Source organism: Nyctibius grandis, chromosome 2 (genome assembly GCF_013368605.1).
Source record: "Nyctibius grandis isolate bNycGra1 chromosome 2, bNycGra1.pri, whole genome shotgun sequence".
In the NCBI taxonomy this organism is placed as follows: domain Eukaryota; kingdom Metazoa; phylum Chordata; class Aves; order Nyctibiiformes; family Nyctibiidae; genus Nyctibius; species Nyctibius grandis.
This window is the reverse complement of record NC_090659.1, coordinates 39,422,928-39,711,285: the sequence shown is the minus strand read 5'-3', so window position 1 is coordinate 39,711,285 and position 288,358 is coordinate 39,422,928. Positions and strand designations below refer to the sequence as shown.

The following is a 288,358-nucleotide window of genomic DNA, read 5'->3' as shown; positions in this document are numbered from 1 at the left end:
AGTCCTGAGCAGATTTTGCCGGTTCAGTGGAAGCAGTGTAAGAACTCTTAGATCCTGCTGAAAAGGGAGATCTGTGGAAATGCTTTGAAGGCAGCTAATGGATACAGTCAGGAAGAAGCAACTGGGAGATGCTAGGAAAACCCTAGCGAGTACTAAGAATCACGCTGGATATCCATTATCACAGGCTCCGTCCTTGACATGTGTTTTGGACAAAGCTTTGGGAGAGAAGAAAATACAACTAAAGAAGAGAACTCAAAAAAACAAGAAAGTTTTTTCTTATGCTATATGATGAAAAAGATTGTTTCAGTTTAAGATAGCCGCTACAAAGTTTATCACTTCTGTCTTCAGCTGATGTAAGTTAAGCAACTCCTGTGCCAATAGATGTCCCTAAAGGTGTAGTGTTGTTATGAACAATGTCTTCTTTGAGTTTGATTGTGGTGTACCTTCAAGCCCAGTATTTTGAGGGAATTTTAACTGGAGAAAAAACCAAAATATTGTTTTAATATTTTTTTAAAAAGTTGTTTTTAATTTTTTTTTAATTTTAATCTCTAAGGCACATAAGGAAGGACATTATATGTCAGACACCATTGTCAGATTCTCAGTTGAGAAAACGGTGATGGTGGAAAAACGAATGAGTGAACTTCTGACAAGTTATATTTCCCATTTTTGAAAAGCTACGAGCACATGCTATAGTTCTTAGGAGTCTTACAGCATGGTCCACAAAGGGACACATCTAACCTTTCAATGTCTGTCTGTAGCTTTTTAATGTTTGTTTACCAGCAAACAGCTTTGTCATTTCTTACACTTTGAAATACCTAACCTTTGTGCTGGACAAGCTGCGCCGGTAAGGTTTATTCCATGTTGGTGCTTTGAGCGTTGTCTTTCTGCTTGCACGTCCACAGATCGCAGTGAAGCTCTCTCCTCTTCTGCTAGCAGGCAGCCTTTCAAGCCCTGAGCCACCTGAGTGATAACCCTCCAGGAGCTGGTGCAAGAGGTTTTTTGTGTGAGGGTGCAGAGGAGATTTTTGTGTGCTGGTGTTTGTGTGCCATCTTGTCCAAGAGAAGAGCAGCCTGGCTTCAGTCGCCTGCTGGGAGGTCACAGGAGAAAACCTCCTGTTTCTCGTCTGTGTTGAATGGACTGTAAAAATGTCTGCAGGCCTGTGGAGCAAGAGGGAGGATTTATTTCTCTTTACACATGGTATACACAGGAAAGAAGTTGTATCAGGAGCAAGCAACAGGAATCAATCTGGAGGAGAGAGCATAGGCCAGTTTTGTTTCTTCTCTGGAAATTGCGATGAGGAAAATCTTTTGAAAATTTTCCTGGTATTCTTGTATTACCTGTAGTGAATCTTTCAATCTCATTTTCCATGTTGTACTTGTCATTGTTCTCTCTTGCTCTTTGTTTGCTATTGTGAATATTGCACTTGCATTTAAAAATACAGAAAGAGAGTAACAGCTTGATTTCTTCTGTGTTACAGTGACTGAATGGTCTGTGTAGGTGTATGTAAACTCCTTTATTTGTCCTATTTGCCTACTGTGTGCCCTCAAGTAGGTCTTGGGCAACTAATGAAGAAAATAAACTTATAGCAGTATTTACTGAGAGAGATTTTGGTGCTTAACTTGTAATTTCAGATAGAACTTCTCAATCTTTTTTGTTTTCCCTTTCTGTAGATATATGTAATTATTTTTTTCTGTCATAAGCATTTATGGAAAATGAAGTTGAAACTTACTTGCTCAAACATTCACTTAAAGCAAATTTAAATTCTTTCTCCATAAGTAATTTTCTCATCAGATAACCATCGGACTTGGCACCTCTGTTCCCTGAGACCTTACAATCTGTTGACCTATAAACCTGTCCCTGTGGCTCAGCCATGCTCTGAGCTCTGGGTTTATTTACGAAACAGACCTAACACAGATTTCCTTCCCTCTGCTGAAAAGTTCATATCAGATACTGTACAGTAGGCTAAAAGATTTTGTGTGTGAGAAAAAGGAGAGAGGAGTTTTTTTGTATTTTACTTTTCTATGTTGAGGGCATACAACTGCTGCCATCTTCAAAGGATCAAGACAATTTGTGAGTTAATAGACCAGACATGATTGCACTAAAACAATTTCAATCTGAGTTTATGGAAGTAAACCATAGTGGCAGGTTTATGAACCAAGAGATCAGAAGGTTGCAGTGAACTGAGGTTTCAAGTTTGATGTTTCTGTGCTGAGAAAATTGCCCAGCTTCCAAAGGAACAAATATTATAGCTGACACCCTCATTACTTTTATTATGTATGTTCTTTCCATTGATGTAGGTCCCAAGTCTTCAGGGCTTATAAACAGGGATGGCTTTACAACTCTGCTGTGTCAATTTGGGACTGGACCAAGACTGAGAGGGGAAAAACCTTATACCACTCCCTCTCCTCAAGTTTGTATGTAATGCATGGGAATGAAAGAGCCTTCCTTTAGACAGTTCAGTATCTCTGTTGGCTTTTGCTTTGCTTTGTGTTTAAGAAGCCCTCAGAAGCTTGCCAGAGCAGCCAGGTGCATCTCATGGGTTTTGCATAATAACTATGTGGTGCTTCTGGGCCCCCCGCTGGGCCTGTGCATTTTCTTCATGATGCTTTTCAACAAAGGGTAAGAAATGTGACCTCTTGTAAGCAAATGCAAATAAAGTGTTTATATGCTTTGCTACAGTGTGAGAAATGTAACTTGCTGGGGCTGATTCCCTTGTTCATTCTGTGTCTTCACGTCATTCTGGTGACGCCAAAGAACTGCAAGCCTGTCTAGTTAAGCATGGCTGACGGCTGCTTCTGGAGAAGTGTAAACCCACCAGAGCTTGCTAGTGACTGTAGCACATTGTAGCTGTGAAAGAAGTGTGAGCTCACAGCCCAGTTCCACCCCTGGCTGCGTAATGCCTGTCTGCTGGTTGTGAGGATGGTCTCTTCAGCCCTTTGACTAAATCTGTCTAGATCCCTGGATGTGCATGTGCTTGTGGTGACTGAGTGTGAATGCCAGAAAAGTTTGTTTCTTCTTGGTTGATTTGATGATACTTAGAGGCAGGACTACTAGAGCTATGTGTTATTACAACACATAGCTGCAATGTAGCATATAGCTGCAATATCTATAGCTCTGTTCTTTGGATGACTGTTCATTAATTACTGTTTATAGTTACTTAGAGCCACACTTTGTTCCATTGCTTATGTAGAAAAAGCGCACTTAGAAAGCTGAGTGACTACCGCACTTGTCTAGTGTTGGGCTACACATAATCCTTTTGTTAGTGTTGATACACATTTCAAGCTGTTGCCAAAATACAATAGATTTTAAAGTGCTGGTGTTTTTTCAAGCAAAATTTAAATATTTTGGCAAAAAAACCCCTCATACTAAGAGCTTCTAGTTCCTCAAATAGAAAGTAACTCAATGATATCTCATGGAGGCTATAGTTTGGTTACCTTAAATTTCCATTCCTCTGTAGAGGACTCTTCTGGTTATACTACATATAACCAGAAGCAAGAGTGTCCTTTCTGGGGAGAGAAGGGCCTTTTACATCATTGATGTCAATAACACGAAGATGACTTGAGCCAGTGAAGGCAGTCAGTAGGGGAGAACTAGGACAGGACATGGCTGAAGTACAAGTCTGAACTAGAACAACAGTATTTCCAAATCAATTCAGTATTGCTATTATTTCTTTATTAATAGTAGATTCATCAGAAATTTTCAACCCCACACACCTTTGCAGATTGATACATTCATCACCTTCTTCAACTCCAGACCCACAACACAGCTTGTTACTCCCTTCTCACCAGTCCCTCCAGTTACTCCATCTGCTCACCTTTTAAAACCTCTCTCATTGTTATAACATACTATTTGAGAGATCCCCTTCTCAGGAAAATTATGGGGTTGTACAGGGCACACATACACACTATGGAAGATATGAATTTACACTCAGAGATTTACACAGAATCACAGAATCACAGAACGGTTAGGGCTGGAAGGGACCTCTGGAGATCATCTAGTCCAACCCCCTGCCAAAGCAGGTTCCCCTAGAGCACGTTGCACAGAGTCGCATCCAGGAAGGTTTTGAATATCTCCAGAGAAGGAGACTCCACAACCTCCCTGGACAGCCTGTTCCAGTGCTCTGACACCCTCAAGTAAAGATGTTTTTCCTCATATTTAGTTATAGATTATAGCTTCTTCGCTAAACTTTCTTTTTTTATTGATTTATCACTTTCAGACTGCTCAGTGCAAAGATTTCTAAAATTAACCGAGTGTAATCAAATGAGTTCTCTGAGTGTTTATTAGAGTCTCTAACAGTTGTGTTTGAATAAATAAAAAAACTTAAAAATACGCATTTCAGGCACCAGTAATCATTATTTTCATAAGTGAGTCTTATAAATCAATAAAAGTTCAGTGAATACAGTTTTCAGTCTTAAAACTATCAAGCTTTTAAATATAAAATAACCCACATCAAGCACATGCATTAGAAATTAGCTATCATTTCCTAATTTTGAACTTCTAAGTGTTTCCAATAAGCAGAGCTTGTCCTAGAAGCTGAATATCTCTTCTTTGGCCATCTGAGTTGCTAACAGAAATGTTGCTGAATTTTACATGAGGGGCAGCCACTCAGTAAGGAACGACCCAGAGCTTAAACATCATCTAGGTCCTCTGAGTGCTGAGATCAGGCACACCAACAGCATCTTTGTATCTGTAGGTAATTAATGGAAAATGTTGTGGCATATAAATCAATACCAATTCCAAAATGCCAGTTTGAGAAAAGCACACTGAGAGGTGGTTGAGGCAACTGGTTAGTGTGTGGTAGATTGATCCTTGCTGGATGTCAGGTGCCCACTAAAGCTGCTCTATCACTCCCACTCCTCAGGTGGACACAGGAGAGAAAACATAGTGAAAGGCTCATGGGTCGAGATAAGGACAGTGAGAGATCACTCACCAGTTACCATCACAGGCAAAACAGACTCAATTTGGGGAAACTAATTTATTGCCAGTCAAATCAGAGTAGGGTAATGAGAAATAAAACCAAATCTCAAAACACCTGCCCCCCACCCCTCCTTTCTTCCCAGGCTCAATGTCACTCCCAATTTTCTCTACCTCCTCCCCGCCAGTGGCGCAGGGGGACAGGGAATGGGGGTTGCCATCAGTTCATCATGTGTTGTCTCTGATACTCCTTCCTCCTCACGCTCTTCCCCAGCTCCAGCGTGTTGTTCCTTCCACAGCACAGAGTCCTCCACAAACTTCTCTAATGTGAGTCCTTCCCAAGGAGTACAGTTCTTCACGAACTGCTCCAGCATGGGGTCCTCCATGGGCTGCAGGGAGACAGCCTGCCTCACCATGGTCTTCACTACAGACTGCAGGGAAATCTCTGCTCCATTGCCTGGAGCACCTCCCCCCCTCTCCTTCTTCACTGACCTTGGTGTACGTGGAATTGTTGCTCTCTCACATATTCTCACTCCTCTCTCTGGCTGCTGTTCAGCAGGTTTTTTCTTCTTTAATTTGATATCATGGAGGCACTACTACCATTGTTGATGGGCTCGGCCTTGGCCAGCGGCTGGTCCATCTTGGATCCATCTGCCATTGGCTCTATCAGACATGGGGGAAGCTTCTAGCAGCTTCTCACAGAAGCCACCCCTATAGCCTCCCTGCTATCAAAACCTTGCCATGCAAAACCAATACATAGCATTTGAGAAAAATAAGTAGTAGACCGGTTGCAGTGGCTTTATGAGTTACCCGCTCCCAACTCAACTGAGGTATCCTTGTTGTCTGGGTGGATTTGGCCTTCCTCAGTTCTGAAGACAAATGTCTTGGCTTAGACTAGGTTAAAAATGGATCCTTGAAATACAGCTTCTGTTCTTCCCATTACTTTATATTGTATTTTGTTCATATTTAAATTCACTGTTGCGTCAGTAGGAGCTCAGCCCCCAAATTTGAGGTATCTACAGCATCTGCATTTGGTCATATAAGCTTAGGTGTCTGCACTTGAGCTGAACTCCACTTCTGCTGCTTTGAAAGGCTGTAAAATTAAAGCCTGCCAACAAATACAAGATATTAGCCTATGCTGCATTTTGTCATAGAACATTAGTGATGTGAGGAATTTAAGGCTGAAAAAAAGATGTGTAGATGTATCATAGTTACATTGGAGACAGATCCACTTAGAGTAATGACATAAACTTTCACACTTCAGGGCTTAACCAATTCTTTTTGATAAGTTCCTGAAGGGCATTACAAGATGTGGTTGCTTAAAATAGCAGGGGCCTGGATTCGCTGATCAATGCTCAGTTCTGTTGATTAAGATCCAGGGCCTGAATGATTATTCCCTCCATGAAGAAGTAATATTCTTAATTGTCCACGACAGACTGTTTTTGTAGCGTTCTCTGAAACATGTGGCACTCACTGCTCTTGGAAATAGGGTATTAAAGTTGATGAATCACAGCTCTGGCAAGCTTGACCATCCCTGCACACTGTATTCAACCAGCCACTTCTGCTACACAGTCTTGATTATCCTCTAACCTTTAGGTACCATAAGCAAACTAAAGCAAACATCTTATTTCCGAAATGCTGGTGCATAAGCCTGAGTTTGGTGCTGGGGCCGAGGGACCTTGTTCTCACTCATGACCTTTTTCTCTGTGATGCTTTAACACAAGCAGCTGTCTGCATCACTGGTGCACCGTTCTGCCTGTTGCTTAGTTTTGCTCATCTGCTTTTCCTGCAGATGCTTTTTTTCCTTTCTTTTTGTGGGGTGGTAAAGCATGAATATTTAGTACCCATGCCCAAGAGACATATTAACGAAGTCCTAGTTTACAGGTGAGTTCTCTTGAAGTTTACATAGCCTTCAGCTCTAATGGCTATGTGCCACAAACTTCATGATATTTGCAAGGACACTCTCAGAGGATCTTCCTGTTTCAATTTAAGATCCTCCTTGGAGCTGGTAAGTTGCCAACTGAACTTTTGGTTATTGAAGGTGTGGACAGATACTGAGTACATTTTAAAATCATTTGAAGAAATGTAGATGTCTTGAAAAATAATAGTTTTACTTCTGCACTGTAGACCTTAGTATTTCATGAGACAATTATGGCATCAAAATAAAGCATAATTGAAGGAAATGCCTGGCAGTCAGCAGACTCCTCTGATGAGCACAGCAGCTACGGGAAGACTGACATTTTAGCTTGGGACAAAGAACTCAATTCGCACTTGTACAAAAGCATATCAGAAAGAAAACCAAGTCATTAAATTGTGGTTGGGGATAAATCCTAAATCAGGGTTGGGGGTGAGGGCAGGAAAGACAATACAAAAAAAGTCATCTCAACATCCTTACATCTCCTCCATGTTCTGAGACAAGCGCTGTCAGAGCACTTTCCAGATGGGTGGGTGGATGGAGAGATGGATTTTTTTCTGTGTGCCTCATTTACTCTTCTTAATACACCTGATAATACTGCTGAGGAATACATGAATAATACTGCTAAAGAAGAAACAAGATTTGATTTTTACCTTGTATTTCAGCAGAGGAGAGTTTAAGGGTTTTGTGGGGGTTCTTTTGGTTTTGTTTTTTTTTTGTTTTGTTTTGTTTTTTTTAATATTGTTGTTCCTAGTTGTAGAACTCCCAGAATCGGAGAGTCACGGGATGGCTGAGGTTGAAAGGCACCTCTGGAGGTCATCTGGTCCAACTCCGCTGCTCAAGCAGAGCCACCTGTAGCCCAGGACCATGTCCAGATGGCTTTTGAATATCTCCAAGGAAGGAGACTCTCACTTGCTCTCGCTCTCACTCACAGTCCCCTCTCTCTTAATTCAGTTCTCACATTCAGAAGAAAATATGCATGCAGTTGTATATGGATGTGCATGCGTGTGTCCACACCTGTGTGCTTCCCCATCCTTTTAATACTGTGAGGGGGTCCATACAAGAGAGAAAACTCTGTATCTCCTTCAACACCCTAGAACCTTTTATCTCAGAGCAGGACTTTTAGTTCTATTTGATCTACATTTAAAATCAACAATATTTAATGGCCTGATACAAATCTGTTTGGTGTCCCTTGAGTACAGTGGCATATGAATGAAGCTTCAAACTCTTTAAGACATTAAAAACAGTAGACTTGTCAGTGTGTCATTAATTGTATTAATTGTCAATATGACTTGAAAAGTTTATGAAGTATTTTATACATAAGTAAGAAGGCAGCTTTTTTCCCATAGCACAACACACTTAGAGCAAGAGCCTGACTTTGGAGTTGATTAATAACCCCCCACCCTTTGTTTTTTTTTTCTCTTTATGAAGATGTTTTCTTTAGATGTCCCACCTTTTCATAGAAATAAAATGAAACAAAAAAGTTGACATTTCAGTGAAGGAACAGTTGCAATTCTGACTATAGATTTTTGATCTGTTGGCAGGTGAAATACTGCAGGCTGAATAGCATAGGCAGTGTTTCCAGATCTGCAGCAAGTTCCTCCACCTTGTTGATAAACAGGAACAAGGTAGGAAAGTCTGAACCTGTTGAGTATTACAAGGTAGTTACTTGGTACAGGGGAAATAGAGACTACAGGGACAATATGGAGATATCCTGCTTAGGTTCTTGATTTCTTTTTCTGTTGCCTTGTGCAGAACTGCTCATATTCAAATAATACAAAGCAGATGAGATGAGTGTCGTGGAAGAATAACATACACTGTGCTAACCAGGGCAGTAAACTCAGCAGTGCATTTCCCATTCCTGCAGCTTCACTTCTGGCAGTATTCAGCACTGAGTTATCTCCATCTGAATCAGGAAAAATCATGCCAACCTCTCCTCAACTTGGTGACAGAGTTTCTAAAAGGAATCAAAGACCTTAAGAGTCCCTCCAGGCACATCACTACAATTTATTTATCTTGACAATATTTAAACTTTTGATTTGTATGGATTTATGATTTCGAAAGATGCCAAAGGGAGTTAATGTCACACTGAAGGGAAATATTAAAATGTACAGCTTCAAGTTTGAGACATAATGCCTTGACTTAAATACAGGTTGCGCTTACAGAACTTCTGAAGACTCTTTAAATGTCATTGTGTTATATGTGATATCCTTTACAGACTGTGACTGCCTGCCTTAAATGATTTCATTTTATTATACTGTGAAACATTTACTGACAAAAGAGCCTTCAGGATTACCTTTGGCAGTAGCCTGAATGAGAAATTCTTGATGCTGCAATTCATTGGAAACTTTTATTCTTAATTTGTGTTTGCATTGCTCTTTGGTGAGTTATAAAAGTAGTTATAGTCATAGTAACTGTAGTATAGTTACAAAAGAAATGGACAGGGCGCCAAAGGAGCCAAAAAGAGTAATTTATGAGGGGCTGTGAAAATTGTAGAGGTATAAAGAAAGAAAATAGCAAGGAAAATATTCAATTTTTTCTTTTTTTCCAGCTACTGCTTAGGTTCAGACTTCAGCACTTAAGGTTGTAGAACTGACAATACCATAAGCACCTGCAGACCTGTAAGGACTCCTTAATTCCTTTGAGGGGTATATCTTCAGCACAAGACTCAGAAGAAATACAGATTTCCTGAACATTGAATGTGAAGAGATGTCTGGAATGTTTGCAATTAATTCTCTGGGTTTGGGATATTAAAGAATATTTGAAGTAGCTATTAGAAGTACCTGGTGAGGATTGTCTGAGTAAAATTTGGATAAGCAATACTTTTCCTTAAAGTATGAGAAGAATGTACAGAAAAAACTATAATTTGGCCAAATGCTTTCAGACAATTTAAATTTGTTTTGAAATTTTTTAGTCATTCAAACTCAGTGAAATACAGGAGTGGACACAAAGCTATACCTTCCCATATACCCAAGAAAAATTACACTACACTTAGAAAGAACATATTTGGTTTTTGTGTGATACCAATTCTTCCAAAATAAGGGGAAGGAATTTAAAAGGAGGCACACGTTAAAACATTTTGAGCAGGAAGCTTGGGATCAGTTGCCTATTCAGCAAGCTTGTCCTTTCAACTGTTACTCAGCAGACCCCATTTGATGGTAACATAAAAGAAATATTTTTGCTGCATGCAATTTGCAGGTTCATTTTTGACTTTTGCACCACAGTCTTCTGGGTGAGCAGCCTGCATGCGTCCGGCATGCTGCAGGTGCGTGTATGGCTGCAGAAGTGTACGGTGGGCTGATGATAAGGAGGAGGAGCAGTGGACCTGCCCTTGCACGCTGTGCCAGGAGGCTGGCAGGCCGCTGCGTAGCTTTCAGGCACAGGAACTCTGTGTTCATGTGTTTATCTTACACAATCTAAAATGTCTCTTGGCAAAATATCTCTGTCTTCCTTATGGCCCTCTTCTTCTCAGCTGCTGGTGGTAGTAAGTGCAGTTCATTGATCCTATGTGTTGTTTCATGTGTAGCCAGTAAATCTGGATAGAAATGTGACCACCCTGCCTAGGACCAGACAGGAGATATGGTTCTCCAGTCAGACCTACCGGTTCCAGAAAATACACACGTGCCTTTTGGTGCTGTCAGCCCCAGAAACTAACAGAAGGGTGAAAGACCAGTTCTCAGGGGCCAGGTTTCTTCCTGCAGTGGATATCTATCTAAAATTATTCATACTTCAGTTTCCACATCCTAGAACATTCCCTCTTTAGTTTGGCCTTTCATTCTCTGTTCTCTAAATAATTCCAACAACTGTGGGATGGCATCATACATATTTTACTTATATGTGTTTTAGGATACACACCTGCCTGAACATGTTACAGAAGTGCACAGAAATGACAGGGAAAGGGAGTTTGGGTCAAATAAAGTATGTTTGGCTTTAGAAACTATTCTGGGTTTCTGAGTTTACTTCTAGTCTAATAGGTCTTTCTGTAACACTGATGTTTGAGTGCTAGGCTTTGTTTTCATCATTTGTTTTCCATTTTGAAAAATGGCTGATAAAATGGTCTCCTTGAAAAAAACTTGCTTGTGCCTTGGCACTGTTCATTGGGATGGAAGTGGGCACTTTTACTTGAGAGATAAAAGCATACATTACTATCGATTGCACTATGGTAAGAAGGATGGGATCAAGTCTGGGTTCAAGAACACAGGCACTACCCAGCAACATCTGCCTTTTTTGTTCAATGATGCTTGGGGAGCCGAGGGAGAGGTAATGATTTGAAAAGTACGAGATCTAATTAGAGACATGTTTCCAGTACAAATGCTTCTGGATAATTCAGTGTGTGAGAAAATGCTGCTCTTGGAGAACATTAGTTTTTCAATTCTTTTAAAAAAAACAACAAGCCCCCAAACTGGTGCAATTTTTCTTCCTATAGTACACAAGAGTATGGGAACTAAAGAGACACTAGAAAGGCATAAGTAATCCATCTAAAGCTTCCTAGCATGGGATTTCACAATAACAGTGGCCTGTTATAGAAGGAAGAAGAGCTCTTTGAAGGCTGAAATATCAACATACACCAGCTGGTTTATATCTATGGTATCTTCATGTTCCTACAAACTCTGTGTCATGGACTTGGCAGCGTTGGGTTAACGGTTGGACTTGATGATCTTAAAGGTCTTTTCCAACCTAAACAATTCTGTGATTCTATGATTCTATGTAAAATTGCAGTTTGGTTTTGTTTTTTTTTTTTTAAGTGAGCCTGGATGTCTTCACAGAATCACAGAATGGTTGGGGTTGGAAAGGACCTCTGGAGATCATCCAGTCCAACCCCTTGCTAAAGCAGGTTCACCTAGAGCATGTTGCACAGGGTCACATCCAGGCAGGTTTTGAATATGTCCAGAGGAGGAGACTCTACGTCCCTGGGAAACCTGTTCCAATGCTTTTTACTCAAAGTAAATAAGTTTTTCCTCATATTCAGATAGAACTTCCCGTGTTTCAGTTTGTGCCTATTGCCTGGCCCCATCATCACAGTACTCCAGACGTGGCCTCATTAGGGCAGTGTAGAGGGGGAGGATAACCTCCCTTGACCTGCTGGCCACACTCTTCCTAATGCACCCCAGGATACCATTGGTCTTCCTGGCCACAAGGGTACATTGCTGACTCATGGTAGTACTAGGAGTCATGTCCACCAGGACTCTTAGGTCTTTCTCTGCAGAGCTGCTTTCCAGCAGGTCAACCCCCAGCCTGTACTGGTGCATGGGGTTATTCATCCGTAGGTGCAGGACCCTACACTTGCCTTTGTTGAACCTCATCAGGTTCCTCTCTGCCCAACTCTTTAGCCTGTCCGGGTCATGCTGAATGGCAGCACAGCCTTCAGGTGTATTGTCTACTTCCCCCCAGTTTTGTATCATCAGCAAACTTGCTGAGGGTACACTCTGTCCCTTCATCCAGGTCACCAATGAGTAAGTTGAACAAGACTGAACTCAGTACTGACCCCCGGGGAACACCACTAGCTGCAGACCTCCAACTAGACTCTGCATCACAACCCTCTGAGCTCTGTCTTTCAGCCAGTTCTCAATCCACCTCACTGTCCACTCATCTAAGCCACACTTCCTAAGCTTACCTATGAGGATGCTACGGGAGACAGTGTCAAAAGCCTTGCTGAAGTCAAGGTAGACAATATCCACTGCTCTCCCCTCATCTACTCACCCAGTCATGCCATCATAAAAGGCTATTAGATTGGTCAAGCATGATTTCCCCTTGGTGAATCCATGTTGACTACTCCTGATAGCCTTCTTTTCCTCTACATGCTTAGAGATGACACCAGAATGAGCTGTTCCATCATCTTTCCAGGATGGAGGTGAGGCTGACTGTCCTGTAGTTTCCTGGGTCCTTCTTCTTGCCCTTTTTGATATTGAAGTGACATTGGCCTTCCTCCAGTCGTCAGGCACCTTTCCTTTTCTCCATGACCTTTCAAAGATGATGGAGAGTGGCTTAACAATAACATCTGCCAGCTCCCTCAGCACTCGTGGGTGCATCCCATCAGGTCCCATGGATTTGTGGGTCATAGAATCGTTTTGGTTGGAAAAGACCTTTGAGATCATCAAGTCCAGTTTGCCTAAATGATCTCTAACCTGATCCTCCTCGACCAAGGGAAAGTCTTCCTTTCTCCAGACTTTCTCTCTTACGTCCAGGGTCAGAGATTCCTGAGGGGCAGCCTTAGCAGTAAAAACTGAAGCAAAGGAGGCATTCAGTAACTCCGCCTTCTCCGTATCCTCTGTCACCAAGGCACCCACTTCATTCAGCAGCGGGCCCACATTTTCCCTAGTCTTCCTTTTGTTGCTGATGTACTTGAAGAAGCCCCTCTTGTTCTCCTTGGTGTCCCTTGCCAGATTTAGTTCCAAGTAGGCCTTGGCCTTCCTCGTTACATCCCTGCATACTCTGACAATCTTCCTATATTCCTCCCAAGTGGCCTGTCCCTTTTTCCACATTCCATAGACTTCTTTCTTCCATTTGAGTTTTGTCAGAGGCTCCTTGCACATCCATGCAGGTCTCCTGCCCGCTTTGCTTGATTTCTTACTCATAGGGATGCACTGATCTTGAGCTTGAAGGAAGCGATGCATGAATATTGACCAGCTCTCTTGGACACCCCTACCTTCTAGAGCCCTAACCCATGGGCTACCCCCGAGTAGGTCCTTGAAGAGGCCAAAGTCAGCTCTCCTGAAGTCCAGGGTTGTGATCCTACTTATTGCCCTGCTTCCTCCATGCAGGATCCTGAACTCCACCATCTTGTGGTCACAGCAGCCAAGGCTACCCCCAACCGTCACATCCCCAACGAGACCTTCTTTGTTTGTTAGTACAAGGTCCAGCAGCACACCTCTCCGTGTTCGCCTCTCCACCACCTGAGTCAAAAAGTTATAGTCAACTCTGCAGAAACCTCCTGGACTCTGTGTGCCCAGCTGTGTTGTCTTTCCAGCAGATATCAGGGTGATTGAAGTCCCCCATGAGAACCAGGGCCTGCCATCGTGAGGCTACTTCCAGCTGTCTGTAGAAGGCCTCATCTACTTCCTCTTCCTGATCAGGTGGCCTGTAGTAAACACCCACAACAGTGTCACCCATATTAGCCCACCCATTAATTCTTACCCATAAGCTCTCGACTTTTTCTTCATCCACCCCTAGGCAGAGCTCGATACATTCTTGTCGCTCTCTCACATAAAGGGAACTCCACCTCCTTGCCTTACTGGCCTGTCCTTTCTAAAAAGTATGTACCCATCCATGACAGCATTCCAGTCATGCGAGCTATCCCACCATGTCTCTGTAGTTGCAATGAGATCATGGCCCTATGACTGCACATAGATCTCTAATTGTTCCTGTTTATTGCCCATGCTGTGTGCGTTGGTGTACAGGCATTTCAGAGAGGTAACAGCATGCAGGTTTCCCAGGAGGGGTGCAAGAGGATCCACCATAGCCGTACACACCCTTAAGGTGGTTGGCCTTCTGGTTCTCATCTTGGGAGGCAGTTGAGGAATGTTTAGCTGCCTCCCAAGATGAGAGGAGGCAGCTACACTGCCTCCTCTACACTGCACTGCATCTGTGTAGTGACAGAAGGCTGTCTGTCTCTGTGCACAAGCAGTACTTTGTATCAGAGGGAAATAAAAGTACAGACATTTGTTCTACCACCCTGACACAGACTGAGGGCCAGGTTGCTACACGAGTAACTCTGAGAAGCAGCAAGTTTACTGTAGCTTTGAGCCACCTGTCTTCAGGGAATTAGCCTGACAGGTAAGCAGTAAACAGTGTGTGGACACTACCCTTTCTTTCTGCTACATATAGCAGAGGAAGGGTATGGGAGATCTTTGAGTTCCATTGATCTTCAGCTGCACAGATAATTAGGCACCCTGGAGGGAGACCAAGTACTCTTCCCCATAGGTTAGGAGATGAGTTATCACTGACAGAAGCATCATACTTTAAAACCTCCTTGGCAAATGCTATGGAGAAAAAAGGAAAGCAGTTGTCTGAAAGCAATGCCCAGCAAACAAGCAGCTTCTGCTCTTTCATTTTAAAAGGTATCTCTCCAACCACTTTTCATAGTGAATGGGTCTTAAAATTCCTCTTTCCTCTGTTTCACCAGCCATACATCTTCAATTTGCTGCAGTAATTAGCAAAATGCAATTAGAAATGTAAACCACATTCCACTTGTGGTTTTCTATCAGCAAGTTGTGGACTTTTTCTTCAGGACAATAGAAGGATAAATAATCTGTTCTAATGGCTTTGAATGCTCAGCCCTTGCATGGTCAGCTTGGGTACTGGCAAAGGTAAAAAATCTAGGACAAAAATCTACCGAGTAAAAACAATTTGAAGAGGAAAATGCTGCCATGGAGACAAGCTTCTGCAGTAGACGTTCTTCTGGGGCAACCGACATGGCAGAAGCACTCTGACACTACCTGACCTCTACGTGTGGTCTTCTCTGAAGTGACTATTTTTTTTCCATAAAACGCCATTCTTCATTCCATCTGTAGCTTGGGAATTTGTTGCCAAATCCTATAAAGAGCACTAAATGTTGAGCATTAGGAATTTCCCTTGAAACACTCTTCACCTTGTTCTACCATATCCCAAGGCAGCTAGAAGTACTTGGTAAGCCTTAACAGTTCAGTAAGGTTGGACAATGTCAGGGCAATGTGAAATTGCTTTGGCTCTGAAGGTCCATGCCTTGGATTGCAGTAAAGGCAACATGGGCATTGAAGTAAAGGCATAAATACCTGTGACCTAAAGGGGACTCCAGCATTACCCCTAACAGAAACACATGCTGTAGGACAGTGAGCAGATCTGTGGCCTCTGAGCAATGACTGAGCTCTAAAGTGTATAACAAGTTAAAATCCCTTTCTGAGAGCTGCATGCTGTAGCTAAGCTGGCACATGATAAAACAAAGCATTCTGTTTCCAGCAGCCACTTGGGAAAAACATTCACAATTGGACTTCCACAAAAAGCTTGAGATAACAGAAGGCAACTTTTTGAAGTATGACGCAAACGGTGTTCCAACAGCATGAGAGGCTGAAAGCTCATCCCGAGGCTGGGAGCTGATAACGCAGAACAAGGGGGTTAGTTAACGTCACAGCAAATCGCGGGGAAGGCAGAACAAGTGAGAGTGCTGTGGGTCAGGTAGAGGCATGACTGCCTACTATCAGAGTTAATTTTTCATAGCAGCTTGCTGTTTAAGTCTTTATCTTAGATAAAGGCTAACACTGTCCTTAAATTACCTTTGCTTGAGCAAAAGGATTGAGTCTTTTGCATGCAGAAAGGTTAGGGCTTTTTGGGGTTGGTTTTTGTTTTTTTTTTCCCCTACAGCTAATAGTGTTCTTTTATCTATATCACAATTAATGACATCTCCTAGAATATGCAAAATCAGGGAGCCATGAGGCTATATGAAGCTCTGGTCAGCCTGCAAAACTTGTATAATATATTTACCACACTGCAGGTTGAGGATTCTCTGAGTTAGGTTGATTAAAGTGAAACTTTTCTATCTGAAACAGTGTCTTTATATGGCAGTGTATAACATAAACATTAAGTGTGTTATAGTATAACATTAGCATGCTCCAAAACATCCTGGTGCCTGCACTCTGTAGTCTAACACAGTGAAATCTGGTAGAGAATCCTGCATAAAAGCCTGTTTCTAGTGTAATGAAAATTGGGCTGAGCTGTGTTATTGATTGCACCTTGTTAAAATTTTTGTGTGGTACTGTAAATGTGTGTAGAATATACTTATTTGTAAATTCATAGTGGGAAAAATCTTAACAGTTATGGGAGTAGCACTGAAATGAATCAATAAATTTCAAAACAATTTCAATTCAAAATCCTTCCCTCATTCAAAATGACAGCCCATTTCTTTTTAGTACGTACAGAAGCAGGTATGGGCTCTTATGTACTTGCAGGTGTGGGGTATGTCTGCTCTGGCTTCTGAATAAGGCAGAAAGAAGACAGATGCACTTTCTGTTAGTGAGACACCAATTTAAGAGAGGAAAGTAAAAGCTGTTAAGAGTCAGGCTGTTATTTAGAGGAGGATCATTGCTATGCTCAGCTGACTGCAGTGGGGAAGTTGGAGGTCTGTTCGGGAGCATGGAACTTGTGAGAAACATACGCTGATTATGAAAACCTCTCATTTCTTATTGCTCATCTTTGTTCTACATAGGAGCGCAAGGATTTGCATAATGTGTAGTTGTCAGCTAGAAGTGAATGATAGGTGCAGGCAGATAACTTACTAACTCATCCAGATGGAAGCGAGTGTGCCTTTTGTAAGACAGATGGCAATGGTACATTGTAAGACTATTTCAGGAAAGGCGGTAAACTCCCACTCAAAATATTCACTTCCCCTGGCACAAGCTAAAACCCGTTATGGAAATGCATTCCTCCAAATGTCCTGCTGGCCGAGAAGCTAATCAGCTCATGGCTGGCCACATCTGGGAGACGATCTGAGCAATATCTGAGACTGTCACTGAGGAAATTCACTCCAAGTACTTTATTGTCCTGGTTTGGCCTAAACCAGGCCGATTTTCCTTTCAGTGATTTTTACTTTCAGCTAAGTCTCCTCTAAGTAACTGCACTTTCTAAAACTAACTGCATGTTTTTGCGGACAGTGTCTGCTTCCAGGACTGATAACGCTCGAAGTTTGTAGTTATCACTGAGGCACCGGTAGGGATGTTGTGCAGAAAGGCTCTTGCTGTACTTGTTCTTGAGAGAAACCAAGGTCACTGCTGAATTCCTCACTGCTTATGAGTGAAGAGCCGAAGGGGGGTCGCAGCTGCAGGGGGGAGCAGACAGGGCAGGTGACCCAAAATTGACCAACGAGGGTATTCCATCCCATACATGTCATTCTCAGTATAAAGTGGGGGGATCACGAGGGTCTCGCTCTCTTTCTGCTATGGCCGGTGTCCGGGGAGGACTCCGTCTGTTTTCCTGCTGCCCCCGATCCCGATCCGTGCATTCCTGAATCCAGCTCTCGACCATTGCTAGGCCCAGGCTGGGCCTTCCCGGAGCCTGCCCTGCAGTGCCGGTGGTGACGTGGCTGACTTCAGGGGAGCTCAATCTTGGTTTTGTATATATATTTGTATATATTTGATTATTTCTATTATTATTATTATACTTTTTTTTCATTATTATAGTTTATTAAAACTGTTTTAATTTTCCAACCCAGAAGTCTCTCTCCCTTTTCCCTTTCCCTTTCCCTCTGGGGGGAGGGGGAGGGGGATAACAGAGGGCATCTGCCGCAGGTTTAATAACCAGCCCAGCTTTAAACCGTGACATTTATGATGGTGCAGAAGGCTAAAGCTAGAGTGTGATTAACAGGGAATAAAGGGGAAACTGCTTCTTGAAATTGTATATTTTAATAAGGCCAGCATGAATGCATGGTTCTAGGGGTGCAGTATTTCTCAAAACAATCTGGGTCCCAGGTTTGAGGAATCCATCAATCTTATGAAATAAAGTGGTTGCTGGATTATTGTCTCAATCCCCAGTTATAATAGGAAGGGGGAGCTTTAAACAGCAGTGTGGCATTTAATGAAAAGTGGTACCAAGTGCTTCCCTCTTTAGGAGTATGGGATGGCTACACGTTTTTTTAATTCTTCCTCTACACAAATATATGAGAGACTGTCCTCAGAAATAACCACAAGGGAAACAAACAAGGAATATGCCCCTTGAGTATAATTCTCAGTATATGAAGGTGGAATGTGAGTGGAATGAGGCTTGGGCAGGTAAGTGGATCTGCTGTCTGTAAGATCTGAATAACTAACAACATGGGTAATCCGACTGGCATAAACCAGGCTGAATAAACCACGGGAAAATGAACCACAATGGTGTAGGAAGAATGCATTTTGAAGAATAAGTAAGCAAATAGCTTTGAATTTTGTTAGGTCAAAGTTCTACATAGGGGAACTAAAACTTGCTTTATTCATGGAGACATTACTAATATCTTCAGTGTTCAACATAGCAAATTCCAGATATGGTATGAGTATACTCAGTGACTGGTAATGAAGATGACATACCAGGCCTTACATTGTTTCAAAAAAGCAGATGTTAATATATAGAACATACCTGTATAGTAATTCAAGTCTAGGAACTCATTTCTTATTTGCCAACATTTAATGTACCAGTGTTGGAAAAAAACTTAGTATGCTTGTCTTTAACACTGTCATATCTAGTTTGATCACAAATGGGAAAGCCAAGGATTAGCACTACTAACAGTTCAGATAATTTGACATAAAGTGTAACCCATAGCATCTCAAGTATTCATTACCACATTTTTATTCCAAGAAACCTGCTTTTAATAATTGATGCAAAGTATATATTGCTGTCACAGTTCATTGTTTAATTAGTTTTCTGATCAAACACATTAATGAAGGAAGATCTAATAAATCATGCAAGAGCAGAATGAAGAACTTAGTTAATACATGTTGCATTGATTAATGGTAATATGAAACCACAGCAATCTTGAAACAGTGGTTATATGTGACCATGCACAATTACAAGGGCACCTTCAAAGACTTTTCTTAAAAAAAAGAAAAAAAAACATAAAGGAGCACCATGAAATTTTCTTAAAAATGAGAGTGTCTGGGGCATTTCCTGACTTGCTCTGAGTTCCAGGCTGCATCTGTGGTGGATTAAAGGTATTCTGAAATCCAAATGAAAACTGTATCTGTGTGGTTTGGCAGCAGTGCTGCAGGATGCTCCATTGCAGTTGGTGCAGGGTTGTGGGAAGGGGACTCCACAGGGCATAGTGTGGTGGCACCCTTCTCAGCAGTCAGGAGTTTTGAGGTGAGAGTAGTTGTTGATTATGATAATGGCAGACAATGCACCTCTTCTTGCTGCCAGAGAACACATTTTGAAACATCATTTTACTAACCCCTAACATAAATACTATTCACTTCATTATTCTAAGCTTAGGGTCTTCTGGTTGTTTTATGGCACTGGAAAAAAATATGGTTGGAAGCCAAACGGTAAACCAAAGGTGAGCAAGAGTAATATAATAGAAATATGGAAAACTGAATGGAAAAATTATGTGCAGGTAATAAAAAATGAGGCTGTCACCACTTAGGTATACTCTGTTTGATGTTGGAAAGTATGAGACTACGTTTGTGTGTGACTTGTGAAAGAGTAGGATACCCAGACCTCTTGCGCCTAGAGAGGCATATTGAGATTTCCATTTTCATTTTGCTTCGATTTTTAACTTATAAGCTGCTGATACCTACTCAAGACCTACATTTCTTCTGGTACTGTGCCCTCCCCTACTCAAGACCTACATTTCTTCTGATACTGTGCCCTCTCCTCACTCCCTGTAGGGACTGATAGTACTTCTCCAAATTCTGTCAACCTCTCCCCTCACCTGCCACAACACGCAAAGCTTGTCACAATGGGCTCAGAAGAGGCACCTGGCTGAGAGAACTGCCTTGCTGCTGCTGCAATTTGACCTGTTAACTTGGCTTTGCATCTAAGGAAGTTTTCTAGGACCATCTCTTCCCCACTTAGCTCTGGGCATTTGTGGGTACGTAATGCTCGGATGACCAGCCAGATTTGCAAGCACTGAAGCACCAGAAGAACCAGACAGTGATTTCCAATAAGCAGGTGTAAAGCACCTGAATTGCTCCAATGCTTTGGAAAATCCCCAGTGGTCCCTGATTGCATCTTTATGTGCTGAAATATTCTAAAAAGTCTTGCAGTACATAGCTTCCTCTGGGTCCCACTGCTGGTGTGCGTTACAGCAAGGTCTTCCTCAGCCTACCCTCATCAGCAAGGCAACTGTTTGCCTTGACTCATCTGTGCAGCATCTCCCCAAGGGCTTGCATCCTGAATCAGATGCTTGCTTTTCCTTTCCTTGTATGGCCTCAGAGGAGATTCCCCCACAAACGGCTATGATTAATGCATACATGACCAACTTCCTCCCCCAAAATAATTCCTTTTGATTTCCAAACAAACAACAGAAAAAGGAGGGAACAAGTTGTTCACCTACCAGAGGAACTGAGGGAGCTGACCTGGTTTCCCTCAGACACAGCCATAACTGTGAAGGAGAGAATACGAGTTCATTTGGCTGAGCTTTCACAAGCACTTTATTCATGTGTTGCGAACTCCACTACCTTCCAGCTAAGGGAAAATTGAGGTTACTGTTTTCTTTCTGCAAAACACCTTCCTACACGTCCGAAATGAACTTCTCTGCAGTTGCTCCTGTTAAGCTGAATTCCCATGAGAAGAGACATTGTTTACAATGTTCTTGGATGAGGCGAGAAACCCAGATTATATTTAGGATCCTGTTGTTGGAGTATCTCCAAAAAGGGAAGCTCGTAGTCATTACTAAGTATAAGATAATTTGAGATGTTTAAAAATGTTCGTGGGTGGTAGAGGAAGTTCAGGAAAATGATAAGAAAACATGGTGCTGGATGGTGTATATTTGATTGGATATATTTTAAAGAGGCAGGACACAATAGCTCAAATTTCCTTTTGATTGACACTGATGACACACTTTCTCCTTTGGAGAGTGAAAACGAAAACATGCAGCCTGACAAGATTATGAAACCAAGGGCCAAAACACCAGGGCATGGTGGAAAGGAAATGGAAGAAATCATAAGCAAATCATTTTTAGCTTTGTGTTAAAACTTATATTCTTTAATTTTGTAGAATTTCTTTTTTAGAAAGCATTTTGTAGTTAAATAGGAATCAGCTTGGAAACAGTGGCAGCCCAGTCCTCTGACTGCCAGGTGAATCAACTTCTCTGTGCTCTTGTCTTCTTACAGCTGCTAGAGACCTCTCCATTGCATATGTTATTGAGGATGGGATTCAGAAATAATTTTCTAGTTTTGTGTCATCATTGCAGGTTGAGTCATTGTTTGGATTTAATGGAGATAAAATGCATCGCCTTCCTCAGAAGGGAACAGAGAGATAAACAAGAGCAATAATGAGACTCAGAAACAGGATGAAGGAATTTTTATGGTAGGTTATTTTGGCAGCAACTTTTAAGTAATAAAAATTGAACCAAGTAAGACTAAAATGTGCAACCTGCAATCCCAGACTACCTAGAATGGGAATAACAAATATCTGCATATGTTCAGACACAGAATTTGGAAGGTAATTTCTCTTCCCATCATGTTCACTTAAAGAAACTTGAGATAATCTGTGTCTAAACGTGTCAGCCTCTGTTTCTGAAATTGAAGGTTGAAAAGCAGGCCTGGAAGAGGATTCCCCTGGATCTGTTTGAGGGATGAGTTTCAAACTAACCTTTTCCATTTTTCTGTTTATGGTAACTTTTGTACCTCAGTAGAATTCCCACCGACTTACATAGAGGCAGGATTTCACTTCAGGTGTTTGATCTCCAAAACCTTAGATTTTTCTTTTCTGAAATAGTGAAGTAATTTTAAATACGTCTCCTTTAAATAAGGAGAACAGTAATTGCAACTCAAGAGGAAAAAAAGGTTCAGATTGATTAAGAACTTCAGGGAGACTTTAACCAGAAAGACAAGAATAGGCTTTTCAAAACAGTTGACTTGAACTAAGCAAGAGAGAGGTGAGAGATTTTTTTCATTCCTACAACAAAACCTCTAATATGAGAGGAAAGCTCTGTATCTCCACCTTTTCCTTCATGGCCACAAAGATAAGTGTATGTTTCATGAGAAGTTGCATGAAGAGACAGCTGTCCATGGAAATAATTTCCATTGCTTTAATCAATTCTATTAATCTTTTCCCCAGCTTCTTTAACCAAAAGGTTGTTTCCTGCTTTTATTTTTTTCTAGTGAAAAGGTGAGTCTTTCAAGGGCCTTTTTGTGTCCCCAGTCAGAAAAATCAGGTTCCACTTTGATCCTTGATCAGTCTACTAGTTCATACATCCTGCGGGGAAAAAACTGAAGATAAAAGTGTGTGCACAAAGAGTTGGTTCAATCTGAAGTTCAGTGGAACCCCCCAAAAAATCACTGGGCTGTGTTAAAAACAAATGAACAACAGCACTTGTCAGAGGTACAAAGTCTGAACAAAACAAAAATATGGCCAGTGAGAATGGGATCCCGGCCACTTGTCTTCCAGTCCATTTGGGCCTCATCTAAAGAGGTGAAAAGACTTACCTGCTCACCTACATGCGGTGAGGGGAACAGCCTCGAGTGCATTCAGCTCCCACAGATCTCAAGGTGAGCTCTGTGAGAGATGAATGGAAAGGATGCTACCCACTGAACAGGAAACACCTACTCTCTTTGCATAATGGAAGACGACTGTCCAAACACCCTTCTTTGCTTACCACACCATGCAAATGAAAGTCCAAAGGATTGCTTGAACAGCCTTCCCAAAAACCGGGGAATCACAGAACAGGCATGTTTCATGTGTGCAGGGGTCTCAGATCACTTAGGAAAATGATATATCATGAGATATGAGATCTGTCATGGTGGCCAGATATCTGAGTTATGATTTGGCTAATTGTTTTTTATTTTTCACCTATTTTAATAAACTTGGGAGTTACAGGCATCAAAGGCATTTGTGCCCTGTGACAGTCTGTATATCAGTGACATCTGATATACATTGCTTGGGTAAAAGACAACAAAGAACTCCTGCAAGCTTCAGCTCTCTGTTCCTAACTGTCTAACTGGAAAAATAGAGAGCCAATACACTGCAGGCTCTTGAAACTGCCTTTAAAAGCACAGATTATGCTAGAACACATGTGTTGCTTTAGGGCATCTCAAGAATAATGTACATAAAGAATCACGCGATCATTATGAGCCACAACTGGACAAATTAATTCAATATATTGTAAGGCTAATGCATGTTCTGGCTTGATGCCCACAGGGTGAGAGGGACTGAAGGAGGTCACACTGCTTTCTTTTCACTGACACTCCCTCCAATCCCTACATGAGGCTTCAAAGGCTACTATATCTAAAGCCTGTTCAAACCTTTGCTCAGTGGTCTGAAAGCCGAGTGATGTGCAGTTGTTCGCAGACGGGATCAGGCAGGGCTGCACTGTCACACCGATAGCTAGGGGTGGGCCTGGGTGCACGGGGGGCCCCAAGGGCAGAGCAAATGGAGCTGCCTACTAAGACGAGAAAAAAGGGGCATGCAGTGGTGTTGTCACTAAATTGTGAGAATGGAAAACTCTGAGAAATTAATAGCACAAACTCCCAGAGTTAGTGTGTGTTTCAAGGCACGGCAATCTTGTGTGTTGCATAAAGTGATATAGGAAAGGGGTAAGCCAAAGACCAGCCATGCTTTATTAAGTAATTCCTACTGATTTTACCCCAGCACCTGCATGGATGAGGTACAGATTTTATGTATAGCTCTCATGGGAAGATTGCACATTTGACTACATCTCTAACGAGTACTACCAGCTTCTTTCTTCAGGATCTACAGCCTCTAGGATTTGATGCTTTTTTAGAGCCATCCTTTGAACTTGAATTTTTGCTTTGCTGTATTATAGGACCAAGTATGGTGATTATACCACTACCTACCAACTTTCTCATCTCATTCCTCAGTTTAAATCTCTTCTATTCATGCCAGCCTCAACACCCAGAGGCTATCTACCTCCTCTCTCTCAGACAGAGTGCTCCTGCTGAAAAGAGGTGATATTTTGTGATGCTTTTCAGTGGCTGAATGTCCCAAAACCTTTCCTTGTAATATCAGTCCTTAAGTCATATGGTAATCTTAATTTCATCACTTTTTTTTCTCCAAGGACTGGAAGATATTTCAACTTGCGATGACCTAAGAGTTATTTTTTGAGACTTTCCCCAGCCTGACAGAGTTGTCCTGGGCTCATTGTCAGTGGGAAGACAGCAGTGTTGGTTGCCTGTGCAACTTCCCAGGTTCTCCTTCTACCGAGCATTGGAATCAGGGTTTGAACCTCCTTGCTGTTCTCACATCTACTCCTCCACAGTGTTTAGATCTGCCCTCTCCCTCTGGGCAACAAAAAAGCAAAGTTAAGATTATTTGGTGGTAACTTTTAGAATCTCAAATTCAGCAAGCTATGAGGATCTCTCTTGCATGAGATGATTACTTAATCAGTAAATGCAGGTCATCTTGTGTCCAGCTCTGCTGACCTGGTTGATACAAATGGGTTCATCAGCCATAGACTTAAAAATCGAGGATTGTATGTTAGGATGTTGTGCTTTGACCTGGAATGATCATACTGTACACTGATTCACTATATTTTTCCTAAAACAAAAACCATATTAGTGAAACTATTATAGTGAAAAACCTTAAAATGTAATTAGAGTTCCACCATAGTACAAACAAACACCACCTGAACTATAAAAACTTTCCAGATTTTAAAGACTAATTTGTAATGCCACAACATTGATGAATAAAAAAACACATAAGCATAGTCACTTAGGAATAAACATTATACAGACACCTGTAATGAATATTTACGGGACTAAACAACAAAACAACATTAGAAGAATCTGACCAAAGAGAGATAATTATGTCCTCTTATTGCTAATTGAAAGACCTTGGATGAAAGAGTTTCCTGGCCAAACACACACACTTATGCATGAGCTCATAGGACACATACACACATATATAGTGCTGACACTATATACAGTTATAGTGTCATCAAAAGTCATTGGGAAAAATGTTAACATTTACCTTCTATCTTGACAAGACTGAAATCTTTTGTTTTGGTGACATCAGAAGGTAGGTATCTGACTGGTGCAGTGTATTACAACAGTTACAGTCAGCAGAATACATATTAGGGGTGTGGTGACACCCTCACTGCCAGAGGAGAGACAGGGCTGAGCATTTTGAGGACCTCTCCATTGCTGCTTGACATGAAAAGAGGGCTACAACTGCTGAATCATCCTCCCCCACCATTTCCCCAGGAACCTGCCTTATTAGTTTAGCATTCAGTATATTGAACACTGTAGGCCTTGATTTATATTGTTATTTGAGGTTATCAGAATGAATTGCTTCAGTCTTATTAGAAAGTGTTTAAGAGTGTATATTCCTTTGGCTATATTAACATATCAGATCTTTCTTCTATTTCAAGACCTATTTTGCAAGTTGTAACGAGTTTTCTCCTGGAATGGACTTTTCATCGGAAGTCAGATATCTTACAGCAGTGTGTTGGTTTAGGTGATCATTTCCTGGGCAAAAAGTCCTTTTAACATGAAGTGGTTACATGGATTGTGGCTAAATTGCCTCTAGGTCTCCTCTTGGTGCACACTGCCACCACTATCTCTGCTTTTCCTCCCTACTTATATACACAGGTATGTATCATTAATTCAACACTCCCCTCAAAAAAATTCTAAATCAATAAACAGATTCACTTCCACTGAGAGAGCTGTGGTCTGTATGAACAGAGATACTGGCTACCAGAGTTACTTTTAGAGCTAACTTTTCTCAATTTTGGTGTAAAATTCTGAAATTAAATGTGAAATTAAGGTTTCTGGTCTTAAACTATTGCAGTTGATGTAGTCCATCTTGTTCACAGTATAAAGTATATGAGTCTATATCAATGAAGGTAGATTTTGTCAAGATTAGAAGGTGTATGCTGGTGCAGTAGCAATAAGTAAAAAAGTTTAAGCATATCCCAGTCAAAGCTATTTCTAAAAAGCCCGCAGATTTATGTCTTTTCATATACATGCAAATACTTCACTGCAGACTGGCATTTTTAATAAGGGTCATGGCTGGAAGTTTCCTGAATAATGCTTCTAATTATGCTGCCAACAGCAAATTTAAATGTTGTTTGCATATGGCACATTAACATTTGTTTGCACTTTGTTCCTTTCTTGAATCACACTGCAGACACTATGGCAAGCTGTCATGTTGTAGGAACTAAAATAAATGTCATGAGCAACAAACTTATGCCTTGTCATACTAAGGCATCTTTAGGGCAATTTGCAATAAAGCTTAAAATCATTTAAAAGCTGACTCTGAATGTCATTCATTGTGCATTGGTTTATGAGAGTACACAGAGACATGAGGAAGGGTTTCAATGCCATTTCTTCTTCCAGCAGGTCATTATAGATGGATCTTTTTCTATTTCACACTGAAATTCTTAAATTCATCCTTCCCAGCATTCATCACCTTTGCTAAATACCATAAACACTTACTGTGTTAGCTGGTGAACAGTCAGTTATCTACTTAATCTGAAGAGATGAAAGGATGAATCATTTGGCCTGGTTGCCTGTTCTTGCTTGGTCTTGGAGAAGAGACAAGGTGATCCTTGCTGCTTCTTGCAGCCATCTAGGGCATAGCAGAGTCAGTGGGCAGAGCAGTGTGGAAACAGCTCAGCCCTGGAAGCAGCGGGCATGTTCAAACACCACTTCTTCCCAGTCTCATAGCCCAGGGAATGTTGCAATAACTGGGCATTGAATTATGCAAAAGCAAGTGTATTATTTCCAGGTCCAAGCTGGTAAGTCTGTGTGGATCCACACTGTGGACTTCCCAGACCAGGTTATTGGCCTTTCCTCTGCAGGTGCCTGTCTGCAGTGGACTTTGCCATAGTTTGCGTGCTGTTGCTTAGCAGCTGGTTGCTGCTTGTGGGCCCAGAAATTGTTCTGCCAATGACAGATTTGGAGGTCCTCACCAAAAAAAATTAGCTCCATTTCAGTTCAGAGAAATTGGTTGGAAGATGTCCAGGAAACATTGCAACTGTTCCTCCGTATCCAGAGATTTTCATGGCAATGTGAGACTCCAGGAAATGAGTTTTGTCCAGTGTCTGGCCCTTCTGCACCACCTGTTATATAATATTGGCACAAAAACAAGTGGATGTGAATGGACCAAGAATTAACCTTAGACTGACCAGTAGAAGAACTCCATTAGTTAGGAAAGCAGTGAGTTCTGGAGCAGCCTTGCAGATGAGACATGGGAGATGCAACAGAGGCTATGGAGGTTTACTCTGTTAGTATTTATGTATTTTCTTAAAGAGCACATGGCTGGCCAGCAGAGTGGAAGACTGCTTGGTTGTCCCATGCTGACTGGCAAAGTTTTTTGCAGAGAAGAGGATGCTCCCTCTACCCTGAGCGCTGCTGGGCTGACTCAGTTAGGAGAAGCTTTCAGATCCAAGATGTGGCAGGTGGGGCTGGAGGAGGAGGCAGAGCAGTCAGGGAGCTTGTGGCACAGGGACTGACTACAAGACAGAAGCAAGTGTCTGCTTTCTGTAAGGAACAGACTCACAGACAGGCCTCAGAGATGGTGGAAGAAAGATATTTGGTTTCCAGAGTTTTGTTGGAGCCCAGAAGCTGGCTGGACAAAATATTGCTGGCTGGGAAAACAGGACTGGAAGGAAGGACATGCCTTCCCCCCATGGGCTGGCTGTAGGCTTGTTCTCAAACTCATGTGGTTTGAAATTTACACCCTAAAGAACTATCTGGTCATAAGTTGTACAGCTTGGAAGCTTTGTGGTATGCTAACTTTGAGAAGGCGGCAGTTTTTCTACTCCAGGTCTCTGGCCATTTCAGCATCAGAGGGAGAAAAGCCCACACTAGTTTTAAAATGGAGACCAATGAATTTAATAAGAGCCCTGTAAGATGCAATTGCTGTATTCTGGCAGCAGCTGGACTTCATGATCTTGAGGTCCATTTGGCTATGTCCATGGTAGGGTGTTGTGTCCATTAAGTAAGGGCACGGTGCAGGTAAGTAGACCCCAATCCTGTCAAATCATTAGCACATTCTCTGGTACAGTTTCAGTGTTCAACAAGCACTCTTCATAAAAGGCCAAAGGTAGCTTAGCAAACAGCATGGGCCATGGACCATTCTTAATAGATGATATGCATAAGGCTGTTCTGTTTTTGCAGACTGGAAAGCTTAGGTGTAGGGGTGCAAGCTGTTCTGTCACTCAGCCTAGGAGAGGTCTTGGTCCATTTTGTTTGCTGGGGTAGACGTGCACTGCTAGTGCTGCTTAATAGACACGTATCTGCTTCAGAGAAGAGTAAGACAGAGCACTTATCTATATGGCATGGAGACAGTGTTGTTTTATAGGAATTTCCTGATAGCAAGTGAAATCACAGAATCACAGAATCAACCAGGTTGGAAGAGACCTCAGGGATCATCGAGTCCAACTGTTGCCCTGACACCACCCTGTCAACTAGACCATGGCACTAAGTGCCATGTCCAGTCTTTTCTTAAACACATCCAGAGATGGTGACTCCACCACCTCCCTGGGCAGCCCATTCCAATGTCTAATAACCCTTTCTGAAAAGAAATTCTTCCTAATGTCCAACCTGAACCTCCCCTGGCGAAGCTATCCAAATGTATGGATAGCTATTTTCTCCTGTATATAGTAGAAGTGAAATTCCAGACCACTGAAGAGAAAGGGGTAAAACTGATTTCTGTGACCAGTGGTTTATCCTAAACTTGTGTAATGTTAAAGGCTTTTCCCTGCACAAATAGTTTCAGTAGTTTCCTATCTCCAATCTCCTGCTCAAACCTGCTGACCTGTATTTCAGGCTTGATTGTTTCAAACATCTGCTTTCTTCCTGTGTACAATTTTTCTTGTCCTGAGAACAGGAAAGGAAGTTTACTGTTAAATTGTGTAGAGAACGGGATAACTTTCCAACAAAACAATAAGAAAGAGGAAAGACATTTCTAGAAGTAACTGGGAATGAGTCTTGTTTCTCTGTAGCAGGATTTATAAAATTTCAGTGTGCTTTATATTTTAACCTACTGCACAGTGCATTGGGCCCTCAATGATGACCTGTTGGTTTGGAGTGTGATTATGCATGATCTTCTATTGTTCTTTGGAGTCATTGTGTAAAACTATATGTTTTATACTGTGACCGAAGAGTAGCATGCCTCTTCTTCAAGGTGCAGCTGGAAGGAGCCCATCTTCCCCCTTCCAATCTCCTCCATGAGCTATCATCTCTGTGCGAGGATGTTGCCACAGGAAAAAAGAGTCAGATCATCTCACAAAGACCCTACTGAGTTCACTGACAAGATAAGGGGAGGTAGCACTGCATGGGGTTTGGGGGAGTCCATATAGATGCCTTGAGGGCTGAACTAGCTGATGGTGAACAGGAAGCTCCTGAGGCCGCCGTTGAGAACTATGGTGGTACGATAGAGACATCTGAAGTCAGATGCTGCTGCAGGACAAATTTCACCACTGTTCAGATTTAGAAGATCAGGAAAAATAGTGAAATTCCCCATAAAGATGAATTTTTGCAGAGTTAAGTTAATAGCTGAAAAGAGAACAACATGAAGAGAGAGTATCAGAGAGAGTCAGGATAGAGAGTAGTTTGTGTTAAAGGATCCTTCTTTCTTCTCACCTAAAAATTCCTAAAAGTTGCACTTCCCTGTTGCACTTTGCTTCTGACTGCTGCTACTTGCATCTGTGGCCATCAAATAAATGCAGTATTAGTCATTGAGTGTGCTGAAAGTGAGTTGTTAAAAGACTTTCACAAATGTTTTTTCTGAGTTACTTCTCCTAATTTTGAATTACTTTTAATTATTTTGTATTAAGTAAGGAATGCTTGTTCTAGTATTTGTGTGCTTGTATACTTTGCTGTAAACAACCGCCTGGATTGTCTATGCCTTCTCCTTACTTGAGACACACACAAGTTGGAGATCTACCTGCGTAGGGTTGGATTCTTTTCTGTTTTTTAAGATAATTGTAACTAAATGTCACCTCTGCAGGGTGGGATCAGCTAACTTGAAAATAAAATACCTGGACATGGTGAGACACTCTGAAAGTTTGCTGCTTTTATTTCAACCCTAGAGATGTTTTTTATTAATAGACATCATGAGATGTCTAGGTATGGGAGAGCAAACAACTCTTTACTCACTGTTGTATACAAAAGGAATAGCACAATTGGTTATGACCATGAAAAACATTAGAACTGTGGTATGAAAATACGAATATCATTAAACATGTGCCATTTAATCAGTTTCTCAGTTAGCCAGAGCAAAGACATAACTGCCAAAGATTTTGCCACACCTTCTGTTTTTTTTTAGTTTAAGAAAATATCAGCACTTTTGATACTCAATTCTTTGATGAGACTGCTGCTTTTCAGTTCTCTAAAGAAGTGTTTTATCCATGCTCTTTATTTCAAAAATTGGTCATCCTAGTTCAGTTAGTAGCAGTACAGTAGGACAGAAAATGCAGGTATTGGATAAAAATATGCACCTTCAGCGTGCTTTGGCAGATCAGTGCTACCACTGCAGTCAGTACAACCCCACGTGGTTCAGCAGAGCCATAGACCTGGCTGAAGCTGGGTGCGCATACATGGTTGTGTTAGACTGGAGCCTTCAGATACCCTCCTGTACCAGTCTGCCATTGGACTGACAGCAGATATGGGGGGATTAGGCAATAGCAGTAGGTGAGGGTTTTATGGGAGTCTGCTACACAAACTGGACTGAGAAGCTGAGAGAGGTCGGGCGTCGGGCAGTGTGCTCAGTCAGTAGGGAACTGCTCATTGAGCAAACGTCTATGCTCACCTTAGGAGCAGGTTCTGTTAATAATGCTGAGTCCAAAAGCCAAGTCTAAAAGTCAAGTCTTAAAGCAGAGCAGTTCACAATCTGCACAAAAGCCCCCAAAAGCTTCCAGAAGAATCTCTGTGAAACAGCAGTGCAGGGAGATAGAAAATGAAAGGATAATCTTCCCAGCTGTATGTGTACTGTAATGAAAACAGATGGCGGTGTACCAGTTTATGAGGATTATAAAGTAGCAATTAATCTTTCCTCAGACATGGATCAATGCCTCCTTCACTCAGCGCATCATGGGAGGACAGGGGCTCACCGAGCTCGGTCCCTGCTTACCAGGAGGTGATGCTGGCTGGTCACCCTTCCTTGCCATCTGTTATTAAAAGGATTATTCCAGTGTAACTTGTTGCTGTGGGATGCAGGAGTGCAGCACTGTATTTTTTCAAATCACTGTAGAGCATCTGCTACACAGTATTATTTGGATGCCATCCAAGTGACTGGAGAAACCGAGCAGTACTTGCAACTTGGTAATTATATTAAGCAGAATGTCCACCTTTGTGTTAAGAGTGAGAGAAAACCTCAAGTGTTTGCAGGCAATTGTAAAAAATTTCTGGGGAAGAGTTGATGGTGTTGGAATTCAGTTGCTTGAATTAGAAATACAAATGATGATAGATCTAGCACAAGCTGGGAACTCTCCTGACATTGCTATGATGCTAGGGACAAGTCATTTCATGCTTCCTTGCTCTTGCAAAATGCATGAGCAAATTGTTTCTGAAAGGTAAGGTATTGGGGTGGTCATACAAATGCCGGAAGGCATTTATTTGCCATTAATATATGGCAAAGAATTTCTCTTCATACCTCTATTATGAACCCGGAGATAGGGCCTTGATAATGAAAAGCAGAGTTTGTTTTTGGCAGTAGTCAAACAGTACAAACGGTGTTGGATCTTTTTTCTTCATAGAAATCTTAAATTCAGTGCACAGATGTTATGCAGACTGTATTTACACTGAACATCCTTCCCACAGGAATGAAATATATTACTTAAAGAGCAGCAGAAGGTGGAAGAACTTGATTCTGACAGTAAGTGGAGAAAACCCTTGAGACAACAGACCACATCATTGGTCAGTAAATGGGAATGTGTTTAATTTCTTGGAATAGCATGTCTGTATAGAACTGAAACTAATAGTTTTCAGCTTCAGAACTGAAATTCTTCCCATTACTGGCACAAAGAAACATTTTTATTATTAATTAACAAAATCATGAGATCATTTGGACAACAAGCAGTAGATTCCTTAAGCAAGAAGACCTCAGTATAATAAAGAAGAAAATACCACAGGAAAAAAATCCATTGAAATTCATGATGATATTTTTATTTAAATCATGGAGAAGTATGACATCCATAATTGTACCTTTTTGTGCATGTGTTTTTTAATACTTTTGTTTGTGTATGTGAAACTTCCATTATTAGAAAACTAAGGAGGCCTGTGGTGTTTATAATCTCTTATAGCTTGCTGTTAAATTTTAATTATTGTGTATTTAATTTGATAAATGAACAAACTTATAATTAAATGCTTATTTACTCCAGACAAATGAACAAAAAACCCTCACATGCCCCAGTCATTCTTGACTCCACATATTTGAAAATATCATTGGAATTTTGAAATCATATTTCTAGAAATGTAATTTTTCCATTTTCTGATTGGTATGAACTTGGTAAGAGCAGGTGACAAACAAGCAAACATCGACTGCTTATGAAAAACACATAGAAATCTAATGAGATATGAAAAAATCCTTAAAAACTATAAGGGGATCAAGAAAAATCTGTTTTCCTAAAAAAAAAGTCAAAATACAAACCATTTCTACTGAGTAAACAACAGGTAAGAAACATGTTGCAAATTAAGTTTAGCTGACAATTCTTTCAGCTGTACTCTTTTGTCTGAATAGTTTTGCTTAACTCAAGTAGCTAAGGCTGATGAAGCCTTAGGCTGCAGGCTGCGAACTTTCACCTAGAAAACTTGAACTTATCTTGAACTGTTGCTTTGTTACATGAAGGAAGACCCTGAAACCAGTGCAAATTGGAAGATAAGGGGGCTATGGCTGTCAGCAGAAGCTGCAACCCGTCCAGATAAGAACACCTAGGGCAGCCTGCCTGGAGACAGAGAAGGAACCCAATAAGGAACAAGGAGATCCCAGACCAGAAAACTGCCATTGGACCAAAAGGTGCATGTAGGGCACAAGAACAGCACAGGAAGAACAGGTGCATAGATTGTAAGGGTATAAATGCCCAGGGTTTTCTTTGTCCTGGGTCCCTCTCCAGAGGCACCCAGCTCGAGTAGCTTCTATGGATGTACTGTTCCATTAAATTATTTAATTTTCTGAGACCTGGCATCTGAGACTCTGCTTCAGGAAACCTAGGGTGAAGAAATTTATTTAACAAACACGCAGTTCTTTGTCAGTTTTCATCCACTTTATCAAAAATTTTTCACTGGAATTGAAATTTCCCTGTCACGGAAACCCAGCGCTTCTTACGCATGATGCCTCCTTTCCTAGAAATTGAGTAACTGTTCAAGTGCATAAGAATGGTTATGATTACAAAAATTAAAAAAAAAGCAATTATACAGAAGTGTCTTCAATTAAGTTGTTCTTATTTGGCCAGCTCATGCACAGAATTGCTGTTGTTATGCAAGCCTATTATAATAGTCTGAAATTCTGGCCTGTTTCAGAAGTTCGTTGTGCTTATTTCCAGACAACGTACAGAACATCATTGTTCTGTGCATTTCTTTCTGAAACACACCTACAATTTTGCAGTGAAACATCTCTCCTTGATTCATCTCTTTCAAAAGGCTGAACAAACACTGTTTCATCTCTCTCTACTCTTTGCAAGTACTGCATAGGCAAAGTGTGCAGATATTATCACAGCCCCATTAAAAGTAATTGCAGGCAGTAATGCAGACAATTATTTCTGACTGACTGAGTTGTTGATCATTTTAGTTCAGAAAACAATATGAAGATCTTCTGCCCTCTTTCCCTATCTTGTCCTGTTTAATTGACAGGCCAGCATTACTTACAATTTACTGCAGATTGCAGTCTCCTGTCAGAAGACATTCTGAATTCAGAGCGTGGCCTTACATTGCTTTGCTGCTAAGGTTAATTAACACTTCTCACTGATACTAGGAACAGAAATGTGAAGGAAACAAGCAACTGGAATAAATGGAAATCTGCCAATTATACTCTGCAAACTTGAGTTTAGATATTGTTTAGTGACAGTAATAAGAAAATCAAGTTTATCATCTCCATTTTGTGGAAAATATTTTTCCACATTTCAAGTCAGTATGCATTTGTAAAAAATAAATTCTACCATTTTGTCTTATAACTCTCTTTTTCAGTAGGACAGCTTAATTTGTCTACTTTTGAGGCACCCTTAATTCTTAAATATTTCCCCTTTTATTTCTGTCTCACCTGTTAATTTTTTCCCCTAATACTTCCAGGGTATGTCAGTTTAATTTTTCATTATTCTGCCTCTGTAGAAAGCCTCATCTTCCCCTAATGATTTCTCACTCTTTTTATGGCAATTATTTCTAAGTTTCAATTCCTACAGTTACAGTAAGTTTTGGGACAGAAGAAAAAAAGAAAATCACCCTCAAATAAGTCCAGAATATACACATTTATACCAAGAACCATTTAAACAGCTGGTTTCAGTGAAAGTCATTGTCACGGTTTAAAGCTGGGCTGGCGATTAAACCTGCGGCAGATGCCCTCTGTTATCCCCCTCCCCCTCCCCCCAGAGGGAAAGGGAAAGGGAAAAGGGAGAGAGACTTCTGGGTTGGAAAATTAAAACAGTTTTAATAAACTATAATAATGAAAAAAAAGTATAATAATAATAATAGAAATAATCAAATATATACAAATATATATACAAAACCAAGATTGAGCTCCCCTGAAGTCAGCCACGTCACCACCGGCACTGCAGGGCAGGCTCCGGGAAGGCCCAGCCTGGGCCTAGCGATGGTCGAGAGCTGGATTCAGGAATGCACGGATCGGGATCGGGGGCAGCAGGAAAACAGACGGAGTCCTCCCCGGACACCGGCCATAGCAGAAAGAGAGCGAGACCCTCGTGATCCCCCCACTTGATACTGAGAATGACATGTATGGGATGAATACCCTCGTGGTCAATTTTGGGTCACCTGCCCTGTCTGCTCCCCCCTGCAGCTGCGACCCCCCTTCGGCTCTTCACTCATAAGCAGTGAGGAATTCAGCAGTGACCTTGGTTTCTCTCAAGAATAAGTACAGCAAGAGCCTTTCTGCACAACACCCCTACCGGTGCCTCAGTGATAACTACAAACTTCGAGCGTTATCAGTCCTGGAAGCAGACACTGTCTGCAAAAGCATGCAGTTAGTTTCAGAAAGTGCAGTTACTTAGAGGAGACTTAGCTGAAAGTAAAAATCACTGAAAGGAAAATCGGCCTGGTTTAGGCCAAACCAGGACAGTCATCAACAGCCTCCCACCAGTAGAAGGATGAATTCCTTCTTGCAGCTCCCTTTTGGAAAAAGAGTCAGTGCTTTCAAAGCCTTTCCTTGAACCCATCCCACTCATGGAGACAGGGGTGGGTTATAATATAACAGTTATAATAGTTGTAATAGCCCAAGTCAAGCAGGAGAACTTTAAGTTTAACCTTGAATTGAACCAAGGAGGGGAAATCACAGACAGGACACTGAGGTCACCACTCCTCCCCACTACGCTTGTGCCACACTGTATGGGTGTTTGTTGTGACTTCCTCAGTGTGAAATGGCTTTATATAAATTAAAATCCATTGTTCCTTATAAACTGAATTGTTCTCATTCTCTCATTCTATGTTTGTCTACTGGAAAAGAGGTTCCAAAGTCCTTCTTCTTCTCTTTACCTACAGGAGCTCTAACATGGGTGTAGGACCAGGTTCCTGAGTGAAAAGTCAAGATAATTTTAGGTAAGGGACATGCTCAACAATCACTGATTTAGGTGTAGCCATACATGAATGTAGGAGCACTGATGAAAGGGTGCCCTTATGGTAGCTACGTTACACATGATTCACTGTGAGGTTCTGGCAAATTGCAGAAATTTCATGTTAGTGTAAGTTCATTTGAAATGTAAGTAAGTGCACTTCAGAAATCCCAAAAGGAAAATATATTGCTAGAAAATTGGAAAATGCTAAGGAATGGGTCTATGGAAATCAGGTTTCGGTGGGAGCAACTGGGACCCAAACTCAAGATGTTTGTGGCAGCTGTAGAAAACCAACATGTTTTCTTCAGTATGAACCTTAGACTAATACAGGAAGGCTGCCGGAAAGACTTTTCAGTTTAATTACTTCATCCTCATTGAAGATAGACCTTTGCTGGTGATATTCCAGAATACCCCAGGGTACCCTTCCTTGGACAACCTAGATTGTAGGAGAAAAATACTCATTTCATTTAGGACTTAATGCTGTCTCTGGCATAGGAAGTGGGGAATTATCTACTACTTTGATCCTTAGAGTGAACCTAATCTTTTTTTTTTTTAGCTAGACAAAGCTACTGCATCAAAATGGGATCTACTAGAGAAAAGTATGATAGGTTAATTGGACCGTTATTGTAGGATGATACAATGCAATTATCACTTCTGATTTTGATAGAATGTGGAAGTGTAGGTTCACAGTATATTACAACCTATTGTAAAATCTCATGACTGGTATGAAATTAACCATGTTCAACATTATAATTAGGAAAAAAAATCTTAGTAGCAGTAGTGTTGGCATACCTCCAGTTCCTTAAAAATACCAAAACTGTTCTTCACAAATTCAGTATTCTGCAAATTAAAAATAAGTACATTCAAATTGATTCTGTCTCTTTGGGATTAGACTATAATTCTGCAAAAGTTACAATATTAATGGTAGACTACTTTGAAGAGCTACTCCAAGAATACACATCAAATTAGGAAGCTGAAAATTCCAGAATAACCTAGTATTTCAATTTTTTGTTGATTTCTATGAGGCAAAGGAAGCCTCATTAAACAAACCTGTATGCATTGAGAATATCATCAAAGACTTGAGGGGCAGGAAGTTGAATTCCTCTCCCAAAGAACAGGGAGAAAGTTTTCACCTTTCATCATTCTTAACTGACATTTATCTTGCCTACACCCAAATCTAATGATGAAGACTTCAAGGCAATCTGTAGCAGTGTTTACCTCCAGATCTCCTTTAAGAATGGAGACTATTGCCTGGGCTCCGTCTAGGACAAATGTGTTGCTGAACTGACTTGGTTTAAATTGAGTCCAAAAAGTGCTAAGTGTGTAGAAATTAGATAAATTAGAAAGGTGGGCGATCACCAACCACATGAAGTTTAACAAGGGAAAGTGCCAGATTTTGCACCTGGGACATGGCATCCCTAGATGTACATACAGACTGGGGAACAAGAGTTAGAGAGCAGCCCCACGGAAAGGGATCTGGAGGTTCTGGTCAACAGCAAGTTGAACATGAGCCAACAGTGTGCCCTGGCAGCCAAGAGGGCCAACCATGTCATGGGGTGCATCAAGCATAGTATTGCTAGCCGGTCGAGGGAGGTGATTGTCACGTCCTACTCTGCACTGATGTGGCCTCACCTTGAGTACTGTGTGCAGTTTTGGGCACCACAGTATAAAAAGGATATGAAGATACTAGAGAGTGTCCAGAAGAGAGCCACAATGATGGTGAAGGGTTTAGAGGGGAAGACGTACAAGGAGTGGCTGAAGTCACTGGGTCTGTTCAGCCTGGAGAAGACTGAGGGGAGACCTCATTGCAGTCTACAACTTCCTCACATGGGGAAACGGAGGAGTAGGCATTGACCTCTTCACCCTGGTGACCAGTGATAGAACTCGAGGGACTGGCAGGAAGATACGCCAGGGGAGATTTAGGTTGGATATTAGGAAGAGGTTCTTCACCCAGAGGGTGGTGGAGCACTGGAACAGGCTCCCCGGGGAAGCAGTCATGGCGCCAAGCCTGACAGCATTCAAGAAGCATTTGGACAATGCCCTCAGATACATGGTGTGAATTCTGGGGTTGTCCTATGCTGGGACAGGAGTTGGACTTGATGATCATTTAGGACATTCTATGATTCTATGATTCTAAATTTCAATGAAGGCAATGGTGACTTTTGCTTTTACACTGAAAATCAGGACATTATGCTTCTCAAGGTGAGAGGTAAGATGACAAGTTTCAATTTCTAACCCAACTAATCTATAACACACAAAGATGTTATCCAACTAAAAATAATTCTCATACACTTCATGCTCTCATTGCAAATTTGAAAATCCCCGTGGTTGAACATTTACTTTCAGTGATGTTCTTAATATTTACATTACAGAGATTATTGAAAAGGAACAGGAAGGCTCTAAGGAAATCTTTTTGGTTGCTGAATGGCAGCTGTGCATATTATTGTGCTCCTAAATTCCAGGCTCCAATCTAGTTGACCATTTAGGTTGGTGAATTTATTAGTTACAGTTTTTGCATTTGTGGAGGAAAGTTATGCAGCTAAAACGAAACCTGTATTATCACTATTGGTTGTAATGACTTTTAACATTTTGAATAGGGGAAACTAGGAGAGGTGTTCCTGGAGTGCTTTCTGTCTGGTGTTTGTAGAGCTGAGCAGTGTTTGAAACTCATCAGGATGGGTCTCTCCTCAGACATTCCTGTTAATCATCAAGCAATTGATGCTTCTGGGAAAAGCAGGTCACTGGTCACTGGAGCTGCTCCTTGGAGTTCTGGTCTTTAAACCTTTTGGTTTCTGAATACATGTCACAATGTTCGTAAATGAAGAGGTTTAAAGATATGAACATTGTAGGATGTACTCAGAAAAATAATTATCCAGAAGTGCTTGATTCCAAACACTGCTTCCACAGATCTTTTGATTCATACTACCCTCTTGAAAGAGCTTTGATAAATTTTCTACCTCCGTGTGCCATAGTGTCCATTGCTGTTTCTCCAGACACAAGAATCTGAAGATGCAGTTACATTAGTATCCCTGTGATGGATTGTAAAAGATGCCTATCCTTTTGATGGGAAGGCCAGTACACAAGGGTACACAAAATTCTAAGCTATTAAGAATTCAGGATGAAAGCAGGAGGAGATAGAATATTTATTATAGAAAAGGCCAAACAAACCATGATGGATAATTTCCTCTTCAAACAATAGCAAAAAAAAAATAGGGACCTGAGCAACCTGACCAAACAGGGCAATTACAACATAAATTGGCATTGTTTGAGCAGGTGAATAGGACCAGGTGACTTCCAGAGATCTCTTACAAAGTAAATTACTCTTCGACTTCATGGAAGTATTTTTATAACATAAAAAGCATAGAAAATTGCACTGCACAAGGCTTCAGGAGGCCATTTAGTCCTTCCTCTCACAGTGCAATGTCACCTGTTCCTGTTTCTCAGGACTGAAGTACTGGGAATATTATCTGTGCCCGGACATTTTTACAGTCTCCCAGAAATCTGTTCCAGCGTCCAGATATTCTTACTATTAGGAATTTTTTCTTCATGTCAAATCTAAATCTTCCTTGATGTAATATAAGCCCATTATATTTTGCCCTAGATCCAGTGCTGACAAAGACTGGTTAATTAATCTTTCATTTTGCAGCTACCTTTTCTATAGCTGAAGATAGCTGTACATTACCTTGGGCTCCTTTTCCCTAAACTAAGCAACTCAGGTTTCTTCCGTCTACAGGACACCTAGACCTCTGATCATTCTTGTTGTTTCCTTTGGACTTTATCTAATTAGCCAATGGTTTCCAGGAAAACAAAGCCCTAGCCTGGACCCAGTCCTACAGGTGAGCCCTTCCCAGGGCTCAGCAGAACAGAGATCATTTGAACTGTTTTAGCAATGATATTCCTCTTTGTAGATCACAATACAATTTTACCATTTTAAAAACAGCATAGTATCACTGACTCAGCTTCAGCTGTAAGCATTTTAAAGCATTATCTTCACTTGGAAAGTTCACAAACATTTTTCAATTATCACATTGCTATTATTGTGTCTTTCAGTGAGATGCAGTTCTTTGAAGCAGCAAACAGAAATTGTAGGAGACCATTGGCTGCAATGCTGTGGTATGAGTACCAGGGCTGTATTTCAAAGGAAAATGTGAACAAGGACTTTCCTATATGCCTGCCTGTCCTAGAGAAATATATGACCTTTTCTGAAAGGAGAGTAATGGATACTTATAGCCAAGAAATAATATCTTATAATGCATTTTCAGTTAATTATTGCAAATGCTGGATGTTGTTTTCTCATCTGTTATCAGAAAGAACAGCAGGCTACATCAAATTTCCTACTCATTCCAAAGGATTAAAAAAAATGCACAGTTCCTGCACCTGGTTGGATTTCCTTATTAGTTACAGTATCACAGAATCACAGAATCACAGAATGTTAGGGATTGGAAGGGACCTCGAAAGATCATCTAGTCCAATCCCCCTGCTGGAGCAGGATTACCTAGATCATATCACACAGGAATGCGTCCAGGCGGGTTTTGAATGTCTCCAGAGAAGGAGACTCCACAACCTCTCTGGGCAGCCTGTTCCAGTGTTCGGTCACCCTCACCGTAAAGAAGTTTTTCCTCATATTTATGCGGAACCTCCTGTGTTCCAGCTTGCACCCATTGCCCCTTGTCCTGTCAATGGATGTCACTGAGAAGAGCCTGGCTCTATCCTCATGACACTTGTCCTTTACATATTTATAAACATTAATGAGGTCACCCCTCAGTCTCCTCTTCTCTAAGCTAAAGAGACCCAGCTCCCTCAGCCTCTCCTCATAAGGGAGATGTTCCATCCCCTTAATCATCTTCGTGGCTCTGCGCTGTACTTTTATATGTTTATATGTTTATATGTTGTAGTTTTTATTCTGTGTTCGGTGCAACCAAATGCAAATGTTAACAGTCATATTCTGAGGGACATCTAGAAATAATGAGGAGGCCTTGAAATGCTGCCTTCCCTACCAACAAAGCACTATCACTTAAATGAATGCTTCCAGGTATGCCTCAGGAGTACTATGCACAGGATGGATCACTTCAGATTAGTTAAAATAATGATGCCTCATAGAAACCTTTTTTAGCTCTTTCTGCCTCAAACTGTGGTAAAAAACAGTGAAATATCAGCCTTCAAATCCATTAGTAGTCATTGAATGCTTTTCTCCATGAGGAAAACTGAGACCAGGGGGAGTTGCGAGGCCGGTCTGCAAGAAATCTATAGCAGAACGGAGCATGTCTAATGAATCCTGGTCTGAAAGATGCAGAACTATCGTTCAGTTAAAGAACTGAAGGACAAAAGGTGGCTATAAAACTAAATGAGACTTGCTACACAATATTACATTTAGATGCATGCTGTTACTAAGGTATACAGATGAAGGAAGCTGTTGTAAGGAGAGTAGGAAAGCCATCAAACGACGGGAGTGCTGATACTGTGCACATCCTACTGAACTGTGAGGCAAAAGCAAAGCCTCCCATTCATCTTCAACTTGTCTGTAACAGGGATCCTCAGAGTTCTTGACTATATTACTACCAACTTTCACAACTTTTCATGGACCACTGGGCATTCTTTGTCTCAAACTTTTAACTGAAAACACTTTTTTTTTGACCGTGTCACAGACACCAGTGGGCTGTCATTCATACGACAATAGTTATGGAGTCATTCATGCAGAGACGTACCACACAAAGCTCTTGCTTTCTTCTGTGGGTATAAAAGGCAAAATAAAATTTTAGTCTGAACAAATGTGTCTCAGTGTTGGCATTTTTGAATACCTATACCAATAATGTGAATAAGATAACTTCCAGGACTTAGCATCAAATAAGAAAATTCTTAACGTTTACAGCTATAGTTCAGTTTAAGTTATGGATATTTATTTTCTTTGGACACAGGAATAAATTTGCTAACCATTTCAAGCTGTTTAGTCCAAAATCTGGTGCAGACTTTTTTGTTCTCTCCTTTTTTGCCTGTTGATTGTTGGCTGTTTCAATCCTTTCATATGATCAGCTGTAATAACTAATTCATTCTTCCTGCAATATTAAGCATCCAGTCACTAGAGCCCTTAAGAGTCCAGGTAGAAGGAAGATCAGAAGATACCTGACTCTCAGATATATGCATGGGCAGAGTGAGTCAGAGGTTGCTACTGGGGAGAGTACAGTGAGCTGCAACCGGGGAGGCAGGAGAGAAAAGACAGGGCAGCAGAGACCCCAGGAGCCAGAAGGTGAAGCTGCTCACCCAACACAAGGAAGACCTTAGACGGGACATCACAGGAGACTGGTCTGCAAGCAGGGAATGGTCTGAAATGTCATAGAATCATAGAATCATAGAATGTTAGGGGTTGGAAGGGACCTCTGGAGATCATTGAGTCCAACCCCCCTGCCAGAGCAGGACCAATCTAGGGCAGGTTACACAGGAACGCATCCAGACAGGTCTTGAAAGTCTCCAGAGAAGGAGACTCCACAACCGCTCTGGGGAGCTTGTTCCAGTAGTCTGTAACCCTTATGGTAAAGAAGTTCTTCCTCATGTTGAGGTTGAACTTCCTGTGCTCTAGCTTGCATCCATTGCCCTTTGTCCTATCGCAGGGCACAAGTGAAAAGAGGTTGCACCTTTCCTCTTGACACCCAGCCCTCATATATTTATACACATTAATCAGATCCCCTCTCAGTCTTGTCTTCTCCAGACTAAAAAGCCCCAGGTCTCTCAACCTTTCCTCATAAGGCAGGTGTTCCAGTCCCTTAATCATCCTCGGAGCCCTCTGTTGGACTCTCTCCAGTAGATCTCTGTCCCTCTTGAACTGGGGAACCCAGAACTGAACTCAATACTCCAGGTGAGGTCTCAGCAGGGTAGAGTAGGGGGAGAGAAGGACCTCCCTCGATCTGCTGGACACACTCTTCTTAATGCACCCCAGGATACCATTGGCTTTCTTGGCCACAAGGGCACATTGCTGTCCCATGGATAACTTGCTGTCCCTCAGGACTCCAAGGTCCTTCTCCATGGAGCTGCTCTCTAGCAGATTGCCTCCTAACCTGTACTGGTGCATTTTATTACTCCTACCCAGGTGCAGGACTCTGCACTTATTCTTGTTGAACCTCATTAGGTTCCTCTTTGCCCAGCTCTCCAGTCTGTCCAAATCACGCTGAACGGCCACACAGCCTTCAGGTGTATCAGCCAAACCTCCCAGCTTCGTATCATCAGCAAACTTGCTGAGAAGACACTCTGTCCCTTCATCAAGGTCGTTGATGAAGATGTTGAACAGGACTGGACCCAGTACTGATCCTTGGGGGACTCCACTAGTTACGGGTCTCCAGCTGGACTTGGCACCATTGATATTACCACTCTTTGGGCTCCATTGAGTAGCTAGTTCTTAATCCATCTCACTGTCTGTTCTTCTACCTCATATTTCCTGAGTTTGCTCACGAGGATGTCATGGGAAACTGTGTCAAACGCCTTGCTAAGGTCAAGGTAGACTACATCCACTGGTCTCCCTGCATCTACCCATTCAGTCACGACATCATAGAATGCTATCAGGTTAGTCAAGCATGATTTCCCTTGGTAAATCCATGCTGACTACTCATGTCCCAGCAAGCCAGTCATTTTCTCCCTCGTGATTTCATTGTTTGATTCCACTTATTGACAGAGAACAGCATTTTGTCTCAAACTTAGTGTTTTGAAAATGAAAGTCTGACAAAGTTATCAGCTGAGCAAATATGTGGATTTATCTAGTAGTGCTCATGTCATAGCAGAAAATAAAAACAAAAAAGCGATATAGCTAGCCTTCTAATTTTGAAAAATATTCAACATTCTTTGAGAAAAAAATATTAATGCATAAGCTCTATCATACTACTTTTAAACATATATGTGTGTGTATCTTTTTAAACATTGGATTAAAAACTTCCTTTCCTCTCAATATGGAAATTCCATGAACATCTTCCATGAAACACAATATGTGGCTACTAATTTATCTATCTTATATAAAATCAGATGTTTACGGTTCATTTTTTCCTGCTGCATCTGCATTTCCTACTACATTTTAATGAAAAAGAGATGTAAAGGACCTGAGGTTCACTTCATTGTTCTAGAGAAATGATGAGGAGCCAAAAAAAAAGTGGTTTGATGGATGGAACAGTTCTTGACAAGCTGTACTATTAGTGATTATACAGCCCTCCCCTTTTTAAAAGTACTGCAAGTGTCACTGAGATGTCTAGCTGGAAATAGACTATACATGAAATTTTACAAGTTTCCTTGCTGTTTTGCTTTAGATTAATGAGGGCTAATCTTTAAAAATGAAAATGAGTTTTTATCAGTTAGGAAAAATACTGTTGCCCATAATAACCAGCCATTTGAAGCTTCTTTAATTAGCTCCAATGGTTCATGAGGGATCTCACCACCTCCTGCTCTGAAGGTGGCATTAACCCCCCCACCTTCAATTCTCAGAGGCATTTTATTAGATGATGTGTAAATGAACAAAGAACTGGCAAATACCTCCAAAATATTTGCAGTAAATGTCAGCTTGTGTAAAAAAAGTATGAATAAAAATTTGACTAAGCTCATTTTATTTTTATAACTCTACAGAAGATTCAACAAATCTGGCATTCACTTTCCAGTATATATAATTTTTCACCTCATTTGTATCATTTCCATGGAAACTAAGACCTGCATTTCATTGTTCGTCTGAGTCACTGAGTCAGGTAATCAACTCAGGTGACCATTGTCCTTCAGATGTCCCCAGTCACTCAGGTGTCTTCCTCACACAGGTGAGAGAGGAAGTCAACCAGAAATTTCTGTAGCTGAACTGTCAGCCAGTCAAGACTATATGTAACCTTTTGACATGGAGATAAAGGGGAGGTATTTCATCACTTCCACCAAGTGAAGAAAACAGGATATTACTGCTGTGGCTAAGTTTAAAATTACAAGTGGGATCATGACAATCCAGAAGGTGTCTGCAAAGTGAAATAAAACGATTCACCTCTAAATAGGAAAAGTTTCATTTACTTTAGCCATAGAGGCTAAAGTTTTAAGATGAATTCCCATGGAATCAAATGAGGCTGAAGGCTTGGGGACTCTTGGGGGTCCTGAAAACTCTGCATAGGTGACAGCCCTCTGGCGCCAGATTTCTCAGTGTTCCCAGGCAGCTGTTCTGAAACAAGATTTCTGTTGGAAAAGCATTGCACTGATGATCTGGAAGCACTGCTCTTCAGTCAGATTGTGTTCATCGGACTTATTGATGACATAACCTGAATAATGCTTACAGATCTTTACCCATATCCACACAGCATCCCTCATATAAATGATACTACATTGTTACTACATTGTTTATCCAAATAGGATTGCTGCCTTCCAGCTTGAACACCGTCTTCATTTTAAGCTATTTTTCTTGTAGAGTAAGTCTAGGTTTGTCTTCATGGGGAGTCATCCTAAATAGTGTCTTGTAGCTCTGTGTTGGGAAAGGGGGCATTTCTTATTACAGATATTTGCCACTTGTTGATATCATGTAGTGACTCAGACAGGGATTCAGTAATGTCCTGAATTTTGTAAAGTGGCAGGAAGCCCTAGATGAAGTTCACAGCCACGCAGGAATTGGGTGATCTTTCCTGTGAAGGACATTTTAGAGAGCAGTGCTTTTTGTGGGATTGAACCAGTGTTTAGCACATGACTAAGTGGGAAGTTACTTTGAGGACATATGTTAAAAAATGAAAGCAAATAAATAATGTGGAAGAGACTAGACTGCTCTGTGAATTTGTTGTGAAGTATCAGAGACATCACGAATAATGTTCCCTCACAAGAAAGGGAATTAAATGAAGGAAGACTATGCTGTAAAGAAAATACAGGAGAAAAAGATAGATGTTTGCTAAATGGAAAAGACTAGCATTTTCATTGAGAGAGACATCATTTTCACATTTCTAAAAAGTTGCTTCGAAAGCAATTGTAATAAAAAAGGAGGCAAAGGTCTGAACTCTCCCTTTCCTTCTCTGCATATTTATTCAGCTTTTCCCAATGAACATGAGTTCTAATTGTCAGAACACAGACTAGTTTTGATTGCATTTGGAGGCAGATCAAGTCTTAAATAGTCACAATTCCTCTTGATATGAATATGAGTTCTATATGAAGACATGTAGAAATCAGTGATGCAGCTGGGGAGAGAATTTAGATTTAAAAACCAAAAATAAGTAAATAGAACATTTAAAATATATTCCTTGCAGTGTTTCTGTAAAAAAGAAAAAAAAAGCAACATTGATATAGGCCAACATTCATGACCTGAGTATGGAATACGTAAGTGAATTTAACTGTGTAAACCTTCCCTTGTGAACTGAGGGTAGTTTCCATTTCCAGCATTGAAATTAGGTAGCAGTGTAACAGAAGGATGTGGTCAGAGTACACATAAAATAAATCTTTTAAATTCTCTGCACTGCTTATTTACAAAAAGCACCATCAATAGCCTTCAAATACTAAAACCAGATTGTATGAATAATTCATAGAAGCATCTTCAGTAATACTCCAAAGGGAGCAGTTAGGTTCACTAGATAAATAAATCTAAGTTTTTAAAAGTCTGCAAGCAACTTACCTACCTGCCAGCAGGATTTGGTACAGCATATCACACTAGTTTGGCCTGAAGCACATTGAATTATCCTCCTGGGTTAAACACGATAGGGAAGATGATCCGTTAATTATGCACTGATTACCATTTATCTTAACTTGGTGATATTTTTTAACATGTTCCAGTTACTTTGTGTTATCCCCACAACTAATATCGGAGGATATCCCCACATTAAAAGATTCCAAATAATCATACTGTCACAAGGAAGACCTCAGCATCCTGGTAAAATTTTCTTGAAAGAGAAAGAAGGCACAGACAGTTAACTGAAACGTGAGCTTTTGGTTGAATTCAAAAAGACATCAATTAGTTTCTCAATAAATATTGTGGATTTCCAGTCCCATAGCTCTGAGACAGCAGTTGTGCGTAGAACACGTACACCTTCGACTGAGCCTTCTGCATCTTGGATGCATGAGGATTTATGTGACACAGCTGGAATTCACTGTTTGTAATGGCTTAGGAGGGGGAGGCTAGGGCGGGCTGATGCTAACTTGAGTTACCTGGAAGTTTTCTAGAAGGCTGTCTTCAGGTGCCCAAAGGGTTCACATGCAAGTGAATTCCAATTTTGAGCTTAAATACTGGTAAAAATGACACATCCATCATCATCTCCTTCAAGATCTGTTTCTTGAAGGAGATGCTAGGTAAGGACTACATGTTTGCTGTGGTGGTGGTATTTCCTCTGTATTTATAGTAAAAATATTATTTTTCTTGACCCTGCTCCTAACTAATTTTTTGTTGGCATCCAAGACAGCAGAGCTAGAAGTGCCAACGAACTGTTGAAATATCAGATCTGGCAGCCAGATGCAAGAGCTGCCTCGGCTTGCACCAATAGAAAGAGGTTAGTGGACATAAGAGTTCCTGCCTTTTCCTGGGTGATAACTTGCTGCTTTCCGAGTCGCAGTGAAAGCTTCACAGGCTTCAAAATTTTTCTGCATCTTGTTTTGCCAGATCAAATTTGAAGGGCATCCTGCACGGTACTGGAACTTTTATTTATGCTATAGGGAGAAATTTCGTTTAAAAAAAAAAAAAAAGAATCCTTTTTTAATAATTAATGGCACCTTCTTTTCAGTGTCATTAACAAAACTGTAGTTTATAGGGTTTGTTTTGGTTTATTCTAAAAATATTTCCCCCTGATTTCAAAGCCATCTATAATTCATATGACTGAGGCACTCAACATTAGACAGAAAATGGCACGTTTTAGCTTGGAAGACCTCAAGTTTAAGAGAAAAGGGCAAAATCTGAGGCTGCTGGCAGTCCAGGGTCCCTGTGTCTGTAACTGGACCATGGAAATAGCCTAAGTGTATCACTAAGGGTCCGTAGTTATGCTTTGGGTGCTGATTACTCCTGGGTCTATATTTGCTTAAATAAACTTGAAGGCTGTCTTTCTGTATCGGCATCAGTCTTTAGCTTGCGATCAGGATTAATTCCACAACACCACAACTTTAACTAGTGGGTGGTTAATATCTTTCTTTCAAAAAATCAGTACTGATCTTGTCTTTTTTAATACAGATATCAACAGCTGCAAGACAATCTTAGTATTTTAAGATTATGTTGTTAGGAAGGCTTTGGGTTTGCTGATTTTTTTTTCTTTTTGTCTCCTGTTGTATATTAATGATTACTGAAGCAGCAAAAGCTGAACACTCTAATTTTGCCAAAATATATTCCTTTATGAATAGCAGATTCTGGGATGTTGTTGTTAGGATACACCACCACCCAGATGATTTTAGAAGAGGCAGTAACTACCTAACCATAAAATATAACTGTGGAGATGACTGACACCTTGGCATAAGCAGCCTTTACTGAATTTACTTGAAAACAAAGCAGGCTTTTTTTGTTTTGTTTAGAAGAGCTTTGAAGCAAACCTGTTTAACAAGCTGAATACTTATAATGTCTGAAAGCTCCAGTGAAACTCCAATTGACTTTAATTTGGCTCATACTTTGACAGGAAAGGAGAAAAGCCTGGGAGAATGACCTTTGCTTATTCCCTAGAGTGTAAACAATTGAGAGAAAGATATGAACAGATCCACATGCTCCATAGGAGCCTTTTTCTCCTCTCAGTGCACACTGTGTAATGAATGTGTAACTCACATTGGTGTCAATAGTAATTACGCACATGCACTGGGAGGGAACAGCAATTTTAAATTGGTAACTCTTCATAAAATCTTATTACAACTGTTTTATAGGCCACTGTTCAATGCAGTGAGTTAATGAGCATTAGTCAAATTCCTGTCAGGGCAGTAGCAATAATATAGGTTAACTGTTTAATAGAAACTTGTTGCTTAATTACTTTCCAAAGAGAAGAGTTCAGCTAAAAGATATGTTTTTTAATAAATTTTTTCTTTATATTCTCTCTCTATCACTCAGTACTGGTTTTGTCAGTGAATACCACCAGATGTGAGAAGATCATTTAAACATTAGATTAATAAAATTTTCATACAAAAAGCAAGGTGAGAGAATATAAACCCGCACGATTAAGCATTCCAGTCAGGAAATGTATAGGCAATCTTCATTTTACCCCACAATGAATAATGCATTATGTTATAGCCTTTAATTATATGATCATATACCACTTCTTTAATAATACAATTTTCTTCAGCAAGTTTTAAATACTGGTTTATGCAATTTTTCTAGTGCTATCTATTATTCAGTGTATGCTAGGAAGACTCCAAGAAAGCCTTTTATATAAAAACACATAGCGTAAAAATGTTACTCAATAAATTTACAAATAAATCACCCTTTCTGGAACACCATTCATCTTTGTATCTCAGCCTTACAGGCGACTGAGATGTAACTCAGCAGCATTTTAACTCCACTAGGTCCCAAGCACCTGACCTCTCCATAGAATGTATTACTGTCATAGGCAAACAGATGCTCTAAAGTTAAGAAGCAATCATAGCTCTAATATTGTTAATGACTTAGAGGATACCTTGTAGATACCTCTACTCATTGAGAAAACTGAGTATGAATGTGCATACCAACAGCATGTAGCCTGTGAGTCTGGAGTCAACATATCTTCGGGTCTTTCCTCTGATTTTGAAGTTTAATAGACTCCTTATCACAGGAATACCCAAGTTCTGCCTGCTACCAGGTGGCTGCAGAGCTAGCAGTGAGTCGTTGGAATGAAGAAACTGAGACCCCTCCCTCTTACGCTGCACCACAGAAAACAAAGAGGTTGTCAGATGAGGTAGCAAAAGCACTTTCCCTCCCAGTATCTAGAACCATGGAAAAGATAGGGAGAAAGCGTTTACGCACCCACATATCCACACGTTTGCTCTTGATACTCCTCTCTAATAAACGCTAGAGAGAAAAATAGAAGTGAGAGACACTTTTGTGGTGTGGAAAACCACAAAACAAACTTTTCAGAGCACATATTCTGTGATGTTGCTACCTTACTGCATACTCCATGCTATAGTGACAACGTTGTTCTGTGACTAAAGAACTTTGTAGTGCAAATGTCACTGGTAAGTGTTCAGATATCACCTAGGACAAAGTATTTTCCCCTTTCTAGTCTGGTTTTTTTTTTTTATTTGTTAATAATACTGAAAATTATTATATGTCTGCATTTTGGATTTGCTAGGGGATGGCTAATCCTGGTAAGATAGAACCAGCACAAGCAGGACACACATAATTGTCTAAATCATCCATATTTTTTACTATGATTGTTATTATCATGTTCTTCACCAAGCATATAAAATTAAAAGATCAGTTTAAAGAAACTCTTGTAATCCATTTATAAATAAATTAAGCTTTACAGCTTTTCTGCAGTCTGCGTACATGATTATACCTCTTCAGGCCTCAGCATCCTTATGACTGGATCAGATGCCATATTACAAAGTCCATTGAAAAATGTTATTTTGAATAAGCTCGATAAGGATTAAATGGGGTAAAAAACTGTTTTGTTGCAAGCCAGGAAGAATGCATACTTGATTAAATATCGAAGACCAAAATTTACAAAATGATACCATCAGAACAGAAACAAGTTCAGCTTACAAGCATTAAGGGAAGACATGATTAAACTGATTACGATGCGCATTAGTCATTGTTACTATACAATTCTGCTGTCTGTCGAAGTCTCTAATCTACAGTAGAAGTAAGATATTTTATTCATTGGGTTAATATATAACATCTGGAACAAAATAATTACTGCAAATGAAATTGAGAAGTGTGACAGAATTTTCATGTATAAATATATATATGACGGAAGCAAGTGTTCACTAGGTAAATCACCTTAACATAACAGAACTCTTTGTTAGCCATCCTATCAGACATACATTAGATAAATTTTTGGTATAGTTCTTTATTGCTGCTGTTTCTGTCAGACTTTAAATGAACTGAAATACTAAAGCTGAATGAATGTTGGTCGGACATTGAATTCGGCTGCCAAATCCTAAGAAATGAATGGCCTGTTGATTTCCTGCAAAAACCTTGTTTCCCATAGCTCAGACAAAGTAAACAAAGGAGGTGGGCAGAAGCATATATTTACAGTAAGTTTGTTGAGTACAGGTTCATATACAGCAAACACAAACACATCATTGATTTTTCTTCTGTTGCCCCACTTAGTAATCTCAACTTGCATGTGATGTCTTTTGTAGAAATTTTTAGTGATGATGTTTCCATTCAAGTTAGATTGAAACAAGAGTTTTAAACTGTTTTCCTGTAGCAATGATGACCTGCAGGTGGTGATTCAAAGCCCAGAAACATACAAAGGAACAAGAACTTACCTTGCAACTCACTCAACTATAGTTTGGGTGTAAGTGTGCAGAAGTAAATAAGGTTATTTGCTGTTTGCCCTCTTCCTGGACTCTACACGAAGGTGGGCAATGGACAGCACCCTGTCAATTCATACCTTGTTCTCTGCCTCCTGGCTGCATAAAGTAAAGCAGTGCAGTGCAGAGAGGGAGAAATGCTGGAACGGGTCTGGAACCAGTTCTAGCTACTGGGGTCCCTCCGCCAAGCCAGCCAGTGTTTCTAAGTAAGGAGGTTCTGATTTCACAAGAGAAGACTTAAAGAGCAAGGCACCAGTTTAAAGTTTAAGACTGATTTTTTCATCACTAGTAGAGGTTGCCTTTGGTGGGAGGGTTTGCTTTGGACACTTTCTTGAAATACATGTTGTCATAAGGAATTTAAGTGATAAATGACACCTAAGAGCTAGGAATGATTCAGATTCACATCTAAATTGCCAGAAGACAATATGAAAGGAGGGGTAAGAACAATTTTGTGATGTTTCTGAGTATTATTTTTTCTCTGTTTGGGTATCTGTCAGCCCCTCCCAGTACGAGCCATGTCCTGGGACCTAAGGTCGAGGACTGAATGAGTAGCTCATTTTAACCTTTCTTCCTCCTTTGATTCCCCAAGGAGATCTGGACAGGTTGAAGTATATACAACTGTATATTCATATTTTCCCTTATTTCCAACATTATCCTATTCCAAATGACAGATACTGTCATTTTATTTGTACGACATGCTCCCCTATTCCGTAATGGCTTCACTGGTACCACACAAGGAGTAAAGTGTTATCAATCACCCAAACAGGCCTCATGGCACAGGAAGTTCTTGGGAAAACCAGTGATCTGAGGGTAATGCCGGAAACCAATAGCCAAACCCACTTGAGCCAACTGGTAAAACTGAAGTAACTCCCTATGTAATGACACTGTGAAGCTGTCAGACCTTTAATACACGAGAGAACAAGTTTTCAAATGAGGTTTAGTGTATTATTTATTTTCTGTCTTTGCAGTGTAAAAAAATCACACTGGGAAATGATATTATAGGCACTTTATAATATAAGGATAAATATATGCATACATTATATATGTAATAGATATATATTTAAACTTTCAAAAAACAAAATTCAGAAACAGGAAGTAAACTCAATACAAAAATATATTTACAATAATTAATTCCATTCAAGATAAATTAACTATGCTCTCTTTCCAGCTATGTATTTTATTATTTACAAGAAAAAAAACATAATAGAGAAAAATAACGACTCTATTTTTTTAAAAAGTTTAGAGAGACTCAGGCAACTAATAAGAAAAAAGAAGGGAGGATGTGAAAATATCTTGAATACATGAAAAATGGAGCTGTATTGACAAATGCTTTGTTGTGTCTGTTAATTTCAGGTATAAAAAAGGTTTGAAACATGTAATTTGATTTCATATTGGACAGCTGAAGAACTAGGTATTGCATTGTCCTAACATAACTAAGAGTATCACTGTCATCCAGTAAAAGAGATTTCTTATTAATGCAGGTCTCATAATTACAGACAAATTTGTTTACATTTTTTGATCCTCCACACAATTTGTTATGGTACAGTTCAAAAAACAGGCCAGTTGGTTTCTTATCCTGAGGTCATCATGCAGTCATGTTAGATTACCTTCAGGTTTTTGTTTTGGCTTTTTTACCTTCACTATAATCGAACCTTTTACTTAGACTGTACTCCTTATTCATTTATATTTAGCAGTATATTGAAATACACTTGACATTGTTAACAAATCCAACAATTATGATAATCTGACATACCATTTTGAAAGTTATATTGAATTTTCTCTTCTTATAGACACTAATTGCATATTTGAAGTGATGGATTTTGTTTCCTCAGAAGCGTGCTTCTGGATTGCTTATTTATCATAGTTTGAGAAAGTGGTATGACCTTATTTCTTCCATTCTTAGGTTTCAAAAAATACGTACACAGTGCAAACAAACATAAATCATTTGCCATCAACTAACTGTTATAAAACCATTTACATGGAAACAAGGTGATTCTGTCCTATTTTCTGCCCAGCAGTCAGTGCTTAAGAAACTCAGGTGGAATAGAGAAATGACTGAATTAGTTCATATTTGACATAATATATCATATTTAGTAGGATTATTAAGCTTTGGTATATGCCTGGGGAACCACAGGGATGTGTTATTTAGACTCTTCACCAGAAGAGCAGCATTTCCCTCTCTCCTTCCTTCACCTCCCCACGCCATTTTACTATAAGCCTCTCCGTCCCATCCCACATGGGAGTTCTTGACTCCCATTCATTTGCCAGACTTCTGCTGTCAGAAATGTGTTGTGAGAGATAACAAATGAGTGACACTGGAAAGAATCACATCAGTGGAACTCCATGTACGCAGCTCACCCAGAAGTTGCTGCACATCACTGGTTGCACTCCTTGCAACTCTGGCTCCTGCACAGGATGGGGACATTGGGAAGCGCTGTGTACATCCAGGCACAATGCTTCCACTTGGCTCTCCCTGGTCTGCAGAGCTGTGAATCTCCCCTCACCATCGGGTGTGCATTTTATAGGCACTATTTAATTGGGTATGAATGACAACTTAGAGACTTGCAGCACTCAGAACAACTATAAACAACTCTTTTTTAATGGGAGGAGAAGGAGGAGAGACTGTGTTGCACAAACGACTGAAAGCAAGAACTTTTTCATGCATGTGCGAATTCATGGAAAAGTGGTGAAGGACGCACTGAAATCTACCTCCTCTTCCCCCCACCCCACACATCCAGCATGACCTGGAACCCTCTGATTAGAGAAAACGGTTGCTCTGAGCCCTCAGAATTTTGAGAAGAAAGCTATTTGAGTGAATGTATCTGTTACTTAAGTTAGCATCCCTAGAGCACCATTTTCATCCCTTAATAATTTAGTTTTGGTTGGCACTTCCACGTAACCACAATGCTGAGTAATGTGTCACTGAAGCCTCCAGACATCTGGAGATGTAAGGAATGATGAAGTAGATACTAAAATTTTTCATTATTACATCTCTCACCATGTTTTTACAACCCCCACCCCAATTAAAGGCAGGTTATTTTGAAGAACTTCCTGTAACTTTTATTTCACTCAGGGATATAGTTATTTAGCATTTCAAATAGCTGTGAAGTGCAGAAAATGGCCACTAGCAGCTAAATCTTGGAAGGCAGACTTTCAAGTAAGTTTTCTCTAGTTAAAAAACTTACAGAAATGTTCAGTTACTTTCTTCCACTAAAAAAGGCAATGAACATTTATAGGTCTTTAAAAGCATGTCATGTCACAAAATCCATGTGAACAGCCTCATCGGAAAGATACCTGCCGTATTCAGTGACTTCTGCATTAGGAACTCTGAAAGCAGTCCTGAGATTCCCCACACTTTTAAGCAGGTGGCAGTGTAGGTTAGAGAGACATAGATATTTTCCTGCAGCTGATAGAAATTGTCGCTTTCCAATTTCTTCATTTCTCTTAACCCAAGGTAGCAATGTATAGCAGTATTACTGGGTTCCTATCTAGATGGGGACGGCGCAAATTTTGAAAAGTATGTCTTCGTTGACTCAAAACTATTCCGTTATTGCCAGATGCAGCTTTGTGAGCATTTTTTCTCAGAATGAGACACTGCAGTAAGAGACATAAAAAGACCTCTCTTCCTTAATATGATAGTAGGAGGACCTATCTTCTGAAGAGGTTAGAGGATGTTACAGTGCAGTGATTCAGCATCAGCCCTCGATGTTTACTGTTAAACATTGATAGTTTTAATAGAAACAAACTCTGTGGCCTTTCTTCTTCTGGACCTTCATTTATGCTACTGACATAGACTCAGCAGGCAAGGCAATAAGGGATTTAACTGACGTTTGCATATTTGGACTGCTTTTTTCAGTTATTTCAACCTTTTGTGCATGAGATGTTGTATTATCTAGCATTGGCACCTATGAAAAGCTGGTAAGGTAGATTTCTTTGAGATATGTCCTACAGTATTAAACTAAAACAATAAAAATGCAACAACTGAGTTTCATTCAATGAACTGTAAGTGGCTTTGATCTCTTGCTAATGCAGGAACAGAACAACTACTTTCCAGGACGAATTTTTGAAGATTACTGCAAACATGGTCAGAGGAGTTTGCAGTAACTTTATGACCACCTGTCATAAAGCAGTAGGTTCTTACTTGGAAACATGAGAAATGCGTGTGTGTGCAAATACTTTTGTGGAAGTGAAAGAGTGTTCAAGTGGACTGATTCTGTGGTGGGAGAATACAGCTGGACCTAAAACTGAACAAAGAACAGTAATTTGTTTATTTTAGAAGTGCAGGATGGGTAAAAAAGACAACTTCTTTGCAGGAATTGGTTTTCAGATTGTTGAAACAGATTTGGTTCTGATTTACACAAAATTTAGGATTTTCCAGTGGGAATCAACTGAACTGGTAGGGAAGCACCCAGCTTCTTCGCAGGGTGTTGCAGAGTACACAGAACTGGAGAGGAACTGGTGCTGGAGGAAGGGAAAACCATGGTGGTAGCAGAGAAAAAAGCATTTTATATTCCCTGAACAGCGCTAGATGAGATTCCCCAGCTACCCATTTAAAATCATGTTACCAAAATGCTTTAAGGGTTGTAGTGTGTTGAGCAAAGTTTCCATCAGTCACCGTATGTTCTTCAGAGGGGTAAGTTATTCTCTTATTCCTCTTGAACGACTGACTCCTCAGTGACAGCTTGGGTTTAACACGAGGACCTGTAACTGAGCAATTAAAGTTGTGGGAAGCGTTGTGGGAAGGACACGGAACTGTGGAGAAGGGAAAAGCTGGGCCTCACCCCTGCTCCATCACTGACCATCTGCGGGGTCTCGAGTAACTGCATCCCCTGTTTCAACTCCCCATGTATAAAAAGAGAAGTATCTCCTTCCATCATGCTGGGGTCTGGAGATGGGAAACATCCCCTAGTAAGCTGCCTGTCATTATCTTCCCTACACCATGAAGAAGAGAAAGAAACCCAACTGGAGATGGAAACTTACACAGTCTTCCCCCTTTGGTTTCTCCACAAACTCCCCACAGACGGCTCTTTACTCCTCCTCCTCCCGCTCACACGCACTCAGGTCTTTATGGAGTATCTCCCAAGAGAGGGGCCAGCTCCTGTCGCGGGGGCCACCTTCCCCGAACTCCTTCCTCACCCGCGGGGTGCAGGGGCTCCTTTCTCCTCTCCCCACCACGGAAAGGGAGGGCTTGCCCCCCTGTCTTGCCACAGACACCTGGGGGAAGGCAGCACCTCCCTGAGGGGCGCGACATGTGCCCTCCTGCCCGCCGCCGGGAAGGGCCGCCAGCCAGGCGAGGGGCCCGCGGGCGGCGGCAGCGCCCGTCCCCAGCGGCGGGCTCCGGCCCCGGGCGGGGGCAGCGCCGGCGGCGGCCTGTGGGCGCACACACCCCCGCGCACCCACCTCCCACAGCCAGCGCGCGATCCCACTGACACGGGACATCGCACAGACACCCCCTCACACCACCCCCGCCACCGACCCCCCCACTCGCAAACACGCCACGCAGGCACGCCCCCCGCCCCGCACACGTCCCAACACACACAGAGACACCCCCTCACGCACAGCCCCCCGCAACACGCCGCCCCCCGCTCAGAAACACGCCGCACCGCACACCGACATACGCCCCCACGCCACGCAGAAACACCCCCCGAAGACCCCCCCCAGCACACACACTCACACATCCCCTCTCGCAGAAACACACTGCACGCTTTCCACGCACAAACACGCCCCCGCCCCGCAAACACGCCCCACAGTGACACCCCCCCACGCACACCCCCCACACACAACCCCCCCACACGGCGCAGACACCCCCCGGGCGCGCACACGCTGGCACAAACGCGCGCTCTCGCCCCCCGCGCCCTCTCCGCTCAGCCACCGCCAGGCGCATGCGCAGCGGTCGGCGCGGAGCTGTCCGAGTGCTGAATGTACCGCGCGGTGCGCTCCCGCCCGCCTCATTCCAGCACAGGCGCTGGGGTTCCCCGCGGTCCCCGCCCGCTCCAGCCCCCCCGCCGTCCTTCCGTCCCTCCGTCCCTCCCTTCCTCCCCCCTCCCTCCCTCCTCGGCAGCGCCGACGCCTCCCTGCCCAAAGAGGGGAAAAGAAGACCGACCCAGTAGCCCCACCACCCATCATAAATACTAATTTTCAAAGCAAAAGGGGAATAAAACATATCGGCAACAGACTGCTCTCAGCGCTATTCCCTTTTGCGTGATGCTCCTTGTGTAGTTGAGTTCCCTCTTCTTTTCCTTTCCTTTTTTTTCTTTCTTTTTCTTTTCTTTTCCTTCCCCCCTCGCCTCCATCACCAAAAGCGAGGTGAGGGAACGACCAGGTCTGATGCTTTGTCTCTTTTGTGCTGGCTGCTGGAGATGAGCCTAGGCTTGACCTGACCATGATTCCAAGGACTGGCACTTCTTTTTTACCCCCAGTTTGTAGAGATCCAGACCTTCTCTTCCTGATTGCCAAGAAAATTAAATTATTGCTGAATTTGGGGATCTAGGCAGCACCAGCTTACTTTTTCCCTGCATCTCTCTGGAATCGTTTCTGGGATATTTTCCAAATCATCACAGAAAGCAGGAGGAATGAACCGGCAGCTAGTGAAAATTTTGACAACCTTGTTTGCATTTTTCTTAGAGACAAACCACTTCAGGTAGGTGATACGACTCTATGTGATGATATTTGTCAAAAGGTTGTGGAAATTGTAACTATAAAGATACTACGTCACATTAACCTAGTTTGTTTGCTATATTTGACAGTATTTCGTGTTCATTCTATAGAGGCTAGACCTTCTACACTCGGAGACTCGTTGCTTGGTAACAAACACAAAAAAATAATAATCTCAAGTTTGGGTGATCTATTTTCCATTTCTCTGATTCCAAGACATGTTTTTTCACTGAGTATCAATACAGCTAAAAAGATTGTCTTCAGTTTTTCTTCCGAAATGGAAATTCTCTACTCCCACTGGAGGCTGTTTAGGAAGTTGCTTTGGTTCCCTCCTCTTCAAGCTTTGGAAACGATTGAACCAGTTTTGTCAGGGAGGTAGATATTTGCAATTAGAGAACCAGTCCACCGATTCTGGGAAAACCCCGGATCAGAACAGTGTTGTGCTCACTTAAAGTACCAGTACATATGATTGTTGTTTCTATTTTTTTTTAACGTTTCATGAGCTTTTTCTTCAGCTATTGACTTTTTGCAGTATGAAGCAAACAGGTCAGTCTCATTAATCAAAACACCATTTTAACTGAGATTCATTATTATACTGTATGCTGCTGTGTATCTACACGTGCACATATAAAGTGTTTTTATATGAGTAATGAGGTATATATACAGTGACAGAGTGAAATAGTGTTTATATTCGTGAGTCTAGGGTTACAACGCAAGTGATAACTAGTGGGCTCTGAATGAAAACAGAAGTAATTTGTACAGGAACATCCCAAATAAGTGCACTGGATTAATTTTCCAGTTTTTGTTATCTTAACTGAATTTTTGTAGTATTTAAGTGGGGAATATCATCTATTGTGTGCTAAAAATTAAAGATATTTTGTAAAGGTACCATGTCATTGACAAAAGCAAAAAGAAGCAACCGCCTCCTGTAAATGGAACCTGAAGAAATGCGGGGAATCACATCATGAGAATTTACTATCGCCTTGCCTTTTAACAATGCTTTTGTAAAGGGATAAAGGATTTGATATTTGCTTCTCATTTCAGATGCTCACATGTATATCTAATTTGTTTGTACTTGTGTATAGACACGCAAAATAACCCCATGAAACAATCCTGAAACTGAGTAGCTGCCTTTGAGTAAATACTTAAACAGAGAGTGGTTAAGAAGACACAGTCATAGAATCACTTTTAATATAGCTCAAAGATTATGTTGAAACACAGATACAATGAAATCGGTTGTTTAAGAATCAAGATAGTGCTTTGTGATGAAATCTGTGCCTCTACACACCAAAGATGACAATTTGATGCTGGTTTATTTTTCCCTAGGGAACAACCATGGGGAACTCCTAAATTCTCTTTCTCTGCAATCTTTAATGTTCTTGAAATATGTAATAAAATATGTACACAGTGTTTCGCATGCATGATATGGTACCAGAAGTTTGCTTTTAAATCCTGAAAACAGAGATGTGTTCCAAGAGCTTGCATATAAATACCAGCTGGTGATAATATTGATAAATTTCATTACTCTCTGTTCATTGGTAAAAAAACCCTAAGATCAGATGTGACTGACTCTGGAACCCTTTTTGCTGTGTTGGGGAAGAATCCAGACATTCACTAGCATGATATAAAACTTTGTTGGGTAGCATCTGTAAAGAACATTTTTTAGCTTCTATAACCTTCCCAACATTGACAAAACCAATATTTTTCATTGTTGTTTGGTGAGTGTTGTCAGCTATTTTTTGGAAGTTTAAGACCACCTTAAACCAATGTTAACATATAGTTTTAACAGCATGTAATTAAAGCAATGATATGAAATAGGATATCAAAGTACCTGTAAGATTGCTCTACGCATTAAGATGAAAAGTAAGTTGAATCTTCTAAAGCTGGAGTTTCTTTTCTGAATAGCAAACTGTGTCCATGCATGCTACCTTAAGCTCATTTTTATTTCTAGAATAAAGATTTCAGGTGAAAAATAGACTATATTTTTCTATAATAATATTGTTACATTCACTGAATTGAGCCAATTTTATTTAGTGCTATAAAGTCTCCATGACTTGAACACAATACAAGCTAAATATTAGCTAATGGTGGCTAATAATTTATTTAGGACGACTTTCTGTAAAGAACATGATTCAAGATCTGGAAAATCCCCCTCACAGACCCTGTCTCCTTCAGATTTTTTGGACAAATTGATGGGAAGGACATCGGGGTATGATGCTAGAATCAGACCAAATTTTAAAGGTAAGTTTTTTAAATACTTCTGCTTAATTAATCGATTATGTTTTGGACAAATTATAGGTTTGAGGGTTTTATCTCTGGGTTCAGATTCTCTTTTCAATAACTTCAGTTTTCCAGTGTGATGTCATGGACATCAGTTGATCCATGGAGAGGACTAGGAGAGCAGTGTAGGTAATAAGGGTCCAGAGCTTGAAAACCCTCTTTTCACATGACAATAATCTGTAGCTGTCAGAGGCTGCTTCTGAAGACCTTACTAATTCCACATAGTAAATAGGATTCCAGTTCCACACTAAAAGCAATTGAGATGACTTGTTCCTGAAATTTTTAAGCCATGAAGACAATATCTTTGACAATTCTGTGATGAGCCGTTGTCTTCTTTATAGCAGTGTCTGAAGAAAAGCTTTATGCTTTTGTTCAACTTGAAGAAAGTAAAACCGTCTTCCCCAAAGTAGGGAGATAGGACTCAAGGTATGCACACAGTAGATTTTATCCTGTGAATGCTGACTGAATTATAAGAACCAATTTCTCAGGATCCCTACAAAATATAAAAACCATATTCTGTTTGTCACTTCCATGACTTCCCCCTTTTCTTCCAAAATTTGGACTGAGATGTAGAGAGTCACCACTACCATTCCAGCACAAAGAAGGCTGTTTACTGGAGGCTTCTTTTGCAACCATTACTATTCACAGCAAGTTTTCCTTGCTGTAGTCCTGTAAATCCCTATGGAAATGAGCACAGAATGTCTTGTGGTTTAGAATGAAAGGAGTTGGGAGAGAAGTTTTCATTGCAAATATTTAGCATTTCTGGAGAGCCCTACAATTCCACCAAAACCAGCTCTTCTATGCCAATTTAAAGCCCAGAATGTGGTTTTACTTTGAAAACTGATAAAATGCTTCCATCTTTAACAAATCTGATGCCAATGTACATTTACACTCGTATCTATTGGCTCCGGTCACTGAAATGCATGTTTTCCTGTATTGACCCTTGTTAGCAGTGCTTTGAAAGTTGATAACGACTGGAAAAAACAAACACTTCTTAGCCACTGAATGAACTGTTAGGGAAAAAAAAGCTCACGTGTCAATGAGAAAAGTGTTTAATTTAATTTAGTTCGAAGATCAGTTTCTTCTCTCTGTTCCACGTGTGCAAATGACAAGATTTGGAACAAAGTGCCTTTTTTGTCTGCTTTCTATGCCTGAGTGAGGAGGAACCTAGTATGGCTTTCAGACTCAAAGGTTTGAAAGCTGACAAGTTAAAAAAACTCTGGTCAGGGAAGTATTAAGTTTTAATTTCAGAATAGTTTTCAAAGTGCTTATTGAGTCCCTGAACTGGAGTCTACATTAGCTTGTAGTGAGTAATATTGCATTAGGCTCTCACTTTCATTTTGTGTGTTTGCATGAGTATCAGTGAAGTTTTAGAGAATGCAAATGAAGGCAGGAATTGCCTGAACTAAGCAAGGTAGCAATCATTAAGAACTTTACCCTTTATATGAGAGGGACACATTTAGAAAACTTCTGCTTCAACTCTTGTAGCTCAGATAAAACCAGGGAGAGTAGCAGTCCCTGTATATTGGACAACTTAAAGATAGCCCTTTATTGCTCCCCAGTAAGTGTCTAAAACCATTTAGTGAAAAACACAGGAAGAGTCAGATTCACAGCTTTGCTCCCCTGATGTTCAAGTGGGTAGAGCAGGTATGCTGTGCACGATGTTGTATGGTGCATGTTGCGCCATCTGACAGCCACTGCTCCCCTCCAAGTCCCATGGTTTGTTTGCATTCCCAAAGTGAAGCTGCTGCCCGATGATGCCTATGAACCATTAATGGCAAAGAATCTGACATTTCTTATTTTTGATTTTTTTATTAAGTCACTTTGCAGGGCAGGATGGTACTTTGCAGCAGTTTGAACTGATAAACAGATCTTCAGCGTTTTTTCATAACTTCACATCTCTGAGCTCTCCTGGAGCTCTCAGTCTTCTGGTGAGGGGTCTGAAAAGTTTTCTTGTTCTTTGCTATGTTCCTTTGAAGGGTATTTTGTATCTCAGAGTTCAGAACTAGTGAGTTGTCATGCAGTTTTGAACTTCACATCACCACTCAAAGCCTTGTCAGCTGATAACCATTTTTCTTAGTCAATATGATGCACACCCATGTTCTAGTTGCCCAAGTCTTGTTAACTTTTAAAAAAAATTGAAAATACTTATTGTTCTATATTGCATATTTTTTCCTTTTAAAGAATTAGAAGTACAGCTACAAAGAGGTCAAAATAAATTTATCTTGCATGAAGTAAGTATTATAAAGATATTTTTTGTACTGAGTCTTTATTGTGACCGTAATACACATTGTTTCAGTTTCTAACATTCATTAATCTGTTTGAGATCTTTTGGGGGATATGGGCTATTGTACAATACTGATATTCTAAATCATATAAATGGATGGATGTATGAAATGTTGAATTATTACCTAATTTATAACACTTTTTGTATTTTAAGGCAAGAAATTTTAAGCATAAAAGAGGTCTGCAGGAACAATGGTTTAAACTAGGGATCTGCTGTCTGGCTTTGCATGTAGTCTAGGGTTAATATGCTTCTTGTGTTTCACAAAATACATTGTGGATCAAGGTAGTTGTGCCACTACTCATGCATTTGTCTAGTGTTTTCTGCTTTAGACCAGTTACATAGCTTTCTCTGAGTCCACCGCAGGCATTTTAAAGTGTCAGAAAAGTCTGATTTCATGGAAAGGCAACTGAGTAGAATCCATTTATCTTATACCACTGATTATATAATAATTAAATATACTTTTATGATTAGTCTGAATTACTGAAAAACAGCAGCTATTTGATTAATTTGTGGAACAAAGACTATGCATTCTAAAGAGAGAGGAAAATGCTACTTACTGGAACAAGGTGTTTTATCCAGATAGAGTATTTCATCATTAGTTACTGCTTTTCCCTAACTTGCTCTTGTGAATTAGAAAATTCAGGAATATAGTGGGAGAGAAACAGGTAATTATATACGTACATCAACAACAGATTTTTTTTTTTAACAGAAATACTGTATACTGAAAGATCCTTTCTTTTTTTTGTGTGTGTCTTTCTGTCTTACACAATCATTTGAAAGCAGAGGAGCAGATTTCGTGTTTTTCTTGACACACCAAGTGATTGGATGCAAAATGACCAGGTACTGAGAGGGACTGCCCCCCTGAGGAACCACCAGAGAGAAGTGCCAGAGTGACAGATCTCAAAATCACCTTTCTTTAGTCACTGTCTGTCAGATACTTAATGCATACTTTTTCATCTTACACTTAGCTTTTATTGAATTTGAACAGGCTAATAATTTGCAGAAGGACACAGAGGGGAATACTTTTAAATGTAAATATGAAGACTGCAAGCTAATACTAATTGAAGTCCCTGAAAGTCTTTCTGTTGACAGCAAACATATGCTTGTGGTCCTATGAGTTGATTTGCTGTTTCTTCTTCAATTATAACATCAGTTGAGCATGGCTTCTGTAAAACAATAAACAGTGAAACCTGCATGATATACTTTTTACCTGATTAATATTAATGTTATGTTTTTTAATGGTAAAAACCAACAACAAATCAGAGTGATGCGTTGTACTTTCTCCACTGCTCACTTTGCTTTCCTCAACAAAACCAGAAAGAGCAGCATAGGGCACCTGTGTTATAAAACTAGTCGAGAATGTGTTTTCTCGCTGGTAGAAACCAGGGATGGTGAAGTGGTATCTTAGTGTATATTCAGTTCAGACTCCCTCAAGAGCACTGTGTGCAATGCCATGATACAAGGGATTAATCTACAACTTAATCACGACATGGGACGTGGGGCTAATGGAAAGTCGGCTTGAATTTAAAATTTCCGAGCAGGTGTTGACCTTCAGAGGTTACTAAATTATTTCCACCTTTTAACAACTTCATCTTCTAAAACCACTTAAAATCTAAACACAAGCTAGAAATGATCAGGTAGAGAAAACTATTTGTCTATAGGCACTACTATGTCCTTTACACCAATACATTAAGTAATAGACTGCCTGTGATGCGCTGAGTGGAGAGAAGGGGAGTTTGTCACCAAGAGCTCCAGGAGTGTGTTATCTTTCGGTATGGAAAACGTTTGCAATGAAGATGATAGTGATTTTCTTTTGTATTGAGTTTCATTCTATGGTTTAAGTGCATTCTTTCCCATTAAGTCATTATTTGCTAAAGAATATTCTGATTTTTATGGAGTTACATGGAGGTGTGGGGCAACAGTGCCCATTAATGTTACCCTCATTACTGGATGGTGCAATGCAGTGTGAATTAACTTGCCCAAAAGCTGCTGTTTCTGATCTCAGAAAAGTCTTGTTAGAGGGATGCAGTCTGGGCATGTAGTCACTGTAGTTGTAAAAGATTAGTCTGTGATTACAGTGGTGTAATGTCATTTTCATGCTGAGTCAGTGGGTTTATATCTGAATAATAAACACAGGGACTAAGTAATTTACTGAAAATTAGCTTGACAACTGTTACAGGAAGTGGCTTATGCACTTTAATACTTTAACTCCTTGGCAGCAAGGGTCAGTTTTTCCCATATGTTCAAGCACATCGCTTACTTATTTGTCCTTTGAGTTGACCAGTAACGAAATACTTAAAAATGCATGAATGGAAACCACTGAACGACATTTAAGGGTGAAAATAGCATCAGGCTTAATAAATAAAAACAGCTTCTATGCATGTGCTAAGAAGAATCACTATCTGCAGAAGTTGACCTTAATCTAGACGTGACACTTCACAATAAATACCTGTTGGAAAAACAACCTGTAAATACATATAAACGTTGAAAAGCATACCTAAGATAGACTGTGGGGCTGCAGAGGTTTGTTCTCCAGTAGTTTACAACCTTCCCAAAGCCAGACTTCAGCTGCTAACAACTACTGGCCGTGAAGTCAGATACAGTGAGTATCCTGCACTGGGCTATTTTCCACACAGTTTGCGGCTCAAAGGGCCGTGTCCCATAGAGACTCAAATTCCATCCAGGCACGACAGCATGTAGTAAGGAAGTGTATCCTATCAGTGCATTCCCATTGTAGGGCATGGGCTGAAGGTTCATTGTAGGAGGAGGGAGGCTACTTGGCCAGTTTTTGGATGTGGCCAGACCATTGCACTCACTAAATATAGGTTGCTTGAGATGCGCAAGCATCTGTTATTAGGGAGGTATGCTTCTGGCTTATTTTCTGCCTTGAAACACATCTAGAACTTAAATCTGTTTTCAGATGAAGCTGTGTGCACACATCTCACTGCACAGTTAAATGTGGCACGATAAGCCTTACCCACGGGATATTGGGTTTGTTTGTTTGGTTTTTTTTTACTTTTCCTCAACTACAAAAAAATAGCTCAGGAAATGATGTTTAGCCCCTGCCCTAGGTATGCATATTTTCATGCAGAAACATTTTTACCGCAATTACTCAAGGATCCTTTTAATTGTGTTTCTTTTAAAATTGCTGGTAAAGAGAGCTATAGAACTTGTCCTTCTTCCCCTCTTTCTTTAATTTCAAATTCTTTCACAGAACATGAGCAAGCTGAGGGAGCTGCGTGGCTGGTCAGGTTCTGTCGAGGCTTCCAGACAAATGGGGCCAGATAGCAAGCTCAAGCAGACCCACCTGATTATCTACACTGCTTAGCTCTTTGCTCTTTCCCTGGATCTCTTTTTGAGCTTCCTGCAGCCAGCTCCCTCCAAAGCAAGTCAGAAAGGATGCAAATGTGCAGCAGTGTAAGTGCAAGCCAACCAGTGCCACCTGGCATCCAAGCTGAGGATCTGTCCCTGCTCTTTTATATTTGAAAGTTTAGCCACAGTGACCCATATCATATTGGTGTGTTGCCTATATTCAGAACCAGTGATTTAATTAAGAGATATCAATGGATTTGCCTGTTGTCATGGAATATTGGTCTGCTGCTGTATAAACTGCCAAGGGAATTTATGAAAAACAAATGTCAAAAGAGAGACGAAGACCTTCAGTATCAAAGCAGGAGACACTATTGCTCTGATTGTGTTCTAATTTATTTGCATATTTTCATCACATCCAGTGTCACATTTAGATTTAAATTTTCTATACAGTTGAAGGCATGCCTTAGGGTCACTCAGTTAAGCACCTTGTGTTTCAACTGTCTTAGAGAATGTGAAATTTATATATAGAATATATAAAACGTACACTTAATTTGTTAATTATAAATGTATACATTTATAAACTGCAAATCTATTACACATGGTGATATAGTAACCAGAAATATGCATGCATAAAGCAGAAAAGTGCAATTTTATTAGACAGACTCATTATCTTTTTTTTTCCCCCTCTGGAAATATGAATATAAATCTCTGATTAATTCATCAGGAAATGTATGTTTGATGGTTCAGCTTCCAAATAGGCATTTCATAATCTTTCACAGAAATGGGTGATTTTAACTGTCTGCAGAGAAGAGCCCCCCCAAAATGATGCAGACAAGGTTGTACAGGGTATGAGAGAGCTCTAAGACGAAGGGTACACAATGTCTGGCATAAACACTGACCTGCCAATGTTGTAAACACCAAGTCCATTGTTAAAATTAAAAATGCACAGAAATATAAAGGCTCTGATTCTGGAAAGAGTGCAAGATCTGAGCAGTGCAGTTCATGAGAGAAAAGTGCCATTCACCACGCATTCAGTTACTTATAAGGGATAAACGGGAGTAGCCTAGTGGCTTATCTGAACTGTGCCAGCTACCAGCAATCCTCAAGCATTGCAAGGGCATGAAGACACACTGATTACCCCTTATGCCTCAGCTACATGTCAGCAGCTGGGAAGAATGGAAGCATAAAGACTTCATGAGACAATAAAAGAAAGAAACTTTTAAAACAGGACTTAGATGGAATATAAGTCCACAAAAAAACAAACAAAAACCCCTGGAAATCCCTCATCCACCTGTGTAAAGCTGGCTGTGCATTACTGTTTTATTTTAAATTTCCTCAGCTTCTCTCAGTTCTGCTCCTGAGTGTGACCAGAACTGCCCCAGGCTGGCTCACTTAGCACCCACCTTACTCCTAAGCCAAATCCAGGCTCTCTGATGAGGCACTACTCCACCTCCATCTCCCTGTAGGGACCAGGTATCTCGCAGCCTGCCTTATATTCCACAGGAAAGCGATTCCTCTCAGGGTGGACCTGTGATCACTTCAAAAAAGACCCACAAACACAAAACAGTGTCTATGGGTGGCCTGCTTTCCTCTACAATATACAGAAGTTTTTTGGTCCAGTTTCCCCTCAGCTTAAAAGGTTCAGTATCTGATCCAAAGGACTACAAATGATTCTGAGAGGTTCATTTTGCAGCAAAGAATTCAAATTTCACTAAGCCAGGGAGAAAATACAAGGGGAACATGGCTTTTCAAACTTGCAATGTAGCTGCTTGTCTGAGAGGGGAGAGCCTTTACTCTAGACCATTTTGATGTGATGCACAGAAGTGACTGTTGTAGCCATTACACCTTAGGGGCAGCTGATGTAACTGTTACAGAAAACATTGTAAGAACAAGAATTGAGAGCCAGAACTTCTCTCACTCTTCCTGATAATTACCCCGACCACTAAGATACAAATGTGTGTGAGTGCACTTTCTCTCTTTTTCTACAAATGTTGTATCCTAAGTGCATTGCTGCACAACTTGCTGGGATCAGTAGGCTATCAGCACTTATCAAATGTTTTTAAGAGTGACCGTAGCTGACTTTAGGATGAATCCCATCCCTGAACAGGAGACAGTGAGAGATATCCCACCCCTTTTTCCAAGAAGCCCAGGGCTTTGTAGCTTAGGAGGTACTAGTTTGCAGTCCTTCAATCTAAGATAGGCATAGAAGATCCTAGAAAGGACTTTTTCTGCCTGAAATCTCTAAACATTTTGTTATTGGCTGCAAAAACTGGCTGTGTTTTGGAAGGAAAGACTAAAATTCTTGACTGATTTAAAGGTTGTATGGGCTGACTGGGGGAAGAATGCTCTGAACAGTGGATCCTGGAGGAGGTACCTCAACCTTGCTGAGAAGCAGGGTTTCAGGAAGACCCCAAAGAGCCCATTGTGAATTGTTTGCTCTCTGCAGATGACACCCCACTGTGCTGAAGCATTTTGTGCTCTGCCAATCGAATGTATAAGGCCCTTAAAGTTCCTTCTCAAGGGCCTGGGTGTTACGCACCAAAGCATCAGACACTGCAACTCCTACCCGTCATGGGGCTGAGATTTTTTGGCTATAGCAAACAGTGGGTTCTCCAGGGAAGAACAGTAGCAGTATGATGCTCTTCTCCAAAAGCTAATAACCCCTACCTGTGTTTTTCTGTGTCTCCAAAGCTGAGGTCTGCATGGAAGCAACAGGGCACATCTGCAACTAGTTGAATTGTGGGCACTTTCCCTTAAAAAATAGTAACTGATACTTGATACACACCACAAGAACAAACTCATTCTTCCTCCATCCCAGGAATATGACTGTGGGTTATCTCCCTTGCTTTTGTACTCGGGGAAATATAACTGAGAAGAGGCTAAACGCTTTCCTTAAATGAGCACAGTTAGTCAGGGAAAACCTAGGATTAAAATCTACCAGATAGATACTCATTATGTGAGACTGCCTCTAATGACTACATTCCCAATGTGTGCTGTCTTTATGTCTTCGTCTTAGGCTATAAAACTGTCTCATCAGGATTGCTCTTTCTTCTTGTGCTGTTTACTATGTCTGATAAAGAATTAGTCCTAAATAATAAGTAACATAACAGTAACACTTTGGCCTGAATGCTGCTATAAACTCTCACAATGCAATTTAAAGCAGTTGTTGAAGAGATGCATGCAAATTACATGCATGGGGCCAAAACAGGAGCATATGTAAAAACTCCTTTTTTGCCAGATATGAATGTAGCTTGTTGCCTGTGCATAAACACATGCATGTACTCTCCTTCATGCCAAACTAAAAAGAAGATGTGGCCACTTCACATAAGAGTTTCAGACTGCAGCAATTTTCCTTTCCAGAGAATGATATCCCGTCAAATGGAGCAGTCTGAGGTGTTAAAAGCATTTGGTCAGTCTGGTTGTAGGAGCCATCCTAAAAAAAAAAAGAGCATCTGGGAGGATTTTGCAGCTCTTTGGCTCTACACCCCTGAGAATTTTGGTTTTGTCACACTTCTGAGGTGTGTTTTGTGTGAGGTAAAGCACACACAATCTATTAGAAACAGATTTAACTCATTTTTAAAATAAAACACATAAAGTTCAACTTCTCAATGTTATAAATAAATAACTAGTGAGAGATTCAATTCAGACCAATAAGCTCCTCAGTATGGATATAGTCTCATTTGGATGACTTTGTAGAAGACTCCTACTCATCATGACTATTGGTGGTAGAAACCAGAAAAAGACCAGATGCCCTGACTCTGCAGCACACTTTATAACAGCAGAGCTCTGAGCCTATGTGAAAGCCATGTGATACTCCTCACAGCAATGCAGTGAGCATCCTGCATCAAAGAGCTGGTTTGGTGTCAAGAAAAAAGTAAGCCAGTCAGTTTATAAGATGTTTATTTTCTAGGCTGGTGAAGTTTTCATTCCGTCTTCCATTCTTCCAGATATTTTATATGTAGGAAGAACAGATGACTGAAAAAATTGGTGGTGAAAGACAACCAAGAAGTGCCTTAAGGATGTCTTGCAGTTAAAAGACAGATCATTTGTGGTATTCAGGATGTGGGAGACCACATAGGAGGTTCCCAAAGGGAGACGGGATGTGTGAAGGAGAGGGATAGGAGGCTGAGCTAAACATGCAACAAGTCAGCTGATGGGAGCATTGAAGCTGAGAGTAAGAAGGAAGGAATTAATTCCAAAGTAATATTCTGAGCAGATTGTGTGGAAATGAGTTGAACTATAAGGAGGTAAAAAATGGGAAAGGTCTGAAAATAAAAGCAAAATTTTATTCTATTAGTGCTAGATGTGGTGAGTATATGGGTCTGTGTGTCTCTGACCAGCTGCAGATTGCCATCTATACCAGCTCCTAACCATTTCTGTTGTCATTTGTCCCTATGCCTGAGCCATCCCATTTGTCTAAATACAATTTTTCATCTGTGTCCCATGTATCATTTGGTGTATAAATCCCTAGCAGCCATAAATCAATGTCTGCTCAGTGATGTTAGTCACCCAAACTTCTCTTTTTCTTCAAGTCCTGCATATGCCTTCTGACAGTAAAGCAAGGAACATTATGGAGACATTAAAGGAAAAGCTGGCAGAATTGTGAAATAAAGTGAATGTCTGAGCTCAGAGGAACAAAAAAAAAAGGAATTAAAATTGATTCTGAGACCTCTTTCTGGCCACAGAGAGAGGTATTGACCAAGCCCTGTATTTGAGTCTGTACATATTGATGCTTACAACTGAGCTTCCATTAATTTCTCTAGCACAAGATCAGAATCACAGAGAAGGAAGAAAATAAGAAATTTTTAGAGAGAAAGGAGCAAAGTGTGAACTTTTTTTTTAAAATGTTTTGAGGTGAGTATGCCAAGCAGAATGAAACAGTTCATTCTGACTGAAAATAGAGGCCTAGACTGGTTGAGAATATTTCAATATTATTATGAATATTTTTTTTTTCATTAAATAGTTCTTCCCTCTTGACTTCTCTTCTCAGTGAACATTTTTTATCTTGTGGTTCCATGCAGTCTCTTAGGTGAGTTGGCTACACTGACTTCATAAAACATTATTAAAAATAAGATTACCCAGGAGGAGTTTGACTGGCCCTATGCTGGAGTGTAGATTTCACGACTAGAGATGTAATACCATCTTTTATTTAACCACATTCAGGAGTGTCCCAGGCCTCTGCACACATTATGCAGTTCACATGCCGATCAGCAGCGAAGAGCTCTGTCTTCATTAATGCAAAGTAACCGAGCAGTTTCTCAGAATCAGGTGCAAGGACCATCTCTGCTACCTGCTCCCAGTGAGGCCGAGAGCCTCTCGCTTTCCATTTGCTCACTTCAGTGATCACTGTTTTGTGATAAGAAAACAAGTAGGTGCCTGGATCTTTTCATGTCATAAGAAAAGCAAACAATTCAATTTCCCCAAATACTACCTGTTGTTCTATTGCATTGGAGGAAGGAAGACTTCAGAAAGACATGCCTTGCAGGGAGGTGATTGTCATGACTTGGAAAGGAAACATATGAAAGAAGAGTGGAGAGCTCAGAGGAAAAAATAATTTGATGGACATATGAAGAATTAAAGCATTTATTTTAGTATTTTCAAAGTTGACATAAGTACTAAGCAACTTTGCACTGTAGGCTTGTAGTTCCAATGGGAGGTTTCTGGATGTAAGCTTTCTGATTCACTGTTTTTTAGATTTGTTTCCACAGACTCATTTGCACATGGAAGGCGTTAGCTCTGGGACTGGCTGCACTCAGTCACAAGTGTGACTGAGCTTGTGTAGAAATACCTAAGTTAGCTTTAAAGTAATTTGCTCAGAGGTGCTCTGCTCCACACTGAGATGATACAGAGATCAGCACAAACTATAATGCCTGAGGTTAATGGCCTTCAATGAATTCCAGCCTGCCACAACTGCATCTGTAGCAGCCCTCAAACTACCTACGTGAAAGCCAGCTCCAGTGCCTTTATACAATCCTTTGTGACTGCTATGGCTATATGTTCTTTGTAGACTAGCTCAAGTTAGCTGGGTAAATCAGGAGCATGTCAACTGTTTTAAAGGGTTTTTCATTTCTGAGCTCCTGGTTTGTGGAGTGAAATAAAATAGTGCCTGAAAATTGTTCTTGTGCAGTGTCTATTAGATAACCTATGTGGAAGTATCCCACTGTACCCCAGAGCCAACAGTAAGATATGTTTCTGTTGTCAGCCTCAGCAGAAAGAGGCAGGGAAGAATGAAGACATCATATGGACTATCCTGTAATGTCAAATGCAGAACTGAAGAGGTTTTGTAGTGTGAGACTTACCTTCCTCTTACAGAGCTGGGTCTGTGGACAAAGGCATTCACTGAATGTGAAGCATGCCAATCCAAAAATTTTCACAAGCACTTTAAGGCACAAAAAAGTGCATCTTAAAAAGGATTCTGCTTCCGTGAAACATTGATAGGATTTTACCAGCATGACTCCCATTACATTCAGCAATGGTCCCACAGTTGAAAACTCACATACCACTTCAGAAATTGATTACTCACTGTTTGACCTCAGACTATGTCAAAGTATATATATAGATGGCTTTAGCTGTACTTACTCCAGAGATGTTTTCTTTCTGTGACTCATTCTATAATCACCTGGATCTGACAATCACTGGAGTATTTGTCTTGTGACTCCTCAGTGGTATTTTGCTGAAGAAGAGCTTTCAATTTTGGAATGTGACATGCCCTTTTTATATCCAGGTCATGTCATAAGGCTGGATTTTTGCTCAGATGTTTTCTCAAGTTAACCAAGTGAAGAGAAGCAGGTTAAATCTTGATGTAAGAGAAGAGTTCTTTTGATGCCATTTTGTTTATTTATATTTGTGTGTGTGCCTGCATGTGCACTTCTGGAAACAAGCAGCTGGAACTAGGGAAAAATTGTACTTTCCTTTATCTGTAATGCTTTCCTGCAGATTCCATTCAATGTTGCCCCTGTCTCTTGCCTGCTTTGGGTAGGGCATGTTGTGTCTCCTCCAGTCTGTAAATACCATTGCCATAAGTGGTGTTGCTCACATCTATTCCTCAATACTTGTTAGTATTTGGGCTCAGTGATATCAGTGTGAATGAGAGTCCTAAAAAGGATTTAGACTCCTAAATATCTCTGCAGGTCTTGGTCTGGCTCTGTAAGTGCCTTTGTGGCTCTTAGCCTTATTCTCTTGATCAAAAATGTATATTGATAGTACAGAATATGATTCTGAGTCTCAGATGCAACAGTAAGCACCCAAAACCGCTGCCACATTCCCACCAGCAGATATGGCATTCTCAGCAAACTAAGTTATTATATACGACAGATGAACTTTCAGAGGATGTTTGTTTTAGCTTGATGAAGCAGAATAATTTTGTCTTTATGTGATTTTTCCAACAAATTGCATCAGTGCAAAGTACCATACAATTACTGTATTTCAGAGGTTCCTGACATTTCTGTCCTTGTGGGTTTTTTCAGTGTTTGGAGATTTTTTTGTTTGTACAATAGGCAGAATTGTCATCAATGAATAATAAAAGTGACAGAAGCATAATAATTTCTGTAGTACATTATATTGTGGTGAATACTTCTAAAGAAGAAGTAATTCTCTGTTTACTGGGCATGATTATACTTAGGGAGTCAGGGTGATGCATTCCACGGAAATCCCACAGAAAGACAACCTCATAAATGAAAGGCATCACTCCCCAACAAGAAATATCACCTTGATTTGTAAGCCTTAGGGTAACTGTGTTGTCCTGGTGTCATAAATTTTGCCTCCTGTGACTGATACATTTCCTTGCTGTTAATGCTCTAATGAGATGATGATGTTTAAATGGAGGAAAACACTGGTTTTACCCAAAGGCAGAATGACAGGGAAAGAGAGAAGGCTTACTTAGATGTTGCAATAAACACTGCCTCTGGTCTACCTCCTGCTTTCTTACCAGAACCTTAAGCAAACTTTTTAAATCATGTGAATTTTCTTATCAAGGGTTGCACTATGCATTATACAGATCCTTGAGAAGAAATGTACAAGCTGCACAGCTTCTGGAGTAGCTGCAGGATCCCTGTGGCTCAGAGGAACTCTTCTAGTGCATTAAAGCTGCCTTTCTCTCCCTGGCCCAATACCCATGGTTCCTGGCCGCAGGACTGGCTGAGCTGCCTTTGATAGTGCTTCTCCAGTCTTTACCTTGCCTGCCTCACTCTGAGTAGGGAGGAAGCTAGGATGATAAACAGCTTGCTCCTGCCTAATGACCATGGCCAGCTGAGGTGTACCAGCAGTAGTTCAGCCTTGCTGTCTGACTTACAGGGATATGCCTGCAGGGCCACGAAGGGATGCATTGGCAAGCTCTTGAAGTGGTAATTCAGGTACCTGTTTTGCAACAGGCAGTTGTAAAAGCAGAACCCTCCATAGGGTTTAGGTCTGTTTCAGGGCTCATAAGGACTGTGCTGGACATTGGAGGCTGGCTGGTCTGTTTAGTTGAGGAGAAATGGTTGCTAAAACTGCAGCTGCCTCCAGAATTGGCAGTTAATAAACCATCTCCAACAAGCTCTGCTACCCTCCCCTGCTGTCCTGGGATCTGTGTTACCTGTACTCAGGTCAGCATGTGGGTCTTTGTCCTGCCCTCACTCATATTTTGATCCTCTCCCTCATTTGTGCGCAGACATGAAATCCCTGCTCCACAGACAAAGGGATGCTCAGTCCCCGGTGGGATCACTGCCTCCTCACTTTGCCCCTTGGTCCTGTTCCTGGATCCCCGCTCTATCCCCACACTCAGGCAGGATTGATTTTAGTCTTTTCAAACAGTCCTGATGCTTATACTGTGCTCTGTGGTAAGGGAAGAAGGGCACCTTTCTCCCCTGTAGACTGAACAAAATAAACTGTCCAAGACGGTGGGAAAAAACTCTTTCCATTGGCACACGGGCCGAAGTCAGAAGGTAGACCAAAAAATACTAAGTATAGAGAAAGACACAAGATTCTTCACAGATTTGTAAATATCTTGCCAACATTTTCACTGTCATTCCATGAGGTGGTTCTGCCTCATTAGCTCTCATTTTTGCTTCCACATTTCTCTGCTTTGCCCACAACTCTCTGTGTGTGTGTACACTGTATTTTAGTTTGCCTTACAAAATCCCTTAATAAATACACATATCAAAGAAAATTGGTGAGTGCACAGGTATCATTTTAAATCTCTTGTATGATTATAATATTCCCGGTAAGGACATTTTAGCTATATGTCTGAAATTAATGTGAAGAGAAAAAGTCTGCCAGGCGCAGCCTGGAAACTGTACACCAAAAAGGCAGAGTTAGGATGGATGTGAGAATACAGATATGATTAGTTGCAGTTAGGATGATCTTCAGGGCAAGAGTACAAGTAAATTTTCTCAAGAACCTGCCAAATTAAGGAAGCTTTGGGGTCCTGTATTATCAGTACTGGAGAATATTCAGGAAAAGCTGCAGTTAGCAGCTGGACAGGGCTCAGTGCATCTTTCAGCACTCATCCCTCAACATGGGAACTCCACCATGCTTTGGAATGGATTCACCCCATCTGGCAGCTGACAAGGAAACGATTCACTCTTGTACTGAGTTTGCATGGCAAGGTTTTGGTAGCGGAAGGGGGCCACAGAACTGACTTCTGTGAGAAGCTTCCCCTGTGTCCGACAGAGCCAATGCCAGCTGGCTCCAAGATGGACCTGTCGCTGGCCAAGGCCAAGCCCATCAGTGACGGTGGTAGCGCCTCTGGGATAACATATTCAAGAAGGGGAAAAGCTGTTGTGCAACAGCAATTGCAGCCAGAGAGAGGAGTGAGAATACATGAGAGAAACAATTCTGCAGACACCAAGGTCTGTGAAGAAGGAAGGGGAAGAGATGCTCCATGTGCCAGAGCAAAGATACCCCTGCAGCCCATGGTGAAGACCATGGTGAGGCAGGTTGTCCCCCTGCAGACCATGGAGGTCCATGGTGGAGCAGATATCCACCTGCAGCCCATGGAGGACTCCATGCCAGAGAAAGTGGGTGTGCCCGAAGGAGGCTGTGGCCCCATGGGAAGCCCATGCTGGAGCATGTTCCTGTCAGGACCAGAGACTGTCTCCCATGGGAGAGACCCCACGCTGGAGCAGGGGAAGAGCGTGAGGAGTCCTCCCCGCAAGGAGGAAGGAGTGGCAGAGACAACCTGTGATGAACTGACCACAATCCTCATTCCCCATCCCCCTGCACCACTGAGAGGGAGGAGAAAATCGGGAGTGAAGTTGAGCCTGGGAAGAAGGGAGGGGTGGGGGGATGATGTTTTAAGATTTGGTTTCTATTTCTCGTTATTCTACTCTGATTTGATTGGTAATAAATTAAATTAATTTTCCCCAAGCTGAGTCTGTTTTGCCCATAACAGTAACTGCTGAGTGATCTCTCTGTCCTTATCTTGACCCATGAGCCTTCCATTATATTTTCTCTCCCTTGTCCGGCTAAGGAGGTGGAGTGATCGAGCATCTTTGGTCAACACTTACCATCTAGCGAGGGTCAACCCACCACAACTCTCTAGCCAGAGAGTGGCAAGGTCACAGCTACCTTTGGTACAGGAGCTATGAGGCAATATGCCACAGCAAATTCAGGGGAATACTCGGTATATTCAGATTTTTTGTGGGTAAGGAGAGCAGATGAGTGCTGAGGACTTTCTGGAAGAGCTAAGTGTCCCAAAGTCAAGGGAGGTGTGTGACACATTATAATGTCAGGGCTTTTCAAGAAGGCAGTGTACTGGAGAGTCCTGTCAACTGGCAGCAGCAGCAGACCCTCTGGGGAAGGAGGGGGATGGGAGCTGCGGGGAACAGAAGCGATATCTTAGCTGTTTGTCAGAATATCAGACATCTACTTTCTGGTGGATCTGAGCATTAGTTACCTGGTTTGGGTTTGGGTTTTTTTGCCTGAGTCTTTTCAAGAAACAGAAGTTTTGCTTATGACTCAAAAATTACTTTGATTATCTTGAATGTGCCTGAAAGGCACCTGGACTGTTACCTTGTTGCATTGGAGGTGACAAAAAAAAAACTAGGGCGAAAAAAAGGATTTCATTATAAAGTATACTTTGCTTAACTTTTTAGAGGTAATGTAAACTCTTTTCAGATCTTAGGCAGCAAAGTAAAATTAAATGTTTCCATTGCCTTTGAAGAGTTTTAGATTATGTTCTCAAACCTTAGCTATACTTCATAGAAGTTTACTCTTTTCATTTTAAAACTGGACACAGACAAATCCATGGGACCACACAGGAAACACCCACAAGTGCCGAGGGAGCTGGCTGATGGCATTGTGAGGCCATTCTTAATTATCTTTGAAAGGTCATGGTGACTAGAGGAGGTTCCTCATCATAGGAAAAAAAAATGTCACTCCTATCTTCAAGAAGGACAAGGAGAAGGATCCAGGAACTACAGGCTGGCCAATCTTACCTTGAAGCCTGGAGCAAATCCTCCCTGAAGCCATTTCCATATATGAAGGACAGGAAGATGACTGGCGCTAGTCAGCATGTATTTATGAAGGGGAAATCATTCCTGACCACACTAATAGCCTTCTACAATGACTTGACTGGTTTCATACATGGGGAGAGAGCAGTGGATGTTGTTCATCTCAACTTTAGTAAGGCTTTTGGCACTGTCTCTCACAAAATCCTCATAGACAAACTATTGGAACAGACTAACTAAATGGACAGTGAGGTACATGGAAAACTGTCTGAATTGCCATGCTCAGAGGGTTGTGATCAGCAGCACAAAGTCCAGCTGGAGGCTGGTCACTACTGGTGTACTGCAGGGGTTGATACTGGGCCAATATTTTTTAACATCTTCATAAATTACCTGGATGATGGGACAGAGTGCACTCTCAACAAGTTTGCAGGAGATACAAGACTGGGAGGGATGATTGATGCCCCAGAGGGTTGTGCTGCCATTCAGAGGGACCTGGATATGCTGCAGAAATGGGACAACAGGAGCCTTGCGATGCTCAGCAAGGGGAAATGCAGTCCTGCACCTGGAGAGGAACAATCTGAGAGATGACTAGCTGGAATGCAGCTTTGCAGAAAAGGCCATGGGGGTCCTGGTGGACACCAAGTTGAAAGTGAGCCAACAATGTGCCCTTGTAGCAAAGAAGGCAAATAGCCTCCTGGGCTGAATTAGGCAGAGCATTGCCAGCAGGTTGGAGGAAGGGGATCCTTCACTCTGCTCAACACTGGTGCAGCACGTCTGGAGTTCTGGGTCCATCTGTGGGCTCTCCAGTACAATAGTGACACAGACTTACTGATATGGGCCCAGCAAAGGGTCACAAATGTGATTAAAGAACTGGAGGATCTGTTGTACAAGAAGAAGCTGAGATTGCTGAGGCTGCTCAGCCTGGAGAAGAGAAGGTTCAGGGGCAACTTAGCCATGTGCATAAATAACTGATGGAAGGGTAAATAAAGAAGATGGACCCAGATTCTTCTCAGTGGTGCCCAGTTACAGGACAAGAGGCAGTGGGCACAAACTGAAACACAGAATGTTCCACTTAAACATAAGAAAAACATTTTACTGTGAGGGTGACTGAGCACTGGCACAGGTTGACGGAGAAGATGTGGAGTCTCCATCCCTGGAGATATTCAAAACCTGATGAAGTATGGTCATGAGCAACCTGCTTTGGCTGACTCTGCTCTGGGACTAGATGGACTAAGGGGATTGAGACATCTCCAGAGGTTCCTTCCTACTTCAATGATTCAGTGTTTCTGTTTATTTAGATGTAGAGAAATATGTTGGTGAAGCTGCCCAGCTAGTAGAAATATCATCAAGTGAAAAGGAAAAAAATGATACAATGTGGGGAGAACAGCAGACTATTATTTGGCTTGTTTTAGCTTGGTGTTGAAAGTGAAAACACAACATAAAAAGGAAGTTTTTTAAAAAAACAATTGTTGCAAAAACTGAGTTGAACAACACACTTCACTGGAATTTAACACCCTCAAAACAGATTACCATTGTGTTTTTTCTTGCCAAAACCACCTTGTTTGTTTCCTCTAAGGTGGGTGGTCTAGCAGTCAGGAAGCTGATAGTGTACTGGGTTTCACTGCCCACATTAATTTACCTTTCCATTTTTCAAAAAAGAAAGCAATAATGTTTCCCTCCTTTGTAAAACAATTTCAGATCTAAATATGAAACCAAATGTAGATATTTATATTCTGTGCAATATCATTTTTTAAATAAGAAAAATTATGTGATTAAAAATAATAATGAGAAAAGAGAGGAGAAAGTACTTGATACTCAATGCTTGTATCAATCTTTGAGTCACTGAAATTCAGGCATTTAACATTAATCCTTTTTGATTCAGCTGAGGATGCCTGTTTATTTCATCATGCTTAAAAAAATTAGGAGGCTAATAGACAACTAAATAAATATTAAGTCCCCATTCGTTCTGCTACACATCAGTTACTGCTGAATAGCAGGAAAGGAGGTGGGAGGAAAGAGATTACAAACAGCTGTTTAACGAAAGCTGTGTCAAGCCAGAACAGATATTGCTAGAATATGTGTTTATGGCAAGGCAGACATCTCCAGATCAGGTGCACGAAGATCTGCTTGTTTAAGTCCACTTTCAGTGGGCTGGAGTCAATGTGAAAAGCGGCCTTTGCTGGGAATTTCGGTGGCAAGCCTTTACATACAGAGTGGAATAGGTGTGGAGAGGTAGTCTTTTAATTTTAAGTCTGAGAAGGAAGGGAGAGGAGTCGTTGCAATGCTAAAGCATATTCTGCGCTGGTACTGTGGATAAAGAAAAAGCTGTCATACTCATGCTCTCACTCAACTCTTCTCATAAATCCTTAAATGGAAGGAAGTAGCTCTGTGTATTTATATAACAACTTCCACTGAAACTAGGTTAATTAAATTAGTGTTGGTAATGTTTTTCTTTTGATCAATATTTACATGATCTGTTTGGGAAAACTCACTTTCTACTTGTTTTCAGCCACGTCTGTACCAGATTGTACGGAGGCTGAGGGATCTGTACTTTTGTTTCAATGTATATTGCAACATTTTTATTGCATTCCACAGGTCCTCCAGTAAACGTTACTTGCAATATTTTTATCAACAGTTTTGGATCAGTCACAGAAACCACAATGGTAAGTGCTATGATGCCATTGGCAAGAGAACAACAATACTTAATATATGTCATGAACACAACCTGTCAATTTTTCTATTTATTGTTCAACTTGCAGGTCCTCCTGTAAATGTTACCTGCAACATATTTATCAACAGCTTTGGTTCAATAGCAGAAACTACAATGGTGAGTGGGACTGGTCATTGAAGCCATCTTGTGAAGGAGTGGGATGTGACGTGGAATGAAGCTGCTCAGGTTGTGGGGACGTTTACTAAGCTATTAAGCTACTAAAAACCTACCAGCTGAATTAAAATAAAATAAATATAAAATAACTATATAAAGAGGTAGATAAATCATTAAACTCAACTACCAAATCTGAGCATACATATGTAGTGACTGCACCATAGTCTGTAGTGACTGTGATGGCAGCAAATACAGGTGTGTGCAAACCAGCTTTCTCAGATTTTATCATCACTGAAGAGGCAGAGGAATGGCTGGAGCTCAGTTGTGGGGCTCCCTGCCAAGTACTCCATATTTTGAGTGGGTCTTACACCACATGTTGAATTGTCTGCTGCTGCAGGCTGTGCTGACAGAGATACCAGAATGGTCTTGTTTAACTTTTAGCTAAATCTCTGTGAATTGCAGACACATCAGTAACTGAAGTGAATGCATAACTTCAGTCAAATGACTAAAATATAGGGCTGTAAGGAGACTTGGGTATTTTGAGGGTTAAACTGGTACTAGGAAATTATGGGATCCTAGCTGACTGAAATGCGTATTTTGACTGAATTCAAAGAATGCTATCTGTCAAAAAAACATGGCCAAAATGAAAATGTCAGAGTTTTAATTTTGATATATATAAAAAAATAGTTCAATTTGTCATTTAAAGATGAGATTTTTCTTTTAAAAATTGTGAAAATTTAGGATTAAAGTAGTCAAGCTAAGAAAAATGGAAATGAAAACTTTAGTCCAACATTTTTCTTTTTTAGTCTAGAAGTGAATTTTCTTTTTTTTCAATATTTGTTAAGAAAAATATTTTTTTCTGAGTCTGTTTAAAAAGATGCTGAGTTTTTTAATCTTCTTTGTCAAACAATGAACAAAAAAGATCAGTTATTTATTTAAGCATACATATACATGATTGCTGAGGTTAGTTCAGAGAGAGATTTTTGATGGCTTTCTTATAATAATGCGATAAACCCATAATAATTGCCACGTGCTCATATACGAGAAGTGGGTTAAACACATTCTAGAAAGGGTCTAGTGACAAATCCCAGCTTGACTTTGAACACTTCAAGTCACCACTGACACAAAATAAACTAAAAATGGGTGCTCTTACCTTCACTGAAATTTTGCAAGAGTTATTCTCATTGCCTTGGGACCCTATGCACAGCTATGGACACTTCTGAAGCAATTGCAATGCAGTTTCATAACCCTTGTTTTCCAGGGGTTCCTACACAGCGTCCAGGTCTTTCTGTATTTGCTAAAGCCAGAGGCAATAAAGTTGCTTAGCATCCTGTAGGACTGAGTTCTTGGTGACTAAAAATGAACTTGCTACCCACAAAAGGACTTAAGGTGTACCAAAGAACTATTTTTAATAAAATGGGATAGATATCTCTTGCAATCCTTGCATTATGAAGGAAGAGCAGATATTTAGCCCAACTTGATTATTTTTTTAATATTCAAATACTTTATTTAATATTAAAATACTTCATTTAAATTCAACTGTAATTCATGCCATTATTTTAGACAGTGGTGTCTAAAGAATGTAGGAACACGAATCTTCTGCTCCTAAATATTTTTATTTAAAAAAACACCTTGTTATTTAATGTTTTCCAGCGATAAAGGGCAAGTTATCGTCAGGGCAGGCTGCTTTCTCAAATAGTGTGGGAAAGACTTCTATAAATGACAAGCTATAACATACAGAAATATAAAATAAACAGATATGTTAATGCTGTAGAGCATGTACCTGTAATATTTCAAAAACACCTTAAAAGAAAACTAAAATCAAGTTAAAAATGACAGGAAAAAACATATCTTGATGTAACACAATTATCAACAGACTTAATCTTCATTTTTTTGGGGAAACTTCATTTGTTTTCCTATGTTTAAAGGATTCTGAGAAGACAGCTGTGAATGTAGCCTTTTTTACCCAGCCATGTGTGTTGATCCTAGTGTGTAGAAGCATCAGCATAGTGTTAAGTAGCAGAAATCCTGCATGTCACTGGCTTTACAAGATGGCATTCAATGAAAATATTTGCACGACCTAATGCTGATTGCATTAATTAGAATCCTTCATTGCTTTGATTAAATCCCCTCATTGCATTTTACCTTCTATCAAATACGTTAATGCGCATCTTTCTAATGTTCATTAACACATTCTGCTGAAAACAGCCAAACATTCAAGTAGATGAAAACGAAGACTATTGGCTTTCTTATTTTGCTTTGTTCATAATATCTGCCAAAAATGTGGAAAGATTTCTCTTAGATGTTGTTCAAGGGTTTGATATTGATTTTCTTAATGCTGTCACTTCTTTAATGACTAGTGTGACTAATTTTAGGATGTTTTAAAACTGCTCTGAGAGGCAGACACCAATTACTCTTCTATCTACTTTGCCTTTCTGGAATAGATGTAATCATGTGGTAAAAATGTTGGCATCCCTTGTGATAAATAACGAATTTTGTTTGACTCCTTGGATTAATTTTTCCCTATAAAATGCTGTTGATGGTTTTGATATAAAACTAAAAAATTCATTTAAAACCCTGGATTGTAAATTCAATAGAGACATTCCTGGCTCAGAGGAAAGGAATGCTTAGTGAAGCCATGTATATGTACTGAAGGGACATTATCAGAATATAACTTGGACGATCTAAAGCAGCTCATTGGAAACTCGGGAGAAGAAAACCTGTTTAGAGAAACTTTCAGTAGGAGAAATGAACATGGAAAGCAGGATTACAGTCCCAGATCTACTAAATTCAGGAAGCCAGGGTCTCAATAACATTGGCAGGAGTAGCTTCTGTTTTCTGATTAGGACAGACACTAGGATGGAATTGAAAGGCCAGCACAACTCTTATGTCCAGTATATTCTTTTAAAAGCCAAAACTTTTTATTCAGAAATAAAACAGGATTTTGTGCTAGTTTTATCCAAATGGAATTCCACAGAGTCTTCATGAGGTTTTTTTCCCAAAGATCTAGGGAAAAAAAAGCATATATATTAGTCTTTTTGCACTACAATGCATGTATGGGACAGTATCACAATTTCTTTTTCTCCCAAAGAAATTGTTTTCTTCCATATTAGGATGATATATATTATACCAAAATAAAAATAGTATAAAAAAAGCCAGAGTCAAGATGGAATTGTTGGAAATTTTCTTCATTGATTCACTTGTCTTTCATTTAAACTCTAACTTTCAAAGAAAGAGAAAAAGACGATCCTGAGTAACTTCACTGAATAAAGAAGTTATGCCAGTAAGCTCTGTATCTATTTTTGGAAGCATTCACACATTCAGTATTCAGCAGAAAATTCACTGTACAGTATGACTGCAGTTGAGTATCACAGATGAGTAATCTACATCAGGCTGGGCAAAGTCCCAAAGAATTCAGATGTTCAGTGTTGCTAATGACCAGGATTTTTTAGCTATCAGCTGTAGGAGAAGCTAAGAGCAGTTTGTACATTGATGAGCTAATTGTTAATTACAGAAATGACTAACTGTGAGGACATTGTTATTGTTGTTATGCCCTGTAATCAATGACTGACACCATGCAGCAGGTTGGGGTAAATGCATCAAACTCCAGTTTTGTTTTGAGTACTTATGTTAGCATAAAAATTTGCCATTCTTTTTAAAATTTTAGGAGCCATAAATCTTGGCTATGGCTCGGTGTATGATGTTATCTTCCCACTAGAAAAAAGCGTAATTATAAATCAGCTTGTTAGATCCTGATTACTTCACATGTATAGTATTAACTGCATAAGAGACTCCCACTGAAGGTGTTGGGGACACCTTACATGCTTAGGTACATAGGTAACCAAGTGCTTTTCTGTTGCGTGACCTCGAAACAGGTCACTAAACCACTACTTTTTAGTTAGCAATCATATTTAGGATTTGGAGAGAGAGAGTAGGCTCTTTGGCAAGCCCCTTCTACAGATGGAAGGCCAGCTAAGTCTTCTGTTTGCCTCAGACATCTGACTCAAAACCTGGGCAATCAACGCTATCAGAGGGGAATATGGGAGGAAGGCTAAGATCTAAGATGAGCATCAGTCCAGGGACAGAAAATAGCACTGAAGATGGAGCAGGGCTCCCCAGCACTCCCCTGTCACATCAGTGCCTGAGGCCAAAGGGCTCAGAGCTTTGCTGAAACTCTGGGAAGTGAACCTGGTGACCATGGATTTGCTGAAAGACCATTTCTCTCTAGATTTCAATAGCAAAACCCAAGCATATCTGAATGGAGTCCCTGAATCTTCAGATAAATCTACTAAAACTAATCAGGTGAATATTCCTTATGTTAGTATTAGCCTGATCTTATGGCTTGAGAACAGAGGAAAACTCTATCTGAGTTGCCTTGAGCTATTGCTGGCATTGGTGTTGCAATTGAGGTTGAATCTTCAGGTCCACAGTCCTCGTTCAGAGCAGTGGTGCTGTCAGAAAGAATTTGTGGAGCAGCTGTACTCGTGGTTGTGTAGGCGTGATTTACTACAGTCCACTCACTTCTACCCTCAGGAACTTGCAAGATACACACTGTAGTCTGCCTGAGCTCCATGTTGTGATACCGTTCTCAGGAGGATTTTTCTTCAGAAGATAGTTACAGTGTTAGCACAGGAAAAGTAAACTCAAAATTCTGCACATGATTAGGTCTGACTGTGTAAACACTCATCCCTCTCAGCTGCTTACACTGCAAACATAAGAGAAAAAAAAGTAATGATGCTTTTTTTGTGGTGTGCGTGTTATATTATATTTCCATTTTTATTTCTTATTAAAATATCTATACATATACATATATATACAAAGCCTATCAGACATAAACAAAGGTTTAAGTACTGTTTTGCTTCTAACACCAAAGCTTGCAGAGAGAAAGCATTTCTAAGTGTATCAGTGTGATGGCTCTGATATATTTATGAAGGTACATGCTGAAAAAGATGGAATAATCCTATTGGTATTATTTATGGTTTTGGTATAATATATATCATCATATGCAAGCTCTTCTATGAATAAGGATTTTTCAGACTGTTTTTTGTTATCTAAATCATCAACTATTGAAGTATATGAAAGCACATTTATTTTTAGATATTTCAAAACAACTTACCGATTTGACTGATTTATGATTTCTGTGTCATGGGGCAAAAAATCCCTCTGCTTTCCATAGACTTCATTGTATATCTGATTCCAAAGAAAAATTAAAGGCAGTTGCACAACTAGTTGTAGCAATTTTATTCTATCAGCAGTTGCTGATGACAGCTTCTGTCTTCTTTTCTGCAAAATGAAAATCAAATGTTTTCTTGACTTTATAACTAAAACTGTCCCATATAAACTTACAAGACACTCAGTTTCTAAGACCAAGAAACAAGGGAAAGTATGCTTAGTGTGTCCTCACAAGATGTGATGACATTTGGTAAGCTCAAAACTGCAAGTAGCTATTTGATCTTTAACTGTGTGAAACACCACCTTCATAAAAAGTACACTGGCTTGTGAAAAAAAAGATACAGGCTTTAGTAAGTATCTTTAATAAATTTGCTATTCTTGAGACCTCTTTCAGGTCTATCTTGCTCTGATTAGTAGACATTCCTGTTTTGACTCTCATCTACCCAACAGCAAAATGAAAATTATAAAGGAAGCAAGAAAAATCACAGTCCTAGTGAGACTGTAAAGCATCATCCCATAGGGATCAAAAACTGCATCAGTTTGGATGTCAGAAAGATTCTGTCAGGGCAGCAGCACACCTCGTCACCAACCTACTGAATGAAGAGTGGGAAACACTGAAGCTTGGAGGGGCTTGTTCACAGAGCCTGCACATTGGGCAAGCTGCTTTCTGCAGCTCTAATCAGAGTGAGAATATCTATTTATATTTCAAGGATGTTGACTTATGTTCTTTAGATGATGCAGTTCAGTGGCCTAACTAAACCCAGGTCAACTCATACATTTTCCAAGTCAAAAGCACAGTGCTGCCATTTTAAAGTACTGCTCCTACCATGAAGAAAATCCTAAGTGTGATGGGTTTGTACAGTTGGAAGAATTATTTGCTAACATATTCCTTCAGAGATTATAATCGATACAAATATTACTAAATATTTTCCTTTTAGAGGAAAGGTAGATGTATTTCTAAAAGAGTGTTCACAAGCAAGTTAAATGTAGTAATTTCAGGTAAATATGCTCTAATAGCAGGGAAAACTGGGGGAGATGAAGCTCTTATTTGCTGACTTTGGAAATTCAGGATAAGGAGAATAAGCATTAACATCTTTGCATCCCCTCCAGGGAGGTTAGACCCTAAAAGCTCTCTTCACACTCACCTTTAATAGCCAGTTCTTGACACAGCGTTAATGTTGATTCTAAATGAATCTCTAAGTAATTGCTGTCTTTCCCAGTTGTGACTAGCAGACCACTGAGAAGAAGAATGCAATTAGAACAATTTTAATGGGATGCAGAGAGGGAGGAGTGAATAAAGCAACATACAGATAAAAGCATATGGTAGACAGAAAAAGGACACAAACAGTAAATAAGAAGTGCTGATTTAATTTCTTCAATACAAATGTGGCTTCATTGGAATTAGCAACTATTCATGAGTACATTAGAAATAATTGATTTACTCATGGGAAGCAATTTATTTAAATTAGTAGTTTTATAGAATCTTTGTTGAAATTGTGTATATCTAGCTGCAATGCTTTTTGACTTTCAAAGTACCTTTGAGTTAATCCACAGCATTTGAAAGAGGGTTATATTTAATATTAGAGGTTGCAGTTAATATTTTTTTTAATCACTGAAGTAATTTTGATTTGGAAAACATACCAGTTGTGCTGGTTTGGTTCAATACAGCATTTAGACTTATTTTCAAATGAGAACTCTTATGTTCAAAGGATAACATAAATGTTTACTGTAACACTGGTACTGCAGTAAGTCTAAGAGCATAAAGTAAGCTAAAGTGAACTTCCAGTTTTGGTAAGTGGCTTAGTAACCTTTTTGCATGGCATTTCTGTAGGACTACAGAGTGAACATTTTTTTGAGACAGCAGTGGAATGATTCACGTCTGGCTTACAGCGAATACCCCGATGATTCTCTGGATTTGGATCCCTCTATGTTGGACTCTATTTGGAAGCCGGATTTATTCTTTGCCAATGAGAAGGGAGCAAACTTCCATGATGTCACGACAGACAACAAGTTGCTGAGGATTTCTAAAACTGGAAAAGTGTTGTACAGTATCAGGTAAACCAGTTTATTTTTTTTTCTCTTCATCCCCTTCTTTCTCCTCACTCCTTGTTTTTCTGGATATAATTGCTTACAGAACATAATGTACATATTTAATTTTTTGTTGTCCCATGTGTACAACTGAAATGAGACTTAATAGTAGCAAGGTAGAAGGCAAATTTGCCTATGTTCCTTTGCTAAGCTTTTACTTTTCACAAAATAGTTTGTAAGTGGCACAGCAGTACTTCTTAGTCTCGTTGGAAATTCAAGGCTGTCTAAAACTCTAATAGTACACCTCAATAATTCCCATTAGCCTTAGTTCAAACCACTCCTCTTACAAAGAAAGGAAATCAACTCCTCTGTAGATGGGGTGTTGCAATTTAAAAGTAAAGGGGAATAGTATTTTAAATGACTGCTCAATACCTTAAGTAAAAACATGGTTGAAATGCAATAATCTCGACATGCAAGTCACTGACTACTTGGATGTATCTATTCACATTTAAAAATAACTGGAATTATGGAAAGTATTTTTTAATACTAAGTGCATTGATGTGTGTGTCACGTGACTGGATTTAGGCTGAATTAACAAACACTGACAAAACATGATTTGATATGACCTGATGAAATGGGACATATGCAGAGAATCAGAATGTCATTGCACAGGCAGAAAGAGCAGCAAATAATTTGCAGTATTTATTTGACATTCAGCTTACTGTGCACCGTTAATTGCTCAATATAAGTAGTCAAAGATGCATAACGCTGTATTATTGCTCTTACAATTGTTTAAAAAATGTAATTACTGCGTTCTATTTGTTTCTGGGAATGCTTCTCAGCTTTTGCCTTTCTTGCATTGTGAAAAGTAAACATGATAGTATTTGTTTAGCAGGTGGTTCAGTGAATTTGCCCATCTGTAAGGCAGATTAGTTTAGAAGGCAGTTGTTTCTGACCAGGCATTCTGTTTGTGACCTGCATTTTCATTAAGGAATTATTATTGATCCAGGTTCAGAACAGCTGTCTTCTTTAGGATGCTAAATAAATAAATAATAACATGGCACTTCCTCCGTTTACTTATTTCTTGTGGAAACTCCTTGATAAGACCCCAGTAATATTTGGATGGATTAAGCAGGGTTTAAAGTAAATGTTTATTGAGAAAGGTTTCAAAGTGGTACCTGAACAGTTTGAGAAAAATAAGAAGATATAAGGATGGAACTAGCACCAGAAGAGTGATAAATATGCTGTCACTTACAAATATTTCTTCTTTCACCCTGGGAAAGAAATGAATGCATCTGTTTGTTTGAATGACATCAGACACCATCTTATTGGAGGCAACAGTGCAGTTGAGTGCTGTTCTGAATGCAGATGGATAATTTTCCTGGCACTTGTCCATGTGGGAAAAGTAATATTTTGAGCTGTCATATCACATTTGTAAAATTCCCACACCTGAATGCAAATTAATCCAAAGCAGAGTAAGCAGTATTCCAGTGGAGTACTAAGCAAAACTCATTGTTTCTCAGTTGTATCATATAGCAGTAATAGAGGCTTACCTGGTGCCTCTGACGTGGCATATAATTTTTTAGTACTTTACAGTGAAGAAAACATTCCAGAGTATGGAAACTTGAAGTCAAAAGTAATTAGAAAAACTCCTCTTTATTCTCTAGATACTGGGCTAGATGAATCTGTGTGTTGCCAGTCGCTTTTAGTTGTGCTATGCAGAAACAAACAAGAATATTTTAGTGATTGGTTTCAGTACATTAAGAATGTTATAATGCTGCCATCTTCACTGCTGCACCAATAGCACTTAGTTTGACACCATGTTATTTAACATTTAGCATTTAATGTGCTGTAAATGTTTAAAGAACTTCACAAACATGTCTGAGAAGTAATGGTGTAGATTGTTTTGTCATATTTCCAAATTTAATAAAATCAAGGTCAATCTCACATAAATATAAATCGCACTCTGCATAAAATTAGTTTAGAACTGCTCCCGGTAATTAATGGGTAAGAAGCAAGGTGTGTGTGTTATGTGACAGTGGTATTCCTCTTCCCTATATACTGCACTGAAAACATGGAAATATGCTACACAGGAGTCACATTTTTCTTAACATTGTTAAATGTTCTCAGAGGCTAATGCTGCCCTTTCTGAAAAGAATTTGGAAGGTTACCCGGAACTAGCTCCCATGGTCCATATTTTACTAAAACAAGATACTTGATATAGGATATGGGTGCTCAGATATGTCATGGAAGGGTCAGTGAGGATCTGGCCCGTGTGTTACCTCCGCTGCAGTGCTTGACTCTGGGAATTATCTCACCCCATGGTAAGCATGAGGCTCTTCGTTCTTCTCTCAGTGAGGGATAAGCCATCTTGCATTTACTGGTGATGGTAGGCATGACGTAGATTTCCATCATAGTTTACCTTACAATAATTAATTACAATGCTCAGGCTTGCAGACTGCTACATCTATATTTAATTGTCTTGGAGTTGTTATAGAAAATAAAGCCAGAGTTGTTGGTTGATGTACCTTCCTATGAATCATACAAGTTTAGGAGTCTAAACTTATTTTTAGATATTTGCTGCATGCTCAAATAACTACCTTGGTATTTGTTTTATCTCAGATAGTATGCTATATTTGCTATATAGAGCCTGAGGCTCTGTATCTGCATAATTGGTCTAAACCTTTGGGTACTGCAGAGAGAGCTAGAACCTTGTGGAAGGAACCCAGCACTACTCAATACCTCAAATATATGCTATTGCCACTAGAGATGTAACAACAGCTCTTACAGGTGCATGTATTTTGAGAAGTCAGCCGTTACAGCCAGGTTATATTCAGCAAACAACTATGCTTCAGTCAAGATCTTCTTTGCCTCTGTCTATACTGCTGGAGGCTGTCCTGAGGAGCCCCGGACCCCTGAGGCCCCAGAAGAAGTCAGGATAGAGGAGGAGTCTGTCTTGGTTGATGAGGGCTGGGTCAGGGACCAGTTAAGCAATCTGGACATCCATAAATCCATGGGCCCTGGTGGGATGCACAAGTGGGTGCTGAGGGAGCTGGTGGAAGTCATTGCTAGGCCACTCTCCATCATCTTTGCTAAGTTGTGGGCAACGGGAGAGGTGCCTGAGGACTGGAGGAAAGCGAATGTCACTCCAGTCTTCAAAAAGGGCAAGAAGGAGGACCTGGGAAATTATAGACTGATCAGCCTCACCTCCATCCCCGGAAAGGTAATGGAACAACTTGTCCTTGGTGCTGTCTCTAGGCACATCAAGGATAGGAGGATCATTAGGGGCACTCAACATGGCTTCACCAAGGGGAAGTCATGCTTAACCAACTTGATAGCCTTTTATGAGGATGTAACCCGGTGGATAGATGATGGTAAAGCTGTGGATGTGGTCTATCTCGATTTCAGTAAAGCGTTTGACACGGTCTCCCACAGCATCCTCGCAGCTAAACTGAGGAAGTGTGGTCTGGATGATCGGGTAGTGAGGTGGATTGTGAAGTGGCTGAAGGAAAGAAGTCAGAGAGTGGCGGTCAATGGGACAGAGTCCAGTTGGAGCCCTGTGTCTAGCGGAGTCCCTCAAGGGTCGGTACTGGGACCAGTTCTATTCAATATATTCATTAAAGACTTGGATGAGGGAATAGAGTGCACTGTCAGCAAGTTCACTGATGACAACAAACTGGGAGGAGTGGCTGACACACCGGAAGGCTGCGCAGCCATTCAGAGAGACCTAGACAGGCTGGAGAGTTGGGTGGGGAGAAACTTAATGAAATATAACAAGGGCAAGTGTAGAGTCCTGCATCTGGGCAAGAACAACCCCATGTATGAGTACAAGTGGGGACAGACCTGTTGGAGAGCAGCACAGGGGAAAGGGACCTGGGGGTCCTAGTGGACAACAGGTTGACCATGAGCCAGCAATGTGCCCTTGTGGCCAAGAAGGCCAATGGCATCCTGGGGTGTATTAGAAGGGGTGTGGTTAGCAGGTCAAGAGAGGTTCTCCTCCCCCTCTACTCTGCCCTGGTGAGGCCGCATCTGGAATATTGTGTCCAGTTCTGGGCCCCTCAGTTCAAGAAGGACAGGGAACTGCTAGAGAGAGTCCAGCGCAGAGCCACGAAGATGATTAAGGGAGTGGAACATCTCCCTTATGAGGAGAGGCTGAGGGAGCTGGGTCTCTTTAGCTTAGAGAAGAGGAGACTGAGGGGTGACCTCATCAATGTTTATAAATATGTAAAGGGCAAGTGTCATGAGGATGGAGCCAGGCTCTTCTCAGTGACATCCCTTGACAGGACAAGGGGCAATGGGTGCAAGCTGGAACACAGGAGGTTCCACATAAATATGAGGAAAAACTTCTTTACGGTGAGGGTGACCGAACACTGGAACAGGCTGCCCAGAGAGGTTGTGGAGTCTCCTTCTCTGGAGACATTCAAAACCCGCCTGGACGCGTTCCTGTGTGATATGGTCTAGGCAATCCTGCTCCGGCAGGGGGATTGGACTAGATGATCTTTCGAGGTCCCTTCCAATCCCTAACATTCTGTGATTCTGTGATTCTGTGATCAGTCTCAGTTGCACTCTTTGAGCTGCAAAACAGTTAAATAGCTACAACTTTTATTTTAAAGCCCTCTGCAGAGAGCAGTCAACAAGCGTGGTTTGTTATAGCAGTGTTCAATAAAATTAGCTTAAGTTGTGTATAGTTTGTATGCTGAAAAAACAATATGAGAGTTAAAATCAGAACTCACATAATGTCACACCCTGAATGCCTGTGACTCATCCACTCCCAACCCTTGAATGATCTCTGTATGGATTGGATTTTATAAGGGGCTATGCACTTCGAAGAAGTGGCAGCGCTGTGTGATAATACCAAGAACCCTATTCCTGGCAGTCACATTCTGTATGACACCTGGATTTTGCATTGTGTACACTGCTGCACAGATTTTATTTTCCAGGGGCAAGGATCCATTGTGGACACCTGGTACATCAGGAAAATGTTAAATAACCTCACAGGAGGCTTTGCATTCTCTCCGAGCCACCCATTTGTACTACCTGATTCCCACAAACTCATTTCAGGCTGCCAGCCAGCTCATAATATTAGCATCTGCCAAAAAGTTTATTTTAGTAAAGTGATAGAAAGTGGAATGGCTTTATTTAAGTTTGGGGTTTTCTTCTGCATTAATTGCTTCCCTCTCCTTTTAATATTTTCAGTACATCTCAGCCATATGAGCTTGATGCAGGAGGTGATATAACTCAGTTGTAATATTGACCCATGGCATTGAACCTTGAATATATTGATCAGGAAGGTAAAGGAGCTGTAACTTCTTTTTTTTACCTGCTTCTCCAGAAAACACTTGCAACCTCCTGACAAGGTTGTAGGGCTGTGCTCAGAAACGTAGTGCCAGTGCTTTTAGCCAGAAAGAGTTACAAAGCAGATTACTTCATATTTTTAAAATATGCAAAGATTTTAGAAGGTGTTGCATAATTTGACAAGGGAGCCACTTGGAATTGTAGGGAGGAGATTTGTGTAAAATCACAAATTATATTTCTCCCCCCATTTTTGTTATTCCTGTTCAAAGTGCAATGAAACACCTAGGAAGAATTTCCTCAAGTCTTTCAAAATATCTGTTTTTCTGTCTTTGCTTATCTTCACAGTGCAAGAAATGTTAGTCATGTAGACAATTAGTTCCTCGTGGTTTCAACTGTTGACGTAGATTTAATTACTAAATGTGATTATGGACAAAGGCAGAGTGTCTGCTAGAGAGCAGTACTGTGCTGTTAGGGCACCGTGGAACAGAGACAATTCAAGTTATTCAATTACTCTCTCTTCATGCAGCTGTTCTGGGGGTGATTACTAGCCCCTCCATTTGGCAACAAGTAGCTGACGGGATGAGCTGGCACATCCAAAAGCTCTCGCCTGCTTATTCAACCAAAGAGAAATATCTGTGAAAACAGCACATTTATCTGCAGTGCCATCTCCTGTGCCAGCTGCGCTTCTCAGGAATTTCCAAAATCAACTATTTCTAGTGTGGCCATAGTGCCGAGTGACAGAGCACTGAGTTGACTCCACCTTTCACCCCCACCACTCCACACACCATTTTGTGTTATATTATGAGTTACGATTACTATCTCCCTCATGTAAATCATCAGAAGTAATCTATAGCACTTTTATAATTCGGCTTTTCTGAGCAAAACTTTTTCAGTCTCCTCTGTGACTGTGTTCTTTGCTCTATGGGAAGGAAATAGAAAGCAGATTAAGGAAATACCTAGGTAACACTGGTAGTCCCTTTGCAGTAGACTATTCATGGGGAAAAAAGTCCACTAGGCTTTAGATGTTAGATCTTTAGCGTGGTTACTACAGAATGTGTCGCTATGTTACAGTAAAGTCAGGTGTAGGTTTTCTAAAACAATTTTTGGGTACAAACCTTATCAGCTATACGATAATGAAGCTCTATTTACACCTGATGACATCATTGTGTGTGATTTCATCCATGATTTCATCCATGGCACGGCACAGTGTAGCCTAACAGAGTGGTAGGAAATGTTATGTTCTACAGCTCTGTGTGCATCCTGCGTTTTAATTTAATGACTTCAATTTTATTTTACAATCTAATGTTGGGATTTAAGAGGATTTGGACTTTACTAACAGCATTGTCTTTCCATGTGACAGATTAGCAGAGGAGGGAGAAGAGAGACTGTTGCCATTATTGGCATGGCTGGTTACTATGCAGGAACCCCTCTGTCCAACCTCACACAATCATGTTTATTACCTCAGCTCCTACCAGAAGAACACCGATATTGGCAAGTTGGGGATTTTCCCTTGGAAATTAATCTCAACCAGCACAGTACCTTTTTCACAGAAAATTATTTAGTTCTCCCATCAGCAAAACTGCACACAGTCCCATGCACACTGCCCTGACTTTCCAAAAGCATACAACTTCATATACCTTAAAGTAACTTTTCCACATTAAAAAAAAACCCAAAACAAACCATTGAAGAATAATGAATGCAGAAATGCTAACTGAAATAGAGCACATATCTAAAAAAGTTTTGGGTTTGACAGCAATTATATATTATAGGCAGAAGCGTTATAGACATTATATAAATAGTGCTAGAATCACTAGATTTTATTAAACTGCACAATGTCACTGGGATGTGGTGACTTCCCAAATTGTGGCTGCATGCTATGTGAATCCAGCAAATTTGACAAATTAATCTCCCCATGGGCATGATTACAATAATAACAATGGTTTCGGAGGCTAAAAATTGCAGCCTTTTGTGGGACAAGCAGCCGTTCTCATTGTGGCTGAACCCAGTGTTCTTTGGTCCCACTTTTCACCCATCCTTTTTCCTTCATCCCTTACTCCTGCCTCTCCTTTCACCCCCAGCCCCCTTCCTTTTGGGGTCTTTTAATTAAATGGCCTGAGATTCTTTTCATCCTTTGGGATGGTTTCCTAACACTAACTGCATCCTCCTATCACCCACTCTCATCTTTCTCATTCCTTCTCATCTACAAGTTCAGATTGAGGATCTAGCTCTGGGTTTCCAATACCCTTATTTTTCTGTTGTATCTAAAGTACTTGTTTTGCATAACAAATAATAAAAGCTACTCAATAAATAATAAAGCTTAATGCGCGTACTTTGTTATACAACTAGCACAGCTGTTGTCAAAACCCTATTGATCTTCCTGCTGAAGGAAAGAATAATTTACATTTTAATGACACAATATTACTTGCTTTTTCACTTCATAAGGCATTTAAAGTAAAGTAGGGATATGGACATTATGCCTGAACATGTACTGCCTCACTTCTTCCTCTAGTGCCATGCATGTCTCCAGCTGACACACAAGAGCACTGGAGATGAGGTAAATGCAAACACAACGGAAGAGCTACTTAGACTGAAGGACAATGCTGCCAGGAGAACAAATGTCTCTGAACTGGCCATATGTAAGCTTAAAGCGGAAGTTATAAAGTTTACAGCCATCTACACATTTAATTCCTAGAACTATATTCCAACAGAAAGGGGGGTGGGAATGAAATCTGGCACCAGATATCATTAAATGAACCTTGATCATTTTTGAAAGGGGTTAGATGATGTGCCTATGTGTGATAGCACATGACCAGATTTGATGGTCCAAGATGTTACTTCTATAGCCCTATATTCCTGTATCTCAAATAAAAAGGAAGACTTGTTCTAAGTAAAAAAGTGGGAAATGCTGCTGGAGACCAATTTGTACACATAAAGTCGTTCTTGGCTGACAGGATCAAAAAATATTGGCAGGTGGTCACTTCTATGCCAATGGGATAGTTGCATAGCCAAGACACATGCCTGTGTACCTGCTTTCCTTATGGGTAACGGCAATGTCCGTCATTGATTGCTAGTGACCAATCACTCCATTTACCCATTGAACTTGCACTGGAGCAGTTAAAGGTGAAGTGTAAAATGATGTAGATGTGGGAGCCCTTTCTAAATGGTACAAAAAAGCATGTTTTCCTGGAATGTGCTCCCAGGGAAGAAGGTTTTTTGCCAATTGCATTGCAATATATGGCTTAGAACAGAGATGTCATCATGCCAGGAGGAAAGCAACACTATACTAAACAGACAGTGCAGGAAAATTAAGATAGAAAATGACAGGAGAAAGGAGAGATGAAATACTGTTCTTCATGGAAAGGAAACAGGTGGTTACAGAATTTAACTGTTACATGAAATCATACTTGAATTTAATTTCATAGATTTGCTTGAGCAATAATTGGAAAATCATTTGCTGGCAGCTCGTGTGCTGGCATTGTGTATCTACAGACAATGATTGCATTACAATGAGAAGTGGGATGTCTGTAATGAGAAATCAACAACCCCGCTCCGTGCCAGCTCCTATGTTGTTAAGCAGTACATGAAGCAAAGCAAAGCACTGGAGGGAGCAAGAACACGCTCATAAACAGCAGTACGTGAAACTCCAGCCTACATCTCACATTTTGCTACAGCTGAGAAGGCTTCATGTCTCCTCTAAGCTTGACTTCAGCGTATTCTCTTCTGACAGAAATGAAGCTGCAGAACATGACAAATATTAGAGAGGAATTCCAGGACTCCTCAAAAGTAAGGGAAAAAGCAGACAGTTTGACTGTTCCATTTAACAGGACAAAACCTGTAGACTGTGAAAATTACCAGAATTGACATTCAAAATGATGAGTCAGGTCCCTGAAAAAATAATGAGATGGACTACAAAATGAAAAGCCCTTTAAAAGAAGGGCCTTCTGATATGTGAATAGTGTGTGTACCCTTCTTTCAGGCACAGATCATCCAAGAGAGGGGGCTGGGAGGAATATTAGGAAATTTTAGATTCTCCTCCCTGTTTCAGTGCCACTAGCCTGAATGACATTTGCTCCTGTGTCACGCGATGCTGTCATGGTTGCTGTGCAACTCCATCTCCCCTGCCAGTTTAATGAGGAACTTTGTCTGCTTGTGCTTAGGTAATATTTTAATGTTATTTCAGCAGCTATAAGGATCAGGAATTTAATGTTCCAAAGAAAAATGTACTGCTAAAAATATTTTTGCCTTTATTGTCAGCTTGGAGCTTCAAGTAAAATACCAGAAATCTTGCAATTTATGACAGCATCTTTAGAATTGGCAATACTGAAAAAAAAAATCCCACTTGTCTCACTAAATCCAACACTGTGGGCTTTGCACAGGTATAAGACTTTTCATAAAAATGACACACAGCCAATGTTAACAGTGACCGTGAATGTACTACTTGTGTTCGGTATTTGCAGTGTAAAATCCTAGACTGTGAATTCTCCTGTCCCAACAGCTGAGCTGCAGATGGGTGTAGCTTGAAAGAATGAAGGGATAAGAATAGAAACCAAATGTTATTTTTGATACCATGCCCACTCATGGTGAGGCATTTGTTGCTGTTCATGCTTATGAGGAGATGATAATGCTTTTTTTGGAGACAGAAGGGACTCATACCCTTATCTCCAGGGCTATTTAAATTTCCAACAGTACTTCTATACTTAATAAGACTGACAATGACATTTCACATTAGAAAAAAACCGTTTGAGGAGGCTGTTCCGTAGCCCACCCACAAACAGCCCCACTTGCAGGATAATTAATGAAAATGGTATTCCCCTTGTCATCAAACACCTTGTACTGTGATCCACAGGGCCCTTCTCTTGTGGGATCCGTGTCCTCCTCTGGAGTGAGAGTTATCACTGAGATCAAGGGAAGTTTTGGCTGAGTCGCTAAGACATGATAGCTGCTTGTAAAGGAGTGGGTTATAGTACAGTTTAATGATTGCTGCAGATTAGGCAATACGTCAAATCCCAGTTAAAATAAGATATTTATTTTAAATTATAAAAAAAGTTCTTGGATTATGTAATATATAAACCTAATTCCCTAAGGGTTTAATACAATTCTAGCAGTTCTTTACTTCAGTTTTGTGTTGCAGGCCATTCACAAGCAGTCTGTATGTGTAGTATGCTGAAGCGTTTTTGTAGCATTGTAAGATTATCAGAGAAGTGGCATGATGGTGATGAGCATCAGCATTCAAAACCCCTAAGAGAAAGAATGAGATTGGAGGTCATCTTGAGAATAATCTGTTTACAAACATTTTACTCCTGTTGTATTAAAGGACCTTACCCTTCACTGATGGTGCTACTTTGGGGATTAGGTATCAAAGAGGGGCCTGGCCTCAAGGCTTAATACCCGCAAGAGAGGTGAGGGTGGGATTTGGCAGGAACTGGGCAACAGGAAAGGGAGGAGGAAAGAGTACTAGGACAGACTAGGATGCAGAAGAAAGGGGCTGGGCTTTGGATCCAGAAAGATGTAGTGTAGGTGGGCAGACATAGGAGGAGGTGAGGAAAATATGACCAGAGCCAGAGAAAGGAGAGGACACAGGTAGGAATTGGAGAAGGATGAATAAGAAGCATGGTGTCTCAGCCACACTGCTGAGCTCAGGACTTGATTGCACTGCACGTAAATACTTCTGAGCTCGCTTGGCGGCACATGTGTGTCACCCCCACCCCCTCCTATGGCTTTTCCTCAGAGTATGATGGCTGGCTACACCAGCTGCATTTAGGGCAGTGGTAGTGCCTGTGCTGAGCTCTGCTGCTGGCCCGTCTGAGGGCACATCTGCTTCCACCTGGAGAAAACACTGACATTGCAGAACAACGTGTTCAGGTGTTAAGATCACCAGAAAGAGGGTGTCTGATTAATAACGTGTTGTCAGGCTATTTTTTTTTTTCCCACAGAATGCCTTATTCTGGCTTCTATGACAAAGGAGGCCAAAGCATGCAGGACTTTCACCTTCCTGCCTGGAGAAGTGGGAAACACAGACCTCTGAATGATGCTGTAAGGGAGTTTCTGGGGTAGCCAGAAATGAAAGATGTTGAGCTGGGATGGGAAAAGAGAGAGACTGACAGCCCAAGTCTGAGTGATTTCTCAGGACATTCTGGTGAAACCAGGGGATGAAAAAGAGGGGTCTGAATGAAATGCTGGTTGAAGAAATCCCAGCAGTGGTCACCACACTTTGAAGGCATTTGGAGTATCAGCAGATGCTGCTCGGAGGGACTAACCTAGTATATGAGAGAAACCTCAGGAAGAGGGTCCAAAGGTTCAGACAGGCAATGCGGCCCTGGAGTACTTGGATTATAGCCCTGCCTCTGCCAGAGCATTGCTCAGTAATATTATTGATTCATATTTTTTTTGATTTTTGTCACAATGCTGGCTAATTGTTCATTCTTTGTTTCCTGGCTATGATTATGCACTTTTTTCTGTTCATACTCTATTTGCATTTTTCCAGGGCTCAATTATTCCTCGACTGCACGATGGGTGAGGGAGCGGGGAGGGAAAGAAGAGAGCAACTTTGTCTCCCCTCCGGGGCACCTTGCTGGCCTTGGCGTTGTGCCTGAAGTGCTGGGGTGCTGGAGATGTGACTCTCTCCTGCTCCCTCATGACCCATGTCTGCTCAGCTGGAAAATGTAACGTGCCCAACCCCAGAGATCTCCCTGAGCGCAATGTGCAACCTGAGCCTGGCTAGCAGGGGATAAAGGGTGCTCAGGTAATTGAAAACAAAATCAGTCCTTGGTCAGCTACTTCTCCTTTCAGCTTTACAGGTTGTTCATAAAACTGTTCCCATCACTGTTTTATGGTGCTATGTCACCGAATCTGTTGTTTACGCATCTCAAATGCCTTGGTGGCAGGGTGCCTGAAAAATAAAATAATTGTTCTGTAGCAGTTTCTTCTGTTTTATTAACGATTAAAGTATCCATCAATGTAATTGCCAGTTAAACTCGCACTTTGCGCCAAATCTCCAGGGGCCCTTCTTGAATTTGCCAAGTGCGAAACATTCATTTTTCCAAAACTTTTTCTGTCAATGATACTGTTGTTATAGGCAATGTGGGTAGCTATATCTGCCTAACACTTTCCATTTCCGATCCTATCTCCTTATTATTGTAAATACACAAGTAGTAGCATGGCACTTGGGTTTGGAAACACTTGCAGGATCATATTTTTACTGAAAAAGTGTCAACTGCTATAAATTAACCCACCACCATGGACCTCACTGGAGCTGCTTCAGACTCCAGCAGCTGAACATTTAGCATGTAGTAATCTTGTTGAAAATCAATGTATCTGTGGTCAATACCAGGCAATAAGCATCGGGTTCAACACTTGCATTACTCATAGTAAAAGGGATTACAGTGGTAAAGATGTTAACTATGAATGGGTACTCTGCTGAGATGAACAAGTAGAGGTAAAGCTATAAGGGCATGATCTCTTGAGCTAGCCTTATCAATACAGTGAATAGAAATTATTTTCCGTTTGTCAGGGTAAGCTGAGAATAATTTAGTCTTCTTGAAAGACACCATTGGTTAGGAAGAGAAAGAAGAGTTGTCAACCTTTGTGTGAACCAACATAATGAGCATTTTCTCAGCTCACCTCCAGAGAAAAAAATAATTATATATCTACCTGGCATCAGTGGAGATAGATCAATTTATCCCTGTGAGGCTAGAAAGCTGCAACTGGATGTATTCGCTTTCTCATGGGTTTGATATTAGACTAACAGAAGAGACCCTCCTGCCCATGTATGTAGTCAAACCCCCAGATCATTTGAGAGTTTTGGGAAGTAGAAAGGGATGAAGGGGGAAGGAAGCATAGTCAGCGTGCAATCCACACAGTAAAATCTGAGGGGTGGATAGGCCATGCTTACTTCAATGCATACAAACAAATGACATATTTAGAAAGGCTGAATTTGCTTAAAGGCATGTTTGAAACGAACTTGAAACATCTAAGCCGTATTTTGAAGATGACTGAAAAGAAGGAAGAGAGTTTGATACATCAACATTTCAGAAAAAAAGGCAGCATCAGTCTTTTGTTGATACTGGAGATTAGCAATTTAAACAGCTCAATCTTTAATCCAGCAAATTAGCTAGTAAAAATGAAACTAGTTAACATTTGCAGGGCACTTAAAATATTTAAATGAGTAAAGGGCAGACTTTCAATGGCATTTGTATGTCTACTAGATATACTTTTTTCTCTAGATGACTAATTTTTTTTAATGCTTATGCTATTTGCTCCCAAAGGTTAAACGGGAGTTTATTTACAGTGGCGGTGTTGAGAGGACTACTGGAGGCTTTTCTTCATCTCAGTGCATTTCACTGCCACAGGCAACCAATCTCTAATTTCCTGATATGATCATCTCATACACTAAAGCCTGTGTCAAGAGGGAAATAATATGACTTTTTCTATGTAGCCCATGAGTAGGCAAAGCAGAGATGTTGAATGTGATTTTTGATAAGGCTGAGACCTTTTTGATCTTAGTTACCTAAATATCATCTTCTTGTCATAGTGATTTGATGGCAAGACAGTAGGACTAGAAGGCCCAGTCAGGCCATCTCCAAAACTTCACATGATTAAGACATAGACTGAAAGACCTGGAATCAGCTGTATGTGGTGAGAAGCACAAAATCACCACAGGAGACAGAGCGAAGTGAAGTATTTCTCCATACAGATCGCATTTGTCTGTGGGACAACATACTTTCTAGATTAGGAACTGGCCTGTGCATTCACCGGCATAATTAAAAATATTATTTTCATTGTACTGTGTTAATGTTTCAGTGTACCTTCAAATCAGACAAACTAGTTCTCATCCTTGATGGTAAATGGGCACAGTTTTTTGTTTATTTTCTTCCTTTGTGTCACAGTGTTTTTTGTGCTGAAGGTAATCTGAAATAAAAATGTACTCTTTTTATATGAGTTGACTTAACTGAAAATCTTAACAATTCTGTTTTTCAAAGCAGCTTGTTGTTTGTAATTATGTCATCCTGATATCTTGGTTTGTTAAAAATGGTTTCTTCTCCCCACACAAACAAGAAAAGAAGTAAAGCTGAGAAGTCTTGAAACTGATTTCAATCAAATGTGAAAAAGTAAGATGAACTAAAAAGAAAAAAAGACGAAACATTAAGAATATTCCCATCCAAGTAAAACTATGCTTTCTCTGGGACAATAACAACTGAAACATTAAAAGAGAAATTTAGTTTGTATGATAATGTTCCTCTAGGCTTTCTTTCTTCTGTCTGCACTCTTTGTCTTTTAATGCTATGTGATTCTAGCTTTTACTGTATGGTGGCTTTTTTCTTTCTTTTAATGGCTAAGCAGTAAGAATGAAGGTTTAGAAATGGGCCTTATACACTGCAAAAGCACTCTCTGTTGAAAAAACCCCTGTGATTGTTGTTTTCTTCTTTTGCTTTTCCAAAACAAAGCCTAAAAATGTATGTCCCATGATCAGTCATTTCAGCTTTTGCATTATTTGGGTTCAGTAGTATACATAAAAAATTCACTGGTACATTAGTGGAGAGCATTTCTTGCTATCTTGATGTTGTCTTCTCTGCCTCTGTTCTTCTCAGCCAATGCAACCAGCGAGCACCTGCTTTGCTTACGTTCTCTGTCTTCACAGCTCTTATGTCCTTAAAAGCTCAGAGGGGAGAAAGAGTGCAGCCTCTGAGATGTTAAGATTTGGTCTTGATCCTTTAAACTCTAAATATGGGGCTTTGAATAAAACCTGTAGATTTCTAACACTAGCTTCTTTTTTCTTTTCCCCTCCAATTTTAGGCTTACTTTAACCTTATCCTGTCCCATGGACTTGAAGAATTTTCCTATGGATGTACAGACATGTACAATGCAGCTAGAGAGCTGTGAGTGTTCAATTGCTTTATCTAGTGAAGAACAAGATTTTATCATAACATTCAGTGGTTAGTTAGTATCTACATTGTCATATTTGTGCGGTGAGACTCAGTATTTCTATTTTCTCAGGAAAAATCACAGAGGAACAGTGCTTTAACTGTCCATCACCACACCATGTGGGTCCTCTGCCTCTGTGCTGTTCCTGCTCCCTTCCCTTTCCCCCTCCCGGGGTACACCACCTCACCCATCAGGGCTGAGTCACTTCCAGGGATAACCACAGCGATTCTGCGCAGGAGAAATTAAATCTTGGGAAAGTAAGAGCAATTAGTAGACAGCCAGGGATTAGCTGTGTCTGATCAAGACATGCTATGGTCTTTTGAAAAACAGAAGCAATGTACTCAATGAAGCAGAGGTCCTATAGGTACACGTATGCTGTTAAGATAAACACAGCCAAGGCATGGACTTGGGTATCGACACTGACCCATCCATACCGTGTAGCTGTCAGCACACAGCGTGGCACAGTATTGACCTGTACCAGGTAACAACCAGACAAAACCAGGAGTGGCTCCGATAATGGCATGTGCCAGCGACCATTCCCAATAGTCAGTAGGTACCAGGCACCTTGTTTTTTTTGCAGGGAGGGGAGAATAGGTTTAGCTGTGTTGGTATGAGCTGCTGGCTACATGAGGAGGTGCCTTTGTGGCCAGAGGGTGGCAACAGCTTGTTAAATTTGCCCATAAAGATGTAGCCATTACAGAAAAAAAGAAACTTCGGTGAGTTCAAGCTTCTCTCTTTCCCCTCTGCACCTCTCAGCGGTAGGTTCACAGGCTTACGAAAGCTGCCGTTTTCTTTTCGGTAAGGCCCCAGCATTCTGCAGTTTAGAAATCCTTGTTTTGTTGGTGCCCGCCAATCCCATCATCAAAGAATGATGAAAATAAAGCAAAATGCAGGCTGATACATAGGCACAGAGAAATGTCATTTCAGTTGTAAACAGTATCTTTGATGATGGGCCAGCAAAATTATTTTTAGTGGCAAAACAATGCAGTATTTCAGAACATAATGGTGTTACTTGTTGCTCTTAATGGAGTAATAGTTCAGTAATAGCAACCAGTAACTAACAGCAATAATGCTGTTTTTAATCAGACAGTTTAAAAATATAACTGAGATAACATTTATTGAGATAAAAGACATGCTTCTCAGATATAATAAAATTTGCCTTTGTATTTTTCCTGTCAGTTACCATCTAATGAAGTCTGATTTCTTTATTGTAGTTGGCTACACTATGAATGATCTGATATTTGAGTGGCTAAGTGATGGACCTGTGCAAGTTGCAGAGGGTTTAACCTTGCCACAGTTTATTTTGAAAGAAGATAAAGAACTTGGTTATTGCACAAAACATTACAACACTGGTGAGCATTATCCTATTTTTTTCTATTAATTGCTCTAAGGGTATCTGTTGTAATTTGTAAAGGGAAAAGACGGGTAAAAAGAAAAAATATTTTGAAATTAAATTTTGATTCAGCCACAATTATTTTGAAATCTGAAAAAATGACATTTTCTCCCTTCTATTTTTGTTTCTTTGAAAGATTTTGTTTCCAAATTTCCTTTAATTTCATTAAAGATATTCTAATATATATATTCTAACATCCTTAAAATCATTAAGGAATTTAAAATCTTAGAAAAAAGATTAAAAAAATCTAGTTGTTTGGTTTTCCATAAAATGAAACCTTTTTAGCAAACTGAATCTTTTCTTAAATATTGATTCAGCATTTTTAAAATGCTGATTTTTCTGAACTTGATTTATTTCTTAAACATATCAAAGTGCCAATGAGGAAAAATATCAAATTTTCACCAGCTTTTATGTGTGGTCTAATTTATGAAATGCAGTTTTTGAAAAGACAATGCTTTCATTGCTGATCTGAATAGTGTACAGACATGAAATGTTGGGAAATTAAATGTTTGCTTAATACTGTAATCTTTTTCCTATATTTGCTATTTTGAAGTCTCGAATGCTGTGTTTTCTATCTTTAGCTTCGCAGAGCAGAGAGAACTCGGTTAAAATTTGGATTTAGCTGCTTGGAGTTTATTTAATAGGGACAGTATTTAGAGAACAGTTTGCTGGGTGCTTGCTGGGATTAGATATAATCCTTCTCATCTCAAATAGCTTTTTCATCATTTCAGCGTAAGAGCCAATCTGGTTGCATCAAATACATTTGTTTCACTCTGTGAAATAACATGATGTGAGAGGTTCTGCCTCTGCCAAAAATAAGTCACATTCATTTCTTACGAAAAGAAAATTATTGCTTTTAATTTTTACAGTTACAACTTCTCATTTTGGGGCCCAAAGGGCCCCTTTAGGGCCAAGGAAGGAAAACTTTTTGATTTCACAGTCCAACACCTGTGGAAAGGGGGACTGCTGTGACTTCTCATCTTTTCTCACACTTAGAGGGGATAATCGAGAGTAAATTCCAATTGACAGAGCTTACCCATTTGTAATTTGGCTGATACAAAGTTTAGCCATTTCCCAGCACATAACTCAAACTCTGAATAAGTGAGTTCATCTACTTTAGTAGCTCCCATTGCACATAGTGAGACAAAATGAATGTCTAATTAGCAAAAGTTAAAAGTGTGTCACCTGGCCATGGGAACTGAAAAGCAGTATTCAAGCAAAAGAAAACTTTGCCTACAGGCACCCACACTGCTGTCTCCTTTGTAGTACGCTCCCTCAGGTTTGCTGTGAAATTACAATGTGGATAAAAGCTGTATCATTCAGCCTTCTCCTCCTACCCACACTGCAAGGCATTCTGTCCAGGTTGTACTTCAGGAATCTGGAGTGCGTGTGACAGATTGGGTTACTGTAAAGCCATTGCTGCCACGCATGGCCACCCCATGCTTTTCAAGTCCCCTTCTGTACGGGCAGACTGGTCAGGTTCAGTGGCAATCCAGGTCTCAGGTCTGTCTTCAGGGTCACAGGTCAGGCCATTTGACAGGTCAGACCACTCATATATGAGCTTCTGTCCTGCCAAAAGGTATTATTCAGTTCTTCTCCTCCCCTCTCTTTGCCAAACAGCCTCTGCATTGTCCTTTGTGCCAACTCTCGCACCTTGCCATTCAGCTTTCTAGATTAGCAAAAAAAAATACGCATGCATCACAAAAAGGAGCAAAAAATCTAGTTTCACCTGAAAGGATGAACAAGGAACAATGCATCTTCATGCAGTCGACCAAAAACCACAAAAGGGGTCCTTTGAAACCATTAGCGTGACATCTTCGGAAGGACAGGCATTTTGGTACTTGGATTAGTCTGTCTCAGGTGAGAGCCTTCACAGGACCTAAACCACAGTCAGGATACACAGTAATTTGGAGAGCAGCACAGAGTGATTGGATTAGCAGTGACAAACTGTTGCAACTCAGGACTGCATTCCCTGCTGCATGACTAGCTCCACTGTCAAGCAGTCCTAAACTTCTGTTCTACACTAACCCTGTGGAGCAGCTATTTGCCGTTTGAAGCATCACTCACCTCCCACAAGAGGTGGTTGTGGGTTTCCTGGAGTTAGACTTTTGGCAAAATTCAAAGTAGGCTTTGAGCTGATTCTGATGTGAGAAAAAATCCACTGACACAGGCAAATTACATGACCAGAATGAGAAGGGGTGTGATCTACCATAGGACTGTAAGACTAATTGTTTACAATTTGTCTAAGTACGTTTGCTTGATCTCACGTAATTAAAAGAGCAAAATGCTGTCCCCTTTTAATATTAAACATTATATTTTACTGCAGTAAAATCTTATCAAAATTTGAGAAAAGAAACATTACATTATGGGTTTTTTTGAGGTGAAACCACCGTGTTAATATTCATCTTCTCAGTTAACATGAAGAACAAGGCACAGTCTGCTTCAGGGGTTCCATGCATCTCCCAAGATAGCATACAACAAATGTCCAACTTGCATTTGTGTATCAGGAACTGCTTATAGTGTTAGGCTAGAAAACAGGCCACCCATCTAACTTATGTTTAGAAAACAAGATAAAAATGTGCAAAAAGCATTTATGAAAGTAATTTCATGTTCTAGGAAAGTTTACATGCATTGAAGTCAAGTTTCATTTGGAGCGTCAGATGGGATACTATTTAATCCAGATGTACATTCCTAGCCTGCTGATTGTCATTTTGTCCTGGGTTTCTTTCTGGATCAACATGGATGCTGCTCCAGCTAGAGTTGCACTGGGTATCACTACAGTTTTGACAATGACCACGCAAAGTTCAGGATCAAGAGCTTCCCTCCCAAAAGTAAGGAAATAATTTTGTACCACCTATTTGTTATTAAAAAGAAATATTTGTACTAATTTTGAAGTTTCTAAAAGATCTGTGTAAATATGCATCTGATAAGAATACAGGAGAAAGTGATAGCAGTGCGGTGTTAAATTGTTGCAATACTCTTGCATTTGGATTAAGGCAGGTTTCTGCTGGTTTGTGGGATGGCTGGAGTGTTCAAAGGTATGGATTTTTAATGATTTTTTACTAGTTTTGAGTCTTAGTTTTCAGCATTTAGAAGCCATTTTTTTTTCTCAAGTATTTAGGTATCTGACTAGATTTCTGAAAACACTTTCATGAAAATTAGACTTTCTATCTGACTGGGGACTTTATAAACTCTGTCTCATCTTTTCTGGACTGTTAGACCCTCAAATATCTTGATGCTTCTAGATATGGCACTTAGTCCAATGGATATCTAAATATACATAAATATATATATGTGTATATATAAAATGCATATATATAACATGTACACACCTAGAAGGTTTCCCTGACGAATCTTTTCAGTGAGGAACTGCTGATGTCTTTACTTCATGGCAGAATTTGTCCATGTTCTCATTCAAGTGTTGTCTGCAGTCCTCCATCCTGTCTACGCACAAAAATATCCTCTCACTCGAATTCTGTGGTCTTTTTAATCCAGGCCAGATGCTGTAGATGGGTTTACAGATTACAGGCTGGATTCTTTGTTTAGTCAGGCTGTCAGCTTTTCTCAGCATGGGCACAGCCTGAATGCTTCTGCTGATAGCATTCCCAGCAGAATTTCATGTGCATGCTCAGGCTTTGTACAATTTTCTGGAAGAGAGCTCAGACGTAAATCATTTTACAATAGTCTAAGGAGACACGAGATATACTCCATGAAGAGTCCTCTTTACAGAAGTCCAGCATCACAGGGATGGAGATCATAAAAACACTCTAGCAGCAATGAAACCACAAATTTTCACTGTTTGTACAGATCATGATCCATTCCAAAAAGCATGTTGTATATTATTCTTTATCCTCAGTATCATATTTAGTCTCATTCCAAATACTGTAATTTGTTCAAATGAAGCATATATAGGTTAACTTCAAAAACTGCACAGATTGTGTTACTCTTCTGTTGGTAATGAGAAAGTATAACTCAAAAATGTGGTGACTATGACAGTTGGTTCAGCTTCACTTTTTCACTTTGAGATACATATAATTTTCCATGCAAATTGAAAGCCTTTCATATATTAACTCAGAATTTCAAATGGATAATTTCTTAAACATTTGTTCAGACAATTCAGTCAATATTACCAAGTGAACACTCTGAAAAGAAAGTCAACAAAGAGATAATCTTGGCAAGGAGCGTACAGGCTTTGTAGATAGCAAGTTTGGAGTCACCGAAGACAGGTTTCCATACTGATGTATTCCAAGTTTCTTTCAAATTAAGTGGCTTGAGAATTAGAAGTGGTACAATCACTGTAGTGGAGATTTTCACCCACATTTCCAACTGGGCAAACATACCCTGCCAAGAAGGTCTGCAGTGTTAGCATGCCCAAAATGCTAACGCTTTAGAAAGGCTTTTCGTCATATGCCTTCCATCCAGCTGTAATGTTTCTCCCTTTTGCATTCTGCCTTGTTTGAGTAGAACAGTATTTGCTGGATAATTTTCTGGGCTTCTGCTGAGTGGAGGAAATGGGAAGATCCAGAATATATTGACTGTGGCTATTTGAGTATCAGAGAGGTTCTTCTCCAGCTTCAGAATTAAATAGATTTATCTCAGCAACTTGCAGAGAATGGTGCTGCTTTGGCTCTACTCTATCCTTTACTAGAGTTTTCTGCTGTGTTCCTTTGCCAGAAGATAAGCACTAAGGAAAAGTAGCTCGAGAGTCCAGCACACTTATTTCAGTCAGGCTACACCCTGTTGCAATTCCACTGCGTGATTCAGCTGAGCTATACTTTACAGCTTTGGTCTCTATATCAGTGAGTTAATCCTCATGGGGGCTTTTGAAGGTGTACCAGTTGACTTAAAAATGTGATTCTAAGTAAATACTTGCATACCTGTCAGCTGACTCCCACCTTGAATGTACCAGGTGCCTGGCCAAAACCAAAGTGCTTCAAAACAGGCTTTGTGTGTGCATGTAGCTGTATAGCCATGTATAGCCATATAGGTCTCATATCACCAGTATCTGATTCCTTACACAAAGAAGAAGTAAGCTTTTCTTGCTGTTGCTGTTGCAGGCATCTAGCTATTTTAAAACCTCATCTGTAACTTCATACCAAAATTGTATTTCTTAATAAAATCTGTCCAGCTGAAATGCATATAGAAACAAAAATATGAAAAGAATTGAATCAAATCAGTGTTAAATCTGAAGTCCCAAAATGGCTCTTTAAAAGTGATGTTTTTCTAAGTCCTGTCAACATATTGCCAAGACACAGGAAGTTAGGCTGTCAATAAAACATCCATTTAAAGATTGTTCCAAGCATGAATACCTAACAGAATAAGACATGACAGGAGGGTTATTTTCACAAGACTACTGAAAAAACAGATGCAACTTTGCTTTGTGAAAGCAGCCTAGATTTGAATACAAGGTTTATGTTTTTTGCCCCATTCTTCTTTGTGTCCTATTCTTATTAACATACATTTATACAACTTCTCTTTACCTTTAATTTACCCACTGTCTCATGACAAGGGTTTCTTCTTATTGTTCTCTGTTTTAGTAGAGCTTTACCACAAAAAAACAACGATGTATCAAAACTCACCAACTTTAAAAGAAATAATTCCTTTACCTAAAAAAGGCAAAGAAGAACTGTGATGAGAAAATTCCTGGTTAGGTATTTTTTGTCAGTTTCCAAGTAACTTTCTAAATGATGTAAGTGGTACTGTTTAGAAGCAATTACCTATGTATTTTTCTCAGCCCTGGTGTAAGGAAAAGAAAAGGAAAAAGGAAAGAAAAGAAAAGGAAAGAAAAGGAAAGAAAAGGAAAGAAAAGGAAAGAAAAGGAAAGAAAAGGAAAGAAAAGGAAAGAAAAGGAAAGAAAAGGAAAGAAAAGGAAAGAAAAGGAAAGAAAAGGAAAGAAAAGGAAAGAAAAGGAAAGAAAAGGAAAGAAAAGGAAAGAAAAGGAAAGAAAAGAAAAGGAAAGAAAAGAAAAGAAAAGAAAAGAAAAGAAAAGAAAAGAAAAGAAAAGAAAAGAAAAGAAAAGAAAAGAAAAGAAAAGAAAAGAAAAAAGAGAAAAAAGAGAAAAAAGAATGACATTAATTCAGGCTGAGGTTTATGTTTGCTACACATAAGAGAAACATCTAGAAAGCCTCTTCCAAATCAAATATAACTATATTTGGTAAATATCATGGTATTTCTGTGGATATTATAATCTTTGTAGTATTTTGAAATTCTAGCTAAGAATACAGGGCCAAATTCCAGTATCTGCAACACAGTAATAAATCAATATGCATTTTTTTCCTTATTCTTCTACAAAGTTGATTTCTTTGTTAAAAAAGGTAAGATTAAACCATGAGAGAGTTTACATCCCAACAAAACTACTGTTCTAGGAAGAGAGACCTGCAGTGCCTGTTTCAGAAAGCAGAAACGTGCTCTTCCTCTACAGTTTTAACATAAGCTGAGCAATACCACATCCTTCTTCCTTCATGGACATGAAATAATGATTTTCTGTATCAGGAGTATCATCTGCAGTGAAATATTCACCATGGTGTCAACCTCTTCTATAGTGATGAAATCATTTTGTGTTTGTTACAGAAGGCTAGTGAGGGGTCCTATGACCAGAGTTACTCTTACTGGCTGTGTTAGGGAGTGGTAAGGAAATCATCCAGAAAGCTGGGGTTGAATACCCTCCCTCCAGTTTGGCTAATCTGTTGCTGGGATGCCTAGGAATGGTGATCCAAAATAACAGGGTTCCTGTGATCAGTTCGCCTTCCCACACGTTCATGTGTATAAGTCTTACCCACTTTTGATACTCTATGTCCAGGTTCCACTGGTTGTGTCACCATTTTCCACTTAGAAACTTTGGCTAGACAAATGTTTGTGCACCCAGCTACACCAGTAGCTCTTGCTGATCGGCCTGCTGCTAAGAAATCCTGGTTGTCATCTGGGTGATCAACGTGACCACACACCCACAATGAAACCCTCAGGAAACCCTGAGCTTTCTATGCGAGTCCTGTGCACAAGCCCGAGAGCTCCCTTGCTCCTAGGGTTTGCTGGACTTCATCTATGCAGAGAAACTCTATGGCACACAAAATAGGAATCTGATGTAACCTACCATACATCCATGCAATACTCAGCACATGCTTAGATTCAACACCTTCTAGAAGTATCAGCCTAAGGGCACAAAAATGGCAGTATCTATTAATCAAAATATGAACTAAGGAACATCTGGGCATCATAAGCAACACAGAGACATAGAATATGTCTCTACTTACCGAATGGTCCCAGCTGTGTATAAGCTGAGGGGGTTAAATGGGAGGATATCAAGGTACAATAGCGCAGAATTGTAGAGAAGTATTAAAAAAGAGTTATTTTCTTCAGAGCATTGAATGACTATTCTCTTGCTATTCTATTTATCTTTAAACAGCTTCCCTTTTGTTGAATCAAAAGAATCAAAAGTTTTAAAGCATTTTCAAAAGAGTCATTTGAAAGAGTGAGTTCTCTGCTGTGCTAGTAATTGAGTATTTTTCAAATTGTTTTCTTCTTAGAACACTTACACAAACCAAACCTTAGCAGCAACAGTCCAAGAAAATTATTTACTTTTAATGTCATAAAGCAAAACATTTGAAGATACTTTAAGTCAAGTAAGTGATAGCAACTGTATTTTACACAGTTGCATAGCATTCATATTGTGTTACTTTAATGCTCAGTACTTAATGAATGCATGTTCATTCCCCAGGGAGCAATCTGTGCAGAAAAAAATTCTCATTCAAAGCTCACTGAAACCTCTGGGAGTCCTTCCATTCACTTTATTTTGCTTTGGATCACTAAATGCATTACCAAATGCAATAAAAGCATTACATTCTAATAGGTGCAGAGACTTGCAAAACCAAAGTCAATGAAGTCTATCCCCTTTGGCAGTAAATGACTGCTTTTATGTGTCGTCCACTATCCCAAGCATTTTTGGAGACTTTTCAAGATTCTTGGGCTTATGGCAGACCAGTCTGAGAAAGTAATTTCTCCTTTTTTGAATGCAAAAAGTTATCAAGCAGAGAAGCTCCAAGAATACAGAACATTTTTTATTTTGAATTACGGTTAAAATAATGCCATAATAATTTTTTTTTTTAATGGAAGAAAAAAAAAGTTCCAAAATAAAACAAGGGTCATAAATAAGTCAGCATGTGTTTGCTTGGTGTGACTTATTGAAGCAATTATTTCAGTACAAAGTGATTGTGACTAAATAAAGAGTTCTGTGTGCAAAATAAGCAGTCCTACAAAATACTATAAAATAAATCCCTGTAAAATCATTTATAAACACCTGCTCATAATTTATAGCTCCATATTCCATTTCTTTGTTCTTACTTCTTCCCCCTTTACTTATGCTTTCTCATGAATTGTTTCAAGGCAAGATATTAATGTACTTGTGCTTGAGGGCAAGACACTGTTTGAACTGCAGTGGAAGATGTGGTACACGTACCAGATGATACATGATGTACCAGAGAGAACTTTCTGGCTACTTCAAGTATCAATAGAACTGTGGCCATGTTAATACCAGCTTGATAATACATGCTCAGCCCTAATAAAAAGACTGTGTGGTACCCAGAAACTTCTCTGCTGCTTCCACCAACATCAGCTAGTCTTGCAAAAGACACTTTTGCTTCTTGCAAATCTTGCTGCTTTGAGATCTAAGTAGATACTTACACAGCTAGCCCATGCAGTTACAACTTCACTGGGAGCAGTATCTCCATTAAAGCTATGTTGGACAATCTTTGGCATAGTTATATATGCTGTGATCATGCATCCATTATAGAGAGAAATTTTTTTCTTTCATTCCACAACCACTTCTAGTTCTGTAAAACTGAAGATTTGGGTCTGCCGCACAGGTAAGAAGATAAAAAACAGCAGGATCCATGCTTCTTGTGAGAAGAGCAGGAGGGAGAAGGATGCAGATATTAAACAGAGCACCTAAATCTGTTGCTAGAAATCACCACATTATTCTGTTCAGCTTGACTACAGAGATGAGATGCCCTGGTCAATCTTTGGGTCTTAAAGTGGTTATGTAGTGAAATTCTTGCTGCCCTTCATTCTGTGCAAAGCTGACTGACGAGATACTGACTGGATAAAGACTAATACATTTGGTTCTATAGCAGTTTCTACTCTACGAAAGTCAAAAAAAATCCAAAACCACTGAGTAAATGAAGTCACTTTTTCCACTGTACTATTCTAAACTTTAAAGTTTACTTTTCTGTATAGTGAAGACAGTGACATTTACTGTATTACAAAAACAGTTGTTGCTGCCATGTGACAGCTAAAAATATGTGATAAGATGTGTCTGAATACCTCTGGGATGTAGTTTGAGTACTCCTGGCACTTCCTCAGCAGGTTTTATAATGCAGTCATCTGTGAGGGCTGGCATTCAGCGGAGCCCATTTCAAGCATCAGAGAAGAGTTGAAGTTATTGTGCACACAGGAAACAATCCTGCCAGTTGTTTCATAACCCTGGCATGGTACTGGCGCTCTCCGGCTTTGATGTTGCACCCTCCAGGACCTTCTAGTAGCTTTTAGTAGCTCTCCAAGGAATGCTCCGTGCTGCTCTTTCACACACATAAGCACTACAAACCTGCTCTGAAGCAATGACGCAGGCTGTTGTGGCTCATTCATTTCAAATAATTGCAAGCCTTAACTCTATTGGATCATCTAAGAGTATTACATATGAATATCTTCTGTTAATATTTAATTTGAAATAATGTTGATGGAACCCCCTGGAGTCTGTGAAAAACACTTTCATTTGCAGTGTACCTTAAGGCTACTGCCTTCCAGTCTGAACATCAGTGTACACTGCACGTGGCTTCTAAGGCCGCTGGGCCACTGACATCTTACTCCCCCAAAGCTGTCTTTGAGTTACAGTGCAATCATATGAACTCCATTGCTTGAATGACAGGTCTTTTTTTCCTTTGGAAAATGTTTCTCTGGAAAAAAAAATTGTTGATACTGATTCCTAGATGTACTAACTCCTTCTTCTCGTCTTCCTTTCCCCTCACGAGAAAACAGAGAGGCAATTTACTTTTCTTCACGGATGGGTCAAAAAAAACTTCTGCAAGAGGAGGAACTAAACAACTTAGTGTCTTGTTTTTAAATATAATATCTATAATATGACATGTCTATGTCTTTAATTTGACAGTAGTGGGACACACTATTCTTTGTTGTAGTAACATCAGCTTTGGAAATTAATCAATTCTAAACTAGGCATTGGCAAGCAAAAAATAGGATTTGTTTTTAAGAGTCATGAACTCTAGAATACATCATTATTCACACATCCTTGGTAGTAAAGATTAAAACCCTGATGAAGTAGTCTCTTTTCCTCCTTATTTCTTCTTCCTAGTAGCTTGGAGTTAATTGAAATATCTTGCCTCAAAGAGAAGGGAGCATGAGAGCAAAGAGCTTTGATCCTCAGTAGCTTGTAACTGGTGTTAGGCCTCCCTGCCTGTGAGAAATAGACATAGCGTGTTGTCTTTCCTAATTCTACCAAAGGTTAAAGCTCTGGAGAATAGAGCCTGAACTCTCAGTATGTCTAGAAGGAAACTTAAGTGACTAAATCACAGTAGAAAATATGTTACAAAAAAGGGAGAAGACATAACAAATGCTCCTCAGTACATGTATTCATAGAAAAGACAGAACAGGTTATGTTAGAAATAATTATCACTAATGACACTATTATAATGAGAACATATCAATTTCTGTCACATACAGGAGAAACCACTTCTATTAGAAGATGGTTTACTGAGAAACTAAAAATCAGTTTAAAGTATTTAATTGATATAAATGATTGCAATTTTTTGTCCCTTTTCTGCAGAAAGGCATTTTTCTGTGTGTGCATAATGGCAATCAAAACAATTCATTGATAGATTTATACTAAAATGTCATGAACAGCGCTACTTTATAGAGCATGATCAACTTAAAAAAACCTCTTAATTTTTCAAGGAACCATGTAGATGGTCACAGACAGCAATGAGAGTACCACTTTCCTGGACTGCACCACTCTATGCTTGAGTGTGCTTTGCTCGTCAAAAACTGACTTTAAAACAGCTTAAATTTGTATGGAACTGACAAAGAAAAAATGAAAAGTTAAGGAACCACAGCAGCCCCAATGTCAGGATTATAATAAAAACTCTAAGAGTTAGACAGTGTGTTCTGTTGCTTTTTCTTATTCAAACAAACTACTCGCTTGCCTTTTTAAGGAAGCTGTAGTTGTCTGACAGGATCTATTTTATGAGTTTGTTGGCTGCATTTTGCTGTCTCTTGAAACTTCTATCAGAAACAGAATCTGCTCAGAATGAAAACAAAATTCTGTCATTGGGAATTACTTAAATTAAAGCATTCAGATGCTAAGCCTTTACCGCTGCTGTTACTTCTTACCAGGGCTCCCCAAAGTCAAGGACGACAGGGGCATGCCATGAAGAAAACAGTACAGAACAACTTAGTTATGCATATACCTATCCCCAGATATGCAAACAAAAATAACCTTGTTTTTATGTATCTCAAAATGGCTAAAATACTACTCTAGGAAGCAATGTGGTCTTTTTTTTTGGTCTTGTTTTCTCTATCTGTTCCATCTAGTGAGTAGGAAAAAAATACATAATTATTCTCTTAATTGGTTAATTATTCTCTCTGAAGTTGGTTCATTTGTCATTCTTTAGTAATGGTGTAACATTGATTTTAGCTGGTTAGCATTGTCTTTTTGATAAATAAGAAATGAGAATACTTTTTCAAAATAATTTTTCAACACTCTGTTAGAATGGGGATAAACACTGTATTGTTCATACAAGAAGTGCTATGTGCCAACCACACCACTGCGTATAGAGGTGACTTCTTACCTTTTCCTACATTAACTGGAACAGGAAACATGTTTTGCAACAAGTCAAAAAAGTGTGTACTGCACACGTTTCCAGGCAAGACTTGCAGCTTGGCAAATGATTTCATGGTGAATTTTTTAAAGATAAAATTCTCTTGGTGAATGCAGCTGTAAGAGTTGATTAGCTTCTTACATTAATGAGGTTTCAGTAAAAGCTTTTCCCAAATTGAAAGGCATATCTAATTAAAAGACTGTGGATTGCCTGAATATAGGAATTGCACTTCATGGCAAGTTCATCTGGCCAGTTTCATTCATAATTTCTGCGATTAGGCTGACTTCCTCCAGATGTACTTCCCTCTTAGTTAAGTAAAGGCAGCCTAAATAGCAGCTGTTGACCGCAGCAGAGTTCAAAAGCATCTTACCCAGCTCCTCTGTCTGCCATCTGTGAAACAGACTTTTAAAATAAATCCTTGCCAGTGCTAGGCATTGTCCACATTACGTTTTTCTTTTTGTAATTCTTACTCTTTTGAGATGCTCGTCTGAAAGACAACTGAAAATCACCTTGAAGAGAGAATGAAAATGAATTTTCAGCTATAATATTTTCAGCTAAAAACAAATTCTGCTATTTTCAGCTAAAATCAAATAAACTGTTCTTTCTAACTTCTTTTTGTCTGTGCAGTACACGTTGTATTAGATCTTTGCCACAGCAGTTATATACATGTCAGATGGGGTCAGGCATTTTCTCTGAGGAAATACTTTTTCTAAAAAAATGTTCCTTTGTTGAAGCTATGCAAAGGGTACTTTAGAATGATGTTCTCATTTATTTGAAAAATTTCTCAAACCATTGCTGTTGACTTCCAACCACCACTGTCTGATTTCTCCAAGAGATATTTTTTTTATTTTTGAAACTGCCTTGTACTTGGAAATCTAAAGTTAATCAATCTAAAAATATCTGAAAAGTTTGACATGAAAATGGAAATGATGGAAAAGGTTCAGTTGACATGATTTAGAAAAATCAAATTTGTGATTTGTGACTTTTTTTACATTTTCTTTTTAATTCTAATTTAGAAGATATTTCTGAAATGCCAGCAGTACCCAGGGAAGGGAAAAACCACATCCCACTCAGATCTAACACTTACTGTTATACTGGTAGGCACTTTTCAACTTTAAAAAGAAAAATTGGTCTAATTAAAACCTTACTTTGGTCACATGATCAATCTCAGGCACTGAAACACTCTGAGAAGAAGAGGATAAGATCAAACTGCCTCATAGTGAGCTCCAGTCATGCTTGTTGTAGCCAGCATATGAAGCTACAAGTCATTGGAGCATAGTTTAATCAGTTTTCTTCTGTTCTTATGTGGCTTAGTGACTTCTAGAAATCACAGGCCTTAGTCCAGAAGGGACGATGTGACCTTCCAGGATAGCACGGGTTTTTGCATCCAGTTGCTGTTACAGTTGTGTTCTATAAATACTCTATACTTGGCTTAAGCATGTCTTAAAAGTATGCAATCTTGTTTTGAAAATGAAGTTGGGAAGTTTACTCCAGTAACTACCCACGTAGTTTCCAAAAGAAAATGTTTTCAGAGACTGGAGAATCTCTGACTTTACTCTCCAGCCAGTGTTCCTTGCTATGCATTTCTCTTCTGAACTACAAATGGGTTCCAGACCCAGTGTCTTTTCTCATTCAAGAAATCCTGTGATGAAATGCAGCAACCTTTTGATCTGTTTGTTGGCAAAGTAAACAGATTGAGCTTCTTTTGTCTCTCACTTGTATGATGTTTTCTTCAATCTTGTATTTTCTTCATTGTGCCTATATAATTTTTTTAAATATAGCAACCACAACTACGCTACCGTGGGAACTCTTAATATAGCTTTCTTTCTCCTTCTCCTCCTTCTCCTCTGTTCTGTTTATAGACTCGGTAGTCATATTCACCTTTTCCGCACAGCTTTGCACAGCCCATGTTTCATCGTCAATCCCTTCCACCACCACTCACAGTGTGAGGTACAGTCACCCTGCCTACAGGGGTGACCCCCTCCTTGACTCCAGCTATGTGGCCTGGTACTGGGCTCTTTTTACAAGCATTTGGTTTGGAAGTGCCCAGTAACCCTAATTAAACTGTTCCAGTCATTGTTTATAATTCTACCACTCTTTGTTTCTTCTGATATTTTCCTACATTTTTCCAGGACTTTTTTTTCTATTGATTGGTGCTTACTTTCCTCTGATTTTACCTGTTTTTTTGGCTTTTTTTAAATAGTAAAGCTTGTTTCTACTTCATCTGTAATGGCATAAATGGTATTTGAAAACCACATTTAGCTAGTTTGATGGTTGTGGAATTGCAGTTATTAAAATCATTAACTCCTGCATCGTTGTAACATAGTGCTTACAAATAAGAGAACATTTGCAACAGTCTGTGCTTACGCCACATAAGCTAGGAAGAGTTATTGCTTTCTGAAAACCCAGCTGATTGTAAAAGGTTAATTCTCAATGGGAGGAAATTTACAGAAAAAGCTATAGACAAAGAAGTATCAGAGTGTAAATAAGGACAAAAAGGAGGACTCTGAAAGTTTCCTTGACTTTTCTTGCCATTTGTGGAATAACAAATTATGCTGAGAACTAAATTTAAATCAAAATGGAAAAGTTAGATTAAATTGAGTAGCAACTTTCAAGGAGTATCAGCCAGTGCTGTGAAAAATGGCAGTTTATGTTCATTTAGCCAGTTAAATAGCGATAGAGTCTAGGGCAGCTGGGAGAGGCGTGATTGCGTGAGAGTCTTCCAGGTCCCCAGCCAGACAAGCAGTGGACAGTTTGAGTGTATGGGTGAGGTGAAGTAAGAATTTGTAAGAAGTCAAGTCTTTGTAGCATCAAATAGGAACAATGTGGATTAAGATGGAACGCATAAAAGAGAAGTTTATGAGTTTCATTAATTATCAGACAACAGAGTTCCAGTGGCAACATTAGCCTGAGAGGAGAAAAAGCTCTTCATAAGCAAAGCTGGGTAAGCAATCATTTCTAGTCCCAATTAAAGTGAATAAAGACAATGTTAAAAATAGTAAAAACTGCTTTTGGATTTGAGGAACTGTAATAATGTAAAGAGTTACTTTTCCGTCCATGCAAGATATAAAACATGCACAGGAAAAAGAAAAAAACTGCATAACATTTGGGGGCAGGGGGAAGAGAGAGGAGGAAATAAATAACAAGACCCTTAATAGTTATTGCTTAAAATCAACGAGTGATGTACATGCACTGAAAATATTCATATGTAGCTGTATGTGACGAATATGAATAGAGGATTATTCTTCAGCTGTGGTTTATAATAACAGATTGAGGAAAGAGTAAAATAACCCATAATGGAAAGAAATTGTGTCCCAGTTGCATTTGCATTTCTAAAGTTTTCCGGAGAAAGCCAGAGCAATTCTTTCCACTCAGACTAATGATGGTTACTTTATTATATGCACCTGTATTTCACAATCAATTTTAAATCAGAAAGTAGATATTGGACTTGTAAATCTGCAGTGAGGTCCAACTGTCAAAACTGAGGTGGCCAAAAGTTTTTTTAGGCTGCCTTTCTAGTCAACAGAGAGAAGGAGATGATACCTCCACTGCCAAATTCTTCTGACACTCATACAGGTATGCAAGGTAGGTCAGATGAACTGCTTGTGTCAAGTGCCAACAGGGGAAGCCAGAGTGACCAGTCTGAAAGTCAGATGTCTGAAGTGGTGTGAGATAAATCCAATCCCAAACACACAGTGTGAAAAATAGTAAAATGTGCATCATAACACAGAAATATTCAAAACATTAAGCTCTAATTTTTTTTCTAGACAAGTGGCTATATAAGAATCTTCTTACATACATCTACTATTTGCGTGTGATTAAGGCCAAATCTGTTGTATTTAGGAAAAGAAATGAATTTTTTCCTCCTCATTCTTTTTCGCATGCAGTGCCGACACGGATTAGAGTGAATGAATTGTGGATGAGGTGATATCCAAACCCTTGTTTCATTGCAGTCTGTTACACATCTGTTGATCTTTAAGACAAGTAGGTTACAGGAGATGACCCTAAGGCCCCATATAGACGCAGTGGGGCTGCCCACAAGGCATAGTTCAGTCTCCAGTACCAGTTTTACAGGCAAAGAACTGCACGATTACAAGGACTCAGTTTGACTCTTGGAGCTGTAAATTAGAAAAGAAAATGGAATACATACAAAGTAGAAATAATTGAAACAGTAGATATGTAACTTCACAGTGGATTAAAACGATCAATTCTAAGCATAAACTGACACACGGTTTTGTGCATTCTATAAGGAAATCAGAGAAAAGGGCTTATTATATTAGTAATTTCTTCAATGCAAGCATTTCTAGTTAAAAATTATTTAAGCATTTCAAGAATGGATTGTCATTAACTAATCTTATTGAATCCTCCTGAATATAAAATGGTCACATTGCATACTGACTGGAGCCTATATTGTTTTTTCTTACATCATTTTGAGTAATATACCAGTGGCATTTTTCCATTGATGCATAGATCTGCCATGCATAGAGCATTTATGTAATACTTCTTACCCTATGAGAACTCTGGATTGCATTTATTCACATAGTGGATTTTCAGGCCTTTGTGGATGTTGTTGTGATTCTGCATGTTTGAAGGAAGGAGAAGCAAATGCAAGGCACATAACAGACGCAGGAGGTATCTCTCCCTCTGTGCAGAAGACCAATGCTCGAGTCTAGTCAGAGCTTCTTACTCACTGAGGTCAGATTTTATTTGCTATTTTTTTGTGTAAATGCATTTAGAGTTCAGTGTGTGAACAAGGTTTTAAGTGTGTCTCAGAATCTAATATAAAGTATTTAATGGAGTCCTTTGCTTTAGCGTGTCCAACAGGCTACGTGAGGAGATTCTAAAACCTTACAGAAAATAAAAAGCTGAACTTTCCTGGGTGAATTCTCCAGTATTGTCAGATTTGTGGATCTCTCACATGTGTGGAGCAAGCACACACCACACAACCGAGATCTGCTTTTCAGAGAGGAGGCTAAATCCTCAGTTCCTTTAAACTGACACAAATCCTCTGGCTAATTTACCTACTGGACACCTTGTTTGAGTACATATATTTTTTGATGGAAGTTTTTTTTTTAAATTACATTAACATTTTTTTAGATAAGTATCTTTTTTAATGGAAAATGTAGGGTTTTTTTCTTCAGATGATTCGAAATCAGAACATCCAAGAAAAGCTTGAAGTATTTCCATCTGGGTACACTATTGCAATTGCTTCAGGAAAGCTGGGAATCACTTGTGTCATACTCCCCTTTCTTCTGTGTCCTTCCCTGACATTTTAGATGCTTTACTGCCTCCTGTAATGCACAACTGGCTCCTTCTAGGAGAATGTATCACAGGCCATGTAGTCTGAGCTGAAAGAAAAACCCATAGATATCCCAGGAGAACAAAGAGCTAAACCATACCCCAGCAAATATGTCGTAGCCCTTCCTTATTGAATGACTTTTGTTTTGTTCCGAATTGGAAAGCTGACATGTATGCTGTTGTGTGTGCTCTTGCTTGTTCCAGTGCTCCATTAGAGGGAAGCTGCTATTAACATTTCAACACTGTTCACATAATCACATAGAATCACAGAATCATTTAGGTTGGAAAGGACCTTTAAGATCATCATGTCCAACTGTTAACCTAACACTGACAAGCCCACCACTAAACCATGTCGCTAAGTACCACACCCACATGTCTTTTAAATACCTCCAGGGATGGTGACTCCACCACTTTCCCGCGCAGCCTGTTCCAATGTTTGACAACCCTTTTGGTGAAGAAATTTTTCCTAATATTCAAGCTAAACCTCCCCTGGTGCAACTTGAGGCCATTTCCCCTTGTCCTATCACTTGTTGCTTGGGAGAAGAGACTGACACCCGCCTCACTACAATCTCATTTCAGGTACTTGTATACAGCAATAAGGTCTCCCCTCAGCCTCCTTTTCTCCAGACTAAACAACCCCAGTTTCCTCAGCTGCTCCTCATAAGACTTGTGCTCTTGACCCTTCACCAGCTTTGTTGTCTTCTTTGGACTCTCTCCAGAACCTCAATATCTTTCTTGTAGTGAGGGGCCCAAAACTGAACACAGTATTTGAGGTGCAGCCTTACCAATGCTGAGTACATTATGTGATTTATCATATACCTATGTTGTTGTCTTTTGGTCATTTCTACAGTCCAGGATCTAGGAGGTTTTGCTGGTTAAGGAAAATACTTCTGTGAAACCAAAACAAGTTCCCAATATGCCCATCTTGTAGAAATGTTTGCTCTTTTATTCTACTAGATAACCTTCAGTACAACAGTTTAGGTCTAAAAGTAGCAGTGCTTTGTACACCGCACCTTACTTTTCATATGCAATTATTTAAATTTTCAAATGTCATTGTTTATACATTAATTTGGTGACAAAAGCAGAATACTTTGTAATTTACACTCTCAAAAATGGATTAAAGTGAAAGAATTCTGTGACAAGATTAAACCATTTTACCTAACAAATAAGCACATGCTTTGCCAACTGCAGAGAACAGTCCCTTCTCTGAGAATTTTACCAAGGATATTGTACATGTTCAACACTTTTGCTTACCACTACATCACAAAAAGCCTTTAACTATTTTGCCATTGCTACTAATGCCCAGTAATAACAGGCAGGTATAACAGTAGATAAGAGCAATGCAACTGCAATTTGAGTGTTAGAATGGAATTGGAGGAAAGTAGTTACCTTGCATCCTTTTTGCCTTTAAGTGCAATTTCTGACACTATGAACTTGGCTGAAAGTCTGCAAACTGGAGGTTTCATACAAAACCAAAGCTGCACTGGAAAAAATGTACAAAGCAATCTGTCCTTGTACCGTTCACATCACTTGTGGAAAAGAACTTGAAGTGAACGTATTTATACAAATATTTTCAAACAGTCACACATCCTCCCCCTCCTACCTCTCTCCCCTCCCACATAAGCACTCCCTGTCTGGAGTTGACAAGAAGCTTCTTACTGTGAGAAAGGTTGTTTTTACATGGCTCTAATCTCTGACCAGGTACAGAAGTGTGATTGCTTTGGAGAGGGCCTCTCTTCACAGGGTTTTTAAGCCATGTTGGCAGGCTTGGGAGATATGCATCAGAGATGAGGTATGGGAGGCACCTCCATTAATGCCTTCTGGGTGAGGCACATGAGTACGTGAGAATGCATTGGAGTATGTACTTCTTGAGATCTTCTCCTTCTAGTGTGTCGTTCCCATTTGTCTCAGTTAAGCATCACTGAGCTTACCTGGCATTTCTGTCTCTTGGAGAAGCAACAAGGAAGGTGCTGATATCAGCTACTCCACCTTCCAGCAGTGCACAGAGGTCCAAGTGATGCTCTGGACTCATATCTGTGTAGCCAAGCGTCCAAGTTGTCTGTTGAAGAATAGGAATTTTGACCATATTGGGGGATTTTTTTTAGCACCATCTTATTTGTTTATTTGAAAATAGTGATTTTTCAAATTCTGGAAATTTTGGGGGGATCAGGGTAGCTAGCAGACTGAAGCACAAAACTAGAAGATTGAGATCTCTGAGTCTGATTAAAACCAGATCTGATTTTAACTCTAGGGTAAACTAAACCTTACCTCCACTGCATAGAATTGTAGAATCATAGTATGGTTTGGGTTGGATGAGACCTTAAAGATCATCTAGTTCCAACACCCCTGCCACAGGCAGGGATACCTTTCCACTAGACCAGGTTGCTCAAAGCCCCATCCAACCTGGCCTTAAACACTGCCAGGGAGGGGGCACCCACAGCTTCTCTGGGCAACCTGTTCCAGTGTCTCACTACCCTCACAGGAAAGAATTTCTTCCTAATACCTAATCTAAATCTACCCTCTTGCAGTTTAAAACCATTACCCCTCATCCTATCACTACATGCCCTTGTAAAAAGTCCCTCTCCCACTTTCCTGTAGGCCCCTTTCAGGTACTGGAAGGCTGCTAGAAGGTCTCCCCAGAGCCTTCTCTTCTCTAGGCTGAACAGCCCCAGCTCTCTCAGCCTCTTTTCATAAGAGAGGTGCTCCAGCCCTCTGATCATCTTCATGGCCCTCCTCCGGCCTTGTTCCAACAGCTCCATGTCCTTCTTCTGTTGGGGCTCCCAGAGCTGGACGCAGTACTCCAGGTGGTGTCTCATGAGAGTAGAGTAGAGGGGGAGAATCACCTTCCTCGACCTGTTGGCCACGTTGCTTTTGATGCAGCCCAGGATACAGCTGGCCTTCTGGGCTGCGAGCGCACATTGTCGGCTCATGTTGAGCTTCTCATCAACCATCATCCCCAAGTCCTTCTCCTCAGGGCTGCTCTCAATCCATTCTCTGCCCAGCCTGTATTTGTGCTTGGGATTGCCTCAAATAGATGAGCTCAATTACACTGCAGAGATGTCCGTTCCTCTCGCCTTATTGTAGAAACAAGACAGATGTAGACCTATAAAGATGCTGCAGTTAGATGAAATGACCCCCCCTGCCATCACACGTATCTGCCACTAGCGCGCTAACTACTGGTTTACCAGCTATTTTAGTTTATGAACTTCTCCCTCACAGTGTCTTATGAAAGAAATAGACAGATCAGCATTTTGTTTTAAAGTAGTAGAACAAACCCCCAAAAAACAAAACTCCATGTATTTCTAAGACAGAATTTGCATTTTCGGACTGTTCCACATGCATGGCTCAGGAAATACATTCTGGAAAGCAGTGAATCCCAGTTTTAGAAACAGTAATGGACAAGCAGTTACACAAGGACTACCAACAGATGCCGTGCAAAAGGGGCTAACTTGGTCTATGGTTGTGTCAGCTGTGATTGGGAGTGGAAGGATGATTTTACCTCTTTATATAGCATTTTTATGACTAACACTTGGGTATTGCTTTTTTTTTATGTGAATAGGCAAGATAGAACTCATACCTACTTTATAAAACTAGAAATTGTATTCTTTATGTAATGGTCCTGGATAAGGTTTTACTCTTACCTGTTTTTTGCTGAGACTGCCGGCCTCTCTTTGCATTATTTTTTTTCACATTCCGTGCTGAAATGCTTTGACATTGTCCTGCCATCTTATACGATAAAGCTCTGAGTGGTCTGATAGATTCATGCAGGTAGCTGCAATCTATAAACATGCACACCACTTATACAGAGAATGACAGCATAGACACCGACAAAAATGATAAGGACATGCTTCAGAGTTTTCTTCCCTTTTTATTTGTCATAAGATGTGATCCAGGGCTGAAATCCAGGAGGCTAAATTGCTTTACAAAAATTTCACTTCTCTTTTCTCTAGTTTGTCTTTGATGAACTGAAAATAAATTCCCAATCTAAACTAACTAACAGAAAATCCGTTTGCTTAGCTGTCTCCAGTGTGCCAACAATGTTGCTGAGGGTAAGCTCAGCTGCACTAGCTTGACACTGTCTGTCTTGGACACTGTCAAGGGTGTCACAGTAAGAGTCAGTGGCAAACTGCATTAAACTCCCAAGTGCTGAGCTTAAGCCGGACTTGCTTTATAGCCCTCTGAGTTATACATGAAAACTGTGGGCTATGGCAGGGCAAGATATGTGAGTGAATCAGGTAGATTATGCCCAGCCAGTGTCCCCTACTTATTCCATCAGTTCTTGTGATATCATGTGGTCGACATCAAGCAGACAATTTGCTTCTAGGTCCCAAAAAATGCTCAGTGTCCCATGAGACAAGGACTGATGCATTATTATTGCTGAGTGCCTCAACTTGCCACCCTTTGCATACAAAGGGGATGTGCTATACAGATACCGGGATAGTACAGCCAGTGCTGTAGACACACACACCTTGCAATATAGACATAGCAGCCTCTAAATTGTAGGAGAAAACTTTCACTACCAACTTCCTATGAAAACTGCTTGAGGTACAGTGTTTTGTGGTGACAGTTAGCAAACAGACATGGGAAAGGTATATAGGTAAATCAGCTAAGTGTTAATTTACTCTTCTGAAAAGACATCCTCATACCACACAGACATATTCTAAACTTCACAGTGATACCTGAGAATCAAATATGAATGGTTCATGCTGTTTAGAGGTCCCCCCACATCATTACTGGCAACTTAATCCTTTAAATGTCTAAGCTCTCTATGCTATTTCATCACCAGTCTCATCCCTGACCTAATGAGAACTGAGGAACCCCTCCTCATGCTGAAGCTTTGGAAGGCAGCTCTCAGAGAGAGCTGTCTTGCCAGCCCAGTACGTGCTGTAGGCATTTTCCAAGAGGGGCAAGACATGGTCATGTCCTAGTGCCAGTAACGCTTCAGGGACATGAAAGATTAAGAATTAGCTTCTTGCTCTGCCTAGAGCTAAAGACAGGAAAATTCTTCTTGAAATGTGTTTAACTAAAAGTTTATTGTTATTTGCATAGTGGAGATAAACCTCTCTCCCTCTCCTCCCTTTCTCCTTCCTCTGGTCTCTTGGTACTGTTCCTATCTCCTAGAGTAGGCAGTAGCTGGGAGGTAAAACACTCATCTGGTACCTATTTTTCTCTGAATCATGTTGAACATGACTTCATACCTGCTGAATGCCTGCTGTGCACCCACAGTGCTCAACCTTTGCCTACCCTCAGTCAATAATATAAAAAAGTACAGTATCCTTCTTGGCTGCCAGTCTGGACAACAGCAGAATCCACCAGTAGCAGTGGCAATACCACTGTGGACTGTGGGCGAGCTTAGAGAGTAGACAACCACTGGCAGTTGGCAGATTCTCTTTGTGGCGATGTGCTGACAGAAGAAGTAGGTTTCAGTCCCTAAATCCAAGGCAGGGTAATTGTATCCATTGCAAGTGCAGACAGTGAGGTGTCGTCTTGCTTTTCTCTGCACCTCATTCCTGAATAGCTTAAACATACTTCAACTTGGTTTCTGAAGATCTCCTTGCATGGCTGGTTTTGCCCAGGAAATGGAAGGACATAGGAAGACAGGACAGGACCTCAGCCTCAGGGCGTCTTAATGTTTTCTCCTACAATCTATTTGTGACCCACTTTTTTTGTTGTCACTTCATCCTTTTAAGGGAAGAGAATCTCAAATTACTGAGACAGTTATCACTGATACCATTAGGATCTGATGGTCTTGGCTTGCCCTGGTGTGAGAAGCCTTGAACTTCACTAGGGAAATGGCTGATCAGCTCTGGACATACCTTAGACCCCTATTAGGCTCTGCATCACAGAAGGTTATTTGTGAACTCCAAACTCATTCAAGAGAAATAACATGGTCACAAATTGACATATAGTATGCGAGCCAGCTCTGCTCTCTGCTCTGCTCTGGCCAGCCTGCTATTGCATGATCATGTTAAAATAGTGGTATTGTTCCCATTATTACGTTGTGACCTCATAAGGTTACAAAGACACCCTGTCCACCAGGGAACACCTGGTGGCATCCTCAGTTCTGCAACAACTGGTTTGCAAAGTGAACTGCAATACTCCTTGGTGAAGCGTGGGTTAATCCTGCCCAGTGAGATTCAGCCTCCTGTAGCCTATGTTTGAGAGTCTCTGACAGACATCTCTTGGCATCCTCTGGGTCTGTGTAGAGGCAGCAGAAGAGGTCTGGAGCATTCCCTGCTGTCTCCTGGGTGCTAGGACTCTATCCTGCCTGAAAGGACCCAAAACTGGGACGAGGTCCCTTGCACACACTTCAGAGCCAGCGAAACAGGTCCTGGATGGAGAAGTTCACTGGTAGATCAAGCAACACAGTTCTCTGGAGGCATTAATTCATCTCACTGTGCTGATTGTGTGTGTGTGTGTCTGTGCTCTGCGGTTGGTGACCATGATATCTGTATATTCGCAGCCATGGTTTAATTAATCCTCTTATGGATAGAACCTACCATGGCATTAAGAGAGCAAATATTTTTAGCCTGTATAAGGAGTCAGTCCTGCCCATTCACATGAAATACTTTAGAAGGCAATTTATCTACTGCAGGTAGCTAGGATGAAAAAAAAGAAAATGAGGTTTAGATTATAGTAATTAAAACTTCCTGAGCAAATGAGGCACTGTGTGAAGGGACGAGAATAATTGGCAACTTTACCTTTTAGATGAAAAGAACAACTATTTTGCTACATGCCATTCCTCCTCCCTGCCCCCAGGGCAGAGGCCCTATTGCTTTTGATTGTGACTTTTATAAAGGTGTGAAAATAAGCCACCTTAACTGCTGAGTTCCCACAGCTGAGACTGATGGAAGCAAATCACAAGGACTGAGGAAGAAAACACCCTGAGAGAAACAGGATTTTACATAAGCATTATGAGCAGCATCACTCACCTCTTTCTGTTTGTCAGACAGATTTGTGCCTCCTTAGAACCATTAGGACAATAGCACGCATGATTTTTTTATAAGTGCGCAAGCCCTAATAAAAACTGAAAAGTAAAAGCGAGTTGCTCTTCACCCCCTCTCAAAGAAATGACAAACTCAGACTGAATGTCTGCTGCTGATTTGCCTCCATGTTCATGACTTAAGTACAGAAAAGACCTATAAGGACACCAGAGTATTCCTTCCTGACTACAAATAATGTTTTTAGCAATACTTCATGCCTTTTCTTATACACCTAGACTGAAAATAAATCCTTACCCTGAAGCTCATATTTTGCTTCCTACAATTCAGCCAACTTCCACTTTGTGGAAGAAAGAGCTCAAAGGTTGTGTGTGTGTGTGAGTCCAGGGGAAGCTCCTTGTGTGGTGGGCAGTGGGAGTGACAGCCTTTCAAATGGCTAGGAGAGCACTGAGCCCTGGTAGCTACAGTGCTGAAACTCTGTTGGAGGAAGAGTATTCAGAAAGTCATATAATTGAGATTTTTTAACCCTTTCCATTGCAATGGACTTTTTCTGAAGGCTTTTATGACCATTTCCTTATTCAGGGCAAATACACAGCACTTGGTGAGAAAATTATTGTCTGAACATATATTATCTCTTTGGGATAAAAATTCAAGTAAATATTGGGGGGGAGCGAACTGGTGATTTTGTAATAAAAGGATATCATTAATGAAATTTAACCCACTTCAGTGTATCAAGAAAGTAGCTGTTAAAGTTTTGGGATATATTGAATATGTACTTATTATTATTATTATTAAATGGAGGAAAATTAATTTTATGCATGCCTGATCAGGATAAAGTCAATTTTGCCTAAAATCCATGTGCTGCAGACTATCAAGCTAAGCAATTTGAAGGAGGACAAAATACAGTTTCCAGAATGAGGGCAGACAAGAAGAGGCAGAGAGAATCATTTTCCTTTGGAACTGATTATACATTTCCAGTTGAAAGTAAAAGGCAGCTTATCCTGACTCACATGCGTAGACATATATACAGAGCACATACACAGCAGCCAGTCTTAAAGAGCCTTTCTTGTATGTCCTTGGGACTTACTCCCTGCCTTCGCCTTCATGAACACAGATCAGCTGAGAGTTGAGCTGGTAAGACAGTGTCTGAGACAGGAACCAGAGCCCTTCTAGGTCAGACTTACAGGATGATGGGCGTAAGAGCGAAGAGTCACCTCAGGGAAAGGGAGAAGGGCTCAACAGGCTCCTTTATTGTCCTTCTGCTGGTTTGTTGGGTTGTGATGCTTCCTGTCAGATTATGCTCATACAGGGTCTCTCATCCCCAAACCAATCTGCTTTTCTCAGGAGCATCATTTGTGCTAATAAGAGAGAACGCATCTCCTCAAACCTGATTTCTTTTGAGTCTGTATCACAGAATCACAGAATCACAGAATGTTAGGGATTGGAAGGGACCTCGAAAGATCATCTAGTCCAATCCCCCTGCCGGAGCAGGATTGCCTAGACCATATCACACAGGAACGCGTCCAGGCGGGTTTTGAATGTCTCCAGAGAAGGAGACTCCACAACCTCTCTGGGCAGCCTGTTCCAGTGTTCGGTCACCCTCACCGTAAAGAAGTTTTTCCTCATATTTATGTGGAACCTCCTGTGTTCCAACTTGCACCCATTGCCCCTTGTCCTGTCAATGGATGTCACTGAGAAGAGCCTGGCTCCATCCTCATGACACTTGCCCTTTACATATTTATAAACATTAATGAGGTCACCCCTCAGTCTCCTCTTCTCTAAGCTAAAGAGACCCAGCTCCCTCAGCCTCTCCTCATAAGGGAGATGTTCCACTCCCTTAATCATCTTCGTGGCTCTGCGCTGGACTCTCTCTAGCAGTTCCCTGTCCTTCTTGAACTGAGGGGCCCAGAACTGGACACAATACTCCAGATGCGGCCTCACCAGGGCAGAGTAGAGGGGGAGGAGAACCTCTCTTGACCTGCTGACCACACCCCTTCTAATACACCCCAGGATGCCATTGGCCTTCTTGGCCACAAGGGCACACTGCTGGCTCATGGTCATCCTGTTGTCCACTACGACCCCCAGGTCCTCTTCCCCTACGCTGGACTCCAACAGGTCTGCCCCCAACTTGTACTGGTACATGGGGTTGTTCTTGCCCAAATGCAGGACTCTACACTTGCCCTTGTTATATTTCATTAAGTTTCTCCCCGCCCAACTCTCCAGCCTGTCCAGGTCTCTCTGAATGGCTGCGCAGCCTTCCGGTGTGTCAGCCACTCCTCCCAGTTTTGTGTCATCAGCGAACTTGCTGACAGTGCACTCTATTCCCTCATCCAAGTCATTAATGAATATATTGAATAATACTGGTCCCAGTAGCGACCCTTGAGGGACTCCGCTAGACACAGGGCTCCAACTGGACTCTGTCCCATTGACCGCCACTCTCTGGCTTCTTTCCTTCAGCCAGTTCACAATCCACCTCACTACCCGATCATCCAGACCACACTTCCTCAGTTTAGCTGCGAGGATGCTGTGGGAGACCGTGTCAAACGCTTTACTGAAATCGAGATAGACCACATCCACAGCTTTACCATCATCTATCCACCGGGTTACATCCTCATAAAAGGCTATCAAGTTGGTTAAGCATGACTTTCCCTTGGTGAAGCCATGCTGAGTGCCCCTAATGATCCCCTTATCCTTGATGTGCCTAGAGACAGCACCAAGGACAAGTTGTTCCATCACCTTTCCGGGGATGGAGGTGAGGCTGACCGGTCTATAGTTACCCGGGTCCTCCTTCTTGCCCTTTTTGAAGACCGGAGTGACATTCGCTTTCCTCCAGTCCTCAGGCACCTCTCCCGTTGCCCACGACTTAGCAAAGATGATGGAGAGTGGCCTAGCAATGACTTCCGCCAGCTCCCTCAGCACCCGCGGGTGCATCCTATCAGGGCCCATGGATTTATGGACGTCCAGGTTGCTTAATTGGTCCCTGACCCAGCCCTCATCTACCAAGACAGATTCCTTCTCTATCCTGACTTCTTCTGGGGCCTCAGGGGTCCGGGGCTCCTCAGGACAGCCTCCAGCAGTATAGACAGAGGCAAAGAAGGCATTCAGTAACTCCGCCTTCTTTTTATCCTCTGTCTCCAGGACCCCCACCTCATTCATCAGTGGGCCTACATTGCCTCTAGTGTTGGCTTTACCTGCAATGTATTTGAAGAAGCCCTTTCTGTTGTCCTTGACCTCTCTTGCAAGGTTTAATTCCAAGGAGGCCTTAGCTTTCCTAGCTGCCTCCCTACATCCTCTGACAACAGACTTATATTCCTCCCAAGTGGCCAGCCACTCCTTCCATGATCTGTACACCCTTTTCTTCCACTTGAGTTTGCCCAGCAGTTCCCTGTTTAACCATGCAGGTCTCCTGGTACCCTTCCTTGACTTCCTACCTGCTGGGATGCTCTGATCTTGAGCTCGGAAGAAGCAGTCCTTGAATGCTAACCAACTATCTTGGGCCCCCTTACCTTCTAGTACCCTGTCCCATGGGATTTCCCCTAGCAACTGCTTGAAAAGGCCAAAGTTGGCCCTCCTGAAGTTCAGGGTTGTGATTCTGCTAGCTATTCTGTTCCTGCCACCTGAGATCCTGAACTCTACCATCTCATGGTCACTACAACCAAGGCTGCCCTCAACCTTCACCTCTTCAACCAGACCCTCCTTGTTAGTGAGGATAAGATCCAGCAACGCTCCTCTCCTAGTTGGCTCATCCACCATTTGCATCAGAAAGTTATCATCAACGCACTGGAGGAACCTCCTGGACTGAGGATGGCTGGCTGAGTAGGCCTCCCAGCAAATATCAGGGTAGTTGAAATCCCCCACAACAACCAGGCCCTGTAATTGCGAGACTGCTCTCAGCTGCCTGTAGAAGGCCTCATCACCCTCCTCATCCTGATCCGGTGGCCTGTAATAGACACCCACAACAGTATCACCCCTGCCAGCCTGCCCCTTAATTCGCACCCACAAACTCTCAACTCGCTCCTGATCCGCCCCTGTACAGAACTCAATACATTCTAGCTGCTCACTCACATAAAGAGCAACTCCACCACCTCTCCTTAGTGGCCTGTCTTTCCTGAACAAGACATAGCCATCCATGACCACATTCCAGTCATGCGAGGCTTCCCACTAAGTCTCTGTAATTGCCACTAAATCATAGTCCCCCGACCGAACACGGATTTCTAACTCCTCCTGTTTATTCCCCATGCTGCGTGCATTGGTGTACAGGCATTTCAGGGAGCGAGCTGAGTACACCGATTTCACCCCAGGGGGATGGGAGGCCTCCTGGTCTGCCTCAACACTAGAGCGTTGCCCCAGTGGTGCAAGCCCAGCTACTACCCCATCCCCCTTCGAATCTAGTTTAAAGATCTCTGAATGAGCCCTGCTAATTCCTGTCCCAGAACCCTTTTGCCCCTGCGACATAAACCTTTCCCATGTATTACGGTCACACCTGGTGTCTTATAAAACCAGCCATTATCAAAGAACCCAAAGCCCTGCCTGTAGCACCAGTCTCGTAGCCAGGCATTAATAGAGAGAATCCTACTACTGTAGCCCATCGTGGCTGCAGCAACTCCCCTGCTGTTATTTATTTGCATTCTGCTGAATTGCAGTAGATTTCAAGTCTCAGCTGCTAAGAACAGTGCTAGGAAACTCAGATGGCTATGATGTCCTTCCTCAGCATGGACTGGATTCTTGCTGGATGGTCCGAAAATAATATCCTGGAGTGCCTTTGGCCAAAGCTCTGCCATCATTATCTTCTGCAGGTTTTGTATTAAAAAACAGTGCAGCCAAGGCAGCCCTTCAGTAGGCTGCATGGTCAGTCTAATCACTTTTTCTCAGAAAGAGAAAATCCATGTTTCAGTACACATTTTGAACAGCCTTTGTGAGATGAAGATATTAATTGTGTTGAATATCAGCTGAGTATTAAAATACATGAAAAAAGACTTTGAAAGTGTCAGGGATTCATTAATGGAAATTAAAACAATATACATCTCTAGTTAGTACTGAGTGAAATATCAAACATATGCTGCAGGTTATTACAGAAAGAGAAGCTGAATGAGAACAGCAAATGCGTACTTCCAGCTGCAGGGGCTGGAAGGAGACAGCATATATATACCATTTGGAGAAATACCTGCTCACTCTGCATTGCTCCTTGGAAAGCCAGGAGTGCTGGACTCTTCAACTGCTGAACAGAGCTTGTGCGGAGCAGAGAATCAGCAAATGGGCTGGAGAGACTGGGGAAAGGGCCTGGTTGTGGGGAGCAAAGAAAAAGGCAGCAGAGGTAGTTAGTTACATGTGCAGGGATCAGACAGGAGAGGCAAGATGGATCCCAGATTTGTTCAATTTACTCCCAATTGTGGAAATTAATTAACTGATTGGGAGAGAGGAAAGGGTCAGTAGAGGTGCTTCGGTACAGGGCAGGCAGTGAAGAACAGATGCTTCCTAAGGAATGGCTCTGAACCTAGCAGTCTGTAAGCGGGGCACTGAGGAGTACTTACAGTGTATGCCTATCATAATTAATTTCTTTTTCTACTGGTGGTTGTTCAGAGCCCAGGGTAATATGTTGTTCAGATTCTGCTACTAATTAAGGGCATCTCGTCACCATGAGGTACCCTGGAAACAGAGCAGGTAGATACTTCCAGGGGTGATGAATACCAGGATTCCTTGGACCAAGTGTTTTCCGATTCAGGGTCTACTCCCAACTTCTCTGAGTTTATAGGGCATGGCTCAGGTCCAAAAGCAAACAGATTATGAGGGCATCCATAGTCAGTAGAGCCAATGTCAGACCTCATACATATGCGGCACGCAGCTGAGTGAGGGCACCTCATGACAATGGGCTCACTGCACCTGCCATATAAAATCTTCCGTGGCTGCTCTACCAAAAAGTCATCGTTCTGGTTGAGACAATCCTACCCAGCTCTGCATGTTGCAAGCCATGTAGTTCTGTTCAAGTCACCAAACTCTGTACTCTTCAATTTTCCAGGCTTCAAATTAGGAATGAGGAGGTTTCCCCAGGACATTCACAACACACACTTCAAACATGGGGCCTCCTTATTTGCTCTTGCTGTGTTTTCACACTGCAGCCTCTAATATATTCAGTCCCATAGTGAGAAAGTAACTACAGAGATAGAAGGGATGGGAGATACCGTCAACCCCTGGAGGTGCAGCAGGCAAAGGCAGTGTGTTAAACTGCCTGTAAAATCCCTTCTAGACCAGGTCTGCACAGCGTAGCGAGCGCAAGCGCTTACAAAATGTCACAATTTCACACTAGCAAGTTTCAGGAACCTGCATTTTCCCTTGGGGCCTGCGATTTTAAAATACTTGAAATATATTTGTATTGTGTTTATCTTCTCCATTTTCATGTCAGGGAAATCTGGCAGCAATTTGCTACGGGGATAGGTAGAAGGCATGGGGGGAGTGCGCTGGAAATTCTACAAAATCACCTGCTATCTTCATCAGCTTGATACACAATAATGCGGCAAGCCAAGCGCAGCTCGGTGGTGCTTGCTCTCATGACCAGACAGAGCTTTAGTGTAAGCACCTGAAGATGCATGTATATAGAGATAGCGGTGGCTGCACCACCTCAGCTTTCAGCTTTTCCCTTTCAGGAAATGTCAAACTAGTCAGGCAAACCATAGGGCAGTTTTGTCACTTGGGAATGGAAAAAACGGCTTCTTTGTGCCGCAGATCTGACCCAGAGGTTTTTGAAGGGACCGTTCATTGCAGCTGGCAATGCTTTAGAAATAAAGCCACAATTTTTAGTGGGATAGTGATGGAAGACAAGAAAATCCATTCCCTCTCTCTTCACAAGAAGCCACATGGAGAAGACAAGGGATAAAGTGTAAAGGTTGCATTGAGAGAGGCTTCATCTCAATATAAGAAAGATTTTTTTTACAGTGAAAGCAGTCATTGACTGGAACAACCTCCCCAGGGACGTGGTAGAGTCTCCATCACTGGAGGTTTTCCAGATGCGATTCCAGAGGGTGCTAGATAATCTTGTCTAGGCTTCCTTTCACTTGAAGTATTGGACCAGATGATATTTGGAGGTCCCATCCAACCTGACCTATTCTATGATTCTAGCATTTTATTCCTAGAATAGGTATCTTTGCTGATTCAATAGCTTTCAGGATTTGATATCTGAATTTTTGCCCTGACATCAAATTTTATTGAAACTGCTTGGTTTCTTAAAGTTTCTTTATTGCGAAGTGACAGAGAGAGATATGCACGGACCAGCAGGAGGGACATGGACAGCAATACAGGTTCTTTTCCTTAGAAATCAGGGTAAAAATTGAAAAATCAGAATATGGAAAAACTTGTTACAGGTGTTTTTGTTCCAGAAACTGTGACTTTAAAATTGCAGTATATACAGTGAACTTCTTTGCCTTCATTCACATATAGATATGTTGCACATTTTCATAGTCAATAGTGTGCTGATTAGGCTGGCCTCAAATCAATGTGTCAGTCTGAAACCTTATAGCATGCACAAGAGAAATGAAAGAAAGACTTTGTACATGTTTTCTTGATTAGACATCAGTTTTCCTTTGAATGTGGAAGCCAAATATCAAATCAGCTAACGATGCTCTGCATGACTGACTCTTCTGAGGAACTTAACATTCAGTATCATGTCAGCTAATAATGATTAAATACCTGACAAAGAGATAGCTCTTGTCAGTTAATGTTGAATGCTGCTGGCTAGTCAGTTCTGTCAGGTTAGTCACGTCATTAAATTGTGATAAACCAGGTCCTGTTTTCAGGAAGTACGCACAACAAACATGGGTGCCACCAAATGATGGAGCTGGCAGTCTATGTTCTCCCAGGGCAGTGTTAATGAGAGAGAACTGGAAACTTGGTTGTTATTGGACTGTTTATTCGAAGTGGGTAAAAGTTGTCATATATAACTTTGTGACCAGTTTTGGTCTTCTGGAATTTGACTAATGTTTTGTGATCCTTGCACATACACCCTTCCAGGGTCTGACTATCTGTAAGGTACATAAAAGTCATGGTAGATTGTCATGGTTTAATCCCAGCTGGCAACTAAGCACCACCTAGCCGCTCACTCATTCCCAGTGGGATGGGGGAGAGAATTGGAAGAGTAAAAGTGAGAAAACTCGTGGGTTGAGATAAAGACAGTTTAATAGGTAAAGCAAAAGCCATGCACACAAGCAAAGCAAAACAAGGAATTCATTCCCTACTTCCCATGGGCAGGCAGGTGTTCAGCCATCTCCAGGAAAGCAGGGCTCCATCACGTGTAATGGTGACTTGGGAAGACAAACACCATCACTCCAAACATCCACCCCTTCCTTCTTCTTCCCCCAGCTTTACATGCTTAGCATGACGTCATATGGCTTGGGATACCCCTTTGGTCAGTTGGGGTCAGCTGTCCCAGCTGTGTCCCCTCCCAACTTCTTGTGCAACCCCAGCCTCCTTGCTGGTGGGGTGGTAGGAGAAGCAGAAAAGTCCTTGACTCCGTGTAAGCTCTGCTCAGCAATAACAAAAACATCTCTGTATTACCAACACTGTTTTCACCACAAATCCAAAACAGAGCCCCATACTAGCTACTATGAAGAAAATTAACTCTGTCCCATCCAAACCCAGCACACAGAGAAAGGCAGTGAGTAAACATGATATTCAGATAATTACATCACGTTATCATATGCAGGTTTTTACGTTGTTTTATTTTAAAGTCAGGACCAGAGCAGGGTAAAAATGTCATGATCTAAGCAAGGATTTCAGCTAGACATTTTTCAGAGAACAAAAAGCAATGAATCAGACACGCAAAGAGTAAATAAGCTGTTCTTCCTGCCCTTCTCAAGGTATGAGTAACTAGTATTGGCCTGTTACTCTTATTTTTGTATGGAAATTATGGAGTTGTCATGCTCATTCTCTTCCCACAACTCACCCACACTGAATACATCGGTCATGCAAAAATACTTACACAAAATGCAATAAACACCTCACAAAGCCATCTGCAAATTATGTGCCAATGACACCATCATTGATCTTTTATTTCAGCATGCGTTCATGTAAAAAACCTAAAGGAATAGAAGTCCTGCTGTGAATCTTAGTGTGATTACCCTTTTGTTAAAGAAACTGAATGAATGCTTTTATTTTGCCCGTGAACCTTGGTATTTCAAAGGTACTTTAACATGAGTGCTATAAATTCATAAAACTCTTTTTGAACACAACTGCACAGGTACTTTTTTTTTTTAATTGTCCCCATAATAACATGAAGCTTGCTTCTTGGGAAAAATCCTTCCAAAATCTGAGTGATGTAAAAATAGGAACAGGATAAATTTAAACCAGGAGCTGTCTGCTACAGTTCACTCAAGAAAACAATTTGGCTGATATCACTGAGGTTTGAGTTTGTCCTGCTCCACAGAGCAAAAAAGGGGAGGAGTTTTCTCATCTTCCGTCACTATCCCACTAAAAATTGTGGCTTTATTTCTAAAGCATTGCCAGCTGCAATGAACGGTCCCTTCAAAAACCTCTGGGTCAGATCTGCGGCACAAAGAAGCCATTTTTTCCATTCCCAAGTGACAAAACTGCCCTATGGTTTGCCTGACTAGTTTGACATTTCCTGAAAGGGAAAAGCTGAAAGCTGAGGTGGTGCAGCCACCGCTATCTCTATATACATGCATCTTCAGGTGCTTACACTAAAGCTCTGTCTGGTCATGAGAGCAAGCACCACCGAGCTGCGCTTGGCTTGCCGCATTATTGTGTATCAAGCTGATGAAGATAGCAGGTGATTTTGTAGAATTTCCAGCGCACTCCCCCCATGCCTTCTACCTATCCCCGTAGCAAATTGCTGCCAGATTTCCCTGACATGAAAATGGAGAGGATAAACACAATACAAATATATTTCAAGTATTTTAAAATCGCAGGCCCCAAGGGAAAATGCAGGTTCCTGAAACTTGCTAGTGTGAAATTGTGACATTTTGTAAGCGCTTGCGCTCGCTACGCTGTGCAGACCTGGTCTAGAAGGGATTTTACAGGCAGTTTAACACACTGCCTTTGCCTGCTGCACCTCCAGGGGTTGAAGAGTTTAGAGGATCACAGCTTGTAAGCATCTGGTCCTTGGCTCTGAGTGACAGAAAAAAGGGTGAACAGTGTGTTCACTGTCAGTAGCTCCTTGTGAGAAGTGAATCCTCGTTGCCCTCCTGATTTTGATGTAAGAGGGGGAGACAGAGTGTGCTCCTGCTCAGACCATGCTCCTTGACTGCTCTTTATACCCTGACAGCACAATCTGGGTGCCAGTACCCCAGTCTGCAGTGCTGACCTGTGCTTCCAGTACATCAAAGCTAAGCATTGGACTTCATTTTGGAAGAGAGCAGAAGACTTTTGAGGATGGGCACAGGAATTTTACTGTGCTCACACAAGCTTGGGAATGGCCAAACTGTCCAGACACACACGAACAGTTCCTGTGTCCCTGACATCGGGTGGCTTCTGAGTCCCCATCCCTCTGCATCTCAGTGCAAGGAATATATTGTGTACCAAAGCTTTCTTGTAGCTCTGGAGGTCATTATCCATAAATGCAGCATTTGAATACAAAGGAACCAGCTCAGTGCTGGGAAATGTTAAACAGCATCTCTTCACCCATGGTCGTGGTAAAACACAAGATATGATTAGGGGTTTTGGCATGTACTGCTGCTGGCCAAATGTAGATTAAAAGGGATTCAAGCTCTTTATATCTCCTTTTGACAGAGAAATTACATGTTTTACAGGCAAAATATAATGTTTTGAAGTTTCATACACATATGCAACTGTGAATTAAAATTTACAGAATGGCATTACTTATTGAAAGCAGGTAAAATAATAATGTAGGGAAAACAGCAGTTACTTCCACTTGTCAGAATTCACCTTGCTGGCTCTGTTAGAGTCTGTCCTGTCAGGTGCTGAGTATTCCTCCTTTGTCCAAATTTAGCTACATGTTTCCTTTTGGAGCATGTGAACTGTGGAGCTGAAGTCCTGCAGTGCAGCTGGGCTCTTACTCAAGGTTTCAATGAACGTTTATGTGGAGACTGTGTGTTGCTGGAGACTTTAGTTGATTCCCATCTTCTGCAGATAAGGAGGCTTCCTAGGGGTGCTTCATGTGGCACGTTACCATAGCATCAGGCTTCCTCAGATGCCAGTGTATCACTATATTTTTTCACTTGTCTTAGCAGGACCAAAGAAGTGATGTGCATATTATGTTGCATTTCTCAATGTAGTCAACTGTAGTCTTGTATGAAATAGTCAGTAGCCACAAATCATGGATATCGTGCCATTACCTAAGGGTAGAAATGGAGAAAGGAGATTCTGCCATTACTCGTGAATGAAGAGGAGCCTAGAAATGACAGTGACATTGATCAAAAGTGAACTTCAGTGAGCTGTTTGCCAGAAAATGTAAGGTCAGGTAAAGAAGCTACATTAGATTCTTAAAAGTTGCAGTTAGGGCATTTTTTCACACATGTATTTTGTGTCAGGCTTAGAGGAGCTAAGGGAAAAATCTCTGCTGTGCAGCAGCTCAGTAAAAAAGTAAAAAAGAGAGTTCCTACCCAGCAGTAGAAGTTTCTGTGACCAGAAGGTCACTGGAAAACAGAAATAAGGATTGAAAATAGCCCTATTTTGGGACTTTTTATATTGTACCCTAGATTCATGACCAACAAATGCTTTTAGAAGGATGGTGTTCATATTCTTGACAAATTGCTGACATTCCCCTTTTGTGATACAGTTGAACTGCCCAATAAAAGCAAAGATTTCACACGATATAAATGTTTGTCACTACTCCTTGTATGTTTCATATTAGGGGAAAAAAAACATATCCTTACTACCATTTGTTTCCTTCTCTTGAATTTAATTCTGATTTCAATACAGTCTGTCTCAAAACCCACCAAAACCAATTAATTATAACATATGACAGATTAGATGTCCTTGTTTTGAGCACCCTAATGCATGAATCTGTGTAGCCAATGGGTCATAATTTGAAGACACGATTCATTGAAGTGGCACAGAAGACTAGGATAAAACTCCCAAAACTGCAAAACTACTTTCAAGTTTTACTTTCTAAGAGTTTGTTCTGGATTAATAAAAAAAAAAAAGTCTTCCATAACAAAAAAAAAAAGGAAAGATTAAAAGTGGAGAAGACTAGGCTTCCTGTAAGCAGGGAACCTTTTACTCATTGTTTGCAGACAGAGAAATTGAGAGTACACGTGGAGAGAAAGCCAGAAATTTCCCCAAAGAAGCTTTTTGTCCTCTCTCGTTCCTACCTGTGAAGAAGGGCCAAAGACAATTCAAGAAAAGCAGATGCATTACCAGAAGCCTCAGCAGCACAAAAGTTTGGGGAGACTGCCCGAGCTGTTTCAATTGTAGAGCATTTGCTGTCCTGTAGATTCTGTGAAGTCTGATATTTCTGACTAGACCTAAAGTGGGAAGGATGTCTTGAAGCTTTATAATTTTGCATCAGCAGCTTTTAGCCATCCTATCATGAATGAGTATGTATTTATTACCTTTGGGTCTTTCCTCACCAAGTTTGATAAGTTAAAACAAGATCATGTGAATATTAAAGTCCCAAATGAATTTTTTGGTGGACTTAGGATTCCTCAGGATCGCTATGATCACTATTTGAAAGATCTGTAGCTTTCATACTTCTGCTAAAAAACTACTCTTGCGCACTAAATGTTGATTTTTCACACACTTTTCTACAGAAAAAAAATATTCTCAATAATAACATTTGTTCTTAATTTTGCATAATAATTTGCATGATCATAGAATATCTCAAGTTGGAAGGGACCCATAAGGATCATCAAGTCCAACTCCCTGCTCCTCACAGGACTACCTAAAACTAAACCATATGACTAAGAGTGTCGTCCAGATGTTCCTTGAACTCTGACAGGCTTGGTGCTGTGACCACTTCCCTGGGGAGCCTGTTCCAATGACCGACCACCCTCTCAGTGAAGAACTTTTTCCTAATGTCTAATCTGAACTTCCCCTGATGCAGCTTCATTCCTTTTCCCCGTGTCTGTCACTGGTCACTGGAGAGAGGAGACCAGCACCTCCCCCTCCGCTGACCCCCTTGAGGAAGTTGTAGGCTGCGATAAGGTCACCCCTCAGCCTTGTCTTCTCCAAGTTGAACAAGCCGAGTGACCTCAGCCGCTCCTGGCAAGTCTTGCCCTCGAGGACTTTCACAATCTTGGTCGCCCTCCTCCGGACACACTCTAACAGTTTGATGTCCTTCTTACATTGAGGTTCACAAAACTGCACAGAGTACTTGAGGTGGGGCTGCACCAGTGCAGTGTAGAGTGGAACAATCACCTCTCTCAACCAGCTGGCTATACTGTGCTTGATGCACCCCAGGACACGGTTGGCCGTTTTGGCTGCCAGGGCACACTGTTGACTCATGTTCAACTTGCCATCAACCCAAACCCCCAGATCTCTTGCCACAGGGCTGTTTTCCATCCTATCAATGTCCAGTTTGTATGCATAACCAGGATTACCCAGTCCCAGGAAAGAATCCAACACTTGCTCTCATTAAATTTCATATGGTTGGTGATTGTGCAGCTCTCTAGTCTATCCAGACCTCTCTGTAAAGGCCTCTCTGCCCTTGAGGGAGTCCACAGCTCCTCCTAGCTTAGTATCTTTGGCAAACTTACTAAATGTACATTCGATTCCTGCATCCAGATCATTTATAAGATGGCCCTAAAATTCAGCCCTGGGGAACCCTACTGGTTACTGGCCGTCAGACAGATGTAAACCCATTTAGTATAACTCTTTGAGCCTGACCTCACAGCCAATTGCTTACCCAGCATATTATGGACTTGTCTAGCTGTATGCTGGACAATTTGTCCAGAAGGATACTGTGAGAGACAGTATCAAAATCTTTACTTAAATTCAAAAAAATCCCCCATCTACGGGCTTCCTTGATGAAGCAGGCTTTCCAAACCCAGGTGGATTATTAATGTAGTAAAGCAGGTAGAGATTTGTACTTTGTTCTTTACATATTGAAATGTCTTCAGAGTCCAAACCCATAGCAGTGGGAAAGACCCACAAAAAATGAAGTAGGTCATAAATAGCAGTGACAGTAACATTGATAGCCGAATAATATCTGTCAGGGAGCAGCATAAGCTGAGCTGCTCCATGAGGGAAAGCAAGCCAGAGGCCAAGGGAATCTACTTCACAGACTGGGCCAAGGCACTGACCCACAGGATCTGGGCAGCGCTGGAGTGGTGACAGTGATGTGATCCACTGACAGTCCCAGATGAGGTAAGATGATGAGCAAGGGCTGGGGTACAACCCAGGGGGAGGACTGGAGGCAAGGAACAAAGATATCACATCCAACCAGGGTTGATCCAGGAAGCCCAGGCAACCACTTAGGACAGCTGGAGGCCAGGCTGGTGGTAGGGCTAACTATAACACAGGTTCAAGGTCCATGCAGAGGAGACCTGGCTGGGCACAGCCTATGCATGACACAGCCCAAACTAGGATACTCCTGGGCCCATGGACAGAGGGAGCTTGGTTGGGGGCTCAAGTGAGACTGGTCAGGGCAACCAAGCCTTTTTGGAGCCACCAGGGACCTGACAATATCTTCATTTTCCCTACCACATCTGCTAGTGTCCTTTTTTAACAAAAGGCTTTGCATAACCCTCTCAAAAAAATGGGCCAACATTCAGATGCAACTTAACTTTAGAACTTTAGAAGGTAATGCTTTATTTGAACTTTTCTGCAGTAAACATTATTTCTACAATAATGAAGGCTAAGTAATGAGGGTATATGAACAGCAGGTTATGCCTTTGCCTCCTCAGAGTCTTCAAGAAAGGCTTTTCAGAGTTTGGTGCTATGGTCTCTCTAGCTGATTAAACAAAGCCTTCCTACTGTGGGTTCTGAAACTTAAAAAAAAATCTAAGATAGTTCACAGAAAGGATAATGGATACAATGTTAATTGCAGTATGGCTATATTTGCTATAATTGGACTAAGAAGAGTTATCAGTCAAATGAGAAATATGAGGCACGTATGACTGAAAAGTCATGACATACTATGCATATCATGGCCCAAGCAACTGAATAACATTTTTGTCTTCCCATATCTTTATCTGTTTCCCTTTGCTTGTGCTCCTGTTTTATTGTATATCAGGTCTGTCTTTCAGTGTCCAGAATGAATCATTAGAGCACAAAAAAAATGATGCAATTTTACTTTCTCTAGCAAAATACTCCATATCTAGGAATAAACTTTATGACAATGCATGCAACATCTGAGGATGTATTGTATTTCAAATTGTTAGACATAAGAGTATGTGTGGGAAGTGACTTTGGAATTTAGACTACTCCAGCAGAACAAAAACATCTGAGTAATCTTATTTGCTTTAATGTTATTTCATTTTATTTTTTTGCCTTTGTTATCACTGGTTTTACATTGCAGGGAAATTAGTACTAAGGGACAGACTTCCAATTTGTTGTGCAAAATTGATTAGGTTCTACTTCTGAAACCATTTAAATTAGTTGTGCTGGGGACCTGAAATACAGTGCTATTAAAGCAGGAGAAAATTTTCAAGGCCTCATGTCCTAAGTTAATAACAAGTCCTGTCAAACTAAAGCATATCCAACCCTTTTAGTCTAGATAAATACTCCAGCTTTCAGTTTCAGCAAACACTTGCCATTTTAACAATATTATTCTCGTTGTTAGGATTTTTTAAAGCAAGAATTAGAGAGCAGCAAGCTTCCTTTCAAAAGGCAAAATCAATGGAATAAATGACATTAGCATGTGCAACTGCAGTCTGATGCATATGGCTGTATTAAATATTTTTGCAATAAAAAGCCATTGGCCTGGAACTGCTCAGCTTTCTAAGCTGATAACATTTTAGTGAGAAAATAACTTTAATAATCCCCCTGAACATCATATGCATGCACAAATTATTAGATTAGACTGTCCTAGATATTTGGCTATTACAAGGCTTCTGCAGGAATCACACCCAAGCCACGTGAAAACACTGATTAAAAAACCCCAAAGCCTAAACATAGCATAATTACCACAGTGAAATAAGTGATTAAACAATAATATTTAAAATAAATGGCAGTATTGAAAGGCTTTTCCAAACTGTGTTTTAATCACATTTGTCTCTGTTAAGCCTTGAAGATTAATAGACAAACAAGTACAAAACACAAGAACTGCTCTTCTAATTAGGACACTGTTCACAGCAAGAAATAGGACAGGATGAGTCAGGGAACCCTACGTCTTTGTAGTTTCTGAATTGAACCCCAAGTTAATTTCATTGGATTCTTCTCCCCTGTATTTCTATCTTCCCCTTCCTCCCCACTTCAAATGCCCGACCCAGCTTTTTGGATCAATTTAACTAGCAGGTATTCTTTATCTCAGTTCCCTCTTCAGTGGATGGAAATTGATACCTCCAGAGAGCCAATTCATCCCTATGACCAATCAACATCTAAAGTAGATGGGATGAAGTCTACCCTGGAGCTGCCTATCTGTTCAGATGGTGAGCTGAATCCTCTCCCTATCATTCATATAGCTGAGGACTGTTCCTCTGACAGCAGCAGTAGCATTATTTCAAATTGGACAGAGAGTGAATAACTTACCAACCAGATAAGGTACTTCTTCTTTCTATCCATGACGGACAATATACCGGAGTCACATATGGCATAGCTCCTTTTCTCCTCTCCCTTGCTACAAAATTCATGAATCTTGTTTTCCTTTCTGTGCAGCTCCCACCCGAGCTTTAAAACCCCTTCTCTTCCCAGCCCTACTCATGGCCTGATATAGCTATTGTGGGAGGTAGAAGAGTTGAACTGATATCCTCTCAGGCTTGGGAAGGCATTTGAGGTGTATTTCTCTCTTCCTTGGTGAGTACCAGTACCACAAAGCTTCCAGTGGAAAGGTTGGCATGATTTTGTTTTAATATTCCTGCAGCTACCAAGACATTTTTTTAAAGGACCTGAGGCTGTCAATGTGCATTTTGTGAACTCTGAATAAACCTCCTGTGCACAGTCCCTATATGTTCTCATTGTAGCTCCTGAATCATGTTTGGACCCAGGTTGGAGCTAGATGCCTTCCTGCACATAGAAGGAGGTATTCTGGGCATAAACTGAACTCAGCTGCCCAGAAAACATTTATTTTATACAACAAAGAACCTACTGAACTTACCATCTCCAGAGTTAAGCAGCAGCTGAACAAGTGCGAAGTGTTTGGACTTAAGCACCTAGATCTTTTATGTACCTATGATATTGGACAGAGAGGAAGGATGACTTAAACACTCTCCTCCAGCTAATTGTTATTCCTTTGCACAGCCATTGAGTGGAAAAGAAAACGGTAAATACTTAGGAGAACTGGGTTGTTAAGAGAGGCCATGAGAGGAACATTGCTTGAGTTGAGTTGAAAGAAAGAACATGAGTTGAGTTGAAAGAAGGAACATAGTATGATATAGCAAACAACTTCTCAGGCCATTGGACCTAATGTAGTCATGACAACTCACCTGCCCTGCAAAAGGGGGACATTTTCCTCAGGAATGAGATTGTGAGGTTTCATTGTAGCAATGGAAAATTAGTGTCAACGCACCTGTTGCATTGCAACACCATTGCCAACAGGAACAATGACTTGCAGCCTTCCTGAAGATGTATTGAGGAGTACTCTAAAAATAACAGCCCTCAGATAGGAATGCAAAGAGCTCTCCAAGAGCTCAGCAGATCCTCTGTGGAGGCCATCCTGTGTAGGAAAGGCTGCTATCAAACATGGTGGGCAGCTCTGAAGATATTAACTAAGGATAAGAAGCCTTTGGCTGAGGATGCTGGGTGTGCCCCTTTCTGTGGTAAACCATATTAATATCAGCTGGATGGCAATGATGGATTTTGGTGGGATATGCATGAAAGGGATATGGTGACCATGTCTGCTGGAGAACCAGGTCCTGCCTGTGGCTTTTTTTGTGCTCTTCTGCAGATAATTGGCAGCTAGGGATGTTAAACATAGGTGTATTTCTTAGAAACAGGAGGCTATGGAGGCTCTTTTGCTTTTCTTCCCTCCCACATTAGCACCACTTAATGTAATGTTTGTACCTATGACATGTCCTGTGGGAGTAGGGCTGAATGGCTGTGCCCTCCTTCCTCCCTGCTGTCCCCACGTTTCAGACTGGGGCTGTGGCTGCTCTGGCACACACGAAGTATGTTAAAGAAGCAGCCTTTAAATTTCAATTTCCATACTTTAAAGTGGTTTTGTGTAGGAGTTTTCCGCACTTAAGCTTCCTGATGTGCAATCAATCAAAGTCATGGCTGCTGGAATAACATTAGGTTCAAGGTACCCTTTAGGCAGAGTAAGTGTTGCAAACTTGAAAAATATGTTTACAAAATAAACATTGTATTGACAACTTAAGCAAAATCTCTCTTGCTGCTGCATATGCTGGGAAAAAAACCCCACTTAACTATGAGTATAACCTACACTGAAAAAAACTCAAATATTTTTTTAATTTCTTTTCACTGATTCTTATTATGACCAAGTTGACAGCAACAGTCAAGAAGAAGTGGGTACTATTATTGCACATTTTTTCCCTGTCTGTCTCCCATTCTCCTCCTGATGTGTCTGACAGTGATACAAATATGCATCTTTTGCAAAATCCCATTTGCAGAGTGAAGGTGACACAAAGTCTCCCCAGGAATGTTCCCGTGGATTTAGGCAGTTCTGTGGAACAGTCATCGATGTGGATCCCTCTCACAGCCAGGTGGGAAGGATGATCTAGACTCTAAAACACGGATGTGGTAGCCAAAAGATTATGATTTTATTAACAGCTTTGCTACTGGCTCTACCTGTAGCCCTGGGCAACGTACTTGCCATATGCATACTTTAATTTCCCTATTTGTAAAATGGAGCTAGTAATATTTTCCTGCATTGCAAATACTCTTTGAGAAGCATGTGGCTTAGCTTCTTAAAGTAAGATCTTAAAGTATCTTCATTAAGATCTTTCAGGGGAAAGAGGCAGAGAAATACTGAGTTTTTTTTGTTGTCTTTGAGTCTCATTAGATGCAATCTACTTTCTGCTGACATGTACTGTTCCATACAGAATAATTCTCTGATTTTTTGTTTGTTTGTTTTCTTTTTCATCTCCACATGACAAGTGAGTAAATGTCAGTTCATGTGAGAAACATTTAACAGGGTTCACCAGCCAGGCAAGTGCTCCCCACAGCTCTAATTAATAATGATAGAGCAAGCATTACTGAAATTTCTGACATCTATTAATAGCTTATCATACATAAAGATAGCTCTTAAATATAATATGAAGTGTGTCCCTCTGTATTTCTAGCCATGTGTCACTCTTCTCAGCAGCTTGGCAGTGTGGTCAGAGTTTTTAAGAGATAGGGACTTTTCAAAAGATACATTTATTAATGCCAAATGCAAATACTGGATAACAGAGCAGCACAATCTGGGCTTCTATACAGGACTATCAGACCCTACTTTTGCTCTAGTAGGAGTCAAAACTGTGTATTATGTGCTAATTCTGCTGAGTCATAATGGAAATTGAGCTTGTAAGACCCACATGGGTATAAAGGATGTAGGTGTGCATTCCTGTGTTTAAGCTAGTAGCAGGAACAGACTGATGTCACAAGAATGTGTAGCACTGGAAAGAAAGCTGGCGGTGGGCTACTACTACCCTAGATTTACCAGTAAGGCAAATGCCTACAAAATGATTTGAGGAGGACACGTGTTCACTCCCAGTTATGCAAATAGAATTACTGGCTTAGGTAGTTCATTAAAAATCTCCTGAAAGACCTTCATGATTTAAAATTCTGACCAAGGTGTTTTCTGAGCTTCCTTATAACATTCAGAGTTTGGAAAAAAAAAAGAGAGAGAAAATGAGTTAACATGACTCACTTCAAAGATTTGTTCTTCTCTATCTGCTTATGGAACTGACAGGGGAAAAGTTATATAGGTTGTTATTTATGTATAGGCTGTTGTCTTCTCTTGCATAGGCTGTCTCAGTTTTGCAGCTTCTTTTAAGTTACACGACTCATCTGAGGAGGTCAGAATAGTCCGAAAATCAGAAAAACTGTTCCGTTTCTCTCCTGCCTTTGACATGTGCTCTGCCTGACCTGGAAAACTTGGGCTCGTGGGCCATCCAGGTCTGTGACTTAGTGAGAGGAAAAATCCCTGCGAGAGCTCTGTGAGCTACGTGGCTGCTCATTGTCAGGGGCATTGCAGGGCAGCCGTAAATTATGCTCTTGGTGAACAAGTTGGCTTTTGCTTCTTGCTCTGAAGCCCTAGGATTACAGAGAGGAGTATCAGAGGAAACGCCCACTGACTCTGTGTCTGACACATGAAAGGCTGGGCAGTCAGCTGAAAGGCACAGTCTCTTCGTTTTGCAAAATGGTGCCTGTGTCAAGACCCTGTATCAGCCAGAGCTTTGAGGTGGATGTGCCTGTATCTTCTTCTCACAATGAGATGCTGCAAGAGAAAAAAGGTTTTTTTGAACTTAAAAATTACCCATGTTACATCAGAGCATGAATAGAACAAGAAAAGTTAATTTTTTTTTTTTTAAATAAACTAAACACAAAGCAACCAAGTAAGACTGAGCAGAAATGCAAAGGTTCATACACAGTTCTCCTGCTACCTACTGCGTCCTCAATTCCAGCCATCCCAATGATTCTGAGTAGCAGAAAATTCAGTTTGGTCCCCTCTGGGTCTTAGGAAATTATTCTATCCATCATCTCTGAGGCATGTCTGGCTTCTCTTCAGTTAGTTTCTCCAGCTCCCATATCATTAAGCCTTTTGAACCTTCTCCATTTGAGCAGGATTAGCAGTTCCCCGAGGATGCAGCAGTCTCCGCTCCTTGTATGTGGTTCAGCCTCACCTATTCACTGTTTTACAGACACAGCATGTGACACAAACCAGGAACATACACAAAAAAGAAGTAAAGGGACCTATACCATCAATTATAATGCCATGCTTGCAGGAAGGATATAACCCAATACATCATATGCAAGAGCCTAGAATATTGCAAGTAGAAATAAGAGAACCAGAAGTGATTTATTTCCTACTTTGTGCACAGATGAGCAATCTTCACTGTGAATATTCACTGAGCACCAGTGAAGTGTTCAGTAGATATGGAATTGTTAGCTTCCTCCACGATTTCTCCAGCCTTTTTGTAAGGTGAACATTCATCTGTCAGTATCATGAACTCATTCTGCAAGCAGTCAGCAAGCTTTTGCTTGCTATGGGGCAAGAGATTTCAACAAGTCTTGAGCACATGGCATCAGACTGACATGAAAACCATTCCCTTCACTTGTGCTGCAGTGCTCTGAACCTCCAGGGCCAGCAGCAGCCTTTCTGAGAGGTGCCTGCATGATCCTGCATATAGCTCTCCATCTGTACTCTAGACTGCCTCAGTCACTAGTACTGAGAGTGTTGTGGGCACCTTTAGTGCTTGGTGGTGTGTGGCTCTTATTTCCTGTTCCTTGGAGAGTCTCTGGACACTTTAACTACAGCTGCAAACAGTACAGAACAAATCCACCCACTCTGGCATTAGAAAATGGATGAGGAAGAAAGAGCAGTTTATAGGAGTAAACATTGGGCTTTAGGCTAAGTAATCAAATAACCTTCAGAAAAGGATTCTCCTGTTATGAAAGTCCAGTACTTTGGCTCAAAGTTAAGCTGCAAAGGGAATATAGATGTGCCCCAAACACAAGACTGCATAGCCAGAAGGTTTCTGCACAGACCTCCCTCAATGAGAAGCGATGGTGTTCTTAGCTATTGCTTTTTTTATACATTTGCACCAGATTCCTAACTGTTGTGGCTGAAAATTACTTCACTCAGCCTTACTGTGTGATGGCACTGTTTTGAATAAATCTCTTAGTATGAGAGTCCTGGAGAAAATTTAACGTTACAGTATGATTCAGAAAATACTCAGATTTACAGCTCAGGTGAAAATGAAATTCTGTGAAAAACACAATAGCTTCAAACAAACCCTTAGTACAAGACTGTGCTTGGAAGCAAAGCCTCAGAATTTGGGAGGTCAAATTTTTACTATAAATCAGCAGACTATTTTGTCTCTTGTACTGCCAAGGAGAGAATTGTATTCTGAATTATGATGTTAGCAGCAGACCATTAGTAAACTATTACAAATAATCAGAATCTGCAGCAGAAAATGAGCATGAATGGTGACACTGTCTCTTCTGTGCTTGAGTAGCCTGGTGAGTCTTCACATGTGTTCCTGGCGGTTCCACATGAACACAAAAGGGAACTTACAATGATGTGTTCCTGCGCTGGTTTTTCCTGCTTTTTCGTTCCATGGCTGGTCTTCCACAAGTGGATCAAAACCATAATTCTGTTAACAGACATTAATTGGTCAGACATCTCTGTCTGGAAAGGACAGGTAGATCTTGATTAGGAAGTACTACCTGAGTTTAGAAAAAAGAACAAAAGGATCATTACATTTTAAAGAATGTGAACAGGAAAAAAACAGGAGAGAGATACTTGCCAGTAGCTTCAAACCTGCTGTGTGGGTCTGCTTCCATCACAAAACCTGGCGCAGTATAAGCCCTCAGTCCAAGCCTTTTTCTTCCAAAGAGGTGGTGCATGTTGATGGTCTGGAGCTGGTTAGCGGGACCTACAGAATGGGTCAGGTAGGTCCTTGGTAGTATGAGTGCATGGGAAAGGATGAAGCACTCAGCTTTCTGAACCTTCCTGAGCGAGGTGACCTTCTGCAAAACAGGGGTCTAGGCATGCAACCTCTGTTTCACCAAATGCAGCGGTGACCCCAGGTCCTGAGCCTAAGGGCTCAAGCTAGTTTGGGTATGTGATAGGTACATTTACATTAATGTGGCAGCTCTGATCCCTTTAGAATATGGAAACTGATTCAGTTGAATTAAAAAAAAAATCTTTCTATGAATATTGCTAAATACTGCTGTTCATTCCCCTTCATTTGAATTTCATTTTCTTTCCTTTAACCTGCATTCTTTATCCAATTTTATTTCTTTTTGCTTATTAATATTCAGACCATCAATTTCTTTCTACGTACATTTTCACCTTTGCCATATTCTATTATTCCCGTTGTACATCCTCTTTCAATTCTGCATTTCCTTAAGTGCTTTACTGTACATGAAATATGACTCACTCACACTTACATTTGGAATTGGACCATGTTATTCCTCCTGAGACTATGGTTTCTTTGATGTCAGCTTCAGGTTCTTTTTTTAGGGACATTTTTATTTTAAATTTTTTTTTCCAGAGATAGAAAGAGTGTAATTTGATGGACTGCATATACAGATCTATTTGTTGCACCATTATTATTAGCTACATATTGCCTAAATTATCCACAAATAAAGCATTTTTTTCCCCTTCCAGCTTAATCAGATTAAAGTAGCAATTCAGAATACAGAGCCAGAAGAATTATTAAGAATGATAAATGGCTTGGAAATAGTAAATAACTGATCAAGTAATAGTCAAGAAAGAAGTATATGGAGATACTGAGTAATGCAATGAACCATCCCATTCTCAGGTTTTTTTGTCTGATGTTATATTTAGTATTGGCAAAGGCAATTTTCTCTGACCAAAGGATTAATTTAATTTACCCATCTCTAATCTAGAGAGACTGGCAGTCGTAAAAATGACTTTCCCCACCAAATTCCATTGCTGGAAGTACTAAGAAATCCAGAATTTAGTAGTATAATGTTAGGGAAGAATTAGAAAATCAACTCCCTATTCACAAACAGCAGAAACCAAGAGTAAAAGAAAAAAAGGCATATTGCCCTAGGCATTCTTTTTCTAATTTTAGGTTTTTGTTGTTTGGTTCAGTGAATTGGATCACTTTTAATGGTTCAGTTAGTTGTGACTACAATAGGAAATACAGCACGAAAAAGATGTTGTAGAATGTTCTGCAGTAATCTGAGCTTTAACACAATTTTCATGATATCCAGTGGAATAATAATACCTAAAAATGTATGTATAGGTGCAAATGTTCTTGGTATTAATCACGGTAGCTATACTGCCATCTGTCAGTTCTGTGATACTTACCTGCTTTACATGGAATGAAGACATTTGTTCCTATTGCTACAAAAATAAAATCCTGACTTGCTATTTGATAACAGTCATGCACTGAGTCAGTTAACTCTTCAAAGGTCAAAGAACAATGCAATTTGGTGCAATTCTTCTTAACCGGGTGGCAGAGGTAATAACTGCATCTGGCACGGCTGTGGCTGAACACAATGAAGACTACTTTTCACCTGAGGTGGCTGAGGCACTTTTGGATCTACAGAGGAAATGGAAAGGATTTTCTGAACCTGAGTTAACGCTCTGTTTAAAAAAAAAAAAAACCACAAATAAAAGAATATTTCAGAAAACTGTAATCACAGCAGAAAAGCTGGCATTTTAGAAGTAGGTACTCTGGCTGTGCTCAGATACCATATATACCACATTGATTTCTTATTTCAAATGAATCTTAAATATAAATTCTTCCTTGGTAAGTATCAGCATTTTACTCTGTTTATGAATTTAATGACATTGTTTCAAAATCCTGCCAGCGGTTCTTGCTAGCAATCATGCAATCATGGTTTTGTGGCTCCTCTTTAATCTTCCTCATTTTTTTTCCCTTGGTGATTGTTTTTATGCAAGCTCTCATCAGCTGAAGAATTTACCACTTCCAAGGGTCCAAGTAGTCAAGTAGGCATTTAATGACGTTAAAGAAATATTATCTGTTGATTTCACTAGGAAGTAAGAGCCAGAAATTTCTATTGCAAATGAGACCCAAGACTGACATTGTGTAGCTACAAAGGCTGCCTGTACATGCATTTGCCTGTGTCCTAATGCAGCCATATATAATTCTCAATTTGCACTGATCTCAGCTGGGTATGAGGGTGTTTCTGAGTGATAAATGCCTTTCAATTACTTAACAATAAGAAGATGTTTCCTTGTAGCAGGGACATCAATCCTTATTTGTCACCTTCATAAACTGATCACCATGGCTCCACCAATCTGTTGTTTACTTTCTTTGGTCCATACACAAGAAATGTCACAAATACTGGTATTATTTATTTTATTTCTTCCAACATGAGCTTGCTTTTCTGTCTTGCTTTATTCACAAGCCAAACCTGGAAGGTTAATTGGTGGGACACTGAGATGCTGTGGTAACCTGTGGGGAGTCTGTGTGCACAGAGAGTCCTAGTATTTTTGTGGGGGCAGGAGGATCGTTTTTTCCTGCATCAACTTCACACACCCTGATGAGGATCCTGCTCAATCCTAGCTCCACTTTGCACTTGTTTACAAGGCATGAATACAACACAGTTCTTGGGGAGGGCCACCAGAACCTCCCATTTCCAAATAATTCAGTATTTCCCTTCTATACCTTCTTGTTAACTATTTCTGTAGGGTCTGAGATAGACTTGAACTCCTGGCCTAGATACAAGAGACATTTCCACTTTATTGTCATCTTAGTGAAAAGTGATACAACACACAGTTGACTACCTGTTTGCAAAAGTGGGCTTTTGACTCGGTTACAATTTCAATTAGTGCTACTTCATTCCCAGTAGCAGAGTTCAGCTCTTCCCTGCATTATCAATGCATAATAAAATCATCCACTTTGCTCCCAGGCTGAGCACCAGCACCATTATCTGTCCAAAGCACAAGTCTTTGTTTTCTCAGCAGTAACCTACTTGATTAGAAAAAACTGCCTTGAGCTATTGCTCAGATTTTTTTTTCTTTATGTCTGAAAAATAGTCACACTATTTTCAAAGAAGCCAAGGGTCTCTGAAGTGGAACTGGTACATCCTGTCTAAATTTCCTGTACAGAATGAATAAATTGTCAGGAATGGGAATTACAAGGCAGCTACACTATATGATTGCACAAAATGGCACACGATGAATACGCCAATACTTCATACGCCCTTGGGAAGGAAAAACAATCAGTGTTGGCTTCACCAATGTGATAACTGATTCTGTATTTATGGGATTATATTTTTCAAAGGTGGAAATATGCTGTTTGAGAAGAAAGATCATAAAGTATGAATAGACACAGCCCATACTAAAAAGAAATATTTTATTGCTTCTCTAGAATGGCTTTCCTTTACCTGGAACATAAGTTTACTTTTTTTGTAATGTGTCATACAAAATATAGTTGCAGAACTTCAAGAAATATCAGTCTCTGGCATGAAGTTACTGCTCTGTGTTCCCTTTATCACGTCCTGCAAGATGTACTATAACACAGTCCTGCACTGTCTCCATCAGGTGTTAGCCATGTGTTGCAGAGGTTCACAAAGTGTTGGAAAATACCTGCAGTTTCTTGGGTGCCAGCCCCACTCTGAAGGTGGGGAGCATCCTGCTTTCTGTCTTCAGTGGGAGTGGGGTTGAACTGGCACAGCGGTAGCAGTCACCACTCACAAACTGGTATCTGCGGCATCTTGGGCTGGTTAGCACAACAAAAATAGCTATTAGCTGTATTAGTGATTTTTTTTGCACACCAGTGATCACCTCTACTGGCCCCTGCCCAGGGGCCTCTCTCTGAGCATCTTTGAAAAAACCTTAACTCCCTGATCATCTTCAAAGACTAGAAGAGAATTTTCCATCGTCTTTGAAGGAAAAACAAACCATAAATGGTTTCCATACTTTTCCTGGCTTGAATGCAGTCAGCATTTACTTCTGCATCAGCATTGGGTGGGAGGTTTAGCATCTCATGACTTGGCAGAACCAGTGACAGAAATGGAGCAAAAAATTTTGGATGAATAGTTTATTCACAGAGAAAGGCAATTTTGGGTGACTGGAACAACTTGTGAGTCCCTCCTGAGTTAGGTGGATACTTTCAGATGGCATCTGAATAATGGACAGGGTGTGGGAGAGCTTGTTTCAGCATTTTAAATTAAATATTTCTTGCTTGTTTCTTGTTTTGTTTTGAAAATTGCCCACATTTCATTTAAAAATGGAAGATGAAGTCGATATTTCCAGAAAAAAAAAAAAGAAAAAAAGAATTGAAAAAAATATCTTTGTCAATTAAAAAATTGAATTGTTTTATGAAAATAACTGGGAAAGGTGTGTTTCACATTCACCAAATATTGCCATTTTTCATTCATCCAACAAACAAGCCAAATCAATCATGCCATCAACTCAGAACAGGCATTTTACTCTGAGGGTAGTAGCTTGATTCCAAAGTGGGACATTTGGGACTTGCTTTTAACCCCATTTCACCTCAAAAGCAAAGAAGGTCACCAGCTGCACTGGTTGTCTTCCCAAGCCGCCTAGAAATGCAGTAAATGAGCTGATGAAGGACACCTACAACTTCAGGACTCATTCACTGATGAACGATCTCTTGTCAAAATCTTCCCCCTACTAATGAGCGCTTATTTTCCAGTAACAGAATAGTAGCTCTGATAGCTTAAACTTTTTAATTGCAAAGTATGTTATGGAAAGAATATGGACATTAAAGTCTTGAAGAGGCAAACAAACATTTATCATAGTCTGGAAGACGAAAGCTTTCATTCTCATTCCTTCCCTTGCAGAAGCAGCCCCCTTCAAGAACAGGTCCCAAAGCCAGCTGTGATGGACAGTTTCTTTACTTGCCCTCTCCTGAACACTTCATGAAGTTTTCCTTACCAGGCGATCAGTCCCATTATTTTAAAACTTGGTGGAATCTAAAACACTTTCCGTTTCATGCTGTATTATCCACTAAGCTAAAAAGTCTTGCTGACCTGATCCGTCAAGGTATTTCACAGTGACTATGACCCTTTAAAATTGCACGGTGTGCAGGATAATTAACTGGAAAGTGTTACAACAACAGAATAGTATAAAATGACTGAGGTTTCAGAACTGGGGAAGTAATTTGCATTTTCTGATCTGAATTTGTTTTAGAATGATGATATATCGTGGGGGTGAAACACTTGGGTGAAAAGAAAGATCCACAGTAAGAGTGAGACAAAAGGAAAACACTTTCCTTGTAATAGCAGCTGACAGCATGTTCTTCATTCAGAAACTTCTCCGCCTGGAAATTGTGATGAAACCAGGACTGGTGCTTTCAGCTTCAGCTGTATAAGGCTGATATGCAGGAAGGAGCTATCAATTTCTTTATGAATTCAAGATTTGAAAAAAAAATCCAGTAAGTTTTATGATAACAGAATTTCATTTAAGTGTTTTTGTTTAAAAAAATAAAGTGAAACTTAATGCAACATCAATGCCTTGTACTGGAAGGCAGTTTTACATAACTTTTGTTTCAGTTTTGATTTAAAATGTTACTTTGTTCTATTTCCACATGTCAAATATGAAAAATTCTCTGAAACTTTTTTTCCCAATAGATTCTTTTAATGCATAGAAAAAATTAATTTCAAATTGTAACATTTCCCAGCAGCTGAAAATTTTCCTCTTTAAAAAAATTTTGCCTAGAATGTGGTGTTGTGCAAGAGCAGAGACTTGGGGCTTCATATCACAAGTCAAAGACATTTTTTCGTGAGATCCTATCAACCAAAATAAGTGAATATATGTTTTTTAACACAGGCTGAGCACCTTGCACCACATATTGAAGTTATTTTCGCAATGCAGAACCCCAGGAGAGAATGGGTGTGTCTTTATTTCCATTCTACACCTGTTTGACAGAATCAGAGAGTTAAAGCAGTTGTCTGGGGTCTCATGAGGCTGGCACTGTAGCAGAAATAGAGCTCACATTTGGGTTGATTCACAAATGTCAACAAATGACAGCGGCTCAGCTACAGCACCCATGACTGTGTTTTCCTCTGGCTTCTCTCCACAAAAGCATACCTCATTCTGGCGGTGACACACGGCAATATGCCAAAAGGTACTCAGAATCTCTGAGAGAGTCGTGGTGCTAAAATAAAAAGAACTGGGAAAGTGGAAAGTTTAATCTTTGCAAGGCCTTCATGAACAGTGTAATCCTCCTTGGACTTTCATTTCCAGGAACTTCACTGGGGTCATTGACGCTACAGCAGTGCTGTATAGAGCATAAACTGGTCTTTTATTTACACAGTGGGCATGACCAAATAACAAATCAAGGGAAATTATGAAGTGAAAGGAGTTGCTTTGTCACATTTACTATGCTTAGCCTTATCATATTTGGCTCTTGGTGCAGACAGCTCTCACTCTGAAAAAGTTGCTTCATTAGCTGGCCCTAAAACATTTACAGAGCATCTGAGTAACTGCTATAATTTAGGGTTTTATTGGTGAGAGCTATTAAATCCCCTCCCCTCAAGCCATATTATAGTGGAAGCTCTGCAACATGCAGTAAAAAATGGAGCAGCTATTTAAAGAAAGAAAAGGGCAAGAAAATCTTTTTTGTGCTTTCTGAACATGATAATGCTGAACGAGGCAGAGTGTCCAAATATCCACTTCTAAAAGCACTGCAAAGTAAATGGAGCCAGTTTTGCTGTCAGGGTCACAGGCTTTTCAGAAGAAGTTTTACAAGGTCTACCTTTGAAAAAAACAGTCACCATTAATTTCTCATTTTATACTTGGTAGCTTGATAATGTCAACTCTGAATTTGTAGTGTTACTGCAGACCTTACGTTCTGTCCTGCAAGTGAAATTATGGGAAAGGTGGTAAATGTTCAGGTAACAGTCTCTATTATGTACGCTTGTGTGGGGTAACTTCTATTATTCTTCTCTGTTCTGCTTAGGATTGCATCAAGATACTAGCTAACAGAGATGATTCACAGGTTTTATCTAACCAAAGTTGGCATATATCAAGCAGACATATATACCTGAAATAGCCATCCTAAACTCCAGTCTTGGTCAAAAATGAGAGACTGGTATTTTTAGGGTACAGTTTGTTTGACTATAGTATAGATATCTACCTTCCACTTAGATGTATTTTGTCCTAAAAATGCTTATTTCTTATCATTAATTTAAAAAACACACATGTGCATAACATGTTTTAAGTTAGGTGAGATGAAAGCTTCTCCAAAAAATTCAGGGTCTATATTGTCCTACGTGTACACAGTACTGACTATGGAGCATGGACATGGTAGTCAAGTAAGCCGGAGATACAGTATTTTTGATGAGTCCTTACCAAAGCAGGCAATGTAAGCCTTTTAGTTGGGCAAATATATGAGTTTTCATGCTATACCATGATCTGGGAAAAAAACATAGTTGGTAACACTGGTTTTGAGTTTGGTAGAAGAACCTCCAGAAGCAATGGATGTGCCTATGATATCATGAAGTACTCAGTTTTGCAGACCCCAGCTCCTATAAGGGCATTACTCAGCAATATTTTTCACAGAATCACAGCATGTTAGGGATTGGAAGGGACCTCGAAAGATCGTCTAGTCCAATCCCCCTGCCGGAGCAGGATTACCTAGATCATGTCACACAGGAACACGTCCAGGTGGGTTTTGAATGTCTCCAGAGAAGGAGACTCCACAACCTCTCTGGGCAGCCTGTTCCAGTGTTCGGTTACCCTCACCGTAAAGAAGTTTTTCCTCATATTTATGTGGAACCTCCTGTGTTCCAGCTTGCACCCGTTGCCCCTTGTCCTGTCAATGGATGTAACTGAGAAGAGCCTGAAAATTAAATAAATTTTAGCTGAAAATTAAATAAATTTTAGCTGAAAATTAGATGTGAAAGGTTCCTTCTACAGTGCAAAGGGGAAATAAGAACCTAAGAATGAGATGCACACTGGAGCCTGCTGAGTGGAGAGTTTCCTGTGGAGATAAATGAGAAATGGCTGAGGAGCTCCTAGAAAAAGGCATTTCATTGACGTGTGAGACATCGCAGTAAGAAGCTACAGCATCTGGTAGGCAAGTGGTTGTAGCACTCACCTAGAATGTGCAGATCAAATTCACATCCTTTCTGTGCTCATCTCACTGAGGAAATTGTTCAAGCACCATGAAATACTCTGTGATAGGGTCTTCTCAATCCCTGCCTGTGTTTGGGACGCAGAGACAGAGAACGACTTCATATTCCACTGCTTAAGATTTGCATCTAGGAAGGGAAGACTCTGTTCCCAGTCCAATATATTTTTAAGCATTTTAATACAAGGTGGAAGAGCCTCAGCAAGGGTGGTTGAAAAAGGTCCACTTCAGATCAGCCTGTGATCTGGTAGAAGTGATTATCTCCTAGTTGAAGGAAGACACAGGTTAAAGTCGGTTAAAGCAGAAAGAGACCTTAAAATCCACTGAAACTTTGCATTGCGTATGCGTTAGATACCAAAGTGCAGGTATCTAACCTGGGCACTCATTTTAGGACTTCTTTGGACACGTGTACCGGGTGAGGCTCTCCTAGGCTTGGTGTAATTGATCCACGTCATTTTCCCTGCATAGGGGTGTCTAGAAAAAAGTCTGACCTCAGAAAATTGCATGGGTTTTTAGGCTTTTAGCAGCATAATTCTGTACATACTGGGGATACATAGATAAAATACATAAAGTAATTTGAAAACAAAGGGGTCAGCTTCCACTCATTGCAGGACTTTTCCATTTATTTATTTTTAATGTGTTGTTGGAAGCAACTGCTTTCTGTTTTCTCATTTAAATCTGTGCCATGGCATGGCAACGGCTAAACAATAAAACAACTTACGTACCTGCCAAGTATATCTTGGACTTCTGACTCCAGCCCAGAAGGCTGGAGTTAAAATAATCCAGCTGGCTCAGCAACCGCATGAATGCCATTTATGGCAGCACTGTGTAAGTGGCAGGAAGGCTAACTCAAGGCTTCCTTTATTATTTTGCCCTCCCTGCTTTAAGCCCACTAGGACAGGATTTGCACAGTCAGAAATGCTGATTCTTGTGGCTTCAGCTCCCTGCATTGTGCTGTCTCTGGCAGCACAGTCCAGCTGTTTACGCATGTCTAATACATCTCCTAAGGGTATTTGTAAAGGAAAACAAGCTGCCCCTTCAAGGAAGGTAACAAACAATCTAAACTCAGCTGCATTTTACACAAATTACAGTGACTTGATTCCTACTGCGCATCAGCCTGTGGCACAGAGTGTCTGGGATGTTGTCAAGTTCTCACTGTGTTTCACAGCTGCTCAGTAAAGATGTAATTTGTAAATTTTTTTCTGTGTGTAGGAGAGAGAAATGAATACCTGCTGTGTATCTAATTGAAAGGCACAGATTTGTAGTGTCACCTTAGCCTTCTAAACTCTCCACTTCCACCTCAGCCTATTCACGTTGTATTGTGGGCATTGTAGTGTGGAGCTGCGCTATGGCCTCAGCTACTGAAATGTATGTTCCCATGATGCAAGCTGAATAACATTACGTGGCTCCTTTAAAATGTCCTGCTCGGTGTTCAGGATCTGCAGAGTGGAGCTCTGTATCCTTTCTGCCATGCTTTATATGCCAGTTCCTCTATTCATATTGTTTGCTGGAGCACATAGTTCAGTATATTCTGTTTGACGTTAACAAAAAATGTTCTACAGACTTGGAAAAATGATGCTATTCAAGCACATGGTAAATAGGAGCAAAATCTACTGAAACAGGTGTGCTTCCCTTCATCATTCACGGTAGCCACGACCATACGAGTAAGGTCATTTTGAATAGAGTGTGCAAAGTGTAAAGGTGGAGTTTTCCAAACTGGAAATTGGGTCTTCTAAACATTAGAGTTTTAGATGTACAACACATCCTTTTCTGCTCTCTTTTCAGACCACCGTATGTTTTGATTGCATCGAGATGTTTGGCCTGCAGGGTACTATTCAGATGTTAAATACCTTTTATTATAATTTTTCAGGGTTTAGGTACAATCCATTTTACTTATCTTGATTCAGTTGTATGGTGGTGCCATTTGAGGTGACCTTGGGTATCTGAGATATCTCCAGAGGACTGGGTAGTATGATACTGGAGATCTGTGCTCTGCTGGGTTAGCAAATGGAGGCTAGGTACCTATAGTGGCAGTATGTGATGCTTTTATTTAGACAACTGAGTAAAGTCCCATGTGTCTGTGCTTAGACAGTGGTTCTAAGCTCCACTTTACAGACATGAGGATGAAGAAGCACTATTTGGGTGTTATTCATCTCATCCTAGAGAAGACATCTAAAACAGTTCAGATGCATTGTGTCCTAGAAATGCCTGTTCTTCTTCATCCCTTGATTTATTTATATCAAAGTAGTTCAGGCAACTAGCTTAAATGTATGTTGTAGACATGAAAAGTCAGATGATTTTAATTCCACCCTGGATGTAATACCTGAAAAACAAAAGAGACAACCTGCTGTTGCCTAATCATAAGATCTCTGCTTAAAAACTGCAAGACTGCAAAGAAAAACAGAGACTAAATACAGCTATGGAGGACAATGTACCTTTGATATGCATAATGTGTAGCTCATTAATTGTCTACTGTTTGGCCCAGTGTGGGTAATATGATAAAATTCTTGTGACACTGAAGTGTTGTAAAATATCTCATTTATTGTGGACCAGTCAATTCAAATCAGAACAGGCTTTTACTAGAACAGAGGACATCTGATATTTGGGTTTTTGTAGCAGATAATATCTATGGAGATTTATTTTTCTTATAGAGTTGTTGGACAAAGATCAAGCAACTGGGATAAAATATTTAATTTGTAAAGTTGTATCAACCCATAGGATACAGTACCTTGAGTTTACTTTGAGGTTACGGATACCAAATATAGCTAATTAATCAATATAATAATTGGTTCATAAAAGATGAAAAAGGTGATAACTATAAAATTTCTAGAGTTGTTTTTCAATAGGTATTGTATCACGGCCTGTATTCATATTCTTTCTGATAAGCTGTGATTATGACTATAAGAACATTTGTATTTTGTTAGACTAATCCTGATTCTTTTCATAAAGGCAGTAACTCATAATTTGTCTATTCTTTGTGAACATTCATTTCCATTAATTGTTGGATTATTTATTTGTTTTAAGCCAATAAACTAACAGACCAAAGCAGAAATCAAGAAAAACCCGACTTCATTGAACAACTGGAACTCATGCTGTGCAGAAATGTGTTCGCATTTTCACATCAATATCTTCAGCTTATGAAGACATTTGAAATATAACATGCTGTGTCCTATTTCTTTCTAGGTCTCCTATGTAAAAGCTATCGACATCTGGATGGCCGTGTGCCTTCTCTTTGTCTTTGCTGCATTACTGGAATATGCAGCAGTCAACTTTGTTTCACGGCAGCACAAGGAGTTTCTGAGGCTTCGAAGAAGGCAAAGAAGACAGAACAAGGTACAGGTGCTCTTTACTTCGAGTGACTGAGTCTGCCCTGACAGCACGCTGACGTGCAGTTGATTTCTCACCTCAGTTCCTCTTGCCCTCACAGGAGAGTCTCATTCCAAAGCTTCCTTTTGAGTGATTTACTCCTTGATAAAGGGCTGATAACTGGCAGCTGGGTTTATTTGCAATTTATGAAGTTACAGATAAATGTCAACAGATTGGTCATGGATTCCCAGAATTTTATTCTCTTCTTGCAATTGTTGAGGCAGCTGTACCTTTACAACTATTGTGCCAGTAAGTGGCACCCACCAGTGGATAGGGATCCGTTGGAAGTGATGACATAGGTAGAGCATCGATATGATATCTTTGACATTATCCAAATGTGCTGACATCAGCAAATGCCTGAGACTTGTCTTTTCTAGTGCTACCCTCGTTATGCTAAAATGGGAGACTTCTTAGACTGGCCCATTGCAGAATAATTGGCAGTTCTGCTCTCACTTTTAAACCACCAGCAACTGGTGTCTTTCCCAGCTGAAACCAGGAGACATGACCACTTTTAAAAAGAGAAGGATTAGGAGAATTTCCTCTCTAGATTCTACTATTTCAGAGTTTGTTACTGACACAAACTTCAAACTTTTTAACAAACAAACTTTACTATTTGTAAGTATCATTATCACATCCTTTTATACCAGTGACTGAAATGTAGACGAGACGCTTGTTTTTAACCTAAATGTCAGTCTAGGAATATTTTTAGGAAGTCTGTCCACTTTTCCTGTTTTTTTTTTTCTTTGGTAAATCGAAAGACAAGAATAGACATTAAATTGAATTTTAGTCCAGTTATGATCTTCCCCAGAACTATAAAGGCTTCATCCTCCCTGTATCTATGTCACTGGTTTTCCATATCAGTAGAAACATTTAGGTTTACGCTGTACATATGCATTTGCTAGGTGAAATAATAAATATTTGCTTGAGCTGCACGAGTACTTCAAGCCACAAATATTGGCTTCCTTTACAAGAGGGATGACAACAATGGCACAGGGCATTTGTTTTGACAGGTCTGTCTAATAAATGTGCTGTAGCTAATGTAATATTTGATGGATGCTCTGGGAAGCAATCCAGTGCTGTTCTCTGGTTTAATATTATTGTCAGGTGAATTGAGATTCCCGTTAAGATTAGGTTACAGAAAAGAGCAGAAAATCTTGCCCGTCTGCAGGCACACACGCCAGATGCACTGTTGCTGGAAGCCTTTCTTTCCAAAAAACAACATGGCAGCAGCAGAAGCTGCTGTATGGCGTCTGTAATTTTGGTTTTGGATACAATGTCTTCTTTAGAGATGAACAAGTAGGTAAGAAGCCACCATTGGTAAGTAACAGTATCCAGTGGCATCATTCAAAAATTATGAGGTTTTGGTCCATGGAAGTGGTCATTCATCTGCTGTGGGAATGATTATTCTGGTGACTATTAAGAGAAAGTTATTTGAAACCAAATAATCAGAAGATATGTGTTTATCCTAAGCCAACAGGTACATAGATTCTTTGCAAAATGGGTAATGCTCTAATTAAATACAAGGAAATATTCTGCTGGAGTAAGAGACACCTATCCATTTGCACAGGCTTACTTTCACTTTTTCTATGAATCTGGTTGCATGAATTTCAAAACAGAGAATAATGTTACTAAGGCCATCTCTTTAGGAGGTGTTTTCTGCATTGTCTCTCATCATTTGCTCATTTTATTTTGCCTTGAAAGTGATTCACGTTGTTTTGCATGATGGTCTTCTCTAACTGAGCCATTCTTCTCTTTGCGTGTTGTGTGTCGTTGTGTTACCACTGTGCTATTCTTATTCTTGCTGCTGCTATCTATGCTGACACTCTGGGGACAGGCACAGACTATGACTGTTGGGAATGAAAGCGTCGAGTCCATGCGGCGCATGAATGGCTTGCGGAGCAAAGAGTCATCAGCTTACGGGACAGTGAATCAGATCGGCAATTCAAGTTTCAGGGTAAAACTGTAGTGAGAAAGAGAAAGCAAGAGAGAGCTTTAGTATGCGTAACGATGCCATAAATCAGCAAAATGGATTATTTTGATGGCATCAGTAGTAGTCTCTTGTATTCTCTTTGCTAAATGTCCCCACAAAATGCACAGTACTGTCCCCAGCAGGAACAGCAGTTCCATATTGTACATTCTTAATGCCCATCCTTATGCTTCCTTTTTTCCATGGTTGGCTTGTGCCATCCCTATTCCAAACCTCCCAAGGAAAGCGCATGTATATTCGGTAGCCTGGTCCTGTATAACTATAGTGTGAATGGGCGGGAACAGGAGCATATAAAATGCCTTGAGACAGTAAATCCCACATTGTGTCATCTTTGAGATAAGTGCATTCCAACAAAATTTGGTATGTATAATGAAATGCATTTTTATTGGTATGGTATTTATTCCTGAACTCTCAAGCTGCAGTGTTCCTCCTCATGATGTCCTGAGCCCTGCTTAGTGGAGTATGAATAGCTATGAATGAAAAAATGTACTTCATTGGTTTATTTTTATTTGCTTGGAGAAGAGCCATAGGGCTGAAATCTTTTACACAGTGTAACGTGTAGCAGATTAGAAGCAATATGACAGCAGCTGATAGATCCAGATTACGGGTGAGTTGTGGAGGTAATAAAATCAGTGATGGAGAGAGAAATGAGCTTAGTGTGCAGCTCACTGCTTGGTACTGGTGGATGAGAAATGAGATGTATTCATTTAAATAAAATGGGACCAGGATTTAAATCTATCGGGACCTGATTTTCCAGAACAAAAACATTGCCTGAGCAGCTTTTGAGCTGGGCCTCTGACTGATCAAGCTCTGTAAAGTTATGTGATTATAAGATGCAGATGATTTCAGTGCATTTTGTACACTACAAAGGGAATTAGTAGCTTTCAAAATCAAAGCAAAAACCACAGTTCATGTTACACTGCAACATTAGGATAGAGGGTTTGCAAAGCAATAAACAGGTCACTTTCAGAGCTATGATATCAAGCAGCAGAAGAGAGCCTTCATTTCTGGATACTTTTTATTGTAGAAATAATCATATTTACACATATACAAAACTGAACATGAAAATAAAAAATTCAGGAGATATGACCAACATTACTATGCTGCCATTGGAAAGCTGATGCCATACAGCTACAAAACCAGTCAAGTAAGTACTCAGTGTTGCGTGTCTTACCATTCACAAAGTGCTAGTAGTTCAACTAAGGCTCGTGTAAGGCCCAGTTATCCTCTCTCTAGGGAAAGCTTGCAGAAACCTCTCTTCTACTTTTGAATATTGTGTTTTACACATACAGCCAGGGCAGTACACAGAGGGCCCATGTCGCTGCAGTACTTTTGCTGCAGAACACTAAGAGCTGGAGCTGCACTGGCCTTGATTTCCCCTGGAGAACTCCCACCACAGAAGCGATGTGCACTTGAGAGGTGAACAGAGGAGACATACCAAGACAAAGGTTTCTGGAGCAATGCTGCCATAGCTGCAGCTCAGTACTTTTCTGCTCAAGAGAAAGATATTTGTGTGCAGAGGACAATGTAGCAACACAGCCTGTGGTGCCACAAGAAGCCTCACAAGCAGGGAGCTTGACTTGCTGAGGTATTGCTCACTGAACCAAGGGTTTATGGTGAGTGCAAATCTAAAAGTCATAGTCAAGAGGAGACAGTGTAAAAGAGGGGTGTTTGAATATTTATACTGCATCATTCAGTGCTAATCTGGGGAGAGAAAAAATAAGCGCTAAATGACTCCTGACCAGGATTCATGGATTTAGCAGCTAGATCTACAAAACAAGAAAAATACTGCTCTCAGTTTTGTAAGCCTATATCTCTGTCACTGGTTTTGTTATTGCTTCTGCTGGGTCTTGTTCTCTTAGTGCTGCAACCCTCACAGCATTGCATGAAAGTACAAGATACCTTAAGAGACCATCAGATCTCTTAAGCCAAAGATCAGACTGGTTAATGTTTCTCTAGGAAAGTCTGGATTGTATTGTTGATGGTCCAGAAATTGTATTTACAGCTGAACCATTGACCTGTCATTGCATTAGAAAAGATTGCACTATCAGGACCTGTTGCCATCTTCCATACAGAATAAATCCCTGTATCCTCAGGTCATCAGTGCTTCAACCTGTCTGCCTCCCCCACACAGTTTCTGTTGGAGGAAGTATTCAATGCTTGTCCTAGAGATTCATGTAGTCTTCCTGCTCACAGTGAAATACATCCATCAGTAGCAATGCTTCACTGATGAGATATATGGTTACCTATTTATTGTGTATCATTATACTACTTTTTGCATAGAGAGAGTAGAGGCTGCAGAAGCCACGTGTCTTGTGGTACTGAGGATGTAGTACAGTTTCATTGTATCAATATCTAAATTTGCTTAGTGCCAGATCCCCTGAAAGAAAATAACTTATTTTTTAAAATACTATTTGTAATAATCAAAAAAGATTTGCTTGTTTTTCAAAATGATGGGTTTCCAGGGAAGCAGAAGAACTCTGTTTACACAGGTTCAATCATCCCTTTTTGAAAACAGTAATTATTATGTTATATGATCAGTAGCCAAAATGAGTCACAGTACACTAATATTCATACCGCCATCTCAAAGATGACTTCCTAAATTATATGTGTGATGGTTACCACTGTAACCAAGAATAGGGGTTAAGTTTGGAACTGTTAGTGTTAAAAGAAATACTTCATAGCTTGAACGAAAAACTGTGCAGCTGGAGGCTGTGACAGACTTTAATCCCATGTGCAGGGAGCACAGAGCAATACAAATAAAAATGCCGCAGCCAGGGGGGTTCACATGCATGCAGATTAGCAAAGGGAGGCACAAACGATGTTTTCAAATGAAAGAGCTAGGACTGAGACTAAGTGATTACAGCAGCAAAGGATAATTCCACTAAGCAAAGATGGCAGCATCTGGTCGAGTGCTTCAGAGAACTGCTGGTCTCTGGATGGAGCTGTCGGTGGAGTGGCAGGTACCTCAAGTGCCCAAAAAAAGTCACTGAGACTGTCAAGATAATATAGTATTTCCATCTTTAAAAAGAAGAGGTATGCATTGAGCAGCACTGATTTCCAAAGGCCATCTCTGCTGTTCTGATCATATTGAAATCCCTCCGTCAGACCCCCCAAACAATTTTCTAAGATTTTCTAGACTTGCCCATTGAAAAAAATCAGTGCCTTCAGCCTGATTTTGCCTTTAAAACACTTGGTACTACTGTCCCCAGTGGAAATTTTTGCCCTCTAGCATCCGTGCGCACCTCACTCAGCGGGGTGACGTGCACACTCCACGTTATGTAAGGTGCCGCATCATGTGAATAATGGAAGTGCTCAAGGAAAGCCCTTTTTGCTGAGCTATTTTTGGTACTCACCGAGCGAGCTCAGGCACACGAGTTTCATTGTGAAAAATAGGAATCCGAGTCTGAATGGCTTTTTCTCTCTCATATTGCTTACTCAACAGATTAAAGACCATGTAGCTTCTGCTGTAGATAAACACCCTCAAGATATTGTGGTTGCTTTTCTTTCTCCAGGACAATTGCATTAGCACTTTAATGTAACTGCATAGAAAAAATACAGCAGAAGATAAACACACCAAAATGGTCATTTAGCTTGAAGTTATAGTCCCACATACGACTGCGTCAAACCAGTTAAATAATAGATACAATACGTTTCAGCACGTTGCCATGTCACCTGGTAACTTCATCTGAACGACATTGTCTGTCTATTTATTGTGAGCATGAATAGGCTAGGAATGGCCCTAGTTAACATAAGCCGAAGTATCTTTATTGTTAATTAAATGGACTTACTACGGTGAGTTTAAACATTTAAACAAAAGCATAATTTCAAACAGGAAAAACATATGGATATAAATCCTTAGTCTAGCTCTAGGCACAAGTCTAAAGAGAGTCAGGAGACCCCAGAGAAAGAATAACCTGTAGGAAAAGCAGCAGTTCAGCCATGGGGGTGGTATCCAAACAATGGATCAAAGATCTAGTAAGATCAGTCTGTCCAAGTGGACAGACTAAGCTTATTGGAAATGCAGATTTTCCAGCGAAAACACAGACAAAGGAACAGTGGAAGAAAGAAATTGAGTTTTATAAGGGAATGTTTACAAGTGTCATGAAAAGTGAAATGGAAGCTTTTCTCTCCTTTACTAGAGGATGGAAGGTAAAAAACTCAAAACAAATATCTGTGTTTCATGTGTTTTACAGCCTCAGACACAATAAGATGATGGACTATGAGGTGGATTTTTCACCCCAAACCAATAAACAGAAGAGAAAAAGGATAGTTACATTTCAAGGGAGAGAAGTCTGAAAATCAAATATAAAATTTGGGTACATTAAACATTCTGTAATCAAAGGCAGACTAATTTATGGAACATGTAATACCAGTTCCTGAGAAAGACCTCAAAATATCAAGTCCAAATATCTAAGCATTAATTAAAACTGGTAGAGTACAAGTGTGCAAGCTGAAGTAATGGAATCCAGGTTCCAAAATAGAGGCAAAGCCAGGACAGCAAAATCAGGAGAACAAAATTCATAGCTCTGAAAAAAAAACCAAAACAAAACACCAAAACCAAAACTCACAAAAATTGAGGACAGGGAAAAATGCCTAGTCTAGAGGTGGTGGAAACCAGAGAAGTGGAGAACTGATAGGGAGCTGGTAACACTGCAGAATGGTGAATGTTTATATCCACTGAAACGATCAGAGCGGTGCAACACAGAGTACTCTGTGGGAGAAGGGGACAGGTAATCAAACCGTAGGGACTGTGCACGTCACTAAAGCAGCAAGTAGGATATGATACAGTATAATGAGTCATGTTGGTCAGCTTGCAAATACTTTAGCAAATTACTCCTTAATGTTAAATAAGTTATGAACAGGGTATAAGCATTGTAAAACTAAGTTTAAAGGGGCTGCAGAACAGTAATATTACAATATTTCAGATCTGGGATGACAAAATGACTGTATGCTGCACCACCTGGGACATGCAGGACTGGAAAAGCCGGAAGGAGTACTCAATGAAGTTTTTTTTTGTTTGCTTGGTAGTGTTACTTTGCTTTAGAAACTCTGAATCCTCTCTTGTACCTACCCAGCATGCAGTGGCTGAAAGGATCAGCTCTGAACTGACAAGCCCTGGGGACTGAAGTTTGCACTTCACTTGAGTGAGTTTGTCGTGGTAGTTACTCATGAGCAGCAGGAAACACGCCAGAAATGAACTCTGCAGTTTTCCAGCTCATGAAAGGCACCTCCAGCTGGGTGCAAATGTCTCATTTTTCATTATACCTAGGGGAGAGTGCAAACTGAAAATAGGGCAGAGTAAGCTAGAAAGAGCCAGGAAACAGTGTTCTTATTTTTGATACTTTAAAGCAACAAGAAGTAGCTTTTTAAGAACACCCTGCCACAGGTACAAGCTTTTGTTTTCCAGATTATTTTAGAAAATGGTGATTCTTTCACTTAATGTGTTCTGGACCACCTTATTTCATGGAAAAAAGCCAGTCAAATATGCGCTTCATGATAAAAAATGAAGAAAGGGGACTTCAGAAGGAGTATGTTTAACCTAAACTGAGCCTACCTAAGACTCCAGAAAGAGACTGAAAAGCCATTGCACTCCCAAGGTTTATACTTAGGCTGCACAAGCGGTCAAGGAAACAACCTTGCCCCAAAGTTGTCTCCTGTGGTCTTTCCCTGTAGGTAGCTTATCTTTACTCTTTCCCTGCTCAGAGTCAGGACCCACTAAGGCCCTGGTCTCAGGGTTTCTCACTGCAGTGATGGTCAGGTCCTCTTTCCAACGGGGGGTGAAGACACCTGGGAAGAGAACAGTTTCTGATCTCACGCTCCCAGGGGTCTGTCACGACGTTTCATATCTGTTCAGAGTTCTGTCCCAAGCTTCATTTTCAACAGCAGAGTATTTCAGCATGAATAAATATAAATTAGTATTTCTGCAAGAGAATGAAAGGGTCATGCAGTTAGAGTTAAGCATGATACAGGCTGAGAATACCAGCACTGCTCTATCTGTCTATTTCTACCCTGACTTGCAACTGTGCTCGCCCTGCGCATCTCCAGAGCATAGTACACCAGTTGTATCAAATTACATGGTAAATTGGTGAGATGGGCAAGTGTTCAGTAGGATACATGAAATGCATATTTACATCTGACCCAATTAATCCCATTCTCCACAGGGGATAGAAGCTGCTATTTGAATGTAATTAATTGTGAAGCATTCTGTAATGATGTTGTCCAAATGACATTGTGCAAAACCAAATTGTATTAACTATACTGTTGAAATCTCATGCTCTCTCAAGGTCTGAAAAACTTCATGAGTTCCCATAAAAATCCAGTTTTTATAGTATTTTTTAAAAAGTGGTGTAGAAGCCATTTGTTTCTCTTTTTTTTTTTTCCAGAGGGAAAACAACATTGTTTAGCCATTTCTGTTCAAGTTAACAGCCATTGCTTATGGCGCACTGATCAGTCAGAGCCTGATTCTGAGACATTTATCTTGATTTAATGATCAGACATGCTTATTTCACTTGATCCACTGCTAGAACAAGATGCTATTTACTGTAAACATGGATATTCGTACTCAGGTATTTATCTTGCTGTCTGTTTTTTGGAGGGGTGTTTTTGGTTGTGGGTTTTTTTTGTTTTTTTTTTTTTTTGTAATAACACTGATCTATCTTGCACAAAAGAAGCAATTGACCAACTGGGAGTAGATGGATAGGTGGGGAAGGAGATTTTCTTTGTTCCAACATGAGGAGGGGTCTAGAGATAGTTACACTGGAAGGAATAAACACCTTAAAGCTCCACATAATTTGAGTGCTTGCTGCTGAGTCTTCCCAGAGTCCTCACAAAGACCCATTTCAAGTTGGGAGCATCTGAAAACTCCTTGCCAAGCCCAGCCACAGATCATGTGAGATCTTGCATGCCATTCTAGGAAAGCAAGTTGTGCATTTCTTCTTCAGGATATAAAGTCTTACAGGTACCTGCAAAGAGCAGCCCTGATACTCTAGCACAAGCTTTCTGAGAAATTAATTTATCTGTTGTTTGTTAACTTATGCCAGCTTTCTGTTTTACTTCCATGGAGGGTTCACTTTTCTAACATGGTTCATCTCTGTTGTCAAGTTAACAGGAAAGAGCTGTATAACAGATATTTCTGAAAAAAAAAAACAAAGGTTTTTACCACATTCATGGTCTTCAGGTTTTGCAAAGCACAGTATAGAATCAGACACTAAGACTCCTCATTTGCCCCATCTGCAGGATTTTGGTCTTGTAGGCTTTTTTCTGTGTTGAGCATGAAAGGCAAGGGAAATCATAGCAAGTCTAATCAATTGTGATGCCACTACACTCTCATGAGACAGAGAGAACTTGTGCATCACAGGATGCTCTTTTACAACCTTTGGTATCTTCTGTATGGAAGACATGCCTCAAAGTCCTAATACTCTTTTTTTTTTCACCATTACATACCTGGATGAATTAAGATGCATTTGTCTGATCCCATGTGTTTCATTGCATGTGCAACATAGGTGTTTATACCTATGTTGTAGTACTCTGTCCTAACATTGAAAGGTTGGTGACCCTGACACTGTCATGGGACTTCCCATGTGAAACCTGGGGGATGTTCTTGTGTTTGTAGATATTTACTCCAATGAGCAGGTACTCAAGTCTTCTGAAAATAACTTTGTGCTCTTGCTCAGGAATTTTCCAGCCCTAACAATAGACTATATAGGTATTTCCTATAACCTTCCAGTGGCTCTTGCAGAAGACAATTACCTTTCTTTCAAGTTCTGCAATTTCTTGCCCCATTCTTTGCAGAGGAGCAGTGGCAAATTATGCAGCTATTCAACAATAGTTTCCTTATTAGACCATGATGTTAGCTAACCTTCCATGAGACAGGTCCCTCCTTGGGTATTTGTGCATGTATGCGTGTGTGTCTAAGATGAAAAAGCAAAGGAGGCATAACATATTTTAGATATTATTCTCCCTACATTAGCTTTTCACTCTGTTTCCCACATAGTTCACTGTATTTCTTTTGTTCCTGTCTACCTAGTAATTGCCTGTTTTCCCCAGGCTCTCATATGCTGGCCATGCCTGGGCTTCAGCTTTTCTGAATTTATTAATTTTAGTTCTCTGAGCTTCTTGTGTTTGGGTATCACGCTTCTCACTCCAGGTAGCCTCACCAATATTTCTAGTAATGATTTTCCTAGCAAAACTAAAGAGCATTAGTTGTTTCTTGATTTGTCTGCTACCTTCAAAATTATTGCTCTATACAGCTTTTTAAAATTACTTTTCAACCCTTTCCTACCAAGTGTGAGCTTAGTTGCCCTTCCTATCCAGATCACAAATCTGGTTTTTGGCTTTTCAGCCTAGTCAATGTGTTCTTCATGTAGCATTTGTTTTCAGCTTAACCCTTCTACCTAGCAACAGCCAAATTTCTTATCACAGACCCCATAAAACTGGGTTCCTATCAGTTTTCTGAAACAGAAGAGGGTACAAATAATAGATCTTTATTATAGATTTAAAAAAGTGCTTGTGAACAGTTGTTTTACTAATGGTTATAGAAAGGTGTAATATAATAAAACAGATGCTTGTTTTCAGTCTTATATCTTAGGAAAAATGAACTTGTCACCTGTTTAAGCTAAACATGCTGCATTATAGTCAGAAGGCAAAGAGATTGGTAGGAACATTGCTTCTGGTAATTATCCAAACTTAGAAGTTAAATAGCTTTGAAATTCATGGGGCAGCTGTTAAGCAACCGGCTGCATCTCTTCGCTGTGGAAGGTTCCATCTGGAGATGATAAACCCAAAGAAGGCTGTTCTGTGTGAGACCAGGGCTCTGCCTGGCACAGGAAGCTCTCTGTGACAGCAGTACGTCCTCGATGCATCCTCTTGGGCTCCAAGACTGTGCAGCTCAAGGACTTTCTAAGCCAGAGGTGGTATATTTGTGATGAGTAGCCTTTGCTATTTATGGGTAGAGCAGTCAGTTCCATGTGACTATTTCCGAGTTATTAAAAACTTTTCTTAAAATTGCTATGAATTGTTCGCATCAGCTCCTCAGCGTTTGTGGGACTAGGAGTATGTATGGACACTGGAGCTTCTAGGAGTGCAAGTCAGGAGTGAAGAGGGTGTTGGAAGTGGAGGCGGATCTTGTGTGAGGTTGATCAAGAAATAAAAATAACCAAAGCTATGTATTCGATGAAAGCAAACAGGATGACTGATGGTTTTGCAAATTGTAATGCATATTTGCAGGGTTCAGTGGGTATTTGTCATGAACAAAGTAATACGGAGTTCAGTGACTATGCCTGCAAGGAGAGTAGGGTTGAAAGAGAAAGGAGGAGAGCTAGTTACTAGTTTTATTTCCTGATCTAAGGTATTTCTCTTTGTACAATCACATGAACAAGAGCAGGAACAAATTTAGCATATTTAAGGACTTACCATAAGCCAACTTCATCCTGCCATTTCAGCTTTCTCAGGTGGTGGCTGGGGGTCTTCAGTCTATGCAAACAAGGAAGTAAAAACAATGGAGGAAAGCAAGACTATTTGCTCCCATAATTAAAAAAAAATAAATGCCATGAAGCAGTAAGTCAGTGCTGCTGTTCCAAATCTTCACCTTTCACGTCAACTTCAGATCTTACATAAAAGCAATTGATTAGCTAGCTGTTGCAGTTCTTTTTTTAAAATGTTTTTGGGCACGGCCACTTTGTTCCTTATTTTGGAGATGTCCTAGATTTGTCTGTCATGAACTTTGGTGGAGTCATTTCTGTATTTTTCGCTAATGGGTTGGGCTTTTATTATTCTGCCCTTACTGTTACTTATGCTGGATGTTCATGCAGTGGAGATATAAACTGTACTTTTTCATAGGGACCAAATAGGAGTGTGAGGAAAGAGTAATAAAAAGTCCAGAGAGAGCAGCTTTCTACAGGCACAGAAGATGTCTTGCTCCCTAGCTACAAATACTCTTTTTTTTCAAGTTTGCACAAAGGATGTTTTTCCCCAAATACGCGACAGCTCTTTTAAGATGCTCTGGTGCTGTACACTCCTGTTCTTCTATTACTTCTAGATACTGGGGATGCCTCTTTGTGTTGTCTGTCTCTTATTTGCTCTTTGATCTTTGTTCACTTTCCCTTGTGGCTTATCTCGTGTTATTTTGTTGTAAAAATAATCTATTTAATTTTGCATTTTGACATGTGAAGACTGATGATTTTGTCACGCTTCTTTGTTCTGTTACTGCTTTTCCCTTTGTTTGATGAGTTATCTTGTGGGTATTTGCATAGCTGGGGTTGAATAACAGGCTTATATCATGCCAACAGGTTTCTTTTCATCAGACGCTGCATTTGAACCTAAGAGCTGTTATTTCCTGAATATTATTCAAACCCCACGTGAGGCTAATAGATGGTTTTATTGCATGTGGCATCCCAGCCAGTGTTCTCAGAGTCTCACTTTTTTCCTGTCACTGCTGCACGTTCCTCGCTGCCTGACGTGGCTCTTATGAGTCTGTCAAACATTTACCTCCTTCAGCTATGAAACAAGAACCTAGTTCTCCTGGAGTGGGGTCTTATTCATCAGAGGGGAGATAGAAAGGTATTTTGAGGGGCGTACCACACCTCATCTCTTGTGTGAGCTGCAGGCTGCCTTAGCCCAAGGCAGACGCCTGCAAAGCACTGTACCCTGGGGGTACAGGGGTGCCCCAGGGGTAATCAGCATGACATGGTGGGATGTGAATTTTGATCTTTCTTTTCCTACAAGTCCTCCCCTCTTGCCTTCCATATCAAAGTGAATATGTCTTAGGAATTGTTACCAAATTCATATGAATCTGGGGATCTTTTCTGCCAGCAGTTTTCGAAGCTTTGAAGAAAAGAGGCTTAGATTTTAACCTCTTTGCATGTTTAATGCCTTACAATGTAGAGAAAGTTGTTTGGCCTGGATGGTTATTGATTCCTATTCTCTTCATCAGACTACAAACACAGAATCATAGCGCGATGGGGAACAGGACCAGAAGAGCCCTTGAGAGCCAGCTGGTAGAGCCAGCACCAGGCAGTATGCTGGAAGATTTACAGTTGCTGAAAATATTAATCAGTGCTCTTAAACAGTTTCTTCTGTAATGTGCCCAATATATCAGGAATGACTTTAAGAGAGATTTGTGAGGGATTGTTCCTCAGGGAGACTGTGAGCTTGTGAGCTGAATTATATCTCTTTGCGGATGTGCTGACCTGAAGCTGAGTTTCTGATTTACACCCTGTAATTCTCCTTGACTTGCATGTACTCCTGGAACAAAGGTCAGTAAAAAAGTCTCTGAACAATTATTTACCATTCTGGACAGGAATAGCAATAGACTCTTTCTATCCTAAGGCTCTTTGGTTCCCCTTCCTTCTGCAGCAGCACAGAATATAGCTGCAGATATGCTGCTGAAATACAGCTACACAACTTTGTATTTTGTAACTCATGCCAGTCTCCTACTGAGCTCTCCGCTTTCTGAGTCTGTGCTCTCATTCTTTTGTAGCACTGAGAACTGCCCTTCACCTTCTAGCCCCTTTTAGAGGTTACTCCTAATTTCAACATCTGTCTGGACTGAGGAAACAATATTTTAACACATAGATGAAGGGCCAGGATTAATGCAATACTTATGTCGACAGTGATATAAAACCCATAAATGCATGATGCTGTCTAAAAACAATGTGCCTGAGCAATTAGCTCAGTAATCAGACATTTAAAAAACAGTGGCAGAAGAGCAGAGCTATGGATTAAGATGCATGATGATTTTCTTTATTTAATAGAAAAGCATGCAGAATTTTAATTACTATCAGGAGATTTTACGTTTACTGCAAGTACTCTGTGGGTTGCTAACGTGACAACTGTGGTTTGACAAGGAAGGGCCACACAAGGCAAGACTTAAAACCTGGCAGATAGGAATACAGTGACTATTCAGTTTTGGGCCCTGCAAGAGAACACACATCTGAAATGAATATGTGACAAGTGAGGAGTATCGGATTTCTGTGTGGGGAGTTGACAAGTCAGACAAACAGCAGCCATATATTATCTGTGATGGTGAAAAGATCACATCATTTATAACCTTTGAAGCAACAGGAAAACTGAATGCAACATCATCTTATAATGATCTAAGAGAGAACTGTCTCTTTTTTTTTTCCTCCTTGGTTATATATAGCAGTTAGAGAGGGCCCTGCTGAGCGGAAAATGGAGCATATGATAAAGGGCAGTCCAGTGAGTCAATTTACTGACTAATACTGTAGATTATCATGTCAAATATATAGCACCAGCAGTATGAACAATAATGAAGCCTAGTTTATTTCTTTCCTGTAAATTGAAATGAAGATGTGATTGGAATTGTCACACCTTGTATATATGAACCAGATTCTCTTAATCATCCAAACCAAACTGCCTTATTCTTTATATTGACATTTATTTTAGGAGCCATTCCAAGACTGGCAAGATGAAACCATCTATTTAAATGTGTCAAACACATTTAAAATATCCTCTAGACAGCTGTCCCCTCAGGTGATGGTTCAATGGTCTCACGCTTTGAAATACCTGCTACCTTCAGATTTAAGGAAGGGATAACCCAGCTTTTCATCCTGTGGGAAGAAATCATTCAGTGCAGCACCACACAGAGACACTGCAAATGAGTTCCGGGATCATCATTAAAGCACAAAGCTGGTGATGGCAAGGGACTCATAGAAACCCCTGATGGCCATTGAAAGGAGCCTTTCATTGCCTGGCTTCAGACTGTCAGTGACCAAGTGTGAGGAGGGGGATATTGCCAATATTGTTCATGGGTCTTCCATTACTTTTGTTTTCTTTCCAAATTACAGGGAGAATATATCCATGTGTTTTATATGTTTGTTTATGGCCTTGATCAGTAAGGTGATATTTTCTGTAATGTCAAATTGGAACACCACCTGAAGAATCACAGAATCACAGAATCAATCAGGTTGGAAGAGACCTCAGGGATCATCGAGTCCAACCATTGCACTGACACCACCATGTCAACTAGACCATAGCACTAAGTGCCATGTCCAGTCTTTTCTTAAACACTTCCAGAGATGGTGACTTCACCACCTCCCTGGGCAGCTCATTCCAATGTCTAATGACCCTTTCTGTGAAGAAATGCTTCCTAATGTCCAACCTGAACCTCCCCTGGTGAAGCTTGAGGCTATGTCCTCTTGTCCTATCGCTAGTTGCCCAGGAGAAGAGGCTGACTGCCACTCCACTACAACCTCCCTTCAGGTAGTTGTAGACTGCAATAAGGTCACCTCGGAGCCTCCTCTTCTCCAGGCTAAACAACCCCAGCTCCCTCAGCCATTCCTCATAGGTCATACCCTCCAGATCCTTCACCAGCTTGGTCGCCCTCCTCTGGACTCGCTCCAACACCTCAACATCTTTCTTGAAGTGCGCGGCCCAAAACTGGATACAGTATTCAAGGTGCGGCCTCACCAGTGCTGAGTACAGAGGGATGATCACTTCCCTAGACCGGCTGGCTACAGTATTCCTAATAGAGGCCAGGATGCCATTGGCCTTCTTGGCCACCTGGGCACACTGCTGGCTCATGTTTAGCTGGCTGTCGATCAGCACCCCCAGGTCTCTTTCCGCTGGGCCACTTTCTAACCACTCTTCCCCGAGCCTGTAGCGCTGCATGGGGTTGTTGTGGCCGAAGTGTAAGACCCGGCACTTGTTCTTGTTGAACCTCATGCCATTGGTCTCGGCCCGTCTATCTAACCTGTCCAGATCCCTCTGTAGGGCCTTCCTACCCTCCAGCAGATGGACACTCCCACCCAGCTTGGTGTCATCTGCAAATTTGCTGAGGGTGCACTCAATCCCTATGTCTAGATCATCTATAAAGATATTGAACAGCACCGGCCACAGAACTGAGCCCTGGGGAACACCGCTAGTGACCGGCCGCCAGCTGGACTTTGCCCCATTCACTACCACTCTCTGGGCTCGGCCATCCAGCCAGTTTTTAACCCATTGAAGAGTCTACCCATTGAAGCCCCGGGCAGCCAGTTTGTCTAGGAGGATGCTGTGGGAGACAGTGTCGAATGCCTTACTGAAGTCTAGATAGACTACATCCACAGCCCTGCCCTCATCTACTAAGTGGGTCACTTTGTCATAGAAGGAGATCAGGTTGGTCAAGGAGGACTTGTCTTTCATGAATCTATGTTGGCTGGCCCCGATGCCCCGATTGTCCTGCATGTGCCGTGTAATGGCACTCAGGATGATCTGTTCCATCACCTTACCTGGCACCAAGGTCAGGCTGACAAAGAGAAGGTATGGTTAGCAATACGGTAAAAATTCCACTCCAAACAGAAGGGGTTCATTTTCATTTTGCTCTACAATACCAGGGTTCTTGTGTTGTACTGGTGTCCAAGCTCCAGGTGAACAGGAGAGGTTTGGAACACCTCTCCTACAAGGAAAGACCGAGAGAGTTGGGTTGTTCAGCCTGGAGAAGAGAAGGCTCCAGGGAGATCTTATTGTGGCCTTTCAATACTTAAAGGGGGCTTGTAAGAAAGGTGAGGACAAACTTTTTAGTAGGATCTTTTGTGATAGGACAAGGGGTAGTGGTTTTAAACTGAAAGAGAGTAGATTCAGACTAGAGAGAAGGAAGAAATTTTTTACAATGAAGGTGGTGAAACACTGGAACAGGTTGTCCAGAGAGGTGGTAGATGCCCCATCCCTGGAAACATTCAAGGTCATGCTGGACAGGGCTCTGAGCAACTTGAGCTAGTGGAAGATGTCTCTGCTCACTGCAAGGGAGTTCGACTACATGACCCTTAAATGTCCCTTCCAACCCAAACCATTCTCTGATTCTGATTCTATGATTAAGTCTGATCACCTTTTGATCTGTCAAAATTCTAGCCAGATCTGAATGAGCAAAAGCTTAGGGAAATAAAATTTGAATTGCAAGTCACTGGCATTCCTTCAGGGATAAAAAGAGTACATAATCAATGTTATTGATTTCTAAAGTCCTTTCTCTAAGAACACAGCTGAGAGCAATTGGAGAGACATTTACTAACTGTTTGCTAAAGATAAGCCACAAAGCCCAAATATTGCTTATCTGTTAAGTATAGTTTCCTCATGGTGGTTTGTAAACTAATATTGAAATTATCACAGTGTTATAAATTTAGCGCATATAAGGAAAAGCAGATGGTACTGCTGTGATTGAACATGTCATTGGAGTATTCCAGGCTATGCCAAATCTTTAATCTATTACTATTTGCATATACTACCACATTACTCAGTTTTCAGTAGACTAGAACAAGTACTATGCGCAAACAAGTCTTTTTGCTGAGCTTTAAACTTAGAATAAAAATAAAATGCCAGGTGCTGGTTTTGCAGCACTCATTGTGTTCATTCTTCAAAGCCTCCAAATGGTTTGTGTTACACATTCTGGGTCAGAACAAAGGCACAGACTGCTCATGGGCCAACACACTCGGTGATATTCAGCTTTCCATGCCAGCAACGAGACATGCTGCACGTCATGAACAATAGTACAAATAAGAAACGATACATTTCAAAATGCTTTGTGGTACTGGAAATGAGCAATTAGGAGTTCTGTGAATATCCAAAACTGGAAGGTTTTAATTTTTTAAAAATCAACTATTTTGTGGTTATTCTTAAAAGGCAGAATAACACCTCACAGTTCAGAGGTGGTCTTGGTAAGGTGGAGCTCTACTTTTATGTTTTGTCTTTTCTTTGGAGGAAGAGAATTTAGACACAAAGATCAGAAAGGGGCGAGAGCAGAGAGGGGTTGAGGCAGGAGCCGAATCTTGGAAGCAGAAAGTGGAGGTCACATATCTGGAAATCAGTGAGGATGAAAGCATCAAAGAGGAGGTAGGTAAGAGCAGAACTGGGAATTAGTGAGGCAAAATGTAAGGTAGAAAAAAATAGAAAAGGAGTCAAGAAGAGAAGAGACGGGTGCAGAAGGAAGGAGACAGGGAAGCAAAAGGGCCAAGACTGGCCATTCAATACCATTTCCGTCATCAATTTGCTTGTGTTTCACATTAGTGGTTTTAAGACCCCATTCATGTTTCCAGCTCAGAGGACAAACAAATCAGGTTAATGAGCACTCACTGTAAATGAGCAGAGTGTGTGGTACCCTATTGTGCAGTATTTAGGCTGTCCCCAAATCCATCGTGTTGTTGGATCTTGGTAGAGAGCTCCTGCCTGGTACTCATGAGGCTGTTGGGGGTCCAGTGAAGTAGCAACCCGTGCTGCCGGGTCTCCCTTCATCTCGGGGGAGTCTCCTGCACTGCTTCATTCTCTGGCTTATTAGCATATTTTCTGAACATGATCCTTCCCCAGGTGTTATCCCCTCACAAAAGTAGGACCTCAAGGTCAGGTGGTCATAGGCTATCAAAGTAAGTCCTGACCTTTTCAGTGTACCAAAGGTCAAGCTTCTCCAGATCTCCAGCACTGTAAACACTGATTTAGAATTACTCACATAAAAGACACATAAAAGATGAAGCATACAACATGCACATTTCAGAAAGGCTGCTGGCACAGAGACCCTTTATTTTGGTGTTATTCTTGCACTCTCTCCTCTAGATAAATTAATTGGACATTTCTTCATCCCTGTTCCTTGATATTCTTGAGCAAGACTGGAGTTCAGATGCGCATCTGAGATCCTCTCCCAAGAATACCTCTTCCACTGCTATAGCCATGCTTCTGCTTTTCATCTGACAGGAAGACTTTCAGCCCTCTCAGGACGGACTTTTCTTACATACTATTAAATCCATTGTTTTAGGTTATCCTTTAATCAGTTTTGCCAAGTAATAAAAGTCCACCACCAGGCGATCTGTTGCTTAGCTACTGGCCTGGGCAGATGGTCCTCCTGGAGAGGTGCCAGCACCCCACCACAGAACCTGTTCATGAGCAGAGAGGATTGGGAAGGTTTAATGACCCTTGACCACGTGTTCTGTATCCCTGCTCCTCAGAATCGCATTCCCTTCTGAAGGGGAAAAGCTAGCAGAAAAGTTAGCATTTTGAGAAGTTATTCAAAATGGAGTTTGCAGTTTGATAAATGCTCTGAAGAGAGCTCCGAACCCTAAGCTGGGATACAAAAATTCTCACTAGGTGAGCTTCCCACTAGCAAATGACTTTACGGAATACAAAAGGCATTGGATTACTAAATTAGGTAGATGCCCACATGTTTATGTATGTGCACATATCTGTGTGTGTGGGTGCATACAGACTGTGTGAGTGTGCATATGTATGTGTGTGTGTTTAATACAGTAAAAGAAAAAACATCAAACCCAATTTAAATGAAATCTTATTTCATTGCTGTTGCATGCATACTTCCAATGACCTTGCAGGATTTGTAGATTTATTACTTACCAGATGAGAAAAAAAACCCCAACAATTCTGTGTAAAAATTACACTATCAAGTTGGTATAGCATTAAGTACCATTGATTTTCACCTCATGATGAATGTTTATTTTTCTGTGAATAAATAATATCTGAGTTTTATAGAACAACCCTCATAGAAGAAAATCAAAATGAAAACACAGAAGTCTATTTATGTACTAAATTTCTAATACATTCAAACTGTCAAGATGTTTCTAAGATGCAACAATTTAATTTTAGAAACAAATTTGAAGTGCAGATAGCTGGCAAATAACCCAATCACACCTCGGAGCTATGTAAAAAACAGCTAGAGAAATCCAGATTGAGATCTTGGCTAACAACAAGAACTAAATGATATGCAAAGCCACAAAAGATAATTTGTTTAATAGAAGTTAAGAAAAGAAAAACAACTCCAAAACATTATTTATTGGAAGTCTGGTATTAAGAACTGATAACTGCAAAAGGAAGGCGTTCATTTATCAGTTGGCTTGTCTGCTCAGGAAAAAAAACCACAAAACTTATAAAATTTGCATGTGAACACTTTAAGATTATTCAGATATTCTTGACTATTTTTAGCTACAGAATTTAAATTATTAATTTAATTCGCAATATTTAATTCGTTCCATGCAGTATTTGCATAAATTAAATGCATGAAGTCTGTCTGAGAAAGCTCTGGTAATCTCCCTCTGCGTTTGTGGGGGTTTGTTCTGGGTGTTTGTTTTAGCAAATGGCTTGAAGGAGAAAATCCACCAACAGAGAGGAAAAAAGCCTCTTCCTTCCTATTCCCCTTCCCCTTCCCTTTCCCCTTCCCCTTCCCCTTCTCCTTCCTCTTCTCTGTACTGCCAGCATGGGGAAGGGGGGAGGGTTGGCTTGTGGTGCCATCTTATCTCTCCTGGGGCAGATGTTTTGCAGAGAGCAAGAGAAAGCGGGAAAGGTGAATTTTAGGTACATTTCCCTTGGTGTTTTAGGTTTTTGAGGTTCTAAAATTTTAGCAAACATAGTCTTGTTTCACATTACTTTTCTTTGATGTGTCCATTAACTGCTATTCCACATTCTAGCTGAAATAGTCACATATTTAAACACTAGGTTTGCAGTTTGCTCAGCGTTGCAGGCAGACAGCATGAGCAGAAATTAGTTGCCCTGTATCTGACAGATTTCTGGTCAGAGCAGATTATCCTTCAAATCTAGGTCATTAACATGTATTTGTCTGATGTAAAACAGACTAATGTGCCATTCCTACTGATAAACTGGCCAACCTCTGCTTTCATCAGAGAGAGACTGGCAGAAGAGTTATCTGAGAGCAGTCAAGTCTCCAGACTTCACTGTCCTGAGAGGATTTAATATCCAGGCAAATTATGTCTATAAGACACTCACAGATCACTGTGTCTGGATATTTTAAGAGAGTTGGGGCTGTTCAGCCTGGAGAAGAGAAGGCTCTGGGAAGACCTTAGAGCAGCCTTCCAGTACCTGAGGGGAACCTACAGGAAAGTTGAAGAGGGGTTTTTTACCAGGGCAAGTAGTGACAGGACGAGGGGAATGGTTTTAAACTGAAAGGGGGTAGATTTAGATTAGATATTAGGAAGAAATTCTTTTCTGTGAGGGTAGTGAGACACTGGAACAGGTTGCCCAGAGAAGCTGTGGATGCCCCCTCCCTGGCAGTGTTTAAGGCCAGATTGGATGAGGCTTTGAGCCACCTGGTGTAGTGGAAGATGTCCCTGCCCACGGCCAGGGGTGTTGGAACTAGATGATCTTTAAGGCCCCTTCCAACCCAAATCATTCTATGATTCTATGATTACTTTCATTGAAAACAAAGGGAAACCAAGACACCATGTCAGGAATAGATCTGCTGTTATTTAGGATCTATAACTCTCTATCATAACTTCTATGACGCTTTGCAAAACAGCAGTTCATCTCGTTCTCCCTCCCTCCCCCAAAATTAAAATATTAATTAGATCATATATAAAACATGAATAAGAAATTTACATTACGTGCATTTGCAAAATTGAGAAGGAAGCCTTGCTTTACTAAAGAAAAAGGAAATTTTTTCTTTAACACACTGATCACCCTTACTGACTGTATAATCTTTATTATTAAAGTAATCCTTGAAAAATTTAGATTCCACTTAGAGATATTTCAAGCCAGGAAAATATTTTTGCTCCACAACATGTTTAAATTATGTTACTCTTTCAGTTGGATAATGTTCAATTCCTACTCAAAGAGGGCGAGGCCACATTAACTACCATTTCATTATTGTATTAACAACAGTTCACTTGCTGTTCTTACAGAATAAGTAAGTAAGTAAATCACTCATGCTTCAGAGATTCTTCTGCTGTTTATTGGAGATAGGAGGTATTATTAAACATAGCTTCTAAAACAAACCTAAATTTGTCCATTGGAAATCCTTATCAAATTCAACAATGACCAATTTTTCTTCCATTAATTAAAATACCAGTGGTATTTATAATACAAGATCTGCTTTACTTAGATTTTATAAGGCATGAGTGTCCAAATGAGAGAAAAAACAAACATCAATGAGCAGGGAAATCAGTGCTAAGAGGGGCAGAAAATGGGTGAACATCTCTATTGCACACAGAATGGTGGGTCCTGATGGAGCAGCATCACGCAGTAGGATTGCTCAGAGACTGCTTATGTTTTTGATGAAACACCTTAGAAAATATTTAGGAAAAGCAATACATAGGCCAAATTCTGGGATGAGTTTGATCTATATTTTGGGAAGGATTGAGGTGAGAAACTGACAATTTTACATCAGCTTCTGCTCCTCTGAAGCCTGGACTAATGAGAAGTGGGAATGGCATCCTGCGTAGGTGAGCTGAGATCCAGGGCTCTTCAGGGTGGAACAAATCAGAGAAGTCTGTTAGTGACCTCTTTATTACCAAATGCCACCAGAGCTTGCTCCAACTTCACTTTTTCCTCCTGTCTAAGGAACTGGGACTCATAGGTTTGCTATATGAGAGTCATCTCTGCATCATCAGGATTTAGCCTCAAGGTGGAACTATGTGAAGAGAAAAAAATGACACTCAAAGTACTAAAAACTAGTGGAAATACAGGACATTTCAACATTAGCTCCAGTTCCCGGCGTATTATCAAGAGCTGGAAGACCTGAATTCCCATAGGACATGCCATATTCGGTGAGAAGGAACACCTTCTGTTCCAGGATCATTTCTCCAGCAGTGGTCAGGCATGGATATTGAGACAAATTGTATTTAAAAGCTCCAAGACAAGCACTGAAGGACTTTTCTGTCTTCTGAAAATAAGCAACCAAGGGTACACTTCTGCATGAACTAGGTTGCGCTTTGAATAGCTGCACATAGACCTATAAATCTGTGCCATTGTGCTATTTTTATCCTCTGAAATGTTCTGACACAATGATTTACACAGGTAAATGAAAGATAACTTCCTTTTAAAAAATAAGTTCTTCCTTTCTCCCTCATAGTGTCACTGTGTTTTATCCTTTTTCCTGCCTTCAAAAAAAAAATACATACAAAAAACCCATAACTTACTCCTTTTCCTTCCATTTATTAACATTCACCATGATTTTATGACCTCTGTGATACCCACCCCCAAACACAGCTTTTCTAAGCTGAAGAGATCTCATCTACTCTGTTTCTCCTCGTGCAGAAAAAGTCTTTGCTGCTCCCCTTTGTACTTTACCTAATTCTACTTTACTGAGTTTGGGTGACCAGAAATGCTCCTCATGTTCAAAAACTGATCACACTGTGAGTGGACAAAGTGGCAGAATGATGTTTTCTGGTTTTTTTTCCCATTGCCTGACAGCTGCTTAGCAGAGGACTAATGCTGTCAGAATCATCTACATGGGAATTCCACAAACTCCTATCCGAGAAAGAATGAATTTTGAGTCCATTACTGTCTATGTGTAATTAGGGTTATTTTTTGTAGTGTACTTCACCTTGTTCTTATCAGCCCTGTATTTCACATACTGCCATTTTGTTATTGAGTCACTCAGCATTTAGAAATCCTTCTGGAAGGCCTGTCTTAGATTTAACCACTTTGAATAGCCTGTTTCACCTGCATACCTTCCCTTGGGAACCTTTGCCCTGGCTCATTTATAAATCTCTTCCTTGTTACTGGTTCTCACACAGATGCTTGGGGATCCCCTCCAGTGAATCCCTCAGTCATGAAATTGATCTTTTACTCCTAAACTCCATTACTGCCTTTCAAACAGTTAATCTATGAAAGGATCTTCCCTCTTATCTCCTGGCTGTTCAGCTTTGTAAGAGCCTTCTGTGGGGAACCAAAGAGGATTTGAAAGTCCAAGCATGCTTCTCAGCTGAACTACCTTCAACCACATACTCAATGACTCCAGAGAACTGAAACCAACTGTCTTTGCAAAACCACACAGTCAATTATCTAAAGTACTGAGATGGGAGATGTCTCAAAATCTTAAAGATGATTTAGGAATGAATTCTCCAAAGCTATTTTGGTGTCTGATTCCTATTGATTCCATTTTGCATTCAAGTCTGAATTTATTGTGGTTTTCTAACTTTGTGCTTATGAATGCCAAAAGGAGAATTTCCCTGATGTTCTCTACCCTATACCTAAAATTAATCTCCTGTGTCCTTGAAATTTAATTAAACCAGATAGTTTTTTAAATCGTTTGCCCACCATATGTTGGAAAAAGAGTAGCAAAATTAAATGAATAAATCACATCAGAGACTAAATTAAATACACTGTTTGAAGCCAGCCTCTTTCTCATTTTCCTCATTGTTATAACTGAGTCAATGCTGACAATAAGCATTTAAAAGTGGTCAGGACAAAGCACTTCAGAATGCATTGTACAGAAAGCTGTGCATACAAGGCAGTGAATGGACTAGATTTTCTAATGTGTTTTTCCCATTCCTGATTGCTTTGGTGTGAAGTTGGTGGTATGAATTATATTCTAGACCTGATGGAGTAGAAAAAAAAGCTTTACAAAGATGGAAGACAAAGATAGAAAAGCATGTCAGAAATATGACCCCCCTGATTTACATGTTGCCTACTGTAAAGCTAAGTCAAGAGAAACTAATTTTATTACTTTGTAAAGCACAGAAAATGATTAAATTCATGAAGAAAAATTAAAAATTGAGGAAACATGGATTTCTTGTTTGATGAAAATTGTTTATAGCCAACACCTAAACATATTCAGTATGACACCATAATACATATAAACCTATATTGAAACCTATATTGTTGAAAAAGCATCTGTAGAAAGCATTTGCCCAAATCTCAGGAAATGTAATTGGTTTTCAAAGGATAATTATTCTAAAATACTCAGGAGTGTGAACATCTGAGAGGAAAACAGCAAAGGAACACTTTCATCTTGCTATTATTTTCTTTCTGTTTCTCATCCTAGTTTGTGACCTTTTTCCCCATGTCTTTATCAAGGACAGATTGAGTTATGACTATGAATTAGGCAAGACTAACTTCACATCCCTTTAGAAGTATAAAGTCAATGACTTCAATGGCAGTGGATTCTGCCTTTCCAGTTGATGTCCAGTGGCTTCCAGCTGCTCTTTGATTTTGGTTTTAAAAACCTGTAAAAACACGAATAATCTGGGATTTAAGCAAGTGAGATCATGTCCGGCTTAAAATTAATGCAAGTTTTATGTGTAATCTGATTAAAATAATGATGGAAAGGTTTGCAAAGTCATTTGCACTATTTTACCATTGACTAAGCTGGTGAACAGCACAGATTGAAGACTGTCTTCGGATGAGTCTCCATGGTAGGGTGTGTCAGATGGTGTGAACTGAATATGACATTGAGAATGAAGAGTGACTCTACAACCACGTCAGAGGATACCCTCGGTAGGTTGCCCCATAGTTCACTAAGACTCTAGGTTAAAAGAAGATATATCCACTATGTTAAGGGAAGGCACTTGAGGTCAGTTCATCTCACATACTGAAACATGGGAAAAAAAGGGTTCTCTCTGACAAAGGATCTAAATTTGGTTTTCTTTCTCCATGACTATTCTCCCAAATACTTTATACGTTACAGAATGTTGGAAGATAATCTGAAATGTCAGATTGTAACTTTGCCATAAGATTGTGGTATCCTAGAGACAGTTTTTTAAACTACATCTGTAATTCTAGCGTAAATTACATCGGGGATATATTGTTCCTGTAGCCAGCTATCACCACATGGCACATGACCACAGTGCATAGCGTTAGCCCCCAGTGAAGCAGGTTCATCTCGGAGAAAGCTTGTTGGCATGCTCCATGCTGGAGTGATCTAACCCACAAGCAGCCTGGACAATGAAGTTCCAGCACTTGGGTTGACCCTCAGCTCCCTTCAGCAGGAGTGAGGAAGCCTTTCTGTCCCTACTGTGTCATTTTGGGTGGAACCAGTTTAAAGGCTCAGGGGAACAATAGGACACATGCCCAACTGCAGTCTCATAGGAGGAATATCCTCCTAGCACAGACATGTGGGTCTCGATCCCTGCAGGGTTTTGTTGTTAATTTTCAACACTACTAGCCAATTTCATAGAAGAGGGCAGAGACCTCACCACTCCGAGGTCTTTCAGGTGATGTCTGGTCAGGTGGGAGAGCTCTGACAGGGTCAGGCCATGCCTGTGAGACTACAGATGCTGGCAGAGATCAGAGGGTAGGCAGGTGCCAGACTGCAAACCCCCTTCGGCTCCTGGGGGATTTTACTGCTGAAAATGACGTGGTTATGGAGCTGTGGCACCTCCAGGGCTAGAGACGGGGCTGTAAGAACTGTGGCTTTGCTGTCTTCCAGGGACACTTAGATGACTGCAACAGCTACAGCTCAAGTGTCTCTAGTGCTAAATTTTTGTAAGAGTGAAATATCAAACATAGAAACAAGTGGCAGGGTAGAAACACAGTGCCATTCTCTTAATTAATTATTTAGTCTTTGAAAAAAGTTTTTCTGATAAAGCTTAAAAAAAAAGGCTACATAACCACACACTTTTTTTGCAAACAGCAAACAGCTCCATGTTGGGAGAACAAGTAACAAACCGATTCAGAGATTTATTGGGGAGGAGATTCAAATCTGCACAAGCAGAGAGGGTGAATGCTGTACCTCTTGTATCCAGGGTAAATCAGCATCTACTGTAGTTCTAAATAAAATCTATCACAAGGACTGCACACACTTCCCTCTGGGTTTTGTGAGAAAGAAGTGGCACAGCCAACTGTCTATGGGGAGGAAAGCAGCGCTCTAAATCCCATTGGGAAAGGAGTGGCTCCTTACAGCTAAAGGTTGGGTGCTGAAGACCTGAAAGAATGCAATTTAAACATTCCTGTCCCTAACCTCAGATGGCTTCCTACTCTAGTTACAACAATGTAAGCTCAAAAGCAGGGCTGTGACATTGAAGAGGAATTGCTCAACCCCGCACAACAAAGCTGTGACCCAGCAGGGCACAGTGGAAGTAGGGGCTCTCCAAGTCCTGCATTGTGCTCAGTACATTTTCTTTCCCCCTATAGATCCTTCACGAGTAACAGAAATTAATTTTTTAAAAAATTAATAAAGTACATATGGCAAGACAGCTGCTGAAAAACTGTTACTCTTTTTAATCACTTCTCGTGTACTGGGCATGCATTTTATCCTTCAAACTCAGTAAAAGCGAAAAGTGCTGTGAGAAAGGCAGCTCCCTGTATTATTGGGGACTTTGTGGTGTTATTCAGTCATGCAAGAAAAGCCTTGCCTATAAGACTATCCAGAACTTAGGTCTCAGTGGGTTCATTTTTAAAATATTTTATATATTTAGAATCATAGAATCACAGAATGGTTTCACTTGGAAGGGACCTTAAAGATCATCTAGTTCCAACTGCCCTACCATGGGCAGGGATACCTTCCACTAGACCAGGTTGCTCAAAGCCTCATTCAACTTGGCCTTAAACACTGCCAGGGAGGGGGCAGCCACTACTTTCCTGGGCAACCTGTTCCAGTGTCTCACCACCCTCACAGGAAAGAATTTCTTCCTAATATCTAATCTAAATCTACCCTCTTGCAGTTTAAAACCTTTACCCCTCATCCTATCACTACATGCCCTTGTATAAAGCCCCTCTCCAGCTTTCATGTAGGCCCCCTTCAGGTACTGAAAGGTTGCTAGAAGGTTTCCCTGAAGCCTCCTCTTCTCCAGGCTGAACAACACCAACTCTCTCAGCCTCTTTTCATAGGAGAGGTGCTCCAGCCCTCTGATCATCTTTGTGGCCCTCCTCTGGACTCACTCCAACAGCTCCATGTCCTTCTTATGTTTGGGGCCCCAGAGCTGGATGCAGTACTCCAGATGGGGTCTTATGAGATCAGAGTAGAGGGGGAGAATCACCTCCCTCGACCTGCTGGCCACGCTTCTTTTGATGCAGCCCAGGATATGGTCGGCTTTCTGGGCTGCAAGCGCACATTGCTGGCTCATGTTGAGCTTCTCATCAACCAAGTCCTTCTCCTCAGGGCTGCTCTCAATCCGTTCTCTGTCCAGTCTGATATTTGTGCTTGGGATTGCCCTGACCCATCTGTTTGTCACTAGGACAAACAGAATTTCAGAGTTTTCACAGAGGGACTGAAAAGTATAAATAAATAAAATTGAAAAAGGAGAGGACTATGCTTCTTTTTCTTAATGATGGTGAACTTTTGAAATGAAAGGGATATAAACCCTGGATAAGTGCTCAAACAGCCTTGCAATACCACAATTTTCCACCTGCTCATTGGTACGCTGTAGAATAGTCCTCAGGCTGGAGTGACAGAGGCTCCAAAGCACTGTTTACTGCCATCCTCCTTCACTAAGCACTCAATGTCACAAGCAGTCAGAGTGACTATTTCTCATTTTGTAGCCTTGGATCACACTACTGGTTATTCACGTTTGTATGTCAGCTCCAAGGTAAGGAGAGCAAGTCTGGTGATATATTCAATTCCAATGCCGGAACTGGGGAGAGAGAAAAATGCAATTATTGAAAAAGGTTCTTCTGTGAAGGAGCAGTGATTTACATCCCAAATAGGTGTAAATTATCCTCCCTCTCCACCCCCAAGTTCAGCAAATGTGCTCCTTATTCAATATCTTGCTGCTGTGCTTTTTTTTTCTTGCAGTCTCTGATTCTCTGTTAAAATCAGAAGGCTGTGGTTTAGTGAGACAGATGAGGGAGTATTCCCTGTGAGGGAGAGGGCTCCTTGTGAGCCCAAGAAGCGGTCATTTTAAGTCAGCAGTGAAGTATTTGTCAGTCAAAAAGAAGGTCTTTAACTAGGGCAAGCTGCTGGACCTACAACTCATCCCTGCTGGAATGAAAAAGAATAGAGCTGCTTGTTTGTTGGTTTTGAATCCTTCATGGAGGGCTGCCAGTAACTGTTAACTTGTGTGTTATTGTGCTATCAGACAGGAGAAATGGCAGTGAGAATTTACCAACACAGTCACAAACCTTTCATCACACAGTTATCGTGGTGATAAAGTTCAGTGGTCGTTACTCACCTCTCCAAAAACAAATATTACCCACTCAGACAAGAGAGAGAATGGATTTCTGCAAGATGGTGCTACATTAGCTCGCGCTATTGCACCTAACTCCTGATTACTAAATCCAAGTGCACTTTGAAGTATTGATTCTCAGAGTGCTCCTATGAGCAAGGAGGGACTGTGATTTATCGTTCTTTCGTAGATCAGAGACAGAGATGCAAGGCTGCGGTTAGACTGAGCCATGGATACACGTTGCCATGAACTTGGGCCCCTGGATCTCTGGGTCATTCAATTCAACCTGTCTGGAGCAGACTCCCTGCTACCAATATAGAATCATAGAATTGTAGAATGGTTTGGGTTGGAAGGGTCCTTAAAGATCATCTAGTCCATGACCATGTTTTCTCCCAACAGCAAGCCCAAGGAGAGCGATGAGAAACCTGTGGAGTGAGATGTCTTCCCTATGGGGTTGGGGTACAGCTTGCTGCTCAGGACACTTGATTTAGTCATAGCTAGAAAGATTAAAGCTCTGGTTCACAAACACTGGTAGTCACCTAATTTTCATATATTTTTATGTGAGTTGTAATTTCTTGCTTGTCTTTGAAATCTGGACTTTATATCATAGCTTAACCAGATAATTTGCTTAGGTGCTTTGGAGGGGTGCACCTCAACTACTCAAGTATATGGCGTGCTTGATAGACAGGTGATTGTGTGTCTTATTTGTCTTCTTTATCCCCCAGGAAGATGAAGTTGCTCGTGACAGTCGATTCAATTTCAGTGGCTACGGCATGGGCCACTGCCTCCAAGTCAAAGATGGCACAGCAGTCAAGGCTACGACACCCAATCCACCTCCAGCACCACCAAAGGATTCAGATTCCATCAAAAAGAAGTTTGTTGACCGTGCGAAAAGGATTGACACAATATCCCGTGCTGCGTTCCCACTCGCCTTCCTAATTTTCAACATCTTTTACTGGATTACATACAAAATTATACGCCATGAGGACATACACAAGAAATAGGCAACTGGTTCGCCAGGACTTCTTAGCCAAAGTGATCCATGTGTAAATAAACAGTGAAATGTCTTTCTGTCATTTGGACATTTGGTTTCTTTTCCCCCCCCCGGACACTGAAGAAAAAAATGAACAAATAGGAAAAGAAGTAGAGAAGGAAAAGCGATTGCATGAAAAAATATGCTGTGAGACCAGTCAATGAGGGTTTCCCCTATGTACTCTCAGTGTTCTTCCAGATTCAGCATTGATCAGACATCTGTAAATGGGGCCAAATTTTACCCAGCTTTATCACCAAGATATTATCTTTCAAAACAAAAGAAAATCAGAAAACAAACAAGTCACCTGAAACATCTACCAAGAGACTGTGGTGGCTACAGTACAGTGAGTTATAAGAGGACCAAACTTTTTCAGGATAATGTTGCCTTTCTATTTGAAACAAGTCTACTGAGCTACATTCCATGACCATGTCTCTAGGTAGTGGTTTCACCAAGGAGTCCTTTTGTGGGTTGTAAATTATTTCTACTGACAGGGGAGAGGAAAAAAAAAAGAAAAAAAATTTATACTTTACTATCCTTGTGGGTGTGCATTTTAATATTATCTTGCTTTACTAGAATTGTAATTTTGGGGTTGAACTTGTGTGTCATGTGATTTATTTGATAGTTGACACTTCAAAACCAGTGAAACTGCCCGGTTTATTTTTGTTGGAAGACAGTGCACTTACTTCATTTTATTTCTGCTGATTTTACATGCAACTTGAGGTGCCAAACTGTATTTTACCTATTGTGCTACCCTGTACCACACTACTTAGTAAGAACTTGTTTCCTTAAAGGTGTAGCTCAGTTTAGCATTGAGTTTCTATTACTGCTCTCATTGTAGCTGTAATCAATAGCTCTATAGGTAAACACAACTTGTTTACAGACCTCTAATTTATATCTTTACTCAAAGTGGCTATCATTTTAAATATCATTAATTAACCTAAGAATTTTAAAACTGTACTGTGATTTTCAGAACCTGTTACCTTTTGGTGACGGATCTGCGTTATTCAAATCCTTGCTACATGTTTTAAAGTAGAAAATTAAAAAAAAAAAAAGATGGTATTTTTGCTTACACAGAAGACAACCTGTAACATAAGATGAATCAAACATTAAAATTTTACACTTGCTGTAAAGGGTTTATTAAAAAAAGGTATTTGTTCAATTTCAATAAAGTTAAATGTCGTACCAACACTCCTTCACTCTTTTCTTCACTTGCAGCAGCAGGGCTGTTTGTGCCAGGGCCCAGCTCTTCCACCGCTCTGTCAGCAGAAAGAGGGTGAAAAGCAACCTTCTGCTGACCTGGCTTAGCGTGCCCAATTTTGCTATCTATCCTGCAACAAAGGGGCTGTTGCAGCCCCTGGGAGTATGTCAAGGACTGTGTCAGAAATGTGGCTAGGACATGACAGGAGCATTTGCAGAACATCTGTGTTTGCGGAGCTAGGCCTTGGGGAGGAGGCATGCCGCTCCCCGCTCATGGCATCCGTGCACGGCAAGAAGCACACCTCAGCTTCGCACGTGCTGTGCCTGGCTTGGGGGTATCCTAAACTTTTTCCTGACTTTCTTACAGCTTTGTCACTTCACCTTACAGCTGAAGGACATGCTGGGTTGGCCCACATCAGATACCTCCTGTAGATATTGTAATGACTGATAGTTTAAAAGCAAATTAAATTGCATACAGTTCACTGCCCTTCCCTTGAGAGGCCAAAATACACACCCCTGTAGCTGCCCAGCATAGACATTTTCCCCCCTTCCCTAGTGAGATGTGGTACAGAGACATACAGTACCTGCAACATTTCTCAGTTCGCTTTGACTCCTGGACCAGCTTCTGCTGAGAGGTTGTGGATACAGGTACCACAGCCCGGCTGAGCCTGTATCTGTGTGTGTGTGTCTGTGTCCGTGCCCCAGTCCCTCCCTGCACGGCTGCCTGTAACTACCAGACTTTGTTCCTCTCCCAGGACTGGGAAGGGCCTCTAGAGGTCTTGATCAGGCTGATTCCCAAACAGTTACGTAAATGAATGTTAAAAAACAGTTGTGCATTTTATCTCCCCATACCTTTCTCAGCTCTGTAGACTCTCCTGTCACTTACACCTGTGATGGAAATGGCAAGTCATCTTCATCTTCTTGAGACCATGGATCCAGATGTGACTGACACCATGGAAGGGGGAACCGGAAGTTAAAGTGAGAACTCAAAAGACAACTGTCCGAACTACTTTGCTTTGCAAAATAATCTTCTGACTCAAATTTGGCTATCCTAATATTTGTAATTTTTATAGTGTAGGATTTGCTTTTATTCTTTTTTACAGTGGGACAGTATTTGATTAATCAATAATGTAGTTGAGGATAATCTCATTGCAATTCCAGTCCCATGAGCTCCAGCAGGGTGACAAGGCGAGGATACACAGCTGTAAACTGTGTTTACATGGGAAGTCAAGGGCCTTCATTGGTACTTAAACATTCAGAGCTCACTTTTACCAGCCCCTTGTTCCAGAAACTCTGCTTTAAATGAAGGTGTAATGCTAATCCTCAGAGCACAGATGTGTTGCTGGAGAGTGTCAGAGCCTATTGCTCATAGCTCCCCTGTATGACCGCAGTCCACTGCAATAGGAATGCAAAACTATTCTCAGCTGATGGATATTTGTACGTCCCTTTTTGAGGTGAAGCTGATCTGTCTCCAGCATCCACATCACAAACTCACCTGCACACTTTGCAGTGCTTGGCTATTAGCATTGACTAAATACTTTGCTAAAAGATATTCTGCTGATCAGAGTTGTGGCACACTGCCAGCATGCATGGGAAGATTCACAGAATCACAGAATCACAGAATCAACCAGGTTGGAAGAGACCTCAGGGATCATCGAGTCCAACCGTTGCCCTGACACACCCTGTCAGCTAGACCATGGCACAAGGCAGACAGAATCTGCCTACAGCAAAAAGTCAAATAACAACGGTAGCAGGACTTACAGGACATGACTCTCCTAAGCAAACTCTCAGTAGGGTTATAAGAGAAACAAGACTCAAAAACTGGTCACCTTGCACTCAGAGAAGCAGCAGAATTAAATAGTGAAGCAGTTTCATTTCAAAACACTATTGCAAGAGGAAAAAGAATGGCTTAGAAAATAAGTCCCAGACAAATAGCCCTCAAGAACCAGGAGACACAGCAGGATGGAAGGAAAGAAACCTGGGATTAATTCTGAGAATCTTCCAGACATATTGGAAAACCTGCAGGTTAGAATTCTATCTGGTAAGATAAAATGAAGCCCTAGGGCATTTAAACTATTGCATTTAGCTATAAAACAATTATAATGACTTGTAATTTATCAAGAAAGCTTAAAAAGCTATAAGCATGTCTACAGTATGCAGCATCATGTCAGGTCACTGGCATCCTGTTGTTACAAGCTGGATCTGAGTGGTTCAGTAGTTGAGGAGAAAGGTTTAGCCATTTCTCACTGGATAGAACCTGTCATACACCATGATAAAGCCTAATCGATCTTTAAGAACAACCTTGTTGCATTAGGAGGAAAGTAAATAAAAAGTGCAATATGAGATGAGAGATCTCTTTTTGTTCCTCTTTCTTGTTTCTTTTTCTCCATATTTTTTCAGGCCACAGAGCCATCACTTGCGATGTACTGAATCAAAATTGCTACACAGATGATGTAGCAATAGAGGCTTTTGGAGTCTCCGATATGAGATACTGGCAATTCATAACTGCTGGGGGAAAACTCCAGGATACATGACACCTCTGGAGTCAGATTTTTTCTTGTCCCATAGAGGTGAGGAATGAGGGCCAACTCCATTCATCCACAGACATTAAGACTTTCTCACCCTGCTTCCCTTCTTCCCCAGCAAGAGATGCTGAAGGCAATAGGAAAGAGCTGATGGAAAAATGATGTTTGTCTACTGCAGGCTGAACTGCTACAGCCCTTCATCTTGTGCAAACCTGTCATTGGTCATTGGTGGCACAGGAGCTTCTGACCAAAGTTGAGGCACCAGCCAAAACTTACAGCCTTACATAGCTGACATTACTGAAAACATTGTGGGGGAATCTGGAACAAATCTTTGAGATCACAGACATGGTCATTTCCTGGGAAGGGCTCTCTCACTGGGCTGAACTGGTGTCTTTGGCTCAGCAACAGGCTTCTGCATCACCAGAAGTCACATTTCATGAAATTATTCAAAAGATCTGAATCAGTACAATACTGACATTTCTATAATTAGAAATATATTTCTAAATGCAGAAAGAAATATATTTGATGTGTGGGCATAAAGAGTATATGCACAGTTTTCTAATCCTTATTCCTTTAAAATTAGAACACGGCAAGGAACAAAGAAACAAAAGCTGTAGGATGAGATTTACATTACACAAAGTAGTATGAAAATAATTTTAATGAATCTATTCATTTTCATTATCTATAATATAGTATCTGTGAAAAATAAGTTTCTGCCAGACTTTCAAAGTAATTTATTCTAATGCTTTTTGACATAGAAGTTCATGTCTTGCAATGTTTTGGAAAACTAGAAAACCAAAACCAAGGCTGACTAGAGGAACTCCTGCCTAGGAGAATAATCTGAGCAAAGTCATGCTTTTTCCATAAATTCCCCTTACAGATTTTATTTTAAAAATTAATCTTCTCTGGTTTGACAGGAAGAGAAAAAGAAGATATTTATGCTATTTGAAGATACTTTTGCGTGGAAAATGTGAAATGTCACCACATTTAGGGCTAAGCAGCAGGACAAGAGCAGTTTCACCAGTTTCAGACAAACTCATCTAATCAACTTACTTCCAATTCCAATGCAGTGCTCACTGAAATCAGAAGTGAAAAAAAATAAAAATAAAGTGCTTCATTGACTTCAACAGCTTCTAGATCAGTCCCTAATGAAGGATAAGTTTCCAATGCTAAGCAGCAGAAATAATCTGGGAGGGAAAATATTCAGAGTGGATTAGCTCTCTCCAGTATCCTCTAAGGAGGAATAGAAACTCGATTCAAAATAAGCATCTCAGATAATAATTAGGAAAACTGACTTCGTGAAATGCTTATACTTAGTTCTTTAAGTTCCCACTGAAACAAACATGCTAAATTAATATCTTTGTTATGGAGAAACCCTGTGAGGCAATATTATTAAAAAAGTAGTGAATTCTGGGGATCCTGACAGCATTTTACTTGTGCTAAAAACTATGATTTTACTGGGACAAATAATACAAAATGCTCTCTAGTCATCTGAACACCTGTATAACTTATTCAAAAGCAGCTTTTTCAGCTTACTATAAGACCTGAATCTGACTTTCAGCAGAGTGTGTTCCTGTCACTGGGACCAGCGGACAGCGTGTGCCATGCCAGGGAGATGGCAGCTGGATGCATTGCTCCTCTTTCCACTGCCCCGTAAAACCAGCAAGACCCCCGAGGGTGCATGGGGGGAATATATTCCTTAGCAGCGCTTAGTGAAAATTCGTTTACACAGATGGGTTGAAGTATTCACAGATTTCCACCTTCCCTTTTCTTTGGCATGAATCCATTTTTCCTAAGGTGACATAGAGTGCTACCCTTGACATCACAGCAGCAGGATCAGGCCTGTGGCTGGGCATGTCTGGAAATCCCATCTTTATCCCTTGACTTCAATAGCTTCTAGATCAGTCCCTAATGAAGGATAAGTTTCCAATGCTAAGCAGCAGAAATAACCTGGGAGGGAAAATATTCAGAGTGGATTAGCTCTCTTCAGTATCCTCTAAGGAGGAACAGAAACTTGAGTCAAAATAAGAATCTCAGATAATAATTCCTGGAGAATTCCCTTCTCTCAGCTGCAAGTCCTCTTTGCTTGCTGCACAGGGTCCCCAGAGCACAGCAATCTGGATGTGGCTTTGAAAAACAGCTGTGATGGTCATTACACATTGCCCCAAGGTTCCCAAGAGGAAATATGAGAGCAGAGAAGGGAGGATGCACCACTGGTGCGTGGTATAGGAGAAGGACCACGTGTGCAAGGGTGCCTTTCCTGGTCCCTCTGAGAGCCCAAACCTGGGATGTACTGTCCAGAAAGCCCCCTGAAGCTCCCAGGTCAGGTCTGCAGCACATCCTGAATCTGAATGTGTTGTGGGTGCTAAACCTGGCTCCAGTGCTGCTCAGAGACCTCTTTACCAGCACATTCAGCCTATCCCACCCCCTGAGATGTTCAATGGGGTTGCAGCTGTGGCTGCAAAAATAGTTTGAGAAACACTGCAGCAGTCAAAAAACATCATCTTCCCTGTTTTCCTTTGAGTCCAAAAAGAGAAAAGAGCTATGCCAATACAAGCAACAGAAACTAAATCCAATGTATTACTGGTATTTGCAGCAGTGCTAAAGACTCTCATCTGAGGATGTGTCCCCACAGTAGCCTGGGAATTGCCTGGTTTTACCCAACCCAAGTGCCAGAAGAGTGCTGTGAGGAATGTGAGGAGAACAAGGGCTCGTACAAGAAGAGAGGGACCTCAAGGGTGCTGATGGTGGGGGTATGTGGGAATGACCTAGCCAATGCAGACACCATCTTGGGCTGCTCTGCAAGCCTGGCCTGTGAGAGACCACTGTGCCCAGCACAGGGCCCCTGAGCAGGACCAGCCAAGGGAAACACAGAAAGGAGACCCCCAAGGATGGGAAGTGGCCCAGTAGTGGCCACAGAGCAGGACACTGGTGGGGCTAAGAGCAGAGCTTACTCCAGATCAGACTAACAGGGAGGGAGAGAATTCATCAAAGAGTCGTCAAGTCTAAACCAGGTATTTGCAGAACATCTTCAGTCTCGTCTGCTGGGTGCAATCCTGCTAATAAAAATTAAGACCCTACTGCAAAACACCTGAGAGGGCATATGCTCCAAACAGGAAGAAATCATAATGTTGCACGTGGAACCAGAGAGAGTCTTTAGCAGGGGTTTCCAGCGAGAAAATGAGAGCACTAGTAATTTATTTCACACCGGAGACACTACCTCTTCCTCTCTCTACGTTATCAGGCAGAGACATTATAAAGAGGCATGAGAGTCTGGAAATGAAGAAGCCTGCTGCTGTGTGGTTAAAGTTGTCCTCTCAGCCATTGTTTGGAGTGTGAAGGGGAGATGTGTATGGCTGTTTTGGGGGGAGACCAGCAAGAACAACATGGACAAATGTCTATGATGAGCTTTAGAAAAGGAGAGTGAGTGCATTTTTCCTGTAATAAACTAATGAATTCTGTCCTCTGGGAGAGATGTGGGATATCATCAGTGCAGCTCCTAAAAGGTGTTGCCAAAGATGCTCTTCAGAGGAGGGGTGAAGAGAAGGGCCGCTACTGAGCCATTAGCTTCAAAACAGGAGCTGAAAGAGCTGCCTACTGCAGGAAAATTTGATTCCCCTTCCATGTGAATTACATTCCTTGTAATAGGGCCCTAAAAGCATGTTCTCTGCTTGGAAGAATATCAGAATCTTCCACTAGCCCATGAAAGGTGCAGAGCAAAAAAAAAGCATCTTTTTCTTGACTTTTTTTTTGTTATAGTAGCTCAAATAAAACCCAAGAGAAACTTTTATCCTGACCTTGGATGTAATCTGGACCATTACAAGTTGATGGCAAAAGCTTCAATATGGGCAAGATCTCAGCCTGCATCTCTGCTGTCTGCTGTTATGGCACATTTGCTTTTCACTTTGGAGTCCAGTGACTTTGCTTCCTTGAATTACCGTAATGAGAGGTTTCATCACTGATCCTTCTGGTGATGCAAGTGCAGTATGTGAGCACAAAAATGAAATTTGCTAAACATCATTTAGATTTCAATCAAATTTTCCTCTCATCAGAATCTGTGTGTATAATAGTGCTTCAGAGGCCTTTTCCAAGGGACACTGGTGGAGGCTAAAGAACATTTTAATGTTTCCTTTGATTTATTAACACTAGCTCGTTTTTAATTTGCAGAAAAGAAATGGTCCATTAATACCCACAGTGACATTTTACATTAAACATCCTAAATGTGACCTACTCTATTTTTAAAGAAACTAATTCCCATGCATTTGCTGACTTATTCCAGGCATCACCAAGCCTCAAAACACAAGACCCATTCCTGACATGTAGGGAGTTTTCCTTGGTTTTGAACAGCTGTGTTATTATTCTAGCTGTAGCTTTCTGTATTAATATCAGTGGGCAGGACTGATTTTATGAAACTAAGGAAATAGAGGACAATATTTTAGAAAAAGGAAATTTGCATATTTGCTGTTATAACATCAGAGAAAATTTAACTGGAAATTAATGGTTTCTGCAAATTGAAAAGCTTGAATCACATTTGTGCACACACATGCAGATACACACACACCCCTTTCGCTTTGCTTCCCTTAATCTTATTACAGTATTTCTTTGGCTGATGTCCCTTAAAATTTCACCTGCTACCCAGTGCTTGCTGGTGTTATAGCACAGAACAATATCTACCTTATTTATCTCTGACCTAGTTGTGGAAAAGGTCCAAAAGTTATCTTTAGCCTGATTAATCTAAGTCTGATCTGCTAATATGCTGCCATGGATTAAATATACATATATCATCTGAAATAGCTGAGGCACAGCTCATGCATTCTGCAAATGGCAGCACTCAGACGTACCTGTGGTGAGTTTTGCTAAGCAAACACTCTGCCCGGTGCTCTCCAATAAGGTTTCTGGGTCACATCTGAAGAGTCGTGCAGAAAATGTGATTATCGGCACTACTGAGGTACATCTTTTCTGCAAATTAAAATCTAAGCTGATATGAATAAATCAGAAGGAAAACATGAACTAAGAAGCCTGTGGAGAGCTCTTCAACCTCTCCCTGTGCCTGGTGCAGGCAGAAGAGCCACTTTGATGCAGAAGGACTTCAAAAGCTCCATCTGCAGCTGGTGAGGGTCCCCATGACACTGGCACCTGGGAAAGTAACCCCAAACCCCCAGGCCTCCCTCAGGGCACATGGGGTCCTGCTTTGCAGCAACAGACAGGTTGAGGGGCATCTACATTAAGCTATGAGCAATGTTGGTCCTTGGAGCAGTCCAAGATGAGGCTACTTTACAAGTGGTTTAATCTCATCATCACAGCTCGGTCAAATTGTCTTTTCAAGGTTTCCCGAGACCTAATGTTCACACTGATGTTTTCAAGCTGCAGTTAAATAGTCACATGGTTACACACCAGTGGCTTTTGTGACTGCCTCATGAACATCTTGTCTCTGGCTGCTGCAACCTGGTGGATTTACTAACTGCCCTCCCGGCTTCACTAGTTATTCTCCCTTCAGGCTGGATGGAAGAAGTGAGCCAGGTCCTCTGTAAAAAAAGACAGATGGAGGAAAAAATTCACCCGCCAACACCAAAACACACACAGTGCTGCCCCTCAGCTCGGCCACACACGCTTGGTAGGTTCCCTATAAGCTGGTGTGAGGGTGAGAGTGTGAATTTGCTTGCAGCATTATGTGTGTAAAAAAAAGTGTAACTGGAAAGCAAAGGGAAGTAGGTTTTGGAGAGACCTCAAAAAGAGCAGAGACTTCAGGAAAAGTGCTAATGACAAAAGGAGAACTGAAAACAGGGAGTGGAGAAATGGCCTCCTCTTGCTCATCTCAGTGGTGTTGCAAGGAAGACAAGCAGGATTCAACCAAGGATAATGCTGCCAATTGCTCTTTTTAATGGAAATTGCCTGGCAGATCCCCAGTATCAGCTACTCACTCAGAGGGGCATTTCTATTATTAGGACAGTGAGCTGGGAGAATGGCCAAGGTTTATATTAGCTCCACTACCGGCTAGCTTTAACGGGTACTGGAGATCATCTCTGATTTTTGGAAGTATAACTGCATCTATTGGACACCACTCCAATGTTCCTCTGTTTTAAGGCGGTCAGTACTGCCCCTTCAGTTGAAAAAAAAAAAAAAAAAAGGAAAATTCTAGGCTGAAATCACAGAAAAATCAAGGTAGGAATGACCTTAAGAGATTGCATAATCTACTTTGACCCCAAAGAGGTTGGGCTGGAAAGGAGACACAGGGTGTACATCAGTGAGTGTGGAGGCTGGAAGGGGTCTGTTGGAGAGATTCTGGGGAACTGTAAGAAGTCATATGTTTGTCTTTGCCCCATAACTCCCTGCTTCCTGGCCGCTGCCAGTGGAGAGCACTCAGGTCATGCAGCCACGGGAGCTTTCCCTGCACCCCCCCAGGACCTCTTCTTGCTTCTGCTCCATCTTGCTCTTCAGTCAAGAGGCTCTTCCTCATGCTGTGGCCTGGGATGGCCATCTGGTGAAGGATAAGCAGCTAGGACCTGGTGAGAAATTAAGAGGCAAACATCAACAAACAAACTGATAGAAAACTTTTTGTCATGCACAGTGTTTTCTCATTTATACATCCTCACGAGAAAAATTCAGTTTCTCCCCACAAAAATTTTCAGCTTCATTAGTAAACTTTCCCATCTCATAGGGCTTTACAAAAGCAGTTATTAAATTTTAAATCAATGAAGTTGTTCAGCAAAGAAACTGTTTGCTACAGAAAGTACCATTCAACTTTTCAGTGTTGAATGGACAGGTGTTTATCCAAGCTATAGAGCATGCTCAGCTGAAGATGCTGAAACCTCGTTGTTCCTGCTAATTCCCGGAGAACTGTTATTTTCTAAACTACTGCGTGCCTGTTCCAGGGTGATGGTTTATTGGGAGATTTTTTTTCTTTTTTAATTATACCTTTCCAACCCTGCTCACTGGGCTTCAAGGACATGGGGTCTTTTATTATTATTATTATTTTCATGCATCATTGGAACACCTAAACAGTCTCCCTACAGATTCAGAAAATCAGGCTGCCTGCAGTGAATGAATCCTTCAAAAACAGTGATATTATTAGCTCTTCTGTGTCACTGAACAGACAAGCTAAATGCTAAAACCAGAAAATTCATTAAAGATTAAAGAAATATCATTTCACGTTTCACCTGCTCCATTAATATCAAATATGAATTCTATCTTTCATGACACAACTGCAGTGCAGTGTAAGATTTCAGATATACTATTATTTAATCTCTTTCAGAGAAAGAAAAAAGATGTTCAAAAGCCTTGAAGAGCTGTGTCTCATCATGACAATATGTTTTGTCCGACCACTTTAAGTCACTACAGAACATCTTGGACTTGTGATTTTTCAATAGCTCCCTTTCTTCATGCACCACTTGAAATATGTTAACGGAGACATAATTTTCAGGAAATGCCAAGCACTTACTCTCTGAGTATAAGGCCTCCAAAGATTTCTCTGGTGGAATACCCAAGAAGTGAGGCACTCAGTATCATTAAGTGCTTTTGGAAATCTCAGCCTTAAACATTATGGTAAAACTACTTCTTTTATCTGGAGTTTTTCCCGGTCATTGATTTGTAACTCCCTCCTTCGTTTTTTTCTCCCAAAGAGTAGTTTCTCAGCAGACCTCTGGCCTTTTCCCCAGAGCCCAAAGCCCCTGGGGATATGATGGGTTGCAATTTGTGTCTCTGCAGTGGGAAAATTTTAAAGGACTGTAGAAGTTGCCTTAACAAGAAAAAAACAAAACTGGAAAAGATGCCTGCCAGAGATTTTTCTAAGAGCGTCCTAGTGAAAAGGCAAGTCCAGCAAGCCATTCTGTCACATTAACATTACCTATGTATCCCAGAGCCAGAAGATTAAAAAAGGGCATCCAAGTCTTCCCAGACAACACATCTCTTCCCCATTGTTTCTGTATCATTTTCAGCAGAGGTTTTGGAAGATTATCAACATGCAAAAAAGTAACTCTCCCACACACTGGGGTGTAGATCATGGATATGTCCTCTGGCTGGAGCTGTACATATCCAAATGAGTTTATATCACATCACTTCCAGCATCCTCTAGCAGGAACCATGAGGTTCTCTACCACGGTCCTCCATGTTCCCCATTTTCTGCACTTTCTCAGGGTTTCGGGCGCCTGCTTTTTCCAACAGCACATACTGGTGTCAGCGTAGGACAGGCCATGGGGCTTTGTGCAGGGGGGTGTATGAGCTTCCCCCCAGGAGAAAGGGAAACCTCCTGACAGCACCACCATGCTTGTAAAATGACTGAGGTTTCCTCAGCTCCCTTTTGTGCAGATATCCTTATCCTGGCTATGGTTGAACTGAACAGCTTTTCAGCCCATGAGCCTGTGCAAGATATTGAGTCCCTATTTTAAGGAAGGAATAGCAGTAATGAATAAAGGACAAAAAAGGTAAAAGCATGTATTTTTATGAAGCTACAGCCCCAGGGCAGCTTTACAGAGACTGAGTCTCTGGAGTGCCAGGAGTGACTTTTAGTCTCCACCGCACTTTGGGGCAGAGGTTGCCAACCCACGGCTAGGTAGGACCTGCTCGGTCTCCCTCCACTCCTCCTCACTGTCCCAGCCCGTGGGACTACACTAGGTAATGCCAACATTCCCCCACTTTTGCTCCAATCTTCCCTCAGGGCAGGGCTGAGCTCATGGGGGCTGCTTCTTATTTCAGTTTTGGCTTTCCTTCGCAAGGCGGGTGCAGAGACAGCTTGGCCACGGGCAATCCCCCCTGCTCCCCCTCCCTGAGCCCATGCAGCCCCCAAGGGGAGGGGCAAGCTGTCCCTAAGCGCTCCCAGCTGCCTCAGCTGCACTGCTTACAGATGCCCAAGCAGTTGAGGCGGTGCTGGCAAACCCACAGTGACAGGTCATTGGGTCCCTACAAACATTAATGTAATGTTTACTGCTCGCGCTGAAGCGCCACATGGGCTGCAAGCTGCTGCTTCCTCTTGGCTGAGAGCTTGGAGGGAGATAACCCGAGCTGCCTGGCGAGCAGGGACTTCTGCTGCTGCCAACCAAGCAGGCCAGTAGCTCAGGTTTGCTCTCGATTGCAGGGAAATCCTGGCAGAGATGCATCAACTTTATCTCAGCTCCTCACAGGAATCTCTTTCCTGTAGATAGGATGTGAGGCAAGGGTTTACAGGGTGAAAGGCTCTCAAATGTACAGCCTTGAAAAAAAAAAACAGATCCCAGCTTCCTGACTTTGCAAGGAGCACAGGGTTTGTCGGTCAATCCTGAGTAAATATGAGCCTTTCTTTAGTAGAAAATAATCCCCGCAGCCTGACATTCACTCTCAGTCTAATTCTCCTGGCAACCTTCAAATCCTTGTCCAAAGATTCCTGATCTTCTCACTGCCCTGCCAAAAAGTTTGCTGAGATTGGCAAAGGTTGGGAGAGCTGAGCAGACAGAGGAGAGCAAGTGTAGTTGGGTTCCTTGCCATCCCTGACTTACTTCTCGACCTGTTAATTGCTCAGCAGTGCAAACAAGTGGAAAACAAACAGCTTCTATCAGAGAGAGGACTGCGAACATACCTAAATTATTTGGGAAAGAGAAGCCCTTTGGAGACTCCCATTTTCCTGATAGAAAACGAGCTGAAGATTTGTAATGAAAGGAAACCATCCCGCTGTGGTTTGTGTGCTGAGGCTGCCATCATTCAAAAACATGAATTTGAGGTTTTCCTGAAATTGTTTCACAATCCCTCACATAATCTCTCAAATCCTCCTACAAACCTAATGTTATCTTTCAGGAATGTATCTGCAAAAGATTTTTATTTTATCAGTGCTGAAATCTTTTAGGAGTAATAAATTTAACCTTCAAGAGTATCATGGCATTCATTAAAGAAAACTAAATTTAGGTATTGGTAGTCTAAAAAGGTTACATTAAAAGCTTTTGGTTTAAAACTTTTTAACCCATTAGTCTGGCAAAATCATCTCATAGGAAACCCAATGGACGGGAGCAATTTGATCAAAGCGTACCTCCCAAGGACCTGGTTGATTCCCAGGTGTATAAAGTCTCAGGGGGTTGCCGCCTCCTTGGGCAACATGCAGGAATCATTTGAATAATCACAATTTAAACTCCTCATTTAAGGCCTCTTCTCATGCCAGAGCCTGGGACTCTGTCCTTCTCTACTTCACAGGTTTGAGGCTGGCAGAGATGCTTCCAGGAGTGACCCTCCCCTGAGACGCTCCTGAGCAGACTCCTCCTGTCCTTCTGCTGGAGTTCATATTGGAGTGTATAGGAAAAGTAAAACAGCCTCTGGGGGTGATAAATACGCAGTCAGGAAGGTATAATTTGTGTATAAGGCATTCATACACAGACATTCATTTCAGCTTGATACCTAATTTGACCTCCTTTTCATTCAAACAGGATCACTCTGGTCAGTACTTTGATGATGTATCATGTTGGAAAGAACCCAGAAACTCACTGACGTTAGCTCTCCTCTAGGGAGTGGCTGGAAGGACAAACAGACACTCTGAAATACTGTTGGACTTCTTTGGAGCCACTATCAAAGAACACATTTCCATCACTGACCTAGGAGACTGAATTCTTTCCTTTACCACTTGAGTCCATACAATCCTCTGTGAATCTGGTCAAATTCAACCTTGGTAATCACATTTTCCAGAAGCAGAGTAGGCTTAAATCAATAATTAAACTAAATTGGTTAGTACTTTTGATTTAAATTGGATTTTTGAATGTAGACTTACTGAAAGGTGACATAATTTGTAGACATCTCCTTCAAGCATGTTCAGCCTAAACTATAATTTAAATGAACTGGAAAAAAAATTACTTCTATAAGTTGAATCAATATGTTATGAATTGGCATACTGCATTAAGCAGGGCAAATAAAATTGGATAGAGCAATTACACATCCTAGACTACAAGGTGACTGCTGTGTTCTCTGAACCTCAGCATTTGCAGCTTAATGAAAGCTGAAGAGCTGAACAGATCTGTGTAACTCAGTGGTCTGCCTTTATTTTCTGAAATGAAAAAGGTTCCTTACTTTGTATCCCTGTGGTCTAAGTCTGGGCTGCTCTGAGGGGCTTTATTTAAAAATACAACACAGTTTCTCTCCAGAGAAATATTGAGTGTTCGTGGGTTAGGATGTTTTTCCTTTTTCCAAAGGAATATTTATAATTTTTATTTTTTAAAAAATTCAGAGAGTGTTACTTCATAGCGCTTAGTTCTAATGAGCTTAATAAAATAATGGCATAGACTCCTCGAATTTTTCACCTAGTTGTACCTTACTGAAGTCTGGCATTTAGCTGTGCCGGAAGAAATTAAATCACAACTTGTCTAATTGATTAGCAGTGTTCACATTTGATTTGCCATAATCACAGGGACAGGTAACTGGTATATGTCACTCTCACAATCATGCTGTTTCTTATACCTGTGATAAAATCTGAGGTATGCACTGTAGTGCACATATGAGTTAGCTTTTATTTCATTGGCAAGTATGATAATAACAATGCACTGAAACCTATGCCCTGATATCTTCAAACTGTCCAGGTCATCTGAGACCCTGGCTGCCTGGGAAACGGCACGGAGATGAAGTTTGTGTTGTTATATTTTCACTGCTGTTGTTACTGTAATTGAGCTCGTACTGTTATTGAATTGCTTGAACTTGCTATTATTATTGAATTAGTGAGGTAAAGCCTGCTCGGATATGCCAGAATATACAGCAATTACATCTGTGGCTGCAATGTAGACATAAACTTTGTGGGTTCAGGGGTAGTAATCTGTGATGATTTTTCCTCTGAGTGATTTGCACATTGTCGTCTTCCTGTTCGCGTGGTGACTGCCCTTCCAGACTTATCACTCTGGGCAAGCCCAGGCTCCAGGCACTGCACACCGTGGGATTTCCACTCTTCATTTCTAGCCTTTTACTGCGTAGCAACCAAATTTCACAAACGTGCAGTGTTAAACGGTGGCTGTGAGGTCCACCTGCCACAGAGGGTGCCTTCATGCACAAAGGCGGGAGGGAGAAATCTTGATGAGGGTCCACTAAAAGAGAAATGTGCAGGTAGGAGATCATTTCTGTGAAGGGGCTGTTGGGCTCAGTGCACCATGGTCCTGCTGGAAAAGAGCAATATTATTTTAGAAAGCAGCAGTAAGCATGAGGAAAAGGGTGTCTGGAGGTATCTGAAAGTTGACAGGGGTGTGAACTGGAGGGTGTGAGTGAATTCTCACTAACCACGTACATCCTATGAGCGAGGATAGCAACCGCAAAGATTTCAGCCTACAACTAGCCTCCAAGTCCTGCTCTTGTGTTTAGATTTCATACTCTGAAGGGGATTTTTAAAATATAATTAAAAGAAAGTAATCAGAGACTGTTGTGTAATACGCACTTTGGATCACAGATATAACCCAAATGCTGGTATTTTCTAACTTTTGAGTGATTATCAAATCACCCTCATAACACCTTCTTAATATAGTTAGTGAATGTAATTAGATTGCAGAGGCTGGCTTAAAACATCATCGCAACTGCATCACAAGTAGAGACGCTCAGCTTAATGGCCCCTAATTGCATCTGTCTCTATATGTCAGGCAGGCGTGCTCTAATTCAGATTCTCCTCATACTACCCACTGTCGACCCAATCAGTTTTCTGAGAGGTAGCTTTGATGTTCTGCTACTGACAGCAAAAGTAGCAATGTTAATATGTTATTGCTGTCAACAATAGGAAAATGTCACAAGAAAGAGATGGAGGGCACAAGACAAAATGCAGTTAGGGAGGTACAGCAAAATGCAAGAGGAGAGGTCGAAACCAGACTCCTCTTGCTGGCCCTCATTGTGTGCTTACTTTCCATCTTAGGGATTCTTGATCAAGTACTTGGCTAAGCATATGGAACAGGGCAAAAATGTCAAGGAAGTCTGGAGTCAAAACATCTAGAAGATAGAAGTGGAATGAAGACCACCAGTGAGAGCTACCTTCTCCCACCAAGACACATTTGAACTTGACGTGCATGAAGCACTCCAGACTAAGAAGATGGGCCATTTTCCATGGCTCATCAGCTCCATCACAGTATCTGTTAAGACTGAGGTGAACATTATTTGCAAGCACCATCTGTGATGAAGACACTCGTCACCAGCAGCTGGGTGTATTACATACAGGACATAGAATAACAAGGGAGCAGAGCAGGTATCAATCCAAGTACTAGCAGACTCCCCGTTCACTTCCATGCTTATAGAGAGTACTAATTCCTTTATAGAGAATGCTTAAATATGCAGTTACCTCTTCTCACTCATCTCTGCAACCCGTACATAAGCAAGTAGTGAGTGATCTTGCAGGATCCAGGTCACACTAGACAAGATTTCCCTAGCTCATCTACTGGATAATTTTTATCCAGTACCTTGGTGTCCTAAGAAAACAATGCTTATGAACCACCACTTTTGAGCTAGCTGCCTAATTGCAACCAAATGTGAAGGTACATGTCCAAAATACCCTACAACCAGGACCTCAGGGGGAAAAAAAAAAAGAAAAAAAATTAATCCCTTCATCTCCCTGATGGAAAGATAGGCAGATTTCATGTGTTACACACTCTTTCTAACAACCACTGCCTGGGCAAATGGCATGTATCTTGCCCTCAGATGGAGGTATCATAGGGTGTAGACAAGGTAACTGAGATTACTGTAAAGTAGGGAGGCTCAGGAGTATGAGGCTTTATTTCTTCCACTGCCAGTGGAATAATTGATTTTTCCTCTCACAAACTACTGAAGGCTCCTATCAATTGCCCCACTTGGAGAGTAAATAACAAAAAAGGAGTCCATCTCAATTCCTGTTCAACAGAGTCAAACACTTGAAGTAAGCCTGTGTTGTTCTCCCTAAGCCTTTGACCACTTGAGATCCGAGGTAAAGAGTCAGTTGGTACTGTCAGCTTCTGGGATACAAGACTTGCACAGGAAACTAAAACGTTCCTGGAAATGGCTCTCAATAGTATACTAGTGCTGGTAGTAGCCTTACTGCAGGGGCGGGAAGGACATGTGGTATCCCAGACCAGCATTTCTCTAGTACCAGCAAGGCAGCTGCTTTTCAATGGGCTTAGACCTAATGTCTTAGTCGTTCACAACTCTTCCTCTTCCCAGGTAAACTACATAAAGATGGATAAAAGACGAAAAAGTGAAGAAGAGTAACTTAAGGGAGACTGACATTACATGGAGATGTTGCATTACCTTCAAACCATGTGTTATGTACCCAAGGTGTATGTAGTTAAGGTTGTATTTCAGATAAAGGCAAACACTTTTAGGAATGAAAATACACAGCTGACACTTGTAAATAGCTTTAAGTCTACCCTGCAGTGACACCTTGAGGGGAAAACATTAAAAATAAATAACCAGAACATTCGTTTCAAATCAATGCTTAAGAAACAGGAACCACAAGGTTACCTGGATAGACAGCTGCCTGGTTTCCTGGAGCAACTCACGACAATGTGGGGCTTTATAGCACCACTCCTGCCAAACAGCTTCCTGTACATTTCCCATACTTCTACAGTCTAATCTTCCTTTCCCTTTTTCTTCTCCTCTGGAGGAGGTACAGCAAGTATCTTGTGATTTAAAAAAATATTTTTGGATCAACACTCAGTTTTGACATTATTTCTGCATTTAAAAATTATCTTCCATGAAAAATTGTTCTTTTTCAGAAGAGGCAACCTCTTATTCCTTGTGTTGTTACAATAAATTGCTCAGCCTGCTGGAGAGCAATGAAAAGCCCAGGGGTGACCTGGAGGTGGCATCCCCATAGGAGTGTGGTCTGGCAGATTTGGCTGTGGGGTCAGCCTGGTGGTTGCAGCCTCAGGGGGCTATCATCTCTCACTCCCCTCCCCCTCACCAGCCTTTTCTTTTGCAAGTTTCTCTGTTGCACACCAAAAGCTGGTTATAAGTACAAGCACTTGCAGAGTTTTTTCTCTAGCCATGACCCAAGAATGGCACCAGAGATGTGCTCTTGGAAATGGCCCCCGCTTAGGGCTGTGTGGCCGCATCTCTGCTGAGCACAGAGGCAGATGTTTGGGAAAATGTCCTCTGCAGCGCTGTTTTACCAAACTACGGTGACTAACTGTCTCTGGTGTCTGAGGGATGGTCAGTTATAAAGAAGAGCATCTGCAGATGACCACTGCGCCTTCCAAAGGGTATTCATATGGAAATTAATACTGGCATAAGGTTTCCATAGGTGTGAGATGTACATCTGCGCTATGCAGTTAAATAGCAGGTCGGTACTCAAAATGCTTTATAACTTCTCCAGCGGGGCTTTCGTTCAGTGTTTCAGAGACCCGGTAACACAGGAGGGTTTGTGTAGCTCGCAGCCTTCGTATTTTGCAAGTAAACACAGCAATTTTGAGTTCAGCTGTGGGGAAGGGGAAGGGGCAGCTCCTTCGTAATGTTGCAGCTATGTAGAAAGCAAGAGATAACACGGTGTGCTTTTGCTAGGGAGATAAAGGGCACACACAAAAAATTTGTACATTGGTTGCTACGTGCTCTGGCATACTAATATGAATTAATTTTAATTTCTAATCAGTATGTTTAATTTGTAAAGCCTTAGAAAATGCAATTGATGTCATTTGGGAAGGGCACACACTAAGAAAATGAAACTTTCTGAGTACAAAGTTCTTTTTAACTCTGCCTGTGGAGTTGCTCCTAACCTTCATAATTAAACTATTCAAATGTCAAAAAATATCTTAACATACAATAATAGTGAGGGTTTGAGTTGAGTCAAATAATGCAGTCAGTACATTATTTATTGCTGCATGTATGAAACTCCACAAATTAAACTACATTCAAGACAGATGGTGTCACTACAGAACTCATACGTGTCTTGCATGTGCTGGAGTTGGGGGAACAGGAAATATTCTTTCTGCTCACTGCAACATTATTTTCAATTACTTTGAAATTAATCTACAAAAAAAAAGTCAATCTGTTCTTGGTTTGCACTTACAAAACATAACAAATGACTCTGTAAGGGGTTAATCGATATTTATAGACCATTATGAGATTCAGCTGGTCAACACGTTGCTGACAGCCCTCTCTAGGAAAACCCACAGATGTGGAACATGAACAACAGACGCCGTTCCTGCCTTTCACATACTGATAACCTTCACTGGTCTGCTAATCAGCCCACTAGAAAACTTAAAGGAGGGCATTTTACCGTGTCCAAAATTACCCATCCCTTGGTACCAGTGATGCACAGGCTGCATCCATCAGGCAGCTCTTGTAGAGCCAGGTTATGGTATTGGTATCATTAGGTATGACCCTATGTAATTTTCAAAGCTGCCTTGGGAAACAGCTATGTCGCTTCAGGTTGGCATGCAGCCTGGACTCAACCTGCCATACCCAACATCACCGCACATGGGGCCAGCTAGGGTCTGCCAGCATATGGTCCCTACTGCTGGGCAAAGCATTGCAAGGACAAACCACCCTGATCCAGCTTGCCTGGGAAGCAGGTAGAGTTACTAAACTTGACCAGATGTGTCTACTTGTGTGGAAATTAGTGGGACAAAACTCACTGTAAAATATGATGGAAGAGGGAGGTGATATTTCTTTACAAATATCTCTAAGAAAGTAATTTTTACCTGTTCACAGCCATTCCCTCGCACATTTTGTTCACCCATTCTCTCACACCACATACTCACAAGCACCAAGATGTCTGTGACCAGATCCGACTTGGATCACTTGTGTATGACACTGAGAACAAGGGAAAACAGCTGTCAAGTCCTCCATTTGTCCCTGTGGTTCCTCTTGAGGGCCACACCATGAGCTCTTATGGACCAGTTCCTAGTCTGAGCATCATGCTGACTTCAGGTCTCTAATTCTTAGGCTAGGTTGCTGGCCATTGCTTGTTTTTACTTGTTTGGAAAAGATGTCCATCAATCATGGTCCTTGCGGGCTAATAGGAAAAAGAATATGTGATGTGTTGTTTGTGATATGTTGCCATGTTGGTGCCACCCACCTGTTGTTAGGATCTGCTAGAGAGTCGGCTGGGCTGGGATCTTCTCATAGTACAGGTCTTCTTGGCTTGGTATAACAACACTTGTCTCCACTTTACCACTGGAAAATGTGTCTTGGGGAGGGGGTGTACCCTTTTTTAAAGGCCATGCATTTTACCCTTTGTTCTCCTCATTCTTCTGGTGCTTGATCACACACACTTGCTTCCTTTCATACTTTGTTTCTACCAATCTTCATCTTTCTGTTACAAATCTCTCCATCCTCTGGGGTGTCCCAGGCTCTGAGCGGACTCCCTACCTGAGACAAGGTATGATGCACGCACAGAGGTGGCTGGCTGTGTACCCTGTTCCTGTTGTGCCCAAATGATCCAGACAATCCTGTCTGCTGGTAACAGCAGCAAGCAATCCTCCCTTACTTGTGCTAACTGTTCTTTGGCAGATGATGTGGAGAAGCACTTCATATAGGAAAGAAATTTGAGGGTGCTCAAATTCGTACACCATGAGCTATGCTGAGCCTTAGCAATGGGGGATCTCTGCTGAGCAATTGCCTTGTCCCCTCTGAACGGTGCAGCCCATGAGCCTTGGTCACCATGACTAATCAGAAAGATCTGGGATGGTCACCAAGAAACTTCCTCACAGATCCCTTCCCACTGGGAGAATCTGGCCCTGGGAACCACACAGGTATGTTTGGTCCTGCAAACCCGTGTGGCTGACTGCACACCAGCTGCCTCTGCACACAGCCAGGGCGAGCTCTTTTTGGTCATTTTTACATCTTGCCTGGGGTTAGCTCTCAGCAACTCATCTAGGGCTACGTGCCAATGAGGCTCTTCACCATGAAGAAGGTGGCTGAATGGAGCCCAGAACATGTTTTGGTTTGGCTTGGTTTGGAGAGAGGAAAGATATGTTTCTTTATCACCTTATATTTCTACCCAATTGGCTTTTATGTGCATGCATGGTACCCTATAAGCTCCATAAAGCTTTAACATCCGTGGTGCCTACAGCACTACAGCACAGCCTTAAAGAACTGACAATTTTCTTTGCACAACTCAGCTCTATATTATTAGATGAATGGAGCTCCAGCCTTCAGTAACTATCATTTACAATTTTCCTTTGAGTAAAGACTACTGTGTAGGCCTTTTAAAAAGGGGTGAAAACCAGCTTTGAGTTGTACAAATTGTAACAAATAATGACTAGCTGTATGTATGCCAGTCTGTGCCACAGGGAAGATGGATATTATAAATGTTCTGGGATCGCATCTCATCCTCTTACAGTAGCTTTTTCCCCACCACTGCATCCTCTCCAGTAATGGTGTTAAATAATGCATATGTAATTTTGTTGTTTTACGCTGTGTTTTGCTTCTGACACCAGACTGGAACTGTGTTTCCTTCCCTCCGCTGAAATTCACGGTCGAGGATATAGAAATCCTATCATTTTTTCCTGCAGCATTTGAAGAATTAGAAAATACTGTCAGGAGCACACACCACTTTTTCATCAGCGTCTCTTGACTGAATCAGTTGGTCAGACACTGTCATGCCATCTGTAGTAAGCCCTGCAGGTAGGTGTACCATGCCAAGAGATTTTGTTTGACAGCCTTTATTCATCAGATGGGTTTGTGGGCAGCTCATTACCAAATGAGGAACCTTCCTGTTTCTGGTTAATTATCAGCTTCAAAGTCTGTGGGGTGAGATCAGCTCCCTTATAAATGACTATCTATCTGTTCCTGTAAAAAGGATTTTTTTTTCCTTGGGCTTTTTACTGCACCATTTAAAAGTAAAACAGCATTTCAGGAACTTTAATCACAATCATCTTTCAGTCTTCTATATAGATATCTTCACTAAAAAAAAAGATGGTAAAAAAAAAATTGCCAAAAAAAGATAAATAGATGTACAGTGTACTGGTCAGCTTTGATAAACTCTTTGTTTCTGCTCTAGCACAGTCACACTATCAAGATGAAAGTCCAAACCCTCTCCTCCTGTAACTCCACAGACATCAGAGAAGTGGCACAGAGATGAGTTTGGCCAGAATAATCTAGAATTTTTTTTTTCTTTTCTTTTCTATGTGAATATAATTATATAAATATAAAAATTAGTTTGAAAATTTCACGTATTTGTCTATTAAAAGTTGTGCTGTTTATTTTAGGAATTTACATCTTTCAGGCCAGGCACTGTTTTCTTCTGTGGCTGGAGACCATCTATTGCATTCTGGATACTAGTTTATTTTCAGGACCTCTTAGTTTTGTTTATGATCTTTACCATTCAGAGCTCAATTTCATACAAAGGTGGATGAACAATTCCCTTTCTTAACATCTTCCTGTGGGTCAACTCAAGATAAATGAGTGCAGTGCAATAGGAAATTGCATCAGGAACTGTGGCTGCATTGAGACGGAGCAAGCGAAGAGTCAGGTGCTACCAGGTACAGTTCCCAAAAACACTTCTCATGCCAAGCCAGGACCAGGGTTGGTATTTTATGCCTGGAGGGGCACTGCATTTACTGGCATCGCAGCAGTCACACTGTACACATGAAATTTGTATTCCCGGCTGGGTCAGGGCAAGCATCAGGACGTGGCTAGTAAAGCGTCACAGAAAGCTGTGTAAGGGAGGAAAGATTACATCATCTGTCTCACTCATTGCACAGACTTGATGGAATCGGGTGCCCCATGCTGTCTTCCCTGAGCAAAGCAATACTGTCACCCCGTGCTGGCAGTGCTAGAGGGTACCAACCACCAGCAAGCGCAGAGGAGTGCTGCCGCTGTCCCCACTCCCCGCGGCACCCTTCCCAGGGGCACAGGCAGAAGCGTGGTGCCTTGCCCGCTCTCCAGGGGCCACAGCCTCGCTCCCCACACTGCAGGGCACGCTTTGCCAGGGGGGCGGCTCCGAGCATTGGGTTGCACAGTCCCTCCTCACTTGGAGCTGACAGCAACATGGCACACCCATAGGTACCAGTTCAAAGGGGGTGCTTAGCACCCTGCAGGAGCATCCAGACCGGTCCCCGCACAAACACTGCTCCCCGTGAAGGCAGGCTAACCCGCAAGGCTGATCCCTGGAGGACACGCTCCTAGTTGGCATGAGGGTACCATCGAACAGGGGAAAATTCGGTAAGGAAATGCAGGGCTTTGAGAGTGCAGTAGCCTGCAAGAGGAGAGCTCCTGGTATGTAATCATAACAGGGAAAACAAAGCAATTACTCTCTACAAAATCGGTTCTTTATCTTTGCAAGAAGAACGACACAACACTGGAGAAAACACATCTTCGCAAAACACAAAAATAACTAAGGAATACACAAACAGAAATGCCACCATGTTCCGTAACAGGATACCATGTGGATTTTCAGAAGTGGCAAGATGTCACTTATGTGGGAGGTGAAGCAAACACCCAATGCTCTCCAGCTGGCTCTCCATCCTGTCTATGACAATGCATCAATCAAGAGTTATCTTGGGAAATGCTCACTATATATATTATGTATATAAACTATAGTTAAAATGGAGTGGGAAATATTTTCTTTGGGAAAATGCATCTTATCACAATTAAATGATGCTTCGCATCTGTATAGTGCTCTAATTAGGAGATAACAAACTGATTTACTCACAGTAAGCATCGATTTTATAACAGACTTCTCTAATCACAAAGACAAATTGTCTATCTTTAAAAATTATTCTAGCAGCAAGTTTGTCGCATGCAATACAGCAGTCAGCGATTGAGTGCAATTCCTGCTGTAATCACTAGGTGGCATTTGGCTGTGTGGGAAGAGTTCAATTTTGGATGGCAAATGAAATGGGAATATTGCATTTTATACAGTGTAATGAAATGCAAGCAACAGTTCAGTGACAGAAATGAGGATGTGGATGGATGCTAGATACAGATTCATAAAAGTGCTAGAATAAATATACAAAATAGGTCATTAAAATACTTTAAGATTACTGTAAGGTGCTTGATGATAAGTAGTGTTAAGGCTAAACTCTGATTAAGCTTGTTATTGAGAGAATAATAACTATTAGTCTTGTGGCTACACTGGTTGGGTGGGAGGCAAGTACATCGCTTGGCTCGCCCCTTGGTTCATGTAAGACACAGCAAAGCAAACAAACGCTGGACGCCCTCGGGGGTGACTCTGGGCACCCCCAGGTGCACCAGGGCAGCCACGTACAGCCCACAGCTGCACGGGCCATGTCAGTCTGCGCTGCTGCTCCTGGGCAGATCTCCTTCCATCCAGGCAGGTGCACACCCGTCTGGGTCACTCCTCGCTGGGCTCAGAGGGCTGACAAGATGTAGTTGTCTCACCAAATCCAGCAACATCAGTGAAACAGGCCCCACTAGTTAAGAAGCAACCAGGCAGCAAGTTCCTCTCCTCCCTTCTCTTGTACAAACCACTGTTCCGTACTGACAGAGATGAAAATGTTGCTGAGTCCTCATGGTTCATGGATGTACGAATCTGGCCTTGGGCACCGCTTTGCTCTTACCTGAAGAGAACATGTATTTCAAATCTCCCATCAACGCTGTTGCCTTCCAGTTCCAGCAAAGGATTAAAGAGACCACCTAGAAAAAGGTCAATGCTTTGTTTGTCATTTGAAGGACAAAATCAAGGAGGAAAAAAATCTTTTGGAAAGAAAAATTATGTTTTGTCTGCCCTTCGGAAAGAAGAAAAACCGATTACAAACTGTCTCCTTAACTTCGCTTCTATAATTACGTCCAGGCATTTACTACCTGGGCACGTGCAGGGGGCTGGGAAGCCTTTTTGTTTTAAACGCAGGTCTGGCAGTTCTTACCAGGAAAAAAACAAGCACGCTTTATAATAATATTGTGAAACAGTAGAGAAAAAAATTGGGCAGATAAAATGCTATGAGGGAAATAATAAACATTTTTCCTACACACAAATGTACCAAGTCCCTCCCTCACCTCTAATATGGAAGCCTCTTGATTTTTTGCTGAGCGGCAAAGTACTAGCAAAGACATGAAAGAACATAGCTCACATGAGTTATTTCCCCGTACAGTCATCTGTGGACATATGACTGTTGAGATGTTCCTTTCTCTAATATTTGCAAAAAACTGAAGCAAATAAATGAACTACTGGGTGTAGGTAAAGTAAGTCACAGTGTATTTTTTCACCTGAACAAATACCAGACTTTATTAGTATGCTTTAAGAGAGCAGCCTCTCAGCTGGTTTCCATCAGAAATATTATCTCCGTAATGCACATGTTATAAAAAAGTATGTTTTATATTCGAGGAGGAGGCTGTTTCTCAGAAAAAGTCCAGCTCACAAGCCTTTTATTGAGCCATTTATTTATTGCCCCCTTCAACATCGCACTCCTTTTCCCAAAGGCTCACAAGCATGCAGTCAGGGCCATGAACACTAATTGCTGAGTTAGCAAAGTTGCAGAATTACAGTGATTTCCTACCTACTGTTTTACCTCCCTCACAGAATCACAGAATCACAGAATGTTAGGGATTGGAAGGGACCTCGAAATATCATCTAGTCCAATCCCCCTGCCGGAGCAGGATTGCCTAGACCATATCACACAGGAACACGTCCAGGCGGGTTTTGAATATCTCCAGAGAAGGAGACTCCACAACCTCTCTGGGCAGCCTGTTCCAGTGTTCGGTCACCCTCACCGTAAAGAAGTTTTTCCTCATATTTGTGCGGAACCTCCTGTGTTCCAGCTTGCACCCATTGCCCCTTGTCCTGTCAAGGGATGTCACTGAGAAGAGCCTGGCTCCATCCTCATGACACTTGCCCTTTACATATTTATAAACATTGATGAGGTCACCCCTCAGTCTCCTCTTCTCTAAGCTAAAGAGACCCAGCTCCCTCAGCCTCTCCTCATAAGGGAGATGTTCCACTCCCTTAATCATCTTTGTGGCTCTGCGCTGGACTCTCTCTAGCAGTTCCCTGTCCTTCTTGAACTGAGAGGCCCAGAACTGGACACAATACTCCAGATGCGGCCTCACCAGGGCAGAGTAGAGGGGGAGGAGAACCTCCCTCGACCTGCTAACCACACCCCTTCTAATACACCCCAGGATGCCATTGGCCTTCTTGGCCACAAGGGCACACTGCTGGCTCATGGTCAACCTGCTGTCCACTAGGACCCCCAGGTCCCTTTCCCCTATGCTGGTCTCCAACAGGTCTGTCCCCAACTTGTACTGGTACATGGGGTTGTTCTTGCCCAGATGCAGGGCTCTACACTCGCCCTTGTTATATTTCATTAAATTTCTCCCCGCCCAACTCTCCAGCCTGTCTAGGTCTCTCTGAATGGCTGCGCAGCCTTCCGGTGTGTCAGCCACTCCTCCCAGTTTTGTGTCATCAGCGAACTTGCTGACAGTGCACTCTATTCCCTCATCCAAGTCATTAATGAATATATTGAATAGTACTGGTATTTTTTTTGCTGGCCTCTTTCTCCAGCAAAAAGCAAGAACTGAAGCATGAGGTCCATCTGAAGTTGAGACAGCTGTGTGAGACGAATGCATTAACCAGCTCACCACAAATGATTCCTCACCTGCATTCTAATCACACACACACTGACAATCTCCAGCCGCTATGTAAGAAACAGTCCCTTCCTGGCACGTTTGCTCTTCTGTCTGCCGCCTGCATCCACTCACCACCAGCAGAGTACTTTGGAAATGGATCTGTCAATTAGTGCTAGGACCAGAAAGTCAGATGGTGGCACTTTGTGTTCAAACTGGAAATGGAGATGTTTATTTTTCAGCATTGCAAAGTGACATCCAACCACCTGCCTCCTAAAAAATGATTTTGCTTCAGGTTTGAATGACAAAGTGTCTCAGGTGGGTCATTCCCAGCCCAGCAGCAGCTGAAAAGCATGACCGTGCCAGGGCTACCCAGGCTTGTGCGTCCCGGTCCTGCATGTGCAAACAGACAAATACGCAGCTTTTGCTGTGAGCCACCAGTAAAGTACTCCCAAACTAGGATCTGTTGGTTGATTTGGCAAACTTTTTTTGGTAGCTATCACTGCAGGTAAGAAACTGGGACTGATGGAGAAAAACAAAGATTTTTATGAATCAGATTGTGTCAAGGGGAAGAAGAATCAAAATAACTCATAGCACAAACCTGATGCTCTGTTACCAAGCTCATGGCGCTTCCAGAGATATAAATAAACCAGCAGTATAGTACCCTGCCACTGTCACTTTAGCAGTATGTGAAGATATTTCTATGCATGGGAGCACTATTTCTGCCACCACATCCTCCAGCGCATTACTCCGGCCGTGACATTGCAGCCACAGTGAGAGCCACCTCCCTGCGGGCTGGGGACATAGGGCACTCAAGGCCAGCACCGCCCATGGCAGCTGCTGGTGCAGGCAGAGCATCCCCAGTGCCACCGAATCCAAAATCATGGGGAGCCTCTCCGAGGGAAGGGAGGGTGAAAAAAGGCTTGGGTTAACAAAGCTCCAGTTCAACAACCCCAGGCAGACCCTTCCACCCCGATTTCTGCTATTATTGCTCCATAATGACTTTTCTCTCCTTGACGTTTTAGGTTGGAGCTGGAAGGGTGCGGAGCAGTGACTGAGTGCTCAGCAGTTGGCACTCCCGTCCCTGTGGCACCCTCCAGCTCAAGCCTGGCGGAGAGGCACTCCAGAAACACCGCTTGCTTGGGGCGGAGATCTCAGCTGGCCAGCATTGCACTTGGTTTTTTTTGAGCCATCCTGACTGCTCCTCTGGTGGCTTGCAAAACACTTACTGGGCAAAGCAAACAGGAACCACAGTGAGAGGTTACCCTGAGGTCTGCCAGTCACTCAAAGTGCGTCTGGTGTTTGGTTTCATGCCACAAAAGAGTGAACCACCTCCCACAGCACAGACCATGTCAATGCTAACCAAAACAGGCCCACTGCTGCTCCCTCTTCTGCATCGATAAACCCTCTTCTTCACAGACTGGTGGAGCTGCAGCTAGACCACTGCCCCCGGGACCAGCCCTCAGTCCCCCCGACCTGTGCCCTGGGTGAGGAGTGACCACTGGCCTTGGCCAAAATGTGCTGAGAAGCACTGACGCATGCTCGACCCTGGACAAGCACCATCCCCATGGCCGAGGATCCCGGGGAGCATTCTCCTCCAACATTGCCCACTGGGGACCAACTGCAAGGCTGCTCCCAGCACCAGCCACCTCCTCCCTTGCAGAGTGCGGGCTGCACAAGGGCAGCGCAGCCAGACCATGCTGGCAGGGCAGGACGTGGAAAGCAGTTTTGTGGTCACGTGAAACTTCCTGCTTGCCCTGCTGATAAATGCAGCCACAAAAGGTCCTCTTAAAAATTCTCTGTGCGGTTTTAAGAAAGACATCCACTGTACATAGAAGCGATCAACCTCACTTACGACACCAGCTCCTATTTTACGTATCCACAAAGGCCAACTGCAGACAGATGCACTTTCAGCAAACGGCATCTTAGTCTACCATTGATCATTAATCAGCAGATATGCTGTAGGCTGAATTCAAGTAAATGTCACAGGGAGCTTTAAATATAATTTTATTTCTTCCAAGAGTATTTGAAAGGCCATATTGTGCCAGCTTCAAATAATACACTGAAATCACTTTTTCTTTTGGAAATAGTTTCATTTTTCAGGTATCAAATAAACCTCACTATTCTTTCTTCAGTGATACAGACCTGTTTTTAAGACAATACAAATTCAACTCTGTTTTTTTTCCTTCAGAAAACAGAAATTTGCAAATGGTTTTGTAACTGCTGTATGTTACAAATGGAGAAGCTCAGCACAGTTTACGAAGGTAAGATTTGGTCTGATTCAGAATAGATTTTTAAGAGATTCCACCACGAAGGTGAAGTTAATCAATGCACATCACCTGCAATAACGATAAGACTTGTAAACCGATAAGGGAAAAGATAAACCCTATTTAAATGTATAAGAAACAGCTGAGGAATTTATACTCTCCTTTTTTTTTTTTTCAGTAAATGATATAAGGTAACAATGTTGTTTAGCACTGACAGATGTCTTTGAAGTATTTTATCAGGATCAGCTATCTTGTAGAAGCTGCTTAAGATAAATAACAGGTTCCGTACTAACATCACTATCTACACAAGACCACAGAAGTATATAAAGAATGTGTCGAAGCAAGCAAGCTGATGCCCAAATTGCAGTCTCACAAACCACCAAAATCACCTCAAAGTACCCTACAGCTAGCTTGCTGGTGGCCTAATGCTTCTGTTCTTCATCTTTCAAACTCATAAGAGAAATAATTTACTACATTAATTAATCCAATATAACTTTTTCACGGGGAAGTTGCGTGATTTTTGAGTAGGAGGGTAATGGCCAGAAAACTCCTTATGTTTTGTTGTCACACTCAAAACAATTTGATAATTCCCTCTGGAGATGTTTAGTTGAGTATCAGTAAGGACTATTTAGCTTTTGAGTTACTCTTTGTAACTCTAAAACTTTATGTTTGAAGTTGGAAACATGAACTCCTAACCATATCTTTTTTCCTTTGCTAAGATTTTAAAAGAACTTGAACCTAAAAGGAAAAAAACCCACATAGTATTTCTACTATAACTTGAAAAAGGAATGGTGTTTCCTTGCTCTGAAATTGTACGTAACTTTAATGATTTCTCATAGTTTGCAACCAGTTTTCTTTTCCAGCACACCTTTGGTATACAAAGCACATGTATTTTAGTATTTGTTCATTCAAACCTCAAAATGTGCAGTTTGCCATGAAGATTTACAACCTGAAACATCATTATCAATGACTACAACAAACTGTATTGTTACCTTATTGAATATGGGCACATTAGTGGCCAGCTTTACTGCAAACAATTTCAAAAAAGACTGAAGCATCACATCTGTTGCCAGTGTAAATAAAATTAAGTAAGAACAGAGACTCAAATAAACAGTGACTAACAGCAAAATAAATGCAAGTCTAAATTTATTGCTGTGTTTGTAATTTATTAGTTCTCTGCTTTTAACTCCAGAAATTCAGCCAAGTTGTGCCTACTAAAAAATTACACTAACTCCTGATAAAAGCCTGGGCAAAGGGGAGAATATTTGTGAATCTGGGTCTGTGAAACCCACAAGGCCCTCTGCTGAGACAAAAAGCAGATTCTGAGTCATAATGGGGATGTCCAGACCGTGGAAGCTCTCAGAAAGCCCTGCCATTGTTGTGGATGAGGCCAGGATTTAACCCAAGGAGCATTCGAGGTCTAAAAAAAGAGTTCGGGATGGGGAAAGAGAAGGCAGCAGAGAACAGGAGGCATTGCTTTGGATCCCAAGAGGTTTAAATATTGACATTCAGAGGGGAAGGACAGTTATAGCTGTACACAGATGAATTGCCACCTCCCAGCCATATGAAAACAAAATGCTGACATGTCAAAGGTTTTGTGATTTTAAAAGCCAAGATTCTTATTTTTCAGGTGTACAGCAAAAATTAAATTCCACAGCTGCAACACTAGCATGGGAGGTATGTGGGGTGGGTTGAACAACCCATGTTAAGAGGACATTAGAAATAGTACTGGGCAAGATGATAGCTCATGAACTGCACAGGGTAGTGTGAGAATTGGGTTCTCCCCAGATTAGCTGTATCACTGGGTAGATTTACATGTGTATGAGCTGTCTAATATGCCACAAATTCCAGTAGCTCAAAAAAAAAATGCACTTCAGATGGTGTTAAAGGAATCATTATTATAACCTCAGACTATCTGCAGTCACTTGAAACATTCAAATCCTGGATCACTGAAACTGTTAAAGTGCTACTGTTCAGACATGCTACTAATTAAGAGAAGGTTAATGTGGATTTTTAAATAATCCAATTCATTCCAAGTGTTTTCAACAGCCAGTAAGAAAGAGAACTTAGCATAGAAGGACTCCATTGCAAAATGACAGGACTCCTCTGTTCTACATTCTCTTTTGGCCTACAACATGTCAATTTATCAAGAAAATACACTAGTTTGCTCAAATTCATATCTCTCTGGTGGGAAAATAGAGATTTATTCTTTCCCCAAGCCTTTTCAGTAATTTTTTTTTTCCCCAGAGAAGCTTATACAGTTTATGTTATTTCAGTGGATTATCTAGTTATAACTTCAGAAGACAATACACTCAAGATTGGGGAAAATGCAATAAGCAGGGATCATTTATTCATCATCTTTGATTATTTCTGCCAAGTCTATTTTCACTGTCCAATCCTAGAAAAAGGGAAAAGCTTTTAAATTAGCAATTTCTTTCTAAATTAAAACACCCCAGTAATAAAACACCCCAGTAATAAAATATCACGTGTTTTACAGACTGAGCAAAATGTATCAGCCATCAAGAAATAATATATGCATTCAGAGCACATTTTTAAAAAGTGAACTACTTTGAAAAGAATGAAACTGACATATTCTTTCAATAAAATTACTAAATGCTTACCTCTAGCTAAAAAAATACCATGTTTACTGAGAAGGTGGTGTGCACTACCGAGGTACTTTGCATTGGAGTAGTTCACTTCATTCTGCAGTGAGATAGAAACACTAAAATATTACCTCAGGAATATATTTTTTTTCATTTCTGCATTTACTACATTATCAGTATTATCAGTAAAATATCTGATAATATCTGAAAATATCTAATTCTGCATTATCTGCATTATCAGTAAAATATGCTGCAGTGCACATGACTTGAAAACACTATGGAGTAAATGGAAATTATAAATTCTTGAGCATTTTAGTTAAATAATCGCAACTGAAATGCTGTGGTTTGAGTAACTAAATATAAATCATCTACTTTGAGAAAGTTAGGGACATCATTAGGGAAAAATAATCCCAGTGAAACCAGCAGCATTAGGCGATGGGTGATTATCCCCCGCTGGAACCTGTAATTCCAGTTCTGTTCCTGCTGAGGTGGCAATTATTGTTATTCATAGGATGGTGGTTGTATTCATCTGCCTGTCGTTAATTCATGGACAGCCTTTGGATGGGATGGTGAAAGACAACCCATTCCTACAGAGAACATGACTGCTACACTGACTCACCAGCATGGGGAAGAATTCATAATCTAATGAATGTGATCACAAACCTGCATTAATTCTTACCCACGCTGCATATTCTAAGAAAGTTCATGGGATCTTCAATTCCAACAGCTGCTCTCAGTGATTATTTTAGACTATGCTGACAAACAACAACAAAAAATAAAGCTAACAAACAGCAAAGAGTGCTGAACTGGTCTGACTGTCTTGTATCATTTTTTCTCACAGTTGTATTGTAAAATACACGTACCTACAATGTTACGTGATTTTCTCTGATGTAACTGTCTTGTGCAACTGATTTGGGGAGATTAAAGAAGCTGGTACATGTTACCTGCATTTGGAGACACCTGGACAATTTGATCATTAATAAATTTCATACTACTTTGGAAAAAGAAAGGAGAAAGATTCTGCCAAAACCCCCAGAAATTCACTCCTCTCTGGATTTCTACAAAGCTAATCTATTAAAAATTCACATCCAAATGTAGATTAAAAATTGTAGCAGTATACTAACCAATGAGTGCTGAATTTTCTTTAATGAGGTTGAGAAGAGGCAAAATTAAAGCAAAGGTTTAAAGTGTTGTTTGTAGCATTAAAATCCACTGCCAATAAGTAGAGTTGAATTAAAAATGAGCTTTAATTGCAGAAGTCTTAAAAAAAAAATAAACTTCAACAGTTTATCATCATAAACAGTCATGCTCAGCTGGGGCTGTGGGAGGGAGGTGGAGAGGAAATGTGTTTTCTGTGTTGCACAATTAATTACTTGCTCAAGTGCCCCATGCACTTGAAAGCTTCATCAACGTGCCCTTTGCATCAGGGACATGACTTTTAACTGTAAATTATCTGATTTCGCAGAGTTGTATCCCTTGGAAAAGAAAACATACCTGTTACCTACACGATAAAGCAAGGCAAAGCTAATTTTTGCATTTTAGAAGTGATTGTCTTTTTGGTCTTCAGTATTTGATCACTGGGGCGGGAGGGGCAGGGAAGCGTGAAGGCTCTCTAAATATGCCCTCGGTCGAGCCTGTGAGGAGGGAATAGCACAGACTGTACAGAAACAGCAGGCTCCCACCCCTCAAGCTCAAGAACATTTCAAAGGCAGGATTACAAAAGAAGACATCACATGTTCGGTTCAAAACTGTAACTGGGGCTCTGGGGAGAGGAAAGGGGGCAGGTAGAGAGGCAGCGCACAGTTTTGAAGGACTTAGTACAAAGCAGTTACTTTTATACCTCTCTGCGCAGGTAAGGATCGCAGCCGGGCAAATGATTCCCCCGCTCTCCATGTAGACACTAAGGAGGAGGAGGATTAGTTAACCTGAGACTGCTTTACCAACATGTGGGTCTGACCTAAATACCACAGTTAAGCAACAGGGTTTTGCGAATGTAGGACTTCAGGCAGGAACTGCGCTGATACACACCTGACGTTTTGGCAGTCTTTGCTCTAACCAAGTGATTTATAAACATGCAGCTGCCGACTTGCACCTATGAATTATGAATTTTGCAATACATTCAAGGGATAAAGTTGCCACATACCAGAAACCTGGGGTCACAAAAAAAGACCAAAGTAGCATCACCTCCTTAAAGCAATAATTAATATGACTAAAGAGCAGCATTAAACCTCCTACTCTTTTGCCTTTCCCCTGGAAGGATTTGGTACAGCTTTTCTCTTGGCTAGAAACTTCTACTGCATACTGATCAAGATGATCACCTTGTTCCTACTCAGAGGCATGCCTAGAGTGCAGAGAATAGAGTACTGAAAAAAACCCCAACCAACCCAAACCCAAAAGAAACAAAAAATAACAAAAAATTCTCATACCCATGTCCTTACGTCTATTCAAAATTTTAAATCTTTGCATCAACACGTACCTTCCATTCATTTAAGCTTCATCTCTCAGGAAAGTAGGGAAGCAAGAAGAAAACTACCACTGTTTGGATACTCCTTTTGCTGACCTCATCATCTTTGTTAATAGTCTCTGATGAATAACTCACTCATGGATAAACATGCCAGCATTATTATTTTGTCTTAGCAGAGTCAGCATGATTCAGAAGACAGCAGTCATAAGACTGTCACAGATCCTAAATTGTCAAAAGCTGTGGGAAAACAAAAATTAGTAGCTGAGAGAGGCTTAACTCTCACTACCATAAGCAACCTGGCAGCCTGTTTGTTGATTTGAAATATATACATACACACACATATAAACTTTAAAAAGAAATATGCTATCCAACAGAGACTACTCCAGAGTAGACAGGTTTCTCCTGCCTGAGAACAACAGAGAAAAATCACTATAATAAGTAAATTTATTTATTATACCAACTTGGCTGGAAAAACAGTGTTCTTTGACACACAATCCCTCTTCTGGGTGCCTTAAATCATGCTGACTTTGAAAGTGCTAAGACAAACATAAGGGTGCAGTTAGGCATGACAGCTCATGCTTCCTATGCCAGGGTTCCATTTTGCATCCCAGTCTTTTGAAACAGATGGCAACAGAGCCATCGCAAGATACAAGTCTACAGGCTGATCACTGCTCTGGCCAGAGAACTGGAACCACTCCTATAGATACCTACCAAAAACCACTGACATCTGCTGGTTTTCAGAAATCAAAACTACATTTTCTTGACTCTTTGAGGTCAAGACAAGCTGGCTCTGGGCATAATTTTACTATATTGCAAAAGTTTATATGTGATAAAGGCCCCTTTGGTGCAAGTTTGTGTGAAGCGGTTCTACAGCTCTGGATGGAGGAATGGTTACTAGCAATCAGCAGGCTGAGAAGAAGATTACATGCTGAGAAGTAGCATGTGAAAGTCTCTCAGGAACTGGTAAGCTGTGGAGACCAGTTGTCCTGTTAAATCCACCAGAACTGATAAATTCAGAACACCAAGAGCCTGCTGGCTGTGCACAAAGCCACTGCCCGCACTAGTATCAACCATGGGTTGTGTAACTTCGATCGTGTACAAGCAGATAGCAGTTATAACGTCTGGACAAAAAACCCACAGAATTACATATACGCTCCCAATGAAGCTTTGAGTTCTTTGAGGAACTTGCTAAACTACCTACCTAGGAGCCAGAAGTCTCGGGAGTTGGGACTGGCCTCCCAGTTGTTGCTCCAACATGGTAATTATAAGCATGCGAGTAAGTGAATGTGTTGTGTGAATAGTTGCCTGCTATTATTAACAGCTTTATTAACAAAAAGCCTTCTGTTGGTTGTGATCTGTATCTCTCCCAACTTGATCTGCTATCATGGAAAAGGAAATTTATGGAATCAAGCATCCAACTATTTTAGCAGTTATTTCTTGGCAATTTCATTCCCCAGTAACTAGGACTGCTGGCTCATTTCTCAACTGATTTTCCCAAAAAGGTACTTGCAGAACTCATTCTATGCAAGAACTCACTTCCAAGACCTTCTTGGAAGTCCAGAAAATGTGACTCCAACTGTTCAGGACAGAAACATAATGAACCAAACTAAGCAGTTTTCCTAGTCTGTGCAATTTGGATTCTCCATTTGAACACCAGCATGTGCTGAGATTAATCATCACAACAGACCAAATAAACTGAAGGTTAACACCTTTAGTTGCTTTTACTTCTGAAAGGCAAGGTTAGGAAAGCATGTTATCTGTAAACAAAACTCCTGTTGCTGCCACTTGAAGATAAAATTCTAGAGAGCCTGAACCTTGTTCAAACTCCCTCAATTTTTCCATGATTCCTGGCCAAAAAAAAACCCATACTAGCATAAACCTTCTAAGTATTTCTAGTAGACCTTTACATTTTGGCACATAAAAGTATCTACCATGCATATGCAATAGACCTACCAAGTACATCACAACCACTGAAAGTTGTGCCATGTCATGCATTACTAGTCAGTTGGAAAACTACCGCATGAATCTTAGAGCTGTTAGGAAAGCTTTTACTGATCTCATCTGGTGATATGCAAACTAAGCATTCATGCCTCTGGAAAGACTCTTTAGTAGGAACATGTTGTTGTGTGTGTCATTATCCTACTCTAATAATTTCACTTCTACACTTCTGTGATTTCACTGTTTGCTTCTTTTAAGTAACAACTCCATGGAATTAAGACACTGGCAACTTCTGTCCTTAGCAGCTTCTCTTCATTTGTCCCACTCTAATAGTTCAATAGGGGGATGCGAATATAAGTGGAAGTTTCTCTTTGAAGACAGGCAGACGTGACGGTAAGTTACAACATGACACCAGGCTGCTACAGTAGTGCTAATAAAAATCAACTGCTGGACTGTTTACACTGTTTTGCATAAATTCCTTCAAATGCCCTGAGATGAATAGTAGCTTTGTTGCTCTGAAAATTTCTGCTCAGCTGGTTTATCAAGGTCTTGCCCTTAGCTGCAAGCTACAGGATTGCACTTTGAGATTTTTTGCTTCATTTAAGTGTTTCTAATCAGGAACTTTCTTCTGGAAATTCCAGTGACAACTGACTGCCAAGCCCTGACAATGAGCTCTTAAGCTTTGACTGTGGGCTGAACAGAACCAGGGTTCATCAAAGAAAGTTTTTTTCCTAACAATTCTTTCTCATCCAGTAAATACTGAGTTTCAAATACCCATGACAATTTCTTAAGGCATTCTTGACATCTGAATGCAAAATTTCCCTTCTATATAGCCAAAAAAGGAGACATTTAATACTTTGAGTATCTCAAAAGTGAGACTACATCAGTAAACTGGGTTGAACTTAAAAAGCACAGTGTTCTCTCACTTACTGTTTTTCTAGCTAGTGTTTTGCCTTTAGATGTATACTGGTTTACTCCTGTTGCCAATATGTGAAGATGCCTCAGACTGAAAAACATCACCGTTCTGTGCTTCTGGAGGACATACATACGGAAGTTGAACTTTCTGATGAAAAAAAAAATATAGAATGATTCTGAAATGTCAGTGTTCCTTTGAGTCAAAAACTACCTCCCATTCTTCCTGACAAACTTTTATTGTCAGAGTGCGTGCTGCAGATGTTAACTATTAAAACTTTGTTTACAGGAAAACTGAAAGCAAAATTTTGACAACTTTAGAAAAATGGTGACAAACACTAGGAATGTTTTGCTTACATAAAACAGAGATAAAAGGGAGCAAATTATCATGATTTGGGGTTTTTTAAGCTTTCTGCCACTCACAAAGCTGAAAAATGGTGGAGAAAACGATTAAAAAGTAACTACCTGAGCAAGTACTACCGGCAAGATCACAGGCAGTTCTCTTCCTGGATGCAGAAGCAGTATCTTGCTCAAACCAGAGAAGGGAGGAATAATAGGCAAAGAGTTGCCGATTATTTAAAATACTTGAGATACGCCAAGCCACTGAGCAGCTAGTATCAGCAGACAATCATTTGTGACTCAGGGAATGAGCAAACAAATCTTCTGACCTTGAAGTTAGGTTAACATTCAAGGAAGGACAGTTTCCTCCAGGATTTACCAACGAGATTAGCCCTACCACTCGATTCTGTGTCGGAATGGACCTCTCAAACCTGAAGGTGTTTTATTACAGACTGAATCTTCATGAGTTCTTGAAATTTTGTAAGAGGCCTGATCCGGCTCTCCAGCTTCAATAAATACTCCAAAATGTCTCAGATCTGAAGGTGGGCTCTAGAAGACAGGGCTGCAAGGTACCATCAGAGTTTTCTTCCTCAAGTGGTATCATTAAAAGTCATTTCAAAGGCTTGGTATATCACAAAGATAAGCTGCCTCTTCTTCGACTTTGCCAAATCCCATACTAAAAGTATGAATTAAAACCGGTTGCTTAACTTAGATCCTTTCTATAGCTGCCTTCAGATTTCTAGAAAAAGCTTAAGTTTTACCTGTGTAAACAGTCATCTTACAAGTTCAATAGGACTACTTTAAACAGTACGTGCTTGTTAATTTTTTTCTAATATGGTTAATTTATAATTCAAGAATTACAACTTTGGAATAGGACTTATTAGAAAATACCTTAAAAATAATATTTTTGAAATCTGTAACAAAATGACTCAGCTATCTTTAATACTAAATTCTCGCGAAACCAGCTACAATTCATCAACCAAAATGCCAGTATTTATCTGTAGAAATAACTGAGCTGTAGAATAAAAAGTAATATAAGTACTCACAAAATATAAATAATATTTAATAGTATAATTTTAATAAAACTTTATTCAAAATAAATTTAGTGAATAGTTTCTAAGACTTGCTCAGTCTCCACACAATCATATCTGAACTGAGCTGAGCTTCTACTACTTTCAAAGCAGTTTCCTGGTAAAGGGCACCATTCACTGTTTGATTCATACTTAGCACACTCTCTTGCTGTTCATTCTGAAGCTTCTTTCTGAATTGCTGAACTCCCTCCTCACTGTCCAGTAAAGAAGCCACAGGAGCATCAATGATTTTCTTGCTAGGCTCACTCCCCCACGTCAGACTGTTTTCAGCTTTACTTTCTTTTGAGAAGAAAGAACTCCTCAAGGCGAGCATTTCTTTTTCCAAAGCCAGTGCTAACTGTTCAGTAAGCACACCTTTGCTTCCGGATCTCAGGAGTTTAACATCACAGCTTGGTGGGAGAACTCCAAAAAGGCTATGAAGGCACTGGAACAAGACAGTCAGGTTTCTGTAAAATAAGATTATTATTACTAAAAGCTACCTTGTATCTTCAAAATTCTATAGCGGACAATACAACAAAGCTACTTTAAATCAAACAGGGAAAAACTTATGCTGATTATGGTTTTAAGTATTATGTGTACTGTACATACAAGAGTAAGCAAGGGCTTTCTAATGGCATGCACACTAGCCACTGTACGTCAAAAGAACTGAACTAAGCAAACTTTAGCAACATATATATTCTATGTTGAAATATATGTCCATGATTAGGGTTACATGTGCATCACTTGTTTCTTTAAGAAGTACCTAATTGTACGTGAAGGCCACATGGAACAGCACAAAGGAAATGTGTTGTCTGGTCTACTTTCAGGGGCAGAAAAAAGTCACTTATATTCATAGATTGTCACTATCAACAGGTATGTACAAGCAGGGCTATTAGGTGGCCCATGGCTTGTCTTTTTAAAATGGTCACTGGTGAGGGAAAGTTGCACTTAAAAATTAGACATTTAAAAATATTAAGAAACCAAGATAAAATAGTGCTGGTAATCATCAGGGAACCTACTCCCCTGGATACCAGTGTAGCTTATATGACACAGTGACACATTCCTCATTCTAAGAGGCATGAAGAGTTTGTGCAGTCTTATTTCCAGTGTCTGGCCAGATAAACTCCTCAGAAGATGTTGTTTTTTTCTGGGGACACACACACACATGGACACACACACACGGACGGACACACACACGGACGGACGGACACACACACGGACGGACACAAAAAACCTCAGGAAAAAAACTCAACAACCAAACATCAAAAGCAAACAAACCAACCAACTCAAAACACCCCACAAGCATCCTTAGCAGCTAGTTTTCTCACACTGATCAGAAAGGCATTTTTCCTTAAAGTGCTTCTATTTCTAGTTAGTTATCTTAACATTCCACTACTTATAACAGATACAGTTAATTTTGGTTCTGAAAGGCTGTGAAAAAGAATAGTCTGTAGCTTCCACCTGTCACAGAAATATCCTAGCTGGATAAAAGATCAATCCAAAGATGGGAAAAAAAAAGGTACAGAAAATACAATCATAGTCACACCATAAACAATGCAGCTTACTAACTATTAATGCAAAATTGGATCTAAAGTGAATAGTATCAAGTAACCTAATTTTTTCCTTTGGTTTCAAAAGGAACCAAAAGTCTTGAGGCTTAAAATTTTTCTTACTGATTTCTTAAACATTTCAGCCTTTTTGCTTACATAAAAGAAGGAAATCAACTCCTAATTTGAGTAAAAGATTGAACCTCACTATAAACTAGAGACTCTAAAGAGATATAGCTTTTCTTGCTTTTATTTTTTAGCTTGAACTCTTCAGTACAGGCAACATTTGACAATGCCTGAGAAGTACTTTTTACGTTGTGAGCCTTATCCAGCCAAATCGTAAATTATGGCAGTATTACTAACTTGTTTAGCCTGGTTTAGGAAATTTTATAGACATGTGTCCAAGAATCTACATAAGAAAAGCAAATCACTGAGACTCCTCAGATTATTTCCTTTTCAAAATCATGGTAGATAGGAAATAAATATATCAGAAACATGTATAAAATTAGTCTAAATTTATGTTGCAGTACTAAACTACAAAATGACATAGTAATAAATTTAAATTTAGTATAACTTGGGGTTTGTTGTTTGTATGGGGTCTTTTTTTTTTGTTTTTAACATTCCCCTAAGGAATTTTTCTTAAATCAACATGTGTTGAAGAAAGATTATATAGTATACTAAAAATAATATAAGAAAAACTAATATATAATTATGATGCAGTGAAATGAACAAAAGAAATAGTACCAAGCAGATACAAATGGAGACCAAACCTATTTGTAACGCAATGTTCTAGCCCAGACAAAATTAAACAATGCAGTTCAGGTTCTGCAATAGTGCTGATTTGAAAATAATTCTGTTATTGCTGATGGTTATCATATCATTATATTGGAAGCCTATTGGTTATGATTTTGGCTGTTGTTAATGGTACCAGTAAGAAATAGTGTAAAGATAAAAAAGTGCATATGCAAGATGAACATACTCTACGCTTTTTGAGCAATTTTACCTGCAAAATAGTGTTAGAACTCCTTCAAATGGATTTTTCAGGGTCCAGTTAAAAACTGTACCGTACACATTTCCTGCTTTATGACAGAATATGTTGTCATGGCATTCCTTAAATGGTGTACACTCCATTTCTCCCAGTAACCATGAATTTATTGGAGTCAATGTGCAGTCAGAAGATACAATCTGAAAGGAGAATCTGAGAGATACTGCAAGGACAGCAAGTATATCTTCCATGGAACCTGCAAGAAAATACAGTAAAAAGATATTTGACCTAAATAATTTTATCATGTTGCATGCATTAAATGTGCTTAGATTTTTGGTTCAACCTCTCAGTTTTACGTGAAGAGTTTGCACCTGCATTCATGGGTTCTTTGGGAATTTTCTTCTCGCCTAAATTCTTATACCTACTTCTGTCAGGCAAAATAGTTAGCCGATTAACAGAACACCACCTATATAATGAAAGCTCTAAAGATAAACATCACCTTGCCAAAAGAAGGCTATTAATAGCCTCCTGTGATAGTAAGATGACATGTTGGCTTTAGCCAATGAATACAGCATTAAAGGAAGAAAGAAATGAAAATTCATTGCAAACAATCAAAAGGATATTTCACTATATGAGCAGAAGCCTGGTTCAAAATAAATTCAATCAGGAATATTAAAAGAAAGGAAAACAAATTACCTTAATAGACATGTCGATGAGGAAAAGCTTCAATTACTTTGGTATTATTTAAGAGGTAATATGATGTCAGGAAAAATGTATGGATCTAATCAACAGTAATTATGTTACTTATTAAAAAAACGCAGGCTTCAGCATTCTGTACCCAGACTTATCTTCAAAATTAACCTTTCCAGATACACTTCAGCACCAATGCTAGCACAAAACCTTACAGCAACTCACTTAACATTTTTTTCATTTTGAAAAATGTTCCTTCTTGTATTTCACCCTGCTTTTAATTCACAACAGGTCTATGCAGTTTGTGTTCAGAGTGATTACACCTTGAAAACTTAGCTTGGCATCACCTAAAGTAAACAGAAGAATCAACCACATATTTATGAATCCAAATTATATCAATCCATTTACCTGTACAGTAACTATTATCCCTTAGCATCTTTACTGAATATTTTCCATTTGAAATATCTTCCAGACTTAACAAAATTTTCCCACAGAGTACGGTAATCTTTTTGCTCTCCTGTAAACTATCATTCCGACGTTTTTGTTTCTTTGCATGTAGAAGAACTATGCAACATACACGATGAAATGCCAATAATGGTGAAAGGCTGGTAACAGCAATGACTGTCTTTGCTCCATCCAGCTGAACCCTTGAACATCTCTTAGGAAACTCTTTTTTCAGATCATTCTTGCTGTGCAAGTCCAATTTCATCTTTTTTTGAGGAGGTTCAATTTCACACGAGGAGACAGACAATGCTGAGAAGGCTTTGTTCAGCTTCATGATTTTATTTCGACACTCGATAATCGGAGAAATTGAAGAGAAGTCTTGATCCATCACTAAAGATAAACTGACATCACTCAGTGACCTGTGAAAATCCATAAGATGACTGTATTCCCCGTTTGTATTTTGCCTTCTGACAAACAACCAGAATTTTGCAGATATACAGGCATTTAAGACTACCACAAACTCCAGTATCATTCCATGTTAAGTCCTAGACTGTGCGAAGAGTGTAAGTCCTTCAAATGACTATTTCATCTAAGCTTAGTATTAAGATTTTCAAAACGAGGACTGAATTTCCTAAGAGCTCCTAGGAGTGAGATGCCTCAATTCACCTGAAATAATTTGGATGTCTAATTCACCCAGAAAATGTTGAAAATTCCATGTAACCCATGCAGATAGTCTATGACTTCTATAATTTATTTTTAAAGACTTAACTTTCTTTTAATAAAAAAATAGAGAAAGTATCAATTCTACTCTCTTTGCGGACTAAAAGCACTTCTGATGTTCTATATTTTTTTATAGATATTCAAACAAAATTGAATGTAGAGAGTAAAATAAAAGGTTTAAAATACTATTACCTTAAACATGCAGTAATTTCCTGAAATGTATGAAGCACTTTATTTATTCACTACAGGGTTCTTTCATTGAAATCCTAATATTACTGATTCAGATCCCCACTTAATGAATATTTTATTCTGTCAATCAATTCAGTCTCAAGATGTCACTGACATCTGAAAGTCTTATGAACGCCTAATCTTCTTTACAAAGAAGTATCACCACCTCACAATGCAATCTAAAACATCACTGCAATCTTGCATTAATAGGAAGGACAAAAATAATCATTAAAGACTTACAGTGTTGGGGGTGGAGAGAGAGAAAGCCCTTTTCCCCAAAACCATAGATTGTTGTATATACTACTGAACTGGAGCCCAGAAGACCTAGGTTCTCCTGCTAGCCTACTAGGTAACCTTTGACAAATTACTTCACCTTCACAGATCTTTTCTCAACTGTAAAAATGGGGGAGAGGGCAATATTGCTGCTGTTTTTTAAAGAATGGCTCCAGATCTTCTGAGAATTTCTGAAGCTGTACAGGAATTAGGTATTTCATTTTCAAAAACAAAGTCACCATCGTCAAAGCTAAAAGAATAAACACTGGAAAGGCAAAAACAATCTCTTTCCTCAGAGGCTCTTAACAGAAGCTGTCAAGAAGATGAGGTCAACTTTCTTGTAAAGTTATAGCAATCTGGCAGTTGAGAAATCATATACCCGCAGCTCCAGCAGAATGGCCAAAGGGCGTAACAGGTCAGCTCCCTCACAACCACTTGAATGATTTTCAGAGGCATCAATAGTCTTTAAGCTTACCCTAACACAGTCTCAGCTACACTGCTTGTGGGAATACAGGTCAAAAGGCAAGTTCTGACTCCGCCAAACTTTACATGACACTACGCCCATCATAAATTTATGTTTCATGTAATCCTGTTGTTTTTAAACTGTGTTCCAAATTAGCTCCCTCCCTGTAAGGGGGAAACAACATAAGTAGTATTTACAACTAGAACTGAGCAATTAAAATGAACAGAATAAATAAATCATTTTAAAGACAATAATAAGAAAAAAAAATATGAAGGTTTAAGTATTTTCTGGTTGATTGCTCCAGATGATTTGCACAATACATAAGCTTAGCCAATATTTTATTTGATTGGATACTTGACTGTAGCATAGTTCAATTCAAAAGCTGAGTATTTATTAAGTTGATCGGAGAATTTAAAACGTTTTCTTCTGTGCTTCTTTAAGCAAATCACTCTTTAGGAATGGGAAGATGTTAACAGTAAGGCATCAGGAACTGTATAGCTAAGAAAGAGCTTTATCTACACCACATACTGATGTCAGCATAGCTATGTCAACACAGACTATAAAGAACCATAATTTTTGTCAAAGAAAACTCTGTTGAAAAAAGCCTCCAGTAATGACGTGGTTATACTGATTTTTGGCTATACAACATATTTTTTTGCACAGTGTTAGAGAGAGACAAGCAGCAGCAACAATACTGACGACACACTGGAAACACTTTATATACAGATACTAAAAATGAGAAAGTTCAAAGCTCAAAAATCCACTCTTGCTACTGCAGAGCTTAACCTGCAAATTGGGTTTTTATAAAACTACTCAATAAAATTATTAGATAAATTTATATACTTACAAGTAAAATGATTCAGCTAGTTTTACTCCAACTACCAAGCTGTCACCCACAACACGCTGCCACAATTTCTCTATGAAGTGCTCTGGGACTTTAGACGCCAATGATGTCTCTTTACTAAGAGAATGAGGAGGATTTTCTACATCATCCCAGAGAGAGACAAGACCTTCCTTACAGAAAAATGGTTTTTTAGATAAATTAAGTGGAGAAATTAGTTGTATTTACACTGAATTACTTCATGTTTTACCACAAATTATTGCCGGAAGTGCTTTAAGATACATAAAATGAAATCTATATAAACCAGTTTATTCTCTACAATAGATTAAAAAGATAGAATTGCATTCTCTTAAAACACACGATATCATGAAAAGCACAACATATTCTCTCCTTGTAAACATCACATGTATAAATCTTGAACTGCTATACAATTAATCGTCCAACGAAGATTTAAGGTACTAGAATTTATTTTATATTACTGCATTAATTGCTGAAATTTTGTTGTCTAAACCTGGCTGACTTGGAATGGACCACAACATTAACTGAAAGGGAGATCAACTCCATTTCAACTAAATTAGGAGGCTTATTTTGGCAACATGTTACAATGACATTTTCCCAACCTCCATCACCTTCTTAAACCACAGTTCACTCTGCCCGCATTACAAAAATCAATTTTACTTACACAGATCTATGACAGCTCATTTTGTGTAACATGTTAGATCACAGACAGACATTCAATATCTAGGCAACTGTGCCAATTAAGACTGTACACTCTTCCTACTGTTAGTCACCAACTCTGTATTAGAGGTCACTCCTCCATATCACTCAGTTGCCAGGAGGTATTGTGCAAATCAGTTTCAAGTAAAGACGACTAAATTTACTCTTATTTACATACATTGACAGATTAAGGTAATGAACCAGACTTAAAAAGCAGATTAATGAGTTTTTGGTAGTGGCAATCCCTACCCGTGAAAGTAACAAGTGGTTGAGGGAAGCACCCTCTACAAATGGCTCAGCAGAATTCAGAAGTGATCTGTACTCTCTTCATTTTACCTCTTTTGCAGTTGGTAGAATATGGCTTCTTTCTTCAACAAGATCTATTAATGCTCTGCAAGATTCAAGAATAACCCTCTTTTTGAGTCCTAGATGCTGCTGTAGCTCTCTAACAGAGGTGCAACCAGCCTGTAAAGATAAAAACAACCATTAGACTTATGCTTAGGTCTACTGCAAACAAGAACTGACATTGAAGCTACCAAGATATCTTTTCAGCTTTCCATTTTTAAGCAATTATCACAAGCCAAGATCCTGGCGTTCCTCAAGTAATGCTTCTAAAAAATGTTCAAGTCAGGCTACTCTGCTGCCAAAATATGAATCTAAGCCTTGGTCTCTCAATATTAAACCTAGAGTTTAAGATAAACTTCTGAGGTAAGCTTTATCAAATTATGTACATATTTGTGTCTCAGTATTGTTCCTGTTTCACTCTTCCATTGGAAGATACCAGTTTTGATTTCTTCTAAAGACTTGTATTGATTATCGGTCAAGAAAATATAATGAAGAGTTGACAGTTTTACAAACAGACATACATGCAGGCTAGTCTGAGTTGAAAAAAAAGACACACACCAGTATCAGCTCCTAAGATTTTAAGAAAGCTCCACAAAAGCTATTCGCTGGAAAGGAAGATCCTGAGAAGTCCAATGCTGCCAAAGAGAGAACGAAGCTTACCATTGCAATGCAAAACCAAACTTCCGTCTCTCCCCACTGCCCAGCCCCTCTCCCCCCCACCCCAAAAAAAAAACAAACCAACAAACAGACCAAAAAGCAATTCAGGATCAATCATAACCAACTGACAAGCCTGAATAAAAAGCACTTCATGTAAATGAAGTGATGCCCTCTGCTCAATGTGCAATAGCAAAAGACATTTAGAGGAAGTAGCACTTACATGATAAGTTCTGTAAAAAAGTGATTTGGCACCTATCAAACCATCTATTTTAAGTACCAGATTCCAAGCAATAATCCAGTGCCAGACTTGGGTCAAGAGAAGAAAAGAAAGCATTAAGAAAAAAAATGTTTCTATAATACCTTCCTAATCGAGGTCGTGAGAATATCAAACCATTACTTACTCCCACTGGTTACTCATGAATAAACAACTGAGAAACAGAAAACAAATGGGAAAGCACAGACTGAGCAGTCAAAATGGCCAAAGATTCACTGATGTATGCTTGCTGACCAGTCTGACTTTTGCAAGCCCTTTTTCCTCATAAAGCAACAAAAGAAAGAGACCTGAAATGCACCACATGGCAAACCCAAGACTGGGTAGCGGTCCCCATCAGCTCTCTCTGGAACAAGTGACATGCACAACCTTTCTGCCATATGCCAAGATGCACTGAGCAACAAGCATTAGGAGAAGTCACAATCTTTGCACTGTAAAATTAAGAAAATAAAACTAGATCACCTTAAAATAGAAAATAAACATCAACATAAAAACAAAGCAGTCCAGAGCTGAACACGGTAGAGCTGTGAATAAATCCAGCATGAACAGCAGAACAGATGAATCACTGTCAAAAGTAAAGCAAATTAAAGCAGAGGCTTAGTAGTAAGTAGAACAGCCAAGTGCTTTGATGGATTGTAATTAAAGTTGCAATATCCATAAATAAATAAATTAATACCCATATATACAAGGCTAAAACTACTGGACCAAGAACTGTGGCACTTTTACAAAGGAAAGAAAATGGAAAGGAAGATTCACAATTGATAAGAGTAACAAATATTGGGAAAAGCAAAGACAAAATGGAAAAAGTAGACAAAAAAGCCAGAGGGAAACATAATTCAGAGATCTATAGGCTGAAGCTGCTTATATGGTAAATAACTGATCCTATGTTTTTCAAGTGACTACAATCCCTTACGGAAAAACATCAAAAAGAAAACGGGCCAATCTACAGCAACCAATGGAAAAATAAATACTTAAAACTTACCCTTAAAACAGTAATAAAAATCAAACATAAAGAACATTTCTTAAATATCTTTCTATCCACCACCAAATCAGCGTTATCAGAATGAAAACAAAACAATTCAACATTGTAGCAATTCAATGATTTAGCAGTAAGGATTAAAAAAATACCTGCCGCAAAACAGGCAAACCAAGTCAAAGGAAACAAGTTAATCATAGGTAAAAGAATTTGGTATTACAATCCTTACAAAGCTGTTAAATAAACAGTTAGAAGCTGATAGAAAACAGCTATGCAAATGCGAAATAAAGGGTAAGCAACAGAAGTATAAAAAAGGGCTGCATCTGCTATTTCATTTTGCCCTAAAAGATGAGATTCCACAGAGACGGACAAAACATGATTTGATTGCAAATTTCTCGAAGACCTGTTTTTTGATGATAAATATCAAGGGGCACCACTCCAAGGCTAAATGAGAAATTCTCAAGCTAAGCAGGATCCATGCACTATTGCAGCAAAACAATCATCCTTGAAATACAATTATACGACAGGTGACAAAAACCAGCAAGAGTACTTCACTGTTCAGGGCAACATATAGAACAATGGAGATCTCAACATGGAAACAACAGTGAGGTTAAAAAGAAGTATCTGCACTTACTTCCACATTCATCAGCATGGCAATTTCAAAGATTTACAGCATTAAAACATAGGAAGATTTTCAACTTGCTTACAATGCTTGTGCTAGCATGCAGCTTTGAAAATTAGAGATTGGAAAGATCTTAAAATAAATAAATAAATAGGTTTAAAAATAAATAAATAAATTAGGTCTTATGAAAGATTCTGTGACTCTAAGAATCCTTACAGCAATCAGCAGATGATACATGAAATCTCCAGCCAGTGGCTTGTTTCCAGCAGAACCAGTAGAATGTGCAAACCAGACTATTCATTTGATCCTAACAGAGATTCACAGAGCTGTACAGCTGAAAGGCAGTTGGTGTATTAAAAGAACAAAGTCAAAACACAAGTAAGATAGAACATAGAGCCGTCAATGGCGTCACTGAAATCGGGAATAAAACTCCTTAACATCGGGTTTTAGCATTAACGAGCAGGCATTACTTTATTTGGCTGAGGGACATGGGGGATCGCTCCACCTAACATGTTCACCGAGGCACAAAAGCACACTCATCATATACATTATAGAAAAATGAATATTCATACAGTTCCGAGAAAAGCCCGCCTATTCCAAGAAACCTTATGCATATGCTAATACATTAAGTAATGTCTTTGCACGGAGCAGACAGTCTTCACTACAACAGTGGAAGGAGCAACAAATGAGAGATTGAAACTAATTTCTGTTTTGCAGAGGAGGAAAGTAATGTAATGAGTAGCAAAAGAATGCAGCAGCAGAGAAATCAGTTTTAAAATATATGACTACCCAAAGAATCCAGAAACAGAAAAAAAATGCATTTGGAAGGAAGCTTGCACTTCTGCATGTAAAAGCCAATAGGCCTCTAATGTGCAAACTGAAGAACTGAAAAAAAATAGGGTTGGAAGGGACCTCAAGAGGTCCTCAAAATCAATCCAACTTCTACTTTCTTCTTCTTTCCAAGAAAGAAAAAAACTATTGTCCAGTGTTCTCCAAACAACAGCTTTTATCTTTTGGAAGATGTATAATATCTCTTTAGACATCTCTTTTGCAATTAGAACTAGAAAAGTGTTTTCTTTTTCAGTCTTTCCCTAATGGGTCATTATCCTCCTTTTCCTCCAGTACTAAACTTTTGCCAGTTAATTTGCTTCATTTTTAAAGGCTGGAGATAGAACTGCCACAACATCCTACTTAAGTTTTCACTAATTCTCAAATGATGGGAATAATTACCTACTCTCTCATACTTAAAGCAGTCTTAGCAAACTAACAATAGCCTCACATCATTTACTCAATTTGAGATTTATGCTATCTCCTAAATATTTTTTTTAAATAATTTTCCTGTTTTGTCAATTATTACCCATTTGGTATAGGCCAATGCACAATACTGCAAAAGAACATCTTGGAGAGTATGCTGGGTGTCTGCAAACAGGATGAAAGGTAGAAAGAAAGAAAGAAAGGCAATGATATATTCCCATCGATTACTTGGACTCTGGCAAGCTCTCCCCAGCTTGTTTTATAAATTATGCTAATTAAAAGGATACATTTTTAGCTTCACCGACTCTACTTTGCAAAATTATCCTAATAAAACTGCTAGTAACAGGAGGAGAAACATCAGGTGGTGAAATAACCACGGTCAGTAATTTGGGCAAACATAAAAGCCAACTTGACTGAAGGCCGTGGACAAAGAATCCGACCATAATGCTCTTCTTTATTTTCAGGATTCAGTGCCACTCATCAGCACTCACTGGGACCCTAGCACTACACTATCTCAAAATATGTAATGTGGAGCAAAAGAAGTAAACATTCTAATTTTATTAAACTGGTATTTAAACATCTATGAGTAAAACAACTATCATGAAGCTTTGATAGGATGGCTTCAGCATTATCTCAAAAGTTTAATTAAAATTAAATTAGACCCTTCCAATTACCCAAATGCATTTGTAACAACTGAGAGAACTGAAGCACAGACTACCACTGATTCAAGAATGGGTACTTAATAATGTTGTCTTCTCCCTGAACCACTTCTCTAATAAAAACAGTATTATTAACCTCACCCTTTAGATAATGTAATGATACAGAAAAGTAATTTGAAGAAAATATGGAGGCAGAACTATGGATTACAAACCTGTAATCTTGTTTCAAGGGCTTGGACAGTAAGCAAACCATTCTCTTGCAATCCTTCTGCAGCAGAAGCATCATGTTTATAATTAATACCACTCTAAAAAAAACAAAGCAAAACCCAAATTAATTAAAATGCTGAAAGTAAGGTGCAGGCTATTACACAGCATTATAAAAATCTGGGAAAAAATACAGAAAACCAGAAGAATCACAGTATGCATTTTAAAAGAAAAATCTTATCTTCTGAAAGCAATTAGAGGTTGATAGTACACAATGGAAAGACCCAGTTATGAGAAGATAATTAACAAGCACTATGGCCTTAATTAAGAGTTCTTAGCCAAAAGGTAAGCATTGTAGCAAACCTGTTACATATGTGAAGCATTTTCAATAGCATTATTTTAATTTCCCAGAAGAATGTTGATGCTATCAAGGAAACAGAATAATCTCTTCAAATAACTTATGATTACAGCAGGGAACATTGTATTCCAACTTCAGGGCATTTCACAGCACACATGAAATTACACTTTGCACCAATACTTCAATGATTTCTTGAGGTTTCCGTAATTTAGTAAGCACGGACTGAGTAGCTGAGAAAAGACAAGCTGAACTTACTGCATAGCTGACTGGTCCAAGATCTGTTATTTTGAATGTACTTAACATGTCTGTATTGGAGTCATCCTTAAACAGCAGTAACAGTTGCTCACTTCCAGACCCAATAAAATCATCCACCAGAACAGACTTCACTTTTTGCCACTTGGAAGCCACCTACAGTAGAAGAGGTTTAAAAATACATACATTTGAATAAATCCTGCATTTGAGATTTCATTTTGGTGAAGCTTGCTTTCTATAAAGAGGCAGCTATTCAGGTGTGTGGAATACAGTATTTTAAGAGTTTCAAGCTCTCACTCTTCTTCCATCATTTAGAGCCAATGTAACTCTGGGAAAATTAGCCATTTCTCGTTAAAGATCGCTTTCCACAATACAGGTGGCAGAGAAAGTGACAACTTTTCAGTGTACTCAAACAGATGAATAGCTAAATGCTGCAACATTTACTTAGAATCAGTAATGCTTGCAGCTCAGTTAAAGAAAGACATCATATCTTTGACATTCAGGAATATCTTTTGTTGCACTGCACACTTAAATACGTTTGAGAAGTAAAGACAAATTTGTACAATAATGCCGATGAATAAATAGGACAAGCTTTCATTTCCCAGGTTATGTAAGTCTTCTTGACAGAGTATTACAAATCCCTAGAAGTTAACTTTGTCTCTCTTGACTTTAGGAAACAAAAGCAAGGCCGCCTCTTGTCATTTCTATGAAACAATACTTTTTGTTACTAGGAAGTGAGACTCAAAAGGCTTTTAAATTCCAATGAGAAATTTATGCTTTGCAATAGTATCTCTTTAACACAAATTCTGTAGGCACACTCATAACTGTCTTACAACTTCAAGTTCTCATACTATGGAAGTTTTCAATTAGCAACAGAAGCTTTGGCTTTTGTATTATTAAATAATAGAATCCAGGGTTTATTTTCAGGTATATAAGCAAGCAATGAAAGCAAAACAACCTCATACTTTAGACAGGTTATTTTAACAGAAGCAACAATAACAACAAAAAAATATATATAGAACTTAAACACGTAGCTTTTCAGTTGCAGACACTTTCAATAAGACAATATACACACACAAAAAAAAGATACAGTAGTAAAAGAGAGCTGTTTAAAGCCACAGATACCTGTAAGCTGTCTCTCCTCTGTACAACACCGACATTTCCAGAGGCAAAAGACACAATAAATAGCAAATCATTGCTACTGGTTACTGCTGTTTTTACTGAGCATGGTTTCTCATAAGGAAGCTCACAAACACCTTTAGGGAGACCATCTTGGAACCAAACAAGCTGATTCTTGACAGTTATGGCGACAAGTGATATTCGGAGCTGTTTTTTCAACATTTCATTCTTGCAGACATAGACAGAAGATACCACTCTGCTGTAAGCATGAGGCATAAAGCACGTGCCAGTTAGCATTTTTTGTGTTTCAATTGCATATCCAAAGAACTCACTACCCCAGATGGCTCTGTCTGAAGTGGGAAACTCATCCTCATCTTCACTCTCTGGCAGGCAAGCAGTTTTTACCCCTAAGACAACAGTGCCTTCATCCTCAATTTCACCTGTCCACACAATAGAAGACAGCTGAACAGGAGCACTTTGAACCGTGCAGGTGTCTGAAGAGATGTAGAACAGCTTGTTGGCATGCCTCCACAAGACCGAAGGGCCAGTAAACAACCTGATGTCTTCTTTCAGCTCATAATCCAACTGAAAATGAAAGGACTGCTCAAACTGATTTGAGCTGTGAAGCAACAATAGAAGGTATTTGACAACATTGTTCCGTTGTTTCTTTTTCATCAAAATGCAGGGAAGAATAATCCCTGTTCTAGAATCCATTGTGCAGCTACAACAAATTATTTCAATTTTTAAGTGACTGGCATGCATTTTGAATACTCCAGAAGATTTCTGAACAAATAGCTTAGTGTCTCTGTTGAATGCCATTCTTCTGACACATAAGTTCATTGTTTTATCAGCTGCTTCCTCCACATGTTTTGTTTTTGACAGATAAAATAGGAGGACTTCTCCATTGTAGGACAAGAATTGTTCTGGCTCTCCTAGAAGCATCTTTATCTTTATGTATGTTTCTCTACAAGAAAACTGTATGCATCTCCATTTTTGCCAGGATTATTTCTCTGTGGAAATTCTAACCTATCTGGATGTTTTCCATCTACAAAAGCAAACAACAAAAAAGTTAAATTATTCTGGGACTAGCTAAACTGATCCTTAAGAAAAACCATATATTACGAGCAATGACATAGGCTAATTTGAGAATATGAGGTTAGCATGCTCTTTAATCTCACAGATCACAACGAATTTAAGCAACTTTCTACTGAGATTTAAGTAACAGAAACATATTTCAGAAATGTCTTCTAGCATTTATTTACCAAAGCACGAAATCGCTGCTCATCCACAGCTACACGGCATAACATAGATTAAAAGAAAACAAGCCAAACCGTACACACACTGTTTGTGTGATTGAATCCAAGGCATCAGCTCCACCAATACACTGAGCTGACTGGAAAGCAATGATGCTTTGAATTCTCAAATTTAAGAGCCTTCACTCAGGTGCAGGCTTTCTTAATGAATGTAACTCATTCTGGTTAAAATTATGAAGCCTCTTGAAGGAGAAATTTCTCTGAAGAAGCGTCCAGTCATTTTACCGCCAAGTAGGCTCCCTCCCCTCCCTCCCTCGGACAAGACCCCGGGGACCCAGAGCGAACCGCAGCCGCCTCACCAAGTTTCACTCAGCTGTCGGGGTACGAAGCGACGCCCCTCGCCTGGCCCAGACGCCCCGGCGGGGCAGCCTCCCTCGGCCGGCGGAGGGGGGCCGCGCAGCTGAGGCGCCGCAGCAGCCGCCTCCGCGCCCCTCACAGTCTCGGCCGGGCCTCACCGTCCCCTTCCCCGCGCCGAGCGGCTCCCACGGCGGCGGCGGCCCAAGGGCTGAGGCGGCAGCAGGACACGGCCCGGCTTCCGCCCCCCAAAGCCATTGACAGCCGTTAAGGCCCTCCCTGCCCAGCCGAGCAGGGGCCACGCAAGCTTCTACGGAGAGAGCCAGCCCAGAGAGGAACAGCGACCGCAGGCTCCGCGCCGGCAAGGCCTTGCCCGGTTCCCGAGGCAGCCCCGCTCCCGTCCCGGCTTCAGGGCGGGCGGGGAAGGAGAGAGCGCGGGGGAGGGGAGGGAGCGGAGCGCGCGGCCGCTCCGAAGCTCCCGCCGCAGGGAGCATGACGGGAGGGGAAGCGGGGAGGGGCCGCGAGCGGAGCCGGCACAGGGGCGGGGCCAGGGACCAGGCCCCGGGAAAGGGGCGGGGCCGGCGGGGCGAGGCTTCTGGCTGGTTGGCCGCGCCGACGCCTCCGCTCTTGCTGTGGGGGAGGCGGGCCGCCGGCAGGCCCCGCCCTCTCGCCCTGCGCCCCGCCCCCTGCCGGGTCACGCGACGCCTCCATCCCCAGTTCTCGCTGCCCCTCGCAGCTGCTGCGGCCGTGGCGGGTAGTCGCGCCGTACTATGGCTGAGGTGAGTCCCGGCGCCCATGCCCTCCTCCCGGCTACCTGCCTGCCCGCCGGGCCTCCCCTCCGCTCTCTAGCCGCCCGCGGCAGCGGCTTGGGGGTCGGGCGGTCGGGACGGCTGGGCCCGCGGTACAGGTGAGGGGCTGGGGCTGTCTCGAGCCCCGGCCTTTCCCTTCCTTTCGTGCCCCTCCCGTTTCTTGTCTCCCCTCAGCAGCGACAGGATAAGGCCGCGCTGATAAGCGAGACTAGGCGGCGTTTCGAGGCGGAGTACCTGCCAGGTGAGCGCCTCGGTGGTGGAGCTGGGGGTGCGCTGGGAGCGGTGGTCCCGGCTCCGTGGATGTGGTCTCTGGGGCTTGCCTGGTGTCACTTTTCCCCTGTGGGTTTCCAATACCCCCCCTTTCCCAGGTGAGCGGGTGTTTCTGCCTTTCTTCAGGTGGCCAAAGCAGCTGGGTGGGGATGATGCACGAAGCAGGAGGTTTTCTGTGTTGGCTCTTGGTGCTCGCTTGTGGGTTGCTGTCTTGGGCAACAGGACGTGTCGGGGCAAAGGTCTGGGTCCTTTTGACCCGTAGTTGTGTTTTGTTGGCTGTAGTGTGGGGTCTGGGACACTGCTGTGTGTGGGGCTTTTTGGGCATAAAACATGGGAGGGGGGAAAAAAAAAAAAAAAGGAGTTCTTGACCAGTTTGTCAAGGAAAGAGTTGTTTTTCTAGAGTAACTTGCACTTCAGATTCATGCTGGTCTTAATTAAAATCATGCTGCGTGCTCAACTTGATTCTTGAGTGCAAATGCTTTTAAACTTGTAAATGAAGGCCAGGAGGTACTGGGCATGCCTAGGGGAAAGGGAATACCAGGGTAAGCCTAGAGGAGTTTCCTTTCATTTCAAGGTTGATTTGCATTGCTTATAATAGAAGAATATATAGTAGTAGAGTACGTTCACAGTTGCAGTAAGCAGTACATTTTATTATGACTGTCTAAGGACTTTCTATTAAAAACATGCTTCTACCCAACTTTTAATGCAAATACAGTAAGAGCCCAGTAGTTTAGGAGTTGCATGCATCTCCTGTAATATAAGCCTCAGTTCTGCAAACACATGCCTTGCTTTGATGTTCCCAATCAGAATTATCGAGGTTACCTAGTTATCACTTTTACATAAGGGTTGCATGCTTCTATGACTTCTTTGTGATTGGCTGTAGCACTTTTCTTGCAAACTTTGAGGGTGGTACGACTTTGTTTCTTATGGTTGCTCTGCTAACTTTTACAAAGGAAGCTCTTTTGGCCTTGGTTATAGATGACCTGTATTTCTGGCAAGATGACAAATTATTAGAATAGTATCTTGAAGAAGAGAGAGCTTATTTTACTATTTAATATTTCTGTGTGAATAAGGATGTCTTTAGCAGTCTTAAAGCTCAGGCTCAGGAGAGTGGAGGATCATCTTAAATTATAAATTCTTTTGGCTGTTAATGTTTTCAGTTAATGTGTATATTTTCCTGTGATAGGTGATTCATCTTGCTTTGTATTCTAATATGCCAGAGTCATATTCATAAAAAATCACTTCGAAAAGCCTAGAACTGCTTTGGGACAGTTGCTGCTGAAAGGGAGTATTACCTTTTCAATTGAACTATCCCTTACAATCTTGGAATTCCACAGGTTTCTCTAGTTTTAATGAAGCCTCTTTGGGCTGGTTGTTACAGTCATTAAAATAATTGAATACTGTTGCAAGGTAAGCTGTAATCCTTTTTGCAGTATTTGAACACATTTTCTGAGTAAGCCCATTTTTGGATCATGGTTTAGGGCACTTAGCCTTTTCAAGAAAATAGGATTAGGATTTTTTTTTTTTGAGTTTACATTCTTAAGTCCCTCCCTTGAATTTACGTTGTCATGCCTGCTCAAGGGTGAAAACCACAGGGTTTTAGTTTTATTGTGGTCCTCCAGCCTTTACAGTATACATTCTAAAATGTATTCTTTTATGCTTTGTCTGAATTGAAAAGGAGTGTGGAGGTGCATGCATGCAGACACCTCCAAACACTTGACTTTCTGTGTTGTAAAGGTACAAGTGATTGCTTCATATCCAGCAATTCTAGTCTGCTTTCAAAACTAAGGGCACTGTCAAGGTACACTGAGAAACTGATACTTTCTGTGAAAGTTTAGTGTGGCCATAGAATTATGGGCCTCTACAAAATGAACCTAATTCTGTTTACAGGTGAGCTGCAAGTGTTAAAATTTGAGTAAATTTTTCAGGCAGTTTTGTTTCTGGGGGGTGTGGCTGCTACTCTTTTGTTTTGTCTCTGAGGAAAACAGTGCTCCTGATTATTCTAGAAACTTGGTGTTTGTGGGAGTGATTCTTCCATGTTATGGAACTCATAGTTACTAGTTTTCCCTCCATGCAGGAGGAATTGCTAATGGTCACAAATGCTGTGATGGTCTTGCAGTAATGTTTGTTTTGGTTATGAAATGAAAACTTAGAGGGCCTTTGAAATCCTGATTTTTGGTTGAAATTATTTATTGTCAAAATACAGTGTTTTAAAGTAAAATATCCAAAAATATATTGTTATATAGCTAGTTCAGAAAAGTCTAATGTTAAACTGCCACATCTAATGCATGTTGGAATATTTCACATAAGTTACAACCAAATAATATACTACGGTCTTGATAGTTTTCAAGGTAGGATGGGAAAAGTTTTGTTCAGCAATTGAAAGCACCGGAAATCTGTTTTCTGAATTACACATTTGTTTAATTTATGCGAGTAAATCAAAGAATTATTTTAATAGTCAGATACAGTTTGGAAAATACAGTGTCAGAGAACCTTACTGGCTCATTTCCCTAAAGTTTGCACGAGAATTTTCTTGATGAAATTGTTCAGCAGATGTGGCCGTTGAGGGGTTCTAGCAGGAAAGCTTGGCCACTGTGAGATCTTATCTGAAAGCAGAGTTTAATGTTAACTGAGATCTTGTGTAGTTTTATTTTTCTCTTCAGTTACTTTTCTAGCTGTAGTTGAAAGACAACATCAGTTCTTGTGAGGAATATATATCCCTAGTAGTTAAAACCCTTGCATTTAAAAGGCATATTTCCAATACTGAAAAGTTCCTGTTAATCCCATAGACTAGCGAATGCTGTCTGATGTGGTAGGCGGACAGCACTTTATCTTTGCAGTTTTGGGGCCTAATTTCTGTTTATATGTTTGGATTCTTTGTGAGAGTTGATGATGTGAATTATTTGGGTGGTGACAGGAACAGTGAAAACAAAGGATTGTTAGTACCAGTCAGTACTAGAAAATAATGTTTTCTAGTAAACAGTCTTGTCTTTTTTTCTTCGAGGATTTCTAAAATTAGCTTTTATTTCTGGGCTATTACTTTCCATTTTAATGTTAGTGGAAATGATTCAAAATCAAATTAGGTAGATTTTTCCATTCAACAAGCTTTTCCACACTTCTTTTTGCATATTTACCATTTCTTATTGCGTGCCCTTCTCCACTTGCATCCTCTTCCTTTCTCCTTTAGGTAAAGCTTAATGTTCAGAAAACGATTTTGTAAGAGAGGTTTCCCACTCCAATTTAAAAGATTAAATTTCATCACAACTTACTTTAAGCCAGTAGCAAAATTTGTTTTTTGTTAATCACAACAATGCAATTGTTAATGCATTGCCAATTACAAATAATATTTTAGACATATGGCACATCCTCAAAAAAACATAGTGATATGACTGTTGCAGAAAACTCTTAAGGTAATGTTTTTGAATACCTGCTTATGTCTCTCTATGCTCCGAAAAATCTGTTTTCCCTAATTCTTGGCTTTCAGGCTGAGAAATGCTGGAAGGATAAGATAGGAAACATGTGATATTAATGCTTGAGCTTTCTATTGGAAGTAGTCTTTATTGTCACCGAGAGTGTTCAGTTTTGCTAAAAGTTTAAATTTATCATATCTCGTGAGGGCAGATATTTTACTTGTTTATTGCTGCTTGATTTTGTTGAAATAACTATATATTGGGTGGAAATAGTTCTGTTTTCTTCATCCCTGTCCCTATATGGCTACTGACCTTCTTAAATTGTTTTCAGTCTTGCCAATTTCTTAATCTAATAATTGCAGGCCCATACCTGACTGTTATGGTACTTAGTTTAACATGTTCGGCATCAACAGCCAATTAAAATTCGTTTCCTCTTTCTAGCCAAGGTCAGAGGAATAGTTATGGCCCTTTCAGACCCAAGACTGCTTGACTGAAATAGCTTAAGGCAGTAGTTAAATTGAGAGGCTTTGTGTAATGAAACACTTGACAGACACTGCGAAGTTGCTTTTTTCCAATTTCTTGTACAATTTAGTGGGGTTTTTTTAATCTGTTCAAAGGTATGTAGTTGCTATCCCTACTTAGCTTTGTGTATGACTTGTTCTGTAACATTTCTTTCTAGGTGAGAGTTTTTCCTGAAGGGAGGAGTCGTTCTTGCAGGTTGTGAATTCTGAACTTCGCTGGATTAATTTAGTGTGGGACTTAGCTGTGCTGCCTGGTTTTCAGTCCTGTAGTGTCTCTTCCATGTTCTTGTGATTATTCTCAAATTACTATTATTTTTCCTAAAGCATGAATGCCAGAAGAAAACACAGAAGTGCAGCATTGGTCTGGTAATGTAGATGGCCCTGAAAAAATGTGAAGAGAAGGGATGTTACAATTTGTGCATCAAAGAATTTCATTAATTCTTCCAGTGAAAGTGTTGCAGTGAAATTTATGTTCGTTTAGTTTTGCACAATTCTGGAGTTCTTTTGAGAGCTGTTGTCTTGTGTTATACAGGGTCCTTTATGTTGGAAGATAGTAATTAAATCATAGAGTTTCACCGTAAGTTTCTCAGCTTGAAGAAGACAACTATTAATAGGGCAGAATGTGGTCATAGAAAGAACAGAACTTCTCACTTAAGCAAGACAAAAGGAAGGCAAGTAATAGGAAGAAGCTGCTGTTCAAACAGAACTTTTTCTGTCTTTTCCCAGTCTTCTCCCTTGACCCCAAATGTTCAATGAGGAAATGAAAGTAACTTTTAAGTAGCTATTTTAAAAATAAGGTTAAATAATGTTATAAAGTTCTGTATGAGACCTGGTCAAAGTTCAAAGGTTTCAGTCTTCTTGCTCACTCAAATCTTTCTGAAGTCCTTTTAGCTGAGGGAATGGAGAGCGCTAATTTTGTCCCCTTCTCCTTGCTGTTGTCACTGTTAGTCCCTCATATATAACTTAGAATTTGGTTTTGAAGTTCTCCAGTAAATATCAAATTTTCGAAGCAGATTATGCTTTCTCTTGCTTTTCTGGATCTGAGTCTTGCTTAGTTTCTCCACATCTTACCAGTTCAACAGAAGAGTCTTGCAGCATCCCAGTTTTGCCTGTTCCACTGGCTGTGGAACTATTCTGGGATTACAGTAAGGCTTGAATCTCTTGGGCTGAGGGAGGAACCAGGTTTCCAAGCTTCTGGACAGTTGTCTTAACCATGAAATGTTTCACAAAAGTCTGGCACTGCTGTTACATATGTGGCTTTCACTAGGTCTTTCTGAACAGAAGTAGCTGTGAATGCTGTTCCTTGTGTAACTTTTGGGGCAGCTGGGGTGTGTTCCAAATACCTTATGAAATTCTGTTTGTTATGGACTTAATTATGGGAATGTCCATCTCCCAGAGTAGAGGGTAACTAAACTTAATGTCTCAGCATCTTAGTGGCAGTTCTGCGGGTGTGAAGAAACGGGTGCTTAATCTTCCAGTGAGAAAAGCATCAGTATATGTTTACAGGTATCTTCAGTGGCTAGGCTTGGAGATTGTCTGAGATGATAGTTCAGTTTATAGTTTCACCTAAATTTCCATTTGACTGCCTCTCAACTTCTGTTTCCTTTTGGCATCTTAATTGCTGTGCAGGATGTGTTTACATTGTGTTGAGAACCCCAAAGGTCTATTTTCTTTCAACTAATTCTGTTTTAACTCCAGAAATTTCTAATAATCCAGTAACTGCGGTCAAGTGTTCCATGGGCGATTTAAAATTAGAAACACTCAGATTATTTCACAGCATAGTTTGAAAACAAGTTTTCAGATGTCTGTAGAATTATGGGAAATGCATGAATTTGAAGAAGAATTCCTTCTCTGAATTGCCATACTTTCAGTGACTGGATTAGTGGAAGGACTCCAGCAATTTCATATCAATCTGCTTTACATGTGTGAGATAAAACACCTTTCTTTTGGATTCACAATCTCATTCTAAATTTTATTTATTTTATAGCAAGAATTGGATAAATTGGGTAAGGTTAAAACAGTAATCAGTATCCCTGTTGTTCTTTCAGTCTTGTTAAGTTTACCTGATTGAAATACTGGTATACTGCAAATGCCTGTGGAGGCAGAATTTGACTAGTTATTCCTGTTCTAGTGTGTGTTGTAGTATATATGTAAATTCAGATTACGTGTGTCATCATGTTGAGAATTTAGTTGCTGAAGACAGGAAAAATATTTTTTTTTCAACTGTCCTTATCTCTGAATCCAGCTTGCTTTTCATTGATGTTAAAAATTTGGATAAAACGTTTTCTCCATTCCTCTTTCACTTTCGTTTTCTTAAAATATTGATAAAGTTAAATTTCTATTTTTTTAATGTTATCTAACTTCAGAGTTTTCCCAGACTTATTAGTAGCCTGGAAACGTGTGTTCTGAGGCACGTTTTGCGTAATGATATGTGAATGTTTTTAAATTATTGTTTGATACAAGAAGCACTATTCTGTCTTTCTGACAGTTCTACTTTCAAGTAGATGCTGAGAGCAGAGTCTCAGAAAGCAGTGTGAAACGTTCTCCTCTGGTGTGTGGTTTTTCTCTTTAATTACACAGTACTCGAATCCCTTATACAAATAGGATATACATGGGACTGATCTCAGAAAAATACTTGGCTGATGATTAACTGCAATCACTCTTAGCTGGAAGCTAGTGTGTGTTAGAGATTGTTAAACCAAGTTGAAGTAAGGTAGCTCAGGCACTAGAGACATGTAATACTGATGTTAAAGTAAATCTTTGCTCTTGCAAAGTCCTAGTTTTCTGTGGCTATGAGTAGCTATAAATGGCTTGAATTGCCAATATGCCATATTGAATAATCCATAGCATAGAATAGCTGGTATACCATGGCTAGGACAAGCCAGTGCTTCTCTTGCTTTAGCTGACTGGGGATGTGCCAGCCTAGTTACTGTACATGACGGTATCTCTGAAGGGGATTTGGGTTGGAATGCATGTTATACGAAGAGAGGCTGTGGAGTCTTTCTGCCCTTTTGAATTTTCAGAACTTGGCTGAAAAAGGTACATAGCGACCTGTTTGAACTTGGAAGTTAGCATTGCTGTGAGCAGGAGTTAGGACTGAGGTGACCTGCAGAAATCCTCTCCAATGTTAATTTTTCATGGTTCTAACTTGAAACTAGTTACTGTTAGCATTGCCCAGGCAAAACTGTCCAAATCATAAATTATTGGGGGAATAATCAAATTTCAGATGAGCAGCTGAGACTTTACAAAATTTAATACCCCAAATCTTTGCAACTTGTTCCCTCTGTGGTTGACTTAGAGCCACAGAGAAGTTAAAACAGCATTTCAGTCTTATGCTGAGTGTTCACTTTACTGGCCTTAGAATATAGGGAATGAGCTGTCTGGTGCAAGTATGGAAATGATCAGAGAAGGAACTGAAAGAGAGAGAGTTTTTAGTGGATTGGAGGCTTGTGGGCAGAGAAGAGCTAGTAGGGGGCTAAGATTAAGCAAAGTGGAATTTGACTGTAGGCTCAGCTAAAGAAGAAGGTAAGGTACTGGGATGGGATCAAAGGAAGGAGAAATTTGAAACCTAGTAAAGAAGGAACTGAGCAGATAATGTGTGTGAGAAGCAGTTGGATGTGAAAAGGTGTATTGGGGGAGTGCGACTATAATAACTCAGTGGATGGGTGCATATTAAATGGGTATATTCTTAACAGTTATATTGACTAATTTGTGACAGGAAACAGTATAAATTGAAAGACAAGTAAAATAGGTCATATCTTTGCATGTAGGTGAGTAAAACTAAAAACATTAGCAGAATTTAAAGGTGCGGGTTTTTTTAACATCTTCCTAGAGTTAAGATGTCTGATTGAAATACGCATCCCTAAACCATCCACTCACAGTTCTAAGTAGTTATTTTAAGTATGATGGCCCTGAAAGTAGTTAGTAGTCTTTCCAGTATGTGAAAATTGACATCTATTTTATTAACAACTAGCCTTATTTTTTTTTCATGCTAATTACAAATAAATTTAAGTGAATAGTTTTAAGAGCTTATGGGTTTTTTGATCTTACTTGATTTACATTCTGATGATGCAGGTTCCTCAGACAAAGAGCAGCATTGATCTAAAAACTGAGCCTTTGTTTAGCATATCTACAATAAAAATAGATCCACTTCAGTATTTGTATTTTACAAACTTTCCTGTTTAAAAAATAATTTTTAAAAATTTTTCATCTGAAGTACTTCCTAAAGCATGTTAACCTGTTATCCTGTTGCAAAAATGATATAAGAAGAGTTTGAGGCTTGGGGGGTTTGTACTGCTCTAGAGTTGCATGTAGTTTGTGTTCAGTAAGGTAACAATTTATAACAAGTGTAGAATGTATAACCTTTTTAAAGAAAAGAGTTTTGCTTAATGCCATGATGTATAGCGTGTGGTCAAAAAATCGTTTGGGTTGAAAGGACCTTTAAGATCATTGAGTCCAACCATTAACCTAACACTACCAAGTCCACCGCTAAACCATGTCCCTAAGCACCACTTCTACAAGTCTGTTAAATACTTCCAGAGATGGTGACTTCACCACTTCTCTGGGCAGCCTGTTCCACTGCTTGACAGCCCTTTCGGTGAAAAAACTTTTCCTGATATCCAATCTAAACCTCCCCTGGTGCAACTTGAGGCCGTTTCCTCTCGTCCTATTGTTTGTTACCTGGGAGAAAATGGAGATTTTAACATCTGTTCTGGCATTTCGTGGTCTGATATGCTGATGCCTGTAAGTTTGAGAACTGAAGCTTGAAGTAGTGATGCTTAATGTATATGTTCACCAGTACACAGATTCTTAGACTATATGCTAATTTATGTTAATTATAGAAACCTGTTTTTAGAAAAATTACATCTGCTCTACACACACCCTCTTGTTTTCTAATGTTTTTTTTTCTTTGAATAAGAATCACAGAAAGTATTTTTCTATGAGAGTAATCTTGCAGTGTTCCTAAATATCATCACAGAAGATGAATGTTTTTAATCAATTTCTCAAGCTATGCTTTGTCTGCTTAAGTTTGAGGCTGCAAAAGAAATCCTATGTAGTTAGTAGATGCTTATACTGAAACTTGACAAATCTCCTTTTCATGTTTCATAGCAAATGCTATATTCTTACAATAATTGATTTATTTGCTAGATAAATCAGATAAATACGATTCTAGAGATGTGGAAAGACTTCAGCAAGATGATAAGTGGGTTGAAAATTATCTGATTTGGCGTCACGATGTTGTGGATGATACATTAAAGATGATTGATGAAAGCTTTCAGTGGAGGAAAGAATATACAGTTAATGGTAAGCTATGTTATATAATGATTTTGATATTTTTCCTATTGAACTACAATTGACTTTTACATGTAGTTTCATTAAGCACCTTTTAAAGATTTTGTAGGTACCACAGAGAGCTGAGCAACAACTTTTCGACTTAAAAAAAAAAAAAAATAGGACTATTGCTTTTTATGTTGACCTGTACTGTCTCAGTGTTTTGTTGTGGTTCCATATGTCTATTGAAAGGTTTTTTTAAGAGGAAGGAAGGCAGCTATCTCGTTTTGTCTTTGTGCATTTGCTAGAATAGAGTCCTTAAAAAAAACAAATAAACAACAAAACCCCAGAAAAAAACAGGGCTCTGTTCATCATCATGGCTTTGTCTACAGGACTTCACAATATGAAGTAAAGAATAGAGCAAGAGAGGTTGCAGTTATGAATAAAAATAAACGTGCAGCATTTTTTTCCTGCATCACTTTTTTTAATTCTTAATTCTTCCTAAATAGATTGTACTCTACAGCATAGGGGAAGATAGTAAAGATTTCAAATGAGCTCGATATTTGCAGTTTTTTAGGAAAGGCCTTGGAAGGTGGTTTATAAAGGCATTTTTGTATTTTGTTGCTAGACTTGTGCATTTTTAGTGACTTCTGTTAAGTTACAATGTGATTATTAATATAAATACTGAAATAATCTTTCATTTGGTTTTGCAGACTTGACAGAATCTGTCCTTCCAAAATGGTTATTTGAGATTGGTTCTCTCTTTCTGCATGGATATGATAAAGAGGGCTATAAATTATGTAAGTTACACAGAATATAACATTTTTAGTCTTCGCTCATTATTTTTTGTTTCCAGCATTTTAGTATCTGTTTTGAAAAATAATGTTTTAAAAGTAGAAGTAGGTACATATTTTCAACGTTTTTTTATTAAAAATGATGAGAAGTTGGTAACTTTGAGTATCTCTTTGGATCACAGAAGTGGAATGAGGACACTATCAGCAGTTTCTAAAAATCATAAACCTTTATCCTAATTATAATGCACATTTAACTTTCCTATTGAAGTCCGTTCTATCTACTGTGGTGAGTATATGACTAGTATAAATGTTCATTATTACAGTGCACTGTCATTGCTTTTCTAGCAGTCCACATTCTTGCATACTTGCAGTGGTTCACAGGAGATCTGCAATGCTTTTCTTGTTTTGTTTTTTTAATTTTTTCTGATGTCATTGGAATCTTCAGTAACAGCATGGACAGCTGAGAATTGTTGGAGAATGAACTCTCAAGTTGCGTGATTAACTTTTAGTAATTAAAGAATAAGATTTTATAGGGAAACAGTAGTATTGCCTAAAATACTCCTGAGGTTTTTTTAATAGTGGACAGTATTTTCTATAAATTAATCTGTTGTAACATCTCACATTTACTTTGAATTAAGCTTAAATCCTGTGAGGCAAAAGAGGCTTTTAAAACAAATCACTCATGAAGCTTTCCAAGCAACTATCTTGAACAAACCAAAAATTTAAAGCTGAAACTCTGCTTTTCCTTGGTTTGCAAGGGCTAGTTTGCTTCCAGAAATACACTAACAATCCAGTCTTTTTTAGAAATGACTGTGTTTCAAACACCAATATATGAGTTTTCAAAAAAAAAAATCATGACCAGAAAAATAACAGCTCTTGTTCTATGGCTGTGTTTTGTCAAAGTATCCCTTTTCTTATCCTTGTAAGAAGTCAGTGCTGTATGAAAAATTGCTACTTTGTTATGCTTCATGATTTTCTTTTAGTCTCCAAGGTAAGTATTCAAGGATGAGTGGTGGTCATACCTTTTCATAGCATTTAGAAAGCTGAGCTTGATTATACTGGGTGGTTAGATTTGGTGGGATTAGAGGGGGGAAAGAAGAAGAAAAAACATGACTTTCTTGCATCAGTGCTTGGACTGAGAAAATTATGCAATTGTTTCGTGACAAGAATGTGTAAGTCAGGTAAATAATGATTTCTGATTGTAACATAACTAATGTCTCAATTTTGTGTACCTGAAGTGTTTATTCTGTGAATGTTAATTGGGTCAGAATATCAGTATGCAAATTCAGATTGTATTGTAGTTAGGAGTTCCTGGTTAGTCAGCATTCGAGAAATGTGTTTCTTGGGCCACATGCTTCATACTCATTCTATTATGTAAAATAGACATTTTGAAGTGTAAAGTAGTTCTTCAAGAATTAGTGGTTACTTTCACAAGAGTCATGTGTTTGAATAGGGGTATGGTTTTTTTTTGAAATGCTGACCTTACAGCATCTAGTTAATATGCCATGTTTAAAAAAATTTTTTTCTTTACATGAGCTGTAAAATATTTTTCATTTGCAATTGGAAGTAAAAGACATGGAGAAGAAACCTGTTTTTTAGTAAGACTTTCCAAGTTTCAGGGAGAAAAATATTAGAGTGTATCTACAATTATTTTCAGGGCTTGTCTGATTTTGATATTGTAGAGGTACCAAAATGAAGACTGTTCTTCACATTGCCACCCCAAATACTTCTTTTATCACTTCATTGTATATCCAGTAATTTGGTTTCAGACACTTTTGTACAGTCTGTTATTTTGAAATATGCTACTTTTCGTGGAAAAAATTGTTTCTGCATGACTCATTTCTTATTCCAGAAGGGTATGTATTGGGCTTTCATTTATGTAATGTTGCTCATCTTCTGGATTTTTTCATTTTATTTTAAAAAGGTCTGCTTTTTATATAATTCATAATGTGTGTATAAATAGTTTTTCAAAACACATCAACTACAATGCTGTAGAAAACCCAAGCAAAAATGAAACGTAAATGTCACAACCACAACAATACTTAGAATACATGCAGAACATAATATCACATCTGAGGACTGCATGATTTAATTTGAAATTATGAAATAATAATTAGATGAGAAGTAGCCTTTAAATACATGAAAAGTATTTTTCCACTTTACTGTTTCTTCTGTGCTGTAATTCTTTGTATTTTCAATTTTTCAAAAGTTCCAGTATAAAAGTGTGAGCAAGGAAAAAGGTAGGGGTGTGGAAAGGTATGCAATTGTTTTTCTGGCTGTTCAGTGGCCACAAATTCAGTAGCAATGTAGGATACAAACTCAGAGGTGTTAATAAATTTCAGTACATCCTGTACAGTTATTTGCGTAATGCTTTCTGTTGATTTGGATCTGTTGTTTCAATTTTTGTGTGTGTGTTTTTCTTTTTTCTCACAAGTTTGGTTTAGAGTGAAACATCACACGAGAGATCCTAAACAGCAACTTGAGAAAAAGAAACTGGTAGCTTTTTGGTTAGAATATTATGCCAAGAGAGATCATGGAAAACCCTTAACAGTGGTATTCGACATGGCTGAAACTGGAATCAGTCACATAGTAAGTATTTTATTGTATTTTTCTGATAGCTTAATTTGGAAAGCAACGTCCCCAGAAAAAGAGGAGTCCCTGTGCAGTCCTTGACACCTAAATAACTTAACAATTGCTCACATCAGTGATATGTAGGGCATCTTCCTGTGACATGTGCAGTTTCCAAAATCTTGTGTTACATATTAAACTTTAAGTCTTGTGCAGCACACTGAAAACTTGCTTTTAGTTTGGTGACTGAGCCAAAGGGACTTTGTATAGTATTTGCTCACCAGCTTGGTTTGTCAGTCATCATGGATGACAATAGTGAACTTAGTTTTTAAGCACCCAAAAGGCAATAGGCTGAGCCATCTTTTATTGTGAGTACATTTGCTGCCATTTCTTCAACAGCTCCATTTTCATTGTTGTCATCTTTTTTGGACCAATCAGTCAGTCAAGAGGGAAAGATGAAAAAATGGGGTAATAGTGAAGCATTAAAACCCTTAGATGCAGTGGCTGAGATCTTTGAGAATGATGATCCGTTCTGACAAGTCAGCATCTTCAGTTGACAATTCTGATCCTGGTGCTGCCTTCTCCATCCTATGTATGGTGTCCCTGTGTGTTTAAATTTTGTTCATTTAAGTCCCTGCACGCATTTCTCTTTACCCATTGAATTTTGTTGTGAAGTTAGCTGGATGCAAAAGAGCAGTTCATCAAGCAGGCATTGCTTTCAGTATTCATTTTAACCAAATATAGCCCAAGCCTGTCTTTTTCTCTTACTAACAAAACAGGTTATTACAATGATGAGACTAATATGGTTCAGAAGTCTGCATGCTTGTTGCTATGTACGGATAGAGGAAAAAATGAGGGTATCTGAATTTGAATAGATGTGATAGACAGGCCTACAATTCAGAAGTCTATCAGACTTAAGTTTATGCATTCTTCAGGAATAGTATCTTCACCCCCTTTTTCAGTTCTGTGTCCAACCTGTCAGCTTTACTGAAGACTGCTTCCTCCAAGCTTGACCTTACATAAATGAGAGCTTCCAACTTTTCACTCAGGAGACGTTTATCTTAGTGAAAGTTTTTATGCATTTCTAGATGTTCTTTAGGACTACAAAATCAAGGAGGAGCAGTGTAGCTCAGTCACTTCTATAAAAGTGATGATTATTCAAAAGGTTGCAATTATATAAGAAAACTTTAATGATTTTTAAGAGTAGGATTTCACCTTTGCCTTGGAAATAATTGTAGAACTGAATCATTAAAGAAGCCAAGAGGAATTATACTAGTTTTCGATACTATTCCAGAAAACTGTTTCTCATTTGTACAATAATTTACAAAATTCAAAGTTGCATCAATTTTAAAAACACTTCAGAATTAAGTACTTGAAAATCTGTGTTCTAGGTATTTGGAAATAAGTGTAAAAAAAAAAAAAATTCCATACCAATTAGTCATATGTCAAGTCAGTAGTCTACTTTGCGAATTACATACAGATTTATTGTAGTTGTACATAGGGTTGAGTAATTCCCTGCCTGAAGTAGACTTCAGAGGATGTTTAAGTTTAGGTGCTAATTGGAATTTAGTGAATTGTTCGTGTGTTGCATGAGACTTAAATGTATTTAAGAACTGTTCCTGAATTGATGATCTTAACTATTCTTAAATCCCGTGCCTGTATGGAAAAGTGGAAGGTTTAAAGAATGTGATTTGTGGGGTTTTGAATTTTCAAAAGCTTTATTTATATTGTCTCTTTGACCATAACTGATCCTGAAAACATTGTTGTGAAATGTTAAAATTTCCCCCAAACTCTTCCCCATGGAATGTTCTTACTTTAGAAAACCAGTAGTTGAGTATCTTTCATTTTGACTGAAGCTTTTGCAAAGTACACAAGTATCTGTTTTTACATGACCTCTGGAATTTCATAGTGTTCGAGGACACTCCATCTTTACTTTTGCTTCAGTGATTGTTGCACACTCTCTGAACCTGTTGTAGCTTGGCATCCATACACCTGCATTTCTCTGAAGGATGCTAAACTGTGCTGAGTTTGTAGTGTAATAGCATCAACACTGTAGCATGTAGAGTGGGGCTGCTTCTAGTCTGAATGAGCGCAAGATTCAGCTCAGTAAAGTATTTTTCCATTGCAATGCAGAAATGCTTTTATCTATTTCAGGAGGCAAATAGTTGCCTTAGTCTGTATTCCTTGTGAACAGTTTTTCTGAGATGATGGATTTCAACCTACAAAACATGCAAAGAAATACATTTGGTTCACTTATTGAAGTATTTACTTTAGTAAACTTGAGATAGGGATCTTCTGCTGATGTCCCTGTTGGTATTCATGTCATATATGTCAGTGCTTCTATGAGGACCAAAATGACAAACTGCTCCTTATGGAGTTATTTGTAAATACATTGCGGTTGAAGACAGAATTGTCAACTGCATGCTGTGGGTTTTCTTTTTTTATGATTCTTTTTCACTTTCCTTGCTTTGAAATGGAATTTTTGATCCCAATGCTTTCTTCTCCTTTCTCAACACTCGTCAGTACACTGACTGGTTGCACACTATCATCTGGGGTTTTTTTGTATATTTTCCAGAAGTTTTTTAATACACATTTTGTTCCTCAGGTTGTTCCTTAGTTGGATTTAGATATGTCTTATTAAAATCTCCTGGTTCGAAAGCTGCTCTGGATCATTAGATTTACTTAGTTCTCAGTGCACCAGGTGCAATCTTTTGTTCTGTGATGTCATCTTTACAGTGAGTCTTTAAATTCACCAGATCTGGGGTGGGTTTTTTGTGATCCATTTTAAGTATGAGTCTGGGCAGCAGCTTATGCACAGCTTTATCTACAGTTGCTGTTAATACAGTCTGAATGATATACTACTGCTACCAGTAGAACTTGATCTGGCTAATGGCATAGAAAGCTTACCTATTGGCTGAGGTCCTCTTCTGAGGTTTGGAAATAAAAATGCGTTTTTTAAACTTACGTAGATTTAGGAGTGAATGTATGTTGCAGTATCCCTTCCTTTAGGTCTGGTTTTCTACCTGTTAGTATCTTTATAAGGAAAGCATAAATGCATACCCATAGTTTACTACAGGCATCTTTAAGACTTGCCTTGTAGATGATTGTATAGAAGATTACAACAATATCACCTCCTGCATTTTTACTGATCCTCAACTTAGACAACCTAAAATCAGGATTTTACTTTTTTTTCTAGAGGGGTGGGGGGAGGCAACATTTGAGTAATTTTAATGTAGATAGATGAAAATCTTCGGAGTTCTCTGTCTTCAGCTGAGTTCAGTAGAAAAAAGTACATTTTTACCACCCACTTTCAGGAGCAGAATCTAAGCTGTTTTAGATTGCAAGATGGAGATCTTGCCTATCATTACAAATCTAACTAAAATTCTCAGAGATTGTCTATAGGTTCAAAAAATCTTATTTCTATAGAATATTGACATTTTTCTTACAAAATGCCATGCTATCCTGTTATTCGAACAGGAATGGCTAAAATTTGTATCTTTTTTTTCTTTATTGTTAGTATGGCAAGAATGTATTTAAATATAAACAAAACAAAAAGCTTTCTTCATACCTTTTCCAGGCAAGATGGTTAATGTTGCATAGGACTTTGCAGCTGCACAGTACAGGGTGACAAGCTTTTGAGAAGATATTTTGACAAATAAATATAGTGTAATTCAGTTTTGCAAGGCAGGACTGGTGCTCTTACCTGTGCCTTGAGAGCTGTCTATCCATACTCCAGTTATCATACTGGAACAGTGGTTGTATATAACAAGAATAAATGATTGTAATAATTACCTTGATTTGAAAAAGCAACTTGATTTGGGTTTTGTGGAGCATATCCTGAAACAACTTCTTTCCAGTCTCTTTGAGACTCCCAGAGACACAATCTCGGCAAGTGCTGTCTGTAAGTGTCCCGTTGTAGTCTTGCTTTGTAGTTAGTACATTTGTTATAGGACAGGGATATTTTTTAATGGCTGTTTGTAGCCATGTAGAGTAATTGATAAATTTTTATCCTAAAAGAGCTTGAACTTCTGAGTTCTCTTCCAGAGAATGCTTCATTTGTTTCTTCCATTGCTATGGACATCTACTACATCAGCTTTTATCACTGGTGTGCAGACAGGTAATTGATAGCTCATGCCTTGTTGCACCAGTTCAGGCAACTAGAATAGATGCAGTTATTGAATGGCCTGCTGAAACCTGTACTTCTGATTCCAGACTTTCATCAAAATAATAGATTAGTTCTCCTCATATCTGATAGTGCTGCCTTTTGGATAGGCAGCAGAATAAAGAGCAGCATCCTTGTTAATGTGCAGGAGATTCTAATTGTTGCTTGGAAATCTATCACTGTGTTTATGCTATTAAATGAAAGATACTGCATTTGGTACAAGCAACAGCGAGTTGAGATAAATGCTTCTATTAAAGGCTACCTTCTGCCTTTAAAGGTATCAGGCTTTCAGTTAGTTTCTAATTACTGAAGCTACTAATAAAGCTTTCAGGTTGTGGGTAATCCTCTTAGGGTGTTGTTTTTTTTTCCTTTGTCTGCAAATGTTGTAATAGTGTGTTTACATCACTCTAGGAGCCTGTTCCCCATAACATTTTTACTATTGTGACAGACTTTGGATCCTCCATCAGCAATGTATTTTGTACTATTTCTGATAGTAGTAGTAGTGGTCGCTTCTGTTAAAAGGACTAGGGAAAGTATGAGTACTCAGGGCAGGCTTCCCACCTAACCAAAGTACCTTATTATGGTAAGGTACTTTATTATCCATTTTATCTATATTACTTTATTATACCTATTTCATAAAATGCTTTTTTCACCCTGTGACCCAAAATTGACCAACGAGGGTATTCCATCCCATACACGTCATTCTCAGTATAAAGCGGGGGGATCACGAGGGTCTCGCTCTCTTTCTGCTATGGCCGGTGTCCAAGGAGGACTCCGTCTGTTTTCCTGCTGTCCCCGATCCCGATCCGTGCATCCCTGAATCCAGCTCTCGACCGTCGCTAGGCCCAGCCTGGGCCTTCCTGGAGCCTGCCCTGCAGTGCCGGTGGTGACGTGGCTGACTTCAGGGGAGCTCGATCTTGGTTTTGTATATATATTTGTATATATTTGATTATTTCTATTATTGTTATTATACTCTTTTTCATTATTATAGTTTATTAAAACTGTTTTAATTTTCCAACCCGTAAGTCTCTCTCCCTTTTCCCTTTCCCTTTCTCTCTGGGGGGAGGGGGGGGATAACAGAGAGCATTTGCCACAGGTTTAATCGCCAGCCCAGCTTTAAACCGTGACAACTGTGTAGTCAGTTCTGTTACACCTGGATTTTGCAGTGGAGATTTGATTGTACTATTTCTGTGCAGCTGCTCATTGGATGGAAGCACCCTGAAAATGGGTGGTATGCAAGCAGCTCTTCTGAGTGCTGCCTGTGCCCGCAGTTTCTCTGCATACCACAAACTAATACTAAAAACAAAAATACCCTTAAAAGGAAAACTTGTTTTTTTCTCTGGGTGATCCTGAGTGCAGTAGTATAATGGAAAAATATGCAAGATAAGTTATTCAAGGGAAATTTCAGTATGTTTAGTGCTCTCCCTTGTGAGGCTTTAAGATAATCTGTCAAGCTTCTCTAGGTTTATTTTTCCTGTATCTTTCCTGTACAGCTTAAATCCTGGTGGTACTCTGCAGTAGTTTAGATACCTAACTTATTGCATTGATAAGTCTGTTGACTTCTTTCTTACATCGTAAGGCAAAGTTTGACCCCAACCCTGCAGCAATTTAACGAAGTGAAAAGCATTGCATAGAGTTTGGATGATGTTTGTAGGATGTGTAAAATTTGAATATAGATTATTACAATATAAGTATCTTGTGCTATTCAATAAATGCTTTAGCTTAACTAAGCCTGTATTTTTAATGTTTTGATTTCCATTGCATTTATTCTGTGCTTTTATTTTAGGATTTGGATTTTGTTCGGTTTATTGTCAACTGTTTTACAGATTATTACCCAAACTTCCTCAGTAAGTATTGTATATTACATCTTAAGCACTGTAGGCTTGTGTGATAAGAGCATTTCATAATGTTTCAGATGATGAGGGAGACTTTAAGTCTTTTTGCATGTACTTTTGTGGTTTGTAGAAATAAATGAAAGACTTATCCTCCGAATTTATTGTTTGGACCATAAGGTATGTTTGGGTTTTAAATACAGCATAACTACATGGAACACATTGCTCAGCCTGGAGAAGAGAAGGCTCTGGGGAGACCTTAGAGCAGCCTTCCAGTACCTGAAGGGGGCCTACAGGAAACCGGGAGAGGGACTTTTTACAAGGGCATGTACTGATAGAATGAGGGGTAACGGTTTTAAAGTGAAAGACGGTGGATTTAGATTAGATACTAGGAAGAAATTCTTTCCTGTGAGGATGGTGATACACTGGAACAGGTTGCCCAGAGAAGTTGTGGATGCCCCCTCTCTGGAAGTGTTCAAGGCCAGATTGGATGGGGCTTTGATTAGCCTGGTCTAGTGGAAGATGTCCCTGCCCGTGGCAGGGGGGTTGGAACTCAATGATCTTTAAGGTCCTTTCCAACCCAGATCATTCTATGATTCTGTGACATTACAGACTCAGAACATTTTTGTGCTCATAAGAGTCAGCACGACTTTGTATTGTAAATAAACTTTACATTCATCAAAAATCAACTGGCTTTTCGTGAAATAAGAATCTAAGACTTGTTTTTACAGATTAAAAATTGATATGAGCACCTAATAGAACTGAGTTGGCCTGTTTTTTTTCTGTTGTTCCTTGTTACATGGTTAGAAGCGTTGCAAACTTGGCATGGCAGTTTGGATCCTTTAGGAGTCTTCAAGGGACAAAGAATGAATGGCTATAGAAAATTTTAGGGAGCAATGGCTTACTTCCTCTGAACAGGATTAAGGAATGTTTGTATGTGCACCTGGAAAAACCTGCGTACTTGCCTGCTAATTTTTTTATGGATAAGGGAACACTGAATAGTTTTTGCCAGCTCATCTTACATGAGTTATAAATTTTAGGTGAAAATGTGTCTGTGAATGTCAAAATTTTGTACAGCAGCTCTGAACATTAGATTTCAGCTTGCTGATTGAAGTTCAAAACTTTGATCAAATATCAAACTCAAAGGCAAGTGTGACATTATATTTTGTTTTTTTGACATTAAGGAGAAATTCTGGGATGCTTCTGAGTCAAAGTACTAACTTCAGTCTTCTGCTAGAACAAAGAAAGCTTGGAAAAAAATGCAGATTTACAAAGAGTCTTGCTGTTTGCTTCTTTGGGAAGAGGAGGTGCTGAATATACCTGATAAACTTTCTTTTCCATTCAATAGTTGCTTTTCTAGGTCAGGTTGAGATCTTGCCTTCCTCTACCTTACTTGGGGCAATTACTTATTAGTAACAGTATGTCAGAAAAGTGTTATCCCAGAGAAGTATATAAATACTGTATAACTTAGTCTTATTAACTGTTTTTCAAGCAAACAGCTAATGTCTTTGTATAATAGTAGAAATAGGTTTATACATCTTTGAGGTCCCTTCCAACCCAAACCATTCTATGATTCTATGTTGAAAACAATTCTACAAAATTGCTTCTACAAGGAAGTGAACATGGAGGTTTCTAAAAATGAGGATTCACTTTTTACATAACTGTTATTGCGGTGCTTCCTCTTAAACAGAGAAATATGTAACACTTGGTATTCAGATTATTTCCTTTTCTTTTTGTCTTTTCAGCAAAGATAGTGATCTTTGAAATGCCATGGATAATGAATGGTGAGTTGTTGTTTGGTTTTGGGTTTTTTTCCTAGATCATAACTTTTTTAAATTAGCATAAATAGAAAGCGTTTTTCTGCTCTGTGTAAATACAGCTGAATGGTGCAACTTGTTAAACTTGCATCTTTAAATCTTATCGATTTGTAGGTTGCATACTTTTTGTTTTTCCTTCTATCACTGTATTTTGGGTCATACTTTAAATGGAGTCTGTATTCATCCCGTTATCTTTAAAGCTTGGGAGATGTTGAGAAATATTCTATTCCTTGAATGTTTCCAACTAATCCTTTCAAAGCTAGATCTGTTCGTGATTTAGGAATACCATCATCAACAAATGGATGCTTGTAACCAGCCAAAAACTAGAATACACAGTTTAAGATAGATGCCTGACACTAGACACTATTATGTGTTTTGATGTGTGTATTCCAATAATTATCTTTAATTATAATGTACGGGATAAATGTGTTATTCCTCTATTTTTACATATTTTTATTCTGGCTTTATATTTTTCTGTATATTCATATTTTACCATCACTGAAATAACTATGGTGCTTGAAAATACTCTGTAGACCTACACAAGTCTCCTTTTAAGGCAGCAAAACATTTCAACTAGGAAGAGTGTATACGTATCTTTCCTAACCTCCCTCACTCAGATTTGGAAATAGCATTGCTTTTACCCCCTCAGTAGTTCCTATTCTAAATTCCAAGACAACACAGTTGCCATTAGTTAAATCAAAGATAATGTTTCTGTAAAAGTCTGTGGTCTGTCTGCATTCATCTGTAGAAAAGTATATACCCATAAAGTACTTTCTTATAATACTCTTTTCCTTGCACTGTGTACCCCCATTATGATAGATACTTTCAGAGCAGGTCCTGCCATATCTCATAGGATGTAGCTCACTTGTGTTCCATAAGGTCTACCAATGCACTGCAGAAAAAAACCTTCCTGACAACTTACGTATATGTTTTGTTTTGTTTTGTTTTTTAAAAAAGCTGCTTTTAAAATTGTGAAGGGTTGGCTTGGCCCAGATGCAATAAGCATGTTAAAGTTCACAAACAAGAGTGATGTGCAGGAATACATCAGTGGAGAGTATCTGCCACCTCACATGGGTGGAACTGTAAGTATATTAACATTTCATGATCCTTTTGTGATAGATTGAGACATGCTTATATAAATTACATATGTGGGGTTGAGAGTTGGCACTTCATGGATGTGAAATTTTTTGAAATTGTTCTGCCAATGATAATTTGTAAATCACATTAATATAAAATGGGTTAACTTCATGAGAATTTGATATCTGTCAGTCTTAAGTACAGAAATAATTTTCCTGAATCATTCATCCACTTTGAAGTCATAGGAAACCACTTATTTTTTTCAGACCTTTTAAAAACCAAGTGTTCCATTTTAAGTGTCATTTGTCCTTCTACTCACTTTTTTTCTTCCTCATCTGATGAATTGGAGATTGTATTAGTCTATTAAACAAATTCTGTGATCAGAAAATAGGTTTGGTTCTCTGAGATTTTTCATCCTGCTCCAAAGCTATGATTCAGTAAAGACAATCATATTGCAAATATTTTTCCTTTGTTTTCTCTAGGGCTGCATTTTAAGATATGGCTGTAGAAGATTCTTTTTTAAGAGTATATTAGAGCTCCAAAGAGTATGCTGCAATCCAGTAGCACTTTGACAGAAGCTGGATTCTGTTCTAGTGCAATCTAAATAGGAAAATGCACAAGCATCTTGTACAACAGGTTTCATTTTTCACACAGTTAGTAAATCAGTTTGCATAATCTTTATAATAGAATTTGTAGAAAGAGGATGTCTTTCCTTCAAATTTTTTGCAGACCATTTATGGTAATGGAATAAGCCCACTGTAGAGGAGTTTTTACCTGCTCTTTTCCATTTTTATTTTCTTCCTGAAGTGTTGTTCGAGTTATGGCAGTAACAATATGGAGAAAAGGAAGACTCTGCTTCAGCAATAATAGGAGAGGCCATGTTCCTTTGTATGTAAACTCAAGGTAGAGTTCTGGTAGCCGGAATATATGAGGCTTGTTTTGGGAACGTAGACTGTTACCTTTTATTTGACTGAAAGTAGTGGCCTTTAAAAAGTATTTTTGCACAAGAGCCTTGAACAAAAGATTATATCCTCTTTCTTCATAGAAAATTGCTGCCCAAACTCCCCATCTCATGTAAGAACTTTGTCATGTTAGAGAAAGGTGAAATTGCTGAACTTCAGGAGTGGGCATTGAGGGAAGGGCTGATGATGTCTTAAGTGGTTTCAATAATGATTTTAATGGGGTATAGCAGTGGTTCTGGGCCTAGCTCCTATGGTGTTGTCCTATTGTTGCAATAGAGGGGAACGTTCTTTTCCTCCTTCTTAAAACTGAGTATCTCCTGTCTGCTTTTTAGACAATTTTACCTGATAGGTAATTCCATCTTTAAAGAAAGAAGCTTGTGGCTTTACTAAATATCCTCCTGAAGTGTCTGGTTGAGCACAGAGTCTTAGGAGTTACCATTTATCTTGCCTTCATCCTGCAAGGGCTCATTGCCAGAGAGTGATTGTTGACCAAGTTGGCTCCATGTTACCTATCTTCTAAGAACATTAACAAGTTCAAGAATCATGGAGGCAGCTAATCCAAACCATTTGTCTGTCGTAGTAAGTTGCAGTGACAGAAGTAAATTAGTAGAATAGGAGTACGCTTGCTTGACAAGGACTCCAAGGGTGTTGAGAATTTCAGCAAAACAGCTGTATCTGCATATTAAGAGCCTTGTATTTTGAACCAGCAGATATTTTGTCTAACTGTTGAGGCTCTGGTATTTAGCCACTTGATGGGTGTTTTGAACTCTTAAACTCAGAACTGTCATCATCTGGAAGCATTGTTAGCAAGTACTCAGGCTCAAAGAATCATTCCCTGGATCTTCCTTCCAAAGATTTCTTCAGTGCATATAATAAAGCAGGATTTTGCATCTCTCTCACAGCAAGGACTTTTTCAGTGACTAGAAGACAGACAACTTGCTGACCTTTTCTCAGAATGTAATTTGTCTTAATGTGGTTAACCTTGGCTTCTCTTGAGGCAACTAGAGTCTCTGAAGATAGGATGCATCCACCAATATTAGTATTGTCAGGCCTGCGGTTTTTTTTAAGGCAGTGTCTGACTTGCACAAATTAATTCTTTCCACTCAAGCGTTTTTTTGCCTCCATTCAATTATCTTTCTGTATTTGATTTCCACACATTTAGGAACAGATCATCACATTTGCAACTAGCATAATGCAGGTGAAGAGCACAGCATTTCTGTGTATCCTTTGTACTCAATACAGTAGCCATAAGTAGACTCTCATCCTCTTTCTGCTGTGTCCCCTATTAGGATCCAACTTGAAAGAGCCAGGTCTTGCCAGATGTAAAAACTAGTGGAGCAGGTCATTTAGCTAGTTACTTTGAGGAGATACGGACAATGTAAGTGCAATGGAATCTGTGTATCCAGGAAGAATGTTAGAGACTAGTTTTGGAATTAACAAAAAAATCCATTTTGGAAATAGAATTAATGATGTTGAACTTACAGCCAATGACTACTTTGCTTAATCAAGGGAACTGGTCTGCGTCTCCATCGGAAGCCTTCAAGCTTCAATACCTCAGTGAAGTTATCCTTAAGTATGTTTTGTTTTCACTGTGGCTAAGGGTCGTTCAAAAGGATGAATCTGAGGCTTGCCTTAGCATGAAAATCCTTCAATCAGCTGTCACCCAGCTGTGAAAGGAGGAAAATAACTTGCGTAGTTTTAGACAACTAGTAGACAAAGATGTCTCCAGAGTATCAAAAGCATTAAAACTAATTATGGAAAACAGAAGCTTGAATTTTGCAGGACTTTGGAATACAAACTTAACATTAATTCCATTCAAGTCCTCATCAGTGCCTGTTGGCTGTGGCTGTTACCATACTGCTAATCAGGAGGAGCTACATACTATGTACCACGCTCTGAGCGGTTCTTGTCCACACTGCACAGATGTCCCTCTCTTTATAGTAGGTTTGTTTTGGAGAACTTGTTGGAATTGCCCAAAACAGATTTAGGAGCAAGCTAATAATAAGCAGTCTGGAAAACTATAATTAGATGCTCAAAAGCCACTCAGTAATCATTTTTGTTTAATAATAAGTGTATACTAAGTCAGTGTTTTCCTGGATTCCCAGTCTGTTGTATCCCACACTCTACCAGTTCCAGCTGTTGATATTAATGGTGGAACAGTCCAGTTCTTAAGGCATACATGTTTCTGGCTGGCCAGGGAGATTTGTTGCCTCTTCAATAACGTTTTGTGCAAGATGGATGTACATACAGTGTGCACATTGATGCAAGACATGTACATAGAGTAGGGTTTTAGTTTGTGTATTTGCCCAGTTTTCCTTTGTCAGATATGGCCAATTCATCCTCGTTAAATCCAAGATTCCCTCCACTGGTGCTAATATTGAACAACATGTGCAACTAGAATGCTGTGCTCTTCACCTTGAAGCACATAGAATAATAGCCCATAGCTTGTTTTCTTGGAAGGACATTTTATAGGTCAGTGGCCTGAAGTTAAGACGTCAGTAGGTATTTTGTGTGTGATTTTATGGCCACTCTGTACATGTAATCTTAGACAATATCACTACTGTGATTAAGATATCTCTACTACAATTGCCAAATGTAGTGCAAAGTCTTTACATTGGCTATAAAAGAAAGCAATTAGTCTATAGAATGAATGTATCAAGCATTGAATAAATGTCTTGTTTACCTGTCTGAGGTTTTCACCCTGTTAGTAGATAAGCCTATGACACTGAAGCTGATGGACTGTGATGGGGAAGTGTGGGACTTTGAGTTGTCCCAGTGATGAGATTCTGTTCATCTGCTGAAACTATCCAGCATTGTGGATTCATGTGGCCAAGTGAAATGTGCAGCAAAATTAGCACCTCTTTATTAAGGTCACTTTGTCATGTGCCCTTCATGTGCTGGAAGGGAGCGAAAAGGCTTTTTATCAGTTTGGCTGAGGATAAGCTAGCTATTTCTGCCTTATATTTGCAAATGGAGGATACCAATATGCTGCAAGCCTACTGTAATATTTCTAAGTCTGGAGTCTTTTCTTCTAATAGTGAATGTCTGTTACGTATAGTTAAAGCTTGTCTTTTAGGCCATTAATAGGATATTGCTTGAGCCAGTGGATACCTTTTTCCTTCACCTAAAGGTCTGTGACTGTTGCTTCAGCCTGAAGAATAGGAGAGATTTAGGCCTTGATTATAGATTAGCAGGAAGTATGCTGTTTTGTTTGGGGTTTCTTTGAATGGCCTCATCTAAGGTTTTTCTTTTTTTTTTTTTTCCCCTAACATCACATTATTCTTTGTTTTGAGAAAACATGCTTGCTTATGGAGAGCTCTCTTGAAATACTTTTCTTTAACTCCCTGCTGGTAGTATAGTTTGGGAACTGTGGACATGGCTTAAGTCTGCCTCACAAGAGTCAAAGCTGTGTTATTTTCCTCCTCCACTGGAAAAGCTGACAAACTAACTCACCTGGGGTTTAAAACTGTTTGAAAATGCAGTAGGAACAGAGACCCCTATTTAAACACTGTTTCTAACATTAAATGTAATAAAACTATTTTGAGAATGTTAAGAGTGTTTCTAGTTAGCAAAAACAGTTTTTTATTGATCCTCTAATAGAAAAGATACCTTTACTGTAGAAGCATCGAGAACGTAAATGTGCTGCTTCTGCATGACTCGGTTGTCTTGAATATAGTCTTTAAATTGATTTGGCATTCCAAAGACTGAGGTCTGAGTTGCAGGATGTGTTAAAGGTCCACACACTAGGTTAAACTTGAGGGATTGTTTAGGGCTGTTTTGTGGTTTTTGTGTTTGGTTTTTAAACTGTGGCTATTATGAAACTAAAATACAAAGAACTGAAGTTTTTCATCACTTTTGGAACTTTCTTTAGAAAGAGCTGTCATAGGTTTAAAACCACATTTTCTAGAACTAAGAACAAAACTTTAGCATTAAGACTCTGAATGCTGATCCTCGATAGACCAGATTCTACAGTTCTGCTGTGACTATAAATAACAACAGTAGTTACAATTTAGTGGCTTCATTGGGTGACTGTTTATTTGTCTTAATGATGATAAAGTAAAAACTATTGGTAGGGTAGTGTCAGCTTTCTGCACAGGGGTCCAACTTAAAATGGATAAATGAAACATAAAACTCACGTGAAACAATGAAATTATTTTATAGTATTTCCTAAAAAAAAAAACCTAGAGAAGGCACTTCTCATCCTCATAAATAACTGTTCCTTTAAAGGTCTCCTTATGTGTTTTAGGATTCTTTCAAGTACAGTTATCCTCCATTGGTTGATGATGATTTTCAAACTCCTTTATGTGAAAATGGGCCCATTACTAGTGAAGATGAGCATGAAAGTAAAGAAGAGATAGATGCGGACACCAAGGAGACTGGGGATCTGAATGAAGAACAAAACCTTAATCAGAAAAAGGTATCTAACACTGAAGGTTGAGGCAAGAGTAGTTAAATGATTACAAAGTGGGACAGGAGGTGAATAATTTTTGCTTAGTGTCAGGCTTTTACTTTGTGTTGATTTTTTTTCTTTTTAATTTTTTTCTCCCCTCCAGTTTGACAAAAGAACCCAGTAAAACTGAAGATTATACTTGCAGTTTCAGCCTTGCTTCTTAATCTGTTAAGACTAGGTTCATGCTTCTGAATGAGAAAAATGTGTGCCAAATATTAAATATCTCTCTGGAATATAGTGAATTGTACAGTAAAATTTAAAAGGTTTCTGTGTTTTCTTTTCAAAGGTTATGTCTTTCTAGTTGCTTATTTTTAATCTTGGCATATCTAGTGGTGTGCATCTTAAAATATATTAGTTTTCTCAGATGCTTAAGTCAGTATGTACATGAGGAAATATTAACAGTTAAATATTTACACTTTATTGGATATGAATTTGTTTTCTTAAATTATTGATAAAAATCTCAACATATAAGAGTTTTCATTTAGTCTCAGGAGAATTTGTATCCCTAATCCATAAATCCCATTTTACAATATAATCTTCCTGCAGTGGTGTTTTATCCAGAAATATAAAGGCATTGTTTTACACAAGTCCATATGAAGTGATATTTAGGAATATGCAGTGATAATCAGTGGGGATATTACTCTTGAAAATAGCAGGAAAAATCTGAAATTCACTGCTTTAGTGCCATACTTAATTGTGGAATGTGAATTGCAAAACTTCTGTGTAGTGGAGTAGAATACTTGAATACTACACTTTTGGTTTCATTTACTGTTTTAAGTTTTTGTCAGAATAATTTGAAATATCTGACTTTACATAGTCCAGCTGTTCTTTGCAACTTGGCCAGCTATTCAAAAAAGATAATTTCACTGACTTTTAAGGTCAAAAGGAAGCGTTACATAACCATAGTGACTTCCTGACCATTAGACTCAGTAGCTTGTTTTGGTTGTAGCATATCTTCCAAGCTCTGATTCTCAGATATGGAAACATGGAGAATTCCTGTTCAATGTGTGAGTTGGTTTTGGTGCTTAATAGCCTCACTGTTTTTAATTTGTTTGGCTGATTTCAACTTTCTACTTACGGTATTTTTTTACTTCACTCTTAAAAATAATGATTTGGTTTATGATATTTTCTCTTTTATACAGTGTAGTCAAGCTGCTACTCAATCTTTTCAACAAGCCAAGACTGACATTTATGCTCATCATGTATCAATTAATTTTAAGGCATATTTAAGGCCTTACCTTTAACATACGTTTAAAATTTCAGATCATATCTCATTGTTGGCGCTATTTCTGTAAGAAGTAGATTATTGTTGTGCTTCAACTCATGAACTTCTGTTCACATATTTAAGAATAATACTTGCTATTTCTTCCACAGCAAGTACACTATTGTTTACCACTTCAATGTTACGTCCTTTTCCAAAATGTGTTTTTCAGAAATATTCCCTTACTGTCTCAGAATGGTTGGCATTTCTTATTTCTAAGATAATTATTTTTTACTTGACTGTGTCTAAATATAAATATTCAAATATTTTTTTAATAAGGCCAGCTTCCAAACTAACAGATTCCAAGTGATATGTGAGATATCATTGTCTTCATTACTACTTAGTGCACTGCCAATCTTTATATGCAGGCTCTTGTCATCACTAAGAATTCAGCTGATTTATTTTATATATACATATATATGCCTCCTCTTATCCCATGGAAGGCCCCATTTCTTTCCACAGAGTAGAGGGAGCAATGAGTGATAAACTTGGTTAGTAAGTGCCTGTCCTGTAGATGCCTGCATTTGTCTAGAAGGACTCCACCTTTATTGTGTACTATAGTAGTATTTTCTCTGGTAATTTTAATTAGGTGTATGTAGAATAAAGCCCAACACATAACTAGTACAGTGTATTTACACACTAACCTTTTATTATAACTGTAATTAAAAAAAAAAAGAAATCAAATTGCTGTGTGTTTTCTTCTTATAAAACAGATTTTCTATAAAATTTTGTATTCCTTTCATTCCTGTACTTGAAATATACATGAATTGAATTATCTTCATGTCTTCTGTCTGTATTTTAAGTGGAATAAAAACAAGGTGAAGCAAACTGTTCAGCTAGCTGATCTTGAGTCATGATGTCACTAATTCTTTCAGTCTTCTGTATCAAACAGATGCCCTCCTCCTATTTTGCACTTAATTCCAGAGTTCTTTCATTTTTTATAATAAGATGTCTAGGCCTGCTGACATGTATTCTCTTAATGTAATAGAGGAAAACCCTCAGAACCTAAGGTATCTGCAGTTTTGGATGCACCAATTCAATCAGCGTTATTTCTTTTAAGTTCTCCAGTACTTCAGAGTTCCTTCTAAAAGCAGTTGAAGATACGTTTAGCAACTCTGCAATACAATAAAGTGTGGAATTGTTATTGTGTTTTCTGTGCAGTGTTGTGGTGATTGTATTGGGGTGTCTGTTTTCATTGAAAAGTTTTGCAGTGGAAGAATAACATCAGTGCTTTATAATCTTAAATATTTGAAGTACTATAACTTAATGTGTCTGGAGTTTTCAAAAATAACCAACTTGGGCATCAGGAAAATACATGGAAAAAAGCAAAGCAGGAGTTTTGTTTAATGCATGTTTAATATATTAATTTCTATGAAAAATCATTTTATTCAGTGGGCTTCAAGCAGCTTCAGGGAATGAATGCATATTAAGCTTGGTCTGTAATATATAAATTGTTGAAATAAGCCTCATATTCTTTGAAATACATGCATGACTCTGTACATGTGTAACTTAGGTTTCTAGTTAATCATTATAACTGTCATTTTTACTCAGATGAATTCTATAGAACAAATTTCCAAATCAGAGGAAACTGACAAAACAGAATTCAAACCAAAAAATGCAAAGAAAACATTAACCACTTTTAAAGGACCTTTATTACATATCAGGTAATAATAATTTTCTTTCATTTTTTTACAATGTGCCTTGGACACTTGAGTACTGAACTGGTTGGTTTTTCAAACAAACAATTTTTTCAGACTATTGGAGGAAAACAATAGTTATAAACATCCTTTTAAGAATGATTTTTACAAAGCTCAAAGAATTTTTCTGGTTTTACATGTTTTTAGTGAATCTTGGTGCTACCAATGGCATGCTTTTTGTACTAATTAGGTATATATTTCGTAGAATCATAGAAGCATTTAATGGTTTCATTTATATTGAGAAACTGTCATTGGTTTTGGTTAAACCTGTGCTTGTCTGTTATGAGAGCGGTGGTTTGACATTGTTTGATTCCATCGGCTTAAGAAAAACCAATATATTTGCTAAGACGGCTTTCACTGTTAAATCTTGCTTAAATGCTTTTAACTTAAGATCATCTAAATGTCTACACTAGTAGTTTGCACCAATTAAACTTAATGAATGGGTCCAGTTTATTTTCTGTGGAAAGTGTTCTGCCTAAATGGCATATCTGCTCAGAAGATTTTGTTGTCAAAGATTAATGTGCAGTTAATCTGCTTTTTTGTCATTAAACTAGGGAAAAAAAAAAATCAATTACCCAATATAATTTTTTGTTTTCACTGCCTTTCAGGTTAAGATGCTTGTTTAGAAATGGATTTAGATGTTAACTTTTATTTTCACTTCCAGTTTGCTATTAGATGAATGAAGAAAATATCTAATTTATAGGTAATTCCTTAGCTAATTTTGTAAGTGCTGTACTGAATTAGTTTTGGAATGAATTTGAATAATGACGTGCTCATTAGCATCCAAAAAGATATGTGTCATATTTTCCTGGTTTTGAAATGGAAATTATCTTTATAGTCCTTTATGTGCAAAAACCTTCTCTGCATAGACTTAGTTTCATGTATGGCAGGACAAAGGCATAGACTGCAGAACTGCGATTTTTAAAAGAATATTTAAAATTTTCTGTCCTCATGACAAAAGAAGCTGTGTTCTTCCATCCATTTTTTTTTTAAAAAAAAAAACACCACAAAAAACCCCAACAAACCAAAACCAAAAAAGCCAAACAACCAAAAAAAACCCCTGAACAACCAAAAACCCCACACAAACTGTACCTTTTTTCTCTTAAAATATTTCAAGTTCCACCATTGGAATAGAAGTGTTGGAGTTTATGTAAATTACATGAAAAAGTGAACTTGGGCAAGTATAGAGGTGCTAATACTTGTAGTCTTGCTGTCCTGGAAAATAAAATACTGGTGTTTGCATTGTCCTTGCTGTTTGTGTTTTGTTTTTTGTTGTTGTTGTTTCTGTTTTGTGTGGTTTTTTTTTTTAAGGCAGCTCTTCAGAGTATGCACAGTTGTTGATCTTTATTAATACTCTGACTCTGTAGAAGCTAGAACTAGTTTTTAGTTCTGTGAAATTTATTGAACTGGTAATACATAGTGCCATTTTCAACCAGTCACAGGCACCTATCTCAAAGACTATAATTAGCTTGTATTCTTGCTGATACCATCATTGTCCTGGGAAGGGAGCAGCCTAGAGCCTGATGGGGAAGCTGAGGCACAGCAGCTCTGGCACCATGAAATCACCAAGAACCTGCTGCTGCAGATGACTCAGTTGAGGCCTCCTTAGACCCCCTGCCAGGGATATTCCTTACCTGTCACTGCTTTGTACTTGTTGGCTCTGGTGTCTGACCAAAGCTGGGTACTTGTGCTCTTCTGTTTCTCATATAGTCATACTCACTAGTCATCTCTCTCCCTGGTTTAGACCACCATTGCATTTGCCTTGCATACCTTACTATGAAAGACTGATCTTTATTAACATTTCTCATCAATAAATGAATTTATTTGGCAAGACAAAAAGCAGTTGTTTACTACTGTCTGGCAGAAGACTAGCTCATGTTGCAGTGTATTTAGAGACAAGAATTTCTAGTACAAGCTGAAATGGTTACCCCCCACACATCAGAGTAAAAGAAGTAGTGTTTCTGTAAAAACTAAAAAGCTTGTGTGTTCATTTAAAATAAAACACCCCACCCTCCCAACAACTGTACACCAGCCTATGGAACTGGTTGATTTCACAGACAATGGGCATACAGCAGTGGCCTTCAAGCCCTGTTGTTTTTTTTTTTGTATGTGTGTCATTAGTCATAGTGGTGGAACAAGAAAGATCAGGCTTTGGCAGAATGTTCCTTTCCATGAGCTCTTTTTGTGGGTTGTTTTGATGCTAGTTAATGCTTTCCTATCTCATTTATGGTTCATCTTGTAATTGCTGTAACACACTCACATCTGCAATAGTACAATATTAAGATAACTGAAATGCCTTGTAATTACAATCCTTCCTTTCCCTACTGTTATGTAAGTTGAGAATTTGGGAACAGGAAAAAAAGCTGAGAGCGGAACGGGATACAGTGTTATCCTATTGATCTGCTTTAAACCCATCAGTTTCTTGCTTTCTGCCTCACTTAACACACTTCCTTCTTCCCCACCAAATAGAAAAAAAAATTCTTGTCATGGGGACTGTCTAATGCATTGTAAAACATAGGCACCGCCCCCACACACAGTCACCACTGGACTCCGCTTCTAGCATGGGCGTTCAGGCTTGCCCAACAGCACCAAGGATATTTCTTCTCGGCTAATACACTGGTTTGTTTAAGTGCGAGAAGAAAGGATTGGTACTGTGAAAGGATGGCTTTTGAGGAGAAGGTCAAACTAACATGAAATTGGTATTCTAAAAAGTGTAGAAGGGGGAAAAAAAAGTAACATTTTTTTCAACACATTTTTTTGTCAAAAGAACATGTAGTTCTGTAGTGTACTGCATAGTATGGCAGTGCTTTGTGTACTCCTAATGTGACATATTGAAAGAGAACGGTGTTACACTTGTTACTTGAGTTTCTTCTCAACTTGTAGTATATGAGCATGCCCTACTTTTTGCCTAGTAGCGTTCATTTGAATATTTATTCCAAAATAAATTGTGTTAGTTTGATATGGATTAAAAAATTTCATGCATGAATCTCCTAATTGCACAAGAATATTAAAAACAGGCAAAAACTTTATTTATGCACGTGTCTCCAGAAGTACGTGAAGACTGGCTCATAAGTACAAGTGAATTTAGCTGTAGTGGTTGAAATGATTGCTACTCAGATACCTGCATGCTTCTCTTATGTGTGCACTATACCCATTACAAGGATAGATATATGACATGGAAATTACTTCCTGTCTGTAGCACCTTATAGTCTTTGATATTAGCATAAATTAAAATTAATGATGCTATCCCTTAACATACTGCTGTAAGATGCAGTGGCTGAAGTGACTGCATATATCTATTGGCTATTCCTGCTGTCACAGATGGTCATGCTCTTCCACATGGAAGAAGTCAAGGGCAGTGATCAGCTGATGCAGCTGGGTCCACTTGTGGTCATGAGTCAACCCTGAGCTTCACTACAAAATTTCTGCATCTTGTTTTCACAGCTTTTTTGTTGAAAAACTGTTTATAGTGACCGTAGCTGCAGGGTTGAAAGTATTTTATTTTCCTGTAGGTGGGGTCAGGTTTTTTCTATGATGCATTGTAAAGATAATTTGAATAAACTAATTCTTTTTAAACTTCTTATTAGCCCAGCAGAAGAACTACATTTTGGGTCCAAAGAAACTGGAGAGAAAAAATGTTTGATAGTTCTCACAAATGTCACTAAAAACATAGTGGCTTTTAAGGTAAGTATTTTATGTGTGGCCTGGTTTACTTTATGAAATGTGTAACTTTTTCTTGTTTTGGGTAAGGAGGAAGAAATACTATTAAACCTACTTTTCAGTCTAAATTTTTTATTCTGTTATGATGTTTGAGGCAGATCAAATAAACCTTTAGCTGAATTTGTACCTATTATGTACCACCCCAAAGAGAGTAATCAGTCATACAATCTTTGATGCACTGACTGAAAAAGAGCTGTGGGGCTGGTTAGGTCTTTAGTGAGAGTCTAATACTTCCTGAAAAAGAAAGGCTTGAGTATCAAAAAGTGATCTTTTTAGAGTTTTTCTCCTTGTTAAATCTTGGCTGGGAACAAGTTAGTAGTGCTCCAAAATGGTGCAGCTCCATTGGCAAATGTCACCATCAAAGGAATTAATGCAGTTATGTTTGCTTCAGAAATACTGAGTTGACTTGCATCTTGATTTGATTTTCTACCACATCTTTTGTGTTCTCTGCATACACAAATAACTAAAGTTTCCATACTTTCACAATAAGAATTTTAATAGATAGTCCATTTGATGTTCTTGCCTCTTTTTATGTATGCATATAAGAGCGAAAAATAGTATATGCCAGAAAAGAAAGGATAGAAGTGGTTGAGAGAGAGGAAAAAATTAAATACCAGCATCTGATTACTCCTACAAAATAAACTATTTTAAAGATTGTATGTATTACCATGTCTTAATATTTAAGCTTTTGGGGATTTTAGTTATTACAGAATGAGGGAGGTTATGAAACAATCATAGTTTGTGCGTGCATTTACTATATGCCTGCTTGATATTTCTTGTTTATAGGTGAGAACAACTGCTCCTGAAAAATACAGAGTTAAACCCAGTAACAGCAGCTGTGAACCTGGCACATCTTTGGACATAATAGTGTCTCTTCATGGTGGTAAGTAAAATCTTACAACAGAATTTTTAAGAAGTCTGGACAAGTTTTACTAACAGGCTGACTCCTCTAGATACTAACCTCTGTGTGTCGTTGCTGGGGTGTAAGACTGACTGACACCCATGTCTGCTTGACTTTGTATGAGGGTGTTACTATTTGTAAAAAAAAACATGGATCTCGGACAGCAGTTGACTAACTGCCCATGCTGATTTACTACTCCACTTAGGCATAAGCAGCTGTTTTCTGCAGCCCATTCTGTTTCTTGTCTTAAAAAAAAAAAAAAGTCACAGTGGAAGCTGTCTCACTTGTGCTTTGTTACCGTGGGAGTTTATCTGTGGTAAATGGGGTTACCTAAATTATTACAAGGACAGGTGAATTTGCTGGAGAATGCATTCTTCACAACGTTCTGGGTTGTCCTTGAGTTGTTTGTCCTGTGATAAACAAGCTCTCATTTTAAAACACTTTTGTTTAAAAATGCTTCTATATGCTTTGTAATATTGTCATTTTATCCAAGCACACTTTTGCTTTTTTTCTTCTTTGAGGGCAGGTTTTGCAGCTTCCCTGCAGGATCGTTTCCTCATAATGGCAGCAGAAATGGACCAGTCTTCTGGAGCAGGTGTACCAGAACTGACTCAGTTTTGGAAAGAAGTGCCCAGGACCAAAGTGATGGAACATAGGTGAGCATATGGTTTTCTGTTGACAGGGGGTTTTTTACTCATTGTCATTTAGCTGATTTAAAGCACTTGCATATCATAACCAGTGAAGGATTCTCCAAACCCAGTTGTGTGCTTAATGACTGAAGTGTATTGCTATGGCTTCTGCTCTGTTCTAACTGATTAGAGGTGTTTTTAATGCATAAAATGTCATGGTATTCTGTATATGCTTTTCTTTTTATTGTTGTTGTTCTTGCGCTGATTAAGAGTTAAGTGGAAAAAATGTGAATGGACGGTAGATTTTTACCATACACATGGACGGTAGATTTTTTTTTTTTAAATAAGAATGTGCCACTTGAGATTTCTAAAAAGAACCAAGCAAGGAAAGAAGACATACCAAATGCAAAACTGTTTTCTAGACAATATTAAAAAATATCCCCTTTCTGCTATGGAAAATCATTATTTTGTAGAAAATTTCTGTAAAACCTATCCCATGTTCAGATGTGTGTTTTTCTATATTTAATGGTGAAAAAATACCACAAGGAAAATACATTTCCCATACACTCTTAAATATGCCTGTTGCTATTCTCTCTCATTTGTTCTAGTTGTATTACTGTACATTTCTAGGAAAAATTCATTGTAGTTCTTTCATCTAGAAGTCTTAGAGCCATGATATCAAGATGCTGTTTCATCTTTAAAAAAAAAAAGTAATTTGACTGTATTTTTACTTTAGATTGGGCGTTTTTTTTGGTCATGACCGTCCTGTTCTTCCCCTCCCCCGCTGCTTTTGGAGCTGCCTTTACCCCCACATGGCCAAAATGAACATGGAAAAAGTGTTTTTGCCTAAGCCTTGCTCTATCTTTGCTTCAAATGCTTTTCCCTGACTTCCCTATTAAACAAAATCTACATTATGTGAGTGACCTTAAGCTTCCTTGCATAAATGTTGGAATTTTTTTTAAGACAGACCCTGAAACAATAGGGAGGGATTATTTGATTACATTAGATTTATCACCTGAAAAGCGTGCCTTGTATGTACATCACTGATCAAAAAAACCCTGACCTTTACTTTTTATTAAATCTAGATTAAAAGTAGTGGAGAATATAATTCTTGTCTCTTTAATATTATATGTGCAAGTGCTTTATGGAGGAAACTACTTAGATTTTATTACACATATTTGTCCCTTTTACTGTTTTGTCTTGCTGGAGAAGTTTTAGCATTTCTCTTTCCTTAAAATAGAAAAATGTTACAACCTCAATTTAACCATTTCTTTAGCAAATAAATTCATTCCCACACTAATTGACTTGAATGTTATCAGAAGAGCTTCTGCCGTATTTTATAAATTGTGTAGGATTCTGCTACCTTCAGTTGTGGCTTGGAATTCTGTTCTTGCATATTGAACAGCGGAAGAGGTGGAGTACATGAAGAATCTTGTTGCTAAGGTTTAAAATGGAAAGAAAACTTTTAGAATTTTTGCTGTTCAATAAATTGTTGCATCTCTGATAGTAAGTATTTGACTGAATAATCCTGTGAATCCTGTGCTATGAATTTAAAATGATGAAGATATATTTTAACTGGGCATGCAGATAATTTTGATCTTGCCTCCTCTATCAGAAGCTGTCAAAATGTAATTGGTGGACTGAGGAAGCCTTTTCAGACTGTTGTTGCGATAGTCCCTGCTCATTGCAGGGGGATTGGACTAGATGACCTTTAAAGGTCCCTTTGAACCCAAACAATTCTATGATTCTAATAGTCATTTAGAAAATTAATCAGCCAGAACAGATTATTAAGCACATATAATAATGTTAGATGGACTGCTTACTATTAATTATACAATGTTACGTTAAATTTATGATTTTTGGTGCATACTTTTTTTCCCCTTTCACAGGCTCAGGTGTCATGTCATAGAAAGTAGTAAGCCTTCTTCTCTGACATTAAAAGAGAATGCATTTAATATTCCAGCAAAAACCAATGAAGATTTACATATACAGGTAATAGTGTATTCCTTTGTGCTGAATAGTGAACAAAATTATAAAATATGATAGAGATGAAAAGAATTTGTACTAAACCTCTTTGTTACTTTGTAAATTATACTACCTGAAAAGCTCAGCAGTTGAAGCTAACTAGATGTCACCTGCTTGATATAGGCAATATGGGTTATCCATAACTGTTAAGATTCAAAGCTTCTTTGTTGGAACAGATTCCTGAAGTGTATGTAGTGATAGAAAAAGGGAAAAGGGATCACTAAGTGTTGTGGGTTTTCTTTTTTAACACTGCTTATAGTTATTGGGTAAATAGCTCTAGATTAACAAGTACTTTCATGTGCAGTAATTCTAATTTAATGAAACTATTTCTATTTTCAGCTAACTCATTTACTGCAAATTAATAAAAGACTTCAAGAACAGATGGATCGCTGCCTCTGGTTCCAGCAGTTGTCAGTTGTTCTATCATTACTGTCAGTTACTGTTATTGCCTTCTGCTTCTACCTGGCGTATGCCCAGAGAAGCTAAAAAGAATTGCTTTGCACTGGATGTGCTGCCTATCATGGTTGGTTGGAGTGGAAGGGATTGCAGTGTTGCGCTGGCGTTCTGGAACTGCCAAAATGAGGTTTGTGAGCCCACAACAGTGAATGATGATACAATTTGCTGAAAAAAAAAAAGAAGAAATGAATGACCAGCAAAGGAAGTTACTGAAAGTTGACACTTAGAACAGTGCATGAGGAAGATGTTTGAACTAGGGCCTATTTTGTACAACTCCATAAATACTACTAAACTGGAAGGAGGAAACCAAATACAACAACATAATTTAAAACTGTTTAGTTTTTTTTTCTCTTCTTTCTTTAACTACTTTAAATGCAATATTTTGTTTCTTTTCATCATATTCATTCTTACATCCTGAATTACTCTCATAAAAGGTGTAAGCAGTCAAGTGTATTCTAAAGGTTAACTTGTTCATTCAAGAAAATTTACAGAAATTGTGTAGTACAGGCAGATTTTTTTTTTATATAATCTGTGTACATGCACATACAAAGGAAGATTATTTGTTGTTAGTAATTATTTTGGTAATTCAGGCTTATTGCTTTAATTGGTTAAATTCCTTATTTTTGTGCTTTTCCCTTGTTTGATTCCAAAATAGTAGTGAAATAATCATGCCAAGACACTATTCCTATACTTTTTTTTTTTGAAAGCAACCCCTAGTCAGGGTGGAAGGAGTGTGAGAGTTGACTTTTGATGGCCTATTATTGATTCATAAAAAGGCTAATAAATAGTCAGTGTAAGAAATTACTCTACAATTTACAATATGCTTAAATTACAGATAAATTTGTGAAAAACCAAGGAAAGTCAGGAAGATTAAATATTGTTGAAGACAACATGAAAGTGTTATATCTGCTATTTCTCCAAAACTGTTTTAGAAATGGTGTATGAAGCTAGCGAGAACTTACGCTAACAAGGATTCTCTGTACTCGTTTCTGTAAATACATGTATTAAAATGATCAAACTCTTAAAAGGAGACTGATGGTATCTTTCATACATTTAAAATTTTTACTCTTGAAGTCTAAAAATTTAAAATAATTTCTTTACTAGAATTAGTTTTTGCTACAAATTGGCTTTGTAACAGATCATATAGTTTTGTCTACTGACTTCAATAGACGAGATTATTGAGGAAAAATAAAGGTCATACTCTGCTTCTGTCTTTTTCCTTACAATATCTCTGCAGTGTGTTGTAGGTGTAGTATAATTTCTAGGAAATAGAAAAGGACAGTTTAAAAAATGAGTTGGTAAACTGATTAGTAAAGCAGCAATATGGTTACTAAAAAAATTACCATCTAAAAGGCAAGTCTACAGTACTGTTTGGTGCATGGCCTTCTGTCCTTTCTTGATTTATACGATGTTTTACCACATCTACTACCTTTTCTTAATTTTTCACCAATCTCATTTCTGTTCAGTTTGCTTCTCAGTATTTTGTTTTCTTAATGAGTTGGCAGCTTACCTTGTTCACTGCTTACTATGAAGCTGTTGTTTAGGTTATTTTCATGTGCATGCAACTCAAATGCTTTCCTTCCAACAAAATGGGTTGTTGTCTTGTTGAGAAGTAATTTGTAATCTGAAGATAATAATAACCATGCTATTAAAATGCCGATTCCTTAATTTGAGTGGATTGAGTAGCACTTTACTGTAAAATTGCAAGAAATATATTCTTAGAGTCTTTGCCAATATGAATATTTTAATGTTTTGGTGCTTTCATATATTTTCAGTATTTTATTACTATTGGTATTTTCTTTGTATGATGAATCAGATGAACATTTTTTCTATTTTAATATGTTTTAGAAAATTTCAGCTACAAAATAAATATGAGAAAATATGTAGTCTTGAAATTTAGTCTCTTAAAAATAGCTACATCTGAGGTTTTGGTTCTCTCGTTAGTCTGCAGATATTTAATATGAAGGATGGGTCAATATGGTAATGGCCCATAGTCTGTTGTATAATAGAAGTTGTGATGGTACTTGTCAGACAAATCCAAAATAGATGATCATAAATGCTTAGGCAGAGTGCCTAACGTAATGAGATAGCACATGATATTGGTATCTAAACACTACCATGGCACAAATAATGCAAATCCACACAATACAGTTATATATGTATGTCTTGGTAAAACTATTATTTAAACATCACACAGTAAATGGAAAATATATATATAAGCAACAAAAAAAAAAAATGGCAAAGTAACAGCATTTTTTCTTAAACAGAAATTGTCAGTAGTCTACTTTATTTTTCTTCTGTGAGAACTTCATTGTTTCTATCATCACAAAACATGGTGACCCATCAGTATTTTCCCAGTCTTCAGGTGTTAATAGTTTCAGGTTTTGTTTGCCTACCCTTGGAAACACACATTTCAGCCAGTCCATTTGGGAAGGTTTTGTGTCTAACACATGCTGAAGTTAGAGTGCACAGCAGTAACAGGATTTGACATGATACCCAAAATTGAGAGAATAGGCAAAAGATTGTTTTCAATTATTTTTTTTTTTTCACATTACATGAAACTGTAAAGCTGGGGCATTTTAGAACTTAGACAATTCACAAAATAGAATTTGATTTCATGATGCATCAAGACGTAAGGTTTATTTTTCCTTTCCCTCATTCTAGATCAGCAGTTAATCTTGGCTTTTACAGATAATTAAGAGACAGCAATGACTGTAATCCTAAAAATTAGCAATTTGTACTCCAAAAGAGCACACACTCTTTTCCCAGCAAGCAATTTTTGTGCTCTATTCTTAGGTTCAGTTTTTTACTTTATTAAGTAAAAGATTATATTTAAGACTTCATAGATAGTGCTTTGTTCATAATCTTTTCTCTACTTCCAGAGTCTTACTGTGGGATAGCTCTAAACTGTAGGAATAGGCGGTGTTCCAGTGACACCATTCACGCTGGCACTGATGATGTTCATCCTGAAATTATTCACAGTCGTTTAATGTGTAATGTGTAATACCTCAAAGAGGCACCAAAAAGAGAATCAAAAGTTTATTTTACACTAGAAGTATATATTTTTAATAGTGAAAACAGGAATTTTTCTGATGCAGCCATACTGAGCTTTTTTTTTATTTAGATGCAAAAGCTAAGGATCTTAACAAAAAAAGTTGGAGTAGGCTAATTCGGAAAAAAAAATCTTTATTATAATATTTTGACATTTCAAATAATTCTTCCCTTTCTCTAGAAAAACAGACACAGACAAGCTTAATTTATTTTAGACATTTTGTAGAAGGAAAAAGGAGGGGCAGCAGGGTCAGGAATGGGGGGTTTTAATTGCCTTTTTATTTCATCAGTGATTCGCTGCTGTAACTGATTTGTCTCTAATATCTACATTCAAGTTCTCTCAAACACTTGGCCCTGCTTCCAAATGAAAACTCAGCATTGTTAGTTTATATGGCTTTTGATGACTGTATGGGTTTTGTGGAGAGCATTTTAAGTCCCTGCGCTGTCATGGGCTCCTTGTACTCTCTGTGTAGCTGGACTGGCAGCATAAGGGTACAAATGCTGTTCTGTTAATAAAGGACAGTGTTAGTTCTTTCTTTTTCCATGGCTCACTTGTGA

At 40.0% G+C, this 288,358-nt stretch overlaps 3 protein-coding genes across 8 annotated transcripts; 2 read left to right on the top strand and 1 right to left on the bottom strand.

Annotated features, from left to right (window-relative positions):
• The first annotated feature begins 58,114 nt into the window (after window positions 1-58,114).
• On the top strand, window positions 58,115-192,144 carry GLRA2 (glycine receptor alpha 2). 2 transcript variants are annotated; one of them, XM_068425091.1, is made up of 9 exons: window positions 58,115-58,182; window positions 60,304-60,437; window positions 80,261-80,328; window positions 87,329-87,552; window positions 102,613-102,695; window positions 103,956-104,093; window positions 106,751-106,965; window positions 162,209-162,358; window positions 191,866-192,144. In XM_068425091.1, the coding sequence occupies exons 1-9, from the start codon at window positions 58,115-58,117 to the stop codon at window positions 192,142-192,144; spliced, it is 1,359 nt and encodes a 452-aa protein (XP_068281192.1). The 2 variants fall into 2 exon arrangements, with proteins under 2 accessions (XP_068281192.1, XP_068281193.1); XM_068425092.1 differs by lacking the exon at window positions 80,261-80,328 and adding an exon at window positions 80,097-80,164.
• Window positions 192,145-230,931: 38,787 nt separating this feature from the next.
• On the bottom strand, window positions 230,932-245,452 carry FANCB (FA complementation group B). Its single transcript, XM_068395435.1, has 8 exons — window positions 244,517-245,452; window positions 243,395-243,547; window positions 242,790-242,882; window positions 238,130-238,258; window positions 237,083-237,249; window positions 234,516-234,970; window positions 233,436-233,673; window positions 230,932-231,352 (listed from the first exon to the last, which is right to left on the bottom strand). The coding sequence occupies exons 1-8, from the start codon at window positions 245,450-245,452 to the stop codon at window positions 230,932-230,934; spliced, it is 2,592 nt and encodes an 863-aa protein (XP_068251536.1).
• A 1,362-nt stretch (window positions 245,453-246,814) lies between these two features.
• Window positions 246,815-285,776, top strand: MOSPD2 (motile sperm domain containing 2). Of its 5 annotated transcripts, none has more exons than XM_068423008.1 (15): window positions 246,815-246,896; window positions 247,101-247,167; window positions 256,276-256,431; window positions 257,112-257,198; window positions 259,627-259,781; window positions 265,709-265,769; window positions 267,500-267,538; window positions 268,529-268,653; window positions 273,857-274,027; window positions 276,873-276,985; window positions 280,606-280,702; window positions 281,525-281,621; window positions 282,166-282,295; window positions 284,158-284,260; window positions 284,633-285,776. In XM_068423008.1, the coding sequence occupies exons 1-15, from the start codon at window positions 246,888-246,890 to the stop codon at window positions 284,777-284,779; spliced, it is 1,557 nt and encodes a 518-aa protein (XP_068279109.1). In that variant the 5' UTR covers window positions 246,815-246,887; the 3' UTR covers window positions 284,780-285,776. The 5 variants fall into 5 exon arrangements, with proteins under 5 accessions (XP_068279109.1, XP_068279144.1, XP_068279127.1 ...); XM_068423017.1 differs by having other exon boundaries at window positions 246,859-246,896; window positions 247,104-247,167; XM_068423043.1 differs by lacking the exon at window positions 256,276-256,431 and having other exon boundaries at window positions 257,184-257,198.
• Window positions 285,777-288,358: the final 2,582 nt, after the last annotated feature.

Coding starts and splice junctions, on each gene's coding strand:
- GLRA2 (XM_068425091.1), top strand. CDS start 58,115: ATGAACCGGCAGCTAGTGAAAATTTTGACAACCTTGTTTGCATTTTTC. Junction 58,183..60,303: donor TTAGAGACAAACCACTTCAG/GTAGGTGATACG, acceptor TAATTTATTTAG/GACGACTTTCTGTAAAGAAC. Junction 60,438..80,260: donor AATCAGACCAAATTTTAAAG/GTAAGTTTTTTA, acceptor TTCAACTTGCAG/GTCCTCCTGTAAATGTTACC.
- FANCB (XM_068395435.1), bottom strand. CDS start 245,452: ATGCTTCTAGGAGAGCCAGAACAATTCTTGTCCTACAATGGAGAAGTC. Junction 242,883..243,394: donor TTGGACCAGTCAGCTATGCA/GTAAGTTCAGCT, acceptor TGTTTTTTTTAG/AGTGGTATTAATTATAAACA. Junction 231,353..233,435: donor GTTCTAACACTATTTTGCAG/GTAAAATTGCTC, acceptor CTTATTTTACAG/AAACCTGACTGTCTTGTTCC.
- MOSPD2 (XM_068423008.1), top strand. Junction 267,539..268,528: donor AATGCCATGGATAATGAATG/GTGAGTTGTTGT, acceptor TTTTTAAAAAAG/CTGCTTTTAAAATTGTGAAG. Junction 280,703..281,524: donor AAAACATAGTGGCTTTTAAG/GTAAGTATTTTA, acceptor TCTTGTTTATAG/GTGAGAACAACTGCTCCTGA.